At 37.5% G+C, this 233651-nt stretch overlaps 45 protein-coding genes, 2 long non-coding RNA genes, 5 other non-coding genes and 4 pseudogenes across 75 annotated transcripts in view; 27 read left to right on the top strand and 29 right to left on the bottom strand.

Moving 5' to 3' along the window:
* The window catches only part of LOC120014084 (callose synthase 10-like), a 3508-nt gene extending 2358 nt beyond the window's left edge, over nucleotides 1–1150 (bottom strand). Inside the window, exon 1 of the mRNA XM_038866011.1 lies at nucleotides 1028–1150. Within this exon, the coding sequence (XP_038721939.1) occupies nucleotides 1028–1150 (123 nt within the window). The remainder of the gene's footprint in view (nucleotides 1–1027) is intronic.
* LOC120014717 (eukaryotic translation initiation factor 4E-1-like) lies at nucleotides 1117–2402 on the bottom strand. Its single transcript, XM_038866749.1, has one exon. The coding sequence runs from the start codon at nucleotides 2132–2134 to the stop codon at nucleotides 1865–1867; it is 270 nt and encodes an 89-aa protein (XP_038722677.1). The 5' UTR covers nucleotides 2135–2402; the 3' UTR covers nucleotides 1117–1864.
* A 1277-nt stretch (nucleotides 2403–3679) lies between these two features.
* Nucleotides 3680–5155, top strand: LOC120014306 (protein SRG1-like). The gene is made up of 4 exons (XM_038866227.1): nucleotides 3680–3984; nucleotides 4081–4328; nucleotides 4417–4741; nucleotides 4821–5155. Exons 1-4 carry the CDS (start codon nucleotides 3730–3732, stop codon nucleotides 5067–5069), a joined length of 1077 nt encoding a protein of 358 aa, XP_038722155.1. The 5' UTR covers nucleotides 3680–3729; the 3' UTR covers nucleotides 5070–5155.
* Nucleotides 5156–7653: 2498 nt separating this feature from the next.
* Nucleotides 7654–9415, top strand: LOC120014308 (annotated as a pseudogene).
* Nucleotides 9141–11263, bottom strand: LOC120014321. The gene is made up of 2 exons (XR_005471550.1): nucleotides 10658–11263; nucleotides 9141–9447 (listed from the first exon to the last, which is right to left on the bottom strand). It is a non-coding gene; the product is annotated as an uncharacterized LOC120014321 (long non-coding RNA).
* Nucleotides 11264–11493: 230 nt separating this feature from the next.
* Nucleotides 11494–19526, bottom strand: LOC120014307 (annotated as a pseudogene).
* Nucleotides 19527–20802: 1276 nt separating this feature from the next.
* Nucleotides 20803–24384, top strand: LOC120014305. Its single transcript, XM_038866226.1, has 4 exons — nucleotides 20803–21170; nucleotides 21861–22771; nucleotides 22883–22981; nucleotides 23988–24384. Exons 1-3 carry the CDS (start codon nucleotides 21071–21073, stop codon nucleotides 22973–22975), a joined length of 1104 nt encoding a protein of 367 aa, XP_038722154.1. The 5' UTR covers nucleotides 20803–21070; the 3' UTR covers nucleotides 22976–22981; nucleotides 23988–24384.
* A 477-nt stretch (nucleotides 24385–24861) lies between these two features.
* LOC120014312 (membrane protein PM19L-like) lies at nucleotides 24862–25933 on the bottom strand. The gene is made up of 4 exons (XM_038866232.1): nucleotides 25670–25933; nucleotides 25366–25585; nucleotides 25234–25279; nucleotides 24862–25144 (listed from the first exon to the last, which is right to left on the bottom strand). Exons 1-4 carry the CDS (start codon nucleotides 25794–25796, stop codon nucleotides 25055–25057), a joined length of 483 nt encoding a protein of 160 aa, XP_038722160.1. The 5' UTR covers nucleotides 25797–25933; the 3' UTR covers nucleotides 24862–25054.
* A 351-nt stretch (nucleotides 25934–26284) lies between these two features.
* Nucleotides 26285–29124, top strand: LOC120014300 (pentatricopeptide repeat-containing protein At5g46460, mitochondrial-like). Its single transcript, XM_038866219.1, has one exon. The coding sequence runs from the start codon at nucleotides 26385–26387 to the stop codon at nucleotides 28512–28514; it is 2130 nt and encodes a 709-aa protein (XP_038722147.1). The 5' UTR covers nucleotides 26285–26384; the 3' UTR covers nucleotides 28515–29124.
* Nucleotides 29125–33683: 4559 nt separating this feature from the next.
* On the bottom strand, nucleotides 33684–35735 carry LOC120014315 (60S ribosomal protein L32-1). Its single transcript, XM_038866234.1, has 4 exons — nucleotides 35684–35735; nucleotides 35498–35601; nucleotides 34090–34271; nucleotides 33684–34003 (listed from the first exon to the last, which is right to left on the bottom strand). Exons 2-4 carry the CDS (start codon nucleotides 35585–35587, stop codon nucleotides 33874–33876), a joined length of 402 nt encoding a protein of 133 aa, XP_038722162.1. The 5' UTR covers nucleotides 35588–35601; nucleotides 35684–35735; the 3' UTR covers nucleotides 33684–33873.
* LOC120015834 lies at nucleotides 34489–34573 on the bottom strand (annotated as a pseudogene).
* Nucleotides 34735–34818, bottom strand: LOC120015820. The gene has a single exon (XR_005471835.1). It is a non-coding gene; the product is annotated as a small nucleolar RNA Z196/R39/R59 family (small nucleolar RNA).
* On the bottom strand, nucleotides 34935–35012 carry LOC120015819. The gene has a single exon (XR_005471834.1). It is a non-coding gene; the product is annotated as a small nucleolar RNA Z195/SNORD33/SNORD32 family (small nucleolar RNA).
* LOC120015831 lies at nucleotides 35340–35419 on the bottom strand. The gene has a single exon (XR_005471843.1). It is a non-coding gene; the product is annotated as a small nucleolar RNA U31b (small nucleolar RNA).
* A 1173-nt stretch (nucleotides 35736–36908) lies between the features above and the next one.
* On the top strand, nucleotides 36909–43964 carry LOC120014303 (probable C-terminal domain small phosphatase). The gene is made up of 7 exons (XM_038866224.1): nucleotides 36909–37036; nucleotides 38616–38878; nucleotides 39821–39960; nucleotides 40430–40529; nucleotides 41204–41737; nucleotides 42512–42849; nucleotides 43416–43964. Exons 2-7 carry the CDS (start codon nucleotides 38710–38712, stop codon nucleotides 43572–43574), a joined length of 1440 nt encoding a protein of 479 aa, XP_038722152.1. The 5' UTR covers nucleotides 36909–37036; nucleotides 38616–38709; the 3' UTR covers nucleotides 43575–43964.
* Nucleotides 43965–47156: 3192 nt separating this feature from the next.
* On the top strand, nucleotides 47157–48623 carry LOC120014320. Of its 2 annotated transcripts, XR_005471549.1 has the most exons (5): nucleotides 47158–47484; nucleotides 47573–47968; nucleotides 48133–48198; nucleotides 48308–48375; nucleotides 48467–48623. It is a non-coding gene; the product is annotated as an uncharacterized LOC120014320 (long non-coding RNA). The 2 variants fall into 2 exon arrangements; XR_005471548.1 differs by having other exon boundaries at nucleotides 47157–47484; nucleotides 47573–48198.
* A 1012-nt stretch (nucleotides 48624–49635) lies between these two features.
* On the bottom strand, nucleotides 49636–52553 carry LOC120014309 (PLASMODESMATA CALLOSE-BINDING PROTEIN 3-like). The gene is made up of 5 exons (XM_038866229.1): nucleotides 51919–52553; nucleotides 50817–51341; nucleotides 50569–50650; nucleotides 50292–50419; nucleotides 49636–50147 (listed from the first exon to the last, which is right to left on the bottom strand). The coding sequence occupies exons 1-5, from the start codon at nucleotides 51974–51976 to the stop codon at nucleotides 50062–50064; spliced, it is 879 nt and encodes a 292-aa protein (XP_038722157.1). The 5' UTR covers nucleotides 51977–52553; the 3' UTR covers nucleotides 49636–50061.
* Nucleotides 52554–57103: 4550 nt separating this feature from the next.
* Nucleotides 57104–58165, bottom strand: LOC120014085. Its single transcript, XM_038866012.1, has 2 exons — nucleotides 57268–58165; nucleotides 57104–57222 (listed from the first exon to the last, which is right to left on the bottom strand). Exons 1-2 carry the CDS (start codon nucleotides 58163–58165, stop codon nucleotides 57104–57106), a joined length of 1017 nt encoding a protein of 338 aa, XP_038721940.1.
* Nucleotides 58166–60141: 1976 nt separating this feature from the next.
* LOC120014298 lies at nucleotides 60142–68853 on the top strand. 3 transcript variants are annotated; one of them, XM_038866218.1, is made up of 11 exons: nucleotides 60142–60517; nucleotides 61953–61996; nucleotides 62550–62667; nucleotides 62772–62898; nucleotides 63935–64590; nucleotides 64815–65091; nucleotides 65203–65491; nucleotides 66145–66306; nucleotides 67210–67671; nucleotides 68170–68245; nucleotides 68276–68853. In XM_038866218.1, exons 1-11 carry the CDS (start codon nucleotides 60316–60318, stop codon nucleotides 68482–68484), a joined length of 2622 nt encoding a protein of 873 aa, XP_038722146.1. In that variant the 5' UTR covers nucleotides 60142–60315; the 3' UTR covers nucleotides 68485–68853. The 3 variants fall into 3 exon arrangements, with proteins under 3 accessions (XP_038722146.1, XP_038722145.1, XP_038722144.1); XM_038866217.1 differs by having other exon boundaries at nucleotides 60144–60517; nucleotides 66148–66306; nucleotides 68170–68853; XM_038866216.1 differs by having other exon boundaries at nucleotides 60145–60517; nucleotides 68170–68853.
* A 1071-nt stretch (nucleotides 68854–69924) lies between these two features.
* LOC120014302 (zinc transport protein ZntB-like) lies at nucleotides 69925–77146 on the top strand. Its single transcript, XM_038866223.1, has 8 exons — nucleotides 69925–70155; nucleotides 71771–72483; nucleotides 73078–73266; nucleotides 73381–73472; nucleotides 74701–74760; nucleotides 74854–74923; nucleotides 76371–76574; nucleotides 76668–77146. The coding sequence occupies exons 2-8, from the start codon at nucleotides 71821–71823 to the stop codon at nucleotides 77052–77054; spliced, it is 1665 nt and encodes a 554-aa protein (XP_038722151.1). The 5' UTR covers nucleotides 69925–70155; nucleotides 71771–71820; the 3' UTR covers nucleotides 77055–77146.
* A 750-nt stretch (nucleotides 77147–77896) lies between these two features.
* Nucleotides 77897–80766, bottom strand: LOC120014311 (coatomer subunit zeta-2-like). The gene is made up of 6 exons (XM_038866231.1): nucleotides 80648–80766; nucleotides 79729–79888; nucleotides 79132–79279; nucleotides 78970–79047; nucleotides 78338–78422; nucleotides 77897–78192 (listed from the first exon to the last, which is right to left on the bottom strand). The coding sequence occupies exons 1-6, from the start codon at nucleotides 80648–80650 to the stop codon at nucleotides 78133–78135; spliced, it is 534 nt and encodes a 177-aa protein (XP_038722159.1). The 5' UTR covers nucleotides 80651–80766; the 3' UTR covers nucleotides 77897–78132.
* A 2067-nt stretch (nucleotides 80767–82833) lies between these two features.
* Nucleotides 82834–84514, bottom strand: LOC120014316. 3 transcript variants are annotated; one of them, XM_038866235.1, is made up of 4 exons: nucleotides 84369–84514; nucleotides 83795–84077; nucleotides 83295–83368; nucleotides 82834–83161 (listed from the first exon to the last, which is right to left on the bottom strand). In XM_038866235.1, the coding sequence occupies exons 2-4, from the start codon at nucleotides 84041–84043 to the stop codon at nucleotides 83083–83085; spliced, it is 402 nt and encodes a 133-aa protein (XP_038722163.1). In that variant the 5' UTR covers nucleotides 84044–84077; nucleotides 84369–84514; the 3' UTR covers nucleotides 82834–83082. The 3 variants fall into 3 exon arrangements, with proteins under 3 accessions (XP_038722163.1, XP_038722164.1, XP_038722166.1); XM_038866236.1 differs by having other exon boundaries at nucleotides 83795–84105; nucleotides 84369–84484; XM_038866238.1 differs by lacking the exon at nucleotides 84369–84514 and adding an exon at nucleotides 84175–84265.
* An 81-nt stretch (nucleotides 84515–84595) lies between these two features.
* On the top strand, nucleotides 84596–88336 carry LOC120014310 (pterin-4-alpha-carbinolamine dehydratase 2, mitochondrial-like). Its single transcript, XM_038866230.1, has 7 exons — nucleotides 84596–84746; nucleotides 84829–84875; nucleotides 85476–85573; nucleotides 86275–86360; nucleotides 86436–86559; nucleotides 86688–86756; nucleotides 87933–88336. The coding sequence occupies exons 1-7, from the start codon at nucleotides 84699–84701 to the stop codon at nucleotides 88019–88021; spliced, it is 561 nt and encodes a 186-aa protein (XP_038722158.1). The 5' UTR covers nucleotides 84596–84698; the 3' UTR covers nucleotides 88022–88336.
* A 121-nt stretch (nucleotides 88337–88457) lies between these two features.
* LOC120014319 lies at nucleotides 88458–94446 on the bottom strand (annotated as a pseudogene).
* Nucleotides 94447–94777: 331 nt separating this feature from the next.
* LOC120014318 (DNA-binding protein DDB_G0278111-like) lies at nucleotides 94778–97680 on the top strand. Its single transcript, XM_038866239.1, has 7 exons — nucleotides 94778–94958; nucleotides 95578–95643; nucleotides 95740–95789; nucleotides 95917–95981; nucleotides 97072–97163; nucleotides 97236–97307; nucleotides 97402–97680. The coding sequence occupies exons 2-7, from the start codon at nucleotides 95626–95628 to the stop codon at nucleotides 97438–97440; spliced, it is 336 nt and encodes a 111-aa protein (XP_038722167.1). The 5' UTR covers nucleotides 94778–94958; nucleotides 95578–95625; the 3' UTR covers nucleotides 97441–97680.
* Nucleotides 97681–99365: 1685 nt separating this feature from the next.
* LOC120014304 (two-pore potassium channel 3-like) lies at nucleotides 99366–103984 on the top strand. The gene is made up of 2 exons (XM_038866225.1): nucleotides 99366–100879; nucleotides 103289–103984. Exons 1-2 carry the CDS (start codon nucleotides 99747–99749, stop codon nucleotides 103434–103436), a joined length of 1281 nt encoding a protein of 426 aa, XP_038722153.1. The 5' UTR covers nucleotides 99366–99746; the 3' UTR covers nucleotides 103437–103984.
* A 536-nt stretch (nucleotides 103985–104520) lies between these two features.
* Nucleotides 104521–105466, top strand: LOC120014313 (feruloyl CoA ortho-hydroxylase 2-like). The gene has a single exon (XM_038866233.1). It carries the CDS (start codon nucleotides 104767–104769, stop codon nucleotides 105181–105183), a length of 417 nt encoding a protein of 138 aa, XP_038722161.1. The 5' UTR covers nucleotides 104521–104766; the 3' UTR covers nucleotides 105184–105466.
* A 1153-nt stretch (nucleotides 105467–106619) lies between these two features.
* Nucleotides 106620–108791, top strand: LOC120014086. Its single transcript, XM_038866013.1, has one exon. The coding sequence runs from the start codon at nucleotides 106620–106622 to the stop codon at nucleotides 108789–108791; it is 2172 nt and encodes a 723-aa protein (XP_038721941.1).
* Nucleotides 108792–110382: 1591 nt separating this feature from the next.
* On the bottom strand, nucleotides 110383–113061 carry LOC120014301. Of its 2 annotated transcripts, XM_038866221.1 has the most exons (3): nucleotides 112835–113061; nucleotides 111870–112759; nucleotides 110383–111792 (listed from the first exon to the last, which is right to left on the bottom strand). In XM_038866221.1, exons 1-3 carry the CDS (start codon nucleotides 113001–113003, stop codon nucleotides 110806–110808), a joined length of 2046 nt encoding a protein of 681 aa, XP_038722149.1. In that variant the 5' UTR covers nucleotides 113004–113061; the 3' UTR covers nucleotides 110383–110805. The 2 variants fall into 2 exon arrangements, with proteins under 2 accessions (XP_038722149.1, XP_038722148.1); XM_038866220.1 differs by having other exon boundaries at nucleotides 111870–113061.
* A 4168-nt stretch (nucleotides 113062–117229) lies between these two features.
* LOC120015536 (protein REDUCED WALL ACETYLATION 3-like) lies at nucleotides 117230–123079 on the top strand. Of its 4 annotated transcripts, none has more exons than XM_038868004.1 (17): nucleotides 117230–117438; nucleotides 117528–117584; nucleotides 117988–118079; nucleotides 118392–118532; nucleotides 118627–118683; nucleotides 118770–118842; nucleotides 119318–119476; nucleotides 119881–120030; nucleotides 120125–120380; nucleotides 120603–120790; nucleotides 120891–120977; nucleotides 121094–121182; nucleotides 121331–121393; nucleotides 121549–121605; nucleotides 122124–122220; nucleotides 122316–122474; nucleotides 122624–123079. In XM_038868004.1, exons 2-17 carry the CDS (start codon nucleotides 117552–117554, stop codon nucleotides 122627–122629), a joined length of 1707 nt encoding a protein of 568 aa, XP_038723932.1. In that variant the 5' UTR covers nucleotides 117230–117438; nucleotides 117528–117551; the 3' UTR covers nucleotides 122630–123079. The 4 variants fall into 4 exon arrangements, with proteins under 4 accessions (XP_038723932.1, XP_038723933.1, XP_038723934.1 ...); XM_038868005.1 differs by having other exon boundaries at nucleotides 117232–117438; nucleotides 120675–120790; nucleotides 122624–123047; XM_038868006.1 differs by having other exon boundaries at nucleotides 117233–117438; nucleotides 118395–118532; nucleotides 120675–120790; nucleotides 122624–123047.
* Nucleotides 123080–123266: 187 nt separating this feature from the next.
* LOC120015537 (probable purine permease 10) lies at nucleotides 123267–125637 on the top strand. The gene is made up of 2 exons (XM_038868009.1): nucleotides 123267–123831; nucleotides 124213–125637. The coding sequence occupies exons 1-2, from the start codon at nucleotides 123792–123794 to the stop codon at nucleotides 125331–125333; spliced, it is 1161 nt and encodes a 386-aa protein (XP_038723937.1). The 5' UTR covers nucleotides 123267–123791; the 3' UTR covers nucleotides 125334–125637.
* A 1071-nt stretch (nucleotides 125638–126708) lies between these two features.
* LOC120015222 (probable purine permease 10) lies at nucleotides 126709–128383 on the top strand. Its single transcript, XM_038867523.1, has 2 exons — nucleotides 126709–128229; nucleotides 128267–128383. The coding sequence occupies exon 1, from the start codon at nucleotides 127108–127110 to the stop codon at nucleotides 128173–128175; it is 1068 nt and encodes a 355-aa protein (XP_038723451.1). The 5' UTR covers nucleotides 126709–127107; the 3' UTR covers nucleotides 128176–128229; nucleotides 128267–128383.
* Nucleotides 128323–131041, bottom strand: LOC120015225 (UDP-N-acetylglucosamine transferase subunit ALG14-like). Of its 3 annotated transcripts, none has more exons than XM_038867526.1 (6): nucleotides 130904–131041; nucleotides 130231–130484; nucleotides 129979–130118; nucleotides 128791–128934; nucleotides 128628–128687; nucleotides 128323–128536 (listed from the first exon to the last, which is right to left on the bottom strand). In XM_038867526.1, exons 2-6 carry the CDS (start codon nucleotides 130451–130453, stop codon nucleotides 128360–128362), a joined length of 744 nt encoding a protein of 247 aa, XP_038723454.1. In that variant the 5' UTR covers nucleotides 130454–130484; nucleotides 130904–131041; the 3' UTR covers nucleotides 128323–128359. The 3 variants fall into 3 exon arrangements, with proteins under 3 accessions (XP_038723454.1, XP_038723456.1, XP_038723453.1); XM_038867528.1 differs by lacking the exon at nucleotides 130904–131041 and adding an exon at nucleotides 130769–130902; XM_038867525.1 differs by lacking the exon at nucleotides 130904–131041 and adding an exon at nucleotides 130748–130889.
* Nucleotides 131034–132033, bottom strand: LOC120015224 (chlorophyll a-b binding protein of LHCII type 1-like). The gene has a single exon (XM_038867524.1). It carries the CDS (start codon nucleotides 131959–131961, stop codon nucleotides 131167–131169), a length of 795 nt encoding a protein of 264 aa, XP_038723452.1. The 5' UTR covers nucleotides 131962–132033; the 3' UTR covers nucleotides 131034–131166.
* A 2250-nt stretch (nucleotides 132034–134283) lies between these two features.
* Nucleotides 134284–135273, top strand: LOC120014496 (chlorophyll a-b binding protein of LHCII type 1-like). The gene has a single exon (XM_038866460.1). It carries the CDS (start codon nucleotides 134342–134344, stop codon nucleotides 135134–135136), a length of 795 nt encoding a protein of 264 aa, XP_038722388.1. The 5' UTR covers nucleotides 134284–134341; the 3' UTR covers nucleotides 135137–135273.
* Nucleotides 135274–135294: 21 nt separating this feature from the next.
* LOC120014498 lies at nucleotides 135295–137232 on the top strand. 3 transcript variants are annotated; one of them, XM_038866463.1, is made up of 3 exons: nucleotides 135295–135437; nucleotides 135519–136140; nucleotides 136801–137232. In XM_038866463.1, exons 1-2 carry the CDS (start codon nucleotides 135390–135392, stop codon nucleotides 136137–136139), a joined length of 669 nt encoding a protein of 222 aa, XP_038722391.1. In that variant the 5' UTR covers nucleotides 135295–135389; the 3' UTR covers nucleotide 136140; nucleotides 136801–137232. The 3 variants fall into 3 exon arrangements, with proteins under 3 accessions (XP_038722391.1, XP_038722389.1, XP_038722390.1); XM_038866461.1 differs by having other exon boundaries at nucleotides 136858–137232; XM_038866462.1 differs by lacking the exon at nucleotides 136801–137232 and adding an exon at nucleotides 136621–136794.
* An 820-nt stretch (nucleotides 137233–138052) lies between these two features.
* Nucleotides 138053–141449, bottom strand: LOC120014753 (ent-kaurenoic acid oxidase 2-like). Its single transcript, XM_038866793.1, has 8 exons — nucleotides 141180–141449; nucleotides 140230–140707; nucleotides 139361–139624; nucleotides 139160–139249; nucleotides 138807–138882; nucleotides 138607–138716; nucleotides 138383–138510; nucleotides 138053–138234 (listed from the first exon to the last, which is right to left on the bottom strand). Exons 1-8 carry the CDS (start codon nucleotides 141401–141403, stop codon nucleotides 138138–138140), a joined length of 1467 nt encoding a protein of 488 aa, XP_038722721.1. The 5' UTR covers nucleotides 141404–141449; the 3' UTR covers nucleotides 138053–138137.
* A 1422-nt stretch (nucleotides 141450–142871) lies between these two features.
* On the bottom strand, nucleotides 142872–145862 carry LOC120014376 (beta-amyrin 11-oxidase-like). Its single transcript, XM_038866318.1, has 8 exons — nucleotides 145611–145862; nucleotides 144818–145295; nucleotides 144175–144441; nucleotides 144008–144097; nucleotides 143810–143888; nucleotides 143602–143714; nucleotides 143406–143527; nucleotides 142872–143123 (listed from the first exon to the last, which is right to left on the bottom strand). Exons 1-8 carry the CDS (start codon nucleotides 145823–145825, stop codon nucleotides 143027–143029), a joined length of 1461 nt encoding a protein of 486 aa, XP_038722246.1. The 5' UTR covers nucleotides 145826–145862; the 3' UTR covers nucleotides 142872–143026.
* A 6011-nt stretch (nucleotides 145863–151873) lies between these two features.
* On the top strand, nucleotides 151874–152403 carry LOC120014400 (glucan endo-1,3-beta-glucosidase-like). Its single transcript, XM_038866344.1, has 2 exons — nucleotides 151874–152190; nucleotides 152290–152403. The coding sequence occupies exons 1-2, from the start codon at nucleotides 151992–151994 to the stop codon at nucleotides 152322–152324; spliced, it is 234 nt and encodes a 77-aa protein (XP_038722272.1). The 5' UTR covers nucleotides 151874–151991; the 3' UTR covers nucleotides 152325–152403.
* Nucleotides 152404–153177: 774 nt separating this feature from the next.
* Nucleotides 153178–156467, top strand: LOC120014576 (mitochondrial inner membrane protease subunit 1-like). 8 transcript variants are annotated; one of them, XM_038866561.1, is made up of 5 exons: nucleotides 153178–153204; nucleotides 153337–153562; nucleotides 153653–153877; nucleotides 154159–154269; nucleotides 155130–156467. In XM_038866561.1, exons 2-5 carry the CDS (start codon nucleotides 153434–153436, stop codon nucleotides 155178–155180), a joined length of 516 nt encoding a protein of 171 aa, XP_038722489.1. In that variant the 5' UTR covers nucleotides 153178–153204; nucleotides 153337–153433; the 3' UTR covers nucleotides 155181–156467. The 8 variants fall into 8 exon arrangements, 5 of the variants coding, with proteins under 5 accessions (XP_038722489.1, XP_038722492.1, XP_038722493.1 ...); XM_038866564.1 differs by lacking the exon at nucleotides 153178–153204 and having other exon boundaries at nucleotides 153245–153562; nucleotides 155130–155194; nucleotides 156073–156467; XM_038866565.1 differs by lacking the exon at nucleotides 153178–153204 and having other exon boundaries at nucleotides 153245–153562; nucleotides 155130–155194; nucleotides 156076–156467.
* Nucleotides 156468–157734: 1267 nt separating this feature from the next.
* LOC120014087 (agamous-like MADS-box protein AGL29) lies at nucleotides 157735–158328 on the top strand. Its single transcript, XM_038866014.1, has one exon. The coding sequence runs from the start codon at nucleotides 157735–157737 to the stop codon at nucleotides 158326–158328; it is 594 nt and encodes a 197-aa protein (XP_038721942.1).
* Nucleotides 158329–160792: 2464 nt separating this feature from the next.
* LOC120015723 (agamous-like MADS-box protein AGL29) lies at nucleotides 160793–161500 on the top strand. Its single transcript, XM_038868262.1, has one exon. It carries the CDS (start codon nucleotides 160829–160831, stop codon nucleotides 161348–161350), a length of 522 nt encoding a protein of 173 aa, XP_038724190.1. The 5' UTR covers nucleotides 160793–160828; the 3' UTR covers nucleotides 161351–161500.
* A 3994-nt stretch (nucleotides 161501–165494) lies between these two features.
* LOC120015427 lies at nucleotides 165495–166087 on the top strand. The gene has a single exon (XM_038867856.1). The coding sequence runs from the start codon at nucleotides 165592–165594 to the stop codon at nucleotides 165814–165816; it is 225 nt and encodes a 74-aa protein (XP_038723784.1). The 5' UTR covers nucleotides 165495–165591; the 3' UTR covers nucleotides 165817–166087.
* A 1434-nt stretch (nucleotides 166088–167521) lies between these two features.
* On the bottom strand, nucleotides 167522–171022 carry LOC120014457 (cation/H(+) antiporter 15-like). 2 transcript variants are annotated; one of them, XM_038866418.1, is made up of 4 exons: nucleotides 170643–171022; nucleotides 169566–170543; nucleotides 168546–169182; nucleotides 167522–168446 (listed from the first exon to the last, which is right to left on the bottom strand). In XM_038866418.1, the coding sequence occupies exons 1-4, from the start codon at nucleotides 171006–171008 to the stop codon at nucleotides 167968–167970; spliced, it is 2460 nt and encodes an 819-aa protein (XP_038722346.1). In that variant the 5' UTR covers nucleotides 171009–171022; the 3' UTR covers nucleotides 167522–167967. The 2 variants fall into 2 exon arrangements, with proteins under 2 accessions (XP_038722346.1, XP_038722345.1); XM_038866417.1 differs by having other exon boundaries at nucleotides 167522–169182.
* A 130-nt stretch (nucleotides 171023–171152) lies between these two features.
* Nucleotides 171153–174800, top strand: LOC120014458 (uncharacterized protein ycf23-like). The gene is made up of 9 exons (XM_038866419.1): nucleotides 171153–171409; nucleotides 171798–171863; nucleotides 172153–172227; nucleotides 172711–172773; nucleotides 172926–172985; nucleotides 173393–173482; nucleotides 173566–173673; nucleotides 174133–174255; nucleotides 174391–174800. Exons 1-9 carry the CDS (start codon nucleotides 171218–171220, stop codon nucleotides 174532–174534), a joined length of 921 nt encoding a protein of 306 aa, XP_038722347.1. The 5' UTR covers nucleotides 171153–171217; the 3' UTR covers nucleotides 174535–174800.
* Nucleotides 174801–176746: 1946 nt separating this feature from the next.
* Nucleotides 176747–179813, bottom strand: LOC120015275 (high mobility group B protein 14-like). The gene is made up of 6 exons (XM_038867622.1): nucleotides 179612–179813; nucleotides 179088–179258; nucleotides 177660–177717; nucleotides 177523–177567; nucleotides 177110–177190; nucleotides 176747–176982 (listed from the first exon to the last, which is right to left on the bottom strand). The coding sequence occupies exons 1-6, from the start codon at nucleotides 179719–179721 to the stop codon at nucleotides 176929–176931; spliced, it is 519 nt and encodes a 172-aa protein (XP_038723550.1). The 5' UTR covers nucleotides 179722–179813; the 3' UTR covers nucleotides 176747–176928.
* A 116-nt stretch (nucleotides 179814–179929) lies between these two features.
* LOC120015274 (3-oxoacyl-[acyl-carrier-protein] synthase I, chloroplastic-like) lies at nucleotides 179930–185593 on the top strand. The gene is made up of 7 exons (XM_038867621.1): nucleotides 179930–180494; nucleotides 181661–182092; nucleotides 183271–183444; nucleotides 184517–184630; nucleotides 184788–184889; nucleotides 185032–185098; nucleotides 185220–185593. Exons 1-7 carry the CDS (start codon nucleotides 180045–180047, stop codon nucleotides 185285–185287), a joined length of 1407 nt encoding a protein of 468 aa, XP_038723549.1. The 5' UTR covers nucleotides 179930–180044; the 3' UTR covers nucleotides 185288–185593.
* Nucleotides 185594–186678: 1085 nt separating this feature from the next.
* TRNAN-GUU lies at nucleotides 186679–186750 on the top strand. The gene has a single exon. It is a non-coding gene; the product is annotated as a tRNA-Asn (tRNA).
* Nucleotides 186751–189166: 2416 nt separating this feature from the next.
* TRNAR-ACG lies at nucleotides 189167–189239 on the top strand. Its single transcript has one exon. It is a non-coding gene; the product is annotated as a tRNA-Arg (tRNA).
* Nucleotides 189240–189434: 195 nt separating this feature from the next.
* LOC120015305 (uncharacterized protein At4g18257-like) lies at nucleotides 189435–192715 on the bottom strand. The gene is made up of 3 exons (XM_038867672.1): nucleotides 192265–192715; nucleotides 190272–190592; nucleotides 189435–189816 (listed from the first exon to the last, which is right to left on the bottom strand). The coding sequence occupies exons 1-3, from the start codon at nucleotides 192540–192542 to the stop codon at nucleotides 189657–189659; spliced, it is 759 nt and encodes a 252-aa protein (XP_038723600.1). The 5' UTR covers nucleotides 192543–192715; the 3' UTR covers nucleotides 189435–189656.
* Nucleotides 192716–193042: 327 nt separating this feature from the next.
* Nucleotides 193043–196355, bottom strand: LOC120015304 (urease accessory protein G). Its single transcript, XM_038867670.1, has 6 exons — nucleotides 196041–196355; nucleotides 195508–195568; nucleotides 194975–195176; nucleotides 193760–193881; nucleotides 193572–193676; nucleotides 193043–193317 (listed from the first exon to the last, which is right to left on the bottom strand). Exons 1-6 carry the CDS (start codon nucleotides 196280–196282, stop codon nucleotides 193234–193236), a joined length of 816 nt encoding a protein of 271 aa, XP_038723598.1. The 5' UTR covers nucleotides 196283–196355; the 3' UTR covers nucleotides 193043–193233.
* A 256-nt stretch (nucleotides 196356–196611) lies between these two features.
* LOC120015303 (urease accessory protein G-like) lies at nucleotides 196612–199655 on the bottom strand. Of its 2 annotated transcripts, none has more exons than XM_038867668.1 (6): nucleotides 199310–199655; nucleotides 198974–199034; nucleotides 198445–198646; nucleotides 197968–198089; nucleotides 197779–197884; nucleotides 196612–197338 (listed from the first exon to the last, which is right to left on the bottom strand). In XM_038867668.1, exons 1-6 carry the CDS (start codon nucleotides 199561–199563, stop codon nucleotides 196959–196961), a joined length of 1125 nt encoding a protein of 374 aa, XP_038723596.1. In that variant the 5' UTR covers nucleotides 199564–199655; the 3' UTR covers nucleotides 196612–196958. The 2 variants fall into 2 exon arrangements, with proteins under 2 accessions (XP_038723596.1, XP_038723597.1); XM_038867669.1 differs by having other exon boundaries at nucleotides 196612–197116; nucleotides 197780–197884; nucleotides 199310–199649.
* Nucleotides 199656–202389: 2734 nt separating this feature from the next.
* On the bottom strand, nucleotides 202390–215402 carry LOC120015443 (transducin beta-like protein 3). The gene is made up of 14 exons (XM_038867874.1): nucleotides 214980–215402; nucleotides 213971–214153; nucleotides 212711–212860; nucleotides 210524–210735; nucleotides 210050–210332; nucleotides 209313–209447; nucleotides 208949–209067; nucleotides 207605–207761; nucleotides 206025–206271; nucleotides 205862–205938; nucleotides 204350–204469; nucleotides 203809–203939; nucleotides 203555–203729; nucleotides 202390–203072 (listed from the first exon to the last, which is right to left on the bottom strand). The coding sequence occupies exons 1-14, from the start codon at nucleotides 215274–215276 to the stop codon at nucleotides 202710–202712; spliced, it is 2649 nt and encodes an 882-aa protein (XP_038723802.1). The 5' UTR covers nucleotides 215277–215402; the 3' UTR covers nucleotides 202390–202709.
* Nucleotides 215403–216215: 813 nt separating this feature from the next.
* On the bottom strand, nucleotides 216216–223373 carry LOC120015207 (60S ribosomal protein L18a). 2 transcript variants are annotated; one of them, XM_038867507.1, is made up of 6 exons: nucleotides 223019–223373; nucleotides 222634–222709; nucleotides 221529–221643; nucleotides 218488–218603; nucleotides 218334–218397; nucleotides 216216–216766 (listed from the first exon to the last, which is right to left on the bottom strand). In XM_038867507.1, exons 1-6 carry the CDS (start codon nucleotides 223218–223220, stop codon nucleotides 216425–216427), a joined length of 915 nt encoding a protein of 304 aa, XP_038723435.1. In that variant the 5' UTR covers nucleotides 223221–223373; the 3' UTR covers nucleotides 216216–216424. The 2 variants fall into 2 exon arrangements, with proteins under 2 accessions (XP_038723435.1, XP_038723434.1); XM_038867506.1 differs by lacking the exons at nucleotides 221529–221643; nucleotides 222634–222709; nucleotides 223019–223373 and adding an exon at nucleotides 219094–219243 and having other exon boundaries at nucleotides 216232–216766.
* Nucleotides 223374–223778: 405 nt separating this feature from the next.
* LOC120015208 (40S ribosomal protein S14-3) lies at nucleotides 223779–226430 on the bottom strand. The gene is made up of 6 exons (XM_038867508.1): nucleotides 226274–226430; nucleotides 225415–225534; nucleotides 225295–225340; nucleotides 224851–224936; nucleotides 224469–224598; nucleotides 223779–224113 (listed from the first exon to the last, which is right to left on the bottom strand). The coding sequence occupies exons 1-6, from the start codon at nucleotides 226274–226276 to the stop codon at nucleotides 224046–224048; spliced, it is 453 nt and encodes a 150-aa protein (XP_038723436.1). The 5' UTR covers nucleotides 226277–226430; the 3' UTR covers nucleotides 223779–224045.
* A 416-nt stretch (nucleotides 226431–226846) lies between these two features.
* LOC120015206 (mannosyl-oligosaccharide 1,2-alpha-mannosidase MNS3) lies at nucleotides 226847–232292 on the bottom strand. Its single transcript, XM_038867505.1, has 6 exons — nucleotides 231907–232292; nucleotides 230012–230961; nucleotides 229251–229512; nucleotides 228030–228227; nucleotides 227693–227841; nucleotides 226847–227581 (listed from the first exon to the last, which is right to left on the bottom strand). Exons 1-6 carry the CDS (start codon nucleotides 231982–231984, stop codon nucleotides 227332–227334), a joined length of 1887 nt encoding a protein of 628 aa, XP_038723433.1. The 5' UTR covers nucleotides 231985–232292; the 3' UTR covers nucleotides 226847–227331.
* Between the last annotated feature and the right edge of the window lie 1359 nt (nucleotides 232293–233651).

Consider the following 233651-nt stretch of genomic DNA (forward strand, 5'->3'; position numbering starts at 1 on the left):
TTTTTACACAAAAAAAATTTGAAAGACCTTGCTTGCTTGGAATTCAATTCATAAGATACCAAAATCTATGGTTTGCATACATAAATTTGATTAATTTTCGCAATAAATTCCATCGGGTAGTCCCCCCCCCCCCCCCCAAACAACTTGTTCCTGGCACACACCAGAGAGAAAAATAGAACGCGTATTTTTTTTTTCATTTTTTTCGCTTGATTGGTGAGGAAGCGATCTCCATACATCCCCGCGTCTGCATTCTTTAAACACTAAATCTTGGTCCTCAGTCCACAGGGACCCAAAAAATGATCTTTATGATGTAACAACTATAATCACTAGAAAGCAGAATCCAACTTCAACTACAAACAATTCAAGTGGGCATCCGAAATAGAAAAACTTGAACATTGCAAAACTTATTGAGGTATGGCAGATCATATCACAACACACACAAATCAGTTTATTAGATATACGAATTCCAAGAAAACAAATTGAAGAGTTTATTTTCAGATTCTGACATGAATACACTATATAACATAACAGGGTCATTATCAGTCAACAACACAAAAGTAAAAGCGGCAAACATAAATTTATAACATATTGAACAATAGAAATAAATTGTTCATCTCATGATAATACACAACAAATTGGGCCGTCAGAGACACATTTGTCATGTCACCTTCTTAACTCATACAGGAGAAACTTATAATATAAAGTATCTTATGCCACAATTAATACATGTAAGTGCCATCCAATAAAAACAAAATACTCTAATAATTAATAAAGACACACAATAAAGCTGAGAAAGAAAAGTTAGTCTCATATTTAAGTGTTAAAACTTACTGTTACGGCATGTATTTAATTACTCTTTTCCATGCATATTTGTACTAGAAACCATAAAAAACGAAAGCAATAGGTTTAGGTCATAACTCCTATGATCCATATATATCCCGAGTATCCAAGCCCTTACAGTTATAGGAAGCGTCACTTAGCATTTCCTACAAGTGATGGCCCATAAAGTGGAGCACAAAATAATTACTGTTGCAATCAATGCAGACACATCCCTTGCAAAATAACCCAAATTTACAGTAGCTTGAAATTCTACCGGATCTACTTTTAATGAGAAAGATGGACTCCAATTCTTGCAAGAGCATATAGTCATTTTATATGAATTTAATAAGAGCCATTGCTCCCAAAAATAATGATATTTGTAAGGCATGAAGAAAAATAGCACAAAAGGCCTCATATATTCTGGAGATGGATATGTAAGAAAATTACAACATTTGTCTTCCTCAGTACTAAGAAAATGTGCCAAATGGTTAGGGAGCATCTGAGGAAGAGTGTCGTTATTAGGACTTAATCCCAATCTGCTACATGAAAATAATTAGGATCAACTATGTGGATCTTCTTTCAGCGTGCAATCTGGTCTTAAGTATACTAAACATATCTCGTTGGTAGAATTTCATTGTCCCTCGCCCAAGGGGTGCCCTTGATATTGGCCTCTTCATTTCAACTCATATTAAATATCAGATTCAATCATCTTTCTTCCAAACGCTCTCGATAACGTTCAAAAGGATCCTTATTGTAAGAAAATTGAAGGGAAAGAAAGTACAAAAAAAGCCTAAACTAGAATTTCATACAAATTAGGTTAAATAAGTATTCTTTCCTACTACAAGATCATCTTGGTCATGAATCAAGTAACCAAAACACATCCAAGCAAAGTGGAGTTCGTTTCAATCGAAGATTTATCCGATCACCAAAATCATAAAGCTAACGTTCATTTTATTTCATTCCATTTCGTTTCCGTATCGCACTAAATAACTCCGACACAAAAAATACACGAAATGTTGAGAAAGAAAGCGAATACACTAAAAATTCACCTCCAAAACTCTTCAACAGTCGCAAAGGTGTAGATTGAGAGCATAGAGCTACCCCAGGCGGCCTGCTTCGACTTTGCCGAGAGATTATCAAACCAGAAAGTCCAAGAGTGCTCGAGCGGGTGCTGCTGGAGGGGAATTTCAGCTGATTTCTTGATCGACGAGTCCTCCTCTCCGACGATCTCGCCTTCCTCGGTGTCGTCATCATTTGGTGGGTTCTCAGGGTTCGTTTGTTCCTCTGTCGCAGTTGGTATTTCTTCGACCCCCATTCTCTCACAGTGCGCAACTGTGTTAACTTCTTCTTGCTTGTTATGGTGGTATATCAAATTCAAGGTCTTGGGTCTTTTTTTATTTTAGGGATGAATGATTTTTGGCCCTGATCATGATATTGATAGCAACTTATAACAACTACTCTGCTATGGTGCTAATTGTTTTCTTTTTCATAATTCAAAGATTATATCAAAAGTATAGGCAGCCAAGCACCACCTTAACGGGTAAGTTTGCTTTAACTTGAAAGTTGGAACCAATAAAGTTCAGGACTATTGAAATTCTCAAATTGACACCTCAAAAGAAAAAAAAAAGATATGGATGATGGATCAACTTTAATGCGGGACAGCACATTTTATTGTATAGTTTGATGTTTTTAGACATTTGTCAACCCTATATGTCTCACATGATGCATATCAAATTTTATACGTATAACTCCGTAGATCGGATAATTAAGATACCAATGACTCGGATTCCTATTATAACGAGTCTTCAATTTTCATTTGACTGTTGCAGCAGAAAGATTTAGGAAGATTACTCTAAAAGAAGTGAAAAAGCACTCTCTATCAGCTAAATGAAACTGAAGGCCGGCCGGCAAATCAAAAGGAATGGAGATGGGTTCCACTCATACCACGTCCAAATGCTTTTGTTCTTAACGCTGGAGACATCATGGAGGTACTGTCTTTCTTTCCATTAGTTGCAGAAGTTAATTATTATGTCCTGGTTAAACTCAACTTTTAGTGAATATGATTCTTTTAAGGAAATCAGCGGCGAGTCAGCGAAAAAGGGCTTTATTGTAGATTATTAGTCTAAAACACCAAAGCCTGCAAGCTTCTTTTCTTCTTGAGGCAGAATATTCAGATGGCCATTAGACAACAAAATACTAGTAAAACCAGCCTTATTGATCTGCTTAATCCTGCGATTTTCCGACAAGTACCAGTGGCATAGTATTTTTGAAGGAGTTTTTCGCTCGGAAATTGAATGCAAATTCCATATCTGGATTACCTTACCTGAGAGCATTAGATGTGCAAAGCAGCTTAAGATAAATGATTTTGAGTTATTTCCTGCACGTCCACAATGTTGTATACTGTTAATAGTGCCACCCGTATATGATTGTCACTCAACATATAAAGATGCAGGAAAAGGTAAACAACACCCGTGTGCAGAACTTGCAAGATGTACATAGATCTTTACAATAGAAGTGATAGGGATCTCAGTAAATGAGATTTTAGTCATTTCAGTAACCAATTATGTCCCTTGATTATGTGCATCAGATTTTGTGGGCCTTACACTTATATCAATCAATGATCAAGATTGATTGATGACTGAGATCTCATTTACTGGGATCTCTATGACTTATGGAACGAGGTGTTTGAAAACAATACAAACACGGCAGTCTATTTCTTGATTTGTTATTAATTACAGATAACTTTCAAAGCCTGGTGGCGCCCATCTCTTAATATAGTAGAGCAGCCGGCCAGTAGGTAGCAGGAATTGAGAGGTAGGAAAAGTGACCCGTTTGAATTTGTTACATATATATATATAGAGAGAGAGAGAGAGAGGGGACGAGGAGGAGGAGAGACAGTATAAGCAAGCAATGGAGCAAAAGCTACCAAGGCTAGGGGGTTCTCTGCTGGTTCCAAGCGTTCAAGAGCTGGCAAAGGAGCCCCTCAAAACATTACCAACCAGATATGTCCGAACCGATCTAGACCATCCATTGACTTCGTCAGATACCACAACTATACCGCAGCAGATCCCTGTCATCGACATGAACATGTTCAAGTCCGAAGAATTCATGAATTCAGAGCTCGAAAAGTTTCACAATGCATGCAAAGAGTGGGGTTTCTTTCAGGTACACTAATGCATTTGTCTGAGATGCACATCACTATTAGAGTTTTTGTGATAATCTTTGTCATTCAAGGAAATTAATTGTGGAAGTTGTCTGCAGTTACTAAATCATGGAGTAAGTGAGGAATTGGTGGAGAAAGTGAAGAAACAAGTTCAAGAATTCTTCGACCTTCCAATGGAAGAGAAGAAGAAGTGTTGGCAACAGCCCGGTGACTTGGAAGGATTTGGTCAGGCCTTTGTTGTCTCTGAAGAGCAAAAGCTTGATTGGGCTGATATGTTCTACATAATCACTCTTCCAATCCAATTGAGAAACCCCCATCTGTTCGCTAAGCTTCCTCTTCCCCTCAGGTTATCTATTCCTCATAACCATTTAACATTCTATCAGCACAGTAGTACTCGTATTGCATAAACAAATTCTGTTGCTCTGCATATGCAGGGATACCTTGGAGGCTTATTCAAGAGACTTGAAAAACCTGGCCATGGAAATACTCAGTTTCATGGCAAAAGCACTAAAAATGGAACCTAATGACATGAAGTTACTGTTTGAAGAAGGAATGCAGGGGATGAGGATGAACTACTATCCTCCATGCCCACAACCAGACCTTGTGATTGGACTCACCCCCCACTCTGATTCTGTTGGCCTCACAATACTTCTCCAAGTAAATGAAATGGAGGGCCTACAGATCAAGAAAGATGGGATCTGGGTTCCTGTTAAACCACTACCTAATGCTTTCATAGTCAACATTGGAGACGTTTCAGAGGTAACATCAATTACCTAATACATGCTTTATCTTGTATAGTACCTGAATCAGATGATCTTGAATGATTATGGTTTGGCAGATTGTAACCAATGGAGTCTACCAAAGCGTTGAACACCGAGCGATGGTTAATTCGGTGAAGGAGAGGCTTTCCATTGCCACATTTTATGGTCCGAAGCTGGACTCAGATATTGGTCCAGCACCGAGCCTTGTTAGTCCAGAGAACCCTCCAATGTTTTGCAGAATAGGAACTGCAGACTACTTCAAGGGTTATCTTTCTCGCGAACTTAGTGGGAAATCGTACTTGGATGTCATGAGGATTTCAAAGTAAAGAGGCTCAGAGCCCAGAGGGACTGAAAACTTCCTGTATCTGAATATATTGCTCAATAAAACTGTTCTGTCCAGTACTTTTAAGTATTTTCATTCCAAATATCAACTGACTACCCTCATCAAAAGAATCATAGGTATACCATCCACACACGCACACACAACAGAGAGATAAATTAAAAGAGCACAAACATATAAATTGAAGCGTTGTTTCTACCATCTTAATCAATTTACAACAAGAACCAAATATAATACTCTGTTGTTTCCCTACGCTACACGGACCAATGGCTTCATTCCCTATTACAAATCTCAGGTATATCAACCCACAATTTCCAACAGTACCTTACCGATTAGTATTTCATGTCCAATGTTGGAATGGAACCAAAGCCTTTCAGCGGACGTCGTCTGCATCATTCTTGTATCTATCCTAGCATTTGTAAAAAAAAATAAAAATTATTGAGTCAGAAGTAAGCAATCTAACAAAAACTAACCCAATAATTACCTTTAACCGACCGATTGATCGGTTAGTTTTATGTCAAAAACCGATTGTTTACGCTCCTACCTTGGAAGAAGCACCATTTTGAAGTGGAAATTTCATGTGTCAAATTGAAATTTTAATTCATTAATTATTTTTCAGTGAATATTGAGCTCTGAAGTACTTTGCGGGCATTCCTTCCCTCCCAAGGCTTTATCAGGAAATAATCTCGTCTCTCCCAGTGTTAGAACCATAACCTACACCTTTTTGTGGATGTATATTTTTATATCTAATTCTTTGCCTCCCCTCACGGTTTAATCAGGAAATAATCTCGCCTCCGCCTGAGCTAGACTAAAATGATTGTTTATCATAAAACCTAGCTAGCTATCACCCCAACAAAGTTTCCCTTCTCTTCGGGCGATGGTTTCGTACCCTTCAACATCTCCAGGCCTTACCTTGTACTTGTCTTTCTCTTCCCGAGGAAGCTTGTAAAATTCTTCGATCTCATATTTCAGCTCCTCCATTACTGAAGAGCTTGCACCATGGTTCACCATCTGCATACACGTTTGCCAAACAGTAACCTTTTCTTTCCTTTTTTTGCTGTATTTTTACTCCAACACGTTTGGCTCAAATCTCTATTATTAACGTGTCATTATGACTTCTTTTTCTTGTCTATTACGTGTTTAATTGAAACATAGAAAAATTCATGACTTCGATGATGATGAGAGGCAACAACTGCCTGCAACCCTAATTTCAATCGTTCTGTATCTCATGATCATGATAGCAACTTATAACAACTACTTTGCTAATTGGGTTTTCTTTTTCATAATTCAAAGATTATATAAAAAAATATAGACAGTCCAGTGGCACCAATGCCTATTAATTAAGAATAATTTATTTAATTTAACGGATAAGTTTGAATCAACTTTAACGCGTGACAACGCATTTTACTGTGTTTTTATATAAAATCTTGTACGTAAAGAAGTGAAAAAGCACTCTCTTAATCAGGTCATATGGCTACAGCCTTAAAGATGAATGGCAAGGAAAGGAAAGATTTGTTTGAAGATGGAGTTCAATCAGTTAGAATGAACTACTATACCTATAGGTTTCACTCCTCACTCTGATGCTGATGTGCTTGCGATTCTCTTTCAGCTAAATGAAACTGAAGATCGGCCTGCAAATCAAAAGGAAGGGCAATGGGTTCGAATCATACCCACGTCCAAATGCTTTTGTTCTTAACACTGGAGACATATCATGGAGGTGCTGTCTTTCTTCGTATTAGTTGCAGAAGTTAATTATTATGTCCTGGTTAAATTTGTTGGGTTTGAGAGGTGGAGAGAAGTACAGAACACATAAAATATTCACTTCATTTCATATATTTACACGGTAGTGCAGCAATACATATATATAGACATACATAATTCTTGACTTTTTCACATACACAATTCTAGAACGTCCCAATACATGTGGTTGTAACTCATGTCACATATACACAACATATACCACACATTAGCACACACATGTAGCACGTGAGTATTCCAACAAAATTCAACTTTTTGTGAATATGACTCTTAAGAAAATCAGCGACGAGTCAGCGAAAAAGGGTTTTATTGTAGATTATTAGTCTAGAACACCAAAGCCTGCAAGCTTAAGCCGAATGATTTTGAGTTATTTCCTGCATATACACAATGTTGTGTACTGCTAATAGTGCCAGCCGCATGCGATTGTCACTCAACACGTAAGATGCAGGAAAAGGGAAACAACACCCGACGGGGGAACATGCAACATGTACGTACATCTTTTATCTTATTTATGTAAGGGGCTGAAAGTTAGCTATATAGTGATGCGGTGCGGCGGTGCGTAACATGGTGTTTGAAAACAATACAAACACGGCAGTCTATTTCTTGATTTGTTATTAGTTACAGATAACTTTCAAAGCCTTGTGGTGCCAATCTGATAATAAAGTAGAGCAGCCGGCCAGTAGGAATTGAGAGGTAGGAAAAGTTGTCCGTTTCGGGTTGGATTTTTCTAGGCTTGAATTTGCTTTCAGTTTGTTGTCTATGAGATATATATATATATATAGGAGGAGGAGGGGAGCGAGTATAAGCAAGCAATGGAGCAAAAGCTAACAAGGCTAGGGGGTTCTCTGCTGGTTCCAAGCGTTCAAGAGCTCGCAAAGGAGCCACTCAAATTCTCAAAACATTACCACCCAGGTATGTCCGAACTGATCAAGACCCTCCATTTACTTCACCAGATACCGCAGCTTTTCCGCAGCAGAACCCTGTCATCGACATGCACATGTTAAAGTCCGAAGAATTCATGAATTCAGAGCTCCAAAAGTTTCACAATGCATGCAAAGAGTGGGGTTTCTTTCAGGTACACTAATGCATTTGTCTAAGATGCACATCACTATTAGTCTTTTGTGATAATCTTTGTCATTCGGGGAAATTAATGGTGAAAGTTGTCTGCAGTTACAAAATCATGGAGTAAGTGAGGAATTGGTGGAGAAAGGGTAGAAAGAAGTTCAAGAATTCTTCAACCTTCCAAAGGAAGAGAAGAAGTGTTGGCAACAGCCTGGTGACTTGGAAGGATTTGGTCAGGCCTTTGTTGTCTCTGAAGAGCAAAAACTTGATTGGTCTGATATGTTCTACATAGTCACCCTTCCAACCCAATTGAGAAAACCCCATTTGTTTGCTAATCTTCCTCTTCCCCTCAGCTTACCTATTCCTCATGATCTTAACATTTTATCAGCACAGTACTTGTATTGCATAAACAAATTCTGTTGCTCTGCATATGCAGGGATACCTTGGAGGCTTATTCAAGAGACCTGAAAGACTTGGCCATGGAAATACTCGGTTTCATGGAAAAAGCACTAAAAATGGAACCTAATGACATGAAGTTACTGTTTGAAGAAGGAATGCAGGGGATAAGGATGAACTACTATCCTCCATGTCCACAACCAGACCTTGTGATTGGATTCACCCCTCACTCTGATTCTGTTGGCCTCACAATACTTTCCCAAGTAAATGAAATGGAGGGCCTACAGGTCAAGAAAGATGGGATCTGGGTTCCTGTTAAACCTCTACCTAATGCCTTCATAGTCAACATTGGAGACATTTTGGAGGTAACATCAAATTCAATTACCAAAAACATGCTTTATCTTGTATAGTACCTGAATCAGATGATCTTGAATGATTATGGTTTGGCAGATTGTAACCAATGGAGTCTACCGTAGCATTGAACACCGGGCGATGGTTAATTCGGTGAAGGAGAGGCTTTCCATTGCCACATTTTATAGTCCGAAGCTAGACTCAGATATGGGTCCAGCACCAAGCCTTGTTAGTCCAGAGAACCCTGCAATGTTTCGCAGAATAGGAACTGCAGACTACTTCAAGGGTTATTTTTCTCGCAAACTTGGTGGGAAATCATACTTGGATGTCATGAAGATTTCAAAGTAAAGAGGCTCAGGATCTCAGAGGGACTGAAAACTTCCTATATCTGAATATATTGCTCAATAAAACTGTTCTGTCCAGTACTTTTTAAGTATTTTTCATTCCGAATTTCAACCGACTACCCTCATCAAAATTTGGAGCTGAAACATCATCAAAAGAATCATAGGTATACAATCCACAGACACACACACACAGAGATAGCAATCAAAAGAGCACAAACATAGAAATTGAAGCATCGTTTCTACCATCTTAATCAATTTACAACAAAAATCAAATATAATACTCTGTTGTTTCCCTACGCTACACGGACCAATGGCTTCATTCCCTATTCCAAATCTCAAGTATATCAACCCACAATTTCCAACAGTACCTTACTGATTAGTATTTCATGTCCAATGTTGGAATGGAACCAAAGCCTTTCAGCAGACGACATCTGCATCATTCTTGTATCTAACCTAGCATTTGTAAAAAAAATAAATTATCGAGTCAGAAGTAAGCAACCTAACAAAAACTAACCCCATATTAAAAGAGAGAGGGAGAAATTTTAGATATATAAATTTTAAATTTTAAACCAATCACACGATACAAAAGGATTCATTGAATCAGACTGAAGATAAATAACTCCTTGTAGATTTTTTTCTGGCAGGCATTTTACATGATACCAACAACAGTATTCCACCTCAAAAGGACTTTCAACTTTCAAGCTGTAAGACAATTTGAAGCATAATTTTCACCTCAGCACTCCCAATTGGTACATTGATTGTATCACTAGAATTTGTAAGGGGAGCCAAGATTTTTAGCATCAATATTATTAGAATAATGTCAAACACATAAGTACCTTTTTCTGTTAATGCAAAAAACGTTACCAATGGGCAGAGAGAAAGTGCAATATAAAGGGAAAGAACATACAAGTTGATAAAAAAAATTCAAGAAGATAAATTACCAGAAAAACTTTAGTACTCTGATAGAATATAATCCATGGTCCAAATTTGATTGCCAGAACACAAAAGTAAAAAAGAAAACAGTTTAGGGACATAAAAAAGCAGACGTTTAGGAACTCATGGCCAGTCACTCCTTTAAAAAATCAAATCTAGGCTTTTTGGATAATTATATAGTGCCTCAAGAGCTTCTATTCACATTCACAACTGAAAACCCAGTACCTAAGTAACACAAATCTCTCAGACAATGACACCACCAAAAGGTTTCCCGGATAAAACCCAGTTCCCATTGCCATCCGCAAGAGCCCACAAGTAATTCTTAATCGAAGTGAAACAAAACAGGCAAATCTGAAGAAAAATACAAACAGTCGATTGAAAAATTAAATCAACCGGCATTGCCACAATTGGTAGTTAGGTACTAATTCAAAACACAAACCCAAAAGCTAAAAGGCACAAGTTCCCAATTGCAAAAAAAAAGAAAAACGTAAATAAAGACTAAGACTAAGACGACAAAGAAAAGGAAATAATTATCAATACCAAGGCTTTACTAAGCTGGCAACTTCCGAAAAAACACAGACAACAAAGTCATGAAATGAAAACTCAAAACCCACAAAATAAAACCAAAAAAAGGAGATCAATAACAAATCTTTACGCCTTCCAAGGCTTATTAATTTACAAACAACCAACACCTTAACAACACAAACCCGAAGAGGTAAAAAAATGTTACCTTTTGAGCAGATGCCATCTCTCAAGAGGAATGCCATGGCCAGGGCCAGTTTGGCCCTGGGTCGGAGTTGCAGGGAACGTCTCAAACCCTAACATTCTAAAACTAGAGAAAAGAGGAAATGAGAGCGATGAAAAAAAAAAAAGAGTGGCAAAGAAAAGAGAGAATAAAAAGAAAAGTAGGGTTGAAGGGTTTTCGAGGAGAGGCGGTATTACCTCACTGGGTTTGGTTCTGTGCGGAGAAAGCGAGAGAAATTGAGGATCGAGACTGCACGAATCCCAAAGACAAAAACAAGCAGATAGAAACGAACAGACAGACAGAGAGAGAAAGAGAAGGTGTTGTTCTCTGTTTTATTGTCTAGTTTTTATTTGTGGAGGGTTTTGAAAAGAAACCCCGCAACCCCGCCCTCTTCAAGTTCGCTTTGTTTCAAAAGAGGAGGGGTTTAGTCAATATCTTACTGATTTAGTTTAGTCAAAACGGGCTTCAGCCTCCACAAATGGGCTTAAGGTGAGATCAGATTCGTAGCGCAACGAAATGGGCCTCAAGCCCAGTTTTCTCAAAATGAGCCTAATCTGGCCGAGCTTAGGCTTCAAAATAATTTTTCAGAAGCCCAGCTTAGAACAGATTTTCTTGGGCCCCATTAATTGTTCAAATATGTAGACTCGGACATATTTTCAACCATTCGAGCAATTAAACTGTTGATGTGACATAAAAAATCGACATAGAAATCTGTCTTGAAAAAATTTTCAACTCTGGATTCTCAAGTTAGAACACGTGAACATTTGGTAACTAAGTTGGAAATTGACAACTCTTTCAATGACAAAATCAAGAGGAGAGAGAGAGCAGAATTACTCAGACTTGCCCATTGTTAAAAATAACCAGCTTTCCACAAAGAAAGGCCATTGTCTTGTAACTTGAATGAGCGAATGTAATGCCAGAATAAATGTAAATTTTTCAATGGAACAGAAGCAAACAAAGCAGCAGTTCTTTTCCCTCTCTTGTTTAATTATTACATTTGAACAAAAGAACTAAAAAACTTCAGCAGCCCCATTACTTAAGGGAATTCTCTGGCGCTTCTCCACATAGGCCGATGGAAACCAGCCTGCCTTCCCTTTGCATTCACCTTCTGACCATCCTGATTGGTTCACCTGAGAGAACGCCGATGCATGTATTAAAGGACAGAAGAAGTTAAGGAGAACCAAGGGAATTCATGACTCCAGAAGTCTGCTTTCCCAATACCTTTTCCAGTTATGGTCAATCCATAGCATGATAAGCTCTGCTATCATAACAGTGAAATGTAAAGGCAACTAGATTCATTATTATTATTTCCTTTTGCTCGACAAAATGAGAAGATCCCTATTGAGAATTTTGACCAGTTCCTTGGGGTTATTTGTCAGGATGAATGTTCAATTCATAAAAAGGGAAAACGATGAAGATGGAATGATTAATGAACTAAAGACCAAAACTACTGAAATAAGGTGCAGAAAGCATATTATAATGTTTTAAGAGGTTAGAAATACCAGTATTTTAAGGAACAGTCAGAAAGGTCAGCTACTAGCTAAAAATAGGCTAGATGGGCAAACGACCTTTGTTCACTTCAACTCCAAGGAGATTTGCATTCAGCAATTTAAAGATCATATTTTCCTTCGTCCCAAAAGCAAATAGTGGAAAATTTATACAACTAAGCCAGAAACTACCTATCAGTTAAGTAGATGTCACCTATATATGCAATCGAGGTAAAAAAAAAATAAACAACTTCCGTGCACAAGCCTCCCGCAGTTGGCAGGTTGAGGAAAGGCAAGATATACGTAGTCTTCCCTCACATATATGCGTAGAGGTTGTTTTTGGAGTTTGAACATATGACCTCTAACCACTGAGCCACATGTTCGCCTAATGCCTATATGCAATGCAGACATGTCTAAAAGTTAGAAGCACCTTTCGCACAACAATATAGTCGCCTACTGCCAAGCTCAGCTCTTTTCTGATGCAGCACTAAACGGATGCATTGCCTGCAAGAGTCAAAACCATTCATCAGAGTCATATAACATACGTCATGTTCGGTGCTTGGTTGATCAGGAAGATGATTAAGAGTAGCAAACAAGTAGTGGACTGGTCCAAAGTAATGAAAAGCATTAATAACTCAATCATGTGGATATCGTCAATGCATTCCTTTCCAGAAACACTAATGTGTTGCAGTTGCAACCATCACTGTATTCCTGTCTTCTATACAAAGAAGTGCTTTTTCACATTATATGAAGATGCTTGACTTGACATTTATTACTCTTCAATTCTACGGGTTTCGTTTCCCAATTTAATTGGGATAAAGGTTTTGATGATGATGATGATATTCATTCAATTCCTTCATTGGTTTTTCAAATTAAAAATGTAAACAGAGTAAAGCTCAGATCTACCACAAACACTGGTATAGGCATTGTATTATATGATTTTACACAGCACTTTTTTTTGATGTTTTTAAGCAGCACTTGCTCAGTATCAATCCATAAAATTCCTAATAAAGGATGCTAACTTCTGATGAAAATAGAAATTACGTAAATTGAGAGGGTGGAATGAAAATTTTGGAAGTACTAGGTTCCACGAAATGATCCCCTAAACACACACTTCCAGTAAATGAAAACTCACTTCAGCAAGGAAGTACGTTGTTTTCTCTTGGAAATTCTCGGACATGACTGGAAGCTTCATCGGGGGAGCAGACTCCTTATGCTGCTTCTCTGAGACCATCTGACACAAGTGAGTAAGATATAAGCTTATACAGCTGCTATGAATACGATATCTCCCCAGAAGACAATAAAGTCAGGAACTAACCTCAGCTTCAATCTCAGCAAATATAGCAGCTATTCTGAGATGGTGGTTCTTTTCTCCTTCAACCTTCCAAAATTTAAACTTAATCATCAAAGGCCAAAGTGATAATAACTACAAAAGAGACTCATATACTGTGCGAGCATACACACCATTGCAACAAGCCTCTGGAAAGTCAACCTTCGTTGTTGTGCTTCCACAGCAGATAATGCAGACGCAGCTTCTTTACCAAGAACTGCCATATTTGCTTTTAGTTCCTGCATCCTTGCCTCTGCAGCATGCAGCTTTGCAACATTTTCATGGGTTGGAGCTTCCTTAACCCGTGCTTGTCTTCGGGAAACCTCTGCTGCCTGTATGCTTTTAGTGATCAATATAATAAATAAGATTCCAGGAAATTAATCAGATTAGGAACCAAAAAGTCAGAAATCAAGTGAAATGGATGGCATGTCAGTAGCAGACAATTTCCAGTTCTCCGAATACCTGTGTCTCTGCTTCCTGCCTCATCCGACTATAACGTTGAGCAAGATGACGAGCATCTTCCAAAGGAGCGCCATTGATCATCGCTCTCATGGGATCTAAGACCTGAAAAAAACCGAATAAGAGACTGGGACATTAAAGTTTCTCCTTTGCTAAGATATCATGGATTCAAGCACGAAAACAGCCCCTGTGCGAAACAAGGGCAAGGCTACAAATATTTAGGTGCTTCAAAATGTAGGCAGGCGCCTTCTGTAGTGGGTTCAGAAGATAGCTTGAGGTTAGGAATCATAGGAGTAGAGGCAGGTTTACAACCAAGCATACCCGTATCCTGCAGAAGATCAAGAACATATTTCCGCTGGGATAAAAATATGCCACGGCGAGAACGAGCAACCTCAATGCCAAGAAAATATCGGAGGGGACCTAAATCCTTAGTATCAAAGGATTTTCGCAGATCATCCTTTACCTGAACAATACCTGGGGAGTCATCTCCAGTAATAAGGATATCATCAACATAGACTGAGATAATAATGCACTTGCCCTGAGACTGGCGACGAATGAAACATGTGTGATCCGAGTGACACTGAACAAACCCCATAGCAAGCACAACTTCACTGAAGCGGCCGAACCATGCCCGAGGAGACTGCTTAAGGCCATAAAGAGATTTCCGGAGACGACATACTTTCCCCGAATACTCCCCCTGGCCGTGAAAACCTGGTGGAGGATCCATGTAGATAGTTCGGAAAGGTCCCCATTGAGGAACGCATTTTTAACATCCATCTGATGTAGAGGCCAAGAGTATGTAGCAGCAAGAGAAACAAGGAGACGAACTGTAGTAAGTTTCGCAACTGGAGCAAACGTGGCTCCAAAGTCTTTGCCGGGAATCTGAGTGAATCCTTTGGCCACAAGACGAGCCTTATAGCGATCAACCGAACCATCAGCCTGATACTTGATAGTGAACACCCACTTACAACCAACAGTGCTCTCACCAGAAGGAAGATCAACAAGGTCCCAAGTATGATTACGTTGTAGGGCATCCATCTCTGCTTCCATGGCAGAGACCCACTTAGGATTCTGGAGAGCAGAGTGGACAGAGCGAGGGATCAAATCGGAGTCAAGCTTGCCAAGAAAGGTCTTATAGGAATCTGAAAAACAATGATAAGACAAATACTTGGCAATGGGATGGTCAGTACTACTCGTAAATCCAAAACGGGAAGGGGGATGACGATCACGAGTGGGGTAACGAGGAACAGAAACAGGAGAAAGGGAAGTACCTGATTCCGGAGAAGACGTTGGCGGAGGGGCAGGAGCAGACGGGCGCCGAGTATAGACCTGATCAAAGGGAACAAGAGATGGTGCACTAGGAGTAGATGATGAGTCAGGAGAAGGTGAAGGGGAGGAAGACTCGGGTAACAAAATCGGTCGTGGAGGTGATGATTGATCTGGGATGGTGAGAGAAGGCTCCACGGTCGGTTCTGATATAAGAGGGCTACCTGAGAAAAAAGGAATAGTCTCCAAAAAAGTAACATCCAAAGAGTGATAAAAGCGACGAGAAACGGGATCATAACATCGATAACCTTTAGACATGGAAGAATACCCGGTAAAAACACAGCGAATGGCTTTATCATCAAGTTTGGTACGGGAGGGACTACGATTTTGAACAAAACAGGTACAGCCAAACACACGAGGAAGAAGAGAAAACAGAGTAGTACCTGGCTGAAGGACACGAAGGGGTGTTGCACCCTGAAGTGCCCGACTCGGAGTACGATTGATAAGGTATGTGGCAGTAAGAACAGCTAAGTGCCAGAAAGTTTTGGGGACATTCATACCTCGAAGAAGACATCGAACGACAGACATGATGTGACGGTTCTTGCGTTCCGCGACACCATTTTGTTCAGGTGTGTAGGGGCACGTGAGCTGTTGAAGGATCCCATTTTGAGCAAGTTGAGTGCGAAACTCATTGGTGAGATATTCACCGCCATTGTCAGACCGAATGGCACGAACAACAGTATTGTATTGAGTTTTAACCATGTGAAAAAAATTAGTGAAATGATCAAAGACTTCAGATTTGTTTTTCATAAGATAAACCCAAGTACATCGAGTGTAGTCATCAATAAAGGTAACATAATAACGATGTTGAGAAAAAGCAGTAGTGGGAGATGGTCCCTAGACATCAGAGTGAACAAGGTCAAATGCAGCGGGAGAACGACGCATGCGAGGAATATAAGAAGTGCGTGTATGTTTGGACAATTCACAAACCTCACAATGAAATTTAAAATTTTTGCACGCTTTATTCAAAGGCGGAAAAAGCGAACATAGATATTGAAAGTTTGCATGGCCTAGACGAGCATGCCACAAATCTACAGTAGCAAGGGAAAAAACAGAGGAAGATAAAGTAGAAGGATCTAGAACAGAGGAAGATAAAGTAGAAGGATCTAGAACCGATAGTGTGGAAGCTTGAAGACTAGACAATGAGACATCAGATGAAGGTGGGTCACCAAAGTAGTAGAGGCCGTCATGCTCAAACCCCCTGCCAAAAATCTTCTTCGAAGTCAGGTCCTGTAAAAAACAACGGTCAGATAAGAAGACAACAGCACAATTCAGGTGTTTGGCAAGGCGACTGACAGAGAGAAGATTACATGTAAATTTAGGAACATAATAAACAGAAGGAAGAGTAATATCCGGAGACAAACGGGCACTGCCCTGACTACGAATTGGGAGAGAAGTACCATCAACAATACAGACAGATTGGTTGATAGGAGTAACAGAAGAGGTGAAGGTGGAAAGCTCACCAGTCATGTGGTTGTTAGCCCCAGAATCCAAAATCCAAGTGGGATTCCCTGACTTACCATGGAAAGCAGTAGGAGTACCTGCAGCAATAACAGCTGATGACTGTAGCTGAGCAATCTGGGACTGGAGTTGAGCAATCTGGGACTGGAGCTGGCTCAAATCTGGTGAAAGATGACTATAATCCATCTCGGCAAAAGTAAATTGCCACAGTGCAAGCCAAGAAATCATAAAATTTTACCCAAAGTTAGGCAGTAGTTGAATCAATTCGTGAAATAATCACGACTGACAGAGATACACCGAGACAGAGATTTGCCAAAGATAACCCAACAAAGATACTTGCAACACTCGCTAAGAGAAACTGATAGACACGCACGACGAGAGATAGGTGCGCGCAGAGACAGATACACACAAATATGTTTGAGATAGATGTGTGCGAAAAGAGACAGATGCGAACAGAGTCACGCTTGAGATAAAGAGCTGCCGAAGTCGATGAAAAACAAAAGAGATACGTGCTGCCAGAAAAAGCCGAGAAAACTGCTCGTGAACAGTACTTGTGAACAGTACCGTGAACCGTCTGAATAGAACCGTGAACAGTGATGATAAAGAAAACCCTAGGCTCCGATACCAAGAAGAATTGAATAATTTGTGTTGTATATTCATGTTGTGAGGTTGTACATTATATAGTTACATTGAGAGCCCTAAATTAGGGAAACTAAATCAATCAAATCAACCTAATTCTAGGAAACTAAATCAAAGTAATTAAAGGGAATATTTACAACCCATAATTACAAGAAACGTAATATTCTCTCATAATTCCAACAGGTTCGTCATTTATATGATAGAAAAAAATGCATACGACAGACAATCTAATTAAGTGCTACATTGTTTTTTTCCAATAATATCAAAAGAAGTAAACCTGTGAAAGCAACAGTCGGTTAAAGTCTTCTTGCTCCTTTTCCACATGTTTACGAGAATCACCATAAATAGCTGCAGCCTTAGGAAGAAGGTTGTCAGTATCAGCAATGTTCTCTGCTCCATATTTGCAGCAATCCTCTGCCAACTTGGTTCCTGAGTCCAAAAAAGTCAAAAGTAAAAGAACCAATAAAGTTACTAACCCTGTCAATACAACAGATAGCATAGTTATTCGAACTTTACTATATTCCCATACAATCACACAGAGTAACTGCAGATCTCAGCGAAGTTTTCACCTGTCTCAATATGCTTATACCCAATGACAGTCAATGCCTCCGCTGCTTTCACAATATCTTTCTGGAATTCCTGAGAAATGAGATTTGAAAAACATTGTTATATTGAGGAATGGGAGGTAAACTGTTTGGTAGGCTTCAACAAATCCAAGTTAAGATGTAATAACATACTTAAGTTGTATAATGAAGAAACTCATTCGATTGAAGACAATGAATGAATACTCCTGAGTCCTGACAATCCCCATTCCCCATCATATCTAACTTTAGAATAACTTTAGAACTTTGGTGTTAGGCTACTCCATCACAAGAATGGCACCATGGGCTCCAACCACATGCACCCTCTTTTCACTATGGTGGTAAGGCTTTGCTATTTGTCTCCCCATTACTCATGATGGTAGGAGCCTTGTGCACTGGGTTTGACCGTCCCCAATGTGTGTGTGTATCACTTTCCTTCTAAGATTTATTGAACTATTTGTAACATGTGAAACATATTACTCAATACTGAATGTATGGGAAGCAACTATCGTCAAGCAATCAAAATGTACGGGAAGCAAAATAGAAAGGTACGATTATAGCCCTTTAACACAGGTAACAGCTATGTCTAATAAAACCTGTAGGCAGCATGACAATCACAATATATATTGTTTCTTAGGGTGCAAGGCAAAACAAAAAAAAATTCAAGTAAAAGGAACTTTGCAATGAACAACAAAACCATCTGCACCTTTCCAGCACGAGTGGATCTGTACAGTTTCTCTAGCAGTTGGTGCCTCTGCATCTCAATCTCATCAATGACCACTACATCTGAGCTTTCATAACCTGTTCCACTGAACTGCTTTATTACAGCTTGAAACTGGGAAAAAAAATACAGTGAGTGGAGTTGTTCAACCAAAGAAAACAGCAGTTGAAAAAAATATATATTCTTTTGAAAGAAGATATACTCTCATGATGTAATTATGAGGTTAAAAAATGAATTAAGCTGTAACTGCTACTAGGCAGGCAAATAATGAGATCTACTACAATTCATCACTTCATCTAATCCGAAAGGCAACAACAGGACAAAATTTCTCCCTAAACTGAAGAATAATTAGAAGAAAACCAAGATGCAGAGAGAAATCGAGAAAAATAGGATCAGAGAAATCAAGGGGCCGATACAAGTTTCAAAATTTAATGCTGTTGAAATTTCCATTCATCGTTTCAAACCCAGAAATACACAAACCCTCAAAACACAAATCCCATTGTCTTCATTGTAATTTTCATACAATTGCGCGTCAACCAAACAAAGAAAATACATAGACTTAAGAGCTGAAACAAATGATCAGATAAAAAGAATAAAAGGGAGATTTAAAGAGTTACTTGCTGCTGCTTGGCGACTTGTTCTCTGAGCTTGCTAGCTTGTTTCCTCAAAGCATCCATCTCGGGGAGGTAATTTTGATATTCACTCTTCAAAATTGCATAAACAACCGAACACGGAATATACACTGCGATTGCTAAGTGGGTGTGACCAGATCTGGCCGACAATGAAGACACAACTCTCGCGTTCAAGTTGTCTCCACTGTTCTTACTCCTCCGCCTCCGCGGATCATCTTGCCTTTTTGTCAAAAGCAGAGAGAGATATATTTTTTTATTTCCACTCTTTTAATATGTATATTTATTTTATTTTATTTTAATATGTATATATTTTTATCCCCGACGACACCATAATAAACATCACATCATTCAAATTTATCCTTTAGACTTCGATATAGGTCTAAACTGACACCATACGAGTTTACCCTTTAAACATCCGATACAAGTTTTTCATTTGAACATTTGATATACATATTGAATATGAGCAAAACTTATCACACCATACAAATTTACTTTAAACATCTATTGTGGACTTAAACTCGAGTCGACGAACATATAAGTTTTTCACTTGACGATATAGTAAATTAAGCCAAATTTATCATGTGTCCACAAATATATTGCTACCAATAAAAATCGAACTTAATACCTATCAATCCATAGAATTTGACTCCAAAAAAATTCACTAACCGAGTTGGGTTATCGTCCATTTGACGTCTGTGTGTATATGATACCCTAAATGTGACAAAAACCGAACGCAAGCTTTCAAAATAACTTCTGTCATCTTTAAAGTCAAACAAAAACTCATTTACAAAATTATATTACTTTAAACATTTTTTTGAATCCCAAAATTCAAATTGAGATCCAACACAGATTTCGCTTGTGATTACTTTAAAGCCTAAAACTACACTATTAAAAACAAAAGAATGCAGTGAGTGACACATGATACATTGTAGAGAAACTCATCTTTGTTTAGGCTCAAATAAATAAATAAATAAGAGCCAAAGAGATCAGGAGAGAGCCATCTATAACAGTCAAGAAAATCACCATAATACAAAATTAATAAGCCACATAATCTTGAGTTGGCAAATTAGACACCTCTCATTTCCTTTAATGGGCGATTTTCCACGTACCCCACCCATCCCCATTCAACGTATGCATCACAGTTTTCTTCAAAGTTCAAAACTTTCTCTTTAAGTTTCTTGAATTTCATATCCCCCACAACTCAATCCAAACTGTGATGATTTTGAATTCACAGACGCACATTTTGAAGGAAAAGGATTTGCTGGAATTATTCCAGCAATTCCACCAGATCTACACCATTAAATAGTGTGGGTGTAGTGTTGTCAAATCAATACATTGTTACATTAGATGGTGTAGATCTGATGAAATTCCTGGAATAATTCCAGCCCCTATCCCCATTTTGAATGAATGAATGAGACCAAAAAGCCAATTTACAGACTGACAGTTGCCATTAAATGAGACCAAGACACGCACCCCACACATCCATCTCTGCCCATTTTACATTACAAAATTAAACGGTTTTTATTGAGAGACTGCAGATTCAAATAGAGATTCTCTGTGCACTCACTCCAGCAAATGACGTTTCAACACTTGCCTTTCCCTTGAAATCCCAATAGATCCTTCCCTACCAATCCTTTTTTTTTTTTTTGAAAAACGTATACAATCTATTGAATATAGCGACACACATTTGTGGGCAGGTGATACTCTGCCATTTTTGGTTGCCGAAGAGAGAGAGAGAGAGAGAGAGTGGACGGAATCAATCATGCCTAAAGGTGCGAAGAAGAGAGCAGCTGCCAAGAGAAAGAAAGAGCTAGAAGCGAATAACCATATCGACAGTAGCAGCGGCGGGGACAACCCTCAAGGTATGGGCTTTTCAAAGTGTTTGCTACATGCCCACATGTTACTTCCACTGTCAAATCTTAATTTTGCCGTTTATCTCAATTTGGGTTACTGGGTATTTGGTAAATTTAGCTTACTTTGCTTGTTATTCATGGAGATTCTTGGGGTTGGTGTTTGGATCAACTTGCCGGCCCTCTTGTCAGCCAATCTGCTCCCGGTGCTATGGAATTTAGTTGATTTCCTCCTTTGTTTGTGGTTGCTTTCGATTAGGAGTCTTGTGGTTGTATAATCATGTGCGTTGCTCTCTAATGTTTGTCTCCTCTCTGGTTTCATATAGGCCGTTTGGTCGATTAGAGTTTTGGGTATTCGTACAAATTTTTTCGAGGGCTTTATCCTGAGAGGAACGACTGTGGTCAGATGAATCTAATCATCTTTATCTTATTGGTAGAATCAATCGTAGGCCCTTGGTTTGATTTTTGTGATGGCTTTGTTAACCTTTTTACTTGGTCCTTTGGTTTCGCTTGAATCTGGTGGGGTTTGTTTAAAAAAGTTAAGAAAGTGCAGGTTTTTATTCAATATGGTTCTTGTTACTTTGTATCAACTATTAGGCCTGAGAGGTATTTGTTGATGCCCTTAACTTTAGTTGAATTTGGTTGAGTCTGTTCTGATTACATTTTTCTCTCTGATTTTGTGATTTTATTAACCGGCTATAGGGAATGATGATGTCAAAAACCAAGATGAAAGAGAGAGCGATGGTGGTGAGACTGGTTCCCCTGGGTCACAGGACCAAGATAACCACCAGCATCCATTTAAAAATGGAAATGAAGAACCTAACAAGAGTAATCTGTCAACTACTCAAGCAATTGTCGGTAATAACAACTCTGTGGAAGGAATCACTGGTGATGTCGAAGGTAACGAGCGAGTAGGATTAGTGGATGATAATTCAGTTCAAATGGAGAGGGAATTAAAATCTAAATCTGTTGAGAGAAATATCATTAATATTGACCACATCCAATCTGATATAGACACCCATGACGAGTATGATTGGAGCTCTAGAACTAGTAGTCCGGATTTCGAGTCTCAAGTATCTGAGAGAAAACATGAGACACCAAACATTTTAGGTTCAGAAGCTGGTTCAACCGTTTTTGGGGTTAAGACAGCTGATTCCTTATGCAAGGAGGAGCAGGTATCTGAAGCTCCGCACTTGGGGGATGCTACCAGTAGTTTAGTTACAGCAACTGCTCCTGTAGTTGACTCAGGTACCCCAGACCTGTCCACATCAGTTGAGGCAATCAATGTTATTGAAAGTGCTTCACTCAAGAATTCAGCTGTTCATGATACAATTCAATATGGATCGAAGAATAATTATGACAACCTGCTGCCAACATCTGATGAATTCATAGCTGATTCATTGGCTACGTTGGATGGGGCATCAAAGGAAAATAAGGATAACGTTCTTCCCAATGTCAATGAGAATTTCGGTAAATCTTCAGCTGTAGTTGAATCTGCTGGAAGTGGAAATGATGGTAAGATGTTGACGTCAGCAGGCACATCTACTACCGAAACGAGCAATGGTGCTAAATATATTGATGGCTCTCGGGTTCCTGATTCTTCTGAAAACCAGGTATTGCTCCTATTCGGCTTTTGATTGTGAGTTTAATTTATCGTTCTTTTTCTGCTTCTTGAATCTTGCATTTGTCAATTGAACAAATTTCTGTACCGAATTGATGTGCAGCCTCTTGTAGAGTCAGCTCCGCGAATGTCCCAAAGAACCTCTTGTTTGAGTTGCTGTGGATTATTTGATTTGATAACAAGCTCCAGTAGATAATTCCAGGTCGGCATTTTTTAGTATGAAGCTGTCACATTGTTAGTTGATTTATTTTTCCGCTAGCTTCACTTGAAGCGTTATCATCTCAAACTGTTAACCTTTCTATTTACCCAAGATTTTTTTTTCTTTTTGTGATTTACTGTTTTTTATTTTTGCTCGGTGAAATTGATCCTTGAAGTTTGGCTCTATGAACCTTTAGGCTGTGAATGATCTTGCTGGCCTTGTACATATATTGCCACCATCTGACAATGTGATGTTTACGTACTATTAAGGCAATTCTTTAGATCCATTTATCTTATAAAGGGTATTCAACCATGTTTTTTAAATCCTGATCCATTTTTGTCATCCTTTTTTCATTTTTTTTTTCTTTCATCTTTTTCCCCTTTAAAATTTCTAGAGGTCTCCTTTTTCACCTGCCATTGGGTGAGTATGGATAATGAGCGACTTCTTGTAGGCCAAATTGAGGCCGAGACTTGCCATGGATCGAAGGCCAATGCCTCTTTCTCAAAAGAGATGAAAGATTAGTTGTGGAATTGCTTGTTACATAAGAATCACTTTGATGCTCATTTACTCGTGTATGTGTACACGTGAGTGTGTGCATGCACATATTCTTGTGTTTGCAAGCATGCCAGTGTTTCTGTGCATCTATCTTTTAATTATTAATCGTTTTTGTAATTTTCTGAATATAAATTGTCATTGTGAACTATTTTCTGTTTGTGAAAGGAGCTGATGTTGGAGTTAATCAAAATTGGCCAGGAGCTAGATTGATATGATATTTTGACTTTTTCTTTTGTGTTTATTACACTTTGACGTAGAATTCAAGCAATCAGCACCGAGTCTCCTTTCTGCTTCTTGCTTTTATGTCCCAATATTAATGTACATGCATGTCCACCTTTCTGCATGTCATTCATCTTTTTCATTTGTAAATTTTAGTACTATGCGTCTGTGCCCAGACTTGATCGATTCTATTATGTGCCGCTGTCATTCATCTTAAAGTTTTGCCTTAATGCAGGAACAAGTCAAGGGTGGGAGCTATGTGTACTGGAATTTTGTGGGGAGTATAGAGAGATTTGGTTGCAGGACGTCGCTGTATTTACAATCAGAATATATTTCAGGTCCTTCAAAAATGATAAAGTAGAAATACACTTGGTACAATTGACTATAAACTTTGTTGTGGTTGTAGTGTGAAACTTGTGGACAAACTCAGTGTCCTTAGCTTTTGGTACATTTATGTTGTGAATTTTGCAGTTAGAGCTTTTGTGTACTTATTTCCTTTCAACTTGAGTCAAGTAGAAATCTGAACCCGGAATTACACATAGTAGTATATTACAATATTATTCTGTCCTTTTTCCGATTGCTGGTATATAAGACCTGTTGGAACTCGGCCGTACCGTTGAATGTTGGCCTGTTGTGCTGCTTTTGGTAAGATCTTTACAGAGTAGTTTTTTTTTTTTTTAAACTTGGATGGTTGGAATGTTGGATTGCATATTGAATTGGAGACTGCTGATGAACGTTGCGAACTGGAGATTTTCTGCTGCCAAAGTTGCAATGAGCCTTAGATTTTGGCCATTGAAAAAGTCTTAACATATCCAGTTTGGTTGCATGTTTGAGAGATTGCTGGGCTTGTGACTTGGATACGTTTTGACTTTAGGTCATGAATTGGTGATGGCATTGAGACCATTTTGTCTATGATAAAGGACGGTCCAACCAATTGGGAGAGCATCAATGGATTCTTTTTCGAGAGCGATTCATCCTTCCGAGCTCAGCATACAACTCTAGTTGTACTGCGCACTGCGCTCTCCAGGTGTGTTTGTTCGCCTCTTGAAGGCTCACATACATAATTCAATTCTTGCAGAGCTCAAACATTATGTTGCAGTGCAGGTAGGTATTATGTACTCCACACATTCTTTATTTTTCTTTCAAACCAATATCAGTAATTCTCACAACAATTACAGAATTTCACAACAACAATCCAAATCCCTTCCTGGGTTTGTACAAGTCAATGAGCAAATTTGCAAACAAAATTAGGGAAAAACAACAAATTGAAAGCAAACATCACGCATCATCTGAAATTCAGGTTTATCTCCGGATGGTGGCGGCACTGTGAATTGCTGCTAGGTATAGAAGCTGTGTAACTGTAAGTATGATTAAAAATGCTTCCATTGTTCTCTGCAAATTGAAAGCAATTGTAGTCAGAACTCGCGAACACTCCCTAATGAATTCGTAGCTTTCTTATAGATTCGTCGTTTTTTTCTTACCAGACGAGCATTCCTGAGTTTGAGATCAATCTCTTTCCATGCAAAGCTGTCCAGAAATGATGTTTGCAGCTAGTCAGTGACTGAACAAAACGTATAAAACACAATAATCTATGACATAATATAGAGGCATACCCCATAGCGAGCGCGGTAAGAGTCCAAGCAATGGTAGCAGCAGTTGCAGCTGATGGCAAGCTATCAGCAGACCAAGACCGAATATGGTTTAAACCAGAGATTACAGAGGCAACACCCACAACACCAGCAATCAACGCGAACGTAACAAAGAATCCGGTAGCAGCATTGCCCATGGGGAAGTAAATGGGCGAGAAATGCGCTGGAAGGTCGAAACCAGGACCTGCAAATTAATCTTACCATTCATTAGCATACATTCTTGCACAAACACAAAAAAAATAGTGACAAAGTGAAGAAGATTAATTACCAATGATGAATCCATGATCTATTGCTCTATTCACAGCCCACCCACCAATCCCCAAAACTACCACATACATGCAGAAATTAAGTACCAAAAGCAGAGCAGCAACATTTTTCATCTCCCCATTTGCCATTATAGGCGCTATCTGTCAGTTTAAACTAAAAAGCTTATGAGAGAGAGGGCAAAAAGAGGAATTGCAGGAGTACTTGTTTGTTTGTACAGATACATGTGTTTTGCATTTGGAAGGAACGAGGAAGGCATATAAATGGAATGGCAAATAAGGGTATTGGTTCCTTTCTTGCTAAGGCTGGTTGTTTTGGTTCAAAAGAGTTATGTGGGGTTGTAAAGGGCATGCTTCAAGTTCAAGGCAAGCCCCCCTACCCCCCAAACAAAAACCAGATTCTCAATTTGTTCACATTCTTTGTGGGGGGTTTTCCTTTGTGAATGGTACATTCTTCTTCATCTAGATAGGCTATGCAATCATTGATTGTTCCTGGGAAGAAAGTGATATTCTTTGACAGTGTTGGGAGTCTTGGAGAGGAGCTTACTATATTACCTTTTGGTATAACAGCAGCCAGAGACAAAGTATTGTATTGAAAAAAGTGCCGACTCACAGAATATACAGACAAAATTATGTACTGCTAACTAAACGGTGCGTTTTTACGTCCTTTAATAGAGTACAGACCGGGAGATCCTTGCCAGATGACCGTTAGAAACAGCAATGTCCCTGTGTCGCGCCAATTTACGAAGTCTAAAATCTGTGAGAACCTTTGGCTCAGTTTCGGTTTCACAGTCCAACTCTCCTATATCTCTAACGAAATCCTTCAAATCAGTCACGCATTATGATTGGCGAAGCACTGATTCCTGCAAATCTTTGATATTTCATCACCTGAAGAACAAGAGATTAGACGAAGCTCGCATGATTTTTGATAAAATCCAGATGCCAGGTGCGCATTTATACAATATGATGATCGTTGGTTATGCCCAAAATGAAAGGCTTGACGTTGCATTGAGCATGTTTGACGAAATGCCCGTTCGAGACTGTGTTTCTTGGAATTCGATGATAAAAGGGTGTTTAGATTGTGGGTGTTTAGGCATAGCAAGAAAGCTGTTCAACGAAATGCCTGAGAGGAGTGTTGTTTCTTGGACAACCATGGTAAATGGTTATCTTCGGTTTAGGCAAGTCGAGCTGGCTGAGGCGTTGTTTCATGAGATGCCAGCGAGGGACATTGCTGCCTGGAACTCGATGATTCATGGATATTTTAGTTTTGATAGAGTGGACGATGCCATGAACTTGTTTGAGAAGATGCCTCGTAGGAATGTGATATCGTGGACTTCAGTGATCTGTGGGCTTGACCAGTGTGGGAAGAGTGAGGAAGCCTTGATTCTTTTCAGGAAGATGATGGTTTCTGGCGTTGAGCCCACTTCCAGCACGCTCAGTAGTGTGTTGACTGCTAGTGCTAATGTGTTAGCTTTACAATTGGGTGTTCAGGTTCATGGTCAAGTAGTTAGGTTAGGTTACTGCTTCGATGAATTTATATCTGCTTCACTTATCTCTTTTTATGCAAACTGCCAGTATATAGAGGATGCTTGGAAGGTTTTCAATGAAAAATTGCATGAAAGTGTGGTGGTATGGACTGCTCTTTTAACAGGATATGGTTTGAATGCTAGACACGAAAATGCACTGATGGTTTTTGGGGAGATGATAAAAATGGGCATCCTTCCAAATCAATCTACATTTTGCAGTGCGCTGAATTCGTGTTGTGAATTGGAGGATCTCGATAAGGGTAAAGGAGTCCACACGACAACCATTAAGCTAGGCTTGGAAAATGATGTCTTCGTGGGTAATTCTCTTGTTGTAATGTACTCTGAACTTGGACATATAGATCTTGCTGCAGATATATTTAAGAGACTTGGGCACAAGAATGTTGTCTCATGGAACTCAATTATTGTTGGTTGTGCACAACATGGATGTGGCAAGTGGGCCCTGATATTCTTCACGCAAATGATACGTGCAGGTGTGGATCCAGATGAGATCACTTATACTGGGCTGCTTTCTGCTTGTAGCCATGCTGGGATGTTACAGAAAGGTAGATGCTTCTTTGAGTATGTTAGTAGATATAAACCGAATGAGGTGGAGCTCCGGCATTATGCTTGTATGGTGGACATCTTGTGCAGACTTGGGAAGTTGGAGGAAGCAGAGAAGTTAGTTCAGAATATGCCAATGAAAGCAACTGCCAATATATGGCTAGCTTTGCTTAGTGCTTGTAGGATATATTTGAACATACAAGTAGCTGAAAGAGCTGCAAAGAGCATTTTTGATTTGGAATCACATCGTGCTGCTGCTTATGTTTTACTGTCTAATCTGTATGCTTCTGCTGGTAGATGGAGAGATGCATCAAGGGTGAGAACGAAGATGAGAGCGGAAAGAATTGTCAAACAACGAGGGTGCAGTTGGATAACTTTCAAAGGAATAAGACATGAGTTTCTTTCTGGAGACAAGTCCCACCCTCTCAGTGATAAACTTTATGAGAAGGTGGACTGGCTGGGCGGGAAGCTGAAGGAATCTGGATATATTCCTGATCATAGGTTTGATCTGCATGATGTTGAAGGTGAGCAGAAGGAAGAAATGCTATCGTACCACAGTGAGAGGCTTGCTATTGCATTTGGGTTGATATGTACAGTGGACGGTACTACAATAACAGTGATGAAGAATCTTCGGGTGTGTGGGGATTGCCATTCTGCCATCAAGATTATAGCAAGGATTGTAGGGCGTGAGATTGTTTTAAGAGATTCTAGCCGCTTTCATCACTTCAGGGATGGTGTTTGTTCTTGCGGAGACTATTGGTAGTGCTGGTGCGTTTTTCTGAACCTTTAGACTTTTGCAGGGGCTCTTTGTGATGTTGGCATGAAAGGCATGACATCACATTTATTCAAAAGGCTTATAGTGCTCGCGATCATTTGAGCACTTGGAGCCCCTCGGCAACACAGAAATAAATCAATGATGCTTTAGCTGACCTCTACTGTTTTCTCAAGTTTCACGGCTGGTGTTCGGAATTGAAAGACTTCACCAGTCAGCCATGCTAGACCAACACATAAAGGAAAATTGCCTCACACTGGAAACACATAAAGGAAAATTGAAGTTAAAGTACATCAGACTGGAGAAACAGTAACAGTACTTTGGATGGTTCTCTACAAATGTTTCAAATGTATATCTTAATCAAATTAATTTTATAGCCCCCTTGGATTGCTATAATCATTGATTAGTGTCATTAGGATATTATGTGCTTGATATATATATATGGTGTAGTTGTTGTGGGAGGAAGGAGACATAAGAAAGTAATTAGCTTATTAGTGGTATGTTATAGGATAAGATAAAAATTTTAAAGTTTTTTTTATTGGAGTTAGTGTCCAAAAATTTGGAAAGTGTACCGATTTGGAATTTTCCCTTGAATATATGATGATTAACATATTTAATCGAGATTTAATTAATAATAAAAATAAACATTTACTAGCATATACTTATCCGAAATAGAGCAGAGTAATCCAAAAGATAAAAACAAATATAAACCAAACTTATGCAAATTCAAGATAAAGTACGTATGCGTTCCAGTACGTATGTTATGTTGTTTTCTTCAATCCCCGAATCCTGATGCCAATTTTTCCAAGACAGCGCATGATCTTCCTTTACTTGTTGGAATAATTTCTTTGCGTAGTTCATTGTCATCCTCATTTCCAACTTCAATTTGAATGCTTCAGAGAGTTTGATCATGTCCTCCTCACTAATGATGCCCTCATCAATTATTCTTTGCATCAACTCTTTTTCTACTTTTTCCGCCGTTTCGATTCTCGTTTCGACGTACGGATCCAAGGATTGCAAGATCTTCTCCATAACCATGATTTTGGAGTCGATTATGACGAGCTTTTTCAGTTGTTTGAGCTTTTTCTTCACAGAATTAACTGCTTTTTCTTCATCTTCTTTTCCCTTGGGAGAAGACACCTGCACCTGCATGCTCCTCAATTTGGTGCTCAACTCTTGCATAGTTTGCTCCTCCATAAATCAAATCCAATTCAGTTCAGCGACAATAGCTTGACTTTATATAAGATGGATACATACAGAGTTTTATATTCTAAACAAGTCCTAGTCCTATAACGAGTCTGTCTTCTGTCTAGAGGAAGAGTCCTCTTCTAATACAATTTTAAGAATACCAAGTCTATATGCCATACGCCTGCTCATGTCTCCTCTTCTAAAACAACTTATTGATCAATTTTCTTAAGGATCCGTTTGTCTCCCCCAAATCCCAGACACTGTGTGGATAGGTACAGAGGAGTTGATCTTCTTCATTTTTTCAATACCTGAATTAAATTCTCTGATACGAAACATGGGAATTCATTACAAATTTATTTACATTCTGAGAAATTTTGATTTAACGAGGTTACAGGGTCACTGTATAGTGACTAGTCAGAGAGCCCATGCTTAAAAAACAGAAAGCCCCATAACCAGTAACAATTCCGAATAGAGGGGACAATCGTTTCTTGCTCGATCGATCAGAATACTTTTTCTTGGTTGTGAGGCTCCATCAAGTCAGCAATCCAGTGGTGCTGGTATCGTCAGTTTTGGTAATTTATTTAATGCTTTGTATTTTCCGGACAATTATTTAGTAGGATTGTTTGTTTTTGTTTAAGCTTTAGGGTTTAAGATGGGTTTAGGTTGTAGGTCATGTTTGTGGGGCTCGTTTCATCTACCATTTACTGCTAAGGGTTAGGTTACGATGGAGTTTGTCCATGAAGTCGAAGAAGGGAGACAGACAGAATCGATAAAATACTAGATGAATTTGAGAAATTGAAGGCGGATAGATATGAGGGAAGGATTTAAAATTGAATGATGGTGTAGAAAATGACCACGATGGCACAATCCAGAGCCAGCCAGCCTCCCCTCTCCACCATCTCGGCCAAATGACAGTTCACAGCCGACAGTTCACAGCCCACCTTCCTGGAAAAAGCCCACCTTCCTGGAAAAAGCTGGACAATGAGTTAAAGACCTGGGCAAGCTTATAAACTAAACACCGAGCCCCTCAACAATCGATGTGGGATTTTTATCCCTTTAACACCTTTTAAAGGATGGATTTTCTGATTTGGATGATGTTGAAACTTCTGAAAGAAAGTGTGGGACTGGAGAAGAGGATCAACCAAAGGGAAAATGAAATGAAGTTTTGGACTGGAGAGGAGAGTTAACCAATTGGAACGTGAGGAAGAAGTTGATTGCCTGAAGCGGAAAGAAGAGTTGAAGAAAAAGATCAAATGATTATGATCATCATTATATTGAACTGCGGGGATGTTGCATTGATCATGATATTGATAAATCAGAAAAGTTTAACTGACTGAGAATTTAATTTTTTGGGTGCTTAATTTTCTTATTCTCTATAGACTAATTTGAATTATTAGAGTAACTGATCTTTTGTGGAGAGGCATAATTTTCATGCCTTTGTGGGAGGAGACATAAGACAGTAATTAGTCTACTAAGTTTTTGTTTTTTTTGATTGGACATACCTAATCGAGATTTAATTAATACAACATATCTAATCGAAATTTAATTAATAATAAAATAAACATTTACTAGCACCCGAAATAGAGCAGAGTAGAGTAACATTGATGATGCTTAAAAAGCCGAAATAGAGCAGAGTAACATTGATGAAATTGGGGGTTCTAATAATCAATCCACACTAGTAAAGAGTGACCAAATTTGTCCAAAAGATAAAAACACTGACCAAACTTGTGCAAATTCCAATTCCGAAAGCTACTTCAATCCTGATGATCCCCGAAATTAAAGGCTGCTTCAATCCCCGAATTATGAAGCCAATTTTTCAAAGACAGCTCAAGATCTTCCTTTACTTGTTGGAATAATTTCTTTACGTAGTTCATTGTCATCCTCAATTCCAACTTCAATTTGAATGCTTCGGAGAGTTTGATCATGTCCTCCTCACTAATGATGCCCTCATCACTTATTCTTTGCATCAACTCTTCTTCTACTTTTTTCGCCCTTTCGATTCTTGTTTTGACATTCGGAAGCAAGGATTCCATGATCTTCTCCAATATCTCGATTTTGTAGTCGAATTTGACGAGCTTTTCCAGTTGTTTGATCTTGTTCGTCACAGAATTAGGATCTTCTTTTCCTTTTCCCTTCGGAAAAGACACCTGCATGCTGCTCAACATGCTCGTCAATCTGATGCTCACCTCTTCCATATTTTTCTCCTCCATAAATCAAAGCCAATTCAGCAGTTGAGCGATAATAGCTTGACTTGAGGCTTGACTTTATATAAGATGGATACATACAGAGTTTTATATCCTAAACAAGTCCTAGTCGTAAGTTAAATCATAATTAATAACAAAGTATAGAGGAAGAGTTCTCTTCTAATACCAAAAAAAACTACTTGATTAATAATCCAGTCTCTAATTACCCACGTTATAACAGATCAAACACCAAACAAAGACATCAAAATACAAGGCAAAAAAACAAAAGAATTCTACTTGAGTGATGTGATTAGAATTTTACTCATATTTGTACTCTTTACTTATCATTATGAATCATGAGGGATTGGGAAATCCGATTGAAATTTGAATTGAGGATAGAATCCAAACACTACCTGAATTAAAATTCTCTCATACCAAACATGGGAATTCATTACAAATTTATTTACATTCTGAGAAATTTTGATTAACGAGGTTATAGAGGGCCACTGTATAGTCACTACTACTAGTCAGTTTGGTATAGAGCCCATGAAGCCCATAACCAGTAACAATTCTGAATAGAGGGGATTTGGACAGTCAGTCGTTTCTTGCTCGATCAGACTACTGCTTTTTTCATGGGGTGGGGGTGAGGCTCCATCAAGTCAGCAATCCAGTGGCGCCGGTATTGTTAGTTTTGGTAATTTATTTATGCTTTATAATTTTCGGACAATTATTTAGTAGGATTGTTTGTTTTCATTTAAGCATTAGGGTTTAAGATGGGGTTTAGGTTTTAGTCTACTTACTGCTAAGGATTAGGTTATGGTGGAGGTTTTTGTTGTGGGCATGTTAGTGTGGTTGCAAGAGTTGTTGCTTATATTACCGTAGGTTTAATATTGTGATAGGAACCTGGTTCTTTATTGTGTGTAACCCGTGGCTTTACTTTGTATTACTAAAGATTGGATTAGTGTGGTGATTAATTGATACAGTTCACGTGTCCTATTTCTATTAGTCATCATAGCTTAATTAAGTCGGTTACTTAGTTTGTTACATAAGAATAGGGCAGTGTTCTGTAATGGCAGTTTGATATTGAATGAAATGAGAATCCTTCTCTCTGTGTTTTCCTCTTATGTTCTGCTCTGTAAATCTTCTCCAAGTTTCTTTCACCATCACCATTGCTAGGTCAAGGGAGAAAGGGGCCTATCATATTGTAGTGTTGAAGTGCATTATATGTGGTTGTATCTTTAAAGCCTACCAAGTGTTTGATCTTTTGTTCTTGAAACTATGCTTCAACTAATGTATCTGCACAACTACCTCTGATGTACGTATTATCTTCACTCCAAGTTTACTTCCACAACTTCTTGTAATTTGACTTTTGCACAAATTTGTACTCATTAGCATAATAAGTAATATCAAGATGAATTATGGGAGATTTCTTAATTTGATTTGATTTCCACGCGTATGTGCCGCAGAAACCGGTTAGGAAGACCAACACAGAATCAACAAACTAATAAACCGACTTTGTGGATGGTTTTGTGGATGATTTTATGAAAAATTGCTAATATCATGATGATTTTGTGGATGGTTTGGTCCACAAAAGTTACTTTCTCCGAAGAAAATGTAGTAGATGAAATTATTCTTTTTACATGGGCACTGTCAATTGGTTGTTGGTTGATTTCTGAGAGTTCATGAGGCCTGTACATTTTGATCTGGGACTTAATTCTGCTGTTGGGACGCTTAAAAATAGTGAAATGTTGCATTTTTGGTTTGGATGCTACCAAGGTAAACCAAAATATTGTTAAACCAAATACAAGCGGTTTCTATGGATTGAGCAGCTAAACCAATTTATAATCGGCAAATTCTTACAAACCTGATTGATAAAAACTCTTCCAAATACAATCTCTAGAAAACAAAATCATCCAAAACAAAAAATTATAGGTCACAGATTTCATTCCTAAAAAAAGAGTAAATATTCGTACTCAAGCTCATTCATCCTCCTGGCTACGTAACCTGGCAAGTTTGTTTGTTACAACAATGTCAAGCTGTGCAGCTCGCTCAACGATCTCTTTTCTCTTCCTAGTTGATACATCATGTGCAATCTCAGCACAATAGGTTCTGCACAGAAAATTAGTCATGAGCATACAAAAAGAAGGACTAAAATATCATATGGACGTAAACGCATAGGATTACGATATTTTTACCTGTTGTGCATCATCAATAATTCAAGCTCTTTGGAATTGTGCACAACAAATTTCTTGAACCCATTTGGAAGATAATGGCGGGTCTTCTTGTCTGAACCATATCCAATATTGGGCATCAATGTGCATCCCTTAAACTTTCTACGGACACGAGAATCAATACCCTTTGGCCTCCGCCAGTTTTCCTGACATAAAAGTAAACAAGGCATGGCAAAACATGTTAACCCCATAGTCTAGTACAAGTTGAAATGGAGCATTTAAATTTATTTCGTAAAAAAAATTAAAGGACAATGAAAAAATCGAGATGAATTAGATTGAGAGATGGCAATGGTCCATTTAACAAAAAATACCAAAGATCAAACAGTAATCAACAAGAACACAACGCTAAACAATAACAAATTGGGATCAGATAAAAGGTCAATTCTTTCACCACCTTCCAACCAAGTTAGAAGTAAGACTGGGTGTCAATAAAGAAATCATCATATCCCTTCTAAGGACATCGGATCAAGCAAACAACAAACAACAAGATTTAAAAGGACAAAAAGCTTGAGCTTTTTATTACCATTTAACACAATACTTATTATGACAACTTTAAAAACCTTCCAACAATTACAAAAGGCAGAAGTTTAAGATGCTTCACAATCATTTTGCAACCTCAGCCGAAAGATGGTGATATTTTATAAATAATCACAGTAAATCAGAATCTATGAACAGATTGCATCACTGGTTGCAAAGAAAGGACAAGATAGGATGAAAAAATAAAAAATCTTTCTATTGTTTTGCTAAGGTAGAATTAAGAATCAGTGAAAACTTTATTGCTGGCAAACTTGGGAAAAAAAGCAGTATGCCAGAGATCAGATGGTAGTGCATGTTTGTTGATCATAATTCAACATCAGGTCTTATGGATAAGTATCATCACACCTCCTTGCATAAACATTTGAAACTAAATTTAAGAAAAAAAATTAACTAAAGAAAATAAAATCAAAGAATCTATTTAACATTTCAATACAATGCATACCGTACAAATTTGCTATAAGAAAAAAAGGAACAAGATCAGATAGTCGATCGCTTAATCACCATATTGTATCAACAGAAGCAAGTGAGACTGGGTGTCAAAATACTATCATCACAACTGGTATTTCAATAAAATAAAACAATACTTCCAGCTAACACGTCTTACAAAAGAACCAAGGAGCAGGAAACGTTCGTATTCAAAATCAAATGTATCGGTTCTGATAAAAAAATTTTGTCAGGAATCAGATAGAACGTCAATCACCATATTGCAACAGGAGAAGCAAATAAGCCTGGGGCGACAATACCTATCATCATTTCCCTCAACAGTCCACTATTAAAGCGCATATCATTTTGACTGAACTTGCACATACGTAAGGCTTGATATTTATAAATATACCTTGACAGAGATCTTCCGGTCGCTCTGGGGCCTCTTGAATTTCTTCACCCGCTTTTTTACGATCTTCTTGGACAGCAACGGCGCCGCCATTTTTAACTTACCTCCTGCAATGAATTTACGATTTATGTATGTAAATAAAATCAAATACAATAACACAGATTTGCGACCAGTGAGGGGGAGGCTTACGGTGAATTAGGCTTCTCGCCGCACAGTCAGTCCTAGGTCCTAACGGTGTTTGGGTGGAGCTGTATATAAGCAAGAGCCCTCTCACGATCTAGGGTTTTGCAATTCACAAATACCGGCCCAGCTCAGGAAAAATTTGAGCCTGGTTCATTGGGCCGGCCCTAGCCGAGCCTACCTTTCTGCTTAGGTCGGGCCTGAGAAAACTCGGGGCCTAAAATTGTTTACATCACTAGTTATGTCACTTTTTTCTACCGTTGAAACGTCAGCACTAGACTCTGATGTAATCATATGATTAGGGGATTCTTGGAAAGTCTCGGTGTTAATGCGACCAAACTTTTGATATTTTAAGTGATATTATGACAATGTAATATGTTATAGATATCCTACAATAAGATATTTTTGTCTAGCATATCTACTTATCATCATATCTATTAACATATACATTATTGACAAAATTGTCTGTCAAACGAAGTCATAATATAATGTGTGTAAATGGGTCGGGACGAGCCATGCAAATGACCCTAAAATTAAGGCTCTAGCCCTACTCATTTAGCAAACAAGTTGAATATCTTAGGACAAATTAACGAGCCTCCATATTAAATGAGCTCAAAATTAGACCCTAACTTGACTCGTTTATAAACGAATTGAGCTTGAGTTGAGGCTCTATAGAGATACCCTCGAGCTACTTGCAAGCGACGATGTTCATTTACACCCCTAATTCCCCTAGTACCAAAACTTCATCAACTTTCTTGTTTATGCTATTATTATCACTATTTAAAAGTTACAATTAATTAAACTAACAAACGTTGGTAAATTTTACTTTAAACAATATTTTTTTTGCTCAATTCTTAATTTTGACATTTTCTAATGGTGAATGTGTGCTAGGAGACAAAATTAATTAATTTTTTGTAAAGTAGTTTGATTGGAACTTATTTTCTCTTGCAACCCTATAAATTAAAAATAATTAAATTTCTCAAAAACAAATAGTTTTCAGGTCAAACCCCCCGAAAGAGCCCCCCAATCATTAGGGAGCCATTTTACACGCGCTTAAAATTAGAGGATGTGTATCTCACTGCCCACATGCATGTGGCAACGCGTCATGCTGAGCTGTTCTTCATCCACGTGGCAATCTTCTAGCGGCCAGGTTCGGAAAAAGAAGAACCGATCTCAGCCGTCCGTTTCTTCCCCTGGAAGCAAACATCACCACTTTCTTGACCGTTCGTGGACGTTTAGAGAGAGTAAAAAAAACTAGTCTAGAGAGTAGAGAGACGAGACTCATTGGTCTTTCGTCGTTGTATGTTCTTTATAGAGAGAGAAAATACGAAATTTAGAGAGCGTGTTTGGTCTGCTCCACGGGTAGGAATTCTCTCTAAATTCACTGGTTTTCTGAGCTGATTTTGGGATCATTCTCTGTTTCTTGTTCTATGCATCCTTTTTTGGTTATGGTTTCTGTGTTTGTTTATTGGTTGAGTTGGTGATAGTTGGAACTGTATAACTGTCTTCTTCAGCTGGTCATTGCTAGGGTTTATATGATTGCGGTGGATTTTTTTTTGTTGTTTTTCATTTCTATTGCGCAATTGTGCTGTGTTGATTGAATTCTGGTTGACTTCTTCCAATTCAAATACTCGATTGACTTTGGTTATCTTCAAAAACTGTGATAGTCAATTATATATTTTCGATTCCTTCAGTTTATATCCCTGGAGCAGAAATATATAAGTGGTTGATTAGTGATTGGATCCACAATTTCTTTGTTTCAGTGAATTTTGGTTTGATCGATAGGAATACAATTTAAGTTTATTTTTTAAGGATTTATTTTGCATGTCATTTACACAATCTTTATAATTTAATCAATGACTTCATAGCCGTTGTCTGTTAATATATCTAAGCGTTCTATTGGTATTTAAAATAGTTTTCAAATTGGTGCCTATGCAAACTGTTCTGTTATTTTTGACATGCATGTAGTATATCTTATTGTATAGGTATGCCAATAAGTTTGTGTAGAAGATATATGGAAACGAATGGGATATCACGCAGTGCTATATCAGCTTGTGCCAATTTAGATAATATTTCTGCTTGCTTTTAAATCCTTAGTTGGAGCCTTGGAGGTTGAATTAATTTCCAAATTAACAAGTTCAAAAAGTATGAGATGTCACTTCAAATCCAGAAACATTTTCTATCAATATACTGTTCTTATAAGACAAATATACTGAAAATTTATATGTGAGAAATAATAAAGACGGCGATGGATCTGAGGTATCACTGTTTCCTTGAATGTCAGCTACATCTGCTTATGCCATTTATGTGCATTATGTAAAAGATATGTTCCCTTTGTAACCCTTGGTTTGAAGTTCAAATCTTTTTGAAATGAGTGCATCGGAAAGCTATGAGGTATTGGCACCTTTCTTTTATTTCCAAAATATAATCTCTCTCTCAAAGAAATTTTTTTATCGTACCCTTAATACATAAACTATGGTTATTCAGTGGTCAGTGACACTATTATTTTATCAGTTTGCATATTCTGATGGTAATAATAGCATTAAGATCTACTTTCTCATTTTCTAATGCAGATGGTCTATGAGAGTGTTATCTTAGTTCGCAATCTTTCTTAACCTTCTTACTTCTTGGTATTCGATGTTCTGCCATTTGTTCATCTACTTGTTGCTTTCCTTATATGTGGCTGAATCTTATTGTTTTTGGAATCTGTGTTCTGTACTGTGACTTCAGTTCTGATACCATAAAGGTTTTGAGAACTTGGCATTTGTTGCTGTCTTCTCCCTCGCTCTAAAGTCTAAATCCTTGCCTTGAAAAATGCGCTTGGATATTGAACTGCAATAAATTTATGTTGCATGAATGTGTCATTTAATTTATATTTTTTCTCATATATTCTCCTAATTATAACTAATTTTGATGTGTTTCTCCTCTTGTTTTACGGCAGCCTCTGCTGCTGCTTTGACTTTTTTAAAGGGGTTTTGTTTCCCCACTGATGTTCCCAAACAGAGACTGTGGTACATATCACAAGTGCAGATCAAATGCCATCACCAAAAATGAAGACCAAAATAAGTGTGGGCTCTTTAAGAGAAAAAAATTGTCTTCATGTGTGTCAGACGTCGAGTATGATATCCAAAAAATCATGTCCGCATGTCAAGGTTACTCAACAAGCAACGGAATTTGACACATGTATTCTGAACTGTCAAACGGGTAAGTCAATAATCTTAACTCTTAAGAAGACTTTTTTATATCTCAGATGATCATTTGACAATTATATTTTTTAATCGTCTCAAGTTATCATTAAGATCTTGATATGTCACTTTCCACGTAGATCAGATCCATAAATGTGGTAAAGTATTTACTTTAAAAAGATAAAAGCAAGTTTTATATGTCAAATATACTAAATTACTAATAAGGTGAACAGTGTCATGGAATTGATGGAGATATTTGGAAAGTGAAACCACGTATCTGGTGCATTTTATTGTGCATTTCAAAATTGACGGTGTTTTGGCAATTAGAACAAGTCTTGTGTCTACCTAGTTTTTAGGAGGAGCTTGCTCAGCGAAGCTGGATGAACTTCATTTATCAACTCTTGGAGGATGAACATCAAATTTGATTAAGCTAGAGCAAGACCCAAACATAGCTTTTAATTGTCGAAATCCTCACTATTGGCATTTATAGTTGCTACATGGCAACTTGCTTATATCGTAGTTAAATTTTCAAGGCTTTTGGTCTCAAATAGATGAAAATAAATTTTTTTAGACTTCCTCCTTTGTTAAGAAGAGAAGTGGCATTTTTGGAATATAGAGAGGAAATCTATTGCCTTCAGGACTCTTTAGTGGGTAAATGTTTCTGACAAATGTTCTCTTGATATTGAATTCCACACTGACTATATTTGTAATCAGTTTTATTTCCAATATTACGTCTCTAAAAAGAATGTGATCACAATCTTCCTTCTCTTCTTTTGAGGAAAGAGTAAATTAAGATTGATGCAATGATACATATATGTCCTGTATCAAATGGTATACAATAAAATGCTTCCAGAAACTATTAAAGGAACATGTATAATTTATTACACATTAGTTATGCAGATAATGCTGCATGTTTGTATTAAATTATTTTCCTTATCCACTTCATAATGATTCTTGCTAGTTTCGTTGAGCATGGAAGTATCCACTGAAGATATTGACAGTGATGGAGCCATTGGCCGGTATGAATTCCCAGATGAGCAAAACTCTTGGTTTCAGTGGCAGCCTTTAACTCTTCTGGATTCTTCAACTGTTGGCAAAGTGGTGAATATTTACCTTTTTTGTCTCCGCTGTTGTAACTATGATGTTTTTTTTGCAAGCTCTTCTGTGATATCATGCCTTACCTTGCCATCAAATGCTGTATGTGCTTGAAAGATGTTTGTGGTGTACTCTGTTTCTGAGATGCTTCATTTTAGTAGTAATTGGCATGGATTTGTCTCATGCAGGAACTCGTTTACATTTGGAAATCCCTTGTGAATATCCAACGCAATTACAATACATTCCATTCACATCTTTTTATCTAAATATATTTCTTGATAAAATTTTATGCAACATTGGAGCTTTATGGTGTGCTTCTGTAAAGGTGGAGTTATTGAGATGGCAGCTGATAACACCCCCCCCCCCAGATCTGATCCCTAGATGTTCTATGTTTTTATAGTATAATCTTAGTTTGTTTTGTATGGTGCTCTTTACTATATCTGTTGCTGTGCACCAATAATGTTTTATGTTGCAGGATTCTATATCCACTTGCATGTCAAACCTGGAGACAATTTTTTCCCCTTTTATGGTACCGACTGATCTCCATAGTGCCCCGACTATTGAAAATGATGCAGGTAACAGATCTGTTGATATTAGTTACTTTAAAAAAATCCATTAAGAGCGTAATTTGTGGGGATCACCTAAACCTGGTTGTCATTTCTGGAGAAAAACCATGCTAGGGAACTTGTCTCTCTACATAATATTTTTCTTGTTATAAATAAAAAATGAAACAACCCGACAGGTTATTGACATAGTAGCAGTGCCCACGAGATTAACGAAGGATAGAAAAATGAAAACTGATCGCTAAGAATGCCATCACTTTTTTACTCTGCTAATTGCTTGCACCTGGTCAAATTTAATTGAGATTGAATTTCTGTGTAGGGGGAAGTCCTTGCAGATATGTTATGATAAAAATAGTTTTTTTTTCAGCTTTGAGAGTATTTGTAACTCTAGAAATACTGTTTGTAAAACATGAAGACTTTTAATGTACTCATTGGTTGCCAGATCTTTAACCTGTCTTCTGAGACAAAGAACTATTATTTTCACTCTCTTTAACTAAAGAACATGAAATGCAATCTGCCCTTCCCTGCCAACAGCCTCCTTTGGTCAAGTCATATGCTTTGGTTATGTCTATAAACTTTAATTCTATCAGAAATTAGTTCGCAGAAATTACAGAGCTGTCTAGAATTTTGCATGCTATTGCCTAGTCACTAATCTGTTATAGTTTCTTCTCTCTTTATTTTGGTAGGTGGCAACAATAATTTTGACGTACCAGGGTTGGGAGATGGGGAAAGCGATGATAACAAAAGGTCATGTGCTTATCAGACTTGTAATGTATCAGATTTCTTTATTTCTGATATGTTTGTTGCGGGCTTACCCCTTGTGGGGAATTCTCTCGATGCTGATATGAACGAGGCTGGTCTCTTTCCTGATTATAATTGTACCGCGCCAAATATGTTATTTGATGTGTCCGAGGAGTACATGATACTACCTTTCCTTGAGGAGACTGCCAGAATGAATGGCTCCAATAATGTAAAATTAGATGGGGTCAACATGATGGAGCCTGATAATTCTAACTTATATCTAGCAACTGATCAGACAAGATCCTGCAATCTGGGATCTGATGATAACTATGACTCAGAGCAAGGTGAAGACTTTGATCCGCAGTTGTTTCTCAAAAATCTGCCCGAACTATCGGATGTGGTGTCAAATTTTCTTCCGGCTACTTTACCAAAGGACCCTTGGAAGAGGAGGCCCATAACCCTGGTACTTGATTTGGATGGTAAGAGAAATTTTATTATGGTATGAGTTCGCCAATGGTTGCATATTATTCCATCTTCATCTAGTTGGCATCTCTCATTTTTCAAGTGAAATTAAATGGATGTTTACCTTTCATTTTGAATCTTTGATCTTTGCTTCTGCCGTTCTTTTCTTTCTTGTAAAGACATTGAATTATCTCACGTGCTTCAAGGATAAGATATGTAACAGACTCTCCTCTTAAGCATATAATTGTGTTCTTTTAAGTAAAAAAAACCAGTGAGGGAATTTGAGTGTTGGTTAGTGATCAAAATTTTCACTCCCAAGGAAATGCTATGGGTCATGTTAGCTCTTTGCTTAGATTTTGACTGTTTGCATCTGCAGTGTCACACAGCTCATGACACATAGAACATCTTAACGCTTGCTTGATGATGTCTTTTATAGTTTCATGAATTTATATATTAGTTTTTATTGTTCAGGTTTGTGTTTTGCGGCTGTCAATATCTTTAAAATTCTAAAAGCATTTCACAAACTTGTTTAGTGGAAAAGTTTTATCTGGATAAGAACTTAAGAAGCAGCCCTAATGTGGAATATGAAGGCAAACATCGAGTTATTTAGGAAGGGTTACTTAGGAGAAAGCAATAGTTGCATTGGAAAAATTGAAGATGTTTCTTATGTTCCTGATCAAATTACTGCACAAGAAGTTTGTAAACAAGTTTTTCCTTTGAATCTATAGGATCTATATTTGAGATAAGGATATTAGTCATAAAATCAAAATCTCTGCCTTCTTTCTGTGCAGAAACACTTGTTCATTCTACATTGGAACATCGTGATGATGCGGACTTCACCTTTACGGTTTTCTTCAACATGAAAGAGCATACTGTATATGTCAAAAAACGGCCTCATCTCCAGACATTCCTGCAGAGAGTTGCAGAGATGTTTGAAATCATTATATTTACAGCTAGCCAAAGCATTTATGCAGAACAGCTTCTCGATATAATTGATCCAGAGAAAAAGTTTATATCAAGGAGGGTGTATCGTGAATCATGCATTTTTTCGGATGGAACTTACACTAAAGATTTGACAGTGTTAGATGTTGATCTTGCAAAAGTTGCAATAATTGATAATTCTCCACAGGTATTAATTCCTGCCATCTTTTTAATCTTTGCTGGTAGTCTATTATGTGTCATGCATTATGGTTTCATAGTTTTTTTGGTCTCAATTCAGATCTTAAACTTATGTGAAAGCACTGTATATAGACAAAGATGAATTTTAGTGGTTTTTCCATGTTGGACAAAAAAAGAGTGGCACAGTTTACTTTTTTTATTTGGATTGTTGGAGTTAATGCATTAAAACCTGCAGCATGGAAATCACTATAGCTAGTCTGATAAACCTTTCCAGACTTAAAATAGTCCATTAGGTTTAAGACTAGGACATGCTGAGCTTCTTTGGCACTTTCTCCTCGACTCCACCATAAGTCTATTCCACAGGAAAAGAGAACCAATACAGGGACTTTGTTTTCTAAAGAGAGTGAAATGAGTGAGAATTTCCTTCGCAAAAAAATTCGCTGCTTATCAAGACGTGTGGAGAGGATAATGCATTGCCCATCCAATAATTTTAAAAAGGACTGGTGAAAAAGAAATTTTCTCTATTTCGATCATTCCTATTTGTTTATGCCTTAATCTTTTTTATGAATATTTCAGGTTTTCAGGCTGCAAGTAAATAACGGAATCCCTATTAAAAGTTGGTTTGATGATCCATCAGATTGTGCTCTAATTTCATTACTTCCTTTCTTAGAGACGCTGGTTGATGCTGATGATGTCCGCCCTATCATTGCCAAGAAATTCGGTAACAAGGAATAAGAGTCTTTTGCCTTTCCTCAGTAGCTTGAATATAGCGCCTTGCCCCTTCAGTTTATCTTTAAACGTAATTTGGCCTTTAATTTATGTTTTCAATTATGTTGTCTTTGGGTTTTGAGGTAGTTAACCATCGATAAATGTCATTTATGGTATTGTTGAGTCAGCTCTGGTTCTAGTTCTATTTTCCCCTTCAGCTGACAACTCCATGGAGTTCTTTGTCCAATTTTTACAGAAGGTAGTCACAGATGCCCTTTTATTTTTCTTGTACAGTAGAATTTGCAGTCATCTTCATAAGGGGTGTATATTAATCTTGTGAAATATAGTTTGCAGAAATAAGTGCACTTTTTCATTTTGGACTTTCATAGTTGTCAGTACCATTCTATTAGTTTTTCATACGATAGCTATTCAAACTTCGGAATGCTTAAATTTGAAAAACTATAGTATGAGCTTAAAAGCAAGTAGGAATTACTCCCAACCTTCTTGCTTGCTTAAATTTTTTGGCATTGTGTGAAGCTTCCTTCATTATTTCATTATTTATATATGTATGCCCATATGTACACAGGTGGATAAATTGTGGATTTACAGAAGCAACTTTGAAGTATTCATAAATACTTTGTAACGAGCTTGGAGGAAATTAGATTGAACACTCTTAGTGATGTTCCAAAGTATGATAAATATGAAGAAAGTGGGGCCGTTGTATTTTGCCTTTTGAAAATTCAAATCCTTACATGCTGTTTAGCCTGAAAATATAATCAAAAATTGAAATTTGAATTACTTGGAAAAATGGGGTTGATTAATGAACCGAAGGGGTGCATGAGTTCAAACAACTCATGGCAAAAATAAACAAACAAACGAGGCATCAAGTGCTCTCATATTTATATCATTTGTCTCATATGCCAATGGTAAGTTTATTTGACAAATACTGACCCCATAGAGGATTCAGTGCTCCCAGAAGGTTCTCATGTTCCTTTCACTCCTTTTTTTTTATTTGAAAGCATATTAATAGAAGAATTAGGGCAACCAGTTTTTATGTGTTCCTTGATGAGATGCATGGAGGACCTAACTTTTCTCTCTGCATATCTAAGTCAAGCCCATCAACTTTTGAGCAGCCTCCCAATTCCTTCTTGGTAAACTATAATTCCCTCTGTGAGGTTATTGGATATTGTTTAGTATGATTTAAAGTTAACTCTGCAACATTGTTTGACACTTTTGGTTCTTATTCAAATGATGCCTTTCCTAGCATTCCAACATTATTTGTCACATTTTATTTTCTGTGTTAGCCTTCTTAAAATGATCGAAAGTGCTTCTCTCCTCTATCATTGCACTTTCCACACACACACACACACACTTGTACTTTATAAGCTGGAATTATCTCATTCTGTCATATAACATGATTGGGCTGGATTACTTGATGAATGACTACAATTCTGAGTTATTATGGCTCAAGCTCGCAGGTTATTTTATGTAGTACAGATGGTTAAAATGGTTATTATCGTGTCACATAATCATCCCTAATGCGATGGAACTGCAATTGAGAAATTAACTATACATACTCCGTGGTAATTGGTGCCTAGAGTTTCCTATCACCATGGATCATATGCTAGGTGGTTAGATTTCTCTCATCATAATGCCTAGTTGAAATGCAGGATAGTCTACATGGCTTAGCTTTAAAAAGTTAGTTTCAACGATATGGGAAAACTAAGTTGAGCAGGGACTGTCATTGAGAAGAGGGTACATGTCTTCATTTAGAAAATCTGGAGAGATTGAGAGCATATCTTAAAGCATGCGATTTTTGCCTGAACACCAAGTGAAAGTTCTCATTGGGAGATATGATTTCATGTGACTGGTGATGGCAAAAATGCTACAGGATTCTTCCTACTGCCCATGCTGTGTTCAAATGAATTTTGATTCTATGCATAAGTTTGAGTTACTAGACCATTGAAGAGTTGGTAATTCAAAAGATCTGTATGGGAGCTACTCTGTCTGGCGGTTCTGCTAGTTCTGCAGGTCTTTATAGGATATCAGTTGTAAACTTGTAACAATTGGCCATCGCTGCCCTGTAATAACATCTTCTGAACATTTCAGTCTTCATATTTTTAATTTTGCATGCCTCATCTGCAGGTCATGCGAAGTGCATTACTAGATTATCTGCTAGTCGCGAAATCATAGGTACGTTGAGTTCTGCACTTATATTCTTCTTTCCTTTGCCGTTCTTGCTATTAAGACCTTCAATTTGTGACAAATTTCACATTCTGAATTCCAAAGCAAACTTGGGAACCAATTTGAATAGTATGTTCTGAATTGTAGATAAAAATATGTATCTTTAGACATTTCTTTCTAATCCTTTTTTATTCTCCTTCTATTCGATCTCTCAACTATTCTTAGTCTCTGTAAACAAAACAGGATACCCAGCCTGTGTAATGTTGCTATAATTTCTACATGGCTTGATATTCTATTGAGTAGCTTTCATTTTCCGAACACAGTTCGATGGCCAATTTCAGTCTACATATGTTATATTGTTCTTGCTTTCCATTCTTTCAATTTAGCAAGTGGATCCCAAGTAGAACTGCAGGGATATTTTGATGTCTTACAAATACATATATCTTTCTTTTTTTGTCATACGTAAGCCCATTCCCCCATTGCTTTTGTTGTTCATGCACAAGGGACCTCTCTACAAGAGGCTGATGATTTACCACTGATGTAGTTGGGTTCTTGTAGTCTGGAAAGACTTGTGATTAGCTTTCTTTTTTAAGGGATTTAATTTGATGGTTGTTTACTCAATACTATGAATAGTTTTCCTACTTTCTTCTTGTTAAAACTGCCCTTGCAGCAATCTGCGCACACATGAACACTTCGAACCCCCTTTTTTTTTATTGCTTAGACCTGTTGATGATGTTGACTTGTTGAGGTGGTTAAGGCACCCATTTGTTTTTCTTTTGCTGCATGAGCTTTGTTATTTGAGATTTTAAGTGAGGTAGCCGGTTCAATCACTTGCGGGACATTTGATTCATAATTGAATTAGTGTGAGTATGAATTAATTACAAAATTTCGTGTTACTAGCAACTAACAAGCGCTTGCATTATTACTGTGTTGTAATTTTTATTTATTGTAATGCTATTTGGAAATGTCAAATCATCTATGAAACTGCATATCAACAAAATATAGCATATGCACAAAAAAAATTCTACCAGCATGGTCAAATGTAAAAAAAATAAAAATTACGTGGTAAAATTAATAGGTCATTATTTTCCACCAAGTATTACTAAACTCAACAATGCTACAAAAGGAATAATGTTTGAGACCCTCAAAAAGTGATCTCAAAAGATCCTCATTTAATGTGGAGTGTTGGATGTGAAGTGGATTCTATATGTGCGTTTTTAATTAATTGTTATTTTAATGTCACACAGATTTAGAATTGATATTTTGGGGGTCTTTAACATTGTCCTTACAAAAATAATAAAAATGTGGGGAAAAAAAACACAATGAGGCATTGCTTTGGTCTAGGGCCTCTAGGCTTAGCTTGCAAGGCTGGGCTTGGCTTTGTTCTTAAAAGCTGATCTGTGCTAGGCTGGGCTGGGTTAGACGGGGCCTGATAAGGATCTTGGGCTTACTTGTTTTCGCAACTTCTATACGAAGCACTCACACCGAGAGAAGCGGCCGGATCCGCCATAGAATCGTGAACGCTCGTTACGCCACTAGCCTAAACATTTTTTAAAAAATCATCTGCCACGTGTCTCAGCATCTCCGAATCAGCCAAATTTAATACGGGGTCCCACTTTTCCATCGGCACCGCCTCTCTCTTCCTACAATCACAACAAGAAGAAGCAGCCTATCTCTCTCACCACGCTAAGCTTCAGTTCGTCAGCGTCGCAGTCCGCACCTCAAGCTCTCTCTGCTGCTTTAATCCTCTCAGGTATTATGAATCACTCTTGTAGTCAAATTAACAGAGTTCATTTGATTTTTATGAAATTTAATTCTTTCAAATTGTTCTTTTCCGTCAGAACTTCGATTAGTGACAGAGGAGTACTGAGAATGGAATAGAAGAAGAATATCATGAGAGGATTCGGTGCGGTTTGTTACGCTGCACTTCTCACTGCTCTCCGGTGGATCTCAACAATTTCTTCTGCGTATGCCTCTCTCTTTTGAAGCATTTCACGCTCGTGTGCATATGATGGTGTGATTAGATACGTATGTGTCACTTTGAACTGCGATTGCTATAACATTTTTTTTTTATTTTCACTGAATGGTCTTATGTTGTTATGTTACTGGCGAAACCATCTGTTCCCTGTACAATCCATGGAGCTTAATGTGATGGACATATCACATATAAATGAATTTCTTGTTGTAGTCCCATTATTTGCTCTACAAGCACTGGCTAGTGTCATATCCTGGATTAGGTAACAATTTCAGTGTTCTGTTCCATGTGTTTTGTCATTCTGTTTCATCGATTTGGAGAAAGAAGAAAAAGAAATGTTGATTTGCCTCATGCCTGACTTGCTTTCAAAAAGCATCTACAAGCGCTCCTTGTGAAACCCTAGGTTATATTAGGTGTGATTTGCAGGGGGTGAATATGGTGTTTGGAGTGCATTCTTGGCCCTTCTTGTCCGGCTCCTCTTCTTCATTCCTGGTAGGCTTTGTTATCAAATTCTATATTGCCAGCTTGTCCTAATCCATATTGTGGTTGATTGTGAGACATTAAATTTTCAATTTCCTGTATCTGGATTTCTTTTTTGCAGGTGAACTTGAGTTACCATTTACAGTACTACTTCTGGTGATTGTCGCACCTTATCCGTTATGAACTAAGGTAAGTAGATGCACACAATGTCGGATGATAAATTGAAACTATTACATCTGTTTTCAGAAGTTTTATTTTTCTTGGTACTTTTTGCTGACAGGGGTACCCAAGAAGGTGCTATTATTTTATTGATGATAACAACATATTTAGCTTACCAGCACTTTTCTTGGGCAGGCAATACAAGGATGTATAAGATTTCTGTTGCCTTTTCTTACATATTTATTTGAAATATATTGTTCATATATTTACATATATTGTTCATATATTTACATATATTGTTCCTTACTCCATACAAATCCTAGCTTCTACTTACTTTCCTATGCTCTCAGATAGGTTAAAACTTGCAGTTAATATAGTATTCGAGAAAGTTTTTAGAACTGATGCAAGGGCGTACGCCCTGAGGCGCGCCTCAAGGCGAGGCGCCTTCGAGCTGCCTCCGGGTGTACGCCCTTGATAAAGGCCTGTGAGGCGTACGCCTCGAGGCGTTGCTCCTCGCTCCTCGAGGCGTAATTGTTGACACACCACAATTTATCAAAAGCAACGCCCACAAAGAACAAAAACACAAACAACCCAGCGAGGCCATTCCAACCGAGGACGACGATTCTTGAGACAAATTCTCGAAGACTCTCTCTCTCTCTAACAAACAAATCGTCCAAGGAATCGAATCGATTTTCAGCTTCATACATACTCTCTCTCTCTCTAACTCTCTGTTGGTGTTGTGCGACTTGTGCCCTAGATCTTGAATAGAAGGTACGATTTTCAGTCTTCAGATCTTGATTGATTCTGTTTTCTTATTATTCTTGCTAATATTTGCAAAGCAAGCATGTGAAGCTGGCTTGGAGGAGTTCCATCTTTCATAGGATAACTAGAATGAAAAAAAATGTTCGTTTAGTATATAAGATACTTGCGGTGATAATTTTGACAGATTTCAAATCCTGTCATCCACACAACACCCACTAGTTTTAGACATGTAGCTTTAGCATATTGAGAATGGCTGGAAGTAATTGATTTATTTTGATTCTTGAAGACTTTATTCAATTAGACTTTCTCTCTAATTCTGCGTCCAACTCCAAGTTTCTCTGCTGATCACTTGAATTGATGATGGATGGAGTTATGTCTTCATAAATTGATAAATTGATATGATTATATTATTTGAATGTGTACATGTACATTTTAGATTAAGCATATAGGTTTTTTTGTTGATTCTTACCGAGGCTTACGCCTCGTTACCCCTCGAGGCTTACGCCTCGCCTCAAATAAGTCAAGCGCCTCAGTTTCCGAACCCGCCTTTTAAAACACTGCTGATGTTAGTCAATAAATTAATTAATGAACCCATTAATTCAAACTAAACGTTTCTTTTCTGGAAAGAGGAGTTACTAAAGCATCGAATGATTTATTCTACTACAACTGCAAAAGGAAGTTACTATTTTGATGTGTTTACAAGTACTAGAACCTAACAGATTCTATGCTCGGCTTGATTTCCTATTTGATTCCCTTTCAACTGATGCGCCTACGTAGATGATTCTGTTCCTGCTCCTGCACTACTCATTTCCGTCTTCGATCCAAGCTCATGGAAAGGAGTCTATTTTCGGAATTCCTTCTTTTGTCTACGCTAAATGTACCAAAATGGAGAGAATAGATTGATTTGTGGTCATATCTGTTGAATAACTCTGCTTCCAATTCCATGCCCTGTTATTAGGGGCTGATTTGAATCAGTACAGCAATAGATGTTAGGGTGAGTATAAAGCCTGGAGATAACATCTCATTGTCGATTCTGCATGCTGAAAAGATGTTTGCTATTATGCTGTGGCATCGTAGAAATAGCCATCTCATAATGGAAAGTGCGCAGATTTGATTTCCATCTTCTTAGAGATAATTTACGGTTAAAAGCAATCCCACCAGACATGTTGTGAGTAGGAGATTACCAAATGAAACATTGATGGCTGAGCTGGGAAGTCCGGTTGGTTCTGGCACACCATAAACTGTCTGTCCACCAGGTGTGGTTGTGAATGGGGGTGTCATTGTCGGAGTTGGGTTAGCTGGTGAACTTATGCTGCATTTGCAAAAGCAAAAAAGATTCTTAGTTTCACTAATGTAGAAGTTGTAGCAATTTTGCCACCCTGGCCATGAGGTTAGAGGTTCAAGTTCCCTTTCCCCAAAGCTTCCCCTACAAGAAAATTGGACACGAAGATGAAATTCTACCTTGGTGGCTGGGGTGCAGTTATAGATGGTGGTGTTATAGATGGTGTTGTGGGAGATGATGCATAGTGACAGCTCCCACTACCTGTAATGATTCATGAGGAAGAGTTTAGTGCTAATCATATATAATTATAATATTCGAGTATGCATATTGATGATGAAAATGGGAGGATAATATTCACTGTAGGAAAAGGGTGAGGGTATGAGAATTAGTCAGAGAATTTTGATCTGTGATGGTCGTGAATTCTTACTTGGGTCAGTGTTGGTAAGTTGGGCTGTCCCTCCAAAAACACAGCTAGTTGGCGATTGGTGCTTCTGGTAATAGTTGTTGAAGGCATAAGAAGTGTGATCACGAAGTGTATTTGGATTGTAACAGCTTGCGCCTGTTTGAATTGGTGAACAGTCTGCACCACCATAGCCGCAAGCATAGTCGAGAGCAACCTGTAATGCAGTTGGTGAAGCATTTGGGCTTGCAATACACCATGAGCCACCTGATGAAGCCGGAGTCGTTGTCGGGGGAGTCATTGTTGGGGGAGTCATTGTCATTGGGGTTGGAGGAGTTATAATTGGCCCGGTTATGATTGGTGTCGGCGGGGTTGGGTTCACCCCCGGAGTTGTACCTGGGGGGGTTGGGTTAACAAGAGGAAGTGTTCCAGGAGTTGTATCGAACTGGGTAGTTGACACTGAAGATGAGAAGAACATCTGCTTCTCTTGATTTCCCACAAGCTCATTTTCCTGAACTGCTTCTGGAGGCGGTTTCTCTGCAACAATTGAACCTGAAGAAGTCCAAAGCAGGATGAGTAACGTTTCTTTTTCTTCTCTTCTTCTTCTTTTTTTTTTTTTTTTTTTTTTTCCCTTTCCTGAAGAGGTTGTTAAGCTTTCATTAATGATGCATGATCATGCTAAACCCATAGTCATTCATGGCACATAATAGATAATGAGAATTATGCTGCCAGAGAAAAACAAATGACAGAAAAAAAATGAGGCTCGTGCATTTAAATGCTTTTCATTCATGTGTGGATGCATGTATGCACATCTTAGAGAGTTTCAGGCAGAGATTCTTTGTCCACCATATTTGTCGAATTTTTTAGCGTAGATTGGTTCGATTTCATTGGATCTATGGGGACACCTAGATATAAAAGAACTCTGCTGGCTAGAAAACCTTTTTGTGGGCATATTTTAGCAGGTTCTAGTACCTTAGCATATGTTATTTTTACTAAACGTTCTTGATTTCCTTTCTATTTTTCTTCCATGTAGAAGACAATTTTTACAGCTTTAAGCAAGATTCAGCAGTAGAATTCTTGATTTTGAATACAACAAGAACCGAAAACTTCGAAATAGGATGAAAATCACCTGAACTGAGAACAAGATACAAGAGGAATGCTAAATGCTGAATAACTCTTGAACCCATGTTTCCAATCTGCAACTGTAATATGGTATTCTGGACTCCCTTCTTCTATAAGAACAATATCCACCAATGGCGGAGCAACGAAGAAGAATTGAAGTCTCATCCCCAAGTTTTATGTGTATATATATATATAACTTGAAGAATCAAAGCTTCCTTGAATTGTAGAGAGATGGAAAGAGGCAGGAAAGAATATTGAGAAAACTTGACGAAGGAGGCATTGTGGGGAGTCGGAATTGGCAAGCAATTGAAGGTGGAAAGAGAGGCAAAAGTTGCCTGGAAGGGAGAAAAGCTAAAAGAGTGATCTGTTTGGAATTTAAATCTGCTGCTTAATATGCTATATTGATAGTTAAATCCATATACTGGGTTTTGCAGCATTTTTCTTTTGCTCTTTTTGTTGTCTCTCTTTTTTTTACTGTTTCATGGTACTAAAACAAAAGCAAAAGGTAGTTAGGAGAGATTTGTTTTACTGTTTTTTTGCCATCTTGATACCCTTGAGGTATTTTATTGATGAAGAGACCGTCCAAATTTTGGTTAGTCTTGTTGCTCAAGGAAATATACATCAAGTAAATTATTGCTGACATTTCTTGCTCTTCTTTTCCTCCAAATAAAAATATGTGATAGTGAGAATTTGGTGGTTAAACTTTAATACTTCTCATTTACCCTTTGGCGATTTCATTTAGTAATTGTATAGTTGTGGGTTTTATTCTCTCTGTTTAGTACCATGACACGAATCGAGCTTTAATGAGTTCTAATATGTAACGTCAAGCAATTCGGCTTTCGCCGTTTTAGAAATGCATTGTTGGAATTAGAGCGGAAAGACAGGTGACTCTAAATTCAGGAGTTTCTGTTATAGCCAAACATGAGGGAGAGTATTGTTGAGTTTAGTAATACTTGGTGGGCAACAATGACCTATCTGTTATGAACTATATAGAATGAGAAATAGAGATATAGATACAATCAGAAGTGTTTCTTTCTTGTCTCTCTTCCACTCCCATGCAAAATAGCTTTTACAATATATATACATCGTTTACCTTCATATATTACTTACACATGTACATCATATTGACACTTGACAATGATGTGTAAAGTAAATAGTATGTAGATAATTATCATCCACATTATGATATATATATATATCACAATACTCCCCCTTGGATGATCATTAACATAAGATAAATATGCCTCGTTAAAAACCTTACTAAGGAAAAACCCAGTGGGATAAAAACCTTAGTGAAGGAAAAGAGTACATCCTTCTTATGTCTGACTTGGATCCATGTGGGATAGAATAGCCTCATTAAAACCTTATCAACGAAAAACCCTGTGGGATAAAAACGTTGAGCAAAGGAAAAAGAGTACTATCCAGAATGTGGTGATTACTCCCCCTGATTGATATATAACTTTCTTCAGGAAAGTTCTTTGAGATGGCGCATACCAATATTGTGTGTCAACTTCTTGAATGTTGTCGATGGCAGGGCTTTTGTGAATAAATCTGCTAGGTTATTACAAGAACGGATCTGCTGGACATCTACTTGTCTTGTTTTCTTTTGGAGATCATGTGTATAGAAAAACTTTGGAGAAATGTGCTTAATATTGTTACCTTTAATATAGCCACCTTGGGGTTGTGCTATACAAGCAGCATTATCTTCATATATTACTGTCGGATTATCTGTGATCAATGGAAGTCCACAATTTTTTTGAATATACCAAGTCATTCGTCGTAGTGACATAGCTTCTCTACCAGCTTCATAAAGAGCTATGATCTCAGCATGATTTGAAGAAGTAGCTGTAAGCGTCTGTTTCATAGATTTCCAAGAAATGGCTGTGTTTCCATAGAGGAAAACATAACCATTTTGGGATTTCGCATTATGAGGATCAGATAGATATCCAGCATCAGCATATCCTATTAATTCAGACTTAGAATCAAAGGAATAATATAAGCCTAAATCCACAGTTCCTTGTAAATATCGTAGAAAATGCTTGATTTCATTCCAATGTCGTCGAGTAGGAGCAGAACTATATCTTGCCAATAAATTAACAGAGAATGAAATATCAGGACGTGTATTGTTAGCAAGATACATCAAAGAACCAATAGCACTTAAATAGGGTACTTCTGGACCAAGTAATGGTTCTTCCTTATCTGCAGGTCGGAATGGATCTTTTTTAATATCAAGTGAACGTACCACCATAGGAGAACTTAAGGAGTGAGTTTTATCCATATAAAATTGTCGTAATACCTTCTGGGTATAATTTGATTGATGGATAAAAACACCATTAGACAGATGCTCAATCTGTAGACCAAGACAGTATCTAGTCTTTCCAAGGTCTTTCATTTCAAATTCTGCTTTTAAGTGATTAGCGGCGTGAGTGAGCTCTTCAGGAGTCCCAATTAAATTAAGATCATCAACGTAGACAGCAATTATTGCAAAGCCAGACTCTGTCTTTTTAATAAAAACACAAGGACAAATTAAATCATGTACATATCCTTGTTTAACAAGATATTCTGTGAGTCTGTTATACCACATACGTCCAGATTGTTTTAATCCATATAGCGATAGTTGAAGTTTAATGGAATATAACTCCTTTGGTTTTGTTTCTGGCAATTTAAAACCATCAGGGATTTTCATATATATTTCAGCATCTAACGAGCCATATAAATATGCTGTGACTACGTCCATTAGTCGTATATCTAATCGTTTAGTAACAGCTAAACCAATTAGAAATCGAAACGTGATTCCATCCATAACAGGAGAATATGTTTCTTCGTAGTCAATGCCTGGCTTCTGCGAGAAACCTTGTGTCACAAGTCTTGCTTTATATCTTGTGATTTCATTCTTTTCATTTCGTTTGCGCACAAATATCCATTTATATCCAACGGGTTGAACATCTTTTGGTGTCCGAACTATTGGTCCAAAAACTTTTCTTTTCTCTAGAGAATTTAATTCTGCTGTGATGGCATCTTTCCATTTCAGCCAATCATGTCTACGTTGACATTCATTGATGGATTGAGGTTCAGGATCCTCATTACCATTGGTAATGTCAACCGCAATTTCATATGCAAAAATATCATTTATGATAATTTGTCGTCTATCCCAACTTTCATCATGATGCATAGAGCACTCATTATAATTATTTTCAGATATTGGTACATTGTCAGAAGGTACTACTTCTTGTGTTGAATGTTGGGATATAGATTTTGCTGGAATAAACTCTTCAGGAGCTAGCTTTGCTAGTGCATCCTCGTCAAGAGGTTTAGTGGACACATGTGCATTTCTCTTCCGAGGAAATCTATCTTTCGCACCTATTGGTCTTCCACGTTTCTGACATGGTTGTATCTCATTATGTTCTATTTGTCCATCTGGGACGTTAATACGTGCTAGTGCATTTTTAGCTGGAACATGTGATTGTAACACTTTTGATGTATCAGTAAAAACATCAGGTAATTGGTTAGCTATACCTTGCAAATGCACAATCCTTTGTACCTCATGTTCACACTGTTTGGTACGAGGATCAAAATGAGCTTGTGTGAAGGTATTCCAATCAATCTCTTTATGTTTATATGCTTGAAAATTCTCTTTACCTAAAGGAGGGAAAACTGATTCATCAAAATGACAATCAACAAATCGAGCTTTGAAAATCTCACCTGTCAATGGTTCAAGATATCTAATAATAGAAGGTGAGTCAAAACCAACATAAATACCAAGATGACGTTGTGGTCCCATTTTAGTACGTTGCGGAGGTGAAATAGGAACATAAACAGCACATCCAAAAACACGTAAATGAGAAATATTAGGTTGATAACCTAACACTAATTGTAAAGGTGAATATGTATGATATGCAGAAGGTCGAATTCGAATTAAAGATGCTGCATGTAAAATAGCATGTCCCCAAGCAACAACAGGTAGTTTACTTTTCATGAGTAGTGGTTTAGCAATTAATTGTAAGCGTTTTATTAAAGATTCTGCTAAACCATTTTGTGTATGAACATGAGCAACAGGATGCTCAACATCAATTCCAAGTGACATGCAAAAATCATTAAAAGTTTGAGAAGTAAATTCACCAGCATTATCCAGTCGTATTGACTTAATGGGATAATCTGGGAATTGTGCACGCAAACGAATGATTTGAGCTAGTAACCTAGCAAATGCAACATTACGAGTAGAAAGTAAACAAACATGTGACCATCTAGATGATGCATCTATTAAAACCATGAAATACCGAAATGGTCCACATGAAGGATGAATAGGTCCACATATATCACCTTGTATACGTTGTAGAAAACTAGGAGTTTCCATGCCAATCTTCAGGTTGGATGGTCTCATAATTAATTTTCCTTTTCAACAAGCAGTACATATATAGTCATTAGGTATATAAAACTTTTGGTTTTGTAGTGGGTGTCCACTTGTATTTTCAATTATTCTACGTATCATAGTGGAACCTGGATGACCGAGACGATTATGCCATAGTATAGATTCCTTCGAATCAAAATACTTTTGTTGCCACTTCTGGTAGGCTACAGTATGTGTTTCAATCCATTTTATATTTGTATAATATAAACATGAAGATAAAGATGCACACTTTTCTATCACGAGCTTCTGGCCTAAGACAGTTGAAGTAATATATAGATAATCTATATTGTTTTCCCTACCAGACTCAATGTGATATCCATTTCGGTGAATATCCTTAAAACTGAGCAAATTCCTTTTTGATCTGGGGGAATATAATGCATCTTCAATATAAATCTTTGTTCCTTGAGGTAACACAATATTAGCTCTTCCAGAGCCTTTAATTAATTTAGAAGTGCCTGAGATAGTGTTAACATTTGCTTCAAGAAATGTTAATTGTAAGAAATATTTTTCATGTCGAAGGATAGTGTGAGTGGTTGCACTATCTATTAAACATCCATCTTCATTACTCAAAATGCTATCATCCAATGTAGTGGTGAGATCCATGATTCTAAAATATGAAAATATCACATATATTATTTAATATGTTCATATAAAGATGAAAGATAATTACACAACTATTATTTACATATTTTGTATATACAAGCTTTATGCTTTAAGACTTATATTATATTATTATAATATTTACATGAAATACAGAAAACTTAAACTTTTAAACAAAGTAACTTTAATCCATCTGCGTAGATCCATCCCCAACTAGAAGGTCAACATTCTCCTCAGCGTTATCAAAGAAATGAGCCATATCAAGATGAGTTAAATCATTTAACTCAATGTCATTATTAAAGTCTGCACAATTGGATTCCACTATCTAATTGGTTTCCACCATTTTGCCTTTCCCTTTGATTGACTCTTGATAAAGTTTAATCAAATGCTGAGGTGTACGACAAGTACGTGACCAGTGCCCCGAACCACCACATCTATAACATATATCTTCCTTATCCTTCTGGGACTTATTTGGTAAATCTTCAGGATTTGATTGCTTTGATTCAAATTTATCAAATTTCTTTTGGTGGTTTAGCGCATTGTGGGTATTAGAAAAATTCCCACGATCATAACAATAATGCCAACGACTTCTACCTCGTCCACGTCTACCTCCACGTCCACGTCCACGTCCATTGTACATAACTGCGTTCGCTTCAAGGAACGGAACAACTCCAGTAGGACGTGACTGGTGATTTTTCAATAGAAGTTCATTATTCTGTTCTGCTAACAGAAGACATGAAATCAATTCTGCATATTTAGTAAACTTTTGTCCTCGATATTGCTGCATCAGGAGCATATTCGAAGGATGAAAAGTAGTATATGTTTTTTCCAACATATCATTTTCTGTAATAGTAATACCACACAATTTCAGCCGTGTAGTGATTCTGAACATAGCAGAATTGTATTCACGAACAGTTTTGAAATCTTGTAATCTCATATTAGTCCACTGAAACTGAGTATTTAGGAGGATTACACACTTCTGGTGCTCATATCGCTCCTTCAAATTCTTCCACAAGTCAAGTGGATTTTTAACTGAAAGATATTCAGATTTCAATTCTTCACGAAGGTGACGGCATAGAAAGATTAGCGCCTTAGCCCGGTCTTGGGGAGATTCATGACTTCCATCTGTAATAATCTTGCTAAGATTTGAAGCCACAAAATGAGTTTCAATATCATCACACCATGATAAGTAATTTTCACCAGACACATCAAGAGGCAAGAACTCAAGTTTTGTGAGGTTGGACATGATAGTAATAGGATAGTTATACTTACCACTTAGAAGAACAATATTGACTATTGGAATGCTTACGTACGGATCTTGATCAGGTAGAGCTTCGTGCTGATAACGTGTTATGAACTATATAGAATGAGATATAGAGATATAGATATAATTAAAAGTGTTTCTTTCTTGTCTCTCTTCCACTCCCATGCAAAATAGCTTTTACAATATATATACATCGTTTACCTTCATATATTACTTACACATGTACATTATATTGACACTTGGCAATGATGTGTAAAGTAAATAGTATGTAGATAATTATCATCCACATTATGATATATATATATCACAATACTATCAATTTTAACACTTTTGGCTCCTTTTTTTTTTTCTTTTTTTTCTTTTTTTTCTTTCGTATTGCTTGCCTTTTGTGCATGCCAGATATATATATATATATATATATATATATATATATATATATATATATATATATATATCCAACTTAATGATTTATTTTCTCGAATAAATTTTGTGAAGATTTGTTGTCATTGGATAAAAATTTGCTCACTTAGTAAACGTGTGACATAAATCATCAATTAAAATAAAAACGACCACAGGATACAAACAGGCTAAATCGATCTGCGCTACTGCCTATTGATCTTAAATGTACGTCTCCACAAACAAGTTCATTAACCCACCCCCAAATCATCGTACGTGTTCCAGGCAGTACCTCACGTCCATCTCAGAAAAAGATGAAACCACTCCTCAGCCAGCTCGACTAGCCTAAACTAAAAACATTCCACTCAGGCGTTTCGTCGAACACCTTTCTTGTGATGTCCATAGTATTCCAAACACCCTTTTATCATCGAATTTCAAAATACAAAATCTCAAACATGCATTTTGTCATATACGTTCAACATACCATCAAGCCACATGCAGACTTCGTAAATTGGCTAGAGAAAAAAAATGCACCGTAGTTATTATTAATTAATTATCATTGTGATTATCATATATTTAACTAGTTAATAATATATCCATAAAGAAAAAAAACAATGATTTATTTAGGGAAATGGGTTTACGGGTCCAACATAAATGGGCCCATCTAAGTGATACGCCTCTAGAAAAATATGATGGGCGACGAGGAGTTGGAAGGAGATGAAAACTTGGATCATGTACCCCAAGCTCGGCCCAATTAACAGACTAGTCCACTTGTATGTATCTCTAGAATTGGGCTCAAGATTCCAAAAAAATTGGCCCACTAAATAATAGTGGTTTCCTTGTCGATAAGTTAGGTAACCCACGTCAGGATAGCTACGTGGCCATTTTTTATTTGGTCAGTAGGCAGCGGGACTGGCAATTAGTTATCATATCATATATAAACTAAATTTGTGGATAAACACAATCATTATCTCTTAAACCGAACTTTAAACTCTCGTTTGAGGCGCGTTTCCCTCACACACCTACAGGCCAACTCACTAATTAATTCATGAATTAAAATGAGTCATTAGTTGAACGATCATTAAACCTATGCGCACAAAAATTTATTTTCCATCAACGACATAGATATAAAGAGATCGTGTTCAACTAAGATTGTTTGCATTATTTTTTTATATTGTGGGAAGTGAGAACCTCATCAAACAAGTCCTTTAGATCGATTCTAATGACGTAAATCCTCGGATTTATGTATTATACCCTCAAAAGTTCTCAACACGAGATCAAAGTTAGTAGGAGCGCATTTTAGCGGAGGGTATGACACCAAAATGTTGACGAGAGATTTCCAACTTTGGACAGACTTATGGATTATAAAATATGTGAAATCAACTCGGTCAACACTGAACTAGGTAATTTGCATAAGAACTATTGAACTAATGTACAGGGGTGTGAATATATTACGAGCTAGCGATATGTTTTGTACTTCCACTAAAATTCGTTCTTCAATAAAAGGAAATAATAAAAGTATTAAAAAATTTACCCTCGCACGGCACAACACAAAGCAGAGGGGAAGGGTTTTCGGTGCAAAAAGGAGAGAGCGCTTGATATCTTCTTCTTTCTCTTCGTCGCAGCCTCGTAGAAGCAAGAAAAAAAAAAAAAAGAAACAGCAAGGGAAAAGTTTGTAAACGTCGTCGTCGTTTCTCCTCAGATCTGAGAGAGGGATAGGGTTTAGGGCGAGAGAGATGAGCGCCAAGGGAGGAGGAAGGGTTGGGGCCACCAACAATGGCAAGGGCAGTACTGGGATTTCGTCCATACCGGCGGGGTCAAGGAAGCTTGTGCAGACTGTGAAGGAGATTGTGAATTCTCCCGACGCGGAGATCTACGCCATGCTCAAGGAGTGTAACATGGACCCTAACGAGGCCGTCAATCGCCTCCTCTCCCAAGGTTATTGCTCTTCTTCCGCTGGTCTCTTTCGTTGCGGATGAATTGGAGAGAAATTATTGAAACTTAAAATTTTCAGTTTTGTGGGAGTCTTGCCTTTCCTTCCTTGTACAGGAAGAGATTTTTATTAGTCTAGCAGGTGGCGCAAGATTGAGTTGAGAGTGGCGTTTTCAGTAACTACTAACTAGGGTTTAAAATTGATGTGAACTAAGCATTCAAAGCTCAATCTGTTCTTTTTTTCCCCCCTAGTTCCTAGCTTTTCTCATATTAGTTCTCACTTCTCACACTATAGTTGTTATGCACCAGTCTAGGCTGTTATGAGCTCTCTCGGTGTCTCACTTGTGAAGTAGTGAAGGTAGCAACATTAATACGCTTTTGAATCACTATGCAGTCAAGTTTGGGTTTTGATTTGCTTTACCTTGTCTGGGTATTTCTTATGAAACTGTTCAAAAGTCCAGGTTTCGAAAGCTGCATTACAGTTGGAGTTCCAATTTTTCCGGAGTGAAAAGTTTTAAAGAAGTTTCCATCTACTCAAAAAGTTGGGACTCTTGTTGTAGGATTGTTGTTGATGTACTTGGAAGTATCCCGAGCTATCTATCTTAGTAGTTTGACATCCTACTACAGTGTCAGTAGGATGCCAAACTTGGGATTGGGATATAGGACGACGATACATATTTTCCAAAAGATATACTCTCCAATGTGCATAGGCCTCCATAAGCATGTACCTGTGCATGACATAAAAATTCATCCTTATATTTGCTATCTTTTGGCTCTTTAAGCAAACAATAACATAAACACTTAACATTGATGAAGGATGTTAAGCCGATGGCTGATACAATGTAGTGTATGTCAATGCATACTTTAAGCCAGGAGGAGAAACATTCCGCCCCTGGGTCATAATAGTACTTGGAGGCAGTGCGTGGTGGTCTCGGTGGGATGTTTCATTAGCTTCCTTAGAATTGATTGAAGTCCTGGTATCAGTAATAGTGTCTAAGTTTTTCTTATTAAGCTTAAGCATTTGTAATCGTGAATGTGAAAACCTGAGCTGCGCACTTCTGTCACAAAATAAAATTGTATCCTGTATTGTTAATTGATTTGACCCTTTGATGGCTAATAAAGAGAAGAATTCATTATTCATCAAGTATCACCCCATTTAAGTCTATAGATGTGCTTCTATGTGTTTTCTCCTACTAACTCTTTAGACATTTGGGCTACTTACAGCTGGTTTGGTAATGAATATTGCTAGGCATTCTGCTGAAGTTCTTTTTTAATTGCATTCCACTGCATAATTGATTAATTTAGACGATTTCATCAATTACGAGTTTTTTTTTAATATCAAGTCCTAATCTTTACGTGCATTACTTTTTGTTGGCTATATAAGCTGTGGTGGTTATAACAGTTCTCATACTATCTGAAAGTAAGGTTTGATAATGTGCAGATCCTTTTCATGAGGTGAAGAGCAAGCGGGACAAGAAAAAAGAGGTGTGCAATGATTCTTGAAAGTTGAAATTTTCTTGGTGCCAGTTTAATTTAATTTAATTTTCAATACTTCTTTCTAGTTTCTATTCACACTGGGAAAATTTCTTTCGCTACATAGGGTTAAACCACAAAATCAGTCTCTCTGTGCAATGAGGGAACGGTCTTTCTTTGCCGACCTTAGCCAACCACAATGGAGCCTTGTGCACTGGGCGGCCTTTCCCTTTTTATTACGTACTTTCTATGTACTTGAACTTACTATTTGTGAAATTTCACTATACTCCCTTTTTGTGTCATTTATTGTCGACTAAGATGTACATTACTTCGTGACAATGTCATGAAATGTAGTACTCATCCTTTGATGTTTAGAACATATTGGTATTAGATGGCTTGGTTGCAATTTGAGTTTCTAACTTGAAGTTTATATATGATTTGCTAATAATAGATTATAATTAGTTTGTGTTTTGTTGTATTGAATTATTTTTTATACATTGAAGACACTTATTTTCTCTTGTGGAGGTGTTTCTTGATATCCTATTTCACTTTCCTTTCTCTTCAGAATAAGGATTCAATGGATCCCAGATCTCGTGGTGCTACTAACACTTCAAACCGTAGTGGTAGGGGTGGTGCAGATCGTTATGCTGGACGTGGTGGCTCAAGCCAGTTCAGCTCTAGTGGTATGGCCTGATTGTTGGATGATAGTCCAGACCAGTGTTCAATTGAGTGATTTTGGTGTTGATAAATTTTTCTTACCAACCACCCTTTATTATTTTTTGGTCAGAGTCCAGTTTTTCACATAGCAAATCTTCATACAAGAAGGAAAATGGAGCACATGCTTCTGGAGGCTCTTCATCTTATGCTTCCGGTACTGCTGGGGATAACATAAACTGGCAACATTCGTCCCAGAGGTTATTCCTGTTAAACCTTATGAAATTCATTTCTATTTTTTTCCCTGATTGAGGTCATCAATTATCAATAGTCAATACTGTAAGAGATTAAGTTATTGTTCTATCATAAATTCATACAACTAGCTTATTTCCTAATATTTATCTTGAATCTTTGGTATTCATGGTGTCAAAAAACTTATTTGCATTTTGCCACAAAGTACATCAGTTTTGTAACAGATTTACATTATCATCCTCTTCACCACCCCTCTGAACCAAAATAAAACATTATGAAACCAGGTTCTTTCAGCATTACATATTGGTTTTGATTCTCTAAATTCTATTATTTCTCGCTAACCACGTAATCTGACAAGGCCGGAGTATTAACAAATCATGAATTCTTTTCTGGTTCTTCTTCTTCGAAGTGTAGTATATTCCATCAGCTCTTCTTTGCACCAAAAAAGTTTTTGATTTCCTTAAACTGAAATAATTTTTAGGTAACTAAGAACAACTCTGGTCTGCAGTTCTTATTAAGTTATTAGTTTCTTGACAGTTGCTCTTGGGATTTTGCCCATGTCAAAATCATAGCATTGACTACGAAAATGATGGCCTTTTGGCAGAAAAATCAGTTAGAGAATCACAGCTATAGTTGGTGTGTGGTAGACGCACTTGCTTGACTCTTTCAGTATTCATCACTGGTCACAGCCTCACTCAATGCAGTAGTATTCCTCAATTGACAAAGGAAAAAGAAGTGGAAGAAAAAATAATTGAGAAGCTTAAGTTCATAGCTTAAGCGTTTATGCAGCAAGTATGTTCTGCTTTATATTGTTTTTCTAGCTCAGGTGGTCTCGTTTTCGTGGATAAGCGTTTTCGGTACTGGAAGTTGCCATTCTAGCTCCTAAAACCGTAGCTGGTTGACTTTCATAATTCTTTTTTTTTTATTGGATGACTTGAATTACTTCTTGCAATCATGTATACAATTCTGATATGTAGAATAAGTGAATAACTTTATTAAGTTCATAGTTAATTCTTTCTCATGCATGTTTGATGCCTTTTGCAGCGACTATTATGTCGATACAGGAAGTAAAATGTCAGCAGCAGGTTCAGGTGATGGGATCTCCTCATCATTGCAACCTTCTTCTGGAATGCAACCCATCTGGGTGGGTGTTCCTGGACAGCTATCAATGGCTGACATTGTGAAGATGGGTAAGCCTCAAAATAGGGCCCCTTCGATGCCAAATCCACCTCACCGCAGTGGTGACAATCATAATGGTTTGGTTCCTTCAGCTTCATTGCATCATGATTTTCACTCATCAGAAGATTATCCTCCCAAGCTATCACAGATGAACGCTGAACCGGAATTTGCTACAACTTATCCTGTTTCTTCGAATGATGAATGGCCATCAATAGAGCGGCCATCTGCCCCTGGTACGACTGATGTTTTAGAGGTAGCTGCAGATGGTGAGTTTTATACAGATTCATCTAAGTCGCATGTGGACAGAAGTCACCAGCATTTAAAGTCGAATTTAGATGATGTCCCAATAGCAGATGATGGTCCTGTTGAATCTTTGGATGCAAATCATGTTAGACCTGCTTCTATGTCCAGTAGAAGCATGCAGGAGGAAGATTCTAGAGATTCATCTCTATATGATGATAATTTGTATGGTAATATGGGTTCCTACCCGGCTCAGAGGAATGTTTTTGAGTCTAATGAAGGTGAGGATGTGATAGACATATCACTTTGTATGTAAATTTAAATTTCTTTTCAAAACTAGTTCTTAGATATTAGTGTGCATGTAAGGTTTTTAAAGATAAGGCTAATTAAAGGATATCATTTGATTAACTACCTGATATGAACAAGGATACTATTGTTTATACCCTTCTGGTCATTTTAATATATCATTTGATTAAAATATTATATTCCGTGTCACCTATTTCAGCTGAAGATGATGCTATATCACTGACTGCAAACTTGCGGCAACTGAGCTTACACAACGATGATGGGGTGGTTCAATCTGAAGAAGATAATCCTGCTGTTGTGATTCCGGATCACTTGCAAGTTCATACTCAGGATTGTGCACACTTGAGCTTTGGAAGTTTTGGATCTGGTATCAGTTCTGCATTTTCTGGTCCTTTTGCCCCGATGACAATGAAAAATGACTCGGAGGAGACAACTGAAGCACCAGATGCCTCATCATTGGGACACTCAGACACTCGGTGTGTTTTTCAGAATAATCTCAGTCTCACCCTATTTTATTTGCTCGTTCAAAATGATTCCTTTTGTTTTTTGTTGGCTATTTACAATAGTACCAAAATAATTTCCTTCAGAAACCCCGAGTATTATGGAGATGAACATCTCAGAAATAACCCAGATGAAGATTTTGTTCATAGAGCTGGTGTCAGTGCTGGTAATTACGATTCTCCTTCAGTTTCACAGCCAGAGGTGTTGAAACAAGAAACCACTGAATCCACTGAAGCTCCTCAGGGGAATCAGTATGCATTTCCTTCCTCTTCGCCTAATTATACTTATGAAAACACTCAGCAGTTGAATGCCGCATTTAATCACCAACAGATGAGCTTGCAGATTCAGAATCTCACTCCTTTCTCTAATATGATGGTATGTGATAGTTTTTACTCTTGCTTGTGGAATTTGTAGTTTTAGCATTTTAGATCTGATACTATTGCATGTATGACTTAAGATGACCGAAATTTGTGGGTTTAATGAATGCGGATCAACTTGGAAGTGAAATCTTACAATATTGTTGCATGTTTGTTGAAGTGAACATATTATTCTAAGAAAGTGGTTAGACTTCCAGTTTTATAATTCCAGTATATTTAGTGTTCATTAAACTTTGTTTCCTTTTCATGAAGGGGCATTGCCATAAAGATATCTGTCATGTATAACTCTTGTGGCTATTTTTCTCTGTGTTTGTGAGCATTTTCTTTTAGCAATGTGTACTCATTCCATCACCAATCCTGAGTATAAAGTAAAGGTTTTTTTAACCTTTATACTCAGGATTGGTGATGGAATGAGGTTTTCTTTGTTCTGGTTATATTGACATACGATGCTGGAAGAAAGGATGCCTCCAAGGAAATGTTTTGTTGTGGTTATGACATCAAGCTTTTAACCTTCAATGCCAATTTGCCATCATCTTCATCACCTATATTTTCACTATTTGTACTGCAGTTGTTTTGGTATGTTGCTTTGTCGTGAACTACGCTGGTAGTTTGGTTGACTGCCTTTTCTTACCCCATAATTTGTCACTACAGCAGGCGTATACAAATTCATTACCCAGCACTTTGTTGGCTTCAAATGTTCAAACTGGGAGGGAGTCTGATCTTCCGTACTCACCCTTCCCTGTGATGCAACCAACGTCCACCAAGTACAACACAGCATCCTCCATCAGTGGTCCAAGCATTTCAATGTCTGAGGTAACCTTTTCTGATATCTTTTATGTTCTAAGGGTATACTATATGTGAAATGAAAGATAATAATTGATAGTTCTAGATGCATACTGTGGCTTGAGCAAACGACGCACTCATCCCATTCACATTACAAAGTTGGCATGGATACAAATGCTATACATTGTTTTTGTGCTTGAATTTACGAGGAAACTTGATTTTGCCATCTTATTAGTAGGACATTGTATTATTAGATTAGATGCATACTGTGGCTTGAGCAAACGACGCATTCATCCCATTCACAGTACGAAATTGGCATGGATACAAATGCTATACATTGTTTTTGTGCTTGAATTTATGAGGAAACTTGATTTTTGCCATCTTATTTGTAGGACATTGTATTATGTGCGATTCTGCGAACACTCATTTTGGTATGATGGTCTTGACTGGTGTTGTTTGTGGTGTCTTTTCGACTCGAATGATTTCTAGGTGATACTGTTATATTACTTGCTTCTTAAGCTGGCTGATCAATTGTATTCTGTTTGTGGTTTTTTCCTCTTTTTTTTTTTGGAGGAAAAGGGGGGCCCGGGGTGGGGGGTGGTGTGCTTGTTATATCCATTCCATCATTCTTATTTAGGTTAGATTGTAGCGATCAAATGTTCTTAATTATTTGCTTCGGAAATGTCTAGATTTTCCGTAGACATGATGTCTGCATCTCTCAGTGACTGTTTTATGTTTGCCACTTCAACTTAGCTCATGAATAACTGAAAAATAATGCTTTGCCGTGTATTATTTGAGAGAAGATGATATTGAGAATGCGTATTCTTTGATTTTGATAAAGGTTTCTCACATACACATCGTGTTTTAGAAACTTCTGTGTATCATCTTTATCAATGGCTTACTTTTCTATTGCATATTCTGATTATTCTGCAGGCTCTTAGACAAGGTGGTATCTCAACACCTCAGCCAACTCCACAGACCCTGCCTGGTGCAAGTGTTGCCACAGGACCTGGTCTTCCACAGCACCTTGCCATGCACCCGTATTCTCAACATAATCTTCCTTTGGGACCTTTTGCCAATATGATTGGTTATCCTTTCTTGCCTCAGAGTTACCCGTACATGCCCTCTGCATTCCAGCAAGCATTTGCTGGTAATAGTACCTACCATCAGTCTTTGGCGGCAATGCTCCCGCAATATAAAAATAATGTTTCTGTAAGTAGCTTGCCTCAGACCCCTGCCATCCCCTCTGGCTATGGATTTGGAAGTTCAACCAGCATTCCTGGAGGCAACTTTCCTCTGAATCCACCCACTGCTCCTGCAGGAACAGCCATAGGCTATGATGATGTTTTGAGTTCGCAGTACAAGGATGGCAATCATCTGATCTCACTTCAACAGGTAATCTTTTTTCAAGTGCTAAGGGTGTGTTTGGTAATGTGTTTATGATAATAGTTTTCGAGTGTATGAAAGGAGAATTTTTTCAAAAAACACAATAATATATGGCTTGAATGAAATTGTTTTCTTGTATTTTCCCTTAAATTTAAGAATGTCCTGCTAGGAAAACTCCTTAAAAAACAGACAGCTTTAAAGATGTTTCCAGTTCTTTTTTTAAGTCAGGACTTGCATGTTTATCTGAAACGCATTGACAAAAAGCAACTTACCAAATGAGCTTTTGTCTTTTCAAAAACAGTAAATTGTTTTTAGAAATGGCTACATGGCCGATCTTTATCCTACAGTAGTATCTAGGAAACAATTGTTTTTAAACGGTTGGGAAAGCAATTGTTGTTTTATGTCCTTAACAATATCCCAACATCCTCCACTTCATTCCATTCAAAAATATTCTCCATTTGTTTAGTTTGTCTTTGAATCTCATTTCTATTTTTTCCTGTCTGGTAGAATGATAACTCGGGTATGTGGGTTCACGGGCCTGGTTCACGAGCAATGTCTGCTGTCCCTGGAAGCACATATTACAGTTTCCAGGGACAGAATCAGCAGCCTGGTGGTTTCCAGGGACAGAATCAGCAGCCTGGTGGGTTCCGGCAAGGTCAGCAGCCATCGCAGCATTTTGGTGCTCTTGGATACCCAAATTTCTACCAGTCTCAGACGGGTATCTCACTGGAGCAGCAGCAAAACACTAGAGATGGTTCTCTTGGTGGTTCTCAAGGCCAACAGCCTAAACAGACCCAACAGTTATGGCAGAATAGCTACTAACTTCGTCTCCTCCTGGTTTTTCAGGGTCATGTAGTGAGTTTGAAAGTGGCCAATCAAAGCGCTTCCCCGTGGTTGAATAATTTATCCAATGTTTACCGGTCTAAAGAGACCTTGTGGCTGGCTACTGCTGCCCTGTGCCATGAGGGTTTGTATTCTACATATTTATTTGCCTGGTTATGTAATGTAGGAACACGCGTGTGCTAGTTTGGGTTAGTGGACTCTGGTTTATCCTTACGAACCTTACCAACCCCCCTTACACCGAACTCTTATTTTGCTCACTTTTTTCTTTTTATTTCAAGCCCCTTGTAATTTGCTTTGATTTACTTGACTACATTACATAATCCAACTAATTTCTGTTTCAACCAACAATGAGAGCTGCTGCTTTTTGTCGAGTACCCGGTTTTTGATTTTTTCTTGAACGGTGAACTTTTGAATTGCCAGAAGGCGGGCCTTGCGGGCAAGCCTGCGAATCACGCAACCCTTGGAAGTAGTAGTCAAACTCTTTCGTGAGCTGGGATCCCCGACCCAACCTGTGAAAGTAAAATGGGCAGGACGAAGCATGACCTGTGAACCTAGGCCAGAGGGCTGTGCAGTGCTCACGCCTCTGACCTACTCTACACCTCTACTAATTCAGTTTTGAGTTGGATGTTATTAAACATATTTTTATTTTGGTTGGCTAATAAAATTTACTGAAGCCGAACCAGGAAATGAAATGGAATGGAATACAAACTTCGGTCGGTATTTCTTATACAAAAAGAACCTCACTTGTTATTTGAAGTTCGAAGTCTAAACTTGCCATGGAAATAACATATTGTTACTAGCAGTCTAGCACTGAATAGTGGGTTGGCCCGATTTCATTTTGTTGGGCTGAACTAATGGGCTTTTTCATGGAAAGCTAGGCTAATTTTGGTTCAGCATCTTATAACTATTGGATCCTAACCCGAACAACTTCGAATAGGCCACCCCAATTCTTCAAACAAAATGGGCTGGAAACCCAGTTTTCTTATGAGAAGCCACGTGTTTCATGATGGTACAGAGAACCTTATATCGGGCAACAAGTGTGATTGTGTGAATCAGGGCAAATGCAATGGGAATGAATTTGCTGGGCCAACATTTTTGTTGGCCCGATCCCACTTCTATTACACAAAAAGTCAAGTCAAACACGTATTCTAATACAGCCACATCAGCAAAACACAAATTTCTATACACTTTTTCTTCCTACACACTTTCTCTTTCCATCTAACCCAACAACATTTCATTCCTCCATATTATCCACAACAAAACTACATCAAAACATCAAATATCAATACATCCACATCAGCAAAACATTTATCCCAATACAGCCACATAAGCCAAACCCATTTTACAATACAGCCACGTCAGCAAAAGAAAACATCTTTGTTGCCCAATACCACTTCACCATTGCATTTGTCCTCAGTGTCTCCACCCCTTCGCCTTGCACCGCTTCTCACCGGACGGTTAAAACTTAAACGTTGATGGTGGACTACTGAAGGTACTACGCCGGAGTCAGTACAGGCGTGCTTTGGACATCTACAGATGCGGCGGACGTTAGCATCGTCGTCTTCAACAATCTTTACCCGTCATCACTTTCGTCAATTATAATTTCCCTTGTCGACGGATGCGTGGTGCGCTATACTTCTACTACTTATGGTAAATTAGAATCTCAAGCTCTGATGAAAAATATGCGTTGTTCTCTGTAATTTGTTCCTTCATTTGATTAAAAATGCTTGGCGTTTTACAACAATATCCTTTATTCTCCTTTCGATTTGAAGCGACTTTACCGGCTTAACGAATGTTGTTTTCCACTGGAAATTTATTTGTTGAGTTTGTTAATTTTTCTTAGTGATTTGATAGTTAGTCTAGTGGTTCTGCTTCTTGTATGTGTTTTCGAAACAGAAAATTGTTTGTTTTCATGAAAAGAAGAAGAGTTGATTTGAGTGCTAGATTTTGAGTTCGACATAGATTTTTGTGTGCCGGAAATAGTAGTGAAGCTATTTTTGTTTACTTTCATGTTTTCTTGAGATTTCATCACGAGCGGATCCAGCTAAAAGCAAAACGGCTGACTTGAGAATGTATTGAGGGGCACTGATTACTGCTGTTCTTAGATATTTATTGACTTGATTGATGAACTGACTACTTTGAAAAACATGTTACTTCCGATATTAATATGCATCTTTACAGTCTTTTGGGTTGTGTTTGAATCCACGAATCTGGGAAGAGAATTTCGCACTTGAATCAAGTGTAAATTTCTGTGGAGTTTGTTGATACTGAGATATTTTTGATGTTGATAAGTTACCTGAATGCGTGAATTTGAAATATATAATGGGAAGGGTTGTGATTTAGCTTTGCCCTTGGAAGGTGTAATTCTAATACAATCTATTTGATCGAAGTATGTGCTTTTCTGTGGGATACTTCTTCAGTCCTTTTTACAGTCTTCCGAGTCTTTATCTATTCATTTTGTTCATTCGTTCAAAAAAAAATCTATTCATTTTGGACTAGATCGAAAATCCAATCCAACATGGAATTCAATTCATTTCCGGACTTAAATGTCTAGTTAACTGGTAGTTTGGTGCACTCCCATATTCTGTGTCCCCTACGAAAAAATCCATCATCTTTTTACAGTTATGACGGGGTGAATATGATAATTGGATGATCTTAATCGATATTTTAACACAGTAAGATGGGAGTGAAGCTTCATGGCACTTGTGCAGCTATGAGTTTCATTGTGGCAAATACTCAGAGTTGTAGCATTTATTTTGCTTGATTATATAAGCTCCGCCTTGCACCCGTCGAAAGTTTCTTGGGAAACTTATTTAGCACCTTTCTTCATGAAGCCTGCCATCAGTTATTTTAGTTCATGCATGCGTTTTTAGCAACGACAGAGACAAATTCTAGGTTGGCTTCTTTTCTTATGTTTGTACTGTAGTTCAGCATAAATCTTACATCATCTATAGATTTTTTGTGCATACTGCAAATTGTAGTAGAATGGGTAGCCACCGATGGATAGAAAATATGCTCTTTGGGCATTCACTAGGCTACTAATGTCACCCCAGAAATAAATCACATAACCATTTTGATTTTCTTTTTCCCCAGTCCCCAACACTGCCACATGATCATTGTTGAAAGTAGATGCATGTGAAGGGTTTCCTTGGTTGATATAAAAGGGTCATTCTGAATGGAATGACTTGTTACTATATGTAGTATTCTGTTATTCACTTTTGATGATTAATGTGAATGTTTGTTATTCACTCTTTGTATCGTGTAGCCCACCACATTGATGGTGGAGAGGATCACGCAACTTCCCATAGCTCTAAAATGAAGAAACCAGAGAGCAATAAAAGTTACTACAACAGAGATGCCACACCTGAAAATGATCTTTGGACGGATGGGCTTATTTGTGCCTTCGAATTTGTTGGAGGCCCTAGGAAATTAATCAACCCAAAGTCTGCTTCAAAGGTCCTGGGCAGACAAATAGATGGCGAGTATGCGAAGACAAAATTACAAACAAATGGGATATATGAGACTTCTTCCCCTGGACCGGACAAGGACAGAGTATTGGAGTCCTCTTCCCATAGTGAGTTAAGGGACAGTCAGGTCGCTCCTTCTGAAGTTGGCAGTGATGGCCAGGTCCCGCAATCAGGCCAGTTTCATATCACTGAAAGATTTGAGGGTAGTCACTGGGTGCCAATTGGTTGGGCTAGAATCTCAGAACTTGTCCAAACAGTGCAAAGCAACGCTGGCTGGGCCCCACAACAATTGGAACTAGTGGATGGAGAAGATGATGTTACTGTTGCAGATTTGGCTGCTCCTTACTGGGAACGCCCAGCAGGGCCTATATGGTGGTGCCATCTGTCTGCAGGTCATCCCTCTGTCCAGGCATGGCTTAACAATGCTCAGTGGTTACATCCTGCCATCAGCTTAGCTTTGAGAGATGAAAGTCGATTGATTAGTGAACGGATGAAATACCTTCTATACGAGGTCAATACCACCAAGTCTCTTAATGGTCTCAAGAAATTATGAATGTGTTCTTGATGCTGAATACCTGTGTACATTTTATTGGAAATAATCAATCTCACCAACATAAAACTGGGTTAAAAAGGAATAAGTTTTCTTTTTTGGAAATGAAAAATGTTCATGGCATAGGTAGTTAGTCTTAAGTAACATCCTCTTGCACTGAGTCGAGAATTTTTGTGGCAAATAAAAAGATGAAGAGCGCATTATTGTATTTGTAGATTGGCTGAAATTGCAATTTGCTCTTTGTTATAATCTTTTGGTAGTTGTCATTTGCTGGCATCCTTTATTGATTGCCACTTCTTGTTATTGAGGGTCATATGTATATCATGCTTCAAATCCATAATTATATGATCCATTATGAGTAGACTGGTAGTTTCCATTTGTTGATTGTGAATTTAAAGGATTTTATACTTGTTGTTTGGTAGAATTCTTGGCAGTCAATATTTTCTTTCTTTGCAATATTCTTCTTTATATGGAATGTCTTTTTGATTCAATTATCATGGATTTGGTCCCTGTGGATGTTTGATACTTTGATTCTTTTTTTTTGGGCTTGCTAAGGTCCCTGTTAGGGTTGCTGGAGGATTGTTATTTGAACTCTTGGGACAGTCAGCTGGTGATCCATTAGTGGACGAGGATGACATCCCCATTGTACTCCGATCTTGGCAAGCACAGAACTTCCTAATAACTGTGCAGCACATAAAAGGTCACGTGTCAAGTATAAACGTTTTGGGTATCGCAGAGGTTCAGGTATTTCAAGATTGATGAAAATCCGAGTGGACTGAAGCTGGACAAAGTCATGCTTTCGTATGCTTTATAATTTCTCTTGATTATTGATTCATGCTAGTGTTTCTATTCTGCTAGGAACTTCTTTTTGCTGGAGGTTCTTACACCCCAAGAACAGTGCATGAGGTCATAGCACATTTGGCTTGTCGGCTTTCTAGATGGGATGATAGGTAATGAAAAACTCCTTTTAAATGTTGGTAGCCATTGAATTCTTCTACATGATGCATGGTTATGATATTTCTTAGGCTTAGCACATGTAATTGCAATGGAATTATGCACTACACATCGCAACAAAATATGCCACCTATTAAATGGCGATTTTGACGACGGTATTGTAGTTTGTTTTCCTCGGTTGGTACCAATAGGTAATTGTAAAACCTTCTCTTGTATATGAGTAAATATTAAATTCTAGGAAAACCTGTTATGCCTAACATTGTTGTCCCTTACCAAAATATGACAATCCTCATTTATGTCCGTCATATTGTTATTTTTTTTTATGCCCATTCATCTTCTAAGAGGCATTGTTAATTTGTTTGATAGGATTTGAGGAAAAATATCAGAATATGTCATGGTTATTTGAATTTCGGCAAGCTAAAGTAATTTATTGTACATTTCATCTCTTGGTAAAGTCAGTGCTCTCTGCAGCCAAATTCCAAAGTAGCCCTATAGGTTGCAAGATTCTCTATTCGAACCTTATCAAGTCTAGTGTTTTATTGTAAAAAAGTTCATCAATATAACAATCTAAACACTTAATAATGACCTCAAAATAGTATGATGGATATCACATGACGGAAGCTTTTGCTGTCAACATCATACCATGGTAGAGGATTGGGTGACAGGACGTCAAAATAAGGGAGCCAGAATGAACACATTCTTGTCTTTGGACTTCTCTTTTCTTTTCTTTTCGCTTTCTCTCTTTTCTTTTCTTTTTTTGGCTTCGGCTTTATTTCTCTTCCTTAGTTTTTTTTTCTTCTTCCATTACATAGATTTAACCTAAGCATCCCATTGTTTGGTGAATTAGTGGAAATTCCGCATTTGGGTTTGATGCGAGCATTAAAAGCACCTTTGCACATTTATGCTGAGCTATTTTCTTCAATATGCTTTATAGATGAATCAAATGCTTAGATTGTTACAAGATGACACAGCCTTACCACCACATTAATGTAGGTAGGTTGTTTTCTGGATTTCAACCCATGACCTCTTGGTTGTTGCGAGGCCACATTACCTCTGGGCCATGGGTTCACCCTTCAAATCTTTTATATTGTAGTATATATAATTGTTGGATATTGGTGGTAATGGGCTCTTTGGTACGTCCGGATTAACAATAATTCTCTAATATGTTATTATATGTTTGCAAGTTCTTCCCAATGCACCTTATCATTTTCCTTTTTTCCTTAGGTTATTTCGTAAGTCCATATTTGGTGCAGCAGATGAGATCGAACTGAAGTTTATGAACCGGTACTTTTGAAATTTTCTTTCATTTCTCCAAAAGGTAATTTCATTACTTTCACTGATGTCCTGTGTTATTAACAAACAGGTCTTTATTGGCAGGAGAAACCATGAAGATATGAATCTTTTTGCTATCATTTTGAACCAAGAAATCAGAAAATTATCGAGACAGGTGTGAACTTCTTCCCCTTCTGAAGTGAAAATTACTTTCACTGCTGAGAGATGACAAATTATGTGCATATCTTCTGCTTCTTTTGAGAAAACACAAAAGCTGCTTCTTGCCTTTAGTTATGGAAACCAATCTTTTTCCTTAAGATCTCCAAAAGATGTTATAGATGACAGGGAAATTTTAAGAGGCATTTATGTGAACAGGCGAACATGTGGCCTATTGGTAGAGTTGCAGGGGTGCAACTTATAGGTCACCGATTCAATTCTTAGAAACAACCTTTCCACATATTATGTGGGGGTAAGCTATGATACCTAGACTCGGGTACTGGTGTCGGGTATGGGTACATATCTGTGTGTTCGGTTCTTCAAATTGAAAGCTGCCATAGAGGGAGGCAAGGTAAAGTGAAGAGTCCGGGGTATCGTAGGGGGTACATCTTGTCTGTCCCCGATCCTGCTCACTACGGGTGTTTTGTGCATGCATGTTGTTTACTTTTTTTTAATGTAAAAGACTGAATCTAGGATTAAGGCAAAGCGTGGATTTAGTTATGTACCAGTCCTGTTGCGTTGGCAGCTGGATGCTCAAGGAACTGAGGGAAGGTTATTAGTGAAGCTCACTTCCATAATCACTTTCAATGGGAATATATTGCAGTTGATAGTTATTTCATAAGTAATATAAGGTTTGTTTACTCATCTATGCTATGCTTGTGTAAATTAGATGCTTGCTTACTTGTCATTTTACTGAAAATTGGATTGGTGGTTATGTCTACTGCTGGTGTGGGACTACATTGGGTGTAACCTGTATGCTTTGTTGTGATTGTATTTGGAGGAGTCTCACGTCATATTTGGTTGCCTGCTGCATTTTAGGCTCCCTCCCTTCTCTGGGTTTTGTACTTCAATAGTGCCAGTTAATTATGGGCTCCGTTCTTGCATGTGTTGGAGATCCTACTCTTCTTGGAATCCTTATTTGTTGTGGCAGACCTTGTTAATAACTTGCTTTTAAAAGAGATTATTTTTTCTTTTTTTTACAGAACTGTTTTGGGTTTTTCATAAGTTAAATCTATGTGTCCTGTACATATGACTGGGGCATTAAATATTATATTAATCTCCCAAATGATCATATTTGTTGTATGCATCTATATTTGTCAATTTTGATCCCTTCCTATTCCATTCTCATTTTTATTCCTTCTCTCCCTTGTTTCAGACTGCCAATCCCGATTTTCACTTTGCTTCAAAATCAACTTCTTATTAGCCCAAAAATTCCCTTTGTTTTATTTGGAACATGCTGATTAAAAACAAATTATATTATACCATTCAGCACAGTAAGGCTTTTCTGCGTCAACTTCACAAGTCCAAAAAGTACTTTGCCAGAGTTTGCATATTTTTATTATGCTACGCAAATATAAAATTCCCATTCCCATTCTCTTCGTATTTTTACTTTACACTCATTGCAGGTTATCAGAGTAAAATGGTCTCTCCATGCAAGAGAGGAAATTGTGTTTGAGCTTCTCCAACATTTAAGGGGAAATGCAGCAAGAACCCTGCTAGAAGGAATAAAGAAAAGCACAAGGGCCATGATTGAGGAGCAAGAAGCAGTCCGTGGTCGTTTGTTTACCATCCAAGATGTTATGCAAAGTACTGTTCGTGCATGGCTGCAGGTTGGTCTGCAAAGTACATATCAGAAACTACAGGAATAAACTATTTAAATTCTGTGATTTGGACATTTCTTATTCCTTGAATCTTATATTCAGGACAGAAGCCTTCGAGTAACTCATAATTTGGCGGTTTTTGGAGGCTGTGGCCTCGTTCTTTCCATCATCACTGGGCTGTTTGGAATAAACGTTGATGGGATCCCTGGAGCAGAGAATACACCATATGCATTTGGTCTGTTTACAGCAATCCTTGTCTTCTTGGGAGTGGTGTTGATTGTCGTTGGTTTACTTTACCTTGGCCTGAAAAATCCCATCAGTGAAGAGAAGGTTGAAGTTAGAAAGTTGGAGCTTGAAGAGTTAGTTAAGATGTTTCAGCACGAGGCAGAGAGCCACGCTCAGGTTCGAAAAAATCTTTCCCGGCAAAACTTGCCACCCACTGCTGCAGATATGCTCCTACATGATGCAGATTATGTACTCATTCAGTGAAGATGGATCTTATGAGTGCATTATCTGCACCATCTGATGGATTGATTTAATGCCTTTTCATATAATAAAGATCGACTCCATATGATGCACTCCCTATTCATTCGGTCAAAGTCTCCACGGCTTCGCACCTCTACTGAGAGCAGCATTCATGGCTTGGAATCATGGTATGGCTTTGCTCTTGGTGTTGTTTAATAGATGTCGAGTGCCGCTTTTCCCCGTCCGAGAATCCCCATCTGCTCTAAGTGGGCGAGCTAGAATCCTTATGTCAGGTTGGTTGTTCAAAAGACTTTCTCTTTACCCTTTGCATCTTAATCTTTTTGAAAGCCCAGACCCATTCTTCTGGATCTTCATTAGTCCTATTTCAGGTGCAAAGAAAGCCTCTTCAATAAAGACCTCTTTCTCTCCCCCCATTTCTCGTTTTTTATGATTGAAAGAGGAAATGACAATAATCATATCAAAACTCAATTTACCAGTGGTTAAAAAAGGCCAGCTTTGCCCCTTCTTTGGGTACATCAATAAAATTAAGAATAATGTTTGAGACTCTCAAAAAGTGATCCTCAAAAGTCCCCCATTTAATGTGGAGTGTTGGATGTGAAGTGAGCCCTATATGTGAGTTTTTAATCAATGGTTATTTTAATGTCATATAAATTTGAGGAATTTTTGGGGGTTAAATTTTGAACGTCTCTAGCATTGTCGTAAATTTAAATGCTAGCTGTCTCACTTCTAAATCTCAATGACAAAGAGGTGACCAGATTTAGGATGAAACTTAATTTACGACCTAATTATAAGCAGATTAGTTAACATACACCTGTCCAAATCAACACCGATTAACATCACACCCCAACATTTAAGTCCTTAGTCGATGACTGGATAAAACTTCACCATTAAACTTTGTGATCAATCATAGCTTACAGATCCTGAAGGACCTAATATTGGCATCAACCCCTTCTTTGTCGAAACTTGAAAGCAGTATCAAGCAAAACTGATACATATTCAATCCGCACATCCAGTATTAGCACAAAACAAAATACAGTAAAAAGACATCCTTTTTGGGCTTTTTGCTTCTCTGGTGCAAGCATCATTTAAGAAGGGATCTGGTTAGATGTTCTCGAGCAGTGGCCAATGCTTGAGTTATTGTCTGCAAAACACCAGTTACATTTTAGATTATGGCCACAATTATTCATTAAGCTTCAATCTGTTTCCATATTTTACTCAATTTTATAATTTGGTACGAATAAACAGATAATGTTGAAAATATAATCAAATAACCATAGTTAAAATACCTGCTCAGACAAAGGAGCTGCAGAATCGATACTATGAGTTGCAACCTTTCCCGCAATAACGTTTGCATCAGTTTCAAGAATAATACTGCACCAACATAGGCAATTCAATAATACTAATATAGGGTAGGGGGTTGATTACTGATATTGAGTTCCAACACAGCTTTTACTTGCAATGAAACACACATTTCGCAACCCAGAAAACACGAGAGAATGAAACAATAAAACAGAAGTGTTGGGACTCTTCAAGCAAATTCTTCCCAAAGCATTGGATTCCTCAATCTATATCAGTGATATAATATATTTATACTAGTAGCCCATCTACAATTATGCACCAAGCATGCCAAGACAATCCTCATGGCAGCATCCACTGTACCCAACACAAAAATAAACAAAGACACCACCAGAATACCTATGAGTCCATATTGCAGCAAACATTCATCAACTACGTTAATTGGCCTTACCATAAGATATTTTACACTTTCACCATGTACGACTCTTAGTATCTAGTTCCCTATTATTAATCTTCTCCCAAGTACAATTCACAACAGACGAACGAGACTACTATGAAGCATGTCTGCATATTCATTGCAGCAAATTTAGCTAATAATTTTAAAGCACACATATTTTCATACCCGCCATCAACAATTTCATCAAGGCATAATAGAATTAGATCCAAGTTCTCAAGCGCCTCTTTCTTCTCCACAGTGCCTCTGGAAATGGGTTAAAAAGAAAATAATGTTGAATCTGAACATTTTTCTATAGAATCACATGGCAAACATAAACAAGTAGCAAACCTTAGTAGGAGGCCAACAGCATCAAAAAATCCCTGAAGAACTGTTGCTAAGATGAGTTCATTTTCATTATCACCCCCAGTGACAAAAAAGTGAAGGTCTTGTACAAATTTGTAAACAACAACATTATTCTCAAACATGGTGATCTCCGCTGCGGATGAAATAGTAGTAAAATGTTACAACAGGCGAACAAGAATTCATAAACAATATCAGGCAACTGCGTAGCACCATTGCTTTGTCCACATATCAAGAAGTATGAGCAAAAAATGGAGGCCCAATACTTTGATTCATCTAGACATAGGTTGAATTAACTCAATATAAAGGTATTCAATTGACAGTATCAGACCCTAATCATGCTCCATCAAAATTCTGGCAATGAGTGCTCACATAATTTTCAATAAATGTATTAGTCAAACAAAAAAGAAACAGTAAGCAAGACTGTATGAGCCAAGACATAAAACAGGATGAAGAGTATGGCACATTGCTAAATAAATTGACATCAACTACAATGAACCTGAAATGACTAAATAGCACAACAAGAGAGGCAACAACCACTTACACAAGGAAAGGCCTAAACAGAAAAATAAAAAACATAGCTACCTTCAGTCCGGGCATTTGTCTTTTGAGTCTTTGTGAATACAGCTTTCTCAAAAGCTTCCTTTGCATTGTTTGTCGACCAATCATCTGAGTAATACTGGACTGCAATTCGTTTTCCTTCAGAATCCAGAAGTAGGATGTTTTTTACAGATGGACATGACTCCTACAGAAAAAAGACGTAAACCCTTCCAAATTCAGTGTTTCATTGAGCAGTATCGCATCAGAGGAAGCCTATCAATGCGGCTATTGGTAAATGACAAAAATTTACTTAAATCACATATCCCCGATCTTATGGAAGCTAAGTTGTATAATTTAAAGAAATCAATGTGAATCTGATCAAATGCAGTACTTGACAAAGCCAGCAAAAACCAAAGTAAGCATCTTCATTCCTCTGTGATGTTGAAATTAAAGTATCAACTGTAATTGATTTTAACTTATTAGTGGCATCTATAAATATCCTACACTAAGGAAAATATCCAAAATACCATAAAATTTCACTTGCAAACTTATTAAACCCTGAAATTCCACTACTCTGCTGCAACTAAGCATGTCTAGAAAAATTCTGGCAGAGTCTATTACATGATCAGAACGGGATCAACAATGTTAAAAAGAATTAAGTGGCGCACAAGGATCTGAGTCTTAATTCACACTGTAAACTAAATAGTCGGTATAACAAACACGCAGCGACGAGTTAATCAAGTCTAGATCTGCAATGCAGAGATGGAAAACTGAGCATAACCAATTAGATCTCATAAAATCAATCACCAAGAACGAAATTGCTCCCGAAACTTTAAACTGAAACAGGCACAACATCGAAAGCAATTCGCCGAGCTAAATCATGACAATCATCTAGAAGAAAATCAACTGAGATACATCTATACGTCTTGAAGAGAGGGAAAAAAAACGAAGAATAAAGACTGACCATGCTGTTCGGCAAAATTTTCTCGGGGAAGTCTCGCGGTGTTTTGATTCTTGAGAGAGGAGAGAGAACAAGGTTATGAAATGCAATTGCTCCGAGTCTCCGACCAAACAAGCACAAGAATAAAATAAAATAAAAGTACTTTCCCAAATGGCATTGAACTTCTATATAATCTCATTTTAAACCCCAAAACTTTCTCTTTTATCTCCAACTGATCCATTTTAATTATCGAGGAAAGTGAATCATATCATCAATCATGATTTTTTATGAAAATCTTCATAAGAAGGGAGTAGGATTGTTCATATTTTTTTTCCTTCTTGCCTTCTTGGCTATTATCATTTTTCTTTAATTTTTTAAATAACTAAGAATTATATTATATAAATTTTTTTTTCACTCACAACTACGTCATACAAGTTTACTTTTATTTTTTTTAGACACTCAATAGGGTTTAAACTCGAACCGTGCTAACACATTAGGCCATCCTCGAATGCCCTGTTGTACCTTCTCATTTTCATCTATACACTCTCTGTTACCAAAGAGATGGAATGAAAAAAAAAAGAAAAAAAAAGTGATTTAGAGACTCATAAATAGGACACCCCTATTATGTCCACTTATCCCAAATATGTTCGAAAGAAGGATGGCACGATGGAAATTACTTTTCCATCTCAAGAGACTTCTGTTGCTCCTGTTTTCCCCACTCAAATCAATGTTATTGAGAAGGATATTCCTATTGCAGCGTTTGATGGACATGGTTGGATGGCACGGTGGAAATTACTTTTCCATCCCAAGAGACTTCTGTTGTCCCTGTTTTCCCTACTCAAATCAATGTTATTGAGAAGGATATTCCTATTACGACGTTTGATGGACATGACCGTCAAGTTTACGCCTTTAAGGATTCTAGTACTAATCACTGTTATTAGGATATTGTCTGCACATGTGATTCATGTCTGTTTGCCATTTTATAGGCATCAAGCACAACTACAACCATAGTTACAATCATGGTTAACGGCAGTTAATCCTGACGCCGACAATTAACCATGACTTGACTAATAAGGGGACAACTAACCCTAGTTACGCTTTATCTTTATTGTCACATATCACACACACTTTATCTTACAATATTTACAAGACGACAAGACTATCAGTCTTTAAGGAAAAGTGCCTTTAAGGGGGTCATCTTTGTTCTTGGATTCTTCTTGTCTTCCAATCTAAACCAACATCAAATGTCTCAATCCAATCAAACAGATAGGATTCAATCTCATCCGCAAATTCACCAGCATAAGGCTAACGCCAAACAACTTATGGGATTTGTGAAGGACGATACCCATTGAACAAAGATGACCTCCTTAAAGGCACTTTCCTTAAAGACTAATAGTCTTTTCGTCTTGTGAATATTGTACGATAAAGTATGTGTGATAAACTCTATGTGTGATTGATAGTCTTGTCGTCTTGTGAATATTGTACGATAAAGTGTGTGTGATAGGCTCTCTGTGTGATATGTGACAATAAAGATAAAACGTAACTAGGGTTAGTTGTCCCTTGGTTAATTAACTCATGGTTAATTGTTGAGGTCAGGGGTTAACTGACGTTAACCATGATTGTAACTATAGTTGTAGCTGTACTTAATGCCTATAAAACGCCTTGTAAGATAACCTCATCTTTCAATGCACCAAATTGACATAACATCACAACCTGTGACTACAAAGAGAGTACTTTTGGACCTGGCAAGCAATCTGATGCAGTTTGTGATGTCTTCGTATCAGCATATATAACTCATTCAGCTGAAACACCCATGACAATAAAAGCTTGCAAACCGCCACCCCTACATCTTCCCAAAACAAAATCTATCATGTACAGTGCTATGCTAAGCACAAGTGTAGGAGCCCGGTCTGAATAATCTTACATCAAATGTATCATGGTTAAACAACACAACAATGGGGTACGTTGGCCTGCTCACCTCTGTGTTCAACCCTCATATGATGTATGCACATTCAATTGCCAAAATATGAGCCAAGAATGCTTGATCGAGTACAACACATATCCAGAATCCCTTAGCTTTTATGGGTCGTTCGTCTCCCTCCAAATGTATTCTCTCTCGAGAAGTGCCGCCTTCTATTCTTCCACTCTCAGAAGCGGACTGTAATAGTTCTTTCCTTCAATGAAATTTTCATTCCTCCTCAAAAAAAAAAGAAAAAAAAGAGGTGGTTTTGATTATGTTGTTTCATCGTGTACAAAAAACTCCAGCTAGATAGTGCTAACCATTTTAATATAATCATGTTTAAACAAATTAAGGAGACAGAAAAGAACAACTGGATTACATTTCTCAAAGGAAACGGCAAAATGAATTCTCAACATTGTTAGAACAACTCGAAGAAAAAGAGGGAATGGCCATTCAGCTCTACAATACTAGAACAGTTTAATACTTCCTGATAATAAGCCTAATTGTTGTGCTCACCAGGCTGTATCCTTTCGCCACTGCAACAGAAGAAGTGAGGCAACTTAACTCGCCCACAACTCCTACAATAAATCAATAGCTGGTGTAAAATAATATGCATTAAATCATGGAAAGAAGTAAATGTAGCCTACATACATGGACTAACTTCAAAATTTATTGAGAATAATTGATAAGAGTATTTTCGAAAACACTTACTTGCACCGAATTATCACTGGAGTTGGTTTCAGAGCTTTTGGTCCATTTCTTATGCCTCTCTTATGTTTAGAGATCTGCATGAATAAAAAAAAACTTTAGCCAGCTTTATTAAAAAAAATCTCAATATTTCCAAATTGAAGCTAATAATCGTACAATATCAAATGCAGTCCCTAATGAGAGAATGATATATAAATTGTACAAGGAAAGCAGGGCTGTATGCAAAAACTGCCAACGGATCAGGCATAACGGCTATTGCAAGATCACAATCTCAAAAATAGATCACATTTCTTCAAATATTCAGAATTAAAAAATGAGGAAGCTAAGCATAAAATCACCTAAACCCTAAATGCTGTGCTGAAACAAGTTCAAAAGGCTCCAAAATCTTGAACAATCCATTACCAGCAATAGTAATAACTGACACTAAAATACCCCAATATTCATAAAGGGATAGAACTAAAACCAAATATGTTGGAATCAAACAAATTAGGTTAATCAGTTACCTTCTTCTTGGGGACAGCCATGAGCTCCATGGAACCACCAAATGAGAAGCTTGGGAATCCAAAACCATTGCTATCTTTCTCTGGGTTCGCATCAAACTCAGGTAAGACAAGAGGTGGAGATGCAATACCAGGCTGGACAGCTCCCCCCAGTGGTGGAGGTAGCGCGGAGATGTGAGACCACCTCCTGACCCCTAACATACTCCCCGAGTTACCAACGATGTTATTGAGAATCCACGATCTAAACGCCATTGATTTGGGTAAAATTATGTCTAGTCAGGGCTTCCTGGGTAAGAACATGGAGCAGGAGACAACTAGGGATCAAGTGCGGTAATCATTAGAAAATTATAGAAAATTATATTCAATAATTAAATCTAACACACTTTCAAAAGTAGCTACGAAATCCAAACCCTCAAATAAAATAAGTCTTCACTCCCAGTACACTCCTAGTTCACCATTCCTCACAAAACAAATCTACCGTAAATCAATGGAATGCAAACAAGGTCTCGATGTTCCACTTTCTTACTCAATTACAAAAAAATATACAGAAACATAAATTTATAGAAACATAAGTTACCTTCAATCAACAATGAGAGAGCGAGAAGATTGAGCGAATTGCGAGCGCCAAAGACGGCCGAGAGGGCGAGAAGAGACGACGAACGGCTTCAGAGCTGGTTTTTTGTTGGATGGCGGATTTATGGGCCTGATTGTTAGAATATAGGAGCCCAAATCATGTAGAAGGAAGCATCTATGGGCCCTATTGTTAGGCCTCATAACAGGCCTTGCTCCCATTCAGATTTGAGAGAGACTTTATGTTGTAAATAAGAGATCTCATAAAAAATGCACTGCGAGCAAGACACGGAGACGCCCACACTACGAGTGTGTAGAAACTAGAAAGTAGAATTCTATGAATCGGTCATTGCAGTACTTGCTATTTACACTTCCCAAACCTCAGGTATTACTCGACTTTCTCTCTATTCCGCTCTGTGATCATGGCGACGCCATAATTTCGGTTTTTTTATTATAAAATACTTCAGGTGCAATTTTTGTCGCTCTCGCAGACCCTTTTTGGAGCTCGTGGACGGTATTTTTTTTAGGAAATCCTATTCATGTTTTTGGGTTTTCGGAATTGATTCAATTTTGTTCTGTGTAACGCAAACCGATTGCTGTTAGTACACTGTGTTGTGAAGAATTGCCTTAGCAGTTCCTTATTCTTAATCTGTATAAAAACTTGAAACTACCCTTATCCGAGCTTGTGATGATTTTTTTAGGAATTCAAATTCCTCTTTAATAGGATTTAGAAATTGATTCAGTTTCGTAAGATTGGTGTTGCATGTTTTTGGTTGGTTTCTGTGTTTAGAATTAGAAGTTAATTTTAAACATTTCGACTTCTATAAGCTATTGACAATTTGGCACCCCTTTCTCAGTGCAAGGTTGTTTCATATAACCTACTTTTTATTTTCAGTTCAAGTATTTTCTTGTATGGATGATCATCCTTTATCAATTATTATTACTTGTAATTTAAAATTTCATTGGTCAATAATTTTTGACCTGGTGCTACACAACTTCTGTTGTTTAGAAAGTTGCTTTCCGTTTCTTCATTGAAGTTTGTATAAATGCTCTTTGTTCCAGTCTTTTCGTAAAAAATTATTATATAAAGGAAAATCTTTGTACTTAAATACAGCTCCAGTTCTCGAGTGACTGAGGTACTTCATGATCGCGTGGGAGTGTCGTCTAATAGGAACTTGGTTAATGGATTTCGAACTTTTTGTACTGGCACAGGTGCGTTGTGAGTCTTGTGACATTCCATAATTTTATAAAAGAATTTGGGCATACGACACAAACTATCTTGTTAGTATTTAAAATTTAGTTCAATGGTATGGAATTTTCTGATTGAAACAATCAAAACAAGAATTTGCCTATTGAAGAAAGGGACTAAGTTGATAGATGGATTTGATGCTTATGGGTAGGATCAAAGGAATGAATAGAACATAGTTTCGATTCTTCATCTTCTCGAAATTTGTTTTTCTTTTTGCCGATTGTGGATATGTTCAATTTTTCCTGTATCATTTTTGGAATTGTTAAACTAGATTAGTATGCCTTGATAGATTATACGGATAAGTTTTACCGATTACACTTTTGTATGAATCTATTCAACTTTGATATGAATTACTTAGAAACATATAATTGTAGTTGTCGTTTATGCTAATACTATTCTTAAACCAGTCACTGGCATTCTGGGCGTCAGAAACCTTTGATGAACTCTATTAATTGTTGACCGCAATTGCCTCTTCATGCTACTCATGTTATAAAATTTGAGTCACTGGTGATTGCTTTCTTTCTACGAGAATAATGTACTTACTACTTAGGTGGTTGTCAGAATATGTATAAATGACGTGAAATGCCCCAACCCAACAGGTTAACTTATTGGGTTGAATGACAAAATAACAAATCTTAACAGTTGTAGGGTTTTTACATGTTAGATTTATCGATCAAGAAGTGTGTGCCATGCAACTCGAAGGATTTGCGACCCATGACTGAAGAAATTGCAAATGAGCTAATTCCAAAGGTCAATTTTTTACTTTGTGGTATCCCGTATCTGTCTCCTTGCTTTTATGTTTCTCAGCTTTTAAGATTTTCTTAGGTTGCTGGGTGGAATCTGGTGAATGAAGATGGGACATTAAAGCTGCAGCGGTCATGGAAAGTGAAAAGCTTTACTAAAGGGCTGGAGTTATTTAAGCTCGTGGGAGATGTAGCTGAAGCGGAAGGTAGAACACACCTTGTTACTGAGTCATTCTTATTTTTCATCTATATGGTTATATGGCCAATTAGATTACATGGCTTTTCCCTTTTGGTCTTTGGCCATGGACATGAAACAACACTATTGTTAATGCAGGTCATCATCCAGATCTTCATCTTGTTGGATGGAACAATGTGAAAATTGAGATATGTACACATGCTGCGGGTAAGAAATTTTCTCCAAGCAAGCAGATTCTATGAGTAAAATTTTGCTTAAAATTATTCTGATCCTCTCTCCTTTCATTACCAATAAGTCAATTCTGCCTCTTTCTTGTTCGCTATTTGTTTCTGGTTTTTCCAATTTGGTTTAGGTCTGGGTTAGTTGGTCTGGGCATCATTTTGGTACGAAACATTATACGGAGCCAAAATTAGCAAGCTAGACATCTAAGAACTGTAAGTTGAGGACTCCCAAAACAAGTATCAAAAACAGTTTAACTGCTAGCCTTCCTTGTGGGCATATATATTAATTTCTATTATTGCAGCTGGAGTGTACGTGCTTCTCATTTCGAGGGATACATTTATTTTTCTTTTCTTCCAAGTAGTGCAGGTTATGCAAATGGCATTCATTGCAAAATAAGCATATTGTGACAGGTCATGTGAAAATTTTAGTTACTATTGGTCTAGTACAATGGCATTTCCTCTTTCCCAGAAATGAAGAGGGAGGTCGGTTTAATCCTGCAAGACGCCTGCATTAAACTGGCCATGATAGGGCTCCTGTATCGTCAAATGAGAGAGACAAGAAAATTTTACTTCCCCATCTGCTGAACCTAGAATAATGTGTTTTTCTGCTGAGCCTCTCTCTTGCATACACATCTTTATGATTTGTCCAAACCCCAGAAATGGGTTATTTTTCCATTGGTTGCTTTCCGAAGATCCTTTTGATGATGCTGTGGAGAGACTGAGTTTGTGTAATTCTTGAACTTTAATAGGCTTCTTTGTCATGTTCTAGGCTTTGAGCAATTTTTTAGTTCGTGAATTTAGAAAGAAGCCGTATCTACACATCTTTATGAAACCATTTTTGAAAGTTCTAAGGCATGCTGTGAACTGGCAAAGCTAATTGAACCTAGCTATTAACTCAAATTGCTTAGGGTTCTTTTGGTTCTGTAATACTGATTGATGTGCATCTGCTACCCAACTAGTTTATTTGACACAGTCTAAAGAAATTTGTATGGTTGGGACTTGGGACAGGTCTTTGCTATTATCACTTCTGGGTTCTGGCTACATCAGGAATGTTTTCATCTCTGATTGCTGCCAAATATGCTCTTGATTTCAATCTCGCGAGAGTCGTGACTCAATGATGTACCTTAATTTCAGATTTCTGACCTGATCTATGCTTGCACAGGCGGACTGACAGAAAATGACTTCATACTTGCTGCTAAGATCAATGGTCTTGACCTGCACCCTCTTTTGAGGAAGAAGGCTACTTCTTGATGGGTCCGTTAATTTTGTCAGCTAAATGTTGGATAGTAGAACTCCATCTGCACTGAAGAAAAGGTGTGTCTATATTGATTCTTCAAAACATGGTATGTTCAAGGAGCATCTGGTTTTTCCTTTCTCCCGTGACAGATGACTGTGCACCCCTGGTATCATTGGCCGTTGTGGGAACAAGCCGATGTTTGTTTTTGTTTGTACTGATGTGAGGATGAAGTTTGGAAGTTAATTTGCAGGATCCTGTTAGGATTTGTGACTTGTAATTCTGAGACATTTTCCAAGAATCTTTGTCTAAATCAACTAAAAATGGAACCATCTGTTGTCTCTAATGTTGTGGGAACAAGCCATGGTCTTGACCTGCATTCCTTTCGTATTCAGCTTACAAGTTACAACACTAATGACGGTCAAATTACAGATTCGTCTTGGTGCAAATAAATGTTGTTATATACTGAAGGTTGAGAACACCATCCTCTGAGAAGTGAGACCGACTTGATCCAGAATAGGGAAATGAACATAGGAATAGCCATTATAGCAGTCAAGCTAGATTGCCTCAGTTTTAATGTCAGGATTTCCATCATCATCTCGAAGGTTTCTGCAGAAGAACAGTCAAGTAAACCTCCCCATTCTTCGAATCGGACTTGCTCGCTGTAGCCCATTTCACCTTCTTGTACCCTAACTTGCCAATCGATGGCGTGTACACCTTCTCAAGATCCACTGCTTTACCAAAGAAGTGATCAAGCCAGAGATACCTTCCTCCCCTTGAAACTCTAGGGTTTTATCGAAAAATGACCCCTGCTAATAAACATTTTTCAAATATAACCCTTCTTTTTAAAACACTTAAATCTGACCCTTTTAGTCAAGGAAAAGACATAGACACCCTTTCACGTCTTTTTATGCACTTCCCTCTCACTTGCAACCCTAGAAATGGTTTCCCTCCTAAAACGACTTCCCTCTCTCTGTGAAACCTCTCTCTCCTTCAAACCCAGTAAAACCGCTCCTTCTATACCTCTTTCCTTCAAACTTTGTCACAGATCTAGTGAAATCCATATGCCCAAACTCAAATCTTCAAGGTTGAAGTGTCGCGACGTCAAATCTTCGTAAGTTGTCATAGCGATGTCGCCCACAATGCCAACAAGCCTAAAGTCAGCAATGCAAGCTTCGTCTTCGTTCCCGTTGAACATAGAAGTGCTCACCGTCGTCGATAAGTGTCCTGCCCTTCATACAAAATATTTCGTTGATAAATGCCTGTTTTTTTCGTTGCGAACTATATTTGTTTTCGTGGATGTGAGACAAATTTTTCGTTGGAAACTTCGTTTGTTTTCGTTTAACTCAGACAATTTTTTCGTTGATAATATCACGATTTCAATGAACGGGGTTTCTCAACCAAAGACTTTAACCATGGCTAGATGCATAGCACAGAACATGGTTCGATCAGTCAAAATGAATAGGATGGTTACTACTTAAGTTTTGCTGAATGCTTAAATGGAATATTGAGGGATGTTCGAAACTTACCTATTACAAAGTTGATGGATCATCTGCAGTCTTTATTACAACGATGGTTTCATGAAAGACGATCAATCATTGTTGAAATGAAAGGCGAACTAATTAACTATTATGATAAAGTTTCAGAAGAAAGAAGGGATAGGTATGTAACGTAATTTATTTTTCGTTGATAACGTTGAGAATTTTAGTTGATAATCTATTTATTTCGTTGGGAATTTTGTTATTTTGGTTGACAAACTTTTTTGTTGATAATTATCATTTTCGTTGACTACTTAAGTTTTTTCGTTTATAGTTAGTTTAATAGTATTTTCGTCGACAAATGATTTAGTTTATGTTATAATTTCGTTTACTACTATAATTTTATCGTTGATAATTAAAGTTTTTGTTAAATTGACAGGGCTAGAGTCATGACTATGGAGCCTATTAGTATAAATACTTTTCTTGTGAAAGACGGTGATGTTGGAGGACAAGTGGATTTAGCCAGCAAGCTTCGTCTTCGTTCCCGTTGAACATAGAAGTGCTCACCGTCGTCGATAAGTGTCCCGCCCTTCGTACAAAATATTTCGTTGATAAATACCTGTTTTTTTCGTTGAGAACTATATTTGTTTTCGTTGATGTGAGACAAATTTTTCGTTGGAAACTTCGTTTGTTTTCGTTTAAACTCAGACAATTTTTTCGTTGATAATATCACGATTTCAATGAAGGGGGTTTCTCAACCAAAGACTTTAACCATGGCTAGATGCATAGCACATAACATGGTTCGACCAGTCAAAATGAATATGATGGTTACTAATTAAGTTTTGTTGAATGCTTAAATGGAATATTGAGGGATGTTTGAAACTGACCTATTACAAAGTTGATGGATCATCTGCAGTCTTTATTACAACGATGGTTTCATGAGAGACGATCAATAGTTGTTGAAATGAAAGGCGAACTGATTAACTATTATGATAAAGTTTCAGAAGAAAGAATGGATAGGTATGTAACGTAATTTATTTTTCGTTGATAACGTTAAGAATTTTAGTTGATGATCTATTTATTTCGTTGGGAATTTTTTTATTTTGTTTGACAAACTTTTTTATTGATAATTAAAATTTTCGTTTACTACTTAAGTTTTTTCGTTTATACTTTAATAGTGTTTTCGTTGACAAATGATTTAGTTTATGTTATAATTTCGTTTACTACTATAATTTTATCATTGATAATTAAAGTTTTTGTTAAATTGGCAGGGCTAGAGTCATGACTGTGGATCTATTTAACAAGTATCCATGAGATATTTTGTCCTACAAGAAAACAATTCAATCCCTGAACAATTGTCTTGTTGGTAGATCTGAGAAATTGAAGGAGAAGAAAAATTATTATGAGTGGTACAATCTCTTGAGTTTCCCTTGGATTTTTCAATTGTTGGCTTATGAGGTTATTCCCAATATTGCTGAACATTTTGCCAACTGTCTTGATGTAAAAATGCTGCCCATAATGTCGAAGTGGCCATCAATAAAGACACCAAAATCCAAGACCGTCAATGATTTACTGGAAGACAAGGAGGTAAATATATTTTTTCTCGTTGATAGTGATAATGTTTACGTTGTTAATGAGAATGTTTATGTTGACAATATAGATGTTTATGTTGATAATGTAAATTTTTACGTTGATAATTACCATGTTTACGTTGATAATATATTATATTTTAGTTGATAAGTGTATTATTAGGTTGATAATGATTTACAATATAGTTTATTAATTTATATAATTTTTTTTCATCTTCAGGTACATGTCATTGAAATGGTTTCCACACATTCAGAGCGTGACCAGAATTATACTACTAATATAAATGAGAATGTTGAATTCATAGTGAACAAGACAAATAAATTTAAGCAATCTAAGAATAAGCCCGAAGTTGAACCTGATGTCACTTCAGCTAAAAAGTTGGATGATACAACTGATATTTTCATAAGGCTCAGTCCAATTGAGCAAAAAATTTTGGCCCTCAAATCGACTCAGAATACATACAAGAAAGAAGAGAAGAAGACTGTAGAGGAGATTGTTGAAAAAAAAGAAGAAAAAAAGAAATGAGGATGAAAAGAATGAAGGGATTACTTATATTGATGATCAGGAAAATGATACTGTATTTAACTGTATTTAATTTATATAACTCTAATTATTTAATTTCTATGTATGATATATTATATTTATCAACGAAAATAGTTATAGTAATAAACGTTAGAAATAATAGTTATCAATGAAAAATTAAGGACCCTAAAAACTAACTATTAACGAAAACAGTTACAGTAATAAACCTTACATATAATAGTTATAAATGAAAAATTAGTGACTCTAACAAATAACTATCAACGAAAACAGATACAATAATAAACCTTACATATAATAGTTATCAATGAAAAATTAGTGACCCTAACAAATAATTATCAACGAAAACAATTACAGTAATCAACGTTACAAATAATAGTTATCAACCATAATTCTCATAGTGTTGACGTGTTAGGGTGTCAATAGAAACATATCAGTATGGTAATAAGGCGACCACAAGGAAATTGTTGGTAATTTCCTAACTTTACATGCTGCAAATGCGTGGACGCAAGTTATCTGGTCAAGATCAAAAACTCTGCAGGAGCAAGTCTTGCTGGCCAAATCCACTTGTCCTCCAACATCACCGTCTTTCACAAGAAAACTATTTATACTAATAGGCTCCATAGTCATGACTCTAGCACTGCCAATTTAACAAAAACTTTAATTATCAACGATAAAATTATAGTAGTAAACGAAATTATAACATAAACTAAATCATTTTTCGACGAAAATACTATTAAACTAACTATAAACGAAAAAACTTAAGTAGTAAACGAAAATGATAATTATCAACAAAAAAGTTTGTCAACCAAAATAACAAAATTCCCAACGAAATAAATAGATTATCAACTAAAATTCTCAAAGTTATCAACGAAAAATAAATTACGTTACATACCTATCCCTTCTTTCTTCTGAAATTTTATCATAATAGTATTGATCGTCTCTCATGAAACTATCGTTGTAATAAAGACTGCAGATGATCCATCAACTTTGTAATAGGTAAGTTTCGAACATCCCTCAATATTCCATTTAAGCATTCAGCAAAACTTAAGTAGTAACCATCCTATTCATTTTGACTGATCGAACCATGTTCTGTGCTATGCATCTAGCCATGGTTAAAGTCTTTGGTTGAGAAACCCCGTTCATTGAAATCGTGATATTATCAATGAAAAAATTGTCTGAGTTAAACGAAAACAAACGAAGTTTCCAACGAAAAATTTGTCTCAAATCAACGAAAACAAATATAGTTCTCAACGAAAAAAACAGGCATTTATCAACGAAATATTTTGTACGAAGGGCAGGACACTTATCGACGACGGTGAGCACTTCTATGTTCAACGGGAACAAAGACGAAGCTTGCATTGCTGACTTTAGGCTTGTTGGCATTGTGGGCGACATCGCTATGACAACTTACGAAGATTTGACGTCGCGACACTTCAACCTTGAAGATTTGAGTTTGGGCATATGGATTTCACTAGATCTGTGACAAAGTTTGAAGGAAAGAGGTATAGATGGAGCGGTTTTACTGGGTTTGAAGGACAGAGAGAGGTTTCACAGAGAGAGGGAAGTGGTTTTAGGAGGGAAACCATTTCTAGGGTTGCAAGTGAGAGGGAAGTGCATAAAAAGACGTGAAAGGGTGTCTATGTCTTTTCCTTGACTGAAAGGGTCAGATTTAAGTGTTTTAAAAAGAAGGGTTATATTTGAAAAATGTTTATTAGCAGGGGTCATTTTTCAATAAAACCCGAAACTCTATCCACATCAAACAGAAAGAACTCCATCACTGTCAGTGGTATCCACCGATTCACTGCCCTCCCACACCGCACCAGATCCACCAAACAACGGTAATCGTTGCTGCAGCGGCACGTGCAACGGCAGCAATCCTCTCAACGCCACCGCCTCATTGTACGGTGCGTTGAAGTTCATAGTTGTGGTCAGGACGGTCACATTGTGCTCCTTCATTCTGGCTGCAAAAGTACCCGTCCCACCTCCAATATCAATTCCAAGTCGAAGAACAGAATTCGCCGATTTCGCTATCTGTACCAGCTGTGGAATCGGAAGATCCAGCTCGGTCTTGAAACTCATGAACTGTGAAATCTCGTGTGTGATGTCGATATTAGGATTAGATTGAGCGAGGCAAGAGAAAGATTTACAGGAAAATTTGGGGGAAGACCAAATCACCACAGAATCAGGGAAGAGGAAGGGAAAGGATTGAGAGGGAGTGAATTTGAGGTTTTTGATGGGGTTCTAGAGAAACAGCGACGGCGAGGGAGAGGATGACAACCGTGGAGGATTAGGGTTTCGGCGAGGTCGGAGTCTTGGGGACAAAGAGAGAAGGGGGAGTAGGTCATGTCCTTGTGGAGGAGGTCAGCGTTGTTTTGGCAAGAGGAGGCAATGGGGGAGAGTTGGGCATAGAGGAGGAGATCTGAAGGGATTGTTGGTTTGTTGTTGTTGTTGTCGGTGGTGGTGGTGGTTGTGTCGGTGGAGGTAGAGGGGGAAGGGTGGTGGTGCATATGGTGGCTGATGGCTGCGCGTATGGTTTGGAGCTGGCGGATGAGGTTGTCAGGGATAGGATTCATAGGAAATGGTTGAGAGGTTGGAGATTGAGGGGATTGAATGATGGTGGAGAGGTGGTAGAGGGAGAGGATGTTGGTGGCCACCATGGTCAGCAGGAGTATCAGATTCAAGCCCATTGTGACTCCCATTGCTGCTTCTTCTTCTTCAGTACTGTCTCTTCTTCAGTACTACAACTGCCACTACTAAAGGCTGGAACTACGAAAAGCTTTTCATTTTTTTTGTTGACAAACGAATGTAGTAACGGATTCAGTGCTTCACAGGTTTGGGTTCTCATCCCATGTTTGTCCGTTCTGAATGGTTGATTTGTGATGAAAACTCTAAATGTCTGGATGAAGGTTGCCTCCCAGCTCAGAAAATAGGGTATGACCATTTGGCCAATGGCAGGTGTGGTAAAAAAGTTGCTTATTATTTATTTAGTATTATTTGTTTTTATTTTCATGGAGAATTTCTAATATTGGACAAAATTAAACCACAAATTTACTGCAACCTTTTAAATAACTTTTTTTTTTTAAAAAAGAAAATTGGCTGAAAAGTGAAAAGAGAGTCTATCCATCGGATGCTTTGTTTGGACCCATTACTCCATTAGGGCTCATAATAGACTTAATAGTCTGCGTGTGGTAAACGCCGAAACTCCTCACCAAAAGCGAATATAATTGTGTGCCCTTTCTTCATAGGGGAAGGAGAGACATATATCTGTTCTGTGGAGCGGAACAAGATACGCACTACACAAGAACGATAGACCTCGCTTGCCCTAAAGCTCGACTTCACCATGGTACGTACTCTCGAATTCTTAATATTTTCGATTTTGGTTTTTCTTTAGCAATTTAGGGGTTTGTGTTCTGCATTGTTGTTGGCGTGATTTGAACTCAATTTTTGTGTTTCTTATGCTTAAACTGAAAGTAGTACAGACACCATAATTAATCGAAGGCGGATAATACGCTTTCTTTTTGATGAAGGGATAATCCGCTTGTTAGTTGCTGATGGTTGGATCAGTTCTGTTGTAAATTTTAGCTCACTATGACTTATACAACCATGGTGGTTGGTCTACTACAATCATATCCAGATCTGATTGATGCCCTAAAAGCATATCCCATCGTAGGCAGTTCTATGCTGTTCTTTGATTTCTCGATAATTAGTTGGTCATTGTTAATGGAGTTGTTGAGGCAGTGTGCCGGAATGGGCTTTCTTTTTTCCTTCAGGATCATGCATATGATTTATGATGCTGAACTTTAGGTCCTTAATGTGATTCGGTATTGATACCATATGGCTTTGAATGTTGCACTTGCTGCTATTTTACTGGTTTTGGAATGCAAGTATTGGTAAATTTTATTGGTGTATGTGGCAATTTTGGTTGATTTTTTTTTCCTTTTTCTAATCCCATGTTGTTATAGGCTGATCCTGAACTAGAAGCGATTAGACAAAGGAGGATGTAGGAGCTTATGGCTCAGCGTGGAACGGTATCAAAATATGCTATTCATTCTCTTTGCGTGAAACAATTATAATTTAGGTTGTCTCTTGTTTTGATGGCATTTACTTAATGTTCTGGATTGCAGGGGAATCAGCAAAACTCTGAGCAGCAAGGTGCCCAGGAAGAAGCTAAAAGGTTGGTTTTTGAATTTATCTCTAATGTTATTGCACATGTTTTTTTTTTTTTTTTTGAGATTATAAGGTCTTATATTCATAGTTTATTCTTTTTAGTTGTTGATCTTATGTTAATAACACTAATTCAGGGAGGCAGAAGAGCGAAGGCAAATGATGCTTAGTCAGATTTTGTCTACTAAAGCACGAGAAAGAAGTAAGTTATTACCTTGAGAGTATGTGGAGCTTCTAAGTGGGAGTGTTGCAGTTCGTTCTTTTATTTGGGTCAAATTTCTTGCACTACATTTACTTTGACATTTTCCTTTTTATAAAGCAACCTATTACTTACTCTTTACACCATCATGTTTGTCTCCTTTTTTTCTCTCTATTGTAAATTATTTTAGTATCAAATAGCTACATATCTTAAAATGTTTGGCTACTTATCGTCATGAATGGAGAGTTAGATTAATATAATGCAGGGATCCTGGGTTGAGTTGAGGTGGAATCCCATAAGCTAATTTTGAATCCTTATGTTTATAGATGTGAATGCAAGTATGGATGTCGGAAGTTGCTGACGCTCCTTCAGACAAAGCATTCAATTTAGTTTTTAGGATTGCTAGTGCTATTTCAATTAAATTGTTATTTGATTGATAATTGAATTCTTAGAAAGAAGGCTGGTTTATGTTTTGCACTTTTGCTCTGATGCATAGCTTGGAAATGAAGCTGCAAACTCTCAGTTTGGCATCATCTTCCTAGTTGTGCAATAATATTGGAGTAGTCCCCTGTGCTGTCTTGCTACCCAGATTCATTATCACTGATGGACAGAAATATGCGGGAGAAGTGTGTTTATCGTGGGGGTTTTCTCCGTTAGAAATTATATATTGCAATGTCATACTTGAGCTACTTCTTACTTAAAACATGCATCTACATGCCAAATTGCATGTCAGACAACGTTTTCTACTTAAATTTTGAAGAAGGAAAGATATACGACATATGACATAGACCTTTATCTGTTGGAACTAGCAAACCCATTTCTAAACTTAGGGAATCCTGACATAATGATTATCAATATATAAGTGCATGTGCAACTTTGATGTAGTTTTAAGTAATACAAAGTACTCGTTCAAATTCTTGGGTGGTCTGCTTTGACTGTTAAAGAGCCAATGCAATAAGGACTTGCAGTTGCAGAATTCATATGATGCATTAGCTATTGCTATTTTATTTTTTTATTCTATTCTTCGTTTTGTCACATTAGTTATTTGCCTATGTATCCTTCTCCTTCATCTGCTGCAATATAATATGTGCAGTTGCCCGAATTGCTTTGGTCAAACCTGAGAAGGCAAGAGGTGTTGAAGATGTTATATTGAGAGCTGCTCAGATGGGTCAGATAGTTGAGAAGGTTAACAGAAAGATCTTGTGGCCTGTCATGTATTTAAAATATGTCCAAGCCTGATGGATTACATTTTTGTAGGTTTCTGAAGAGAGGCTTATATCATTGCTGGAGCAGATTAACAGCCAAACAACTAAACAGACCAAAGTCACGGTGAGAGGATGAAATATTTCTTGTTATCTCCCATATGCGCCCATCTTTAATCATTTGTGAGCTTTCATAATTATAATTGTTTTCAATTATTCAGATCCAGAGGCGTCGGAGTGTGCTTGAAGATGATGATTAGTTCAGATATGTATGTTGGCTTATAACTTATGTCTATGACGTTTTATGGCCGATCTTTATGTTGATTGTATATTAATGTGAAAGGTCTTTGTTAGTCCTTGTCACATTCTCCACTGTATTTTCCTTGCCCTACTTTGTAGCTATGGCCATCTCCTTTTCCCCTATCTTTATCAAAATGACTGTTGTTTGAGTGATATATCTTTACTGGAATTCATGCATCAAAATATATATGAATGTGAAAGATTGGAAGTGTAACACAAAGAACACTATCATTTCAGTCTTTGCTGCCGAGTCTTGAATGGTGGAACAGTGTGCATGAGCATAGGACCTGTGATTATAGGGATCAAAGCCGACTGCATATAGGTATACGCAGTGTGGTGCTTCATTATTTTGGGGGATCTTTTTCTCTTCTGCTTGCGTGCTTTCGCCTAGCCCTGTGATTGGACAAGTTGTAAGATTTGACCATTTGATGAAGCATTGGACTTGGGATTTGGGTGCAATGTCCAAACAATGAAGGATTCAGGTGGAAGTTGGAAAAAGACTCAAGTGTGGAGTACTTATTAGGTTAATTTTACATTTGTCTTGTTGCATAACTGGCGTTGGCTTCTTGAGGATGACAAACATGCATCAGGACCTGTTCGAACCACGACAAGCGTTCTGACACTCGAATCCATTTCAATGTTGTTTTTGAATTAAAAACTCATGAGGGTTTGAGGTGGTAATCAGCGTCAACGCATGTGATCATCTATTCACAAACTGCTGGATTATTGTGAGATTCAGTGGCGCAATCATGCTAATATTACAGTAATTTTGTAAGCTTTTAGTATTCATAAATTGGGAGACTTAATTTATCATAGTAGCCAACAAAAAACTAATCAGACAAATCGGGCATCCTAGGGGTGACAAAATTATGTCCGCTCCGGATGATGGAATTTGTCCTATCAAGAGTAAATCAAGTATGAACATAAATTATATGTCCGAAATTAGAGTTCAAGCATAAAATTTTTGTCAAGTTTAAAATCGGGTTCGGGTCTAAACGAGAAATCTTGTGCTATTTATTTGTCTAAACCCTAATCCATATTAGGTTTTTGTCCAGATTTAAATCAATATGAGTTTGGTCAATTAAGATCGGGCTAGTTTGGTAGAGCATTTATAAAGTAGCAGATATGCCAGCAGAAATGTTGGACAATTTTAGTAGCAGATATGCTGCTTGAATGCTGGTTAGGTGTTTGGTTGAATTTTTACTGTTAACATTTGTGCTGTGTAGCATATTGGATAAATTACATGCACGGGTAACATACATTTTAGTTGTATACCTGTATCCAAACATACAAATTAATTCATAAAATTAATATAATGAATTTAAATTAATTAAAGATAATAATAAATTATAAATTAATTAATTAGTTAAAGTTTTAATAACAGTTAATTTATTTATCAATTAATTAATTAGTTAATTATTTAATTTATTTAATAACAATTAATTGATTTTTCGGTGACATAACAATGTAGAGTATAATCGGAATAAAGTAAAGGCATGGGGATAATATGGACTTTTGTTACTGAAATGTTAGTGAAATTGTTCCAAAAAGTAGCATCTCAAAACTAGTAGAAAATGTTGCATAAAATGGTCTCGGATTATGTGCCGAGAAAAGCTTGTTTGGTTGGAAGTAGTATAAATGCTACTAAAAAACCTCTACCAAACGGGGCCTATGTATGAAATCAACTCCGGATTAGAGTCCGAACATGTAAATATTTTATAAACAAATGCTTTTGTCCGACCCGAAACCGACTTGGAATCGTTTTTTTTTTTTTGTCAGTCATGTTATGACCCAAAAGAAGAAGATTTGTTCATTAAGGCCCCTATCCCTTTCACTTGTTAGTAATAGTTCAGGTTTGTATGTTAATTCCATTCAAAGTTATTGCGTGTATTACGGAATTGTACGCGCTCCAAAGGGTGCGAGTAGGTCAGTATATTCTTCTCTGCAGAGAAACCGTTCGTGTTTCTGAATCGTAGTATGCGCATTACTAGGATCCCCCAAGTCGCAACAGAAGAAGAAGATCGAATCAAACTCTCTCTTCTTCGCTTCAAATATTCAAATATTGGTTGACACCTTTAAACCGTTCATCCTTCCTCACTATATCACTCTAAATTTCGATTCTTTCTACTATTTTATTGATATATAAAATCTTCGAAACCAAATTGATTTTGCTGCAATTGGTGCTTACCACCTCCTTCTCCCTTTCCCCAAACCCTTTTCTGCAAGAACGTCTCAGACCTGGGAATCACCGCTTCCAAGAACCCAGATGGAGAAGGAACCTCTACTTCCGTATTTGAGCCCGAGGAAAAGAAACCCACCTCCGCCACCGCTTCTACACCCTCTTCCCGAGGACGGTGAAATTTCTCTTCCTCTTCCTCTAACCCCGTCGGAACTCAAGGACCGACTCATATTTGGCCCTTCGTCTTCCTCTCCCAGAGATGCTTCTCCTATTGTTGATGCCTTGAATTTGTCTCTTAATTCCTCTAGACCCTCCTCTTCTTCTTTTCTTCACGAACCTCCCGTTCAAGAGACGATATCACCGTCGCTACAGCAATCTTGGCTTATCGATCCTAATTTCATATGCAAAAAGACCAATCTGCACAGGTCCAAAACAGCTCCTGCTATGTCGACGATCAATGAACTTAATCACCCTGTTAATACCAAGCCTGAGTTGGGATCACAATCCATTATTCGCCAAGCGGTTGTTCTCTTATTGTTATACTTGTCGTTGGGTGTTCTGATATATTCGTTCAACCGCCATAAGTTCTCTGTGAGTGAAACTCATCCAGTTGTTGATGCGTTGTATTTTTGCATTGTGACAATGTGCACAATTGGTTATGGTGATATCACCCCTAACAGCACGTCCACCAAGTTGTTTTCCATAATGTTTGTTTTGGTGGGTTTTGGTTTTGTTGATATTCTGCTTACTGGGATGGTTGGTTATGTGCTTGATTTGCAAGAAAATTATTTGCTGCAACACGTGAAACGTGAGGGTGAAAAGGAATCTGCAGGTTCTTATATAATTGATGTGAAGAAAGGAAGGATGAGAATAAGAATGAAGGTGGCATTGGCATTGGGAGTCGTGGTTCTTTGTATTGGGATAGGAGTAGGTGTGATGCATTTTGTAGAGAAACTTGAATGGTTAGATGCATTTTACCTTTCAGTTATGTCAGTCACAACCGTAGGTTATGGAGACAGGGCATTCAGGTCACTTCCGGGTCGCATTTTTGCTTCCATTTGGTTGCTTGTATCCACTCTTGCAGTTGCTCGAGCATTTTTATATTTGGCTGAAGCAAGAGTTGATAGGAGGCAGAGGAGGATGGCGAAATGGGTGCTTGGTCATGATATGACTGTCTCTGAGTTTCTTGCCGCAGATATTGACAACAATGGGTTTGTGAGGTATATCTAGTCTCTCCTCTTATTATTGCCTTATTCATGAATGCTGATCCATAAACTTTATGCTAGTGGCTTAAAATTTTTTTCCTACTAGTACCAGATTGTTGCATTCTTATACCTCTTGGACACAGTAAAGGTGCTTGATGGGTTGAACTTTGAAGTGGTTTGGAAGGGATCAATGCCCTGTGTATACTTTTCTTTATTATTGGTTTTCTTCGCATAGCTTGCATCTTTTTATGTAGAAAAGTGATCGTGAGTTTTCAATATTCAATGCCTGCTCACAATTTCTGATTTCACATCTATTGAATTAGCTTTGACATAGAGGTTGGTTAAGACAACCTTGCAAAGTTTTGATTCCAAATTATTTAATTCCATGTGCCTTTGTTGAATAGAGTTTTATCTCTTTCTTGCACACCTTGTAATTTATGCCTAACTTCCAATTGTCCATGCAAAATTGTGGAGAAAATTTAGGAATAGGAGATCTTGAAACATATTTGATGTGTAGGAGAGCGAAACTTTTGCACTTCTGTAGGAAGTTAAGTATCCAGTAGAATTATTTTATTTTCCTAAAAGGCAGCAGATTTTTGCCTGTGAAGTTCTGTGTGTGATTTAAAGAAGGCAGATAGAATTTTCCTCCCAACTTATCAATTATTAATTCATCAACTTCATTGTGATTATTGAAAGTTTTGGACCGTTAAGTATTGTGACTGATGAGAAGTGCTGCATGATCCTTAGAGACATGGTAATGGATACAAAAGCGACTCATGGTCGACATTTTTGCACTTATAATTTGATTGTAGAAACTTCATCTCGAGTGGTAACAGATAAAAATGCAACCTAAGTGAGTTTTACAACTTCTTTTTAAAACAGCTGGGCTTTTGGAGAGGGGGAAAGGTCCCAGGGGTGGGGGGTGGATTTTTGAATCTCTTGAAAAGGCATAGTCTGCTGCTTCAGTAATTTCTTTGTAGGAAGACTGAGCAGCTTTGCTGTTTGTATGCAAGAGATTTTTGGGGAAAGATAAGCATGTCTGTCCTTGTGTCCAAAAAACATTATCGCTCTACCTGGCGTTAATTGTGCTTGTCAAATCTTCAACCCTTTGCACTTCGTCATATATTTTGATTTTCTATCAAGTATCAAGAGCTGATATCGACAATCTGGCAGTTCAGAGTTTATTGTGGAACAGACATCTAATTGCTAATTTTATTTTTTGTTGTAATAGGTTTTTGGTTGTAGTATAATAACCGAGAATGGTTCGAGAAAAATGAAATTGGATCTTTCCAACTCTGTTGTCCAGGCTGGGAAAGATTTGCACCCATGAGTAGTATTATTTGAGATATTTATATTAAGTTCTAAACATATCTATTCTGAACTACACATACGGAGGACATTTACTGATAGTCAGTCAAGTACACTGCTGCAAAAGGTCATACTAACTTAGAAGTCGACTTATGTTTCTTCTGGTATATAATCTTCTTAGTATTACCATCCTTTAATTGCGCTTGCTGGTCTTTACCTTTAAGAAGTTGTACTCAGAATGTGACACAGAGGACTGGACATGTTACACTGATTCTCCTGAGGCATCTTAAAAAGTCTTTCTAAAACTAAGCAGGTTACTCTAAGTAGGCTTCTCATAATTGCCTCTGAGAAGTCACGGTGTGATGATCATTGTGTTCGATCTATACATGGTGTTATCCGCCTGTCGATAAATGTGGCAACATTCCATGCTGGATCTATGAGAGATGATAGTGATTATTACTACCATGGATCTAACGAATATTTACATTCCACGGTATTGAACACCTTCTTTATGTAGCATCTTGGAGGACAGAGATGACGTTGTTATGCTGTCTAAGTACGTTGTTTTTTTGGTACCTAATCTTCATCTTTACTGGTATACGCAGATGGAATCTGTTGTATCTATTTTTTACCAATGCCCAGCATAAGTGGCATGGCTTTACTTTTCTTGTTTGAGTAATAGGTGTCATTGTGTGTGTATTTGTATACATGTGAGAAGCTGGGCTGGAATCTACCATCTTGGAGCACTGAGATCTTATTGGTCATGGAAAAACATGCTTCTTATTAGTGTATCTTTTGTTGCTTAATGCAAATTTCTGAAAGTGTAATGCCTAAATCTGACTTCTGTTTCTCCTACACCAATTGTTGTTTGCTTTACCTTGTTTGGTTACTCAATTGTCTCGTTCTCTAAATTTTGTAGCATACATCCTTTGAAATGATCTCGTAATTTCTATTCCCGAATTCACTGTGTTTTGCTCTCACAAAGTTCTTTTATCCTCGTTAGATTTCACTCTAGTTGCATTCTTGATTTTGTTCCTTTTTGTTGAATTAAAGCTGACCCTGAGTGGCATATAGTCTTCTGCAGAGCACTTATACTTGTTTTGTGCACTTATGCAGCAAATCTGAATATGTCATATACAAACTTAAGGAAATGGGAAAGGTGACGGAGAAAGACATTCTGCTGATTTGCAAACAATTTGATCGGCTAGACACTGGCAATTGTGGGAAGATAACTCTTGTGGATCTCATGGAGAGTCATCAATGAAAAAAAAAAGCATTGTGGGGGGTTTCATCTATGTAAAATGTAACTCCTGAAACTTTTCAACTGGAGACAAGTCACTAAATCAAGGGCTGGATTGTAGTTTGGCCACAGGGATGAATTGATGAATGCTGGTATGGTATAAACTCAATTCCTTATCCGCTGGTACCTTTGGCTTATGCAATCCCTCCACCCTCTCTCGTGTTGAGATATGGGGTAATGCATCAGTCTCTCCTTATTCTGTTTCCCAGCCAATTGTGGAAGCCAATCAACTTTGAAGCTGTTATATTTTCTTGATATAAATCAGCTCTCACAAAGATATCGATGGTATTAGCCCACATCAAATGCTGGAATATGAACAGACAAAACGTAAGTTGATCCGGCAGGTAGAACAAGTTGTATGGACAATTTTGTTGATGGTTAAATTTATTTTTTTGGTAGAGTATCTATATAAAAGTGAGGGGTTCAGTGATGGAAGTTGATCTCTCTTTTTACTAAGCACATCTTGTTTTCAGATCTATTTGACAGTTTTATGCAAGGTCCTTTTTGTTTGATTTCTCTCCCTTTTTTGGCCTAAATGACCTGCCTTTGTTTCGCCGTAAAAGCCGTTTTAAGTAGTCTGAACTCTAGATTTTAACATGGTCTTCTGATGTTGAGGGATGGATCATGCTCCTCTGCAAATACCAAAATCATGCAGTTTCTTGCAATATCAGTTTTAAGTCGCATGCCCTTTTTTTTTTTTTGCTATTTGAAGTCATTGGTTTGATTGCAAAAGAGCAGTCTGTGTAGAATTTTTGGATCTTGTCATTATACTTGCTAGTTCTAATCCTCCATGACAAAAAAAACATTAATTATGAGCATTCCCTTCATACAAGACCCATTTGGCCATTCAACAACCTTATGTTTTCACTACTAGTCTATGCCTTGAATTTTTAAGTTTAAAAGCTTTAACTTTACACTAACTCAACCATCTAGAGAGCAAATTACCTTTGAAGGCCAACATTTTGCCTTTTCACTGTCCACAGAGGACAGAGTAGGATCATCAAGAATTTCAAGACTAAAAACTATAGCTTACCAAGTTTTACAGGCATTGACCCTCTTAAGTATTTTAATGAATTATAGCACACATGCTTTTGATTATGAATTTCTGGTTGACGTAGACAGTCTTCAGCGAGCTTGACTGGAAATTAAAAGGGTTTACCCAAATGCCAGGAACATCACGTTACGTTGGTCAATAGACTGAGAACATCACCTGGCTGCCATAAATTGGTATTATGGGCGGCACATTTTCTCATCCTCATTGGACTGTACGAGCGGTTGCCATAATTTAGGTATTATGGACGGCACATTTCTTGTCCTCATTGGACTTCTTGTACAAGTGAGTGGCTATAAATGTGTGCCGCGGCAATGCCAGAGGTACCATTTCTGTTCTCACCATCAAATCATCATAATTTGCAGTTACAATCCAATTCTCCTTAAAAAAAATTTATCAATGGAGAAGAAAAGCACTTCGAGTGTCCCAGTATTTGATATGCAAAATTTTCCAGGAAAATACGAGAAAGGGTTGAAAGAGGCATGCGAGGAATGGGGTTGTTTCAGATTAGTGAATCACACCATACCCATCTCACTGATGTCAGATATGAAGGCACTGGTGAGTTCTCTGTTCGATCTTCCGATCGAAATCAAGAAAAACAACCTCCCTGCCATTGTTGGGAGCTGCTATATTGATCGCAGCCAGTCCAACCCACTCTAAGAAGCACTTGGACTCTATGATATTGGTTCCAATCAAGCTGTTCAACAATTCTGTTCTCAGCTCGGTCTCTCTAACCATCAACGGAGCGTAATCGAAGCTTATGCTCAGGGAATCAATGATTTGGCTATGGAAATATTGGAAAAATTGACTAAAACTATGGGACTGAGTGGTTACTCCTTTGAGGGTTGGCCTATGTTGTTCAGAATTAACAAGTACCATTTCATACCTGAAGCTGTAGGCACTGTGGGGGTCCAATTGCACTCTGATGCCGTGTTCTTGACTTTACTTCAAGACGATGAAAATGTCGGCGGCCTTGAAGTGATAAACAGTAAATCCGGTGAATATGTTCGGGTTGATCCGGTTCCGGGAGGGATTATTGTCAATTTTAGAGATGTGGGTACTGTAGGTGCCAAAAATGGTATGGCCCCACCTGGTCCCACATCGACAAGATGAGCTGGATTGTCTAGGCCCCCCAGGTTAACTATCGCAGTTAGGCCCGAAACTAAAAGCCAATCTTTGGGTCCATATACAATCTTTACATTACTTGCTACGTAATATAAACAGTATTCTGACACCACTACTGTCATATTCTCTGATACTTATCTACAGGATCTTTATAGCTTTATAGACTGGTCACTTTATTATGATCCTTCCTTAGCATGATGGAACTAGGTGTCAAAGCATCCGCAGGTGTTGGCGACCCAGTACAGTCGCCAGAACATAGTAATGGCGACACCATCTATAAGCGCCATTACTCGGACTACATCACTCATAAAGCAGTTCTTGTCAGTCTAATCTACAGCCGATATTTACAGGTGTGACTGGCTCACATCCTTAGGTATGGCTTTCCTTCATATACGTATCTATTCATTAAATACCGCCTACAAAACTTCCATACTATCATCGACACCTGTCTTAATTATGACATATTGTTACTTTACCGCTTACCCTGACACAACCGGGATAGTGGACTTCTTGTACACTTCCTTCGTACAATTTGGTCCAATAGTATACCTGGAATGGACACACAATTCCCGAGGTCGATCCTCGTTCTCTATAAAGACCCCTCTATTTTCATATGAGGAGGGAGAACATTTTTTCTAAACAAACTAGACAACACAACAGAAACATTTTCTACCAATTCCAGAGAAAACCTATTCAGACAAAACACCTAAGACTATAGCTGGTCTTCCATCTCCGACAAGTACTAACTTGATCGTCGGAGCCTCCACGACCGGCACCCCCCAAGCCGGTTAAGGAGCTTTCACGGTTTGCCTTGTTGTGAAGCTTGCAGGATCCAAGGCTGCAAACGGACCCCACAGGAAGAAAGATTGACCTTTCAACTATTGTAGAAATCGGCTCCTACAATTTGGCGCGCCAGATAGGGGGCATTTTGCAAGTATTTGGCCGAAAAGATTTCACGGCAACTTCCCGTTATGGCTGATACCAGTGAGGTCACTAACAGCCAGCTGTTGCAACTCATGCAAGCCATGAGAGAAGACATGTCGAAGAATAAACAGCAAACGGATGCGCGGTTAGAATCAATGTCGGTCGATAACGCAGCACTCCGCGAAGAGGTTTCGCAGCTGAGAAGCCAAACTACTTCCCAAGGCCATGATCCCACTTCAGTCCGAATTCCACCTTTTCCTCGCCTTGAACAAACACCACCTCCTAGAGACCCTTTGCCTTATCCTTTGAGTGCCCAGTTTGTTCCCGGGAGTACCCCCGGGGGATATGATACTTCTACTTCACGGGGTAAGGGACCTGCGACAGAAGAAATTCAGCAAAATGTTGACAGGGATGCCCCTGTAGATTTGACCGGTTCTCCAAGAAGTAGACTCCCACAGCCACCACGTTTTCCTGCTGCACCTTTCGCGGGACCCACTATCGCTTCAGTCGCCCAAGCTGCGATGGCCAAGCAGATCATCGAACTGCGGGGAGATATAGATAAATTGACTAAAGCACCTCCTGCTTTGGCCAAAATTAATGCCAATTGCTATACGGGATCACCGTTTGTGGACAGTATATACCAAACGGATCTGCCGCACAGGTTCAGCGTCCCGAGCATGAAGTTATATAACGGGACTGATGACCCCGAGGATCACGTGGCTCACTACAAGTTAAAGATGGGCGCTATCGCCATACCGTACGGCATGCACGAGACGTGCATGTGTAAAGGTTTCGGATCGACTCTTACCGGTCCGGCTCTGCGTTGGTACATCAACTTACCCAACGGCAGTATTGCTTCTTTCGAGAAGCTAATCGAGACGTTCATGGTGCAATTCTCGAGCAGTCGGAAGATTCATAAGTGCTCTGATGATTTATACCGACTGCCCCAACGTGTGGGAGAATCTCTCCGTGACTTCCTGTCAAGATTCAACACGGAGAAAGTATCTATACCCTATTGTGACCCAGGAACAACTATTCAAGCGCTCCGGAGTTGTTTACTCCCAGATGGGGAGTTTTATGAAGAACTCACGAAATGTGATGTTAGGAGTTATGAAGAAGCTCTGATGAAAGCTACCGTATTTGTTCGCTGGGAGGAGGATGCGAGGAGAAAGCCAGTTAATCCTCCTAAAGAAGAGAAACGAGAGGACAAACGTCCTAGGAAAGATCAGTCCACCTTTGGCGAGCCCAGCAGTAACTGGCGCTCCCGCAAATCTGGAGCGTCAGATTATGCAAAAAACTGTCCCGAGTACCCTCTCAAGATACACCAAGTCGAGGCTGTACAAGTCTTGAAAAAGATGGGCAGCGAGGTGAAGTGGCCGCCTAAGAAAGAGACCGAAGGATGGAAAGACCCCAAGAAGTGGTGTGACTTTCATCAGGACATTGGCCACACTACTCCTGATTGCAGAGGACTTAGATACGAAGTGGATTACCTGCTGAAAAGAGGTCACCTCAGAGAGTTGCTTTCTGAGCACGGTAGAGCAATATGGGAAAAGAGAAAAGTTGATGACCCAGAAGCATTGCCCCTGCCGCCACCAATTACTCAAACTTACTGTGTGATTTCTGGGGGATCAGAGATCAGTGGATTGTCCCACACCTCTGCCAAGAAGCACGAGAAGGAAGCAGCAAACCCCGCTGCTAGAATGGCACGTTCCCTTGGAACTTTCACTAATCAGGTGATGGTCTTCACGGATGATGAAGCTACCCAACTGTTGCACCCGCACCATGATGCTTTGGTGCTCACACTTCAGGTTGCGAACATCAACCTGAAGCGAATTTTAATCGACAATGGGAGTTCCGCCAATGTGTTGTTCTTGGCCGCCTACAAAGGAATGGGCCTAGATGAGACCTTGATATTACGGAAGTCAATGGCTCTTATCGGGTTCAATGGCGAGGTGAGCCATTCAGTGGGAGAAGTTGTGTTGCCTATCTATGCTCCAGGGTTGAACAAGCAGACTCGGTTTTCCATCGTAGATTCACCCTCTGCTTATAATGCTATTTTAGGACGACCTTGGTTGCACGCGATACGGGCCGTACCTTCCACATATCATCAAATCCTGCGCTATCCTACCAATAATGGCGTTAGGGAGATTTTGGGAGATCAACACTCTTCTAGGAGTTGTTATAAAACCACCATGAGGAGCAAGGGAGAATCTTCGTAGCAGTTACAGAACCAGACACTCGGTCTGGAGCCAGATGAGCCAGGAATGGAGAAGCGATCTTGCATCCTTGGAACGCCGTTCATCTAAAGTTGTACCATTTCTAAACACGCATGATTTTTTGTCTTTATATCGCTATAATTGTAGTTTAAATATTTCCTTTAGTATCTTTGTATATTTAAATTTCTGTAGTTCATTATATGTGTTATTATGTGAACTAATTTAAGCTTCGGAGTGTCGATGGGAGTCCCATCGACTACCTTTGATCGTTCTTTTGAGCGCAGGGATTGTAAGGCCCGAAAAACTAAGGACAGTCGTTTGTTCGAATGCCACGGCATGGGGACGCCATCGTACCAGATAAGTTTTCATGCTTTCTTAAATTTTACTGTTTGTACAAGTTTTACTGTTTTTACGAGTTTTACTACTTCAAGTTTTGCAGCGTACTATATTTGCAAAAAATATTTGAGGCATTAGAGAAAGAAATACTGATTTTATATATAAAAAAAAAAAAGAGAGAAAAAAGAAAAACATACATATAAAACATATGGTCTTTACGACCAAATGTTTAAGCTTTCGTTCATTTTATTTCTCGCTTCCTTAATCAAAACAGAAAGGTTAAGGAGCGAGTCTTGGAGCTTGGCTATGTTCTGCTCCATAGCTTGCGATTCCGCAAGCTCTTCCAGTTGGAGCATGGCACAGCCAACGGTTTGCAGAGCTTTGGTAAGATCTGTGATCTGCTCCTCTTGGTCCTCCATCTCTATTCTCATCTCTTTCATGCCCTTCTCCATCTCGTTCATCGCCTCCTTTAGGTCGACGATATACTGTGCAGGGTTTCGGCAATCAGGAGGAAGGAACGAACTTACGTCCCTATTGTCGTCAGAGTCAGAAGGAGAGTTTACAGAGCTCTGAGAAGCAGCCATTTTTTGTAAAGACTGGGTGTAGTTATCTGGTCTGTAGGATAATTCCATTGCCAAAAGAGAATTAGCTTTTATATAGTTGCGAACCTTACCTTTTCATCTTCTTGAGAACACCCGAAATTAATTCTGCAATTAATTCTTTGTGGTAGCCCAAGAGTCAAGATAAACTTTACAACCGCAAAAATCTACACGAACATTTAAGATAGGAAAAGAAGTCTAAACGTATTTAAAATTCTAAAATCTCTAAATTCAGTTAATCTTAAAAAAAACCATAAGAGGTACTTAAAACTGTATTTGTTATAGTCAAAAAGGTATTAAATGACCACCTAGATTATCCCAATCAGCGCATGTCATAAAAACGCATTTATTACTGGGGGACAAAGGTTCATTCAGTATTAACAATGTAGAAACATTGACTACGTATAAATTACCGACGCCAAGACGTAACGTCGCCAAAGCAGCACCAAGACTTTCTGCGTTTCCTGACCAGAACAATGATACAAGGCACGGCTGATCAGACTCACCGTCAGTACTAGGCAACCCATATGAGCTTAGCCGAAACTGACAGTGTAGCCTGACCATCGGTACCAATATCACCAACTCATCTTCAACCTTTGCTCATCGAGTTGTTCTATCCTCCTTATATAGAACGCAATATTCTCACGGATTCAATTCTCTATCAAGTCCACCAATGGTGTTCTGAGACACGTGTTGATTTTTGTAAATTTTTGCCTGCCACTTGGCATACCTATTCAGTTCTTGGAGTTTGTTCAGTCAAGATTTTGTTACTCTGTTCGGAGATTCACCCTGCCATATTCTCTCCAGATGGAAATAATTGAGGCCACGCGTCCCACCTGGTTAGTTCTAGTTTCTTTACACGTCATTATTCGCAGTTTCAATTGAACTTTTAGAGTTACGTTCTAACAGTCCAACTTAAACTGGGGGACAGAGTAAGGCTATCGACTCTAAATTGCTACCAAGAGTAAGGTTATTTATTGTAGATTGCTATGATAGGGCATTTAAACTAAAAGGAAATTGGAAATACTAAAAAAAAAAAAAAAAAAAAAAAAAAAAACACCAAAATTCAAAACCAAACAAGTTCAAATAGTCTCTGTTGTCGCTTCAATCTCAATGGCCTCCGACGTAATGGGAGGATTCGCACGTGGGATATCCTCATCTGCATTTTCAGGCTCAGAAGTTGAAGTTTCAATCCTAGGAGTCGGAGGAACTTCAGATGGAGCATCTTCTGTGACAGTGCCAGGTATTGGCGATTCACGGGCCTCAATGGGCAGTTGTTCAACAGTGGGGATATCACTCTCTGGAGGCGCCAGGTCTTTTTCGATGTTAGGTTCTCCAATTGCTTCTTCATTCACAACCCATCTTTTATTAGGCTGGTAGTTTTCAAGTACTACCACAGCCTTCTTGAGCATCAAGTCCACATCCCATTTCGGATGCTCATTCTTTTTGTACTGGGTTAGCAATCTGAACCTCTCTGCAGCTTGACCGACACCTCCCATGGCCCCTATCTTGATAAGGTAGTTTTCCTCCATTTTCTTGGCCATTTCAACCTTTTCTGCTGTCTTCATTGTCTGCGCTGCCAACGCTTTGTTTAACAGGTCTTTCTCTCTGGAAACATCACCAAGTTGGTCAGCCAGGTGGTGTACCTGGAATTCCAGTGTGTTCACTTTGGCCTCGGCACTCTCCAGTTGTTTGGTGACTCCTTCCCAGCAATCCTTGAAGTACTGAGCATCTCTGATTGCTTGGTCGATCCTTGACTCGAATTGAGTGGCTTTATATGCATCGTCATGTATTTTCTTTTCCAATGCACTCAATGATTCAGTTGATTGCAGGAGCTGCTCATCTGCTTCTTTCAATTTCTCTTCCAATCTTGAGATTTGAGCAGACATTTGAGTATTCTTGTTCTTCTCCCCAATCAGTTGATGCTCTGAATCTTTTTGTGCAGACGTGACATTGGCCAAGTTGTCTTCCAGCCCCTTTACCATGCCTTCTAGTCTCTCCTTTTCAGTCCTCTCTTTGCTCAAACTGCCAATGGCATTCTCTCCAGACCTGAGTACTCCTTGGAGTGCCTGTTAAGAACACAACAAAGGTGGTATTAGTCGTGTAAACTAATGACGATATACTGATATGCTCCTGAAACACTTACAGTAAAGCAATGAGCCACTGAGTAGTTGAACTGACTAGGAAGAGGCATGGCATCTAATTTTTTGGCGTCCTCAGGGAAGACCATTTTCCTAATCCCAACGGGCGGAAGTACGGGAGCAGAAGAGACGGTCAAAGATTTGGGAATCCATATTGATATTTCTTCCATTTCACTTCCCGTGACGTTCAACCTTAGCCTAGGCTGAATATTCTCCCCACCTTGGGCAGTGTCCTCCACTTCTTGGTTACCCGCTGTCGCCAACTCAGTCCTAGATCCGCTTGCCATAGCTTCACTCCTGGCAACTTCTGATACCGCGTTTGCATCAACGTAGCTGTCAGTTGTGGGGTCAAATTCTCCACGATTCTCGGTAGCTCGTGTCTCCACTGGTTCAGCAGTCTCTACCCTGGCTGTCCTAATGCTTGGTAACCTCCTAGTTAAAGGCATCGTGTCCCTTTCACTGTTGTCTGAATCATCATCCAGAACAATGGCAGCCGACGCACTCGCAGTGGTACTGATAAGACCACCTCCCCTGCCTCTGGGTCCCGAGGCAATGGCGTCGTGAAGGAGTTTTCTGGGCATTTCCGTCCCATCGCTGACGTTAGCAGTCGCCTTTTCAGTTGCTTTCTTCCCGCTGCCCCCAGTGCTTTTCGATTTTCCTTTACCAGGAGGATCTTCTCTCTGTTTCATCCTTCTTTCAGGTATTTCCTCGGTTGATTTTCGTTTCTCTCCCGCTTTCTTGGCTTTGGACGTTTCTGCAGCACGCATAGCTGCCTCGAAACCTCCACCCACCGTTTCCTGGCTCTGCTGATTTCTTTCAGCATCCTGCATCAGAGCTTCATACAGGTCGTCTGCATCAGTTATATCAGCAAACACGTTCTCAAACATTTCGTCACCTGCACATATGATAAAGTAAGACGAATATCTTGAGCATGTTTGTTTGTTCGTTTGGACAGTTGAAATGTACTTACTTATGTATCTCCAAAGAGATGTTTTCTCCAATTTACGTGCTGTTAGAATGTTTTTTCTGGATCTTTTACGTGCCCCAAGGTTGTAAAACTCTTCCACTCTTTGAAGCACTTCGGGGCCGCTTTTCCACTTGCTTAGCAAATTCTTTGATGCTGCAAAGAAACGGTGCATAAGATTCAGTAACAAGCATCAACAGATAAAGAAGGAACGGAACTTACTATTTCCTTCAACCCAGTTCAAAGGCAGATCCCTATGAAGACCATATACCAAGGCGCCCCTAGCAAAGATATATCTATCTTTCCAGTCAACAATATGGTCGTTGGAGACGGTGTCAAGAATTAGTTCCTCCCTGTTTCTCCGACGAACCAGGCAATACCTTCCTGGACCACTTTCTTTGGCGTAATAAACCACCGCCAATTCGTTGATCCCGAATTCGAGGTTTTCTAGTTCAGCCAAGCACTGAATGCTCAACAAAATTCTGAGGCTGTTAGGCATCCATTGACTTGGGCATATTTGCCAAATCCTACAAGCATCGGCAAGCAACCTTGGTATGGGGAATCTCAATCCTATGCTGAAGGACAATAGGTAAAACGGCGTCCATCCAGGAACTTGAAAATCGACTCCCTCTGTGTCAGCTCCAGGTCTTATCTCAATGGATGAATGGATTCTATATTTCTTTCGGTAGAAGTCCATATCACTTGCTGCCAAAGTCGATTTAGGGTTTAACCCTTTCGGTATTAACGGCCCTTCAATGTGGCCATTCCTCTCTGATCTTTCTCCTTCATTAACTGGTGCGCTGGTTCCGGCTCTATCGCCACCAGGTCCCTGACTCCCCGACCCAGACCATGAGTAGTTTACACTGGTTTCTTGTTCATCTCTGTTTTGGTCGGTGGGAGTTCTACCGCTGCCGGATACTCTTTCATCCTCCGATTCTTGATCATGAGGTCGCATCATTCTATTAAATACAAACTCAAGGCACGAGAGTGAGAATTACCTTCAATTAGTACGGTACGAGCGTCAATTGATGCCTTCCTTTCTTCCGTCTTCAGCAAATCTGAGCAATTTCTGTAAATTTCGGTTGAAAGTTTTTCTGAAAAACTAAGAGCACGATCTTTGAGTTTTAGTTTTGTACGATTGTCCATAATACCCTTGTGTTCATCATGGTGCACGCTTACCGAAACGTGCTCTCCAAGGAACGATGGCGGTAGCAATTCAAAATTTCAATGTGCACGTCAGACGCATTAAATGCTTATCGCGTTACGATTGACACGTGTCACGACCTCTATCTGCAATATTTTGATCTTAGCATAATGGCATTCATACAGTATTACTGTCACTATAAATACTGTTCATATATCTGATATCCTTTGGGTTTATTGCAAATGGCAGTCGCAGAATAATAGTTTCAGTCTTTTCACTTTCCGTTTACATAGGCTCTTGTACTACACTGAGTAAAACTCATACTTACAAAGTCGCCATCAAGTGTTCTTTTTACAGGTGTTAGTCATCGCTTCTGAACACAAATCGGTTACATCGAATGGCTAGCATGCTAGCGCCAATTCAGGCCACAGCAATAGCTTCACCTCAGTCATCATGCTAGCGCCAATGCAGGCCACAGCTATGACTCCAAATTAGCTTCTACGCTAACGCCCACGCTGGCTATGTACAATCTCAAACAAACGAGGTTGTATACCTTGACACCCTCAAACAAACGAGGGTGTCCCCTATACAGCTTCGAACAAAGAAGTTGTATTTCACCAGCATCAGTGAATAACATTATACTGGGTTACACACGCCTTTTCACGACATACTCCATCAGGATCTTCACAGAAACCAGCATCTTGGGTCGCCTTTGCTATACATTTCATCTTCAGTTATACTCATCCCTCTGTTTCTTGTTCATTGCAGGAAATTCATTACGCAAACTCTCCAAGATGAATTTGTTTTCATGCTTAGAGAGTGGGGGACAATTGTAGGTGCCAAAAATGGTATGGCCCCACCTGGTCCCACATCGACAAGATGAGCTGGATTGTCTAGGCCCCCCAGGTTAACTATCGCAGTTAGGCCCGAAACTAAAAGCCAATCTTTGGGTCCATATACAATCTTTACATTACTTGCTACGTAATATAAACAGTATTCTGACACCACTACTGTCATATTCTCTGATACTTATCTACAGGATCTTTATAGCTTTATAGACTGGTCACTTTATTATGATCCTTCCTTAGCATGATGGAACTAGGTGTCAAAGCATCCGCAGGTGTTGGCGACCCAGTACAGTCGCCAGAACATAGTAATGGCGACACCATCTATAAGCGCCATTACTCGGACTACATCACTCATAAAGCAGTTCTTGTCAGTCTAATCTACAGCCGATATTTACAGGTGTGACTGGCTCACATCCTTAGGTATGGCTTTCCTTCATATACGTATCTATTCATTAAATACCGCCTACAAAACTTCCATACTATCATCGACACCTGTCTTAATTATGACATATTGTTACTTTACCGCTTACCCTGACACAACCGGGATAGTGGACTTCTTGTACACTTCCTTCGTACAATTTGGTCCAATAGTATACCTGGAATGGACACACAATTCCCGAGGTCGATCCTCGTTCTCTATAAAGACCCCTCTATTTTCATATGAGGAGGGAGAACATTTTTTCTAAACAAACTAGACAACACAACAGAAACATTTTCTACCAATTCCAGAGAAAACCTATTCAGACAAAACACCTAAGACTATAGCTGGTCTTCCATCTCCGACAAGTACTAACTTGATCGTCGGAGCCTCCACGACCGGCACCCCCCAAGCCGGTTAAGGAGCTTTCACGGTTTGCCTTGTTGTGAAGCTTGCAGGATCCAAGGCTGCAAACGGACCCCACAGGAAGAAAGATTGACCTTTCAACTATTGTAGAAATCGGCTCCTACAGGTACTGCTTGGAGCAATGGGAGGTTCTGTAATGTGAAACATAGAGTGCAATGCAAGGAAGCCTCAACTAGACTCTCTATTGTTTCTTTTGTTATGGGACCTAGGGAGGGTCCGGTGGAGGCACCCGCGGAGCTGGTGGACGATCAGCATCCGCGACTCTACGTTCCTTTTACGTGGGAAGAGTACAGGAAGCTCCGATTCACCGCCAAGTTTCGGACCATTGATAGTCTTGGCGATGTGCTTATTCCACACAAAAATGAATAGGTGCAAAGTTGGGGAGTTCTGGATTTTCATGTTGCTATTGAATTTTACTTTTCGATAAGTAAGTTATACAAAAATGTGCACGCTTTAATAGAAAAGATTTTTCTCTTGTCAAACAAATTTGTTACTCTTACAATCTTCAATTATATATGTTATCCTATTGTTTGTTTGGGATGAGAAACAATTAATTGAGTTATAATTTTGAATCGAAGTAAAAATAGTATAATGAAGCTTAAAATGAATCATCAACACATTTTCTATTTATTCTATTCATTTTCTCAAATTTTGTTATTGATTGATTTTTCTTCGGCTTTTTTATATGAATTTAACCGAATTGACGGTGGGTTTATCGACGATTATTTCGATTATCTATTATTCTATTAAAAAAATATGTAAATTTTCTTTTAAAAAAAATAACCCACACATGGATTTGGTTACAATTTCAATTATTTTCTTACAACCCTATCCCAAATCATCATTCTGCAAAATATTATTTAAATCAAAAATTGAAAAAGGAAATCAATGATGACATGATTACTTCAATTGGACCACTAACCAAATTCATTAATTAATAACATAAGAAGAATAATTAATATTAAAAATATTGATTAGTTGGGGCTAAATTCAACGCAATAATATTATGTAATTTGCTAAGTTTCTTACCCCAAGATTACTGTGTCACAGGAACGAGAATAGAAGGATCCCAATTCTTGGACGTTGATACGGTGTCAAAAGTAGGGGTGAAAAAATACCTTCCGATTCGGATAATCGAATTTATTTTACTCAGATTAAATTAAGTTTAGACATAATTTATATGTCCGGTTTAAAACCAAGTCTAAACATATAAATTTTGATTGATTTACACGTCCAAATTTAAATTAATTGAGGTTTTTTTAATTAAGGACGTTCTGAAATCTAATCTGGATTAAGATCCAAACAGAAACACGTGTTTATGTTCGACATGAAACTGAGTTTTTTTTTTTCCACCTTTAATCAAGAAAGTGTACATGCCATGCGGCCCATGCCACCTCACCACTAAAAGAAGGAAGAAAAAGAAAATCTACTGAAACATTTGCTTATAAATATCTGGTTTGAGGGATAAGCCGATCTTGCAAAATACTACTGCATGTCTTAATTAATAAATAATTACGGCAGGTACACAATTGTCTCTATGAATGCCGCGTAAGAGTAAATTTATTAATCAACAAAACGGTGACACCCAACCATTAACCCCATTGAGGTTGAGAGGGACCTCTCCTACGCCATTCTGTCTGAACTCCATCCTCTTCACTCCAATCAGATCTTGCAGGGTTTGGTCTTTTCGCTCTCTTTTTCATTCGTAGTTATGGTCATGTTTTAGAGATCACTCTCATTCTACACGCGTTACCCTTATCTCTCTCTATATCTGGTACTTTCTACAATTTGAATTCTACTATCAGTTTTAGATTTCGTCTAATTTTTGCGTTTCTAATCGATTTTCCAATTCGAAATCTGTAGTGCTTGAAATCCGGATAGCTGGAAATGGTGGTTTCGGAGCCAATCACCCCTGGACTGGTACGGTTTATGGTTAAAAAATTCGTAATTATCTTCTGTTTTTGCGGTAATGTCGATTAATTGATGTATCGTTTGTGCTAATTTGACTTCGATATGATGTGGATTTTAGCTGTGGATCTTGTTTGGTTTTCTTTGAACTTTCTGCATGTTGAATTTTGCGTGTCCGAAATATGCTTAAGAATAAGAATGCAATCTACGAATTTTCTTTTATGTGTTCTTAAGAAAACCAACAGCATATAGAATTGTCTTCCCTTGCAAGTTAATAATGATTTTCATGTCTATGGTGCAATTTTTTTTGTGTTTAATCTTTTCCCAATTGTTGTTTCTATGTCTTACTTGTTTTTATTTTATGAATAAATTGTTACCTGATATGTATTATAAGCCTCCCTGTATTACATTCCAGGTGTCATTTTTGCTTGGGATTATCCCGATTTTTGTCGCATGGATATATTCAGAGTTATTAGAATACAAGAAAACTTCGTCTCCTCCTAAAATGTAAGTTTTTCCTCCTTGCAATCACTGATGGACGATCGTTAGAATATGGATTTAATTCCTTTTCCTTATTTTTTTTTTCTTGCTGTTGAACTTCTAGTAACCATCTTATCATGAAAATCTGTGATAATATTTGGTGGTGTTATTGTTTTTTTAAGCATAAAGCCATAAAATCTTCCAATTATGTATATCCTTTCATTTTTCAAGAGTTAAATTTATGTTATAATGTGAAAAGTGACTGATATGCATGCTAGATGCATTTTACATTAGTGCTTTCTGAATTCTGATGCTAATTTAACTGAGTTTTCTTGGTAGAAGTCATTCGGACAGTAATCTGGCTAACTTGGAAAAGGACACTATTGAGGAAAATGACCAAGCTATTTTACTCGAAGGAGGCCTCACAAAATCAGCATCTGCAAAGTTTCATGCTTCTTCAATCATAACAAACTTAATTAGGTTACTGCCTGTAAGATTTAATGCCGTTTTAAATTTCCATTATCTTCATGTTCTTGAAAGCCTTTCTTATCTTCTCTGTTTCATCATGCTTTAGGTTTCTGACTATGGATGACTCTTTCTTGCTAGAGAATCGCACAACTTTGAGAGGAATGTAAGTTATACTGTACTGTAGAAAGTGACTGAACGCTGTGGCTGCAGTTCATTTCTCTTGATAAATTACTTTGTTATTTGATATAGGTCTGAGTTTGGGGTGATTCTGGTATATTTCTTCATATGTGACCGCACAAACATACTGGGAGACTCCACCAAGGTAGTTATATTGCTTTATTCAGTTTAAGCTTTTTATGGTGCTTCATTCAGTTATATGTTGTTTTTCATGAGGTCCTTCCCTGCTCTGTTCTTGTTTAATCTTCTCCAATGAAATTTTGTTTGTCAAGAACAATAGAATTCACACAGATGGGCCTGTACCAGCTTGATTCCTTCCCAGTTTACTTATTTTTTTGAAGTAAATTCACTAAATGGCTTGGTCTCTGTGCAACAAGTTATAGAACCATTTTTTCTAGGTAATTTCAGGCTTACATTCGGAAGTTGGTACTTTTCTCAGACAGAGCTTAGTATTAATTAGACGTATGGTCATTTTTATTTTCATTGAATGGTGAGAGAAAATCCATGCGGTGAAGTCCAAATAAAATAATTGTCATTTTGAATAAATATAGCAGTTGCCAAATTAATTGGGATTAGGGTCTTTGATGTTGTTGATGGTGATTCATTTTTCTCTTGAACAGACATACAATCGGGATCTTTTCCTCTTCCTATACTTTCTTCTCATTATAGTTTCAGCAATGACTTCCTTGAAGAAACATAGTGACAAGTCTTCATTCTCTGGAAAATCGATGCTCTACCTTAACCGCCACCAGACTGAGGAGTGGAAAGGATGGATGCAGGCAAGTGTTTCATGTTAAAGCTAGTGATTTGTCAAGAAATGATGCATTGATGCCTTTAACTTTATTTACAGATCCGCTTTTTATTAGATTACATCAGTTGCATACTTGTATGCAAGTTTTTTTGCCATCTCAGTCTCATTTCCATTGTTAATAGAATTAATGGTAGATGAAATGGAAGAGTGCATTCGAAGTCTTATGCGATGTGATTTTTCTACAATTAATATATGTAGTTGAATGAAATGAGGTTGCAACCTGCCAAGCCCATGTTGATATATGGGAGGTTGCTTTATGCATTGCTTTTGTGGTTATATGATTCAATTGTTATAATATTTTTTATAAGACAAGTAGTTTCAATTAGTTTTCAAGTTTGCCTTAATGATTTTTATTATTGTGTTTTTTCACAGGTCTTGTTTCTTATGTATCATTACTTTGCTGCAACGGAGATGTACAATGCAATTCGTGTCTTTATTGCTGCATATGTTTGGATGACTGGATTTGGAAACTTTTCTTATTATTATATCAGAAAAGACTTCAGTGTTGCACGGTTTGCTCAGGTAATATCACTCAGTATAGGAAGTTATACTACTATTTTCTTCCCCATGTGTACAAACCAAAACATCTTGTGACCTTTCAAAATTTTTGGTGCAGATGATGTGGCGGCTAAATTTTTTTGTGGCATTTTGCTGCATTGTTCTTAACAATGACTATATGCTGTACTATATCTGCCCAATGCACACCCTATTCACTTTAATGGTGTATGGAGCCCTTGGTTTATTTAACAAGTACAACGAGAGCAGCTCAGTAATGGCCATGAAGATTTTTGCATGCTTTCTTGTGGTTATCTTGATTTGGGAAGTTCCTGGAGTTTTTGACATTCTCTGGAGCCCTTTCACATTCTTGTTAGGTCAGTATCTGACTTAGCGATCCTTGTTTCAGCTTGTCGTTAGTGTGCTGCTAATACACAACTTGGCAAGCTCTGTTATAAGCCAGATAGTCTGCTTGCTAATTTTGAATTGAACTTCCACTCCTTTTGTAGATGATGATAATTTATTTTCAATAAAACTGAGAAGAAAAATAGTAATTTTGTTGAGGTGAACTGAAACATAGGTTTTCCACATTGAACCAGGTTTTAAGCTTTCGAATGGTGTGTGTGCCTCCAGTTCTCTGCCGCTGCCTAACTGCTATTTTCTCTTGGCAGAGTATACTGATCCTGCAAAGCCAGATCTCCCTTTACTGCATGAATGGCATTTTCGATCTGGACTTGATCGTTATATTTGGATCATTGGCATGATATATGCCTATTTTCACCCCAGTGTAATTATCTTCAATCTTCAGTCCTCTTGGAGAAGTCATTGTTCTTTGGTTCCATTACTCATTACATATTTTAAAATTTCTCAAATTCTAATTATTTTAGGTTGAGAGATGGATGGAAAAGTTGGAGGAATCTGAATCCAAGAGGAAATTCACCATCAAAACAGGCATCGTGGCAGTTTCCGTATTTGTGAGTTGCATGAATTTGTTGCTTTAATAGTAACATAATCTGTTTGCATATTGTTAATGAATTTTCTTTTATTCTCTAAAATTGTGGTGCAATTTCATGTTGGTCGCATCTTCAAGGTTGGATATCTTTGGTACGAATGGATCTACAAGTTGGACAAGATTACATACAACAAATACCACCCTTACACTTCATGGATCCCTATCACGTATGTATTAACAGAAATTGTCGATAAAATTATCAGTGGGAATACCTATTACCAAGTTTACTTGTGAGACAGAGTATTTAAACCCATAATAAGCTTTATAATAATTTCCCAGTAACTTACTATCATACCTTCTTAATTGTGCTTCCAGTGTTTACATTAGCTTGCGGAATTTCACTCAGCAGCTTCGGAGTTTCTCTTTGACTCTTTTTGCGTAAGTTACTTAACTTTTTATTAATTTTTTAACTTGCTTTTCTGCCATTTCATGAACTGAAAATGTTTGTGTTCAAGTTATTTTGGTCAGTTTATTGTATTCTTATTGTATTCTGGTATCATATTTTGTGCTTTAATTGTTTCTTTGTTATCCAGGTGGCTTGGAAAGGTAACATTGGAGACATATATTTCCCAGTTCCACATCTGGCTGAGGTTTGTGGAAAAACTTAATAACATGTTTCTTCTTTAAACTTTTTTTCATTTTAGGTGTGTCCATATTTTTCTTCGTAGTGTATTGTATGACTTTAATTGATTAATCTTTTTCTTTCAGTTTACCTCTCTTAAACGCACCTTTTCATTTGAGTTCCTCTCCACATATTTGACATAGAAGTATGTCAGTATACCAAATATCTCTATGAATACGCTCAATGAAATGCTTCTAAATCTTCTTCAGATTGTTAGCAGTTCTGAATCTTACCTGTTGGGTTTCTAATTAAAAGAGAAAAAAAAAAAGAGTGTGACTTGCCGCTTCTCACATCTTTAGTGAATGTAAAAGGAAAAAAGAAGATAAAGAGATGAGAAGACAACTCCATTGATTGTGCAAATTTACCGAAAGATTTAGAAATAGGGAAACTTCATGTGGGGTCTAGGACTCTAAAGACTAGCCCCAACTTTTTCTTCTAGATGCTCAAGTAATATTCCAGTTAAGCTACTGATATTTGTATCTGCAGATCAAACATACCTAATGGACAGCCTAAGTGGCTTCTTTCTCTCATCCCTGAATATCCATTGCTGAACTTCATGCTCACAACTGCTATCTATATTCTGGTAAGAGTGTCTTTTGTCTCGTAAATGTTACATGGTCCAACAGTATTAGCTACTCTTATTGTGTAAACTATTGCTATCTTGACTTGATTGTACAGGTATCTCATCGTCTCTTTGAACTAACCAATAGCCTAAAGACGACTTTCGTACCCACAAAAGACAACCGGCGATTGCTGTATAATTTTCTGGCGGGGGCTGCTATTTCCTTAATTTTGTATTGCATCTCCCTCATTCTGCTTCAGATCCCTCATGCACCAGTAAGTTCCGTACTACTGCTTACAAAATTATCAGAGGGATGAATAGCGTCTTATAGAATCACTCTTGAGGATAATGGAATTTTCAAAATTTTGTTTTATATTTTCTGACCTGCCTATAATGATTTTTACTACTGAATTCTATTTCACAGGCCTGAAAAATCAATACCTGAGAGTAAATACAGGGTTTCAAGTTGGATTTACAAAGAAATGTAGAAGATTGAAATAAGGGTTGAAATGTATTGTTTGCAGTTCCTAGGCTTCTAGCTCACCAAGAAGCGCATCTATCAAGAGATTTGAGGCAAAGTGCTCTCAAATTCAAGTCTGCCTCTCTAGCGAAACTTGGATGTCAAGATTGCCTCCGCTAATTGTGCAGTGGTACGGCAGGAGGTGGAAGAATTTTTTTGTAGAATTGTTGATCACCGAATGTAATTTTTCCCCCCTGGGTAAGTCATTGAAGAAAATATAGGTAACCATGAGATAGATTTGTTGTAATTTCGTCGTTCATTTATCCTGTCTAGTGGTGTATACAGACAAGAAACCTGGGTATTTGGTTTATTGACTTCTATTTCTCAAGTACAGACTACAGAGATGAATTTCTCTTTCAATGTATGCGGAAACAAGTCATGGAAATATATTCGGAGAGATACGACTCAAATTAGCCTGTTTTGAATCTCTTGATTCACCGTACAAATCAAAGCATCAGAAGGAAACCCTAAAAAAATTTCATCTTTGTCGACACTAACCCATTTCCCCAAATCACTCCAAGAACCACCAGAAGCTGCCATGATTAGAAGACCAAATTCTTCAAAACCACTAGTGGGTCTGGCCGAACAACCATCACTGGTATCTTCTAATGCAGAGGCGATCTCACAAATAGTGACTGCTACAAATGTGGGAGCAATCTTCCTGAACTATCAGACAAACTTTGTGACAAGACAATGAGCGGATGGACTCCACCGCCGGGAACCTGTAACTTGGACGAGTCCTTTTCAATAGCAATGCAATCCGAATGTCAATGACCCACACCAGCGTATCAATGTCGCTTCGAAATGGCCAAACATAAGAGTCAAAAGAGCATCTTTGTATCTAATAGACATGCCGTCCTTAGTTAAGGACAAGGCGAGCCCTCACTGCACTGACGTTACGTTAGGCACTGAGGACAAGCAACTGTCATACTGGAATGGATATCCATATCCATAGATGACAGAACAGAATAGCCATTCTGTATCTCTCTCTTGTGCCTCCTCATCAGCCTCATCAACTACAAAGCCAGCTTGACGTTTTTGGAGCTTCTTTCTTCTGACTTTGGGAATCGACATGGTGGGAGAACATCAAGAAGTGCAGCTTCAAATCATCAGTAAGTCATCTTAGTTTTCATATGTCAAGAGATACAATCATATATATATATCCCCTAATTTCTAGCCTTCCATTTCATTATACTGTAATAAACCTATATTTATATATATGTTGTTCTTGAATTCTTAAACAAGAAGTTGTTTATCATTTACATCTCATGAGGGGGAAAACAAAGATACTATCTTCTTCAGGAGATAATATTTATGCTATTAATCTCTAATTCCATGATTCCGAGAAGATTAGAGGGAAAACAAAGTGCTAATCAACTCATTTGTGAATATTCAACTGAGAAATAGAAGGAAGAACTATCTAAACTGGGCAGAAGATAGGTAAATAATTTTACTTTAATGTCTACTATTATTTGTTTGTATGGTGTCACCAGGTCAGGAAGCCAAAGAAGAAAACTTGCTAGACTGTACAAATGGAAACGACCAGCAGTCATACTCTCAGCACAGAGGTTATGTCTGGTGGCTGCAATTGGCTACCTACGCATTCCTTCTCCTTGCAGGACAATCAGTGGCTACGCTCTTGGGAAGACTGTATTTTGACAAAGGTGGAAACAGCAAATGGATGGCAACATTTGTGCAAAGTGCAGGTTTCCCAGTGCTCCTCCCCTGCTACTATTTTGTAGCCAAGAGTTCGGACGCAAAAGACTCCCACAGAATTCCACCATCAACTTTGGTCCTTTTATCGATTTATCTCGCAATTGGTATATTTCAAGCAGCAGTAAACATGTTGTATTCACTAGGACTATTATACCTTCCAGTGTCTACCTATTCCCTGATCTGTGCATCACAACTGGCCTTCAATGCCTTCTTCTCCTTTTTCCTTAATGCGCAAAAGTTCACTCCTTACATTATCAATTCTCTAGTCCTCCTCACCATCTCTTCCATACTCCTTGTGTTTCAATCTGAATCCACAGACTCTACTGAAGTCTCTAAGAGAAACTATACAATCGGGTTTTTATGCACTGTTGCTGCATCAGCTGGGTACGGATTGATACTTTCACTGGCACAACTCACCTTTCAGAAGGTTCTAAAACACGAAAACTTGAAGGCGGTTTTGGATATGATTGTGTATCCTTCACTGGTAGCGACTTGTGCCACTCTGGTGGGACTTTTCGCTAGCGGCGAATGGAAGGGTTTAGAGGGAGAGATGCAGGGTTTTGAGCTGGGAAAACTGTCTTACCTCATGACACTAATTTGGACAGCTATAGGGTGGCAGATTTTCAGCATTGGGTGTGTAGCAATAATTTTTGAGGTTTCCTCACTCTTCTCCAATGTCATTAGTACTCTAGGTTTGCCTATTGTTCCAGTTCTAGCAGTGTTCATGTTCCACGACAAGATTAATGGAGTGAAGGCGATGTCTATGGTGTTGGCAATCTGGGGCTTTGTTTCTTATATCTATCAGCACTATCTTGATGTTTTGGGATCCAAGAAAGATGACAGAAATGTCAATGAAGTTCTCCATGACTCTCCTTCCAGGACATCCAGAAATGAATAGGAAAGACTTCTATGAATCAATGTAAGAATTATTCTGTGAATGAACTAGTTCACTAGATAACAAGCAGATGCCCCAAACAATATTTTCTGATAGCTGATATGATGCAGCTATAGCTACTATGTAACTGCACAGACTAGTTACAAATTATGCAATTCCATCTGTATGTGGGCTACGGGGAAGGGCTTGTGTTCGACTTTTATTGTGAATGATACCCTTGTGGTTACGTGTTGGATTTTGGTCCAACTTATCCTATCGTCGAGTGAGTGGAAAACTTCTGACGGCCGTGAGGTTAGACCCATGTTGAATGTCCGATGGACAAACTTGTATGATATTATTGTTATTTGTGGGCCACAACTATGACTAGACAGTTGAGATACTTCTATGACAAATATTATCCAAAAAGGATCGATTTCGTAAATGATAATGATTAGACTTTAGAGTGTGATTGGAGCTTCTTAAACGACAGCGTTTACAACACTCAGATGGGAAGTCATTGATGAGCATCTGACCACAGAAAGTCCCATCGCTTCGAAATTAAAGCGGCCCAATACATGTGGGCCTCGGCCTGTTCAATGCGTGGGCCGCAAATCCCGTTCCTTATTAGATTCACAAGATGTGGAGGAAGTAGTTGGGCTTTGGATGCATCACTCTGGGCCTTACTCATGCCGATGCTGTGAGCCCCGTGATATTGCTTAGTTACTTCATATGATTAGTGTGCTTTTACTCTGCAAGTAATAACTAGTAATCATTTTAATACACCCGAGCTGCTAATTGGAATGATAAAGATGGTATGTATCACCTTGATGATCAGGGTTCGAACTCTCCTCCCTCGTTTCAAAAAAATAAAATAATAACAACCATTTTAATAAGCAAAAAATTCCTTGTCACACCAAATATATGATATTTGGCTTGTTTGTTTAAAACGTTGAGAGACCTTATGCTCTTCCAACATTAAAACACCATGAAACCATATCTCTGCAAGTACTAAGAGAAAGAAATCTCAAAAGGGCAGTAACTCCAATTACAGGTGAGTCAACAATTCACCCAATTCACTTTTGTATGTATAAGATGCATGCAGTGATCATAAACACACGACAATAATCTTAAGGAAACAGTGTTGGATTTCTCAATATTTGTACAATTATTATTACTGCAAACATGTTCTGTTTCTATTCAGTTAGTACTCACTAGTTACTGCTCATTATTTTTCTTCATTTGTGTTCTTAATTTGTATTTGTTTGTTAACTAGGAAACAACAGTTATTATATCGTTTTCTTTTTCATTTTTCCTTTTGTTTTAGATAGTGATCGACTGTCCAGCATTATTATTATGAACCATAAACACATCAATTACTTGCAATTAGAGCATTTTAATTCGAGTCACTTTTCAGAGTTTCAATTTCTGATCAGACAAATAGACAATAATGGCATTTGGGTTTCATTTTATGGAAGAAAAAAAAATGTCTTGGGTGCATGCTTAGTTCAAGAATGCACAACCCAAGAATTTATATTGTGTGTGTGTGTGTACACATGATTCAATTTCCATCGACTGTCTCTCTGTCTTCATCCTTTGAAACCTCTGCAGCCATTGACATGGGAGAAGCTCAAGGAGTGCAACTAAGTGTTATTGGTAGGTGGCCAATCTTCTGCTCAAATGTCTTTTAACTTGATTCTATAGTTGATCCTTGATTTTTATCTTTGTGACTCTTTTATCAGTTCAAGAAGCTAAAGAGACGGATACATTTGAACTTTCAAATGTTGCTGGCCATTCAACAATGCACAACCCAAGAAGTTATGTTTGGTGGATTAGAGTGACCATCTATACGGTCCTCGTTCTCTTAGGCCAGTCTGTGGCTTTACTACTAGGAAGACAGTACTTCGTGAAGGGTGGACAGAGTAACTGGTTAGCAGCTCTGTTGCAGCTGGTAGGATTCCCAATCTTGATTCCCTTCTACATGTTCTCTCCTTTTATGAGTTCTCCCACTTCAAATGAAACCAACAGAAGACAACCATCTGCATTTATACTTGCTTCAATCTATGGTGGTCTTGGCCTATTTATAGCAGCAGATTGCTTTCTCTACTCAATTGGGATGAAGTACCTTCCTGTGTCTACTTACACCCTCATATCAGCATCACAGTTAGGGTTCAATGCTCTGTTTTCATTTTTTCTCAATTCACAGAAGTTCACTCCTTTCATAGTCAATTCTTTGGTCCTCCTCACCATATCTTCCATCCTTCTTGTTTTTCAAAATGAATCTGCTAATCCAACGGGAGTCTCCAAGCTCAAGTATGCAATTGGGTTCATATGCACTGTTGGTGGATCTGCTGGATATGGATTGGTGCTTTCACTGACACAGCTTAGCTTCAGGAAGGTTATTAAGAGAGAAACATGTAAGGCAGTAATGGATTTGATTTTTTATGAAGAATTTGTTGCAAGTTGTGCAATCCTGATAGGACTTTTTGCTAGTGGAGATTGGAAGACATTGAACAGAGAGATGATAGGGTATCAACTGGGGAAGGTATCCTATATCATGAATTTAGTCTGGACTGCTGTACTTTGGCAGGGTTGTGCCATTGGTTCTGTAGGGTTGGTGTATGAGGTGTCTTCTCTCTTCTCCAATGCCATAGGTGTTGTTGGTTTGCCTATTGTCCCTACTCTGGCTGTGATCTTCTTCCATGACAGAATGGATGGTGTGAAGGCAGTTTCCATGGTGTTGGCCATTTGGGGCTTTGCTTCTTATGTCTATCAGCACTATCTAGATTACTGCACATCCAAAAAAGCAAGCAGAAATTCCATTGAAGTTAGCAAAGCTTCCCCTACTATGGAAAGGGTTAACAAGTGAGCAAAAGGGGCTTCTGCACATCAATTGAATAATAGTATTGAAGTAAATTTGAACATACATGTTTTGTTGTAGTATTGAAGTAAATTTGAACATACATGTTTTGTTGTAGTCATGAATAGTTCAAATGTTGACGTAACATGCAAGGATTTTAAGCGAGTATCAATGAGGAGCAGAGTTCTATCGACTACATAAGACGTCCAACATACTGGGCGCGAGGATACTTTTTCTGCAGTTGTGGCCACTGAACAAACAACTCGTCAGCTATGCGCAACTTGTAGAGAATCAAACCGCTTAATGAGAGCCTCCTCACTCTAGCTATACTCTCAACATAAAATATATATGACCATCTAATTCCCATCGCCTGAATACAAAAGATGACAAAATAATTAACTCTAGCATGCTTTCAAATTGATGTTTCCATAAAGCAAATGTACAAAGGAAGGATAACTAACCTTGAAAACGAATGCAATTATGCATAAGGGAATACAAGTCCCAGGGCCATTGCAGAGAAGCTACAGTAAAACATAGTCATCACAGAGTAGATTATTCAACCATCATCTTTGGTGATAGCAAAGAGAGGTTTTAAACACTAACTTTTCAAGGTAATAATTATACCACTTGCGGTCTCGTCTTTATCATTAGCCACAATGCATGAGCCGTAGCGACTGAAGTTGTCCAGACAGAAGTGATGTATGACTGACCAACTTCCCTGCTTCTATATATCTGCACGAACTGCATGGCAACCCCATGTTTCCCTGTCTGCAGAAAACAACAATTCATATACTTTCTAGGAAGCAGCAATTAACAGGAAAGTAATAGAACCATCATTTTGATTTCCAGATGAAGCACAATGTGTAAGTACTTTAGTCTTTAGTTACAATGAAGATGAAAGCAATAACAGATTTGGTATAAGCAGCTGTCTAATTTTTATTTCTATTTTCTTCTTACAGGAAAAAAAAGTTGCAATTGCGGCAAAGTATTAAGCTTCACCATACTCTAACAACTATTTACAAGGCCGATGATCAACGAAATCACAGCATAATTCGGCTCAAAGCTGTGAAAAAAGAAATTAGTATCTGCAACAGATATGCTACATCTTATCTGAAAACAATAATTTTGTACTGCTGCGATTAGATAACTTATAGGTCCAATAAATACAATAACTAATTTTAAAAGCCAATTATACTGAATCCCACTACATTCTATTCTATGCTTAGAACTTCTATAAAACTTAAGAAAAGTTTCCAGAGGTCGAACATTAACTGCTGCAGCAATGTGCGACACTCCGATCTTAGTAACCATCAATTTGACTGATTCCAGAGGCTCTCGCATTTTTTGATTAAGTTGTTTACATTGATTTATGCATACACAATAAACTTCTATGTCACTTAAAACATAAAGCTTCTAGCATCAAAGTTATACATAAATGACGCTATAGCTTTCACTTGTGCATTGGAAGCAGGGTTGGAAAAAATTACTATATTATAAAGTTCTCAAGACAAATTAATGCTGTCCAAATTAACTACCTTTTCATAGCTTTCTTCCTCACTAGTACATACCCCTCATTATCATAAGGTCATCAAAAATTTATCTCCAGAAAGGAATTAGAATACAGAAATTTGTTGCTGCATCCCTTGAAATTTTGTTGAAGGTAGTTTAATACAAGAAGCTACCATTCCACAGACCAGTTAAGAAATTAATAAAAATGCTGTGATGCAGCTTCATAGCATAGTATTATTCAGGAGCCTGATTTCAAATTTCATTTTGAAACCAAATGCAAATACAAGATGGAGTGGACATTACCGTATCATCCAAAGAGCTCTCAAACACGCGAGCTTTTTGCAGACTCATATTATCTGTAGCAGCAGCAATGTAGAACCTAGGACTAAACCTGTCTTTTTGCAACACCAATAAGAGATTAAGCATCTCAGCTGTATGTCCCCCTATAACAACAACACAACCAATAGCCAATCATGATGCTAAAAGAAAAATGAGGGTAACCAAAACAGCCATCCATTGATAGTAATAGAAATCAAATTAGACTCATGAACTCACCCGAACCTAAAACAACCAGAGTACTCAAAGATTTTCTGCATGTTCTGCGAACAGGTTTTCCAGACCAGTATATGACATATAAAACACGAATCAGGATTAAAGTAACAGTGATGATAAGAACCACAGTTGCAGTTAGATTTGATGCCATGTAGGAGAAAAAACAGCCACTGCCTTCATCCATAGCCAAATTTATGTGGGCTCTAATGAAGGATGCATCCCCCATGCCCAAAACACCTTAATTCCACCTTAGAATCCTACTTTCCATATGAAACAAAGAATAACAATATATCAGACGATGAACAACAAAAGAAAACAAAAGAAAGATACAAGTACTCACTTGAAAGAACCTGCCCCACTGATCTATTACCAAAAAAGCACAAAATAAAATGAGAATTGAAATTTCAGTAGCACTCAATAATAGGAATAGAAGCACCCGATATCCTATTGAAAATTTGGACCATAGACAAAATCAAGCACAGAGGGTTCTGTTTCATCACATCTAGAGATAATTACGGACCATTCTGGCATCGCTTCTCGCCGATCAGAAGAACGATTAGCATGAAGCAGATCACAAAGGAAGCCGACTAACGCTTGATGTTGATGATCAATACAAAGTTAGGCATCTGAATCTTTAACGAAACCAACAAGGTAAATGAAATAAGAACTGACTAACCGGATTGTTTGAATCAGGCCACCGGAGATGGCAGCTGGCGGCCTATGCCCCCTTTACGCAAAACTATAGATTCCAATTCGCACAAAATCTAGACTTGATATTTGCAATAATTCAATGAAAAAAGACTGTTAAAAAAATGCACTTTCAAATCTAATCAAATTCTCTCCATTACTTGTCAACAACTTTACACCACCACTGTCCACCAGTAAATACAACAATAGACGAAATATGTTCTCTCACTCTCTCTTTCCCTAAGCCTCTGCTCACTTTCCAGGTACAAAGTTTGTGGCATAGGCCCAGGCATTGTTGTTAACCGGGTCTGCAAGGTGGTCTGCCAAGTTCTCCAATGGGCCTTTTCCAGTCACAATGGCCTGAACAAAGAACCCAAACATGGAAAACATGGCCAACCTACCATTCTTGAGCTCCTTGACTTTGAGCTCAGCAAAAGCCTCTGGGTCGTCAGCAAGTCCCAATGGGTCAAAGCTTCCGCCTGGGTAAATTGGGTCGGTCACCTCACCAAGAGGTCCACCAGCAATTCTGTAGCCCTCAACAGCTCCCATCAAGATCACCTGACTGGCCCAAATAGCAAGAATGCTTTGTGCGTGGATCAAGCTTGGGTTGCCCAAGTAGTCAAGCCCACCCTCGCTGAAGATCTGGGATCCGGCCTTGAACCACACGGCCTCACCGAACTTCACACCGTTACGGGCCAAGAGTTCCGGGAAGACGCACCCAAGGGCCCCAAGCATGGCCCATCTAGAGTGGATCACTTCGAGTTCACGGTTCTTGGCGAAGGTTTCTGGGTCAGCTGAAAGTCCAGCAGTGTCCCAGCCGTAGTCGCCAGGGAACTCTCCAGTCAAGTAAGATGGGGCCTCACCAGAGAATGGGCCCAAGTACTTAACTCTGTCTGGGCCGTACCATGGGCTTCCCGATGAGACGGGCTTGGTGGTTTTCCTCATCGAAACACGGCCATTGTCGAAGAGCTCTGGCGAAGCGGTGCCGAGCTGTACTGCCTTTCCTACGAAAGAAGGGGAGGAGAGAGCCATCGTTGAGGCTGCCATGATTTTGTGCGTTGAAAACTTAAAGGAGGTTTGGTGGGTTTTGCTTGGATTGGTGAGATATGAGAGTGGGTTTTGGTGGGTATTTAAGGATGGTTTGAGAGGTGCGTATTCTTATCGCTTGTGGTATCTGTTAGCTTTAGTTTCATTGGGGGGTTGGAGATTCTGGATGCTGCTTATCATGCGATATCAAAATCTCTTATTTCATTGGATGATATGGATTTTGGGGTTTTGTCTTTTAGGCATCCCATTTGGCAATCTCTACTCCACCAATCTGTTTAGCAAATATTGGGGTTACACGTGTGACATGCACAACGTCTTATTTTGTATGAATTTTTTTTTTTCGATATGGGTTAAAACTCTAAACGTCATACTTGCATATATAAATTTATCAAATGACAACATGATAAGTTGTGTCAGAACCCAATATTCCCACAACGCTATTATTGCAGGGGAAAATCGAATTCAAGACATTCCAAATTTATATAATATACTCACATAGATTCGCCATTAGACTACACCAACTAGTTCAAATTACATCATTGAAAAAGTAGGTATGCTGAAAAAGGAAACTAATAAACTAATAAATCACGAGATGGTTATCCTTTTATTTGTTGACACATGCATGTGACCAAGTAGGTTAGAACTTGTATGTGATTGGAAGTTAGTGGGATATTTTTTTAAAAGAGGTTGTCCGAGCACCACAAAAATATTGAAAGGACTTGACAATATCTAAAATATCTAGAGATCCAAATCACAAGACATTTTGAGAGAAGATAATGAGAAACTTACCTAAATCAATATCTGATAGGGTTTATGAAAAACAATCATTTTTGATAGGCATATTGTAGTCGTAGATATTTGTGAAGAATTTTATATTAAGGAGTTAAGAATCTACAACGAAAACTGGGGAATAAAAAATGCTTCTCATACTAAATAGTATATATTGATATTTACAATGCGGACACACTAAAAACATCATAACTTAAAGTGGTATTTTTATATATTTGATGATATCATTAGTTGGTCAAATTGATGTGAGAAAATATCTCATCGAATTATGTTGAGGTGAACTGCACAGGAGAAAACATGAGCTAAGTGGGACCTGAGTTTGTTATCGAGGATCTCTCTTTGATGCTCAAGTCAATTTGGAACGCAATCATTAGAGGAGTGTTTGGTGCTCGGACGTCTCTCTCTCAAGTAACAAGTAAAACGCAGGGTTCAAAATAGTTTACGTGGAGCTTAAGGTCCCCTTTTACACGAGTTTGGAGAGTTATGATTTTGATATGAGAATATGAGAAGATCTCTTAATTCCTAATTTTTTGGCAAATTTTGAAGAGAATGAATCTTATCCAGTTATCCTTATTCATTTCCTATTTGGAGTCGGTTCCTTTAGAACTCTCAGTTCCCTTTGGTGTTTAGTCACCCAGGGTTTTTGAGGTGAGATTGCTCGGTTGTCTCGAGGTGGACCGAGATGCTCTTTGCTCAGCCACCTTGCTTCTAGTGCGCGGTTGCTCGACTTGGCACCTCGGTTGTGTCTTGGTCGACATCTCATAGAGAAATTGTTCAGCACCTCGGTAGTACCATGCTCGTCACCTCGGTTAATCACCTTGGATTATTTTCTCGGTTTATCACCTCAGCACCTTGACTTGTTACCTCAACAATGTGGTGCCACGTGTCATTGAGGGTGAATTTTTTTTTTATATCATCAACATTCTTTACAAAAAAAGAGGGAAGAAGAAGTGGTATATATATTGGTACAAAGATGCTACATAAGAATATGTACTAAGCATAACCCTTTTGTGGAAAAAAAAATAATCTCATTTGCATCCCCTTATTTTATAACCCTTTTGTTATAGAAAAATGAATACCAAGTTAATAATCTAAATTTCGAGCTGGATGAAACAGGAATGCCAGCCTCGTAGCAACCCCACAGTAAATAAATGAAACCATCTAAGCAAAAAAGTTAATAAAGAAAGCAACAAGAGTTGGATCCTGTTAATTCGCAAAAATGTTGAGGGTCATATTTTTGAGCAAATGTGGGGATGCATGAGCCCAAAACCCCATTTTGTGCATATTATTTGGCAAGCAGATAGAGGGCTATTATCTCATTGTACAAGTGGCAGTCACCTATTGGAAGGATATGCAACTTATGATACTTAAAAATTTAAATGCAAGGGTGTGATAAGCGGTGTAGAGAGTGCCAAGTGGAACAAAAACCTATAAAAATATCAAGAGCCAATGAGAACTCATGTATTGATTGTCTAAGATAAGGCCCATTCCTCTAAAACCCATATATAGACGAAGCCCATCAACCCCAACTACCACAAACAGCACAATTTCACAACTCTTCATCTCACATATTCATCCTTGTTTACCACAAATGGCAGCCTCAACAATGGCTCTCTCCTCCCCTTCTTTCGTAGGAAAGGCAGTGCAGCTCGGCCCCTCCTCGCCGGAGCTCTTCGGCAACGGCCGTGTTTCGATGAGGAAAACCACCAAGCCCGTCTCATCGGGAAGCCCATGGTACGGCCCAGACAGAGTTAAGTACTTGGGCCCATTCTCTGGCGAGGCCCCATCTTACTTGACTGGAGAGTTCCCTGGCGACTACGGCTGGGACACTGCTGGACTTTCAGCTGACCCAGAAACCTTCGCCAAGAACCGTGAGCTCGAAGTCATCCACTCCAGATGGGCCATGCTTGGGGCCCTTGGGTGCGTCTTCCCAGAACTCTTGGCTCGTAACGGTGTGAAGTTCGGTGAGGCCGTGTGGTTCAAGGCCGGATCCCAGATCTTCAGCGAGGGTGGGCTTGACTACTTGGGCAACCCAAGCTTGATCCACGCACAAAGCATTCTTGCTATTTGGGCCAGTCAGGTGATCTTGATGGGAGCTGTTGAGGGCTACAGAATTGCTGGTGGGCCTCTTGGTGAGGTGACCGACCCAATTTACCCAGGTGGAAGCTTTGACCCATTGGGACTTGCTGACGACCCAGAGGCTTTTGCTGAGCTCAAAGTCAAGGAGCTCAAGAATGGTAGGTTGGCCATGTTTTCCATGTTTGGGTTCTTCGTTCAAGCCATTGTGACTGGTAAGGGCCCATTGGAGAACTTGGCAGACCACCTCGCTGACCCAGTTAACAACAATGCTTGGGCCTATGCCACTAACTTTGTACCCGGAAAGTGAACAATCGAAAATTAATGTTGTTTTCTTCCCCATTTGATTGTGTGTTTGAGAGTGGCGTGGGGTGATGAAAATTGTTCTGAACCAAGTGAAAGATATTGAGAAATTGTGATCTTTCAGGCTGAATGGATCTTTCTTTCTTTTCATATAAATTGTTCTAGTGTTAAAACATTCGCTCTGTCAAAACGGGACTTAAAAGACCAATGCACGGTTTTCCCTAATAGAATCCGCAATCAAAGCTTGGTTTCTGCACAACATGCAACCACCATCTCGACACTCCATCTTCTTCTCCTCTCTTAGACAGGTAAGTGCACAATATTCTTTGCAAATTGCGTAAATAATAATTGATCATGCATAAAGTTTCAATTTTTGTATATTAGTTTAGGTTGAGAAAAGATTGAAACTAGAACTCCCATCACATGCCTCCGATCCTTCTCCGCCACAGCAACCAGAAATTGACTCCCTTAGCTCACCCATTTTTGTTCACTCATGTCAGCCCACCACCACCAACGAAGACTCGGCTCTCCAGGAGAGCAGTGAGCCGCCGCTAGCATTCCTATCACCGTCCCCACAGTTCCCACCCACTCAACGGAGGTCAACTGAAGAAAACCCTCAAATTGGTCCCAAAGTCCAAACTGACGATGTTGACGATGTTGAACGGTTGATACGGCTTTTGGGTTTGTCAGAAGAGGAAGAAAAAGAAAAACACGGGAAGAGTGGTAGTTCTGGTTGCAATTATGCTGATTTTTGTGGATATGAGGATGGGTTTTATGAACAGATTGTTGGGGTTAAGGGTCCTAAATGCAGAAAGGAATTGGAGAGACTGGAGGGGTGGATAAGGTACTTTTCTAATGGTTGTGATGGTGGTGGGAAGGGGACTTCAGAGCCTTTGAGGTTGGCCTTTTTGTTACTGGGTAAGGCTGCTTTTCTTTCAGAGGATGGTGATGGCTTGGAATTCCCTTCTGCTATAGAAGAGTTCTTGAAGATTGACCCACCAAAGGATTAAGGTAAACCATCTCTTTTACTATTTGTTTCTTTTGAATGAATGCCATGTCTATTATGATTTCTTTATTTCTTGGTTCTATTTATGTGACAATAGCTGTTAATTTAACTAGTTTCAGAAGGTGTTCTAAAGTCTTTAACAAAAAGTCATGCAAATTCATCGTTCTCTTGTCCTGTTTATAAGTCTTTTTGTTCATCTTTGATATACGCCTTTGGGCCTGAAAGTCTGAAACCATTTAGCTGTCGCTAGGGGATGATTGGATCACAGATTTGTAAGGAAATTGACCATGGATACAAATACTGTGAACCTTTTGGATGAGGGAGACTTTTGATGGAAGTTGTTGATAACAAATTCAAGTTTCTCACTTCTCGTGAAATAAAATTATAAAATTAGGAACCTGCTATAATTACAGAGATAATGCATCTGGCATGAAATCCTTATGACACTGTGAGCATGATTTTCAAGATTTCATACCCTTTCTCAGCATCAAAGTCGGAGCAACCACTGCATTGCCATCATTCTGTGGATATCAGGTAGCGGGAAAACATTCTGCTGTGCTTTCTCCTTCTCTTTGGAATACAGCTTCCCACTTGCTCCACCTGATGTTTTGCTCTTCAACTATAAGCATTCCTCATGTTTATGGTGCTAACTTTCCCTTTTATAGTTTCAAAAGGGAAGACAACACCTCATTTATGTTGGTCTATCCTCATGATTTGGGTAGGTGCAGAGCAAGCCGAGTTTCAGGAGTTGTAGCAATTCATCCTCTTCTTTGGAGATACCAACTGCCAGCAGAGGGTCCAAAACTTGAAGAAGTCCACTGATATCATTCATAAGGGCTTTCTCTACAAGTTGACACAGACTGATTGGCAACTCATCCTCTTCTGTAAGTCCTGTTGGTCTTCCTTTTGTTAGAAACTCCACTATATTATTCCATAGCTGAATACGTCCATTTTTTGTTGTGACATTCCTTATATATGCCAAATCTGAAGAGAAACACAGGAATATTCAGTTATACTGTAAAATACCCGAGTAGGGTAACCCTAGTTATTTATCCACGTTCTTGGTTGTGAATCTTTGAAGGAAATAGTGAACTTGATTGTGATGATAACTAAGAGGCCAAAAAATACCAGCGATGGATCAACCCCGACGGCTGACTGCATATCTACTACACCGTTAGATTGATGATAGAGAATAATGATTTTAGAGGAAACCATAAACGGTAAGATAATCCAATAGGTCATAAGGCAATGCAAACTAACTCTGGTGCTTACAAGTAATGCAGGGCAGCTGGTGAGGAATTGAACCTGTCAGGCTATTCTCAAAACCTAGAAAGATTTTGAAGGTTTAACCAAATTTCCTGTGTTTGAAGAGATCCTTCCTGTGAGATTGTTATAATTGACCGCAAACACTAACAGTTAAGGAGGTGCAGTTGCAAATGCTCTCAGGGAGGCTTCCACTCAAACAATTAGAACCAAAATCCACTAATTGCTGACTTCTAACGTTTCCTAATTCTGGTGGAATCGGACCAGAAACAGAATTTTCATAGAGGGTGAGTTCAGTGAGATTGGAGCAAAGATCCCTATTATTTATTATTTTTTTCCAGTAGTGAATAGGGATGACAAAACTCTATCAGATAACCGAATTTGTCTGATCTGGATTAAACTAAGTTTGTACATAAATTAAATGTTTAAAATTTGAGTTCAAACATAAAAATTTTGTCCAATTAAAAATTGGGTTACGGTTCAAACACATAAATATTATCCAAATTTAAATCAATATGGGTTTGGTTAATTAATTACGTCCAAAATCCAATTCGAGTTAGGGCTTGGATATGTAAAAATTTTATAGAGTTAACTTCAAGTGGTAGAACAGGGGTTGTTGAGTGATGTATGCGGAAAAAAGAAAATTACAATAACATTATTCATTATTAAACAAAAAGCCCCCATCAAACCCTTTCAAATTAATCAGTCTGAAAGCAAGTTTTCCTCGTTACAATATCGGTTATTTTGGGAGCTTAGTGATTTTCACGAGATAGTTGTCTGTAGGTCTTGGAGATGGAAAGTACACAACCGGGGACTTTGGATTAACTCGATCCAGCCTGCACAAAACATATATATTTTTTTTGAGTGAGATCTATATATATATATTCCAAGAGAAATTCATCTTTACAAGACTTTGTTGTGTGTATGTATGTATATATATATATATATATATATATTTCAATAAGAGAAGTGAAGTGAATTTACTTGTAGTGAAGGAGAAGACAATGAACAAAAATCAAAGCTTCAAGCTTGGCCAAATCGTTTCCAGGACAAATCCTACTCCCAAGTCCAAATGGTGTATAAGCTCCAGCTTTCATATTCATATTCATATTCTGTTTATCAAACAAACAAATAATAGCTTTATTTATTTATGAACTAAATACTTGCAGGAAAAGGAAAACCATATATATACACATATATATACTTACATTGTCCCATCTTGAAGGATCAAATGATTTCGGGTCCGGAAAATTTTCAGGATCCAGATGAATACCTCTAAACATCAGCAACACACTCCATCCTTTTGGTATTGTGTATCCTATACAATATAATATTTTTTGATTTGATAATCAAAAGAAATGGTGAGATTAATTAAACAGGTTAATAAAGTTGGTACGAAATGACTTACCATTAATCTCAACATCGGCTTTCGCATCACGAAATGCTCCAACTCCAAGATTCATGCGAATTGCTTCTTGAAATGCCTTAATAAAAATTATTGCATTTCGTGAATGTTATTGATTTTTGCCACAATTTTAGAGGAAAAAAAATATATTTCACATATTGGGGTGTAAACAGTTGGTTACACTTGATTTTTTTCCCGCTTTTTTGACATAAAAATAATCGATCAGTTGGTCGGTTATCGACAATTATTTCGATCGGTTCTTTATAAGTTATTATTAAAAATAACCGGCCGATCAATTGGTTTTACGATAGATTCAATTTCTATATTTTTTTTTAAAAAAACTCCTACTAGCATACCTTTGCAGTGTAATCCATTTGTTTAATCTCCTCCATAGTCAAACCTTTTTGTGTTGATGGTCTCTTTGATACGATATTCTCTTGTTCTTCCTGAAAGATACAAGAAGATTAAATTAAGTACAAGTTTAATTAAAATCTCTCTTTTAATAAAATTTACAGAAAAATCAATGAATGTACGTAGAAATTAATTACAACACTTACCTTGACCTTCTGTAAGATTTGTGGATTGTCATGAAGGTATATAAACAGCCACATTACTGCGATTGCCGTTGATTCATGGCCTCCGAACACCATCAAAGCAAGTAAATCAATGATGGTCTCATTGTCCATTTTCTCACCATCCTCATTTTCTACCTCCAACAGTAAATCTAGCATGCATTTCTTTTCCTCCGAACCAATGTTTTTGTTCTTCACTTTCCTGTCTTCGATAGTAGCATCCACTATCTTCACCATCTCTTTACGTGCCTAATACTCAGTATTGAAAACAAAATTAAGTAACTTATTCAAAAAAAAAAAAAACGGTAACAAATAATGGTATACAAATATAGAAACTACTTGACGATAACTTAGTTGGTTAACTCTTGAGATTTATGGTCTACGGTGGCCGAGGTCAAGAGTTCGAACCAATAGTGAAGTACTTGAGTCCACAGAGGCCTTGGGCTAACTCTAAAACATGAGCCCTAAGAATTTTTGGGTTACACTAAAATATTATTAATTTTTGGGCTAATATTAGTATTTTTGGGCTAGATTAATATTAATATATTTATCAAAAAATTTGGGGCTCTTGGTGGTGGCCCATGTCACCCCACCCCAGGGATGCCACTACGAACAAACTAAATGAGATATTTTCTTATTGAATTTTGTTTTCGTGAGCTTGTTCCACTTTCGAGCCTCTATCTACATGGGTTTCGGTCCAGTCTTATTTGTTGCCAATGCGGTGCAGAGTGTTATAACGGCCCGAGATTTACGCACACTCAATTGTACAAAGAACATGTTGGGCTGGATAGTTCCTCACTTACAAAAAAAGGTATACAAATGTAGAATTAACTCAATAAATTAAATAATTTTACCTTGAGAGCCTTATGGTATGCAAAACCAGGGAGATTTATAGCCTTAGCAAAGAAACCGCCGCCGATTTCACCGAATAACTTTGTCAGTGGTACAAGAAACGAATACCCTTGGGCCCCAAAGAAGATGTTGGTGATGACCTTGAACAATGCATGCTTTATCTCAAAACGAAGCTCGATAGGCCGCTTCATACTCGCCCATTCATCAAAAGAAGTCATCAACACATTCTCAATAAGCCCAATATACATGGACAGCGCCTTTTGTCCATTGATTGGAGCAGTTGTTAGCTTGCGCAGACGCTTGTGCTCGATTCCTTCAAGAGTAACAAATGATTTCTTTCCTATCAGTTCTGCCATATTCGGATAAGCGAATTGGAAGTTCTCGTCATCTGTTAACACCGCCTTGTTTAATTCAGGCAAAGAGATGATGACCAAGGGTTTCCAAAACAAGTGGGTCTTGTGTATACCAGTTCTTCCATGCCTGCACCCAAAACAAAAAAGAAGATAATAATATATAATCAACAGTCTTACGAATCTCAGTGTTTTTATCCAAACCATCCCAAATATTGAGATGGACGCACATGATTTCATACAGATCATGTGAATCCCACAATTTCACATGGATCATATGCGTTCATCTCAACATTCGGGATAACTGGAAAAAAAAAAATTCAATAATGATCAAAGGGATCTCAGCCGTTAGTATCACAGTTATCTCAACTGTTGAGTTATATACACAAGATTTCTTGTGCATCATACAGAGCATGTAGAGCCCACAAATTCATTTAGATTTTGTGCGTTCAACCCAGTAGTTGAGATACCAACGACTGATCTTTATCATTTTTGGAAAAAAAATTGAGATGGTTAACATTTTGGATAATTATTATGAGAGAGATTGAAGTAGTGATGTGGAAGTGGTACTGAGGGAGAGAGATATATATATATATATATACCTTTGAACCAAATTGTTGAGGAAGGATTCGGGATCAGGAGATCGGAAAGCTCTCAAGAAGGGCCACATATTTCCGACAATAGGAAATCCCATATCTCCTGGAGGCAGATTCTTCTTCCCATGACAGTAATACCATTCGTTTGCTTTCTTCAGGAACCAAAACACAACTACATAACCACCTAATACACTTGCAACAACCCATCCTAACACTCTCAACAACTCCATAATCTCTCTCTCTCTCTCTCTGTGAGTTTATCTCTCACACACTCCTTGCGTATATATATATATATATATATATATGTACACACCAATATCGTCAGTATATGTATATATATAAATAAAGTTATTTAGTCATGAGGTGGTCTGTAACAGGACCAGAAATGTGCGATAATACTATTGCATAAGCTGCTAAATTTCGACTTATAAGGAGACCCATTTTGACCCATACCAATTATTTCTTATATCTCCAGTGGCAGTTGCTTTCATGGTGGATCATGATGGGGAATCTTTTGTCTTTATATTTAATATTATCAGATAATATTAAAGATAATCTCTTTTCTATTCTTACGAAAAAAACAAAAGAAAAAAGCACGTGACATGGCCCCATGGCCATATTGTTCTGTCTCCAAAAAATATGACATGGACGTGTGCCGGTGTGCGTATCCCAGATGGCAGTGTTTAATTTGGAAATGTATACTCTGAACCACAAGTTGTACACAATAATTCACACCCCTTCTGAGTCACGAGCTGGGAGGGGTGCCTCCAATTCTTGTTGTAATTATTAGCTATAATGAATATTCTCCTCCAAACAACATATTATATTATGATTTGTTTTTTAAAAATTACATATTAAAATTTACTATTTAAGGTTTAGATTTTAGGGTTTAAGATTTAGAATTTCTTTTTTGAAAATATATTATATTATAATATTATGAACGTCAAATTAAAATACTCAATAATATATTTTAAAACATGATTTAACACAATTTTAGGGGAGAATCATCGACGGTGGTAGGTTGGTAGCAAGTCGGCTAATAGGCAAAAATACATATTTGTTATTTTCCATTGCACATGTTTATTATTGTTTTTTTCGTAAACTTTTCTCTCTCACAGTCTCTTAAAAACTCAAGAGACCGATAGCGCAAGATGAATTGAGGTCGGTCTTCTTTTAGTACTGCACATTGTCTTAATTCGATGTTTCAAGATTTTGAAAAGCTTGAGGACATAAGTAATGTTATCAAATACGATGTTGGGATTATAAAGTACATTTACAATCATTGTTTTGTATTGAATTTAATGAGGCAATAGACTAATGGTAGGAAAATTATTCATTTAGCTCCAACTCGGTTTGCTACAAATTTTACTTCAAATTTTATCATTGATTAACCCCTACCATTCTTTGAATGGTAAACCGGACTAAAAAAGATCACCACACTAGTACAATTATAAATTTCATCACCATAAATTGATAATATGATTCTCAAAAAGAAAATCACTTGTATTAATATAGCATTCCTTCAGTTTGATTTTTTTTTGGTGGCATGGTAACTTTTTTTTTTTAATACAATGGAAGGTGATAAGAGAGACTCGAACTCGAGACCTTTATAAAATACACACACATGAGTGCCATGATTCTCAACATTGCTAAATTAATGATGATAAAAGTGTTCCTCAAATTAAATAGTTTCAGAAATTGACACCAAACGGTAAATATATTGATCGATGGATTCATAATTCCACATATGATATAGTGCTTGCCTACAATAATTGAACCAACATCAAATACTTTATCACACAATTATTCAAGTCCCAAGTGGAGCACATATATTTTCTTTCTTCCACTGATTATTATTTTGGGAGTTTTGTGATTTTGACGAGATAGTTGTCTGTAGGCCTTGGATTTGGAAAGGACACAACACGGCACTTTGGATTAATTCGCTCCAGCCTGCACATCAAATTACATGGAGTGGTGAGATTTAAAATTAAAAGCTATATACAACATATAGCAAAATAAATATCGTTGAAAAGAAAATGTTAAAAATCCCAGTAGTTGACATCCCATTATCTCAGCTGCTGAATTAGATGTCAAAAATCTAAGTAAATTCGTGGACTCTACATATTCCACATGATGTACATAAAATCCTGCGTGTACAATTCAGCAGTTGGGATAGTAGTTGCCTGGGATCTCATCGCTGTTGTTGAAATGTTAGGAGAAGTGGATATTTACTTGTAGTGAGGCAGAAAGCAGTGAAGAAAAACGATGAGTTTGGTCTTGGCTAGTTCATTTCCTGGGCAAATCCTACTCCCAAGTCCAAATGGTGTGTAAGTTCCGGCTTTCAGATTTTTATTCTGCAACAAACAGAAGTTATTATACATAGAGAAAAACCAAACATGTATGTATATATGTATATTATTATACTTACGTGGTCGTCCCATCTTGAAGGATCGAATGATTTTGGGTTGGGAAAATTTTCTGGATCCATTTGAACGACTTTGTACATGACCAAAATTTTCCATCCTTTGGGTATGGTGTATCCTATCATATGCATATATAGAAACACAAATTTTGACCGAAAACCATGAGGAAATTCATTAGCGTAGGAAATGAAAAGGGGTGTAGACAGAGCTAACCGTTCATCTCAACATCGGCTTTTGAATAACGAAAAGCTCCAACTCCAAGAGTAGACAAGCGTAGTACTTCTTGAATTACCTTATGTGCAAAGTTATTGTATTAGGGTCAAGATTGGTTGAGAAAAGTTCCACGTCACTAAAATAAAAATCTAACGGACAAGTCATAAGCCGTGGGTCGGTACTGAAAGAATTACATACCTTGGCGGTGTAAACCATTTCTTTGATCTCCGACATGGTTAAACCTTGTTGTGTCGGTGGTCGTTTCGCTATGATATACTCTTGTTCTTCCTGGGAAGATATGAAGAAATCATTATTGATTGTAATGAAAACTCAATGAGCAACGTTAATGGAGAAATCGATCTTACCTTAACCTTTTGTAAGATTTCTGGATTATCGTGAAGATGTATCATTAGCCACATCGTGATGACTGCCGTAGATTCATGGCCACCAAAGACCAATACAGAAAGTAAATCAATCATAGTCTCATTGTCCATTTTTTCACCGTCTTCACTTTCAAGTTCTAGCAGTAAATCCAACATGCATTTCTTTTCCTCATGAGACTCCATATTTTTAATTTTCACCTTCCTGTCTTCAATGGTAGCATCGACAATCTCCACCATCTTATGTCGGGCCTGATAAGTGATAATTAACATATAAAAAAAATCAAAACTATTTTATTTCCAAAAATCTCTCTCAAATAAATTACGAAAGACCAACGATCCAATGTTTTTTGACACGATGGACGCACGTGATAGAAATGGAAAAATGAGATGCTAGCCGTTGGTATCCCATCAGCTGTGTTGGACGCACATAATTCAAGTAAATTCGTGAGTTCCATGTATCCCACATGATGCACATAAAATTCTATGGGTACAACTCAATAGTTGCGATAATTGAGATATTATTATTATTGATATGAAATTATACGTGAACGTCCATCATAATATTTGGGATAGTTGAGACAAAAAACAATGGAATCCGTAAGACTGGTGAATAAATTAATTTTACCTTGAGAGCCTTATAGTATGGAAATCCAGGGATGTTAATCTTTCGAGCCAAGCAAGCGGTAGTGATGTAACCAAACAACTTTGTCAATGGTTCAAGAACCGAATAACCTTGTGGTCCAAAGAAGATATTGGTTGCAACCTTGAATCCCGCAAGCTTCAATTCACTGAAGAGCTCTACAGGCTTGTTCATGCTTGCCATTTCGTCCAGTGAAGCCATGAACACCTGCTCAATAAGCTCAATATAACCAGACAGCGCCTTTACTCCGTTGATCGGAGCAGTTGTTAGCCGGCGTAAACGTTTATGTTCGTCTCCATCTAGATTAGAAATTGACCTCTTTCCCAAAAGCTCCTTCATATTTGGATAAGAGAGTCCGAAATTTTTGTCATCCGTTAAGATCGCCTTTGATAAGTCAGCCTGAGAGACGATGATTATTGGACTTCCAAACAGGTGACTCTTGTATATACCTGTTTTTCCATACCTGCACTCAGGAATTGGGATTATTGGGAGCACAACAAAGTGTTGCAGATCTTTTTGGGATTTGTTATGTTATGATTCAAAGCAATACATCAATCTTTTTGGGAGCCCATAAAGTGTTTTTTTATGTTATAACTGTAAACACAAAAACACATCGATAATATTTCAAAGCAATATATAAAAAAAATAAAATAAAAATAAGAGTGGGTTTTGTTGGGTCATCACAGAGTTGGATTTAGTGAGCTTTTTTATTATCTTAGTAAACTAGATCAAAGTGAGGGTACATTATTATCGCACTTACTGTAAGTAAAAAGGGTACCTTTTAATCAAGTCGTCATGGAAAGGTGCAGGATTAGCAGATTTGAAGGCTTTCAAGAAGGGAATCATGTTTCCAAGGACAGGCCATCCCATGTCTCCTGGAGGCAGATTCTTCTTATTTGAACAGAAATACCATTCATTTGCTCTCTTGAGGAACCAGATCACATAGTAAGCAGCAACAGCGGTTACAAGGACCAATTCTAAGATATCTGCCATCTCCTCACACTCTCTTTCTTGTGTCTGATGAAAGAAGAAGCACATTCATTTATAGGATTGTGAAGTTCTTATTGCACTACCCACATCATTTTGCCGGCACTCCAAAAACTTTCTCATCAGTGCCAGCTGGATCCCCACTACATGAATTTCGTCTCATTTTTTATGATGACAATTATGGAGCTTGGCTGCTGGAGGGATTAGTAGAACAACTTTTTTTTATTGGAGCATAGGTAATGCATGAAGATTTGTATTTTATTGATCTGGTTGTATTGAATGATATGTTTTGTTGATGTTATTAGGTCAATAAAATATATTGGTATAATGATGTACATTTATTGGCTTTACTTTTTATGTAATAGAAGTGAGACCCAGTATTGATTTTGATATAAAATATGTGTGTATATGCGTTGTGGGGCCCAACCATGAGCAATCATGTAGGCATTGAATTTGTCATGCACACATCCATGAGACCGTGAGAAGAGGCTAGCACAATTACACCATTGGAGCATGAATACTTGTATACTGATGCAATAAAATTCACCTTTTTGTCATCCATGGGCAAACAAAAAACCCCCATTGTGAGTGCTCTTACAATTACTAGCTACAATCCTCAAAATCATGTTTTTTTAAAAAAGGACATATTAGAGTATTTAGGGTTTACCTTAAAAAGTTAGGATTTAGGGTTTAGATTTTAATTTTTTTAGGGTTTTAAATTTGGGAAACCACTTGGGTAATATAGCTTAGTTGATGAATATCTCTGAGGTTAAACCGTATGAACTCTGAAGGTCATGAATTCAATTCTCACTACGAACAATATCTTTGTAGCTACGCACTGAGCTTTGCCCCAACTTACCTTGTTGTCAGGTGCAAATTTTTATGCGCGAGGGCTTGATGACCTAATTTTAAACCTATATTGTATGTTCAAAAAGCGAGCTTACACGATGTCGTTTTCAGTTATAAAAAAAATAGGATTAATTTTTTTTTTCAAGATCAACTAAAATCTATCATTATGAACATTAAAACATTCTATAACACATTTTAAAACATAATTTAACATATTTTTAAATTGAATTATAACTAAGAATTGGAACCTCCATCGGATAATTTATGGGACTTGTAACATACCCAGGATGGTGTCCAAGACTTTTGTCGTGTTTGAGAGAGACCAATTCCCTAGAAATATAGGGTGTGTTTGGAAAAACACTGTACGAGATTCGTTGCCGCATGCAGAAAAAAAAAAAAAAACAAAGAAAAGCAAGCCACCCCATTTTGACTAACCATTTCCATATGTCACTCAGTCCACCGATTATATAAGTAGGCGATCAGTCGATAAGGATTATGATTAAATATAATATTTGTATACCCCACCAGTTGTCTTTATATCGATTCTCTACTTTATATTGTCGGAAATATTTTTTTCTTTTTCTTTTTTTCCTTTGGGGTGCGGTGTGTTGCTCTGTATGTATGTTGCATAATGTGTGAGTATTTCTAGACATTTACCAAAAATGGAAAAACAGTGGAGCACCATTTTCTTGACAAAAACCAAAACCAGCCCTCTGAAAACACACGTGCCATGAGCTGATGGGTTCGTGTGCCAAAACAAATATTTATAAATAAATAATGTAGATATGATTCCATACATATAACACAGTTTTAAGGATTAATTTCACATTAATAACAAAATTAAACTCAAAAAATTATTTTCTCTAAAAAGATAAGTATATCCTTAAAACCCCAGATTGTTAATATATTTTTTTTTCTTGAAAAATATGATACTTGCATTTTCATACTAAATTTTAATTATACGATAAAGTTAATTATATTGAAGATACGTTTTTTATTTAATTTTTTTAGTTATTCAGTTATCACTTAATCAAAACAGAAGGCTGCAAACGAGCCGATTACAGTATTAGCATGCATGTTCAAGCTTTTTGTTAGAATGACAAAATCCCATATTGTTTGGAGAGCATATTGAAGTATTGTGATTTATAAGTCAAACCCATCACCTCAATACTCGAGGACCGTTTTAATAAGAACAAAACCATAGGGACTTAGGCCTAAAATGAACATTTTTTTCTGATAAGCCCCAAAGCAAATATTTACTCAGGTATTTTCGGCCAAACCTCTCTCTAACCTCCATCTTCAACTCCTTACTTTTTTCTTCAAATTATAACGTTTGCAAATATTTTTGATGAGATCGAACTCGATTGGAGTTATATATTATTTGAGCAAGCCAACGCTTAATAAGTTATGTTTACGAATTTTCTTCCAAGCAATTCACAATCTTGTTAGCGAGCAGTTCTTGAGTTTATTCACGAGTCATTAACGAGCATGTTATCAAGTGATCAGAAAATCATTATGACGATTTTGTCTACACGATCTTCATCAACACAGGTATATGCTACAGGCCCCCTAATTTATAACCCCTATTTTATTCTCAATCATATGTGCTATGCGTGATAGTCATTGATTAACGGACACATGTATGACCCACTTAACATTCAACGCTCTACACGAAATTCCAAGTAAAATATGATTCCTTAAATGTTTGTTACCTTCTTAGTTGTCATTACATAATATTGTTGGACCTATGGTCCTATATGTCTAATTTTGATGATATTAAATCAATTATAAATGATAATGAAACATTAAAGCAATATTTGATTTATATGAATTGAATTTAAATGACTATATATTTTTGAGATAGTGCTGGAAATTAAGTTTTGAAAACAAACATACATGAACTAAGTTAGAGCATCAATTTTCCAATTATCATATCTTAACCAACTTAGGTCCAAATGACTTGAAACTTGAACCACATGCACAAGAAGGTTTAATATATGTTCTAGGACTATATTCATGAGAAATTAAGTGCATCACATATATATTTGGTCATATGCTTAAATTCCGCCAAAACTAGGTTTTACCTAATTTTGTGCATATGTGTTCTTTGTGAACGTGGTGAACCAAATGAACTCCGATTTAAATGAAATTTCGTGTGCATCTTAGTTTCATCACTATGAACATATTTGATTTAGTAAAGTTCAAGAGAAAAGGTCATTTACACTGAGTTTGCAAAATGACTTTGAATTTACGCTTAGAATTTATCGGTTTCACTATTAGTGATCTAATTGCTTGGTTGAGTGACCAAACGATTTCCGATTGTTATGAAATTTTACATGGACATTCTAATACATATAAAATGATTTATCATCCAGTAATATGAATTTTCTGGGTTGTTTTTCTAATGTAATTAACCTATGCGCTCTATATGAAGCTCTTTGAGCTTACATGCAATTGGGGAGTTCTATCTCCTATTTCCTTGTAGGTTAATCATCATTGTGGTCTCATATGGCTCAGAATTTAGTATGTTCAAGAGTGGTCGAAGTCCTGTTTCTAAGAATGAGCTTGGAGCTCTAGGAAACAATGAAAAATCCTATATTTGCTAACTTTCCACTAAGGCATTTAATCAAGTTGAATGAATCAAACATTGAGGCTATTGGTTGTGGTCTTCATGGAGATACAACTCTTTTCAAACATGTGGGACAAACCTTGTCCTCTCTATCATTAGTGATATATTCTTGTTTGACATTTTCACTCAAGACATGTGCTACCAAGAAAGTTAGGTTGGTGCAATCAAACAAGATCCTTGACATTTTCACTCAAGACATGTGCTACCAAGAAAGTTAGGATTGGTGCAATCAAACAAGATCCTTGACATTTTCACTCAAGACATGTGCTACCAAGAAAGTTAGGTTGGTGCAATCAAACAAGATCCTTGACTAAGGGATCACTTTTGAAGTCTTTGATTCAAAATGAAGGGACAAGATGGCATAGTACAATTTACATCCATGGTTGAGAATTAAAGAGAGTTTGAATGGTCAAGATTTGAAGACGTACATTGATCAAAGGGTTGTGCTTGTGACAACACTTATGGAAGAAAGGTACAACTTGACTTCTCTCAAGCTTCCAACGTCTATATGCTCTATGGTGGAGATTTGTTTGCTCAAATCATCAATGACCAAGATTAGGAGCTGCAATGGATGGTAGAGATCAACTCTTGAAGTTTGATCCAATGGCTGCAAGCATAGGAGAGAATTGCCTTTAAAAGAGGATCTTCCCTTTCATACAACTTGGAGAAGCAAATTAAAAATTATCCTTGAGAGAAACCTCTTGCTATCAAGTACATCAATCATCAAGCTTTCTTGCTATTTGCTACAACAATCTTCTCCAATACAAGCATCTACAATTAAGGACTTCTCACTACTCTTGCTTTTGCAAAAGGGAAGTTCCTATATCCTTTAGGCTTTGTTTACTTACAATTTAAACCTCTCTTGTTCTTAAATTCCTATCTTTGAGAGTGTTGCTGTAATCTTGAGAGTTCCACACCAAATACCTTTGAGGTAACCTGTGAGAACCTTGGCTGAAAATCCCATTGAGAAATTCCCTTTGTTAGGGGAAATTGTAAACATTGAAGTTTGAGGGAGTTCTTAGAAACCCTTGGTGTAAGGAGTTTTGTGGGTCTCTTAAAACCATACCTTAGTGGAGTTGGGAAAATCCTAGGTTGGTGAATCTAGGTAGTAGACGTAGGAGAAGGGTCTCCGAACTACTATAAATCGCTGTGTTGATTTCTTTGTTTACTTGTTTATATTTACTACTTGTTTCAAACTGCAGGATTTTCAAAACCCTAATCTGTCCGAGATTAGCAGACTTACTTAAACTTTGAATTTTAATCTGAAATTTTGATATAGTGTTTATTAAGGTGTTGTGACATTGCATATAAAATTTTGTTGCATTTCGACATCATTTGATAGGTGAAACCTGAGTTGAAAAATCTGTGTGCAGTGTGTTGTTTGAAAATCTGTTTTGTGCAAATCTTGATTATTTGATATTTGGTCATTCACTATATTGTATCACATCTTGCATTGGATTGAATATTGATTAGGATAATCATTAGAGTCCAAATTTGTGTGCTATGTGTTAATTGTCATTAATTTGTTTAAATTTTAAAAAGGGATTCCAATTGGAATTTGGGGACACAATTCACCCCCCTCTTGTGTTAAACTTGATCCGTCAAATATATGTGTTATCTGATTTTGGTCTGTTAATTCAAATCTTTCTTTTGACATTTTTGTTATTTAGGTAATACCATCAATAAACTTGTGAACCCCCAACCTCTTCAAGCATGAATGCTGAGCATTACCTAATTCCCTTCATACAAACCCTACTTCCTTCAAAGTTCTGGACTTATATAATATGCATGATAAGAAGCAGTGTAGAGACACAAAGCTTGAGCTTGGAAATAACAGTCTCTCACTCTATATTTTACTTCCATCACCAACTTAATTCACACAATCACAATGCCTTATTATCCAACTCTTCCGCTCTCTTTCTGCTCCTTCTTTTCCTTGCTTTTGTTTCTCAACTCGGCTTCTTTGAAGACTACAAATGGACAGGTGAAGTATGGAAAGAAAGAAAGAAAAATTTCACTACTTTTTTCACTTTCAAATTTGATGTTTCTTGACATGACAGGGAATGGTTTATTCACTAGCTGTTAATGTTGCAGAAAACTTGGTGCATCGCGAACCCTTCGACCACGAATCATGAGCTGATTGCGAACCTGGACTACGCTTGTGGTCATGTGAATTGTAGCCAGATACAACAGGGGAGTCTTTGCTTCTACCCTGACTCACACATGCACCATGCCTCCTTTGCTATGAATTTGTACTACCAAGCCATGGGAAGACACAAGTCACATTGCAACTTCACAAACTCTGGACTGGTTTCCTCCACCGACCCGAGTATGTCCTCGAAAACATTCTACGACATACATCTGCATCGACCATTATTCGTCTTGATTGATTCTGTGTAACATTTTGTAGGCACTAGTAGCTGCACTTATGAGAGTGGTATGTATGTCTACTTATCTCTTTCTGTCTATCAAATCCTTTTGAATGAATCTCAGATGTAATTCTAGTCTCTTTTAATCAATCTGAGGCTTGGACTGCCCCACAGGAGGAGCTCTAGCCGATAACGAAACGAGGGTAAATTTCAAAATATCCATGGCAGTAGAAACTAAGAAATGAAAAGGGTCTGTAATAACTGTATGTAGTAATATTGTGTGTAGGGGACTTGGTGTGTGCCAAAACCTACAACAAGCGATGCAATGCTGCAGGAAATCATCAATTTCGCTTGCAACCATGTGGATTGTAGTCCTATACATGATGTTTCAGGTCCATGCTTCAACCCGACAACTCGAATTAATCACGCCTCTTTCGCTATGAATCTTTACTACCAGGGAACTGGGAGAAGGGAATCAAGTTGTGATTTCAGTCAGACTGGTCTCATCGTCACAGATGATCCGAGTAAGCGAATTTATAGTAGCATTTAGATTCAGATTCAGAGATGACTTACTGGGTTTTCTATTAAGGAATCAATTTTGTTTATGTTTTGTTCTTTTGCAGGCTATGGTGATTGCAAGTATGAGTACCATGAGTAGGGGGAGATTATGGCAGCTTGAGTTGAAATGTGTTTGAAGAGGAAGATTGAAGTTTAGGAAACAATAAATAAAAAGTGTTACTTTAGGGACTAATTTGTTTTCTTTGCTTGAACTTCTTTTTAAATTTATGGGAATAACTACTTTTCCTTCTGATTTATCTGTTATTTGCTATTCAAAATGAGTCTTGTTTAATTTGTAATCTTCACTAGAGAATTGGTAGTGCAAAACCATGACTACCTTTTGAGTCTAGCGCAGAATTCAGGATTCATTCTGTTTGTAATCGACAATTGTTGGACCTTAAAATAGTTTATGAAACAAACAAATATAGATATTACAAAAAACATTCTTCCAATGGGATACTGACATATGTCACCACACATTGAAGAATAGGAGATCGGGCTAGAAAACATTTTCGTCAAATCACCAATTCAAATGTCATCTCGGCCGATACTTCTCAATATGACCTGACAACCCACTACTACTTAAATGGGATTAGAGCATTAGTAATCGACTGTTTGTTGGGATAATATTGAGTAAGAGCATCCACAGGGGTGGCTCTTGAGCCACCAATCCAAATCTCTCAATATTTGTAATCGATAATTGTTGGACCTTAAAATAGTTTATAAAACAAATAAATAAATATATATTGATAATACAAAAAAATATTCTTCCAATGAGACACTTGACACGTGTCACCACACATTGAAGAAGAAGAGATCGGACTAGAAAGCATCTTCGTTAAATTGTCAATTCAAATGTCACCTCAACCAATACTCCTTGATATGACCCGACAACCTACGACTACTTAAAAGAGATTAGAGCATTAGTAATCGACTATTCGTGGGATAAGATTGAGTAAAGTATGTAAACAGTAATCAAGGTTAAAATCTTTAAACGTCGACGGGGTACTTGGAGTATTTCTAAAGTTTAGGGTCGTGTTAACGATTTTGATTGTTGAGGAGGGTTTGAATAACTGTACGCATAATTAGGCTTTTGTTTTTTTTCTTGGCAGACACCGAACCGTGAAGTCCGTCTATACTAGCGGACCGTACTTTGCAGCGTCGCCATCCTCCATCTTCAAACCAAATTTTAGTACTGTATGACAGAGAATGGGAGTGAGCAGATTGAGGGAGTTTATCGCCAATAACAAAGTATTATTCGATAAAGCATTCTTTGTGGTCCAATTTCTCTGCTTCCTGCATCTCAAAAATAACACTCACATCAGCACTGTCGTTCTCGTAAGTACTTCAGACCCTCAACAATCCCCATGAAAAATTTCTTTCCTTTTATTTGTTTTTGGTGGAATTTGAAAACTGGGTGCTTTGCAGACCTCCGGCCCCAGCATGCTTCCGACCCTGAACATCACCGCTGACCTTCTCCTGGCAGAGCGGCTCTCACATCGGTTCGGCAAGGTGGAACCTGGAGACATTGTTCTTGTACGGTCACCTGTGGCTCCCCGGAAGGTTGTGACAAAACGTGTGATTGGTATGGAGGGTCACAGTATGACCTATGTTGTAGACCCTAATAGCAGCGATAGATGTGAGACAATTGTGGTACGTTTGATAATTGGCCTAATGGGTTTTAGAGATTTTAGTTGAATCATGGGTTTGTGCTTGATTGATTGGTCTTGAAGAATCTTTTATAAAAATTCATTCTGGTACATGGGTTTTAGAGAGTTTGTATTTGTTTCTGAGGTTCCAATGTTCGAACGGCTTACAGTCAATACGATTTCAACATCTGCTATGCTCTTTTTTGAGGGGGTTTGTGCTTTCCTTTTCATGAGCTTAATAGGTTTATACGCGGTGTAGTAATGCTAGTTTCACCTATCTTCTAGGTTCCGAAGGGGCATCTCTGGGTACAGGGAGATAACATCTATGCTTCCACTGATTCCAGGCGTTTTGGTCCCGTTCCTTATGGCCTTCTTGAAGGCAAAGTCTTTTGGAGGGTGAGCCCAACTTTCCTCAAGCTTATTTTCCATGGAATTTTCGTGTTTGTGATATCCTTCCAAATAGGGCACGTTACTTGTAATCATCCATTACTTATAAGATTATTTCTACGCATTTAGCTGACTTCGTCAAGAATATGTCAGTTGAATAATTTGTGTTACATGGTCCTAGTTGTAAAGTATTTGATATGTAATTTGATCGAGATAAATTATTGCTTTGGTGATTTGTGAAAAAACAAACTTGCCTTTGTTTCGGCCAACTGTATCATTTTTATTGCTTAAACCCTGTAAGGAATCTGCTAGGTTTATCCTTTTTTTATCATTGTTGGCCTGTGAGGCTATGGAGTATATGCTAGTGAAAAAAAATATACTGAAACACAGAAGAGAGAATAAATTAACTGTCTTGTAAGTTGCAAACTTGCAATATATTTGTCCTCTCTCTACAATGTTATTATTTATTTTTTTTGGGTTTAGATGTTGCATGTATTTTCTTCTCTTTATCTTTATTTGTCCCTTTTGTTTCCAAGTTGGATTATTGGAATGCATACGAAGCTCAGTTACTTATCTCTTACTGGATTTCACCGCTTCTGTACATATGTTGTCTTTTTTTTTTGTAACCGAGAATTCCCAAGCCCAACATGCCGGCCAGCTCCAAAGTATATATGTTGTCCCTTACAAGTTTCTTTATTATTATTATTATTATTCTTATTACTGTCATTGAAAATTGGTATTTGTTATATTTAACCGTCACTTTGATTGTGTATTGCTTTACTTGACATTTTTTGTGTACATCTTTATTTGGATTATTTTCTAAAATTGTTTTCTGATGATCTCTTGAATCACTCACATCCTGATTCCAGATATGGCCACCTAAAGACTTTGGACCTTTGGAGAAAGAGCTAGATAAGTGATTTAATCTTGAATGGTAAACTTTTCTAAGCCATGCTGCCACAGATATATGTTAAGCAATCAGTATTATTTAAGATCTATATGATTTTGAAATCTTGTTTTGGCTTTTATGCGCTGTTTCCTGCGAGAGATTGCCACTGCAATCCCACTTTGTTATCGTGACATTCGCTAAGAAAGAAGAGACAATGAAGTTATGGTGAAGAGAGCAAATCACCCAATTGATTAGGTAAATTATATCATTAGAATGAACTTTTTGGTATATCCTTGAAGTTATTGATGGACAGACTCCATCCAATTCTTTGAGAGCAAGAGACTGTAATTCATATAGGCCATTTCATTCCCTGATAAGAGACTAATTGGCAACGGTTGAAAACAGCCATAACTAAGTGCTGTAATCAGTGGTGTTTGGTTTTGAAATTTTAATCATAAATAGGATTGTCGTAAGGCTCTTTAGTAACTCAGGAGGCCTTTGCTCTCACGACAAGTGCTCATGGTCATTGCTGCTTCTTAGAATGATTGGGATGTCAGTTTATGAGGCTCCCTCTTTCGGTTTTAAGGTAGGCGGAAGGAAAAGTTTCGAGCTATCGCTGTCCCGTGTACTCTATGCAACAATTTCTTCTTTTGCCAAATGCTAATGTGAGTATAAAGGCACTCTTTGTTGCATCAAATCATTTAAAATATACTCCCTTTATGCATACCCATTTTAGAGCTAAAGTCTAAGAACATGGCCTTGTGGCTCAGAAAATAGCAGGTCTTCAAGTTCACGTGGAGTTTTTCTTTGTGAAGAACATGTAAAACTTGACACTAGTTGCTTACAAGTAATGTGCGTTTGTTTTTCTTTTTCTTTTCCTTTTGACAAGCTAAAAGTAATGTTCTAACTCTTCTTTTGTGAAGAAGTATTTTGCAGATAAATTGCACCTCTTTACTGTCTAAACGTAATGGCGTAACTCATTTGAGAGAGTTGACAAACAACTTGATTTGAGAATGGACAGGGGGCGACATATATTGCCGATAGCAATATTCTTGCATCTTGGATGATCTTTGAGAAGACTGAGCAGGTGCACCAGTCATGGGAGTACTGCAGACTTTCGCAGTTGAGGGAGCAGTGAACTCGGACAACCCGCGATTGAGATGTTGGGTTGACGATCGATAGACCAGTCTTATAAACTCAGTTTTCATTCAATTTATACAAGTTGCAGGTTTTCATGACTGCATCCTTTGGGGGATCTGTTGATTTTGGCATTATTTGCATACTTTTTAAGTGATAAAACCATGCTTATTTGGACACACTGACAAATCTGACTCTACTTTTGAGGCCTCCTGTTACTGTGTCAAGCATGCAGATTGCTAAGTAGGAACTTCAGAGCAGATCGTGGCGAGAAAAAGATGCGAACTTTTGGCAGATATTGTCCCGCGGGCGCCCGTCACCCGTCATTGCAGAGAAATTGAGGAGATTCCACGAATCCTTTTTAGGCCCGAGTTTTATTTCCAGGACGGGCTTGGGTTTGAGCCTAAGCTTCAGGCTCGGCCCCGACTGATAAGCCCGACTTTTAAGTTTGGGCCCAAAATCCTGGGCTGGGCTGACCTCGGGCCAATACACGGTTCCTCATCCTTACTCAAAAGCCCGGTCAGGGCCCGACTTTGATCAGGTTCTCTATAAGAGTTGGGTCTCATATATGTGATTTAGCTATATATAGTATATTAATTACGAGGCGAGCGAACTCGTGACGCCATCCGGTGCTGAAATTGGCATCGTGATTTTTTTCACCAGCGGGGAATCCTTTCTCTTACGGCCATCCCTCGGTCAAATCAATTGCCAACCGGTTTCCGAACCGAAACACTCCGGTGAACACCACCACTCACCCTCTTGTGTAAGCTCGTCAACGCGGTAAGATTAAAGAACAATTCAACGAGCTCGTTAGCCAAATTGACTGAAATGCCATACTTCATATGAGAAAGAAAAATAAAAACTACTTGGAGAAAAGAAATAAATTCCACACGATTTTTGATAGCTGGGCCCTGTGTAATGCCCACCATCCATATTTGGAAGATTGCATAATACCATGAAAGGTATGCAAGCTTCTAGAAAACATATCTTCTAAATATGGTAGATTTATTGTAACTTAGAATTGGTGAATGTTTCCTAAACTGTTTCATCACCTACCCCTTTCCCTAATGCCATATGTGAAATTAATGGGGTAAATAGATGAGATTTTAGGTAAAAATTTTGTACATAAATAATTCTTTTTCTTTGATCTAATTAAGAAGAAAAGGAGATTAGTGCCACTTATTACAAAAAAAAATAAATGTAGAGAAAATTATGATGTTATTATGATTGGGGCGCAATTGTTAACGGTAACTAGAGTTTAAGGTTTAGGGTAACGAGAACTTAAGTTGATAACTATCGATTTCGCGTGGAATTTTGAAAGGAACACAAATATAGAAAATTATACATAATTTCTTTGTGTTTATCTACCTAATCATGCATTCTTCTAGTATTTATACAACCATTGAATCAAACAAAAAGAACCATTGATCCAACTCTTCTTGCCAATCATGGAGGTGATCAAACCAAAGAGACGTCGTCGAAAGATTCAAATCAAGAAGATTAAAAATGAGGAGGATCGCAACGTTATCTTCTCAAAACGAAAATCTAGCATCTATAAGAAGGCTAGCGAGTTGGTCACTTCAAGTGGAGCAGAAATAGGTATAGTAATGTTTTCACCATCGGGGACGCCTTTCTCTTTTGGCTATCCCTCCATCAAAACAGTTGCCAACCAATTTTTGGGGCGAAACCCTCCGACGGATGATAACCCTGATCCTCTCATGGATGCTAGGATTGAAGAGCTTATCAAGAAAATGGACGAGCTACAAGGCCGAATGAAGGAAGCAAAGGAGAAAGAGAAGAAGTTACTGAAGAAGTTGACAGAGGGAAACAAAGGCAGAAGTTTGGTTGATGCAAATATTGATGAACTTAGCCTTGAAGAGCTTCACAAACTGAGTGGTTCTTTGGAGGAACTCTATGACAAGTTGTGCACTCAAATTCAAGCATCCTCAATCTCTACCAACAACCCAGAATATGATCATACTGATCCTTCAGCTCATATCAACAATCCAGATATCAATCAAACTGGTGGAGTTTTCAAATGATGATGAAGGGTATTATGCTTAGGTTTTAGCAATGAATGTGGACATATGTACCAGGCAAAACATATATTGATCAACTGAAAAAGTTATATTTGCCACATCTATCTATTCCAGTTAAATCTATCTAAATCTTGATGATTTTACCGAGTTATAATTACTTCTCTTTTTAAAGTTCTTAAAAAAATTTAGCAAACGAGGAATTCGTTGAACCACAATGACTTTGCATGTACGGACACACCCACCCATTTAAACGTGGGTTGAGTATATCCCGCCCCAAACCCCATCCCTTGTATCAAAAAAAAAAGTTCTTAAAACATTTAAGAGCTTTGTCTTGGATTGCGGTTTGAACTATACTGATTAACGTAATTAGGAGTGATCAGTTAGGTTTACCTAAAAATTTGAAATGACACGTGCACTAAGTTTGATTTGCGAGATGGGTATTAATTATTTGGCCTTAAAAAAGTAATCTTTCTCTATGAAGGTGGTTGATTAGGATAAAATTCGATCCTTTAGGAACCGTACATGCATCCTTTGATGCATACGGTTCAACAAAAATCGCGAAAACAAAGAAGAATCAATGTATAGATCCTAGCTTTCCTTCTTTTTTCCTAAGAGGCTCTTTCTAATTTTCTATTCTAACGAAGAAATTTTTCTTCCATTTTTCAATAAAAATGAGTTTTGGCCTGTTTACCTAAAAAAAGGGCATTAATTTACTAACACGCAAAATATACTACGTTGAAAAAAAAGAATTAATGAAAGAATTTATTTATTTTTTTGATTACTGGGGAAGGGGATAGGGATGCTCGAACTCGAAATTTCTATGATATACCACACACATGAGTGACATCTGAGCTACTCATGGTTTTCAATGAAAAAAAAATTTATTTGAAGCATAGAAAATTAATTTTCTTACCTAGCTAGAAAAGGCAATGTGACCAAAATTAGCCTAATATTAGTTACTTAGTTTTCAGGATATGCTCTAGAAAGAAATTGATATTCCAACCAAAAGTGTTAATATATCGTTGTGGTAACCCACGCCCTAAAAGAAGTAAGATTCAATATTTTTGTTTTTCCATTTTTTAAATTTATCTGATTTTTGTCCACCATTATATGTGAATTATAAACTCTAGAGGATTGTCGAGACCCCAAATTTTTTCATGTTAGTATAAATTCAAAAAATTAAGCATATAAAGAAGTTATGTATGAAAAGTCATGATCCAATATTAGAAACAATTTTGGATCCTTCTATTAGATAAGTTCAAAACCATTTTCTCATTATATATATAGGAGTATATATATATATATATATTTAGTCTATTGAAATGTCGAGTAAAATTATAATCTTAATCTTTGTTCTATTGTTTTCTTTAATTCAATTATTATTTTTATATTAACTAAATTCAATCCATCGTATTTGCACATGTAAAATTATCAATAGTAGCAAAAAATAACCTATATATTATAGCTACACATTATTGTTTATAGAACTCGCTTACGCAAGGGATGATGAAATTGTTATCTTTGTAAAACGGCCATAATTAGCAATATATAAATATAGGCATATGTGCTAATCTCTTATATATATATATATATATATATATATATATATATATATATATATATATATACACACACACAATACTCATAATTTTTTTTATAGAAAGTGATTATATAATAGTTGGCAAGAACACGTTTATAGTGCATGTAAAAAATAAATGGTCATATATTATTTGCTTATGTTATGGCAATGATGATATGAGCTTGTACCCATACATAAATGAATTGAAAAGATTATTAACTACATGAATTTATTCATATTAAATGGATACAAATTTTGAGTGTAATTTGAACTATTGATTTACGCAATCGGAAGTTGTCAATTAGGTTTACCTAACAATTTTGAATTAAGGATAGGCGGGGAGTATATATATCGCATAAATAGAAGTTATGTTCCGTTTGTTTCAAGAAAAATAGTTAGTTTTTCAACGTATGTTCTACACAAATATGTAAAGGGAAAATTCTTTAAAACAAACACGAAAAAATTATGAGTTTTCCTAGAGTTTGATTTTCTTTGAAACAAAAAGCATTGGTGTACAAATTATTTCGAAGCACATCAAAATTGAAAATTATGGACTGCAGAATATTCAATAACACATTGGAATTAGCTAAATATTAATTAATTATTTTCAAAATAATCCTCTAAAAAGAAGTTAATATGCCAGTCAAGAGTGTTAATGTATTTTTGTGGTAGTTGAGACCCAAAAGAAGTAAGATATTTAAATACATTCCATACTTGCTCATATTTAAAAAAGTGAGCAAATAAAGAAACTATAGATAAAAATTCATAATCCATTATTAGAAACAATATTGGATCCCTTTGAGAGATAAGTCCAAAACCATTTTCTCATCCCCTATATAAAATTGGCAATATTGATGAGAAAAATTCATCTCTCAATTTTCCATCATTTCTTGCAAAAATAGCCTCTCTGTTTTTTTTTCAATCATGGGTCGAAGAAAAATTGAGATTAAGATGGTGAAGGATAGCAACACAAGGCAAGTGACCTTCTCAAAGCGGCGAACCGGACTCTTCAAGAAGGCTAATGAACTGGCTACACTATGCGGTGCAGAAATTGCTATAATTGTTTTCTCTCCAGGAGGAAAACCCTTCTCATTTGGGCAACCAAATGTTGAGGTGGTAACAGATCGGTTTCTAAATCAAGAAGATCAACCAAAAGATGAAGAAGATGGTTTTGATGGTCTTGTTGAGTCGCCCGGGGCGCGATCTAGGGTTGAAAAACTCAATCAGAAACTCAATAATGTTATGAAGAAACTTGACAAGGAGAAGAAGCGCGGAGAGATGCTTGACAAGGCCATGAAGAAAGATTGGAAATCCATGCTTGGCCGGGATGAGCTAATGAAGATGAAGGCAGATTTGGAGAAACTTCAAGAGAATGTGAAAGAACATGTTGGTGAACTTGAAGTATCATCTTCCTTGCTTATGCTAGCAAATCAATCGACTGATTGATTAATTAAGAATTAGTAGTTTTAGTTTCTATAATGAAAAGAAAAATCAAAACTTGAGGAAGATTGATGTATGGATTCAATTATAAAAGAAGGTGGTCTAGATATATTGAATCTTGAGTTAAATCATAACCTAATCTATATGTTATTGGGTTTTCTTAATTTCTCGTTTTATTGAATTTTTGTTTAGTAATTAATTTGATTAATTCTTTATTAATTCGCTACTGAAATTAATTCAATTAATTGTAATTCGGAAGATAGCTGAGTGGACTAAAGCGTCGGATTGATAATTCATTGTACGAGTTCTTCGTACCAAGGATTTGAATCTCTGTCTTTCCGTTTTTGTTACGTTGATAGTTTGGTCTTGATATTTTAATTTCCTTTAGAATTTGTCAAACCCTAGAGGTGAAAGTGAGAAAAAATCATCAACTATAACCCTAAAAGAATCAGATTCCGTAAACAACATAGATGAAGAATGAAAGAAAAATCCCATCAAGGTAATCATATTTCTTTCGATAAATATGCTTTTCAGTCACTTGAACACGCGTGGATTACATCTCATTGCAAAATCTCATAGTGTTTGCAGTGGGATTTAATTAATAATGGCTTTTATATTGTTTCAGATATTAAAAGAAACTCTATCTTATAATTGTAAAATTATTAATAAAAAAATTATCAAAGACATATTCTCGGCATTATTTTTGTATTTATGTTATAGAAGAGGACAAATTCAAATTTCTCTAAAAATATGGCCTTAATTAGCAATGTTGGTAGGTGAGGCCCATCCGCGGCTTCAAGAAGGATTCCGAAGTGAATTCGGCTGTTGTTCTTAGTGATGGATGGTCGGGATGAGCTACTACTAGTCTGGAAAATAATTTTGGTTCGAGGTCTCAAACGGTGGCCGGACAATATACTTCCATGGTTGAGCGACAGTGGTTCGCTAAAGAGTATCGCGTGAGGAAGATGAAAGCGTTTGAAATTGTTTTGCAATTTCTCATAATTAACTTAAATCTCAGTCCTTGATTAGATCTAACGGCTTAAATTATACGTTTTAAAAAGGAGGTTCTTACTAGAGAATTTCTCTCTCCCCATAGATTGTGGAAGCCGGAATTGGTAGATATTGTCTTGTAGGCAATGGCTGGCAAATGCATCTTCAAGCTGTTGGCCAGCAAAGCAACCAACTCATCATATACAGCCTATTTGGATGCCCTGCGCAAGTTACTTTGCGTGGGTATATGTATATTGTACCTGTCACTTGACAAATATTTATTATTTTGTATATAAATATTATTTCAGTATCTTTTAAGCACAATTACTATAACATATATATATATATAAAATAAATGGGGATACATTTTTTTCATAATTAATTTAAAGTTGGACTTGTCATATTCACCCTTGTACATATACTTAGAAAGAGTAGAACAACACTCAAGCCACTAGTTAGGAGTAATAAGATTGGTGTTTGTCATCCTGATGATCAAGGTTCGAATACCCTCTCCCCGTTTCAAAAAAAAAGAAAAGAAAAGAAAAAGATATTGTAGAACAAATATTTATTGATTTATATGCGATATCAGTTACCATAAAAATGGAAAAAGAAAGGGAGAAATAAATAATTTCCCCTCTTCACCTTATGGTTTTTTTCAAACAATGTAATCTATGATGCCCTCCTTTACACCCGTAGATACAGTTATACACAAAGACGTAGCATTTGAGAAAGATGAAAAGTCATGAAGATCATGAAAGAGAGTTATTATTATTCTCATATCTTGTAAAATGAATCTTTGAAAAAGAAAAAAAAAATTTCTAAAAAGTTTTATTCTAGCTTACTAGCATTTCGTCTTTAAGCTTTGAAGTACCATCACTTGTTTACGCGCACTTCTTTTGACACACGACCGAGTGAATATATATATATATATATATATATATATATATATATATGGTATATATGTTCTCATAAATAAATAAATAAGTAAATATATATATATATATATATATTTACTTATTTATTTATTTATGAGAACATATATACCATAATCGCGAGCGTACACATATATATAGAATAATTCTCAGATGTGGATCAATTATGTGCATCAACTCTTTATATATATAGAATATTTTTTCTCACATGTGCACCAATTTTACGTACTTGAAATTTAATGGTTGTAAATTTGTAATAAAATATAACAAAAGTGAGAACCACACATTTATTGTGAGATCTGCTGCATCTATGATTAAAAAACAAATGCTTAAAATTAGTACGCATGTGAGAAATCATTTTATATATATATGTTGAAATTCCCAGTCTGAGACTCTGAATACGTTATATATATTGTCTGTTTTGGATCACGGGCCTATACGGATTTGTTCTCATAGACCCTTGTCATTGGTTCTTAACCATAGAAAACGCGACTTTAATGAGAGAGGAGCCTCGCGAAACGTTTGACTTAAAGTGGATAATATTGATTTGTGGTTTTTTGACTGGTTTTTCTAACAAAATATATATATATATATACACACACATACGTATATATATATATGGTCTGACTCGAATAATATTGTTTCTCACTAGATGTTTTTACTTTTCTTAAAGATATTGAAATTCCATGCTTTCCACTTTCGGTTGGATATGTCGAACAATAGAATTAGACAATTAGTGCACAACCAAGCTATCTCTCATATTCCTCACACACACAAGAAAATAAAATAAAAAAGCAGCTCTCTATCTCTGTCTCATATTCTTTCCTTTTGGTCTTTCCAATACGTGTCTTCAACTTGCCGATGCAAAATACGATTCTTTAGTTTTTTTTTTTTTTTTTTTTCAATGTGTCCCCATTATTTGATTTTGATGTGTTAATCGAGGGACAAGACCATTTGAATGACACACAAAAACTTCTACATATAATGGTCTGACGACGGTCGTGGTTTAAGTTTATATTGAATATTCAAAAACAAATTTATAAAGTATCGTTCTGAATATAAAAAAAGATAGGACGACTAAAGTGATGCAACTTGCTAAGTAGATTCTCTAACAAGAATATTTTCATTATCACAAGAATAGTTAAAATTCTTGCCAAGATTAATTACTGTATCTTGAAACTCAACAAACAGGCCATTTTGTTGCATATACATACATAGAGGACAGATCTTCAAAATCTCATGTCACAGCTGTTTTTTTAGACATTACTGGAGCAAGAAGACTAAGGCAGTTTGGGGCTTTACATGGATCTTAACGTTTGACCTTTTCTAGGGGCCGGCCTCAATGTATGGAATTATGGATATGGAATGTTCCACCATTAAATTTGGTTCTTAGAGTCTAGAGGTACATACCTAATAAGTTCTTTTTTTTTTTAAACAGGGGTTTGAGGGATGCATGAGGCTTTTTTTTTTTTTTTTGTGGGTAGAAACTTGATGCCTAATAATCACTTTATTAACATTCCATCTAATCAAACTAAAAATTAGTTTTGGTTCCGTGGTTAAAAGAAGATTCATTCTCAACCAACTCAGTTACTTTTTTTAATAATCAAGAATGATATTGTACAAATTTATCCGTTGAATATTTGATATGAATCTAAATTCGAACTGTCAAGTTTGCACGTAAGAAAATGTCCGATTTAACGATAGGATAAATTGGGTCAAAGTCCAACGCATAACCACATAGATATGACTCCTAATGATAATCGAACTCAAGATTTTCAAAATCCACAAAGATATGACTCATAATGGGAATCGAGCTCAAGACTTTCAAAATCTATATGGTTTGGCTTCAGAGAGATTTAACAGTGATGAACGAACTCGTCAATGGGCACCCTAAATTGGCTCAAACATGCGGGAATAGTTGTCCACCCAACTTCTTCTACTTGGTCCACACCATCCCTTTTGGGCCCAAGATTGTTTTAAATGAATGGAGGCAGAGTGGAAGGAAGGAAAACATGATTCCTGGAACAGTCAACGGTGGGGAACGTGTTGCTCTAGATATACACCCACGAACACCCAACCCAAACACATACAGCCAACCCACGTTAGAGACCCATTTTGACAATTGACCCACCAAAACGCGGAGCAGTTATTCCTTACTTTACTCAAACTGAAAATACATAAATACCCCCACTGATTTCTCTTAATAACAGATCTCACCCCTCTCCGTGGGCGTTAAGAAACTGAACCAGAGAAATCTTCCCTTCCCCATATATAATCTCCACCAAAAACCCATTCTCTTGTCTATCAAAATCATTTGTGTTTGAAATGGGAGAGCAGAAGAACCAGAAGAAGATGTCTTTCTTGAAGAGAATAAGGAAGGAGTCATGGAGGTGGAAGTTCTTGGGGCCTGCCTTCAAGTGGAAGAGGCTCAATAATATCAGAGTTTCCTTCTTTGATGATGTTTTGTTCAAGATAATCTCTGTTCTTGAGGCTGTTGTTTTGGTGGCCACTGTTTCTTTCTTCTTTCTTTGTTGTGGCTGTCACTTTTGAGATTTCTCTCTAATTAGTGCATAGACTTTGTATTAGATCTTCTCAGTTGAGGATTAATTTCTGATTCCGGGGTTTCTGGCTTCATTGTTTGAGCTCTGTTTCTGTTGAAGAAGATTGTGGAACAGCGTATAAGTTCCTGGGTGGGGAGACGGGGGATCAGCTGTTCAGGCCTGTGTTTTCTTGCTGTATAAAAGCTAATGCTTGCTTAACTTTATTTTTGCTTTTTCCTATGATTATTATGAAATATTAACAACTTTCTCCTTCATTGTGATTCCTTGTTCTCTCTCTGTTTTCTTCTTTATTGCCATTGATTTCTGGGTTTGTTTGTTTGTTTGAAAATTTTTCATTTTCTTTGGTTAGTTCAGCTTCATAGTCCCTTGATTCTTTAACCCAATTGCAATTCACCCATGGTTAGATTGCAAACCATCAAAAGTAGATGTCTTTTGGATTCTCATGTAAGTAGATGTCTTTTGGATTCTCAGGAAATGTACTCCCACACAAACAATTACAACCATAGAATCTTAAGCCTATAGATACAGCTTTCATATAACAAAAACAGAGAGAGAAGGCTTTTTCATTTATTTTTTGAATAGCAATGACAGCGATAACATGGTGGGTTGCAATCTTTATCAATATCATCATCATTGTCAACAGCTAAACACCATTGTTACTCTCAATTTCCTTCTTAAACACATTCAAGAATAAAAGGAATGAACTGTATGATTACAAAGTTTGTTGCCTCCAGGAAACCTGGCAAGTGGTCCATCAGTTAGGCATCAAAAGTATCATTACGTGACATCAGCACCAACTAAATTATGCTTTGCCAAAACTGAATGCACTTTCTTTTAGGGCTGTTACTGGTATGGTAAATTATCCATTGGTATACCATTACCGACGAATTGGTTACCGAAAATAGCAGAAGATTGGTATACCGTTACCAATTGTTCGGTACGGTAAATTTACCGATGATTTCGGTAACGGTAACGGTAAACAAAGTTCAAAACCGGTAAATTTCCCGATTACCGACATATATATTAAATATATATTAATATTATTTTTAGTTTTAGTTTTAGTTTTATTTAATTATGACCATTAGATTGATCTAATTTAATCTAGACCATTGATTATTTTTAGGGTTATCATTTATATATCACTTGTAGCAATTTCATTAACTTTAAAGCAGTGTTTGTTACATAACAAAATGCTTTGTTGGTATTGATTACATGTTTTTCTCCCTTTCCATTATGGTCTTTTATCTTTATTTATCTTGTTTCTTCTAGCTTTCCTGCCATGGAGTTTAAAACACTTCTGATACTAAAAATAGATTTTCTGTTATAGATTGTTGGAATAATGTTATGTGAATTATCCTTTCTTTTTTTCACTGATTGATAGGTATTTTCTCTTATTCACATATGGCACAATGATCCTTCTCATTAATCTATCATTTTTATTTCATACAATGACTATTAAGCACAATGCTACTTGATGCATTTTTTTTCTTTTCTTTTTTAAATAGGTTTTAAGAATTGGTAAATTTACCAATTACCGACTTACCATTACCGATCGATCGGTATACCGACCATCGGTATACCGACTCTTCCGGTAACGGTAACGGTAACATTTTTTGAATTACCGAAAGAATTGGTATGGTAACGGTATTCCGTGATTGGTAACGGTAACCGTACCAATAACAGCCCTGCTTTCTTTAGTGGGCTCCTGTAAAGTTATAGACCCATGCGTTTGGGGTTTGGGCATAGGTCCCTGATCAGGGTCAAGAGAAACCATCTGTGGCTGGACCTGTTCAGTAAGGTTAGCCCAAGTGAAGCAGTCTCAGTAGTTCTTCAGAATTACAAATCATGCGTTCATGCGAACATAATCAGCCTTAGAACTAGCTTCTTGTTGTCAATGATCTGTGTATGTTGTAGCAAGTAAGAACATAGTCCAACACTTAAACTGTGTATATAATATATGTGAAGTACCCTCAAAAACATTGCTTCTATGATTACTTGCTTGCAAGTAAACTGTAAACTACTTAATACACAGTATCATCACCCCTCTTGTGCGGCTCAAACCCATCAGAGTCCACGACACAGTGGTCGTGGTCACGGGTGACTACAATGTTCTAAAATGTCTGCTGCCATGGGTTGACCCCTACGGTGATGATGCCAGTGTGCCACCCACGTCTCCAGAACCTGCATATCGTTGAACCACAATAACTGAACTACGACAAAAAGCTGAAGAAACCAATACGTCCCCTACAGCCCCAAGCTCTGGCAGCTCACACCAAACCAGCAATGCTGCTGTAAGCGGTGACACCACCCCTTCTCCTTTCCCAACAACATAAAGATCATATTCATCACCCAGGGCTTTTAGTTCTGCAATGACACCTTCTGCATCATCCACCCTCTTTTCTACATAATTCAAGTGTTGGTTATCTGCAGACTTGACCCTGAACTCAGTGATATATTCGTCATCCAAGGTCTTCTGCCTCTCAACGAATGAGGATGCCGTTAACAACCTGGAGGTACTACCATCAGGGAGCTCTACGGGCACCTCAAATTTGTCTAAATTATCATTGGGCAGAAACCTCACTACTGTTAGATTGCTTCTGTGGTACCCACCAATTAGCCCTGCATACGACAACGCTTCACGGTCATCAGGGCCGCCAATGAATATCATACAAACATTGTGTGGATCTAGATTGGACACCATTCCCGTGCCTGGAATACCTTTGAATCCACGGTCCACGAACATTCCGACTGAGCAAGGGGTGTTGGCCAGCACGTTCAGGACTACACCTCTGAAGGAAGGGTTTGTCTCCTCGAAGTTGCCATCGGCTGTGACTTGCTTGTGGAAAGGGAGGATCATGAAAGCAATGTTCTTGTTCTCTGCTACACCGCAGACATCCTCGTGCATTGTTGAGAATGGGGACATTGCAGTGAAGGGCTGCACAGAGACATTGCCATTTTTCAACTCAAAGGATTCAAAGGCACTGACGATCTGGTCTGTATCTGAGTTCACGTGCCTGTGCACGCTACCACCCGACTTGCGAGTATTATGGACAATAAGCATGGCAGAGGCACGCCCCTTAAACTCAACAAGCTGGAGCACGAAGATGTGGAGTGAGGATTGATTGGAGGCCCTAGAGGCGTCAAGGAGGCTGAGCAATCCTGGCAACTGCTGTGAGTCATATACACAAGTAAGAATTCGGAGATCAGCCTCTGATTTAGCCTCTATTACGCTTCTGCGTTGGTAGTCCATTAGACGTTTGGCCGGCTTATACATGTGGCTCATGATGGGTGGGACCATTGCCGTCATTACGAAAACAGCAACCGCCATAATCGCATAGTCTTGGTCCTTCAAAATCTGCAATAAGTGGATCCTCAAGGATGTTAAATTACTGAGTTAAATGCCGAATTCCCCATCTAATGCCACAAAACATTAAGAATTATATGTACATTGACAATCCTTCCAAATAGAGTTTTCAGAATGCACACCTTGTAGTACAAGTTCTCCTATGTTTGAATATAACTGAATCACCTTTCTTGATTAGATTAAGTCTTTGGGACAATTAACCATTTAAAACATTATTGGAGCCGACTTAGGATGATCAAATGATGTTAATGCTTTAATATTTAGGTACAAGAGTTATGTCATCAAGTCAAAACCCGGCTTCTTGTATCAAATTTCTACATTGCTGTTATCCGTGAAGATATCATAAACAAATGACTGAGGGAGAGAAGAGGTACCTCATTGTCCCACCCCATATTAAGGACCACTATGGCCAAGACGCCTTTAGTATTCATTATGACTCCAAGAGCAAAACCTTCTCTGGGAGCCATATTGTGGAAGAAAAAAATGGCCATAGTGCTAAGAATCTTCACAGCACAAGATATGACTATGACCGCAGCAGCAATACCCCAATTTTCAATGCTATTAATGTTGATCCTTATACCGCAAATTGCAAAGAACAACGGCAGCATAGTCCCTGATGCAAAATCCTCAAATTTATTCGTAAGCTCAGCCGCGAGCGTCCCATTTGGTATAATCAGCCCAAAAATGAAAGCACCGACAATTGAGGTAACGCCACAAGCTTCACTACACAAGGCACATAATGCCAGTGCAATGAGAAATGAACACATATAGGGCTTACTGTACTTGTCTCCTTTAAAAGTTCTGCGAATTATGGTTGACAACAATGGTCGAACACCATACATGCATCCTAATAACAATGCCGTGGTCGAGACAATGACCTGTTTTAAGTCTTGATGCCGTACACGAACTGGTACTAAAATAATAAGAAGAACCCAACAGCATAAATCATTCACAATAGAAGTTGACAAGGCCATTCTTCCTATGTCCGTATGAAGGAGCTTGAGATCGCTTAGAATTTCAGTAACAACAGGGAAGCCTGTAACAGAGAGTGCGAGAGCCCAAAATAGGCCACCATGAGAATGTCGATCATCAAGATGGTGATTATTCAACATGAAGAACAAGCCAATCCCGACAGAAATGGGAAAGATAACTCCGCCGGCGACAACCAACAACGACTTTTTCCCGGTGCGTAACGCTGCGCTTAAGTCCGTTCTCAATCCAACCACAAATGAGTAGTAAACCAGAGACAGGTACGCCATCGTTTCAATCGTTGTAATAGTCTTCACCGGAAATATTTGGGGAAGGAAGTACTTGGTCTTCCCCAATGCACTAGGTCCGATCAACAAACCACCCTAGAAACCAAAAATTGGGGAAAATTAAATTAGATTTAAAAAAAAAAAAAACTAATGTAATTTCAAAAATGCGTGATGTTAATGTTGAATTGGACTTACAAGAAGGTCGGCAATGAAACGTGGTTGATGTAAGGGTATAAGGAGAAGATTGATAGTACGAGTAATGACGATGATGACAGCGAGCTGCAGAATGAATCGAGGCATGGATTCTCCGAGAGGGTTTTCGCTAACCCAGATACCATTGGTGGCGGTTACATTGTTCAAAAAGCACGCACTCCCATCAGGAATCAATGGGATGTCCATGGCGGGCCGTCGTCCTCCTTTGGTCGTCTGCCCACGGCCGCGGAGGAGGTGACGGCAGCCCCTGCTTGATGGGGCTGGAGGGACAAGGTAATGGATAAAATGAACATAGAGAAAATCATTATAGGCAGCTATATTTGGGATGGCAAGTCTCTCTAATGGCATATCTATGAATAAGGGAGGACGTGGTAAAATTAAACAATGAACAGTTGGCTGACATGCATCCCCTCGAGACTCTTAGTTTTGTCTTGATAAGGAAATATCTATATTTTAAATGCATTGTATATCCTGAGATAGTGAGATAGGAAGGTAAATATCTCTTATCCCTTCCCTCCAACAGAAAGGCTTTGCCAGGATACGAGAGAGAGAGAGAGATGCAGTCCTCAATTTGCTTGCCAAGTTCAGCAGCTACTCTGAAGCCCTTTCACAATCCTTTTGGGGGAGATTCTCTTTGTTCAAAACCATGTTTGTTTATCAGGAAAAGAGCTTCTTTTACTACCAAGGCACTTCTGTCAAGCACCAGAGAATCAGTCCTGAAGGATTTCCATGAGAAAAAGGCTCTCAAGGTGTTATCTTCAACATCACATCTTGTTTTGTTCATTTATTCTCTGTCTCTCTGTTTCCGTCTCTCTTTTGTTCTGTAGCCAAGACAAGATACCTTCTAGAAATTGATGGGTTGAGTTTAAAGCAAATTGATTGTTTCAGTTTGCTGAGAGTTTATGTGGATCTTTAAATTCAACATGAGAACCTAAATACCTAAATTCTGGGAATTTGTAGGTCATATGCAAGTCCATGATTATAAATTTATATAATTGAAAAACAATGATATTTCTTTCAAGAACCATCTGGATGGATTTCAACTGTATTCAAGTGGTTTTATTAAGATTTATTGCGATATTCATCTGGTTTTCCTAAATTCCTCTTATCAAAAAATCGTTAATCTGTCCTCTGCAGATTATATCAGGTTTGAAGAATTTTGACAGAGACAATATTGCTTCAGTTGTTACTGCTGCAGACAAGGTTTTCTTCATTTCCCTTAACATAAAGTTAACGTTTTTGGTCCGATTCATGGAACTATCTGAATGTAGTTTCACAGTGCATTGGTTTAAGCTTTTGTCTGCATATCAATGAGCGTAAATTTCTTCCATGGAAAGTCCTGTAAACAAAAAAAAAAATTGCACCAACTTGCATTGACTTGAACTGTTTCATTGTGAGTTAAATACTTTAATTCTATGTTTGCTTATTGCCCCCTTTTTAAACCAACAGAAAGTACTATCTCTAATCCTTTGATGTTTAATCACATGTACAGGGCGGGGCAACTCATGTGGACATTGCTTGTGACCCAGAATTGGTTAAGCTGGCCGTTAGCTTAACTTCTCTTCCAGTATGCCTCAACTATTTTAAGGACACCCTTTTGTTTCTTTCCAATCATTTGGTCAAAGGAAAATTTCAATGATCCTCATACTGTCCATTATGTTTACGGGCGTTTTACTTGCTCATATGTGAAGTTTTTGTAATTTGAATTATCAGAGTGCTATGACACTGTTAGGTCCTATACAACAGTTATTAGCATTCTTCTAAAATGTGTGAACAGTGAACTTTGTAACCGGGGGCTGCTTACTGCTAGTTTAAAGAGTTGGCCTCAGGTTGGGTTTTCTGATATGGGAACCACTGGAAGTGATCTATTTTTACTTGATATACTCTCTCTTTTTGGGACAGTACTCGATATATAAACATAAAGTCTACGTTACAACTTCTGAGTGACTACCTGTCAAGAATTTCGTTATTCATAGCAACAATCACTGATTCAGTAGAACATAGGAGAAGTTTTTTTTCTAACACTGTGACGTTACCTCTCAACTTGCAGATATGTGTTTCTTCTGTGGATCCATTGGCATTTCCTGCTGCTATTGATGCAGGAGCATTAATGGTAAAGCCAGATATTCATTTCCAATCACTTTTGTTCTTACTTTTGTTAGCTTTGACATTGCTATCCAAAGAGATACCCCCATGAATTTAGAAGCAAATTAGAATTAATTTACTCTACTGCGATAACAATTAATGAATCTAATGGACTTGCAGGTTGAAATAGGAAATTATGATTCATTTTATGATGAGGGCATGGTGTTCTCTCCAGAACAGGTAACGTTCATAACATTATTTGAAAAATAATCTTACTTGTAAAGCTACCTCAAATATCTCTTTTTTGGGTACAAAGCCGTACTCCCGCTAGCTCCGGTCAGATTCATCAATTCAACTTTATGAAAAGCTACACGTGAACACGTATTTTAAGGATCATGTCTAGATTATTACACCACTGTGGGGGAACAGCTTAATGAAACAAATAAATCCACATGCAAAGAAGCAAATACATATTATTTCTCCCACAGCTTATCTGTGTAAAAGATGAGACTTGACAGTTTACTAAGTTCCAGATGGTGTATAATCTCGACTCTGTCATGGAAAGACTCTTGTGGGGGCTTTATACTATTCAGTCATCATTCTTCCCTTGTCATGAACGGTTTTTTTTTTCCCTTTTATCTTTGCAGATTTTAAACCTGACAAAGAAAACGAAGAAGATGATTCCATCGGTGACCCTGTCCGTCACAGTTCCTCACACCCTAAGCCTCCCTGATCAGGTTACAAGCTGCATATTTGTATCGTCTAGATGCACATTAGCATCACTAACCCGATTGAACTTAAGCATTTGAATGCCCAACAGGTCAAGCTGGCAGAGATATTGGAACAGGAAGGTGTTGACATCATACAAACTGAAGGAGGAAAATGTTCAAAACCTTCAAAATCTGGCATCCTTGGTTTGATTGAGAAGGTAACGATAAAACAAAAGAAACTATATTTTTTTTGGGTACCCATTACACGTAGCCATCTCTTAGAGCTCTGAATCACTGGAACAAAGGATTCATACAAAAAAACATATGCATAAACACGTTCAAAGTGTGTATGTTTTGTTGATTGCGTATATAAAACTGGAGAGTCGAAATCTGGTTTCCCAGCTATCTGACAAATGCATTGGCAACTTTTAACACAATTGAAGAGATGACGAAGAAAAGTACTGTTGAACTCAATTATAGTCAAGAACCGTCTTCCAGAGCATTATGGGACTGCATGTCATAGCCTTTATGTATGCATAATTTAGATTTGGTCACAAATGAGCTTTCTAATGAAAATTTCCATATTATTTTGTTTCCATGCATGCATAGGTCTAATTATGCATTTGTATTCTTCTGTGTGAATGACGAATCTGCCTTTGACATTGTGCTAATGATAGGCAACACCAACATTGGCAGCAGCATATTCTATTTCGAGGGCTGTCAAGATTCCAGTTCTTTGTTCATCCGGACTAAGTTCAGTGACAGCACCGATGGCCATAACTGCCGGGGCAGCGGGTGTGGTATGTAAATGAGGCCCCTCTTATTTAGCTCTGAAGAATCTGTTCATGTCCCTACCATATCTGTATATTAGGGGAACTACTCGCATGTCATTCCAGAAATAAGTTGCTAATACAAGCTTCATTTTTGCAACACAGGGTGTTGGCTCGGCTGTAAACAAGCTCAATGACGTGGTTGCTATGATCGCAGAGGTCAGAAGTATAGCTGATTCACTAGCTTTGTTGGCTGATAGGCGTAATTCTTCTGAAGAGAGAACTTTGAAACACTATAGTTCATACTGAAGACCCAAATGACAACAAACTGATATTGACTAGTAACTTGTACTGGTTTCCTTGGCAAGTGATGTTAGGGTGTAGTTTGGTTCGCGGAGTTTTTCAAGAATAAGAGTTTTTCTTTGGTCAATTGCCATTGATTCTTATGTGTTGGTTGTAGTTTGGTTCGCTTGTCAATGGCCATTGATTCTCATGTTTGATTGTAGTTTGGTTCGCGGAGCTTTTCAAGAATAAGAGTTTTTTGTTGTTGTTAATTGCGAATTGATTCTTATGTTTGGTTGGTCTAATTCTTGCAATCTAGAATTTCAAGGAATCCTCCAGAAATGTTTTTTTAATTTAAATATGTCATACAATGTGAAATAATTGTAGTTTTTTCTCTAGTCAAACATGACCAATATGAAAGCAAATCTCCCAATAGTGGAATTTTATCCTGAATGTCACAGCAACTGTTGTAGTACTAGCCTTGAGTGAGCATTTCCTACGTAGACAAAAGGTTTCTATATTGATCTGGCTGTGTTATCCTCGAATGATATATGTCAAGTGGAATCTGTGAAGATGTTCAACGATCATCCAAAAATCTACCAAGCAGCGGTAGACAACAGTTCTGACAATAGTTCCAAGTAGAGACAGTACCTTTCCACTCGTTTAAGGCTCCGTTTGGTAAAACGGAAAGTTTGATTTTCAATGTTAGAGAAAATACCGTAAGAAAAAAGCTGAGCTTAAAGTTATGAAATATACTGTGAGGTATTTGGTGAATTAAAAATTGACGCTAGCGGAAAAACTGTTGATTAAAGTATTATCTTGGATTTAATAATCAATTTTTTCATTTTGTTATTAAAGTTAATTTAATAAATATAATTTATTATTAAAATTAATTTAAATATATTAGAATTTTTTTTTGGGACTTTTGGAGGCCGGTACACCAGATTATACTTAATTGTAAAAAAGTGCAGTCACTAAAACATCCTTTTAAAAAAGTACACTGGGATCATCTTTTACCAAAATAACCTCAAATTTGATTTTCTCTCTCCACGAATTGTGATACAATAGTGATACTTTTAAATAGAAGATCCAATTTAGTGTTCAATTTATATCTTTTGCTCATAAAATGATGATATAAATGTTAGAATGTAAATTTGATTGCATTACATGTCTTTCTAGTTCAATTATGTCATTTTAGTGGATTTTTGGTGTTGGTGATACTATAGTGATACATCTCTGCACTTGTAAATGTATTTCCAAAACGAATAAGAGAGGTAACCAAGAAAAGAAAATCAAGAAAGGAAAAGTAATTAGGAAGATGAAGTATGCATACTAGTTTCATTGTATCATTTTAGTGATTTTTTGGTGTTGGTGATACTATGGTGATACTATAGTGATACATCTCTGCAAAAAACGAACCAGAGTTCAGATCTGCAAAAAAACAAAGCACAGCCCAGATTGAACAACGAAGCATCGTCCAGATCTGTCAAAAACAAGGCAGAGCAACTCGACGCAGTCCAGATTGAGCAACGACGAAGAAGGCGATGAAGAGAGGAGAAACTCGACCAAAAACGGAGAAGAAGGCAACGAAGAACAAATTCAGATCGAGAACAAGAAGAAGAAGAAGAAGAAGAGAAAGAAGGAGATAACTTTTAGTAGAGAAGAAGGAGAGAAAGAGAGGAAGTTGGATAGTTGGAGGGAGAAGAAGAAGAAGAAGGAGGGTATTGTAGGTATAAACTAAGAAATATCTTAAGTCAGATGACCAAATTACCCTTAAATTGTACTTTTTTACAATTTTAAAAATGTCCATGACCTTTTTACAATTAAGTTGTCTAAAGTGCTCTTATTGTCAATTGTCCTTTTTTTATATCAAAACTGAAAATGTTAATTAGTCAAATAAATAAAATAATAAATTAATTGTAAATATTAATAAATATAATTTATTATTAGATTAATTTTAAGCATAAATAAATATCAAAATTTAAAATTAAATTAAAATTTTAATCATTTAATTTTATTAAACTTATAAACAGTAACAACTCTATTAAATATATATCATTAAACTTTTGGGGCCCACATTAGTTGTAAAAAGTCAAAAAAGTATTGATAGGAGCTTCTCAATATGCGTGCAGCGGAAATGGAGAGGCTGGTGCAGCGGATCCAAACGGATCCACTGCACCAAACGGGCAGTAAGACTACCACAGCTTCATAGCCAAAATGTACCAAAGCAGATTTGTCAAGATCATAACAGAAACAAGAACATTAATGCGCAAAGATGATTATATCACATCAAAATCCAATTCAATATATCTGATACCAAAAGACCCATCCTAACAACATTTTCCTTGTAAAAACACCAAATCAGTTCCCTATGTTAATATACAATTTCCTACACATTGAACTCCCAAGAATTTGAGAGCTTTACTCATCCCACTCTGAGTCCGAGTCACCCTCTTCTTCGTAGTCCCCAATTTCCTGCAATAAAATATTTGTTTAAGATAAACTTCACTTAATATAACATCATGGCCCAGGCCACAAATAGCATCATACAAATATTTTTTTTGGATTTGTATTCAACAAAATACAAAAATAAAAAATGTACCTGTCTTTTGACATAATCTGCCATGGCTCTATCGAACTCTGCTCGCTTCACTGTGGCTATATCGTAATATTGAACCTTTTCCTGTTACAGGCATAAAAGGATTGATAGTTAGACTATATGCTCTAATGCATTTCAAAGCTTATTTTCCCTTCCATGTAGTTCATTTGTAAGAAAACTTTTATAGACATCTAAGAAGGCTGAAAACAGTGGACATCTACCAAGGCAGACTGAACTGAAATCACATCAGATTCCAGATTATCAATTTCAAAAGACCAGATGTCTGTGTGCTCTTTTATCCTCTTTTTTGGCAAGAGCAGAATCAAGCAAGATTACTAGTAACCCAAGGAAACCATTTGCACTAAAAAATATTTGAAATGTCTAGTATATGGCACTCTTATATGTCGTGGACAAACCTCATATGTCATTATTTTCCACTTCTCTCCACATGCCTTGCCAATCTGGTTCAGAAAAGCACAACATAAACCATCTAACTGAGAAAGTGATAGCAGAAAACAGGATAAGAGTTCTGAATTATATTTTAAGCACATACATCACGCATAGACTTTACACCTGGATTTTGCTCTTGAAATTCCTTGCGAAAATCTTCCCTACAGTTTCAAAGTATAATTCAGTTTAAAACCAAAGCAAAATATAATGATAACAGAGAGCCAAATGGCTTATTAAAAATATCGGCGAACTTGTGATTAAAGATCCAAGGCTTCATGCTTCAGTTCAGGCAACAGAAAATTTCCACCATTAAAACTTATAGAAAGAGAGTAATTTCAAAGTGAAATGATCCAATGAAAAGCCAAGCAAATTAACACTACATCATGACAAAAAGTCATAAGTGAGAAGAATTTGGGGAAGGATGTTCCTGAGGCATCATTAATTTGGTAGTGTCTTGCACATAATAGATACACTTGATAGCACAGTAAAATTGCAAAGCTCAGCAAAGACTGACAATAGCCAAATATAGTGGAGTCACAATGAGCTTAAAATTCCACAATCATGTGAATCTAATTGGGTATTAAACATGTAAATGAAATCATCACAACTGGTTCTGACAAAAATCTAATAATGCATATCTACATTGCATAGTGAAACAGTTAAGCAGGAACTAGTGGATTCATCTTAAGAAGCGTTTGTTAAGTTGTTCCGCTAGCACTGTCAGCTCCAGAACAACTGAAATCCCTAAGTGGGACAATAGGAAAGGACAAGCACAAGTCGTATAATCTAGAAAAAATTGACAATATCAACTCCATTATAATGTTATATGACATAACACAACACATTTTTCTTAACGCATCAAGCATAAGGTCGAAACAGGCTTTCCTTCTTCTTTCACTCATAGTATGTCATATAAATTTCCTGTATCCCAACCACCTTTGCTAGGCACCAACTTATACACACAAGAAACAGAAAAGCTTGAAAACATTCTGTTGAGAAGTAACAAATGATTGGAGTCCCAAATTGGATAATATTAGAGAGTTAAGTGGTTAATATATTTGGATGGCCCATAACATAATGGTCTAAGTTTTGGTTTCATATGGGTTCCAAACATGTATGTTAGCCACCTACACTCACGGGTGTGTGTGTGTGAGTATGCACACAGACAATTCCCGTTTATTTCTCCCCAACACATTCATAAGTCATAGCCATAATGACCAACCTCATATAACCATTAAAAGCATTTGTACAACACAAATAAGCAAACGAAGTCTAATCCATACGACATTTATTGAGTAAGCGAGAATCACAGGAAGGATCCATGGCATGCTACAGTACAGATATTCAAAATAGCCAAAAAGATCACATATTTATGCTCAGTTATGCATTGCGCTCCAATATCCAAAATTAAAGCTCCAAGGATGAAGATGAAAAACTATTGTCATGGAAAACATCATGATATGTAAAATTTATAATTCAACTCCTGGAAACCTAAAAATAGAAATTAAATAAATGAAAAGAGGAAGCTTACAAGAAATAGAAGAAAGCAGTAGGAGGTTTCTTGGGCTTTTTGGCATCAAACTTGTCAATTTTCTTCTTCTGCGTGGTTTTGCGTTTCTTAGTGGTTTTGTGTTCCTCTTCTTTCTCACTCAGGCTTACCGACCACTTTCTCGCATTTGACCTAACCCTCAACACCATTTTCCTTTTAACCAAAAACAAAAATCGAAACGAACATCAAGCACAAATTGAATATCAAACAAGAATGTACAAAAAAACCCAATTCATGAACCTCCATAATTACCCTAACATCTAACAATAAAATAATATGGTATTCCACCAAACCGTGCCTACAGCCACACTTCGCCACAGCAGAGGTGGCTTCCCTTCCCTTACTTCGTCCAATAGATATAACTTCCTCTTCATGGGTTCTCAATCCAGGGCAGGGAAATTAATGCAGAACCAACAAATAAAAAAGGAACAAAACAAAGTAAAGATGATATGCGTGTGTGCCCATAGATGTCTATGGTTATAAACGAGAAAAGAAGAAGTGATTACTGATTGGAGGGCTCGTCGGTGGCCGTAGTGGTGGTCCCGGCGGAGACAGAGGCGAAGGAGGCTGAAGAGGAGGGAAATTTATTAGCTTTTGGAGCTGCTTCCTTCGCCATGAGGAGGTATTCTCTGGGGGAGCTCAGACTGACAGTATCGCTCCAGCAGTCGCGCTTCGTGTGTTTTCGCCCTGGACTGTGGCCGGTCCTGACAGAGAGTCAGAGACCATGAGTAACTTGGGCTTGGGCTTGACAGCCTTTTCTTTAATAAAACCTTGGGCTGGGTCTTGGCAGCCTCAATCTTCTTCTTCCTTCTTTTATTGACTGCCTAAACCCGCACACTAGTCTTTCAGCTGCTAAACCCAAATTTTGTTCGCAACTTCCTCGCACGAACTGACTGAAACCAATCCATCCGTCCATCGATAACATCGAGGCCAACCACCATGCAAGCTCTTCAATCTACATCTCTTCGCGCATCTCCTCTCAATCCACTCCAGAATAAGAGCAATAGTAGTCGAAACAATGCCAAGACTCCCAAGCGAGTCTCCTTCATCAAGGCATCCACAGCACCGGCGGTTTCTGCTCCCAAGCGCGAGAAGGACCCCAAGAAGCGCGTCGTCATCACCGGAATGGGCCTTGTCTCCGTTTTCGGAAATGATGTTGATAGTTACTATGACAAATTGCTCAGCGGAAAGAGCGGGATCGGCCCCATAGACCGGTTCGACGCCTCCAAGTTCCCTACCCGGTTCGGAGGCCAGATCCGGGGGTTTAATTCAGAGGGGTATATTGATGGGAAGAATGATAGACGGCTTGACGATTCCTTGCGGTACTGCATTGTTGCTGGCAAGAAGGCGCTCGAGGATGCGGATCTTGGTGGACACGATTTGTCTAAGGTTTTCCCATTACTTGGGTATCTATTTTGTGATGGTTTTTGGTTGATTTTATGTTTGATGTCGTGATTTTGATGGCCTGCTGCTTTATTATTTAGCTGAAATGTCAATGGCAGAATTGCCCAAAGGGTTAAAGCTTTTGTTTTGCTTTGAAATGTCTATCTCAGATTCTCATTGGCGTTTAGGCTACTGCCATTGTTTTCCTGTCTTAGTTGATATGGGACAACATGGTTTTGAGTTGACTGTTCCAGTTTGTCGATGATTTCGATGTTTGCTTTTGTATTCTCTCCTCTTCTTTATTTATGTGGCACGATTTTCATTCATTTCTTTGTTTTTGTTTTCAGATGAAATTATATATGGGACCTTACTGGATTAGACAAAGTGCTTGTGGGCTATATGTAGTTAAACTTGAGTAATTTGCGTGAGAATCCATTGTTCCTTTATAACTCTAGAATTGAAATTTTTACCAAACTTGTTCATTGAGGCATAACACTGTTAAAGGGCTGTTTTCTTGACTTATTCGTTGAATGGCTGCCATGATGCTCTCTTCTGGATTTATGTAGAGTGAACCTTTGGTAAACGAGGTGGGGTGTGAATCCAGGCACTTGATGAATGCTTCTTAATCCCAGTTTGTGTAACCTACATTCTGAGGCACATCTGTTCTAAAATTTAATTGGGGTTCTACCTTAGAAGTTTTTACAGAGTTGTGACTAAGCACAGAATAGACACATGCATTTAGTAGTGCCACTGCCACCTGTATGATGATTAGGCTTTGAAATAAAGAAGGGATGAAAAGACAATTTATTTCTGAGATCATCGGTCGCTTGTTAGATCTGGGGCTTTCTTCGTGGAACAACAATTGCTCTGTTACTTGACCAATAATATAGTTTGACACAAACTGACCTTAGGCAATGCTCAAAGATTATATGTTACCAGTGCATGTTCACTGCCTTAATGTGTAACCCTCTAGAGTTTGTGGTTGGTCAATTAATATTTTCATATTTTCATATAGTGCCTCAATTCCTGGAAACAGTTTCTCCACATATTTTGTGGGGTAAGGTCTGCGAACATCCTGTCTTTCCTCGGCCCTGCTCACTGCAGGTGCCTTGTGCACGAGAGTTGTTCAATAACTGAGGCACTAAAAATGCTGATGTGATCATTTTTTGCAGATTGACAAGGAGCGAGCTGGTGTGCTTGTGGGAACAGGGATGGGTGGTCTTACAGTATTTTCCGATGGTGTTCAGGCTCTAATTGAGAAAGGACCCAGGAAAATAACTCCCTTCTTCATTCCTTATGCTATAACGAATATGGGGTCGGCCTTGCTTGCAATTGAACTTGGTCTCATGGGACCTAATTACTCAATTTCAACTGCTTGTGCTACTTCCAATTATTGCTTTTATGCTGCTGCCAATCATATTCGTCGAGGGGAGGCCGATTTGATGATTGCTGGTGGAACGGAAGCAGCCATCATACCCATTGGTTTAGGGGGTTTTGTAGCATGTAGGGCCTTGTCGCAGAGAAATGATGATCCACAAACTGCTTCAAGGCCATGGGACAAAGATCGAGATGGATTTGTTATGGGGGAAGGAGCTGGCGTGTTGGTAGGTTTGCTTCTTTCCATATGATAGTGTGGAATATATACATGTGCATAGCTACTTCTTGTTTTTCATTTTGGGTTAGTTTCTCCATGAATAATTTTGTGTACTGTGTTGGTCATGATTGGTGATAAGGAGGACTATAATTGTATATTGTTGATGTCACCAGCTATTGGCCTTTGATACCTGAGAAATATTAGGTTCTAGTGCCTAAGTTTTGTTTACCTTGTGGTTATATTTACTGCATGAGCTTAACGAATCTTATGCAATCATACTTTAGAAGTAGGTAAAAGAGTTTTCTGCTATATCGACATGTCTTGGGTAAAAAGGTTTGAACATTGGGATATGTCATTCACTAGTTTGTTAGGTATAAGGTAGGCTGCCTTTGGTTATGGTCCTGGTTGTAACTCTCTGTGGCCGTTTGTGTGTACGTGCTTATTGATCTTTTCACTAAAGGTGAATTTAACCAAACTACAATTTTATTTACTACAAAGACCATAATTTAATTTTTCGCAAGGGGAGCATAGTTGGGCATGAAGTAAGCTGGAGGCAATTAGAGAGTGTGTGGCCTGGGCTAGTGTGTGAATAGGGTCTTTAGGCTGGGTGTCTTTCAATAATCTTCATTTCTCATGTTAAAAAAATTGCATGTCATGGTTTAAATACAGTTTTGATAGTGCTAAGATGGCAAATGACATTTTTGGCTTTAGTAAAGTACTCTTTTTCTCACTGACAAGATAGGGAAATTTGCAATTAATAAGAATTTTTTTTCAATTTCGTCAATGAATGTTTCAATTTTAGACAAATAGTCTTCGTTTCTTGCTAAACTGAAGGAAGGATCTCTTATCTCTGCACAATAGTCTTGAGTTACTAGTAGGAGTGAGGCAACTCTTGCAGAAGATGTTGCAGCACCAAGTCACCAACAGTTAGTGAATTCAATAGCAATTTGACCGCAATTAAGCCGGAGTGATCTATTGTCTAAAATTGAAACATTCAGTGAAGAAATTGAAAAAATTGATTGTCAGTGACCTAATTGCTGACACCCTATCTTTCAGTGACTGAAAGTCTGAAACAATATTTTACTCTTTTTGGCTTGGTAGCCAACTTTAAGCGTTTGTAAATGTGACGGCCTTTGTCTGTAAGAGTTTGATTGCAGATTTATTTTGTTATTATTATTTTCTTCACAGATTATGGAGAGTTTGGAACATGCGATGAAACGAGGTGCACCAATTATTGCAGAGTACTTAGGGGGTGCTGTCAACTGCGATGCATATCACATGACTGATCCCAGAGCAGACGGACTTGGGGTCTCCTCTTGCATTGAGAGAAGCCTTGAAGATGCCGGTGTGTCACTTGAAGAGGTAACTCTCCATGGTTTCTACCAATTAAGTATGTTATTTTATGGTATTCATTTTACAAATTACTCTTTCAAATTATCTTCTCTGCATTTTATCATGGTCCACTCTGTTTCTTTTATCTGACAAGTAGTTATTCTTTCTTTCTGTGCATGTGCCTTTATGGAGTAATATTTTTTATATGAACACACTCATACATATAGTCATATACCTAAATACCCTCTCAAAGTTACATAATTTATCATGAGAGTTTTCTTTTGATCTTTTCTAAAGCAGTTGATAATATTTTAAGCATCAATCATAGTGACTTAGAAATGGAGCATAACTATGACTTGGACAAATGTAGGATCTATGTTCTCATTACCGGCTGAACTAATGTGTAAACCACTTCTAGTATTTGAGGGTTTTCCAATACTGTTGTCAAGGAAGTGGGCAACACTTGCATGATTATCAAAGAAGTTCTTTGTTGACTTGCACGATCAAGGAAGTTCTTTATAAAGGATTTGGTGACTTTTCCTGTAGCACGGTATTATTGTAGCGAAAAAGTCTTTGATAATTTGTTTGTGTTATATCATTTTGCATATATGGTTTCTTGTTATAGCAATTCCTTTTCCTTTGATGATAAAAAATTGTAGTGTAGGCATTCCAGAAATAGATTTGCTGCATGACTGGGGAAGTAAAATTTATGCAGGTTCAGTCTTGTTGTTAGTTCATAGAAATAAAATGAGTTGGATGAATTTTTAATTGGATGGCTTACCAACTACAGTTATTGTTTTCTGCTACTTGAAGTTCTTTCTTACTCTTTACAAAAAGATGAAGAATTATTTGTGGTTTAATTAGACAATATACCTTTTCTTGTTTGCTAGTACCATGAGCTCTGCTTCACATAATTATTTTGACCACTGTTACTTGAAGTACAACTACCTACGATATGGTTGGAGTATTGTTACTATCGCTCTCCATCTTTAGTTTCTTTTTAACCTTATCTGTACTATTATATGATATATATTTATACCTAGCTAATTAAGCCAATCCATGATGCCATATAATTGCAAATGGAACTAACTCCATTTTTCAGGTGAATTACATAAACGCCCATGCAACTTCCACTCTTGCTGGTGACTTGGCCGAGATAAATGCAATCAAAAAAGTATTCAAGAACACTTCAGGGATCAAAATTAATGCAACCAAGGTAATCGCTGTCTCCCTATCTGTTTTGCTTGTGTGGGTATGTGTTGTCCATATTTTTCCGAATTTGAGCTGGGCAGATGTTGGTAGTCCTGTTTTGCCATTGCTGATTGACATAATCTCTTACTTGTTCCCTCTTTGTTGTCTCTGTTTTGTTTCAGTCTATGATAGGGCACTGCCTTGGAGCTGCTGGAGGTTTGGAAGCTATTGCCACTGTGAAAGCCATAACCACAGGATGGCTGCATCCTTCTATTAATCAATTTGTATGTGATACTATTTCCATTTGTCTTTGTGGTTGATTAGTGATAGGATTAGCACAGCATCATTTTTTATTAGAGTTCTGTTAGATCTCTGCAGTTCTTTGACATGTTTTGTTAGTTGACATATACTACTACATGTATGCAGAATCCGGAGCCTTCAGTTGACTTTGACACTGTCGCTAATCAAAAACAGCAGCATGAAGTGAATGTTGGTAAGATGGTGAAAATCTTAGATTTTTTTTTTTATTATTTTACTTTTAGTTTTTATTCCTTTTTACTTAGTTTCTTGATTTATGATTTCGGAATCATTCACTCTAATTAATATGATTTCAGCCATTTCAAATTCATTTGGATTCGGTGGACACAACTCTGTTGTGGCCTTTTCTGCATTCAAGCCATGAATACACAGTATTTCTACATTTCCCATTGGAGGTTGAATCAACTCGGTCGGCACTTGGTTGTTAATAGTCAATGAGTCCATTTCATCTTCTACCTCTTACTTGAGCTGCTGCAGGTTCTGTCTGTCGGCATTTTGTAGCTTGGGCCATGTAATAATTGTTAGTTGAACTCTTTAAGTTTAGTCAAGTCGTCGTTTTCCCTTGTTCGCGTGCTTTTTACCATTAGAATTTTTGGATTATTAAGGTTATTGGAGCATTTGATTTTCTATGTAGCGGACAGAGAATAGAAGCATTGTTTTCATTTGATCATTTTGCCTTTGCTTGCTTATTGAAATTTGGATACAGAGGTAGTTTATGAGCATTCCAGAGGTCCGAAGACTCCCTGAAATGTTGGCTGCTTAATTCGTGCTCTTGAGCTGTTATTTGATCTCTGCAGGAGTAAAATTTATTACAGACTAAATTTAGAGTGTGTTTGGATTGAGGGATTTAGAGGGAAGGGAAAGGAAGTGAAATAGAGTTTCCTTCCAATTCCCTTGTTTGGATAGTTTATTAAAAATTAAGGGGAGAGATTTGAGGAGATTTGGAGGAAGATTTTATTAAATTCTTGTTAAAATTATTTCTCTCCAAAATGAAGTCATTTGGAGGGAAGGGATTAATAATTAAGTCATTTGTAAGTTAAATATCTATTTTACCCTTGTATATAATATTTTAATATAAAAATAAGGATAAATTAATAAATTAAATAAATTTTATTTTCTTCTTTTTTTATCTATCTAAACATGGGAGAGGAAAAAATAGTCTCCTTCCCCTCCCTTCCCTTCTCTCCCCCTCCCCTCCCTTCTCTTCTCTTCCTCCCAAATCCCTCAATCCAAACACACTCTTAAAGTCACAAAGACAATGAAAGCTAGAGAAGGTAATTGTTTATCTCGCTTACCAAACGGAGTCTTAGGTTGCATGTATTCTTTCGGTCATTATATTGCTTTATTTGATGATCGGAATTAATTAATACTCATGGAAAGTAGCACATGTGACAAACCATTTAAGGAAATCTGTAACCACGTTCAATCAACATACAACTAGGACTTTTAAAATTTATGGTAATTAAATTTTTATCAATAATATTAACATTAATTCTTTCCAATTTTTACCATTGAGAAATATGCTTCTCTTATGTCAATGGCACCAAGGCCCAAGGGAGGGGATATTAAATGAATGGAATTGGGATATGGATGGAATATACTGAAACAGAGCCACTTTGAGGTTCCTTATGAATTGAGGCATAGAACGCAGCCACTATGAAGAAGTTCTGGGAGTTACGAGGGAAACCTCGAAGCTCATATTGGTCATGGGTTGAGAACGGGAATTAAACTCTATGGGATCTAATCTCTCGTCGTTCCTCAGTAGCTCAATGGTAGAGCAGTCGGTTGTTAACTGATTGGTCGTAGGTTCGAATCCTACCTGGGAAGATTTGATTCATTCCGAATTAAAGGAATCGAACTTTGGGTACACATATGCCTAATTTAGTCGATTGTCAACTGAGTCATCTCTCGTTGGTTTATATGATAACTATACTTGATGATCTTATGGGGCTTAAAATGAACAATTTAATTACTTAGTTTTATCATTTATGGTAGCATGTTACATATTATCCGTTTAATATCAATGTTTTATATTGAATCAAATCATGTATTACCAATTAACCATAATAGTGAAATTCAAATTTTAATAAAACTAGAAATGGTTAGTTTTTTACTAGGATAGGTAAGCGGGAGTAGAGACTCAAACTTGGGTACCACTTAATTCGAGCATATGCCTTAACTATCCCTACGGGTTACGCTAAATGTAATAATTTTTTTGCATATTTTTGTTTTGTTAACCAACAACAATCAAAGAGAATCATAACATAGAAAACCAAATTCATTAAGCCATCCAATATAAAGACTCTTATATAAACACCCGACAAGTCCCATAACAATTGAACGTAGAACAACATTACATTTACCTGAGGAAAAATAACAATATACCTGTTTATTTGGTGACAATCTTCCTGTCGTCACCCCTTGTCTTCTAGAGGAGGAAAATTAAGATCGAACTGTAGAATGTTCTTACCACGTTTTCTCTGTTTGGCTCTCAAGAAAATTTCACCTGCCATGTCAAGTAATATGGATGCAACTAATAGCTCTTCTGGGCTTTCAACTCTGGCAAAGTTACTGTCTGTTATGGTGTTTTGACGGATTGACATGATTTTTTTTATTAGATATGTGATGGAAGGAACAAAAAGATATGAAAGAGAGAGGACGTAATTTTGTGATTTAAATACACTTTCTTTCACAAGATATTATACTATTGTGTTGGGATTTAGGAACAGTTTATTTGATATTTTGGTATATTTTGGCTTTCTTTACTTGTTCATTGTTTTTATGGACATGTTACTCAGAATACCTACCCATTTCCATTCACAACTCAAATGATAAATGACATATTTGTTTTCGCCTCAACATTATTTGTAACCGTTTATTAGTATGCATGACTTTGTCTTCTTAGGTCCCTCAACAATCGATGCTAGTTTGAGCCCAAAAAAACGTTTGTTACAAGTTTGAAAGTTTGGCGTATTATATATGATTGCAAGAGACCCATTACAATGAAAAATCAGTTACTGGATTTTTTTTTTGGAAAAATAGTCGTTGTGAAACCTTAGCATTTCTTATAGCAAAAACAAAAGCAACAGAGAAAGATAACATAAATGAACATACAATCTCATCCTCCCTCAGATGAATGATCTGGAGAGCATACAATCCATTCAACAACAAAGACTGCTTGCAACCATCAACAGTGGCCAAGTACCAAAAACAACAGCTAGTAAAATATTAGAATATCCAAGCAATAACAGATACTATGGCAGCAACTGCAGCAGGAGCAGCAATGGCAGCTGCAGCACTCTCCATTGGCGATGGTGCAATCTCCCCTACATTTTCCAGCGCAACAGCGGCTCCTACCATAGAAAAAGCCAGAAAGACCATCATATAGATGGTGAAAGCCATGACCAGTTTAGAAGAACCCTCCATGGTAACCAAATAAGAGTTCCAAAAGAGTAAGAAGAAACACCAACTGAAGTGGGTTGTCACTAGAAAAACAGTGGAGCTGGATTTGAAGCTTTGGGAGAGGGTAGATGGTTTATATAGGAATGATGGCATAGATGACTAACAATATGCCAGTCATGTTATGTTGGTATATATAACGACAAACAAAATCATTGGAAGGCATACTGGGTTGGAGTGTAGATAATATTAATGTTTCATTCAGTCTTAACAACCTGGACTAAATTTGTATTTGACACTTGTGCATTAATCTTTGGAATCACTTTATATATTGAGGATGGTGTGATGCCCTTTCCAGCCAAAAATGTACCGAATAAGCTTCATTAGCAATAATGGGGGCCATGTTAAGGCCATCATCTTGAACATTTTTTGTATTAACAAATGATTTTATTACACATTGGAGGCCTGGTGGATGGTCGGTGGTGCATCTGCACAACCCGTAATGTATTCCGATTATTTTTAATATTTTTTGTAATATCAATTTACCTGATAACATACCTAATAACACGTGAGAAATTTCTATGCGCGCAAACATCACGATCCGATTTTATGCTCATATTAGATGTATAAAGGGCAAATTTATATGATGTTTTTCATGGTTTTAAAAGGAAAAAACAAAAACAAAAACAATCTTGTTTAATTGATTGGAAAAGGACAAAATATAAATCAAACCGGTTGATGCACCCTTGATTACTGAATTTACTATCGTGGTGGTTTGAATCTGAATGGGATGAAACATTGAGTTATTGGATAATACGATCGTCGCGGTTCGTTGAGACACAAGGACTCTGTGGCCCAATGGATAAGGCGCTGGTCTACGGAACCAGAGATTCTGGGTTCGATCCCCAGCAGAGTCGCATTACTTACTATTTTCTTTTTTTTGTTTCTGAATTTTACATACTCCTAAAACATGAATCTACGAATCTAGAAGAGAAAATAACATCTTCTATGCATTGTCAGCCACTCTTCTCCTTTTTTTTGCTAGCTTAATCCGCTGGGTGGGTTCACCACAAATCTATCATCATCAGTTCACCATATCAAGAAACACAGGCTACAGAACTGAAAACACCTTAATGAGAACAGCAAACAATCGCTTTTCCACGTGCAAGCTTCTTTTTCCATATGAGCATTTCAGGTTTGCATGAGAAACATTCATTTCTTTAGACTAATTTGGTATACAGGTTAAATGCCTGAGACGAAAGCATGCGAAGAAACTATCAGACAGCTTCAGCAGGCGAATCGCCTATTCTGGTATTAGGTTATGGTCTTCACCATCACGTTTGTTCTGCACTGGATGCAGCTTTCAATTTCTCTAACTTTTTCCTTATATATGCCTGCTTTAGCTTCTCACGACGTGCAGTTGCCTGCTCTTCCCTGCGCAACTTAACCTCAGATGCCTTTTCTCTTGCTCGACTTGCCTCTACATGAACCTCCCTGAGAAAATCCATAACCAAAATAATCAAGGAATGGACCCTTGTAGCATGACAAAACCAGTCAACTGGATAAGACACTGAACTGGGAAGTAGAAAACACAGCAAATGAGGGCGATTGTATACATTATTAGCTAGATACTTGGATCATTGAACTTTTCAATTTCACTACAATTTTTTTGTTCCTTTGACACAAAACGGCCACATTTGTTCATCATGCCGTCTCTTCTTTATCCATTGGATCACTATAATGCCCCGCCCGTTCAGCCAACATAGAGTAGTTATGTTGGTTACTCATACTTATAACTTCTTTATCCAATATTCTTAAAGCCAATTTTAAGTGACATCATATGTCTGCAATTCTGCATCAGCCAGGGCATCGTCAATTTCTTCGTGCTTATCCCATTTAACAAAGATGACATGGAATCACGAAAATCTATAAAAGATTAGATGTCTCACCTCACAAAACGTTTGTGTTCATTATTGTCCGCTATTCCAGCATTTCGGCCAGGCCCTATAGATTTTAGGTTAAATAACACTGAAGCATCATCCTCAACAACTTCATCAGCTGGCGGTACGGATGCAAATGCACCATGGCCTTGTGGCTGCTCTGACTCGTCCTGCACAAGGCCCTTGCGGAAAAAGTCTACACAATACTTCTCATTGTCTTCCTCATCAGATAGCTCTCCCTTTACTAGCTTCTCGTATAACTCGGCCTTCCTCTCCAAGGCTGCATAGCTGGCTGACCCATCGTTTGCAGCTTTAAGCTCAAGTTTGTCCCTGATTTTCAAAAAACCGAAGATTATACACCATCGCAAAAATTCAGATTGGCATCCAAAATTTTTTGATAAAAATTATTGCGTTGAACTACAACCAAGATTTCCATGACAAGAAAGAAGAAAGAACTCCAAAATGCAATAAGATTGCTATTGCCATCCATATTCCTCAAGGGAAAGACAACAGAAAAGTCAAAGAGGGATAATATTGCTCAATTTTAACGCCTTTACCACTACAACACAGTGGAGGCTGTTAAATGAACGTGAGATCATTGCTTCTCTTTCTCAAATGAAATACAGCCTTTTTATAACTAATTCCTTACCATTAATGAATAATGACATTTATGTCAATTGTCTCAGTTATTAGCCAATTTCTCCACATTATGTAATCTCATACGCATGAATAAGATCCTGATCTTTTCTATTTCCATTTTCATGAAAACCAAAAATTGGGCTGAAAGTTATGTTCCGTACATTGATAACATTTTTGAAACTGTTTTGTAGAAAACAGGAGCAGGTTTTGTAGAGATTAAGAACATAGATTTAAACTGCTTATCAGGGAACAAATGAAAACATAGAAGCCAAGCCCACCACTTAGTTTACATCATACAAAAAGCTCGGTCTTTTATGAAAAGACACATCAAGGTTCAAGTGTCAATCCTATTATTGTAGTTCAACACATTGCTAGCTTATTGCAACAATAAAAAATCTTAAAGGTGGATAGATATGAAAACTTTTTTTTTTTTTAAAAAAAAAAAAAAACTATGCCAAGTTAATGCATCATGAAAATTTGCTCCCAAGCTCATCAATGAAAGTTTATTAGCGAAAATGTAAAACGCAAACTTAACAGCAGCTAAACCACTCACACAAATAGGAACCAAAGCCACCAGATTTGCCTCACAGTTCTAACAATCTCCTTCACAGCTTCACTATGATTGTTTTCCACATGACAATCACCAGTCTTTATTTAAGTATCAAAGTTAGTATCACCACTTCTGAAACTCTAACATGATACTTTTTTCATCAATTTTCTTTTTCCTTTATATGTAATTCTTCGGGAAGCAATTTATTGCTTGTTTATAGCCCAAGGCTTTTTTTCTTCCAAAGAAAAATAGATACCCCTACGAGGTTGTTTTGTTTGGGAATACCAAACATAACAAAGCAGAACAATACCTTGATCTCTATTCTTGACATTACAAAAAGAGAACGCCAATGCATTTGAGTAATTCTTATTGGTAGTCAATAGCTTTCTAGGATTATATCTAAGAAAGATCTTCTCTCCAAGCAAAAACATCTCTTCCCATTATTTGAACCTTCAACCATGCTAGCATGAAACTACTACCAGTTACAGGGTACACCCTCATTGTCGCCGAAGATTCAGACTTTGAATCACTTAAAAACGAAAAATCTTATATAGCATAAAGGGCATTAAAGCATAAACTCGACATCAAAAAAACCCCTCCTCAACTAACCCTAATTCAATCCTAATTCGTCATTGTTAAAGAGACCTAACCCAGCATAATAGAGAAACATAAAATGTTGAAGACCTAGTACAAACAATTTGGTTCACAAAACACAACACTATCAATTTCACTATTTTTCTTTTCCTTAAGTTTGTCAGCAAAGATAAAAACTTCTAATAAGGGGAGAAAAAGAATGGAAATAAAGGAACATACTTGTGAGCACGAGCTTGGACGCCGGAGTTGTGGCGAGAGAAGGAATCATGAGGGGTGATATTCTGTTTGGCTCGGTGAAACTCGACCCCAGGGCCGGCCAAGTCCTTGTTCTTCTTGGACTCCTCCTGGGACTTATAGAGCTGAGCCTTGAGCTCGAGTATGGAAGACGCACCCACACCTTCGATTGCCCTATGCTTCTTCGGCATAATCGAAGACTCCGTTAGCCATCCCAGCGATTCCACCACCACCCTCCTCTTCTTCCCCTCTTCTTCCCCCATTTTTCTTCTTCTTCTTCTGCGACTGAATTTCACATAAATTGTACAAATAATTTCGCTCTGTATTTGCAGAATTCAACGAATGGTGTTGACATTCAATTGAAATTCCGAGAAGAAACAGAGATTGATGAGTTTCCGCTGCAAATTTTCGTTTCCGGATCGACAATGGAGTGGTTTTTTCGGGCGGAGACAACGAATATGTATCAATGGGCCTTCGAGTTCCAGTACCAACTAACTGGGCTTTGTTGCCAAGATAAGCCGACAAAAGTTGGGCTATTTCTCTATTGGGCTCTTGGGCCAATCTTATTTGGAAATCTACGTGAGCCCATATTACTATTAGCTCCATTGGCCCAGCTCAAAAGGGTGGGCATTAACCCTATTTCCAATATGCGTCCAAGAAAGCTAAATTGGTTGTTAATATCTCCGTAACTGTTTGCCCTCCAGAGTTGGAATTGACCTGAATAAATAGTGTTATTACCAGACAATGAACAACAATAAGCAGCATATCCGAAAATGGAAACCTTGTACCCAACTTCTTTTGTCTTAGCCAGCTCAAATACAACTGATTTGCAGTTCACAGACCTTGTTCACAAGTGGAACTGAACTCAAACCAACTTATTTATTGCAAAATGCATCAGGATGCGTTTTAGGGAAAATAAGGTACAACATAATAAGCCGGCTTTAGCAGAGAAATTCAGTGTTGTTTCTTCCCGGTTGCGACTTCCCAAGCCTGTAAAACGTGGTTCACAATTTCTGCCACACCAACCCCATGCTTCACCTGCATATATATGCAAAACTTGTATTAAGTACATGATATCTTAAGTTCTCCAGTAGCAAGGCCAATGATATATATCTCATGATGTTGGTACAGCTTATATGGGAATGAGGAAATTTGCCACATGTCCCAAATATTGAAATAGAAACAAAAAAGAAAATCCACACAGCACCATAAATTCCAAAACCGAACAGAAAATATAGTATTATTGCACACAACTGATGCTATTGAAAGACAAAAACATGTGTGCAACCAACCTGAGCGAAGACAAATGGGCCTCCATCACGCATGCGGAGAGCATCCCGTTCCATGACTCCTAAGTCAGCTCCAACTGCCGGTGCAAGGTCTGTTTTGTTTATTACCTGATGTTCATGTAATTAGTATGCTAGATGACCATATTTACTTCTGCAGATATTATGAAGCAGGAAAGTAGGAAATCACATACAAGGAGATCAGCCTGGGTAATGCCTGGCCCCCCTTTTCGAGGAATTTTATCACCGCCAGATACATCTATTATGTAAATAATGTAATCAGCCAGCTCCCTGCTGAAGTTGGCAGCTAAGTTATCTGCAGTAAGACCAGCATATGTATGATAATATTAAAACCAGTTATCACTGAATTCAGCCAAATAAATTATTAACTAAGCAGCACGGACACGCCAAAATGGGCTCCGCACCCGCACTGAGTGCGGCAGGGACGCGGATGCAGCTGGGACACGCCGGATTCGGCTGCGACTCGCTAAGAATTTCGAAGCACAATTTTGTTTGCTTCGAGGAGAGAGAGAGTGCAGGTGGGGTTAAATTGTCAAAGAAGAGGGGAAAAAAACATCATTAAATGATGCATGAAAGACGGATAGACTGAGACAGAGAGGGGCATAATATTATAATATTTAATACCTTTGACTCATGGACAAAACTCTCTCTGTATTAATTGGTTCCAAGTTCCAACCATCCCAATTTTACCTTTTTCTCTACTAGCTCCCCAGATTCATCATCAGTTGGTTTATTTACCATAAAAGAAATGGGTGAGAGGGCTGGAGTTCTGACATATAAATTATAATTATAAAAAACATTTTTTTATTAGCCGAGTCGCCCCGCACCCGCATCCTAGATTCTTTGAGAATTTACGAATCGATGTATCCCCGCACCCGCATCCCGTGTCGCCGTATCCGAGTCGGTGCTGCCTAGATTATTAACCTTTTCCTTGATAACAAATAAATTCTGATAAAGGAAGCTCAGAATAGCACGAGTACATAGGATACGTATAACATATGCCTCAGAGCTCACAGCAGAAGGAGGGGGGTGGAGCAATACCTAATTCTAAAAGAAAGACCATTCCTTTTAGCCCTAAATTGATGTCCTGCATTTCTGTTATGGTATCATTCTACATATAATCAGCCGTAATTCACTTTTTATTTATTGGGAGAATCCAAGTACTCCCAGAAACCGCTCTTAGAGATGCTGCTACTTTCCATAATACCCCAGGTGCTATTATTTTGGTTAATATATATGCCAGCGCCAAAGAGGATCCAAATTTTATTGCAGCAGTTTGAAGCTGACAACAAAAGCCAATTACTGATGTGCAACGAGAAAAATATCAGTCCATTATAGCATCACTGCAAGAAAAGTACATAACCAGAATTTGTATCCATTGAAATTACCTCCACCAGATTCACAAAGAAGTATGTCTGTTTTGTATAAGTTAGAAAGTTCCTCAAGAGGGCCAAGATTGATGCTGATGTCTTCACGAATTGCAGCATGGGGACATCCTCCAGTTTCTACAGCACGTATTCTTTCTTCAGGAAGTGCCCCATTCTTAACCAAGAACTCACCATCCTCCTTCGTGAATATATCATTTGTCACCTGAAGTAAAAAAATTTCTTAATCTGTCTTCCATTTAACTAATCATTAACATGGGGCAGTAAAAATGTGGAAAGGGAAAATAATAGAATGAGATCATCAACCCATAGTAACTAATTGGTTCTAAGTACTTGAGTTCTGGGATTAACCAACAGAACTAGAGCCTAATCTTGATGGTTTGGGTCTCTCAGACCAAAGCATTACCTACTTTAGTAGCTGTTACACAAAATCGTAACATATGAATCCATGAAAAACTCAATAGAACTAGAATGGGAACTCATAAAAATTCAGATTGATAACAGAAACTCATGAATTCTTTACAGACTATACTTACTGCAGCAAGACTGTATTTGTCCCTTAAATATCTACACAAAGCCAGCATCAATGCCGTTTTCCTGTACAGCACAACAAGGCATTTCATCAGCGTCCATATAGTTAGCTTGAGTCAGTTAGCAAACTTAGTCTCCAGAGGACCAGATTAAATAGTATGATCTCCTCTTATTAAATCTCATCTAAGGCATACTTACTGGACATTCCTTTATTTGCGTTAGAATTTCAAGTGTATGCGATAAAAGAACAACATCTATTATTTTCTGAAGCCTGAAGGCCCTGAACCAAGTAATGTTTGAACATTTATCTTGGATAATACTTCCCATGCTCTCAAAATTTTAAAAATAATAATAATAATTTCCATGAAATCAAAATTCCATCTATAATCAGTCAACTGCAATACATTAATCTTTTCAAACAAAGATAGAGGGCCCGCGGGGACTTAGAGATCTCTCTCTCTGTCTCTCTAATGAGTGAACAATCAATTATGATAGCAATATTAGTTAGAATGAAAATTTGAAGAAAATAGGATTATACCCAGTACCGACAGGGCCGCCAATACCAACAGTGAAAGCTCTCTCATTGAAATCCCTAGTGACCAGTGGCGGAGCTCTTCTGCTGAAGTATCCAGGAGAGTATATGGGCTCGTGTGAGTGTGGTGCCAATCCATCATGGCTATGGTACACCTTCCCGTCTTCACCTACCCATGAATTCGTCGGATTAGCGTGATCTTGATGCTGATGGTCATGGTGATGGTGGTGGTGATCTTGCGAAGCCATTTTATTAGCGGTGTGCAGACTGCAATTGTATACTCAGTGGGAGGGCGAGCAGTTCTTGCTCTGTACGGATAAAAGAAGACAACGATTGGGTGGGTTATTGACGAAAAAGCCCCTGAATCTCATTTGAGCCATATAAGGCCGTGCCATAACTAGGCCCATCAAGCCCATCAAAGTTTCAAAGAAAACCCCCCTAACATTTTAGGCCGTGCCATGGGCCCAGTATACTGTTTAGGCAGTGCCCATCACAACGCTGTATAACTTGAATGATAATATATTTTCTGATATAATACACAAATACATTATAATTATTTGCCTAATAACCAAACAAATTATTTTCACTGTATTCATATATGAATATGAAACATAGAGTATACAGGGACGAATCACACAGATAGTTTTGAGTTCCTATATTCTTGTTAATTTGGAATCAACTCACATATCTTCGAGATGAGATTCCTCATTCCTTGTTGCAGATGACTAAAAAGGATGAAAACATCTGTTTGGTTTTGGTAATCCCCAACACAGATTATTAACAAAATCGCAGAATCGAGCTCCCATATTATATTAACAAAATCACATCAAATTGGTGCTGTCCCTCTTGCACAGTTTGGCTGGGATGGTGGCAGTCTTGATAATCTGAATGCAAGGAAACCTAACCCTGTGGCGAGAACCCATCTCAGTGTACATCTATCTGTTCCACAGCCCCATTAAGAGTGATGTCTCTGTACTCCTTGTACATGTTGTGATAACCAGTTCGACTTTGGTATTGCAGCCAGATTCCATAGTTCTTGATCTTGGTAGGGTTCTGCTCAAAAATCTTGCACCCAACTTCTTCTGTCTTAGCCAGCTCAAATACAGGTGAGTTGCAGTTCACAGACAAAGACTCACAATTGTAACTGAACTCAACCGACTTATATCTTAATGCATCAGGATGTGTTTTATGGAAAATAAAGTACAACAAAATAAGCGCTGCCTTAGCAGAGAAATTCAGTGTTGCAACTTCCCAAGCCTGTAAAACGTGGGTCACAATTTCCCCCACACCAACCCCATGCTTCACTTGAATATATATGCAAAACTTGTATTAAGTACATGAAATCTTAAGTTCTCCTGTGGCAAGGCCAATGATATTATAAATCTCATGATGTTGGTCACAGGATCTTCCGCACAATTCAGATCTTCCAAAACAGCCAAAGTGGATGAGAAGTCTGGTGGTGGAAGGATTCAAGGAGTTCGGAGGGAATTCAATAACGGGGTGTTCTGTCTTATTAAACTAGGAAATGCAATTATATAACATAGATTTATATTAGCATTATGGTGTGTCTTGCATTTGACAGCTTATATGGGAATGAGAAAATTTGTCACACATGTCCCAAATATTGAAATAGAAACAAAAAAGAAAATCTACACAGCACCATAAATTCCAAAACCTAACAGAAAATATAGTATTATTACACACAACTGATGCTATTGAAAGAAAGAAAAATGTGTGCAACCAACCTGAGCGAAGACAAATGGCCCTCCATCACGCATGCGGAGAGCATCCCGTTCCATGACTGCTAAGTCAGCTCCAACTGCTGGTGCAAGGTCTGTTTTGTTTATTACCTGATATTCATGTAATTAGGATGCTAGATGACCATATTTACTTCTGCAGATATTATGAAGCAGAAAAGTAGGAAATCACATACAAGGAGATCAGCCTGGGTAATGCCTGGCCCCCCTTTTCGAGGAATTTTATCACCACCAGATACATCTATAATATATATAATGTAATCAGCCAGTTCCCTGCTGAAGTTGGCAGCTAAGTTATCTGCAGTAAGACCAGCATGTATGATAATATTAAAACCACATTGAATTCAGCCAAATAAATTATGAATTGTTTCCTTGATAAGAAATAAATTCTGGTACCGGATACTCGGAATGGCACGAGTATGTAGGATGCGCATGAGATATGCCAAATAGCTCAGAGGAGAAGGAAAGAGGGGATATTGTTTTGGTCAATATATATGCCAGAGCCAAAGAGGATCTAAATTTTATCGCAGCAGTTTGAAGTTGACCACCAAAGCCAATTACTGACGTGCAATGAGAAAAATGTAAGTCCATTATAGCATCACTGCAAGAAAAGTACATAACCAGAATTTGTATCCATTGAAATTTGAAATTACCTCCACCAGATTCACAAAGAAGTATGTCTGCTTTGTATAAGTTAGAAAGCTCCTCCAGAGGGCCAAGATTGATGCTGATGTCTTCACGAATTGCAGCATGGGGACATCCTCCAGTTTCTACAGCACGTATTCTTTCTTCAGGAAGCGCCCCATTCTTAACCAAGAACTCACCATCCTCCTTCGTGAATATATCATTTGTCACCTGAAATAATAAAATTTATTAATCTGTCTTCCATTTGAATAATCATTGACATGGGTCAATGAAAAATGCGGAAGGGAAAAATGATAAAACGAGATCATCAACTCATAGTAATTCATTGGTTCTAAGTACTTGATTTCTGGGATTAACCAACAGAACTTAGAGCCTTTGAGGCACAGAGCCACAGACCCAAGCATTTACCAAAATAAGTAGCTGTTACACAAAATTGTAACACAAATCCATGAGAAACTCAATAGAACTAGAATGGGAACTAATAAAAATTCAGATTGATAACAAAAACCCAGTGAACTATTTACAGATTATATTTACTGCAGCAAGACTATATTTGTCCCTTAAATATCTACACAAAGCCAGCATCAATGCCGTTTTCCTGTACAGCACAACAAGGCATTTAATCAGAGTCCATATAGTTAGCTCGTGTCATATTTTCTGATGCCTGAACTTACCATGAAATCGCTCTCAAAATTTACTATTAAAAAAAAAAAGATTTCCATGAAATCAAAATTCCATCTATAATAAGTCGACTGCAATACATTACTTTTGAAGAATTCCAGTGGAAACTTCGAGAGCTCTCTCTAATAAGTGAACGACCAATTATGATAGCAATATTGGTTTGAATGAAAAATTGAAGAACATAGGAAATACCCAGTACCGACAGGGCCGCCGATACCGACAGTGAAATCTCTCTCATTGAAATCCCTATTGATGAGTGGCGGAGCTCTTCTGCTGAAGTAGCCAGGCGAGTATATGGGCTCGTGTGAGTGTGCTGCCAGTCCATCATGGCTATGGTACACCTTCCCGTCTACACCTACCCATGAATTCGTCGGATTAGTGTGATCTTGATGATGATGGTCATGGTGATTGTGGTCATGGTGGTGGTGATGATCTTGCGAAGCCATTTTATTAGTGCAGACTGCAAATGTATACTCAGTGTGGGAGGAGGGCGAGCAGTTCTTGGTTTGTTCGGCTTAAAGTAGACGACCTAGCGGGCCCGCTTCACTTGCGCTGAGCGGTACCACCCAAATAAAGAAATTAAAAAGAAACTCTCGTTCCTTTCTTTTCCATCGGTCAATTCAAACACATTATTAGTCTATTATAAATACTAATCATCTCTACCATAATTTCCAGCGCGGAGAAAAGAAATGATATGCATAAGGGTCCTGATTTACGCACCCTCTATTTTTACTTCCTACACTCCTTTTATCGGGATTCGAGCTTCATGATTTGAATTTATGTAAAAAGAGACAGAAATGCACTGATCTCATTGTTAACCTAAGATCCTAGTACTGTCACATCACATTATTAAATATTTCACTACTCACACACCAACAATGACTAGACGTGGCCCCCATTTCTTATCTATTATAATTCCTAGCTCTCTGATCAATCCAAATATATTCAATCTGGGTCCCTACCCAAGGCCAATGTGGGCACACGGGGTGAGTGGAATTTTTGACCAACCCGTGTGATGTTATTGAGCGTGTTTGGCAGTGCGTTTGCACTGCGTTCAGTTGCAACACACCTCACAGCACCACAGTTTTTTGTGACACGCCAAACAGCTTTTGCGTTTCAACTCACCTCACAGCACCACAGCTTTTTACCTCACAGCACCTCACCACACCTCACAGCACTCCCAAACGCTTACATTATTCTTGGGAAGTCAAGAAGAAGAAGAGAGAGAGTGTGTGTTTGATGAGTGGTCCAGATATTTTGGTATAGTGATATGATGATAATGCTGGTAGGTAAGTATGTTCGTAGTAATAAAAATAAAATAAATTTATATTAACATAAAATGCAAATAAAAAATGAAAATTTATGTGTATATTGAAACATTTTTATGCTTGTGGTTATAAAAATAAAACAAAGGCAACAGACCAAGACAGTATCGGCACAGATATCAACAAAATTTTGGGTGTATTTACTAAATATTGGGGTGCCAATTAAAAATACTCCTTAAATATAATCTCATATGAAATAAAATGTAATGATAAAAAAAATTTAATATAATTTTTTATATCACTATCGGTTTCGTTAACAATAATCACTTTGTCCAAGTTATCTTGACAAACGGTTACCCAAGGTCTCCCATTAATGCTTTAGGTACATATAAGATTGCTCAGCTGCATGAGTTATGTCGTACACAAAACTACTAGAAGCATTTATTTAAGTGTAGACGATTTATATTTCCTCTTGAAATCACAGTGTTATAATTTACCTCATTTGTTTGAGTATCGAAATGTTGGGCTAGTTTGCTAGAGCATTTGTAAAGTAGCAGAAATGCTGGATAATTTTAATAACAGATATGTTGCTTGAATGTTGGGTAGGTGTTTGGTTGAACTTTTACTGTTAACATTTGTGATATGTAGCATATTGAATAAATTACATGCAGGGGTAACATGCATTTTAGTTGTAATATAGACATATAAATGTACTTAAAAATAAAAATTAATTTATCTAACATAATTAATTAATAATTGACAATCACAGGGGTATAATGGGAATAAGTAGATTTAATGGGGACAAAATAGACAATTCTCATGCAAATGCTAGGGAAATGCTTCATATAAGTAGCATTGTAAAAGTAGTATAAAATGTTGATGAAAATGTCTCGGCATATGTGCACAAAAATAGTGTTTGGATGGTAACTAACATTTATACTAGCAAGTAGTATAAATACTAGTAAAAAACCTCTTCCAAACAGTCCCGTTACTTGGTGGTTATGATTGGACATATTCCATTTATAATTCATTAAATTTTTGAGAATTAGATAACTCAGAAGTAAAAAATAAAAAAAACATAAAAAAAAATCTTAAAATGAAAATCAAGAAAAAAGTGGTAGTTGTCGAAGTCGACAATAAGAAAGGGGAGTAGTCGTAGTCAGCAACAATTTAGACAAGAAAATTTTCAGATTTTATATCATATCCTTATTTTTTGTTAATCAATGTCAATCAAATCAATTGTCATTTGTCAATGTTAATGGGGGTTTATAAAACAAAAAAGAGGGGTACCAATACTCACGCCGTATGCATAATAATGTAACAAAAATTTGTGTGGAATAATAGTATAGAAAAAGTTATGTACTTGCGTTATGGGAAAATATTAGTATTGAGGATGGTTTGACAAGATTGGAAAAAAAAAATTTCCAATGACCTAATTGTAAACGATCCTATTTTTTAATGGTCTATCCATACTTTCCCCCTTATGTTATTCATTTTTAAAAGAAAAGAAAATCAAACTTCGGATCTTGTATATGTTTTAAGAGTAGATTAGTGGGTTTATGTTATTATCAAAATTTAAAAAAAAATTAAAAAATAAAAGAGAGGAGAAATTGAATAAACATCTTATAAAAAAAAAAATTTAAAAATTTTCATATAATTATATAAACCCACCAGTAACATGTCTTTCATCAACACTTTATCATGTTGTAGTGTGTGTGCCTTTGCTTCTCTCTTTTTTATGCCTTTTAAGTGATTTGTTCTATCAAGCAACCCAACAAATCTCAATCTCCCTCTAAAGATAATTGTGATAAAAACTCAGAGACAATTATGATAAATAGAGGTAATATATTACTGATTATTTTCTTGTCACATAAATAACTCAAAAAGAAAAAAAATTCCAAAGGCATTGCCCCTCCGCTGCTTAATTGTGCTCCAATTCGGATCAAAATCCACCACCGTATACAAATAATTATCAATCTAACAAGGATGCATGAGTTATACGTTTCATATGCGTAAAGTTTATAATAGCAATTTCAATGGTGCACCTACAATTACTGTATAATACCTCAAAATTTTGTTATAAGAGGGTAGTCAAAAGAAATGAAGCTCCTATTCCATCCTTGTCAACAGAAAAATCCAAGGTTATACAATATTGACTATAATTTAGTGTACAAAGTTTCTCTAACAAAGCCACCAGATTGGATTAGTGTCAAAATTGGGAGGAAACACTTTCCACAACTGACTGGGAAGAAAATGGCATATTTAGAAGAACAAATGCCAACCTTCAAGAAGCAACCAAGAAGATAATGAGAAAAGCATTTGCAGTGTTAAGCCTGTAATGAAATTGCAGTGTCATTCTTATGCCTCGAACCCTTAACTTTCTTATGTGAACTATCTCTGGATTTGAGAGATTTCCGTTTCTTTGAGACTGTCTTCTCTGTTACTACTTCAGAAGTATGTTTTTCCTCTTCATCAGCGTGTTCCTCTGAAAGCATGCCATCCATGGTCTTGCTTTCATTATGCGTCAACGATTCATCTTTAGGTTGGGTGTTAGATTCTGGTTCAATAACTGACATTCCTGTAAGAGTATAGTCCAGTAGGAAAGTGCTCCTAACAAGTCTGTCTACCCTACTAAAGTGTCGCTGAGAGTACGGGATAAGACCTTCAAGGAGTTCACCAATGCCTCTTATCTGAAACATCATTATCAAACAGAAAATGTTGAACAGGAAAATAACCATTTTGCAAATCTAGAAATAATTTTAACTTTAGAACCAAAAAAACCATTAGTATACACACAGACAAGGGGCTTCTAAGAAAGTGTCATTAGGGGAAGGAGGAAATATAGGAAGTGTTAAGATTTAAGAAGAGGCATAACAGCACAGAAAATCTCAAAACATCTACTGCCTCCAGGTAAGAAATCACTCTTCTAATATTGGAGTACATCAAACTACAACATCCACTGCATTTCAGTTTAATGTCCCAATCAATCCATCAGCGATGTGTTTAATTACGCCACTATCTGACACCCTAAGGAAAGCATTATTTGGAGTTTAAAAAAAAAAAAAAAAGAAACGAAAAACTAACAACAAACATAATCCACAAGAAAATGCTAGAATATCCAAAGCAACACTTTCTTATTTAACAAATGAAAACAGAGCACAAGTACTCGTACCTCAAGAATCTCTGTTGGAGGAAGGATGTTGAAGATCCTAAAAAGCGCAAATTGTGCTACATGACACAGCTTTGGCTTGGTATTCCATTCACGAACATACTCTATAAGTTGACGAAACTCTTCCTTGCCAAGAGCACGAAAGGCTTTCTCCATCTGATCTTCAGCCTCCCTCTTCCTGAGTAGTAGCAGGCTTATAAGTTATAAGATATCGCAATCATAAAAAGTCGACAAAAGCATTCAGAAATTTTGCTGACCTGGAAAGTTCAGTAAATAAGCTTAGGAGTTTATGAGGCCTCCGAAGTTCAAACGCTAACTGGATGGCTTTAGTGTAATCATCATCTAGAAGAGCATTTTCCAATTCTTGTGCTCTCAAAACCCCTTCTTCCTGTATTCACATTAAGGTTGATTAAGTCACCAGTGAGATTTTCCAAAAAGGAAGTAACTGAAATAAACAGAAATATATTTAAACTACACCATTCCGAGGCCTGTAGTTGAAGAATTCTCTGCACTAACATTATTTTCCCCATGGTTACAGTGTCGATTGTGTTTTAAATCAGAAAGAACCACATGCCTAAACATTACTACATTAACTACCCCAAGCAAACCACTGATTCCATAGTAAGCACTGAAACAAAACCACAACTATTACAAACTAAAATGGATCAGATTTGAAGCAATTGCTCACCCCAGGCAAGAAACAATGAAAACAACTAGTGGCATGCCATATCCATAATTTTCTGAAGTTGGAAAAGAAGAGAGGCAGAGGCACCATATCGAGTTGCTGCAAGGACTCACCTCTTTACGAAAAGCTTCTTCTTTATCAGAAGCAGTTGAATCAAACCAAAGATTGACAAGAGCATCACTGCCACCAGTGGCAAACATCTCTGTTTTCTTTCCAACAGCCAAGGCCCAAACCTGCAGAGAAAAAACTAGTGAGCAGAAGAACATGACAATGTTATTGTAGAGGATCACTGAAAAACAAAACCATGAACCAGGCAATGTCAGAATGAAATTAAAAAGTATTATGGGTCACAGAGATGAGAAAGAAAAAAAAAAGGCTTAATCACAATATAGTTAATTAGTTATTGTCAACTGAATACATTCTGTAGCTTTCATCCCACTTTGTTATAACTGTACAAATATGTACTAAAAAATGAGAGAAAAGTTCTAGTATTTTTTAAACTGAATAAACAATAGCCAAGCAATCAAACTCTAGCTGGCCAAAAATTAGTTAGAATATTCACTACAAGCAATTAGGAACATGTAAGAACTTTAAGTCCAAACAAGTAAAATTTTGAAGTAAATTGTAGAAAGCATGTGTTCTCTGGAGACATCAGAAGGAAGACCGATAAATGTCTATGTTCATTATACAAATAATAAGTATGAACATGTGCATGTGTCGGTGTAACAGATATAGTGAAACAACACCATCCCAATGTTTAACCACCAAATCAAGCAAGCCATTAGCCCAATCAAAACAAATCAATAACTTAATTTGACCCTCCTATTGAAAAACTATAAACTTAAGAAATAAATATTGTTAGTTTATCACAAACCACAAAATGTTCGAAGACCAAATCAGAAAAGTAATTTCCCCAATTTAAACAAACTGATAATCAAATCCTCCTATTGAATTTTTTTTCCCAACTTAGGAACAATAAAATGTTAATTCATCACCAACCATTCATTCTTTTCCCAGACATCAAAACATATAGGAAAGAGCTGCCTTATGTGCGAAAGCCGAAAATTTAACTTTCTAAAGCTGACAACTAATGCACATTTTACCTACCCCAAATAGAACAGATACAGTTATGACAGGTGCAAAGGAATTGCGTTCTATGGGTAAAGAACAGTCAATCAGTCATTTCCTATTTCCTGCCCCCAACTCCTCCCAGACCATGTAGTATGTACATCGATGGTTGTCCTTTCTATTCTTTTTTCTTTTCTGAATAGAACAGTAATTCCGTAAATCTTTTTAGATATGCTTCTAAGTTATATACCAACTCTTCCGAAAGTTTTTCCATTTTAATGTCATTGAATTCACTCCATTGACTTCATTGCGGATCAATTTTTAGATTCATATTTTGACTTCAAAGCCTTTGCAACATGAAAAAAGTGATATAGCAACTTAATGAATAAAAGGGGAAAAACCAATGTAGAATTGGTCAAATGTGTATGTTTGAAATCTTATGTAAAATAAAGTTCTATATATCCATACCAGCATCAAAAAATATCCTGTACAAAATAATAATAATGAACTCTTCAGGATATGAATAATTAAAAGCCAAAAAAATGGTTATCAATGACCTTGTCCTCATGTTGATCATATGTAGCCATGCATTCACTAGTTTTAACTGTCCACAACTTTACCAAACCATCAGCACCTACAAAGTATTAGAAATTCCTTCAGTAAGATAGCAATTTAAATCAGGTCTCTCAAATGTAAACCAGAACAATTCAGCAACATTACCACAAGAAACAAATTGGGTCCCACGGATAAGAAACGATGCTCTTAATACACTTGATGTGTGCCCCTCAAATGTTTTTAAGCATGAACCATCAGATATAGCCCAGATCTTTATAGTTTTATCACCAGATGCTGTTATGACACATTGATCAACTGGTGAAAACTCTACCGACCAAATTCCTCTTTTATGCCCCTTAAGTACAACTACAGATACCAGATCCGGAAGCCTCCACACGCAAGCAGTCCGGTCCTGACAAAGAAACATTCAAACAAAGTTGTGAGGGAAAAAAATATTTTTCAATTCAAGAAAGGTCAAAATGAGCATGTATCAAGTTCTTCACACTTGAGAATCATGGAGGAACAGTAGGGTGCCGGGTTTGATTATCGGGTAGGAGTGAGGTGAGGGAATTTGGGTGGGGTCCTGGGAATAGTTTCCCCTGTGGGGGCCTGATTTATCAAAAAAAAAAAAGTTAGTAATGTACTGCACATGATGCAAAGTACGTTACCCTTTCCCTCAAAGAATAAAGTATATAACCGTGTAACTTATTAAACAAAAATCAAGAAATAGAGAATAAATAAACATCCAAACAGAAAGAAAAATAATGGATACATAAATTTAATTTTACTGAATGTTTGAAATAGCCTATACACAATGCAAGGGTAAGCTATGTGCAACTGGCCATTCTCTGACCCCGCCTCCACTGTGGACGGCTGGACGCATTGTGGACAGGAATTGTTTCCTTTAAGATCATAGTCTTAGAGTCTAACTAATAAAAGATTCCCCACAGAGACTGAACAATATTGTTTAGAAAGCAAAGAAGAAAATAATTTTTTTTTGTAGAAACACGTACACCTAATAAACAATTGAATTAGATGGGAGAGAAGTAATAAAAATTAAGGTATTTAAATATTTTGGCTTGATTTTCAAGATGACGAAGAGTCGAAGACATTGGTGAAAACATAGCTAATAGAATTAAAAACGGGCAGATGAAGTGGAGTAGTGCATATGGGGTTTTATGTGATTGAAGGATTCCTTTAAGGTTGAAAAGAAACTTTATAGGTTAGATATACAATCCGCAATGATGTATAATTCTGAGTGTTGGACTATTAAGAGACAAGATATCAAAAAAATGTATGTAAAAGAAATGCAAATACTTCGTTAGATGTATGGGCATGTACAAAGTAGAGTGCAGTGTGGCAGTGAAAAGAATCGAGAGAATTTGTATAGGTGGAGTAGAACATGAAGAAGAACACCTAAAAAGTCACGGCTTGAAGTAGTAAGAAAGGATAGGAATTCGATAACAATTGATGATCGTAGGATCCTAGTTAGAAATGAATAGCAGAAACGAATATTAGTGGATTCGTGTTGATTTTCTCATAGACTCATGTAGCTAACCCCAACATTTTGGAACAAAGGCTTGAATGATGATGATGAGAAACATGTACACGGACTCTCCCACCCTCCTATAGCTTCAAAGAAACAATTTTCCTTTTAAATGGAAAGAATTTTTTTGAACATTTTTTAAGAGCTAAACCATTCTTATCGGAGTAAACTTGTAATCAATAATAAGTTAATTACCAACCTGAGAACCGCTACAAACTAGACTATCATTTGGAGCGACATGCACAGAGTTTATATCCTTATCATGTGCAGCTACAGCAGCCTTCGCCTTCAAACTGGCAGGTTGTTCCAAATCATTTGAGATACCATCTAAACTCCATACCTTAATGGTACGATCACTGAACAAAATAATGATATATGTTATATCACAACAAAACAATCATCTAAGCCAAAAAAAAAAAGTTAATATGCATCAAACAGTGCTAGAGGATGCTCAATGCCAAATCTCATGAAGTGGTGAAAGCAAAAAAATGAGTTACACTAAATCATTTACAAGTGGCAAAACATCAAGAGAATGTGCAAATTAGTTCCAAGGCATATCAGGAAAGCAACTACAGAATCACCATCAGGCTGGACAAAAAAAAAAGAAATGGCATAAGACGTAGGAGAAATATCAGAATTTTCAGTATTTAACAAACACCTGTTTTCATGATTGTGACATATAAACATTCCATAAAATCCAATCCTCAAGCTGTGACTTGACAAGGTTTATATAGTAGCTTATTATCCATGGCATCCCCAATGATATGAGACAAAAAAGATCATAATGCCACAAACCCATCTGCAAAATGATGCATTTTACCATCATCCTATGTGAAAGTAATGAAGTATTGTTTTCGGGAACAAGGAGGGATTATAAAAGCAGTCCATGAGTAGCATATAGATATCCGATATAACCAAATTAGAACCAGTGAATGTTTGGTTGAGTGTGCTCATGACTTAATAACTAATCTTACACAAAAGTAATGCTCAAGATGTACAGAGAGACAAAGTGTGCTCCAGCTTTTTCATGGCCTATTCTACCTAATGCCACTATCGTATGTATGAAAACCATAATACGAGTCATCATTAAATTACAAGCCTTCATGTTTCTTTTTCTGCTAGTAGTGATCAGGTCTCTTCCGCACCACAAGTCAAACAACAAGGAACTTTTCCTTGTTTACAAGATAAGAGTATTTTTCAGGTAAAAACTACAACCCAAGATCTTATTCAAATAGCACAGACTCATGGTCAGAGCACAAATATAACAGCTACTAATGACTGAATGAGGATTAACTGCACAATTTGTAACATCTTACAACAATATCCTTGCTAAATCTAAATACATCTACCAAATTCAAATTTAGTCATAGATTGTCATGCATGCCAGTTGATCAAAATTTTTCAAGCAACCTAATCAGTTAAAACACTCTATAGATCATTTCTGCAAGGGAAAAAAGAGCCCAAAGAATACAGATCAATGGAGCGTAGATTGCATTGCAAATAAAGAGGCTATAGAGAACAGGTTCATAGAAATAGTTCTGACCTACTGCCACTAACGAAGAAATTACGCCCCTTCTTTGAAAAAGAAATAGCTCCTACAGCTCCCATATGACCAGTGCCAATTCCAACACAACTTCTTGTTTCCGAATCCCACAGCCTTACCTATAAAGCAAACAGAGTCAAGTCGTCTTTAACACATCATAGAGAGAGAGAGGGAGGGAGGGAGAGAGAGAGAGATTGCCTAAGAATGTAATTAATGGGTACACAAAAAAATTAACCCCACCAGAGCATTTTCTACGTAGAACTGTACATGCAAATTAAAACAATTGAGGCATAAATGAAACAATGACAAAAACTACTGTAACTGTTCTAGAATAGCCAGACAGGCAAATATAAGAGAAGCTTACATTGTTGTCCTTACTTCCTGTGACAATAAGTGTTCTTCCAGAACTTGAAACACAGGTATCTAGGCACAGAATAATTTCAGTATGACCTGCCAAGACATAGGAACATGACATGGAAGCAAGGTCATAGACTCGAACCTGCAAGCATGCAAATACTCACAAGTTAGGAACGAACCTTAATGACTTCAAAGTTCATAATGGATTATGTCCGTCCCACACACAATTCAATTTTGCTAGTAATTTCAATAAGTCTCACACTTAATTGTCCTACAGCAGGCAAACAATCTTAAACGATATATGACAAAAATGGGATGGCTTTGATGCACCTTTTGAATGGTACAAGTTTTGCTTGATGTACATAATAGAAAACACTAAGAAACTATCTATCCCTCGACTATATGCATATCTTAACAAACAAAATCATAAACTCTAGCAAAATTATGCTGCTCAAGTTGTTCAATGGGTGTCGGGTGATTTAGATTACAGTACAGGCATGCCTTGAGAATGTTCAAGTCTTGTATCTAGGCAATACGCAGCAAGAGGATATAACAAGTACCAAACCTCACTTAAGATCAGAGAATTGTGGTCAATGTCAAAACTTTGCAAACAATTTAAATGCCACCAGTAGACTTTAATCTTCTATTTAGAACCAACTAAGTTACGTTAGAATCAAATTATCTATCTATTTATATCCCTATGATTCTGCGCAGATACATTTATAAAGAAATCTGGCATGTCACCTGCTCCAGATTTGTAGCAACAGCGAGAAACTTTTCCTCGTCCCCCAGAAACTTTACATCCACAATTTCTTCATTATTTCCCACAAGCCTTTTACTTAAGACTAAATTCAGCCTCTCTTCATGTTCCACTGGGGAATAGAAAAGAAACTGCTCATCAGCAGTCACACAAAGCAATCCTTGATCTAAGGGAAGGATGATGGCAGCAGTGAAGCCCCTTCTTGACTCATCCATGTTTGAGCTAACCATAACATCCGAGGACTTTTGTTCATACAGACAAACTGCACTGTCAAAATGATAATAAGAAAATCAGTTTTTTGGAAACAATTGAGACTAGTAGGAAATAGTCTCAAGGACCAGCAAATTCAAACAATCCCCAAGGAGTCCCTGCTTCATTCATACAAGATAGATTTCATTCAAAATATGCAAAATTGCAAATAAGCATTACCCTCTTTATCAAAAAAAATAAAGTATTACCCTTCAGAGTACCAAACTCGTACAATCCCGCGTTCACCAACTGAGATAAAATAAAGTCCCGACCCACCATTCTTCCCAGTTAGCTGATTGTGCTTATCAAGAGAAGAAGCAAAATGAGTCCCAGAATTAATTACGCATATAGCTTCTAGCACCTCATATGTTGGTATAGTCTTCTTCCAACCATAATCATGAAGGTCCCACAAGTTCACAACCTGTAATCAAGACATTAGAAAATTATAATCTGATTGATGAGACATACAATTAACATACATTCGTCAGTCAAAATTTTTAAAAATTAGAAACATAATACAGATGTCCCTGATAATTCTACCGATCAAATTGAAGCACATTTAAGCATTCAAACATAAGTGTTTATGGAAGTTGACAATTTTATCATGGCAGGAACAAGCTACGACTAAAACCTGAAACTTGATTCCTGTATCCTTAGCAATGACAATTACAAATAGAAATAAATAAAATCGATTCAGCATTATAAAAAGAGACAAAGATCTTAAAGAGGTCACTTATGCGCAAGACATTTTTAAGAGTTCAGCAATGCAAAAAACATCATTAAGAGGTAACAGGGGATTCACAAATGTGAATAAAAAAGATGGGCCTCTAAATTTTGCAGAAATGGATATATATGATATAATTCCCACTATTTGCTCCCAATAGACTGTCTACTACACAAATGAAGGGTCACAAACAATGATAAAATCAGTTATCAGTTTACTATGTTGGCTAGAATTGCTGCTGTGATGAATATGTTTTTATCTATTTATCTATTTTGGTCAGTCTGTGGTTTGTTTAGTCAACTGTCCTATTTAGTCTTCTTTGCTTATGGTCTGTTTCGTCTTTTCCCTTTTCTAGGGTTACATCTTATTTTGATCTTGTACGCCGTTGTAAAACGTGACAAGTGTATCACCACCTCTAAACATGCAAAAGATGTGATAAGTGGACGAGCACCTCTGAGCATGGGTTCGAAGGGACTTGTGTGTGAGAGGGAGTGACACAAAGTCCCACATTGGAAAAATAGAAAGAAAGTGTGTGGTTTATAAGGCATGGGGAGGCCCAACTCAAAGGCTTAAGCTTTTGAGTTAGAAGGGTTTTCCTCCATTTCCAAGTAAACCTACATGTGTTAGGCCCATGTAACGTGGGCTCACCCCGGTCCAAATTCTTAACATACTACTGATTCAATCAAAAAATTATGGAAGCTTCAAAAACTTAATGTCACAAGGTTCAAGAAAAGGGAAAATTAAGACAGAATAAGTTATACGTTATTCGAACCAACAATCATTGATTCACACAATCAACACAAATAAAATATTTCTCATCCACACCCCCCCCCCCCCCGGGAGGGCATTGTGTGGCTACCATTTGAAGAGCTAAAATGGTGTTCCAAAAAAATTTATACAGATGTCATGTATTCGAAGAACATTTTCAGAAAACGGTTCTAAGAAAAACATCCAAGAAGAAGAAAAGAAGAATAATTGTTTTTAGTGTTTTCAGAACATTGAGCCCGCGGTAAGCAGGAGAACAGCTGCAAGCTAATCAAGCAATTTCTTGCACAGAAACTACTTAAAAGAAAATTAACTGTTTCCCTTTCGGTCTTGAAGAATTATTAAAAACAGGAAACAGAAAATGCTAAACAAACATGGCCTGTTTTATGAAAGTATTTTTCCCCATTTACATCTACTCTACCTTAGTAATTATCCAACAAAAAAACTGAGAAAATTGGTCTAGTAAAGTCTTATCATTAAACTATACCGACCACCATATATATGCATCTTCCAAGAAACAGACAGCTGATATGTACCAGTCTAGTTGATTGATTATGAAACAATCCAAAGCATATCGTATAGGGAGGTTTTGAAAGGATGTGTAACTAATCCCCAATTACTCTATTATACAAAACCTTAAACAACTGATTCATGCTCACTCATGTGCACAATTGGGAAAGGTGCAAGGGATACCCATTTAGAACACCAGACAGGCCACATCTCCCAATTTCAAGTTTGAAACGTTAACACATACCACCATTGACAGCTTCAAATTTAAGAAAATATGCAAAAAGCAGAAGCTCGAGACTCACAATGTATAAAATGCTTCCAATTTAAAAAATAAAAAATAAAAAAACTCTACTATCTACCAGAAAAACCAAATCATCATGGGCGTATAATAACCTACCTTATCTCTTCCAGCACTGAGCAATGTCCATCCATCTTCAGATATTGTAATGGAAGTAATGGTTGAAAAATGTCTATCTAATGTTGCAACACATTTCTTGGCAAGAAGGTCCCAAACTCGTACAGTTGCGTCATCCCCTCCAGAGAAAAGCTAAAAACACCACTCATAAGCAAAACATAAGCGAGCTAAAACTAATGGCCAACATGAATACGAATATGAATAGAAGAAAAGAATTGAATTATGGAAAGATTCAATCACATGCTTGGCAACTCTAATTTTTTAATGTAAATGATGAAAATCCAACAAAAATGGTATACTTCTAATTATGAAGTATGAACATGTTTTCGTTGTAGTAAAGCCACTATAGATACCTGTACAAACATAAAGAATAACAGCATTAACTGACAAAAGCCATGTTGGATTGCAAGACACGTGAAAAGAAAAAAAAATCAACAACTGCATAAGTGAAACACAAGACAGAGTAATAATTCGACGAGAACTCTGGTGAAAAGAGGCATAACATATTGGTCTTCACCCTTCAAACATAAAGCAGTGGGTTACAAGTATGTTTATATATAAACCATACATATATTGTCCACACAAATAGAGATATACCTTCTTCTTTTTGAATATAAAAGTTTTATAGAGACACCACGCAGGTGCAAACCAGAGATTCCACAAACATGTATAATTGTCCTTAGTATAAAAATAAATCAAAGCATCCTTTACTACCAAAACAATAACCATTAGCTCATTGTGCTCACCGTCACATTGCTTAAAGCCGTCATTTTCATTAATAATCTTGTCTAACCAAATTTCTTCCATACAGAGAGTCTGCTCTTTCAGTTCCATAACATTTCAGAAGTACAATTGTCCATGTCCATAAATCCTTATTTGTGAATGTGTGTAGATCCTTATTTCTTAGAACACTTCTCCTGGTTGTTACCCAAATTCTCAAAATCCTGAACATCTATTGTGTTCCATATGAGGTGCCAAAAAGCCACTAATTTCACTTTCACATGCTCAACTTGAAGGAAGCATAGACATAAAACAGGATTGATGACTAATTCAGGTGTCTCCCTTTTTCCACAATTGTCCCTTTTAGATATGTGATCTCAATTACCACTGTAAAATATGGTTACTTGTAATGAATGTACAAAAGTTATCTCAAAAAAGGAACCCAACTAACTATGACATCCAGAAACATGCTAAGGAAGTAGAAAAATCATAAAAAGTAGAAATGGCCTAGTTGAATCTTACAAGAGGTTTCTGTGGATCGGGATGGAATATGACACTACTAACAACCCCTTTATGACCTTTGAAGTAATGAGTGCAGAAGCCACCATCAACATCCCAAACAAGGACCTTACCATCAGCTCCCGCAGTTGCAAGCAATCCCCCAGATGCGTGGCAGGCCATACCCATCACAGGACCTTCATGACCCTGCTCATAGCCAGAAATATGTATCATTCAAACTTTCTATAATCTGGTGACAGAGACCAGATCAGAAAAGATAAAACATCAAAAAAAAATTGCATCAAAGTCTTACAAAAGTTTTGATTTTTGTAGCAATTATATCAATCATAAAAGAGTAAAAAGTAAATCTTCGAAATTCTTATTTTGTTTTTCAATCTCCATATTCCACTGTCCACAGTATGCTCAGTAGAAAGAAGAGAGAAAAAGATGAACCTTTTCAAATATAAAAACTGAAACCACTTCTATTAAAGGCTACTTGTAGAAAAAAGTACAACATAAGAGAATGTTTATCTTCGAACTATAACATTGAAATTTGAAAGTTTCTTTGGCTTTTGGAAATTTCTTTAATTTTACTCCACTTTCTATGGCAATGGCAATGGGAGTGAATGAATATGATCAAAATATCAAATATATCAACCTTGCAAATGCAACTTTTGCCTTCTCCGCATATTTTCATTTTTCATCATTAGAAATCACCAAACATCTAAAATTTTCCTCCGAAAACAGCTTGCAACTAATGTAGTTAGTAGAACACAGGCAGCTCAACACATAAAACATTTTCCTACAAGAGAGTCTCTGCAAACCACAAATGACACACTGACAAAACGCAGACAATCTAACTTCAATTCTCTGTACATAAAAGCACAACTAACCTCCTTCTATATTAGTGAAGCCACTGAAGACCCCAAAATAACGCAAAACTAAAAACTTAACTTAGCTAAGATTTTACCCTATTCGCCTCTAACTTGTATAACAAAATCGACCCCTACACAAAATTCAAGTGAAAACTCACCTTCCATGACCGCACGCACTTCAACGTGGATAAGTCCCAGACCCTAATTTGCCTACTGTGTCCCGCTGAGAAAAGTAACTTGTCGTCGGGGCTGAGAGCCAAGGCTGTAGCCGCCTCCCCATCACCCTCAATAGTCTCCCTAATAGAAGCGTTGGTCGAATCAACAATCTTGATCAACTCCCCGCAGGAGCATACAAGGAACGAGCCGTCCGATGACACCACAAAAGGGCCGCCAGTGTAGAATTGCTGCAGTGACGGCACACACCTGTAGTTCTTCTTCAGTTGTACGGACGCCATTGGGAAAAAGCTGCTATCTGTTCCGGTTCAGCGAGTTTTGAAGAGACAAAGGCGTGTGTATTTGAGCCCTACACACGAGAGGATATTGGTAGGGTTTTTGAGTCTTTGACGCCGCCCAGGGTCTAGGGATTGAACAGACCACTGGAACAGGTTTAATAATATTTAGCAAACCGAACCAAAATTTTTAGGTCCGCTCGGTTCACGGTTTGGTTCAGTGAATCCCCTACAAAATCTTGCTACGATTTTCTATTAGGAAACGAATGATTTGTTCTGCTCTGCTATTAATTTACCAACTTGTTCTTTTACAGTTGTCATAGATTTTGCGACCTGATGTTGTTAAATATGTAAATGTTTGGAAGATGAGAATATATAAATGCTTATTTTGGATTACGTATTACACAGGGCTTGGTTAGTTTCATTGAAATAGAGTTTGTGTGGCAATTATTGGAGAAAGAGAGGAAAAATTGGAATTAATGCATACAATGCACTATTGATATTGAGACATTCAAGTTATATCATGCTTTGAATTTTAAAATATTATTCCCCAGATATATCTACTGAAAGATTTGTAGGAAGAATAAAAAACTTATTTAATAAAGTCTCATTACCGAATTTGAATGTATATTTTAAATAAAGTATTCAAAGATAGTAAATATCTCCTCTGAAAATTATATTGTTCATCAAAGGCATGTATATAGTTAAGTTTTGAACAGAAATTTCTAGTGAATATGGAATTCATAAATCCTCCACTCTCATTCATATGCAGTCAAGTACCGATAATCTAAGTACATTTTAATCTCATCAATAACTTACTCAATCGAAGAAGAAACGGTAGATCTCTCCCAGATTGTTAACCGAATAACCACCGAGCCATCCCTGTGTTTTGTTTGTTCGTATTGTGCACCATTTTCAGCAGGTCGAGTACCAGAGTTTCCCTACTTCACACGACAAAAGCTGAAGTTTATACCTTGGCCATAAAGAAAGTACCATGTCCATAAACTTAGAATGTAAAAAAATAAAAAAAGGAATACTGACAAGCTGCAGTCTGGTTATCAAGATCTTTCAAATAAAATACGCAGTAATTCTGGGAACAAGAGACGGCACAATTTTTACTTCTTGCTAACTCACTAATTGCTGGTGATAGAGAATCAGGTAAATAGGTTAGGCCTTGAAGCCTTGTATGTGGTCTTCAGCTTCCTGGTTGGTGGTCTCACCTTCCTGAACACCAATGGGAACTTGATCTTGGAGTTGTGGAACTGCTTGGTGCTGTCCCTCTTGCACAGTTTGGCTGGGATGGTGGCAGTCTTGATAATCTGAATGCAAGGAAACCTGACCCTGTGGCGAGAACCCATCTCAGTATACATCTGTTCCACAGCCCCATTAAGAGTGATGTCTCTGTATTCCTTGTACATGTTGTGATAACCAGTTCGACTTTGGTATCGCAGCCAGATTCCATAATTCTTGATCTTGGTAGGGTTCTTCTCAAAAATCTGCAACAATATACAGATGTAAGACCAACAAAAATAAAATGTTATAGTAAGTTCAAACAATTAAGGGTCTGTTTGAAAACAGTTTCCAAAACAGTTTTCTGTTTTCAAAAATTGTTTTGGCTTTGAAAATTCGTTTGGGTGGGTGTTTTCTGAAATTATTTTGTAAAACTGAAAACTGTTCTTAGTTTTCAAAAACCAAAACTGTATTTTGATGTTTTGTAAAATTCTTTTCCGTTTCCTCTTTCCTCTGTCCTCTTTCTCCGCACAAAATCATTTGCCAAATGAATTTTGTTTTTAGTTTTATTTCTTAAAATTGTTTTCAAAATCTAATCTTGAAATCAGTTTTCAAGAAACAGGTAATCAAGTAATAAAGGAAAAACTATATGGTACCATCACATAAAATGCATCACTGCGTGATGCTGACTATACTTCAAAAGGAGAAAGGAGATTTAATCAAAGCACAGGGGACTCAGATGATCCAATAGAGAACATAAAGGAGATCAACTAATGACTGAAATTAACAAACTACTACTCATACCAAGAAGCATCTTGTCAAGAAAGTATCAAACACACCAATCGTTGAAGTTTAAACCAATTAAGGTAAAGAAACAATCAACAACTTTTTCTTATTCACACAAGAAGTTAAAAACTGACATACAAAAGTAAGAGGTGCATAAGAAAGATGATTAATGGTCAGTATTTCAGATATTCATTTGCCATCAAATGCCTTATGTAGACCTCCTGCATATCAAGTACTCGAAACAAATTCACCATGAAATAGACATGGCATCAATCCTCAATGGCTTATTTGTTTCAGTGAGGTGCAAAAATGTTCTAAAGAAGAAATGAAAATTCTCAAACATCAAGTCTTAAAAAACTTCAAGGACTCCATCAAGATGAAAAAAACGAGGAAATGGGTTACTTCCAACCCACTATTCAATTTGCTTCACACATGTAGAGAGCAGCATAAACTTATCTCTATCTCAGCAGCACAACAAGTGGATCACCAAAAGATGATGCACTTAACGTCCAAGTAAAACACTACGCCAGAATAAATAAGATTCAATTGCATCAATGCAGCTGAAGCTAAATCACATATTCACATACATTACAAAACTTTTGAAACAAATAGCAATAGCCTACAGCAAAAAACAATAAAATCTAATTACCACATGTAACCAAAGAAACATAATTATGCAAATAATCAGAACGACTGCATCATTTTCATAATGGTAACCCCAGTATTCTACATGAACCATGAAAAAAAATAAAAAAAATAAAAATGCAACTTTTCAAAAACTAATGCTTTAATTCTCAATTGTTTAACAGGGATGGGAAAACAAACATTATGGTGCATGCCATATCCCAAGTAGCCATCCAATAGCCTGAATATGATTTATCCTAAGTATGCTATCATTCTGAAGTACAAAAGATACCCAGATGTCATAATGGAAAGTTTTTCAACCTTTCTCTAGCTTCATAAAGTAGGAAAAAGTTCATTTTAGCTATTAAACCATGCTCATCAATGTCATGAAAATTGCAAAAGCACTAATAGTTAGTCAAATACCTCATTGATTGCAAGGACTTGCCCATTGCTCTTCTTGACCTTCTTAAGCTTCCTCAAAAAGTACCTAATGAGAACAAATAACAAATTACCACCAACCCCCCAATTTCACTAAATCAAACAACCGCCATTCAAAATCAAATGGAAGTCCACTCACCAGAACTTAGACTTGGCCCGAACCTCATTTGTTGCCCACAATTTCATCCTGAAAATCTTTGGGTGTTCATCCGACTCAGTTGGAAGCCCTCTTCCAACAACCTGGTACTGGTGAAACTGTACAAACCAAACGAACAGCAGCTTCAGTAGAAAAACCTATAATATACTAACTACCAAGATCTGTTTTGTTACCCAGAAATAAACTAATATTTATTTCTCATTTTAAAGCTTCTTCAATATCATCCAAACGGAACGCAAAGCAACCAAAAACCAACGAAGCCCCGCTTCATAAAACAAATCGGAAATACGAATTTAATATATAACTTCCATGATCCAGCTTGTTCAGAGCTGACCATAAATAAGGCTGACTACTGATAAAGCGTTCAACACTCAAAAACCTAACACATTGATTGCCTAGAAGACTAAATTAAAGCAAATAAAGGTGTCAATTTTAACGCTCAACCAAGAAGTCGGGTAGTTAAACAGATTAACAAATTCTCATGTTCTCCCATGTCAAACAAAACTAAAACCAATTAGAAAGAAAAAATTAGAGAGACTGAGTAATGCGTAGAGGGCAGATCATCAAAGAGTTCATTGTTGAGCTTACCCTGAAAGTGACCATTTTCCAGGGAGAGGAGATGGGATTTGGCAATCCGTGCCGCTCAATCTCTCGCCCGCTGTTGTAGCAGAAGCGCCTCGGGTTTTTCTGGTAGACAATAATATATAGCGGCGAAGAACGGAGTAAGAAACCCTAAAATGTTTGGGCTATGATCTAGTGTATCGACTCCATGATAAGACTAGTTTAGTCAATAAAGTCAAATAGAATACATTTTTAAAAAATTTAGAATCAAATTTATTCAAAAAAATTTTTTATTAATTCTCTCATAAATTTAGAATCAAATTTACTAGAGACTACCACTAGACTAAAACTTAATCATGCTTTTACCGCATTTGATGGTGAGTAATTTTAAGAGTTTTTACGAACCCAAAACTGAATATAAAACCTTACAATTCATTTAAAATTATAAAAATAAAAAATCAAACAATTTGAATAAAATATTCAAATGATTTGAGAGGGATATTATATCAGACCATATTCCTATTTTCGTTTCAAAAACTTGTCCGATTTTGCCTCCACCATTAAATTAAATTGTAGACTCTAGAAAATTATGGGATCACACATCCTCCCAAATCACCTGGAGTGGAGTGACCCTTTTTAAACGAGGGATCAAACAATAACACCCGGTTCCTTGAAGAAAATTTTTTTAGGGTTTAATGATCGTCATGGTTTTGGCATCGAAGTACCGCACAAGAAACCTGCAGTACAATATTTCCTACTCATTGCAGGTATTCAATTCAAAAAAAAAAAAACATAGAAGTGAAGTTCTCCAAATATAAATGTACTCATCCAGGATTATACAAGCTATATATGTGTAGATTATAACCATCATTCCCCATGTTTGTTTTCACTAGGTGAAAGAATACAACCCTCCAAGCAAGACTACAACTGAAAAGATAAGCTTTGAATTTATTGAGTGTACATATCTGCATCCCCATTAACCTCACCAAATATTAGATCCTCTTGTTGCACCGAGAGTAACAGCAAGCATAGCAAGAATTGACTGTACATGCCCAAAGAAGAAAGAAAAAGGTTTTGGTGAGTAACACAAGCGATAAATAAGCACAGAGGAAAAGAGAATTGAACAATTGCATATCCAAATGAAGGATTCGTAATAAACAAGCCACTGAAGGGAGAGAATGTATTACAAGGTTCCAGTAATCCAAATAACCATTATCACTCGCGTTACAATATAGATAAAAATTGACAAGCAGCAGGTCAAGCAACGATTAATGTGGGTATTAAGGTTTGCCTTGGACAAAAGAAGTGGGCATTATCCCCCGCCCAACAAACGGCATATAGGCCAACTGAGAATATTTGGCACCATTAGAACTTTTATTCATTTAAGATAAAATAACATGATGCAATGCGCAAAAGCAGCAGCAAAACGAATTCATGAAAATGAACTAGGTAATGATCGTGCATATTAAACCGCGAGTCCACAGATTTCAAAGAAAACATCAATAGTGCCCTCAAGATCTTTTTCATGCAGTATGATGTGAGAGTAGTGCACCGAAGTTAATAATTAGGTACATCGACACCTCTAGAATAACCATGCAAATCTGAAAGTGGCACAACGAATATCAAACCACAACACTAGCCCAGGATAAAAGGCCTACAGATATGGCTTACATCACTAATACATCTACCAGGAAAACAAAATCGCCTAGTCCACAGCCATAAAAAAAGATAGTGAGGTCAGCCCATGCTCAAATTATCCCACAATATAATTGATTTGTGAGAAATAACTATAACAGCCTTCAGGGGGAAATTGATGTGATTTGAAAATCACGGGGGTTTCAAGATTAAACCCAGCCTAAATTCCCAACACTTGCATAGACTGTCACCATGAGTAACAATAAAAGGTAAACAACTCCAATGCATAAGGCTCTTGTAGTGTGCAGGGTCGGAGACAAGCAGGATGAACCAATAGTATACTCATTGACAATCACCATGCATAACAATATTGTAACAATCTGAAATATGCTTGATACAGGAGAGCCACAGGATAACAGATCCAAGTGTAGACCATGCAACACATTCATCCCAACCTAATTTCAGTCATCAGCCATTTCTTCTATGATTACCCAATCTGAAAGATAATGTAAAAGGTAATACCAAACTCTCACACAAAGGGCTAAATAATAAAGTTCCAGGCAAAAAGGGAACTATCGGATTCTAACTTTGAGTTAACTGGCCTTGATAAGGTTATATAACCATAAAGCCATCATTTTACAGATCGATTACAAGCTTCCCAATCCCCTTTCACACCAAATTAATGATAGGTGTGGGATTGATAAAAACTAGAAGAAAAGTTCATTACATGCTACAAGAATCATGAAGCACAAAAGCAGATCAATGTATAAAAAATGCCATTGTAGCAACTAGCAAGGGAAATAAATTGACAGAGAACAAACACTCACAGCTATTGCACAGGCAACATATCCAGGTTTTTCTCTGTAATCCACTCGTACACATAGTAGAATGAAAGTTCCAACATACCATGGAATGCCACCAAGGAAGAAACCAATAATAAACCTTGGAAAAAAAACGAGAATCACAATGATCAGTTATAGCAAGGGGAAAACCTCAAGTGTATCCAAAACATGAAATTCCAAAGACTGCATAAAGTACATTTTAATTGGCACAGACATCTAGATTTCTGTTCGTCTACATCAGTAAAACCTTGAACAAGTTCCATCGAGTTGTACCCACCCAGTCAAGCTATTGTAATTGTCCTTTACCATTTGAGTAGTAAACATAAAATGGATTCAAATATCATTAAATGTACCATGCTGTGGTACTTCTCTAAGTATAATAATTTCAAATTTTAAACTAATTGATAAATCGGACATACAATATAATATATCAACATGGCTCAAACGGCCTATTTAAAGTTCCAATAAGTGGGTTTATGACATAAGATTCTCTCCCACAAAGAACCAAACACGTGCTTCCAAAAAAGCATTTGCTTAACTAAGCCATTGATTCAACTTTCTTACTGCATTTTGTTCTATTTTTAAACAGAAAATGCTTTCCGCCATATTTTACTCACTTGGTTCCACATTTATTCACCTTATTCTAATTAAGTACCAAATGTGCATTTCATAAACTCAAATGCGCAAACTAATCTTTTCAAAAGCCACGGCTCATAAATTTAATGAGTGAGTGTAAATTTTCTACTTGCATTTCTAGACATGGTACGAAGGGGCGCAAATCTGTGAATCAAGAGAAGAGAGACTAGAGCTAGGATGTGTAGACAACTGAAGAAGTGCACCAACAAGGACCTCTTGTGCTTTAACAACAACAAAAAAATTCATTTCATATGTTCAGTAAACAGAGGTATGTCAATGATATATCTCAAACTATAGAATTCTGGCTTTAGTAATCCCCTTCAATAGACAACAAAGTTTGAAACTTCAGGTAAACTATATGGTTTACAGATGTATGGCTATAAAAGGGCTGCAAATATGGATAAAATAATAAAACATCATCCAATAGAACGCATAGAGGAGAATGTGAACTTACAAGACCCATCCCATGCCCATACCACAGCATGGAATCCGGTGCTCTCTTTCCAGTCGCCCCTCAGTTACAGCATAACCTTAAAATAGAATTGAATGATCATCATCATCAAGAAGGTTCAATCAACCCAAGTCAATAAAATAAGTCATTGAATTTCGAATTTCTAAAACAAAATCCGGCTTGAAGGTAAAACTAGGTACAAATCTCTTATACAAACTTACTCAAAACCAGCGAAAGTATATAATCACAACCCCACAAATATTTTTACCAAACAGTTCTTCTACAAATATCCAATTCTGCGTGTATAATAAATTTCACTATTTCTGTCTACCGAATTGACCAACAACTACGATTTATGAATTCATGACTAAAAATAACATTTGCGTACCAGCGACGGTTTGGTAGCCGTAGGGGAAATGACTATTGGGGATGGACGCCTGAGGAGGCACAGGCTGGGGGATGCCAACAACCAGATGAGGCGGCACCACAGGAGGCGGAGGATAGTAGTTTGCCACGCCTTGAAACGTGCCGTAATGGAACTGCCTCTCCGGGTCGGCCGTGAGACCCCTGTTCTTCCCGTTGTCGCTCATTTTTTGTCTAATTTTCGAAAATACTTTGTAGAACTTCTAGTCAGAGTTAGGGTTAGAGGGTCACGATGACCGTGATCGAGGTTGATTTCACTTCACCTCTGGCCCCCTTCCCTAGAGATGGCCAACAGAGCGGGCAGAAGAAGAAGAGAGAATTCAGGGAAATTTTGCGGTGATTTTCAACTGTTTTTCTAGGTACAAAATTACGAATCGAAGCCTAGAAATTAACTTGGGCCTAAGCCCAAAGTGTTCGTTGATTGGAATCCATTTAGTCTGGGCTACCTTTTGGGCCTATCAAAATCTGTCCGGTGCTGGAACGTGTTATCCATAGTATAACCCAACTAGTAATCGGCCAGCTTGTGCATCAAGTCTGGGCTACTTTTTGCGTTGCTGCAGGTGGCATATACCGTCTCTGCGTACTTCATGTACTCGCCGAGCAACTAATTGGCGGAGAATCTGGACCCGCACTTAGCCAACTCCGCCCGGCTCTGCCAGAAACGGGTCTGGTTCCGGAACAAAACAATAACAGCAACAAACTCTGGTTTCATCAGAGATGGCCAGTCTTTGAAAAGGAGGAATCATCAAACCACGATGTGAATTGTCATGGAATACAAAACAAACTAACAAAGTAAATTCAGAGAAAAGTTCTCTCCCAAAACATGCTAACATTGAAAGGGTAACTACGAGAGAAAATGATACTCTGATCCCAACATCTTTTCTACAAAAAGTTCAAATAGATTTTTTTTTCCCAGGCAAAAGGAAACACATCAACTGCAAAACTGAAATGTAGATCCAACCGTTGGAAAGGGAAAAATAGAACAGCATCCTTTAGAGCCTCCTCCCTCTTCTACCACCCTTTCTGCGAGTGCTGTCAGTTGGGATTGGAGTCACGTCCTCTGCAACAAGTGAAAATCAAAACTAGAGTCCGAGAAATAATCTTGTTTCACCATAGAGTAACACAATCGCAACTACATTGGCCAAGTACGTCGCTATATATAAATCAACAGTGTGAGGTCATTAAACATCAATCAATCAATCACCCCTCCTCCCCCCCCCCCCAAACTTCCACAATTAATTACACATTAATTTGTCAATTCCCGCAAACCTGCTACAAGCTCCCTAAATAAATATTTCATAGAGTCAAAATGCAAAATCGTAACCCGCTGATAAACAGTTTTAAAGTCACATAACTAAGTTTCTTAAGCACAGCTGCACAGGGCACAACAAATAGGAACACAGTAAGAGCCTTACCAATGCGGCCAATTTTCATTCCAGAACGAGCAAGGGCACGAAGAGCAGACTGGGCACCTGGCCCAGGGGTCTTTGTCTTATTCCCACCAGTAGCACGAAGCTTAATATGCAGAGCAGTAATGCCAAGCTCCTGCATCAAAGTATAACTAATTGGAAAAAATTCCTGCACGGTAAAAAACTAACCTACAACTATTGACGAAGACAATTATAATAAAATGAAACATGGAGGCCCCAATCCTTGAAGTAATGATCTTCAGATCCATCTAATGCATGGACGGTGTTGGAAACAAGGACATCAGACAAATTGGTACCAAACAGAAATAACAAATTCAAACCAATGAGCATAAGCAGTAGTAGATTATCTGCAAGGAATAAAGAGGACCTTGCATCTCTGGGCAACATCCTGTGCAGCAAGCATGGCAGCATAAGGTGATGATTCGTCTCTGTCGGCTTTCACTTTCATCCCACCTATTAATTTAACCAAGACATAAATAGTTTCTTATTAATCAAAAACTACAACTTCAAATCATACAATCTCTTAACTAGAATTAAACTATAATAATCAGTTGACAGACTGTCACTCTTGCATCTACTATCAATTTTATAGTATCAAGTACCATGCACAAAACAAATGTCACTCTCCTACCAAAAAAAAATTCAGGCTGGATGTGGGGTGTATTGGGGCGAAGGTGATAAGGAATTTTCTAAAATAACTGTGGTGCATATGTACGGTCTAAGATGGCACTTTATTAATGCTACTAAAGAATAATGTCAAAACATTTTAAGACTGAGCGACTTCTTACTTTTCCCAGAAGGGATCACTTACCAGTAATGCGAACCATGGTTTCCCTTCCTGAAAGATCAGTCACATGCTGCAATTTTGGAAGAAAAAAAATTCAATTCGTGCTGACGAATATCAACAATAGTGGATAACCTCCCTACTTACAATGAATGTGTCATTGAATGAGGCAAAAATGTGGGCCACTCCAAAAACATACTCTCCCTCTCTCACTGCAGGGCCAAGAGTCACGTTCTCTTCCTTTGGCTCCCTAACCTTCCTCTTCGACTGAAAGAAACCTCAACCAAGAACAATCCACAAACAAGCAAGTTAAAGCCGGGAAATTTTAAAATATATCAGAATCATATAAGCTGCAGGCCATGAAAAAAGAGATTGAAACACTTTCAATTACTAATCAATAGAAGAATCAAAACTCGTGTACCATAGTTCAAGAAAAACCATGAATATATCTAATATCTGCTAATGGAAATGTAAAACGTAGCTTTCCCACAAGCTATACCATCCGCAAACAACATGCACCAAGATATTTCATCTTGGATATGTCGTGTGAGTTATCTATCACAATAAATAGGAACATGCTTCATGCCTAACTTACCTCTTGTGCATACCTATTGTGATGGAATACTGTCCTGTAACTCCTCCATTAGTCCTAACACAGCTACTTGATACATATTTTTTATCATAATATTATAATTTATCAGGTCTCAGTCATCCCCAAAAATCTATCACACTACTTTCTCAGATACCCTATCATTTTGTTCAAGCATTAATTCAGAGCAACTACACAAAAAAAATCATAATCCGATCCACATGCAGTTGCATCCTCCCAAGGAAAAATAAGTACTCCGATGTACAAGAAAAACAAGTAATTATATACCACCGATATCTCATAGCAACTGACCAAATCTGGGGCTCTTGAAACATGGTTACGACGTAAACAGCAGACAAAGAAGAGCAATCGACGAATCAGTAAGGAAAAAAAACCTCAGAGAGAAAAGACGCGTACCATTGCGGCGAGAAGATGCTAATGAGAACTCTGAGGTTTCGCGAGGAAGGCTCTTGGTACTTCCGATGTCAACTGCCAGAACCCTAAAGAAAGCGAAAAGAGCTCATTTCGGCTGCGTTTATATGAAAGTCGATTAGGGTTTTACTCTCCGAACGAGAGAATGAGATATTATTCATTGGTCCTCTAATATTTATGTTTTTTAAAATTTGCCCCTAGATTAATTTCTATTCTATAATTGGTAAGTACCTGCCACATATTTGTGTTTTACTACTAGCTGAATTAGTCTATGAGCATACGAAGCAACCCTCCACAAAGCTCTTCATGAACTCTTTGTTAAAGATTTAATTAATCTGGATTTGGTTACCAAACAATCAACTCTAAATTTTAGTTTCCAAGCTAATTCAATATGTTTGTTACAACAAGAGGTCAAGTAGTGTCCCCAAGTACAAAATCGTTGCGATTGCTGCAATCCTTGTTGGTGGTGCAATTGGGGATTGTCTTCCATTGTTGGGGTTGGGGTTGGGGGAGAACAATCATACAATCATCCCTTCATTACACTCCCAAACAGGCATCTTTTACGCAACGAAAGCCTTTGCTACCTGGGTCAATTTGGCAACGTATAGATATCTCTGATAAATAATTGTTTACATCCGCCGATGAACATGGATCTGCAAACTAAGTTCAAAAAGGATAGGTTGCCGCACAACAACAATTGTTGGAGGGAGCAACCCTCACCTGGGTAAAATTACTGTCCAAAGAAATTACATTTCAAACTATCTTTTCATGATTTGTGGGTATACGAGAAGAGAATCCAAGAGCTTTTTACTTTCTGTAAGTACTGGAGTGCAGATCAAATGACCTATTCATTGCCCGAGAGAGAAGCCAGGTCACTGCCGGTAGTTCTTGATAAGCTGGCAGTTGAACTAGAGAACCATGATTGAACGCTATTTCAATGGCATATGAAAAGACCAGTAAGTTGTGTCAGTGACACATTTAACTCTTGTCCCCTTCTCTTCCCATGAATGCTTCAAATGCAATATAAGTATTAGCCCGCCCTCCTACACGAGGCCCTGAATAGGAAGAGGATGTGCTTCCGTATTGAAGACATACTTATCCAATGGAATAACAGAGCTATCCCCAAACAGCAAGTACAAATACTTCAGTGTCTCCCCTAAAAAGAAGGTCTCCATCTTGTCCCTTTTATGAGGAGGAATCACCGTGACATCATCTAAAGAACTGTATCCGCCAGAATCAACTCTCGTGAATTTCTCAAATGCTTCAAAGATCTGCCAACCCCATTCACGGTATCTGCAATAAGTAACAACATAGAGTCAAATATCTCAAGCTCAAGTGTGCTTCTGCAAATGCTAAACTGCAGAAGCCTGGAAAAATTGGGAGGCCAAAGAATCCAGAGCATACTTGGGGTCTTCTGTGATGCGATAGAGGAAGAACAGGGATTCAACAGTTTCAGGCCTTAAAAGATTATGACGATCAGCACGTTTGATGATAATGTCATTCACAAATTCTGAAGACTTGTTTCCACCGTCAAGACCTCCTTCAGAAAACTCCTGCTTAAAATTTAGAAACAGACATCAAACTATCGAAGTTTACTAAAACTAGGATAATTACAAAAAGGAATAAAAGCCTGCAATGAAGGAGGGAAAGTCGTACAGCAACATAGGTTTGTGCATATAATCACTCACTTGAAAACGACTTTCATGAAGCATAGTATAAAAAATTGACTAACATCACTCACCTCTGTATGAAAGTAAGCAATTTCTGGTGCAAGACCAGTAGAAGTTACAGAATACATTTCAAAGCAAGTCTTGGCCAAATCTTCTGCAAGCTTCAAATTTTCGAGGTCTTCAAAAGTGAGCAGATTCTCTTTCATTGCTTTTTCCTTCGTGGTGCCTTTGGTAGCACCAAGAGCAAGAGTACCAGGCAAAAAACACACCTGAAAAGGTAGTAGAACTTTTGTGCCAAAGACCATTGTAGCTGATGCAAACATAATGTCTACTTCTATGGAAAAATATAAGCAAATTGCAAAGGGCAATAATCGCACGAAAGACAATAACTAATGCAAGAATAAGCATGAGAATGCAATTCTTCTCCTGCAGACAGTTGTTTCGAAATCAATCTTGTTTATTCTGCTCTTCCAGGGGATTCGAATTCTTCTTATATTCCACTAAAATATTTCAGAGAATAGCACAATGGTGGACAGGAAACTATATTAGCATCCTGCCAAAGAAATTGTGCAATTAGAAACTTCTAAGAATAATTTATTCGTCATTTCATGAAACAACTACAACAACCCTTACTACTTCGAAGAAATTTTTTTTAACAGATTTGAGGGAACTCTCTCTACATTGCCTTCCCCTATGCATATACTTTCAACCAAATATAGGGTGCATATCACTCCCTTCTCTTTTCCTTTTCCTTTTCCTCCACTATTCACTAAATATTCCATGATTTCTCTTACAGAAAATAGTATCAATCCAGCATCAAGCATGGAAAGAACAGATGTATTATGCTCTTACACTTCAGCCTAAGTCAAGTGGAGACAGGGGGTTGCATAGGTTATGTCCCAACTCCCAAGGACAAACCTACCAATTACAGAGATAAATAAATGGGTAGTAATATTTAGATGCTCTTGATCTCTTTAACTAATGTATTATCAAACATGCAAACAAACAAAAATTCTTGATGACTGCATCATGATTCACAGTGATACCAAGGACCTAGGAACAAGAAGCTGAAAGCTAGCTCAAAATTGCAACCCACCAAAACTGATCCACATAAAGTATGTGTCAATAAACTGACTCCATTCGCTAAATTGATCCAACTAAAACAAAACCTATTATCTCCAATTGGCAAAACTAATTTTTATTTTTCATAACTTTCAATAATATATCGAGTAAGTACTGATAAGTAAATCTTCATTTGCACAAACATGAGATACTGAGAAAGAAACACTTACTAGGTGATCCATCTTGGGACTAAAAGCACCATTAGATCCATATGGCAGCTCACCCACAAATACCAATCCATTTGGAATTGATTTCCGGACAAGTAGGTGTCGGACACCCTTCATTGCTTCTTCATACATATCATGCAGATATGTAACATTACTGCCTTCATGAGCTCTCATCTGAAGCCATACTTTAATAAGGTACTCATAGTAACTATCACCGCGTGATCCAAGTCTAATATTGTCTCCACTAAATTCCCCAGAATGAGGACTGCAATCAGTAAAAGAAGCAATATGAAATAAAAAGTTCCAGTTAGAACACCCCGAAAACAGAATATGCTACAGATACAAGATTCCATCATATTACCATAACATATGTTGTTTTGACATTAAAGTTACTCTGATGTTCAACTAGTTTTATGCACATCTTCGGGTCTGGTGGAAATAACAAGAATTCCAAGAACATGGATATTTCAATTCCCCAACCATTCACATAAAAGTAGAGATTTCCAATAAACTCCCACCCCCATAGCCAATGATCAATCAAAATAGAATTATTAAGATAAGCTGACTAGACTGGTGATAATGAAAAACCTAATAGATACTAAGTTATTCAGGATCATTATATCACAGATAAAAATTTCAAAAGAAAGGGTATAAAATGTCATAAATAGAGTCAATGTCATTGAACTTCCAAAATGAAATAAGGATGTAGATTTTTACAATTACTACAAGAGTACTTGTGAAATACATGTAGATGCAACACATACCTTATGTAGATAGGAACAAGTCCTTCCACCTTTGGAAGTGTCTTCAAATGTGCCAAGACCTTCATGCCTTCAATGCTGTAATTTGTATTACCAGATATAGTGCTGAGATAATTGAACTCAAGTTGCAAAGTGGAAACTTCTGAAGTACTACTTAACCCATCAGGTGCTGGATGTGCTGAGGCATCACGTAGAATAACATCAGCGAAGGGAATAGAAGTTGGACTGGAAGTAAAAGCTGAAAGTAGCCGATCAGCCAAGTTCTTAGCAGTTTCAAGATAAACAGCGGGTTTTGGCCCTTTTTGCATTGAATTCAATCCTTGTTCTCCCCCACTTAAATGATAAGCACTTAAAAGACCACCCAGAACCCTGATGGTAGTTTCAAACAAATTAACTTGGCCTTTCTGACTAATTCGGTCAGCAAGGTGTTTTTCAATCCATGAGCCTGCTTTAGAGACAACCTCATCAGCACCCATAATCATAGCAGTATCAAGAGCATCCACAACAGTAGCACCAAGACCTCCTAACCCATCAACTCCCCGCTGGCTCACTGGCATAAGTTCATCATAATCCATCGCAAATTTTTCATATCCTGACCATGCATGGATGAAGGCCTCCTTCACTTTTTGTTGCCTAGCAATCCAATTTGAGTCAGCACTGTCTTTTGAAGACTTGTGATTATCACCCTTCTCATCAGGAGATAATCGAGGAGGGAGCCTTGGTGCTCTTCTCCAAAACTTTCTTACACTACCTGTACCATTCATATTCACCTTATCTTCCCCATCAGTCATGATTCTTTTTGTTAGTCGATCAGATGCAGGATGGACAAGACCAGAATTTGTCAATATCAGATATGATACACCAAAGATCAGTAATAACGCTAGAAACTTCCCCATACTACAACTTATAAAACCGCGTTTTAAGTTATTTGTAAGCAGAGTCTGAGAAATCACCTGGAATGAAAAGCCATTTAAAATGAGCCGCACTTCAGAAGAGAATAATAAATGCAAATGTAGCCATCTTACATTTATATGTTAAATTGTCAATACACGAAAACAAAACCACACATGGAAACTATATGATGCGATGCGTAAGCATGATCAGCTACAAGTATCTGCCAAATACAGTCCATTAAAACATGAAATCTTTCAAAGGAAGGAAAACAAAAAAAGTTAATGTAACATCATCCTTAGCAATTTGACATAATTTTCACCATTCATTTCTTGCTCTAATATACCCCTTTGCAAGCTTAGGAAAAAAACAAAACATCAATTAATTGCCATAATAATGTTATGTAATTGTAAATTGCGCCGGCTCACATCCAAACAGGTTAACCTAAAATTTAGTTTAACATAGCATGTGAAATAATCAGATGTCTGGTGTTCATCAACAATGTGTAATTTCATATGCAAGAACTCCAAGGACAATATGGCAATATGGAAAATTCTACCGTTAAATAGGTGAAATTAAAACCTGAAAAAATAAAAGCATCTGTAGCCTAAGTTACAGTTGATGGAGCTTGATGATTCATGAGCCTTAAAACATTAAAACAGAAGCACAGAATAAAAGCAGAACAGGATCGTCAGGGGAAAATCAATAAAAATAAATAAATAATTTCTTCGCAGCCAAACAGCCTTGAACCAACTGCGTAAAGCAGGTTAATCTTCTTCTCTTATTAGCTTCTACGAATCAGTAATTCACATTGCAAACAAAGAGTCGTATTGAAGTTCCCGTACGTAAACACGGAGTTCAAACCATTATATTGACAATTCAACAAAAAGTATGAATCAACGTCCGTCAACCAGCAAAACTACCACTGGCAACGACATAACTTCGGAATTCTATAGTTGAATAAATTGATCCAAAAATCCAAAACATAGGGGATCCAGAGCAGAAACCTTAAATAAGGATCGCTGGCGGAACTTGGCGTTATCATAGTTTACATCTCGCGTTGAATAAGGAAGCGATTTCGACATGCTCGATTGGCCGATCAGCTAGGGTTTTCCGCACCTGATCTGCTCAGCTCCGGTCAGAGACTCGGATGCTGGATAGTAGATCGGTATTTGGAGGAGAAGGAGAAAACAAATGAAGAGGAAGTGAGCGAAGTTCGTTTGTGCGGGGAAATCGATTCGCGCGAATGGTACAAAGACGCAGCGAATTTCCTTGCAGGTTCGTCTCGGTTTGTCAGGAGAGACGATAATTAATCTCTGGTTTTTCCAAGTCAACGGAGCATTCATTCATTCAACCACGTTGAGGGACAGACTTTTGTTCGCTCTCCACTCTCTGCCACGTTTACTGTCCGTACATTAACGTCGTTGCCGGGGTGCGGGTGTCCAACAAGGGGGTACAAAGACAAACATTAAAAAGCTAGAGGGTCTCCTCAAATATTGTTACTATATATGTAAACTCCAGGAAGCCAATTACCAATTTATGGGCCTACCGTTATTGGCAAGGCCTTCATGGGCCGTAAGCTAGTCCAATTCAGAACCCTTCTAAGCTAAACCCAATAAGATGTACCATAATACCATTCATCTCTTCAATTTTTGTTCGGTCACTGAGGAACCACTCAGCTCAATATGTTTTTTGGATAGTTAAGTGAGTATAAATCTACGGCTATCAAAACAGTTTGCACTATGTTGACGATTGATAAGATTGGGTCAAAACCCATGCGAGAGAAATGGAGCTCCTAACCCATCTTGAAAGTGCACAAACCCACGGAACCAGAAAAAAGTACAAGAAAATGACATACTGGTAAGATTGAGCCGAAACCCATGCGAAAGAAATGTGACTCCTAACCCATCCCGTAAGTGTGCTGGCCCATAGAACTAGAAAAAGCACAAGAAAATACTTTTAGTTGAATCGAACTCTCGACCTTAACGCATCCTCCTTAGACCCAAAAATATAACAAACTAAACTATTGCTCCATCGTAGATCTCTGCATCTCTACTAATGAGTTCATGATCTTACTTTCGTCTTTCAAGTCAACAGGTAGAAAACTAATGGAGTACTGGACATTGGTAAGGTAAAACAGGAAAGCAGCCAAATGTTGATGTCATTGACATGGATTGTTTGCGCCTGATCAACACTGACTATTTAGGGTAGAGATTGATATCATTCGATGTATAAGCTATGGGGGTTAGGTAAATACTTAAACCACATGTATGTATATATATATATAACAACACAATAAACGATTTGTAACCTTGCACCAATTTGTTACTATCACCACATATCGGGGGCTGGACGTCCCTGCACTCTTTGTTAGTCTATAAATAGACAAACAAAGCACATACACTCTTTCTTAAAGAAACCATCTCTGTTTCTCTTGGGATTCACACTTCTCAATCTCCGTGTGTATTAATTTAGTCTCTTATTACCTGCTCAATTTCTTTCGCAAACACAACTGAATCAGTGAAACTAGCCACCAAATCGACGAATTTTTGATGGGTTTCAATCGAATCTTGAAGTTATTTTGCTCCCTACTCTGTTTTCTTTTCTTGCTGATCAAATCATGTTCTGCTTCCTCTGTTTTGAACAATGAATCAATCCAACCCAAGATGGACGACCGAGTGTTGCATATGAAGAAGAGCAAACCGTTCTTCTTGGACAAGCAAGAAGTGAAGAAGAGAATGAAGATGAGGTT

This window comes from Tripterygium wilfordii, chromosome 14 (assembly GCF_013401445.1).
Source record: "Tripterygium wilfordii isolate XIE 37 chromosome 14, ASM1340144v1, whole genome shotgun sequence".
Taxonomy (NCBI): Eukaryota; Viridiplantae; Streptophyta; class Magnoliopsida; order Celastrales; family Celastraceae; genus Tripterygium; species Tripterygium wilfordii.

Bases quoted from the DNA above. Each gene is read 5' to 3' on its own strand.
- LOC120014717 (XM_038866749.1), bottom strand. From the start codon at position 2,134: ATGGGGGTCGAAGAAATACCAACTGCGACAGAGGAACAAACGAACCCT.
- LOC120014306 (XM_038866227.1), top strand. From the start codon at position 3,730: ATGGAGCAAAAGCTACCAAGGCTAGGGGGTTCTCTGCTGGTTCCAAGC. The intron at 3,985-4,080 runs GTACACTAATGC...AGTTGTCTGCAG, and splicing joins AAGAGTGGGGTTTCTTTCAG to TTACTAAATCATGGAGTAAG. The intron at 4,742-4,820 runs GTAACATCAATT...ATGGTTTGGCAG, and splicing joins ACATTGGAGACGTTTCAGAG to ATTGTAACCAATGGAGTCTA.
- LOC120014305 (XM_038866226.1), top strand. From the start codon at position 21,071: ATGCCTAAAGGTGCGAAGAAGAGAGCAGCTGCCAAGAGAAAGAAAGAG. The intron at 21,171-21,860 runs GTATGGGCTTTT...AACCGGCTATAG, and splicing joins CGGCGGGGACAACCCTCAAG to GGAATGATGATGTCAAAAAC. The intron at 22,772-22,882 runs GTATTGCTCCTA...ATTGATGTGCAG, and splicing joins CTGATTCTTCTGAAAACCAG to CCTCTTGTAGAGTCAGCTCC.
- LOC120014312 (XM_038866232.1), bottom strand. From the start codon at position 25,796: ATGGCAAATGGGGAGATGAAAAATGTTGCTGCTCTGCTTTTGGTACTT. The intron at 25,586-25,669 runs GTAATTAATCTT...ATTAATTTGCAG, and splicing joins AGATCATGGATTCATCATTG to GTCCTGGTTTCGACCTTCCA. The intron at 25,145-25,233 runs GTAAGAAAAAAA...TTCAATTTGCAG, and splicing joins AACTCAGGAATGCTCGTCTG to AGAACAATGGAAGCATTTTT.
- LOC120014300 (XM_038866219.1), top strand. From the start codon at position 26,385: ATGTCCCTGTGTCGCGCCAATTTACGAAGTCTAAAATCTGTGAGAACC.
- LOC120014315 (XM_038866234.1), bottom strand. From the start codon at position 35,587: ATGGCGGCGCCGTTGCTGTCCAAGAAGATCGTAAAAAAGCGGGTGAAG. The intron at 34,272-35,497 runs GTATATTTATAA...CTTTTATGTCAG, and splicing joins ACCGGAAGATCTCTGTCAAG to GAAAACTGGCGGAGGCCAAA. The intron at 34,004-34,089 runs GTAAAAATATCG...TTTTCTGTGCAG, and splicing joins TTATTGATGATGCACAACAG to AACCTATTGTGCTGAGATTG.
- LOC120014303 (XM_038866224.1), top strand. From the start codon at position 38,710: ATGCCATCACCAAAAATGAAGACCAAAATAAGTGTGGGCTCTTTAAGA. The intron at 38,879-39,820 runs GTAAGTCAATAA...GATTCTTGCTAG, and splicing joins TATTCTGAACTGTCAAACGG to TTTCGTTGAGCATGGAAGTA. The intron at 42,850-43,415 runs GTATTAATTCCT...TGAATATTTCAG, and splicing joins TAATTGATAATTCTCCACAG to GTTTTCAGGCTGCAAGTAAA.
- LOC120014309 (XM_038866229.1), bottom strand. From the start codon at position 51,976: ATGGGTTCAAGAGTTATTCAGCATTTAGCATTCCTCTTGTATCTTGTT. The intron at 50,651-50,816 runs GTAAGAATTCAC...GAATCATTACAG, and splicing joins ACTTACCAACACTGACCCAA to GTAGTGGGAGCTGTCACTAT. The intron at 50,420-50,568 runs GTAGAATTTCAT...TTGCAAATGCAG, and splicing joins ACTGCACCCCAGCCACCAAG to CATAAGTTCACCAGCTAACC.
- LOC120014085 (XM_038866012.1), bottom strand. From the start codon at position 58,165: ATGTCCAACCTCACAAAACTTGAGTTCTTGCCTCTTGATGTGTCTGGT. The intron at 57,223-57,267 runs GCAAAATGGTGG...CCAATTGTGCAG, and splicing joins AGAGTCAATCAAAGGGAAAG to ACTTTAATAATGACATTGAG.
- LOC120014298 (XM_038866216.1), top strand. From the start codon at position 60,316: ATGAGCGCCAAGGGAGGAGGAAGGGTTGGGGCCACCAACAATGGCAAG. The intron at 61,997-62,549 runs GTGTGCAATGAT...CTTTCTCTTCAG, and splicing joins AGCGGGACAAGAAAAAAGAG to AATAAGGATTCAATGGATCC. The intron at 65,492-66,144 runs GTATGTGATAGT...TTGTCACTACAG, and splicing joins CTCCTTTCTCTAATATGATG to CAGGCGTATACAAATTCATT.
- LOC120014302 (XM_038866223.1), top strand. From the start codon at position 71,821: ATGAAGAAACCAGAGAGCAATAAAAGTTACTACAACAGAGATGCCACA. The intron at 73,473-74,700 runs GTAATGAAAAAC...TTTTTTCCTTAG, and splicing joins CTTTCTAGATGGGATGATAG to GTTATTTCGTAAGTCCATAT. The intron at 74,924-76,370 runs GTGTGAACTTCT...CACTCATTGCAG, and splicing joins TCAGAAAATTATCGAGACAG to GTTATCAGAGTAAAATGGTC.
- LOC120014311 (XM_038866231.1), bottom strand. The intron at 79,048-79,131 runs GTTTGCTACTTG...ACCCATTTCCAG, and splicing joins GCTGTTGGCCTCCTACTAAG to AGGCACTGTGGAGAAGAAAG. The intron at 78,423-78,969 runs GTATGAAAATAT...ATGTTGGTGCAG, and splicing joins GATGAAATTGTTGATGGCGG to TATTATTCTTGAAACTGATG.
- LOC120014316 (XM_038866235.1), bottom strand. From the start codon at position 84,043: ATGGCGTTTAGATCGTGGATTCTCAATAACATCGTTGGTAACTCGGGG. The intron at 83,369-83,794 runs GTAACTGATTAA...TTATTCATGCAG, and splicing joins TGGCTGTCCCCAAGAAGAAG to ATCTCTAAACATAAGAGAGG. The intron at 83,162-83,294 runs GTAAGTGTTTTC...GATTTATTGTAG, and splicing joins CCAGTGATAATTCGGTGCAA to GAGTTGTGGGCGAGTTAAGT.
- LOC120014310 (XM_038866230.1), top strand. From the start codon at position 84,699: ATGAATCGGTCATTGCAGTACTTGCTATTTACACTTCCCAAACCTCAG. The intron at 86,361-86,435 runs GTCAATTTTTTA...AGATTTTCTTAG, and splicing joins CAAATGAGCTAATTCCAAAG to GTTGCTGGGTGGAATCTGGT. The intron at 86,757-87,932 runs GTAAGAAATTTT...ATGCTTGCACAG, and splicing joins GATATGTACACATGCTGCGG to GCGGACTGACAGAAAATGAC.
- LOC120014318 (XM_038866239.1), top strand. The intron at 97,164-97,235 runs GTTAACAGAAAG...ACATTTTTGTAG, and splicing joins TGGGTCAGATAGTTGAGAAG to GTTTCTGAAGAGAGGCTTAT. The intron at 97,308-97,401 runs GTGAGAGGATGA...TCAATTATTCAG, and splicing joins CTAAACAGACCAAAGTCACG to ATCCAGAGGCGTCGGAGTGT.
- LOC120014304 (XM_038866225.1), top strand. From the start codon at position 99,747: ATGGAGAAGGAACCTCTACTTCCGTATTTGAGCCCGAGGAAAAGAAAC. The intron at 100,880-103,288 runs GTATATCTAGTC...GCACTTATGCAG, and splicing joins GACAACAATGGGTTTGTGAG to CAAATCTGAATATGTCATAT.
- LOC120014313 (XM_038866233.1), top strand. From the start codon at position 104,767: ATGGACGGCACATTTCTTGTCCTCATTGGACTTCTTGTACAAGTGAGT.
- LOC120014086 (XM_038866013.1), top strand. From the start codon at position 106,620: ATGGCTGATACCAGTGAGGTCACTAACAGCCAGCTGTTGCAACTCATG.
- LOC120014301 (XM_038866220.1), bottom strand. From the start codon at position 113,003: ATGCACCGTTTCTTTGCAGCATCAAAGAATTTGCTAAGCAAGTGGAAA. The intron at 111,793-111,869 runs GTAAGTGTTTCA...TGTTCTTAACAG, and splicing joins CAGTGGCTCATTGCTTTACT to GCACTCCAAGGAGTACTCAG.
- LOC120015536 (XM_038868004.1), top strand. From the start codon at position 117,552: ATGGTGGTTTCGGAGCCAATCACCCCTGGACTG. The intron at 118,684-118,769 runs GTAAGTTATACT...TATTTGATATAG, and splicing joins CGCACAACTTTGAGAGGAAT to GTCTGAGTTTGGGGTGATTC. The intron at 120,031-120,124 runs GTAATATCACTC...TTTTTGGTGCAG, and splicing joins GTGTTGCACGGTTTGCTCAG to ATGATGTGGCGGCTAAATTT.
- LOC120015537 (XM_038868009.1), top strand. From the start codon at position 123,792: ATGGTGGGAGAACATCAAGAAGTGCAGCTTCAAATCATCA. The intron at 123,832-124,212 runs GTAAGTCATCTT...TGGTGTCACCAG, and splicing joins AGTGCAGCTTCAAATCATCA to GTCAGGAAGCCAAAGAAGAA.
- LOC120015222 (XM_038867523.1), top strand. From the start codon at position 127,108: ATGCACAACCCAAGAAGTTATGTTTGGTGGATTAGAGTGACCATCTAT.
- LOC120015225 (XM_038867526.1), bottom strand. From the start codon at position 130,453: ATGGGGGATGCATCCTTCATTAGAGCCCACATAAATTTGGCTATGGAT. The intron at 128,935-129,978 runs GTAATGTCCACT...TGTTTTCTGCAG, and splicing joins AGAGCTCTTTGGATGATACG to ACAGGGAAACATGGGGTTGC. The intron at 128,688-128,790 runs GTATAATTATTA...GTTTTACTGTAG, and splicing joins TAAAGACGAGACCGCAAGTG to CTTCTCTGCAATGGCCCTGG.
- LOC120015224 (XM_038867524.1), bottom strand. From the start codon at position 131,961: ATGGCAGCCTCAACGATGGCTCTCTCCTCCCCTTCTTTCGTAGGAAAG.
- LOC120014496 (XM_038866460.1), top strand. From the start codon at position 134,342: ATGGCAGCCTCAACAATGGCTCTCTCCTCCCCTTCTTTCGTAGGAAAG.
- LOC120014498 (XM_038866463.1), top strand. From the start codon at position 135,390: ATGCAACCACCATCTCGACACTCCATCTTCTTCTCCTCTCTTAGACAG. The intron at 135,438-135,518 runs GTAAGTGCACAA...ATATTAGTTTAG, and splicing joins TCTTCTCCTCTCTTAGACAG to GTTGAGAAAAGATTGAAACT.
- LOC120014753 (XM_038866793.1), bottom strand. From the start codon at position 141,403: ATGGAGTTGTTGAGAGTGTTAGGATGGGTTGTTGCAAGTGTATTAGGT. The intron at 139,625-140,229 runs GTAAAATTATTT...ACTGAGTATTAG, and splicing joins CATACCATAAGGCTCTCAAG to GCACGTAAAGAGATGGTGAA. The intron at 138,511-138,606 runs GTAAGTATATAT...TTTGATAAACAG, and splicing joins ATCCTTCAAGATGGGACAAT to AATATGAATATGAATATGAA.
- LOC120014376 (XM_038866318.1), bottom strand. From the start codon at position 145,825: ATGGCAGATATCTTAGAATTGGTCCTTGTAACCGCTGTTGCTGCTTAC. The intron at 143,715-143,809 runs GTTAGCTCTGTC...TGCATATGATAG, and splicing joins AGCCGATGTTGAGATGAACG to GATACACCATACCCAAAGGA. The intron at 143,124-143,405 runs GTAAATATCCAC...TTTGATGTGCAG, and splicing joins TGCTTTCTGCCTCACTACAA to GCTGGAGCGAATTAATCCAA.
- LOC120014400 (XM_038866344.1), top strand. From the start codon at position 151,992: ATGCTGCAGGAAATCATCAATTTCGCTTGCAACCATGTGGATTGTAGT. The intron at 152,191-152,289 runs GTAAGCGAATTT...GTTCTTTTGCAG, and splicing joins CATCGTCACAGATGATCCGA to GCTATGGTGATTGCAAGTAT.
- LOC120014576 (XM_038866561.1), top strand. From the start codon at position 153,434: ATGGGAGTGAGCAGATTGAGGGAGTTTATCGCCAATAACAAAGTATTA. The intron at 153,563-153,652 runs GTAAGTACTTCA...GGTGCTTTGCAG, and splicing joins ACATCAGCACTGTCGTTCTC to ACCTCCGGCCCCAGCATGCT. The intron at 154,270-155,129 runs GTGAGCCCAACT...TCCTGATTCCAG, and splicing joins AAGGCAAAGTCTTTTGGAGG to ATATGGCCACCTAAAGACTT.
- LOC120014087 (XM_038866014.1), top strand. From the start codon at position 157,735: ATGGAGGTGATCAAACCAAAGAGACGTCGTCGAAAGATTCAAATCAAG.
- LOC120015723 (XM_038868262.1), top strand. From the start codon at position 160,829: ATGGGTCGAAGAAAAATTGAGATTAAGATGGTGAAGGATAGCAACACA.
- LOC120015427 (XM_038867856.1), top strand. From the start codon at position 165,592: ATGGGAGAGCAGAAGAACCAGAAGAAGATGTCTTTCTTGAAGAGAATA.
- LOC120014457 (XM_038866417.1), bottom strand. From the start codon at position 171,008: ATGCCATTAGAGAGACTTGCCATCCCAAATATAGCTGCCTATAATGAT. The intron at 170,544-170,642 runs GTAAGTCCAATT...TTTGGTTTCTAG, and splicing joins GTTTCATTGCCGACCTTCTT to GGTGGTTTGTTGATCGGACC. The intron at 169,183-169,565 runs GTACCTCTTCTC...CACTTATTGCAG, and splicing joins ATATGGGGTGGGACAATGAG to ATTTTGAAGGACCAAGACTA.
- LOC120014458 (XM_038866419.1), top strand. From the start codon at position 171,218: ATGCAGTCCTCAATTTGCTTGCCAAGTTCAGCAGCTACTCTGAAGCCC. The intron at 172,986-173,392 runs GTAACGTTCATA...TTATCTTTGCAG, and splicing joins TGGTGTTCTCTCCAGAACAG to ATTTTAAACCTGACAAAGAA. The intron at 173,674-174,132 runs GTAACGATAAAA...TGCTAATGATAG, and splicing joins TCCTTGGTTTGATTGAGAAG to GCAACACCAACATTGGCAGC.
- LOC120015275 (XM_038867622.1), bottom strand. From the start codon at position 179,721: ATGGCGAAGGAAGCAGCTCCAAAAGCTAATAAATTTCCCTCCTCTTCA. The intron at 177,718-179,087 runs GTAAGCTTCCTC...TTGAAACTGTAG, and splicing joins ACTGCTTTCTTCTATTTCTT to GGAAGATTTTCGCAAGGAAT. The intron at 177,191-177,522 runs GTTTGTCCACGA...TGCCTGTAACAG, and splicing joins GGAAAATAATGACATATGAG to GAAAAGGTTCAATATTACGA.
- LOC120015274 (XM_038867621.1), top strand. From the start codon at position 180,045: ATGCAAGCTCTTCAATCTACATCTCTTCGCGCATCTCCTCTCAATCCA. The intron at 182,093-183,270 runs GTAGGTTTGCTT...TTTTCTTCACAG, and splicing joins GGGAAGGAGCTGGCGTGTTG to ATTATGGAGAGTTTGGAACA. The intron at 184,890-185,031 runs GTATGTGATACT...ACATGTATGCAG, and splicing joins ATCCTTCTATTAATCAATTT to AATCCGGAGCCTTCAGTTGA.
- LOC120015305 (XM_038867672.1), bottom strand. From the start codon at position 192,542: ATGGGGGAAGAAGAGGGGAAGAAGAGGAGGGTGGTGGTGGAATCGCTG. The intron at 190,593-192,264 runs GTATGTTCCTTT...TTTGAAAATCAG, and splicing joins GTCCAAGCTCGTGCTCACAA to GGACAAACTTGAGCTTAAAG. The intron at 189,817-190,271 runs GTGAGACATCTA...GGATTTTCTCAG, and splicing joins GAACACAAACGTTTTGTGAG to GGAGGTTCATGTAGAGGCAA.
- LOC120015304 (XM_038867670.1), bottom strand. From the start codon at position 196,282: ATGGCTTCGCAAGATCACCACCACCATCACCATGACCATCAGCATCAA. The intron at 195,569-196,040 runs GTATAATCCTAT...TGTGCTGTACAG, and splicing joins GGCGGCCCTGTCGGTACTGG to GAAAACGGCATTGATGCTGG. The intron at 193,318-193,571 runs GTTGGTTGCACA...ATATATATGCAG, and splicing joins GCCCATTTGTCTTCGCTCAG to GTGAAGCATGGGGTTGGTGT.
- LOC120015303 (XM_038867668.1), bottom strand. From the start codon at position 199,563: ATGGCTTCGCAAGATCATCACCACCACCATGACCACAATCACCATGAC. The intron at 198,647-198,973 runs GTAAATATAATC...TTATTATTTCAG, and splicing joins ACAAATATAGTCTTGCTGCA to GTGACAAATGATATATTCAC. The intron at 197,339-197,778 runs TTGGTTGCACAC...TATATATTCAAG, and splicing joins GCCATTTGTCTTCGCTCAGG to TGAAGCATGGGGTTGGTGTG.
- LOC120015443 (XM_038867874.1), bottom strand. From the start codon at position 215,276: ATGGCGTCCGTACAACTGAAGAAGAACTACAGGTGTGTGCCGTCACTG. The intron at 210,736-212,710 runs GTAGGTTATTAT...TCTTGATTACAG, and splicing joins TCAGTGCTGGAAGAGATAAG to GTTGTGAACTTGTGGGACCT. The intron at 207,762-208,948 runs GTCAGAACTATT...TATTTTGTTCAG, and splicing joins TTCTTCGTTAGTGGCAGTAG to TGATCGTACCATTAAGGTAT.
- LOC120015207 (XM_038867507.1), bottom strand. From the start codon at position 223,220: ATGAGCGACAACGGGAAGAACAGGGGTCTCACGGCCGACCCGGAGAGG. The intron at 218,604-221,528 runs GTGAGTGTTTGT...TGGTTTGTACAG, and splicing joins ATGTTGCCTGTGCAATAGCT to TTTCACCAGTACCAGGTTGT. The intron at 216,767-218,333 runs GTATTTGACTAA...ATATTGTTGCAG, and splicing joins AAGTCCTTGCAATCAATGAG to ATTTTTGAGAAGAACCCTAC.
- LOC120015208 (XM_038867508.1), bottom strand. The intron at 225,341-225,414 runs GTAAGTAGGGAG...CCAAAATTGCAG, and splicing joins CATTCAATGACACATTCATT to CATGTGACTGATCTTTCAGG. The intron at 224,599-224,850 runs GTCCTCTTTATT...ACTTTGATGCAG, and splicing joins ATGTTGCCCAGAGATGCAAG to GAGCTTGGCATTACTGCTCT.
- LOC120015206 (XM_038867505.1), bottom strand. From the start codon at position 231,984: ATGTCGAAATCGCTTCCTTATTCAACGCGAGATGTAAACTATGATAAC. The intron at 229,513-230,011 runs GTATGTGTTGCA...TACTGATTGCAG, and splicing joins CTTGTTCCTATCTACATAAG to TCCTCATTCTGGGGAATTTA. The intron at 227,582-227,692 runs GTATGCTCTGGA...TACTTATTGCAG, and splicing joins CGCATCACAGAAGACCCCAA to ATACCGTGAATGGGGTTGGC.